The following is a 263,344-nucleotide window of genomic DNA, read 5'->3' on the forward strand; positions in this document are numbered from 1 at the left end:
TCTGTCGATCCGGTGCCAGCCGCTGCGGTCAGAGGACCTGCCGCACCAGGGCGGAGGCCGATGTATGGTGATACATCCCCTCTGTGCTTCTCCTCATCAAGCACGGCGCCCGGCCAGCTATCATCAGGATCACATCCGGTAGTTACTCAGTTCTAGCATCGAAAGGCTCTTCAGACCCTGACCGGGAAAGGCGACGCACAAGGACAGGTAAGTGGTTTCTGTAACATCCAATGTCGGTGCATCGAAATGAGGACGAAGCCAAGTTTCGGCATCGTCCATGCATGTAAGCCTGAGGACGTGCATCCTTTTACAGGTATGTTAGTGACAAGAAATGGCTCTGAACACGCGCGCTCCCAATCCTCGACAGCCAACACATTCATCCCCGGCGCTGCAGTCTCTGTGGAGCCAAGCAGTTCGTAAGCAGATATAGAAATGCATTAGATGTGAATGCAAAATTGTTATGTTATGCTACATTACACGGTATATTTAGATGAAAACAGTCTTCCCCAATCTTTGTACATGTCGGAATGAATGCTGCCATCGCAACGATCAGACGTCACTTCCTGTCAACGATAGTTCTTAAATACTACACCTGTTTTTCCGTTTGCGATTACATGCGAGGCCGTGTGTCAATCAGGTTTTACTTGAACAGCGCTCATAAGAATTTTCACTGCGGACGGCTCGGGTAAATTGCCTTTGCGCTGAAAATTTCACAACCCCTTTATGCAGCCCCATACACTTTTTGGCAAAAAGAAGCACAAATCTTTAAACGTTGTGTCGTATAGTTCTTAAGGCAAGTGTATAACAACTGCTTCATGAGGTGTAAAAATATAGCCCTTCCATGTTGATCAATATATGACATATATAATGTGCTAGTAGCGAATAAGCTGCACGCCCAAGATCGAACCTAGACTCCGATCCCGACGATCTACCGGCGCAGCAATAGCAAACTAACACAGTTTGGCGGATCGACAGAATCGTCATATAAATCGTCATAGAACCACTGCGAGCCAGGGTGTGGTCGCTCACCCACGCTCGAGTGCATACCATGCGTCCACCTGAATGTAGGCGTTCGTCAAGAATTTGTGTCAGATTTTGGCATCTAGAGATAAAGACATGCTAAGTACCCGGTTTAAGTGAATATACGGTATGTAAATCCCCAGTCGATCTCTGCACTGTCCGACCATGTATTGTAGCATCAGTAATCAACTAGCGGTGCACAATGTGGTCTTTTGAGAAACAGGGCCAAGTTTTTTTCTATGCCGTTACCCAAGAACAGGTAACCAGGGGTGCCCCTCCCTCAATCCCAGCGACGCAGTAAACCGTACGTTAACACCAGAAAACATAAAATCAAGTCGCGGCACTCCCAGCTAGGAAGATAAAGCAAACGTAAAGAAGCAGGCGAAGAGGTGGTGCAGACCCGAAGGAATTGTGTGATGTAATAGGTAGGGAAAAATCACAAAAAAAATCCTAAAAATCAAAAATTAAAAATCAAAAATCATTTATGAGCCAAAACTACGGACGTACACAGTTCTTAATTGCGTCGTGTTAACAAATGAATCAGAAACAAGCCAATGTCGCTTGATCTCCCCATTCTTGAGTCATCGATGCGTCGGACTCATCGGCTGGACCAAGCTGTTTTTGGTCTACGAGCCCATGTGAAGCAAGTCAAAAGTGAGTAGATTCGTCCTTCCATTTCGTAAAACGAGGCCCTGGTTTCGAATAATGTTTGACGAGGCCTTAACAGGGAGACATTGAGCAATACAAGCTGCTCGGGCTTGCAGCCCAGTTCGCTGTTAACAAAAGATCACTACGTTACTCAAGTCACTTCCTACGTCACTGGAGACTGCTGTGGTCTTTCGCGACAAGTTGGTTGCACTCACCAACAATATTTCTCGGAGAATTTGCTTCGTGAACCGAAATGTGCAGACCTGGCTAAGCGCATAATAAAGGATTCTACGGTTTGTTTAAGCCCATTTGTACCCAGGTGGTATGGGTATTCGGTTGGGATGTGCGCACATTTCGGGGAAATCACAGGTATAAGTGTGGTATATCACCGATACCGAATCAAAACGTGCACAAAACGTTGGATCAAAGCCTTAAGGAAGATTACACAATGTTGCTGCTTGTTGGTCAGAAGAAATGGTCATAGCCACGGACATATACAGGCACGGCCACATGGGTAGCAGGCATATTAGGTAACTAAATTTTTGCCTGTGAAGGTCTCTAGCTCATAGCCGGCCAGTTGTCAATCAAATACATGATGAATTCATGAGCGGAATCCACACCATCAGTCAACCTTTTGCCACGGTGGAGACTCATGGTAACAGGACATTCCAATGAATTGACGAGACCCATTTGCACGGGCCTTCAAGGCTCTGGCTTTCAGAACTTTCGCTTTCGTTTGATTTCATCACATATGATGACACCTGCCCATGCACCCATGCCTGCATTCACCTCTTCCGTCTAGCGTCACGCAGAACGTCTGATTGGGGATGCCAATGCAGCCGAGCTTGTGGGTTCGGCTGCATTCCTCACGCTTGCGTCCCTTATGGGGTCCCGTTTTTAGGTATTATTGGGTCTCGAGGTGGTCTTCGGGTCCCCGGGAATCTTGGGGGGGGGGGGGGGTATGCCCTGTCCCCTGCCGGAGCCCATGCACGTACTGATGCATATAATACTTTGATAAGGGAGTTGGCGAATTCCCCCCTCCCCCTTGCCCATTACCGTGGTTACGCCCTTGGGGATAATTTCCGCTTGTATACGCATTATATGGCTCACAACGCTGCAAAACGTTGCATTTCGTGCCAGACGCGCCGCAACAGGAAGTGGGGGTGGGGGGGGGGGGAGGTGCAGAAAGCAGCTTGCCCACCCCCTTCCGGCAGGCGGGGTGGTCAAAAGTATTTTTCCCCTCCTCCCCTCCAAAGCGGTGCCTCATCTTCCCAAACTAAAGGACTATATCTTCCCTTAGAATACCAAGCTCCAAATCGAGGATTCCATAAATGAGCTAGAGAGAAATGAATCGGGTTCAGGAAAATCTTTGCTACATCAAGAGATCCGTCTTCTGAACCGTGAGGTCACGATTTATGAATAAGGTAGCCAATGCATTAGATCAGGAGGGCCAACGTTGTGTTGAGGAGATGTCTGCTGGCTCAAGAGGCCCCGTTACAAGCTTGGAGTCTCTGCTCTGGGCTAGGAGACACCCTGTATATTCACGAGGCCCCATTTCCGGAACGAAAACCTGCTTTCAGGGATAAGATCGCCATGGCTCCGGCTCAGAACATCCTGTTTTGAGATAACGAGGTCGCTTGGCTGGATTTTGAGGCCCCTCCGTGAATCGTAAGCATCTTGCTCTATATTTGGGGCCCCTCTTTGCATCACTAGCCCTTTTTCTGGAACAGGACGCCCTACTGGGTTAGCGAGACCTTTTCCTGGGCTATTATAAGGCCCACATTTTGATAGTGGCTAAATGTCGACACTTATTCATTCGGATATGATATACGTAGCAACTATACAAGGGGGCATATACCCTCAGTGCCCCTTCACCGTAAATACAAAACTGTGCTGAAGTTCCCCTATAAACAGGCCCCATTTTTTTTTCAGGAGACCCCTCGAAAATGCTGCCTCCCAACTCAAATTCGTAGCATTTCGTATTTAGCGCTAAAACGCCAATAGCGGATAAGTTGTAAAACGCCTTAAGACTGCCATCGCCGCCCTCAGCACCCTCATCAATTTGTCTTCCAAATCGTTCAAAGGTGTGCCTGCTATCCCTTGAAGCACAGAAGCACACAGGATCTTGCACTAACAGGTAAGCACGTGAAGACGTGATCTTTGTTTGGTGGTGATATATGGTAGCTTAGGTACAAGATATGGTGTAACCGTTTTTGCGCTAAAACAGCGCACATGCTCCATTTGTGATGTAATGGAAACACGTTATGCTGTCATTGGCTGAAACGTTCTGAGCATGATATAGGGAGTGCGACGAGGGGGGATTCAAGTATACCGAGTACGTTGTCAGGGCACAGCATATTTTTCAGGGCTGTTGTTCCTCGCCAACTAGCCCTAACCGGCCAGCTGGCGTGACTCCGTGCTGAGAAGGTGAGCTGTATAATTGAATGTTCCTCCGATGCCTACCTAGAGCCCCAGTCCACAAAAATATACGTCCACCTCTGCATGGCTTTACATCCACCGTGCTGGACGACTACGTGAAATCAGTATACGGAACCCTCGCTTGTGTTCATTGAACGCAGGAAGGACCACACTGTGTTGGATTCTCTGGTTTTGTGTGGTAAACCTTGTTGGCACATCAGTGCCTGAAATTACCTTCACAACATAACATTTTCTTGGAATGTTGACTCTCTGCACACTAATTTGGTGGCCTCTGTGTATCAAAATCTAAGCTCTGAGATTTACAGGGTACCTACCTTAATATTTTTGCTGTGTGTTGCTGTTACACAGGATGTGTGTGGCGTAACATTTTTTTTCTGTGGTAAGAGCCCTTTCCAGAAGCTGATGTATCGCTTGGCCTTGTCTATCTCATTTTATTGCAGTGTTTGTGCTAATTGTTTTTTTCTTTTCTCTGTCATGAACTAATGCAGGAGTTGACAACAATCAAGTCTGATAATCTGTTTTTGTAACTGACTTAGTGAATGTGACAGGAGGATGTCCAATTTGCAGGTACTTTTGGCCATTTTGACTTATGCTACTTGAATGGTACCATCCCTTACATTAGCTTACATTATCCCGTACATAGCAGCATCCATTCATTCATTCATTTATTAAGCCCCTAATTGAGCTAGCAGGATGCAAGAAATAAGCCATCAACATCCCACTTTTAGGCTTTAATTTGTTTTTGATATATTTTTATATGATTTGCAGCCATACCTGAGCATAATGTTGGACTATCTCAGACCTCTCTAGTCTCTCTCCCCTGTTATGCTTCTGTTACACTTTCATAGCCCCTTCCCTGCTCCATGTGCAAGGTAAGGTTATGATTGGCCCCCAGTGGAAAAAGCAACATTAATGAGCAAGCAACAACCCAGTACCTGGAATATGCTTGGGGATCTCAGGTGGGGACAAAGTCCGGGGAAAAGGTGGTGTGGAGGAACTTGGATTGAGTAGGTGCTCATGTTTTAGTGATAAATTGCCCTTGTGATGACTATTTTCTTGACCATGCAAGTTGATGGAGTTGCTGTTGACTGGTCATATCTCATGCTCAGTGCATTATCCCATCATGACAGGCCTTTGGAACCAGGTGCTTAAGCTTGACTGATTTTTTGTCAATTTGGTTAACTCAGCTCTTAGGTGTAGGAATGCCCAGTGATATGCCCTATGCTATGCTGCCTCTTTTGCAGTCGGTGATTACATCTCAAAATGTGTCCTTCAATCATGGTTAGAACAACTGAGTAGGGGGTTACAGTGAATGTAACTGAGTAACTGTGTTGCAATTTAGAGGCAAAAGGCTACATATCTTAAACAAACTTTTGAGCCTATGTGTTGGCATACTCAGACTAAGCTTGAACCCTAGTCTGTGTTCACTTGTTTTCATTATTGGGTTTAAGTCTTTCTCCAGTCTGTGTATAGTATGAGTCTAGTCTAAAAAATTAGAAATGCATCTGTGTGCTTCACCAAGATATATGAGTTGAAAATGACTGCCTTGAGTCAGCATTCAAATAAACTCAAACCAATGTTTGCCCCCTCTGGTGTATTTGACCTGCACCCACCCTGAGTGCCTATGATGTGTCACATCTAATTTTTATGTATGTGGCAGCACCTGGTGTGGCCATTTGAAAATGAAGGCAGTGATAATGACTGAATTGTCATTTGTTGGCTGTAATTTGAGGTAATGATAAGTCATCATCATTATTTTCTTTCTGTGTGCTTTTGTGTGGGAATGATGATCAAGCTTCAGTGGTGTGTGTAATTACAACTTTTCTGTTAATGCTGTAAGTCTGTCATTCTCATGTATTTTCTTTTTGCAGTTTCATCACATCGCCCCAGAAGCATTGAGATTTGAAGGGCTGATAACTAACTGTCATAGCCAAAATGTCAACAAATAAGAATCTGATGACAGAACTGATGAAAGCTGATTTGTATGGCATGCTTGGTGTTGAACACACAGCTGGAGAGAAGGCCATCAAGCAGGCTTACAGGAAAACAGCACTGAAATGTCATCCAGATAAGAACCCCGATGACCCAAAAGCTGCAGAATTGTTCTTGAAACTATCCAAAGCTTTGGAGATTTTGTGCGATGCCGATGCGCGGAAAACGTACGATCACTTGCTGAAGGCAAGACAAGCAGCTGCATTGAGAAATAGAGAGCTTGATAGTAAACGCAAAAGGCTGAAAGAGGACCTTGAAGCTCGTGAGAGGGCGGCAGAGACAAACAAGGTCGACATTCAGAAAGACATGGCCAAATTGCAAGCAGAAATAGAGCGGCTGAGAAAGCAAGGCTCCAGAATGCTTGAAGAGGAACAAGAACTCATGAGAGAAGAGTTGAAGAAAGAGAAAGAAGGACGGCATGTGGAAGATTCAGACGGATGTGATGGCTGCAGACTAAAGGTTAGGTGGAAAGGCTCTCATGGTGTGGAGGGCACCGAGGGCTACGACCATGATAAACTGATCTCGATATTCTCGAAATATGGTGAGGTGGCCGCTATTGTAGTCTCAAAAAAGAAAAAAGGCAGTGCGCTTGTGGAATTTTCCGACCCGCGAGCGGCACTGAGGGCGTCACAGTTCGAGAGGGGCTTGGCCGGCTGCCCGCTGACTGTGGACCTCATTGGCGCGCGCCAAAGTGAGGTGAAACCTACCACTGGAATGGCGTCGTCGTCAAGCGAGCCTCCGCTGTCTCAATCTTCCTTCGATACGTTCGAGAGCCTTGTGCTTCGAAATCTTCGACAGGCTCAAGAACGCAAGAAGCTCCTTGAAGAGATCAAGAGTGAAGATAGTTAGGTGCAAAACTGGGCGTAATGCTGCCGGCGTAGAAAGTAAATAATTTCAAATGTGTTTCAAAACCATTATGTGCCGTTTGTAAGACAACAAACATATCGATCAGATTGTTTGTATCGAACGGGAGCTTTCGAGATCATTGGGACCCCTTCGTCAGCCGTAGTCAGATAATGATAGGAAAACAGATTCAGGCACGTATTGAGAAAAATCTACTGCGACTATCCCAAAAGCTCCCGATCAGTACAAACAAGCTCTTTGAGATGCTAACCTTCGTACATCTGCTATGTGCCAGCTCAATAATATTTGGAAACTCATTATGTTGCATTGTTGTGTTTTGAGTGCGAAACACCTCTTCATTAAGAGTCTTAAAGCGGGGTTTCGCGTGAAGTCGTTCTCGCTTTTTTTGTGCTCGAAGTGCAACGATCACTCGATGACATTGTGTGTTTGCATATGTAAAGTAATCGTCCTATCACCCATTTGCAGCGTCGCTATGTTACCCGCATACCCGTGTCACTCCCAGCTTCACATGTAAAAATATATCGACATTCGGACAACGGTATCCACGTGAACAGCCGATACGAGGCACTCCGCTCATCTGCGTTCTTTCTCACCTGTACCGTACCGAGAGGGGTGCGTCGCTACCACCCCCCCCCCTCACCCGGTGTTGGGGGGGGGGGGGTGGTCGAGCGGTGACCTGTTGGCCCAGGTGCGCGACGGCGGCGGGACGCGGCGGCGGCGGCGGCCGGCGCGGGCTGGTGCCAACGGCGGCGCCATGTGGCCGCCTCCGCCATCTGTATGCGCCCCGGCCGGGCGCGGGATCGGTTTAATGACACTTTGGGCGTCCTGGGCGGGCCAAACGGCGGCCCGCTGATTACAAATTGTCACCATCACGCAAACCTCGGAATTCTTTGTCTTAACGCCACGGTTGTTCTTCGATGAATTCCTGACGCTTGATGTGCGTCGTTTTTCAGGCAGTGGCGCGCTAATGTAGTGTGGTTAAGTGTGGGGTGAATCTCATCTTCTTTGGCAGGGTGCGTTTTGTGGCATTTGGCAGTCCTTTACGAGGGGATGGAATGGTGGTGACGATGGTTATGGTTACTTATCTGTGTAAACCTCTGGTCCGATGGTTTCTCGGTAGTTTCATGGGTTTCATTTCTGCAAAAACTGCATACATGTGTGTGTAGGGCAGATGGTGACAAACAACCGAATTGGTGTTTGTTTGGCGGGGGGGGGGGGGGCAGCTGCCCTCCCTCCTTTTGCAGAATATATCATGAACTCGCGCGCGGATGTGGCGTGTGAAAGCAACGTGGTGAATAATGTCTAATTTTTATTATGCGTGGGCGCAAAATGATCATGGCAGTCGACGCGCCCGCAAACACCAATGAACAACAGAACAAAACAATAATTTTTTTGCGACACTCGACACCACTGTATTACCATGGCATGGATGACGCAGCAGGGAGAAAGTTTACCAATGGTGTGTAACATTTTTCGTCCTATATGTTCTCTCAGCACCCGTGGCTAAGTTAAACTAACATATCAATTCAGGTTCTAGGCGACGTGGATATCACCGGTTTAGTTTCATGTGTTGGAAACTCCTGCATAACGACGCTTTTCGCTGTATTTTTTGGCATACAAGTTCATCGCGACCGACTAAAGGTAATGGGAACGGGTAAGGCAGGACATCCGCTATGTTCTGAACGTTCATTTGTAAACGTCGATGCATCCGACACCATCTCAGAGCGCACCATATTTGATGGCATTCAGGTATAATATATTGAATTCAATATTTGTATATATATATATATATATATATATATATATATAATATAAATATTGTAATATATTGAATTCAACAATATATTGAAATAATTGAATAAAGTATAAAAGGCGTTCAGGTATATACGATATAACAGCACAGGCGTGCAACAATAGACATGAAGATGTGTGGTGCCTACAAAACATGTGAAGCATTCTTAAACATAGGACGTGGGTACGTGTTGCTCTACAGGCATGCAAGTTTAAAAGGCCAATATAGCTTTGGCTCCAGTGCGAGACACGACGCGCGTTTTACGAGCCAATTTATGTAGGGGCTTCATAAAATGCCTCCGTTGTGTGATGTCTGCAGTACAATCGACGGACGGCCCATTCAGCCGGCATGGTCGATGATGGCACGTGGTTTGAATTGAGGTGTCACAAACCCATGACACACGATGCGGCTTGGTGAATTGCAGTTCCAAATAATTTGGCTTAGACATGAAAATTGTCAGTTTCTGGTTGTGTGTTGTCAGTTTGATGCGACCTAGGATGACATAGTGCTTGACTGCTTGCTCCGAACTCGGGGCACAAAGCGTGTCACATTAGCAAGCTTATCTCAATTTGAAATAGGTCCGGGGCCAATTTTGCTGCAATATGCCAATTTTTGGAGTCTTTGTAACGTGACGTAGGATGGCCTGACCAGTTACAAATCATCGTGACCTCCAGACAAAGACGGGAACCCATAACTCAGGCACAGCCCGGAGGAAGCGTGTGTGTAAATATTGGACAAGTTCGGAAGAGTATGCATTGGCGGTGAATTGTATGGCGCCGCTTCGAGTTGACCGGAGTTATCGAACTGCTACTTTTTACACGAGATGTTTTGAGCATTCCTTGATAGGAAGTGGAAGTCTCTCCCCCCCCCCCCTTATGCCATTCGTTCCGGCCGGAGTTGCAGCAGAACACCCCAGACGAGAGGCGGGGACGGCTTGGGAGTACGTCACTCGGATTTGTTTTTTTTTCTTAAGTGAAACCTGAAATCTGAAATCTGAAAAAAAATAGAATGAATCAAATAAAAACATTGCATAGTCTTCTGTCGGTTGTAAAACCATGATATTTGCCAGCTGCACGACGTTGCAGCGAAAATTTGCATCGAGCCCTTCTTCGGGAGTGCCTTAACAAGATGCACGTTGTAGTCTTTTTGTTATTTTTCGGCATGGGCTGGGACCTTATCATTTTACGAACACTTATAAGTAACTCTTAGTCATACAGCCGTTTTATAGGAATATCGGTAGGCAAGTGGGCGCCGCCACTCTGATGTGTACACTCAGAATTGAGACTGGCTTGACCTTATTAACCGTTTGAAAATATTACTATTTGACTGAGACGTGTTGACTTATCGTTCTACCGGTTTCTTTCAATGTGTTTGTCGCTTCGCCATGCGCGTCAGGCATTGCGTAATGCCATCACAATAACTCATTTCTCTGACGCGCCATTAATACTACGGCGGCCCTCTTCTCTCTCGTGTCCTGTTCGCTTTTCCTTAAATATGAACATGTCAGCCTTTGATTTTACGCGAGATGAGACCTGTCAGCCATGAGTCACGACCGACAAACTTGTGAAGGAATATCCTCGTAGCAAACTGAGTTGGCTACCAAAGCTTCGAGTGGTAAGGTTTTATTTTCGCATATTATCACTGTTGGACTTCAGGCGTGGCGCTCATAAAGTGATGGAAGGCTTTCCACCTTACCCTATATGCTATAGATGACCTGTGCCTGCAACAATATCGTGCAGTACAGAAGTCCACATACAAAAACTAGTTTTCACTGGGACAAAATGTGATGTAATAACAACAAATGTCATCAACTGTATGCCATGGCATATATTTCATCAATCTGAAACCAGCCAACATGAACAGCGAGCTTTCGGCCTCTGTGAGGACATTTAAGGTGACGGCGCCATGAGTGGCTCCGACCAGCTTGGGGTGTAATTCGGAGCGCCGCCGCCAGGTGGCGACAACAACCGCGGCCGGTGCGGCCGCCAGGCAGCGTTTGTGGCCGTGTACGTGTTGCGGCCGCCAGGTGGCGTCAAGGGTTGTACCCGGCTGTCGCGGCACTCCGCACCGTGGCTTCTCAGGGTTGGGTCCTAGGGTGTTGGGCTGAAGGGGGTCACGGCCGCTTAGGAGAGGGGGTCACCCTTTATTTGTGCTCTGCTCGCGTACATTTCTTACAGTTTGAAGCGGCCAGAGGGCATGTAGCGTTCTAAGTCTTCTGATGATTTGCTTTGGCAATAAAGAGGGCGCGAGAGTCTAACATATCCTTCCTTTTTTGGCGGTGGGCTTCCGAGGCTGCTCTACGATGACGAATAATCAACCAACCGGGCTGCACGCAACAACCTGTGGCGGGCCGTGCATAGTCTGTTTGCCGTGGAGATCCCATCGCACGGCTCGGCTGGCCAGCGTGTGCCTGGGGTCGGGAGGCCGAAGCTCTTACACCTCAAACCATCCACGTGTTTTGCATTATCTACATCCGTCCGGCCGTCAGCCGCTGTCCGGCCGTCCGCAGGCTGACCCAGGAGGACCAGCCGCTGCCCGGCCGTCCGCAGGCTGACCCAGGAGGACCAGCCGCTGTCAGGCCGTCCGCAGGCTGATCCAGGAGGACCAGCCGCTGCCCAGCCGTCCGCAGGCTGACCCAGGAGGACCAGCCGCTGCTCGGCCGTCCGCAGGCTGACCCAGGAGGATCAGCCGCTGCCCAGCCGTCCGCAGGCTGACCCAGGAGGATCAGCCGCCGCCCGGCCGTCCGCAGGCTGACCCAGGAGGACCAGCCGCTGGGCCTGGGTCGGGCCGTGGCGAGCACGGCCGGCTGCACCAGCAGCGTGCTGGTGCACCGAGGCGGCGTCATCGACTGCGGACTCCACACCTGCCAGCCCACTGACGCCCAAGCCAACCAGGTGACAGTGCACGCGACGCGACACGGACAACCTGCGCACTGTTTAGTGCTGCCGCGTGGGCGTACCAGCAGGGTATATGCCAGTTTAACCGCGTCAGTCGGTTTATGTCCGTCATAAAAAGACGAGTCGATGAATCCAGGTGTGTGGTGGTGATAATGTTTATACGGCGCGAGTTAAAATGGTATAGGCTCGGATTTTCGTTGTATGGAGCCAAGCCCAGGTCACCTGTCATGCGTCGACAGGTCAGTCAGGTCAAGGTCATCACGCGTGCATAGAAGATCGCTCCGATTCATCGCGAACGTGCGGCCTGATCGGGTCGGGTCACAGCGCGGGGGCTGGCAGGTCGGCGCCTGTCTGATCCTTGTTGCAGCAGACGACTGGAGCTTGCTGACGGAAGAACAGTGGTGAGTGATGAGGCGCGGGAACAAGGTCATGCCCTTGGGATGGGTTCTTGGAACTCGATCGTAAGATATGCAGTGGTATGTAATAGACCCCAGCGGAGCGAGCGCCAGCCTTTGTCTTTGTCACAGGGTTTGACTCGTTGTCACAGCTGAGTTATTCAGCTTTTAAAGCCGTTGTGTTGCTTCCCGCGGTCCGAATCGTGGCATGGTATTATCACTGCACAGTGGCGTATGTGTTGCATTAAGCGCTGTCCATTTTCACAGAACATGAAATACAAACTGTCGGGACGTAAGATTGGCGCTGTTTTATTTGAATTTGACTTGACCGAGCCTTAAGCGCGTCACACCACATCCATAGAGGATGGTGAGACAGCGACTGCGAACACGTTTACTCGGTCATGCAGCTGCGTCTATATCTACGGATCGCTCTAGGTACCAGGCTGTTAGTGCACCATTTTGAGGCGCCATCAATGTTCTAACCAGCATCAGCAATGACATGTTAGAAATGACAAAGCGCCAATATTTGATGGTACTAAGCGATGCGTCGAGGAGCTCAACCATGACCATTTTGTTCTGCAATCGTATTCCCGCGCTGCACATGATTGCATTCGATTTCGGTTCACCATGTTCTCCACTCTAATCGAGCCATTCCTTTGCGTAGTGTGTCCATCGTAGATATGTGGGTTTCATTTGCCTTCAGGCGGTCAAGTTTAGCAGAGCTTTTCCCCATTTGTCACTTTTATCGTTGAGACAGTCGTTAAGGAAATGTATGGACAGCGCCCATTGACATGTCTGCGTATGGTATGACGCTGAATGGCGTCCCCGCCGAGCGGCGCAATCATTCGCTTGTCTGGACCGTCGCCAGAGCAATTTCCGAGCCATCTGTCCTCAGTCGGACAGTTGTAGACGAGTTATCTATTGTTCCTCGCGGCCTGCTGGCCGGCATACGCTCGCCGAAGGGTCGCGTGCTCGTCTGCGGCACGTGCTCGCTTCCTCCCTGGGGAATCCGGACGCCTTTTTCCATTGGTGCCTGCTACCCAGCAATGCCTCGCGGCCAGCGCATGCTACAGACGCCTAATCTCAAACCATTTCTCATAGACTGCAGATGCACGAACACAGGGCTGGTTGCCGACCGCCGACCGTTCTGGTGTAAGAAGGCAGCTGACGCCCACGCTGATGCGCTGCGTTTGCTCGGCCGGGAACCTCACGTTCGAGCTAGAGAAAAGCCAGGAATGGTAGACATCATTCTCAAAGTGCATGAAGAACACCAGCGCAGATAAGTTCCGGCTATCTGTGCAATCAATGTATGTGCCTATCCCTGCTTTCTAGCGAACAGTGCGACTTGAGGGTGAGGAATCTGCCGTGAAAAACAATGATATTTTCGTACATGGATTGACTGCGTAGATGGCTTCAACTGATCGACATTAGTTTTGTTGATATGCATCTGAAATGACTTCGACATGGCAATAACTTAAACATTTAAGCACCCGCCTTTTGTCCATGAAGGTGCGCAAGGTCGGGTAGCCCATTTAGTGCCAGCTATTTAGGTATTTACAGCGTTCTGACTTGGATTTCGGCTTCGCTCGAGTTTTGTTTATGATCGCCTTCCCGCTGGTCGCCTTGGAGGCGGCGTCGAGTGCTTCAGCTAAGGCGACAACGCTGTCACCCGCTCGTAAAGTGGGCCGTCGAAGCGGGCGGCAGTATATCGCATCAACGCTTGGCCGCAGAGGCAGCGATACCGCGGCCCACTCCGCCGTCGCCACGGCGCGAGCGACCGGCCCGAGCAGCAGGAGGGCGGTGCGCCAGCTGGCAACGTGCTGCGACTCCCATTCTTCCGCGCCGCACCTCTCAGTCCGAACGGGCCGTCGTCCCCGGCAGCCCCGCGGCGACGTCGCCGAATCGCGTCTCCAAACAGGCGCCGTCGGCGTCGGCGGCGATCGGCGCCGATTTCCGGGCGCCGGCCGACGCGATCGGGCCGGCCGCGGACCGAGGCCGGCCGACCGGCGGCCGTCCATCGCTGGCCGGCCCGTTACGGACAATAGCGGACCGGCTGGTGCCGGACGGTGCGCGAGAGACGGCGGTCTTGACGACCGGCGGGCGGCGCGCCGGCGCGCCGGCGCACCCGCTGACACGGCCAGGTCGAGACGGTGCGACGGCGGCTCGCAGGAGGTCTGCCGCCGCCGCCGGTGAATCCCGTCGTGATGCCGACAGAGGCCCGAGAATTGCTCAAAAAGTCGGCGAGCCTATCCCTCAATGAATGCGGTTTTTTTTCTGTACATCACCGTATATTTCTATACTAATCGTATATTTCGAAACACGTGGGATACTGATCGCCGCATGTCTAGTTGAATCTCGGTGGGTTTTATCCGCGCGACGGAAAATGTGCATGCGTTTTCCCGCAGTCAACTCCGTGAGATCCAGCGGTGTGGAATCGGTTTGAGAGACGACTTTGAACAGCACTGAAGACAGGCTTTGTTGGAGCCGAGTCGTTCATGCATCGATGACGTTTATCCATCAATCTACGGGTTGGCAGTGTCTGCTGATATGTCCGGTGTCTACGTCCCCGGACCAGTAACCGTGCTGTGCGTTGAGCAGCGTTAATCGGCCAAAAGCGCGAGTGAGTCTCCTCGTCCACACAGTGGATAAAGGCAGAGATGAGATAGGAACGAAAAACAGCAGGTCTTGCGCAGTAGTATAGTCTTCCACATGTTATCTGAGCTGTGTAATCACAGGCAATGAGGGCGTCGTAGGTACGCGGTGAGCCCTTGTCGTCGCTGCATTGCGGCCTCTCGTGCTGTGGTATCTGTGTGCATTTTTATGCCACGCAGACAAAAAGCTAAAATGCAGGTCATGTTCCATCTTTAATCTTCGAGAATTCTTACGCTCCACACGGCTGCTTCGCGCCGATGGCCCATTTCGTCGCTCATTGTCTCCTCAGGCCGCCTAAAGTGCACCAGCCGGGGACCAGCTTTAATGCGGCCCTCAAGTCGGTCATTTCAGTGCGGCTCCGAGTCTGCCCGTGCTCTCGACCTGCGTATATGAAATGGCGGCATCTGACGGCTTCGGCCGTGATCAAACGGGCGGTCGGATTGCGGCCGCCTCGGCGCCGGTGGCCGCCGTCCGGACCGATCCCAAGAGCGTGTCCATCCGTGCCGCTGCCGGGGCGGATCCGGCGCCGTCAACGACACGGATGGCCCCGTCCAGAGGCCCGTCCAGCGGAGGCCCGGCTGTCGGCGGGGCGGACATAGGGCTCTCCGCGGCTGGCCCCGCCGGGCCCGGACACACGCCCAGCCCCAGGTCACCCGGCAGGCTCCTCTGACTCGGCCGGCGTGCAGACTCGGGCTCCTGCAGCCTGCTCCGCCTCCGGTGCAGCAGCAGACAGCAGCGTTCCCAGAAACTAACGATGTGGAGCGTCTCGGCTGGATCGACAAGCTGACAAATGTGCCCTAAAGGCTCGTCCAGCAGCTCGGCAGACTTATGCAAGTTGTTGATGTTCCTGGCGTTGTTCGAATATCAAACGGACAGAGATGGGTGTTCTTGTTATGCATAATGGTTGGCATGCATGATTCGTGTAACGGAAAGGCGCGTGCAGCATTCAGAAGCAAGATGCTGAAAGATATCGCCGTTGCCCATGACGCGCGGCACGTTATGTTCATAAATAAGGGAATTCACGCCTATTTGTATAACGAGGGTAGTTAATTGGAGGCACCACGATTTCCGAACTGCCAAAAAAGGGAAGCCGGAAGTGAAGGGCTGCTGTTCATCAAACTGTTAAATCCAGGTCAACAGCTGGTGACAAGTGTCATTTTTGACGATTAAATCAATTATGGCTTGTGATTTGATAGATAAGTAACACGCAACATGTTTTGTTTCAAAAACATGCACGGTGTGTTTTCAAAAAGCGAGTGGATTTTTGACCCTACACTCATGTGCTATAAAATCGCTTTGATTTTCCCGTCGCTGTAGTCTGACAGTGTGACACAAGGCACGCGGTTCTGCTTTTGAAAATCGCGGCATAAAAACAAGACGGCACGGAAACGTGTTAAGACACATCTTTAAGCTGTCTTCTTAGCCATCCGATCTTGCGTCCTCAGTCCGGATATTCCGTTCCCCCAGTTCAGAGCCCATATCCCCCGGTCCCAATTCCGCGTCTCCCGCTCCAGATCGTGCGTCTCCCGATCCAAAGTCCGCATCTACCGCTCAAGACCGTATGTACCCCGATCCAAAGTCCGCATCTACCGCTCAAGACCGTGTGTCCCCCGATCCAAAGCCTGCGTCTCCCCATCCAATCGTGCGTCTCCAGGTCCGGATTTTACACTCTCCGATTCCCAACGTTTATGTCCAGCTCTAATGCATTTATTTCCCGGTCCAAAGTCTGCGTCTCCCAATCGGAATCCCGCTCCCCCTGGCCTCTCTCCGGACCCCGGTTCTTCTCTCCCGTCCCCGGACCTCGGCTCTACTCTCCCGTCCCCGGACCTCGGTTCTCCTCTCCTGACCCCGGACCCCGGTTCTCCTCTCCCGTCCCCGGACCTCGGTTCTCCTCGTCAGTCCCCGGACCTCGGTTCTCCTCGCCCATCTCTGGACCCCGGCTCTCCTCGCCCGTCCCTGGACCCCGGCTCTCCTCGCCCGTCCCTGGACGGCGCATCTCAGCGTCAGTCCATCTGCGTCTGTCAGCAGCCGGCGGAGTGCCGTTTTTACGGCGTGTCGCCTGGGTCCAACGACTTGTTTGGCAGCACGATAAGAGGGCCGGCCGACCGGCCGCCGCGCTGAAATGCAGGCCAGCCGCCCGGCCTGCCCGCCGGCGGAGTTGGCGCCAGCCGAGGCTACGTAGTGCGCCGGTCTGGAGACGGCACCCACGGCAGACGTCGGGGCAGCTGGCGCCCAGCCGTGCCCGCCTACCCGACCGGCGAGCTCATCGCGGTATTTGAACGCAAAGCGCGCATTCATCTAACGTGTATTTCTGGGTTTAACCCAGATAGGATCACGCAATCAGGCACCCAAGTAGTGCGAAGGGATAACATCCGGATTTCAGGCATTACACCAACAGAGGCGACGGATTGAAAGACGAAACCAATACAGCACACGAACGACTCCTGTCGTATCCGACATCACAGAGGTTTCCATCCTTTCCGCACGCATCACAAAATAATTTAACATGCGGAAGGAAGAGCCACATACGAAGATAATAGCGAAGTAAATCTGCTTTGATCACAGAATATTCATCAATCATTGAATAGCTACGCTAAGCAGGCGGAAGTATATCACGCACGAGCCGTACACCTCACCGGTAACAAATCCGCTACAAACCAAAGGAGGCTTCCCTAAAACGAGAAAAAATGGCGGATTTACAACGCAAGGCGACAGACTTCTACCCTACCACCGCAGCGGTGTCCGACGCCGCCCTCGCAGAGGCTACGCCGCCGTTGGAACCGCCCCCGACACTTCCTCCGAGGTCACGCTGTCCGCAACTAATACCGCGCGGCCTTCCCGACGTCCCGGCAGGCCCGGCCGGCGCCGCTCCGCCCGCGGCGAGCCGACCCGGGCGGCCGACGCCGAGTCTCACGTCCACGCCCGGACGACCAATCCGCTGCTCGGAAATAGACACGGCCGCCAATTAAAGCTGGCAATCGGCCGGTCCGTCCACGTGGCTGCGGCGGCCACGCGGCGGCCGCGCGCCGCGCACACGTCCGGCAACGCCGCTGCGGCCCGCTGCCGCCGGCGCCGGCATCTCGCGCCGCTCCGCGCCGCGCACGGCGCCTCAGATGCGCGTCTCGTCCAGCCGCGTCACGTCGTCGGCGGAGACGGCCGTCAGCAGGACGTCGACGCGCTGGTCGTCGGCGACGACGGCGACGCTGGGCTTGGGCTGCCGCCGCAGCGGCGAGGCGCCCGGGCTCAGTGATGACAGCCGCCGGCCAAGGATCTTCACCGCCGATACCTGGGCGCGCTGCGAGGCCGTCAGGCAGTTCAGGCCCAGGAACCTGGCGGCGGACGGAGCGGCGCGGTCAGCACGTGGGGGCGGGACAGCGGGAGGTGACGGCCCGCGCACGCGCCGGCGTCAGCAGCGGCGCACAAACAGCACCCGACCCGAAAGACGTGGCCCACACAAGAGCAGCGCCACACAACGGTCGGCCGCCGCCGTTCGCGGCGCAGACCCACCGTCGGCAGTCGACACACACGGCACATGCCGCCCAACACACTGGGCATGCTGAAGACTTCCAAGCCTGCGGAATGCACAGGCGTGGTCGACGCACGAACATCGCAGTTGCACGCAGCTGGCGACGAGCTGAGCGCTCCGCGCTGCGGGCGCCGGCAGCGCGGCGGGCGGCGCATGCCAGCACGCCCGCTGGCTAACGCCCGATCAAAGGAGGCCGGGCTGACCGGTGCGGTCGTCGGGGCGACAGTGCCGAGCGTGGCGAGCGGCTCCCACGGCGCGGGTGCTGGCTCGCGTGAGGGAGGAGCGGCCGGTCGTCGGGGTGTCAGTGCAGAGCGTGGCGGGCGCCTCCCACGGCGCGGGTGCCGGCTCGCGTGAGGGAGGAGCGACCGGTCGTCAGGGGCGTCAGTGCCGAGCGTGGCGAGCGGCTCCCACGGCGCGGGTGCTGGCTCGCGTGAGGGAGGAGCGGCCGGTCGTCGGGGTGCCAGTGCCGAGCGTCGCGGGCGCCTCCCACGGCGCGGGTGCTGGCTCGCGTGAGGGAGGAGTGACCGGTCGTCGGGGCGTCAGTGCCGAGCGTGGCGGGCGGCTCCCACGGCGCGGACGCTGGCTCGCGTGAGGGAAGAGTGACCGGCCGTATCGCTGTGCGGCGCCGCGGGGCCGTCCACGCTATTTGGGACCGAGCGGGTCACCTCGCGGCGCCTAGCCAGCGTCCGCCTATACCGGCGTGGCAGCCGACCAGGACAGTGAGCTTCAGCTATTTGTCATCGCTGTTAAGAAAGTCCACGGAAGAGTGGGACACAGCACCACGCATACAGCGCCCGGCGCCTCTGCGCCAGATACGGAGAAGCATCAGCTGGGAGGGCTCCGGTTCATTGACTGACGGAGATTCCAGACCTGGTGCGTCGCGCTCCATGGAGGGGCGTCGTAAGGACGTTGATGTACCAGCGAAACTGTCCGAATGCTTTCACACCGGCGCTTTGGCAGAGCGCTGCGCTGGTGAGCCGGCCGCCGCTGGCTGTCGAATTCGGTGAAATGATTTAAACACGATGGATGACTTCTAAATACGATACGCGACGTCAGCCCAGCAGCCCGTCTGATTTTACTTGCATGAAGACAACGTAGGCCAACTGTTACAGATTGCCTTTCACAAGTCGATGCATCGCTTTGACCCACCAGCTATGACAACAGATTTCAACAGCCATTACGGTGCTTCACAGACCAAAATAAAGCAGATTCGTTTACGTGATGGAGTGGCTCCAGAACTGATTATCCTCTGAAAATCTACAAAATACTGAATAAGGCCAAACATAAAAGTGATACCAAGCAACCACAACAGCTCCTTTTACGTTTTAGTAACGACCACTCCATTGCTGAGACGACTGGACTTCTTCAATCTCCAACGTTGTCGCATGAGGCAAATGACGCGGGCAGTCCCCAGCCCGGTTCACAGTCAGCCCGCGAGCGCTTGTTGCGCGAGCCTGGAGCTCGCCCTGGCGTCCCGTCAACCTCCCCGACGTGATCCCCGCGGTCGGGCGGCGACCGCGACGCGCGGACGGAGCGCGGCAGACCGTCGACCGCGCCGACGTCTCAGCCGGCCGGCACCGACCGCGACCTGGGCGGTGGCGGTCGAGACGCCGCCGCGACCGGGGACCGCGTCCGGGGACCGCGTCCAGACGCACCGGCCAACCGCGACCGGGGCGAGCGCGGCGGAGGCGCCGCCGCGACCGGGGACCGCGTCCGGGACCGCGTCCAGACGCGCCGGCCGACCGCGATCGACCCGGCCGCGGCGGCGCCTCGCTTCACGCGGTGCCGCCGCCGCTCCGCGGCCCCATCAATCAGCGCCGCCGGCAATGCCCGGGGTCAATACGGACCGGCTTGCTAAGACGCCAGCCCGGACGGATGCGGCCGCCGTCGCTCATGAGCCGGGCCGGCCCGGCCGCAGCGGCGGGGCGGAGGACTGGGCGGGGGCGGCCGCGGCAGCCCATATATTGTCGACTTTACGACTTGAGTTGTGCGACAACAGCTCCGGAGGCCCCGGGGTCCCTCCCGTCGCCGGGCAGGAGTCCAGCTGCAGCCCACTGGTGCCGTCCCCAGCCGCCGCCGCTGTCCGCCCTACCCTGTCGGCAGTGTCTCTGACGGACGCCCGGCGGCGCCGCTCACCTCAGGCAGACGTAGTACACGATGATGACGCAGCCGACGGCGGCCGTGCGGATCCAGGCGTCCAGGTAGAAGCGCATGACGGCCCAGCAGCCGGCGGCGGCGCCGCACATGACCGTCACCAGCACGGCCGTCTGCAGCCAGTGGCGCACGGTGAAGCCGCGTCCCAGCCAGGCGCGGCCGCCCTGCTCCAGACGGTACGCCGAACCGCACACCTTGCAGCGCAGCTGGCCCAGCGTCGTCTCGCTGCACTGTGGACGGGCGCAGGCGGCGCAGCGTCACAACCACGGCCGCGCGGCGCCGGCGGGCCGTGCCCAGACGGGGCCGTGGGCGGGCGGGGGTACGGCATCGGTCGCTGCTTGGTGACACGCGCCGGGCGGCACCCGAAAGCGGACGAGGTCGGCAAGCGTGGCTCGCTTGAGGAGCAGCAGTGGCCCAACGCTGCCTGACGCGGCGAGCTTTTCATTGTTGGCTTTTATCTTCGACAGGAAACCAAGATCAACACCAGGTTGCATGCTTGTGGCTTCTTTAATTTCTTAACGACGCATTGCAAGGCACGCTTCACATGCCACGAATCAGCTGTGAGACGTAATTGAACGCCGATGAAAACTGCCGGCCAGGGCCAGCGTACCAACGCGTTTGCTGGGCTTCACAATTTGGCCAAATCGCTACCAGCAAGGAAACAAAACCACACAGCAATACACACGCGCATTCTCATCAATACCCATACGCTCCACAGAGCCACTGTAGCTTTCAAATGGCCAGAATCAATAAACGTTACGGGAAGAACAGGCGACATTTTCTGTCTCGCATCCGGCACACCTCACGTCTCGGCCACAAAGTCCTCAAATAAAAACAAAGAAAAACCTTCAAGTGGCGTGAACTACTGAACTTGAACCTCGGCACGGGGGAGACAGCAGCTTGTGCTGCAGAGGGCCACAGACCCGGCAATGGCCGCCGCCCGGCCACGAGCGCGGCCGCGGCGGCCGGCGCATATTAAGCCCCGACGGCGGCACGATACGACTAAATATGCGTCTGTTCAGCGGTCGGGGGCGATGATTATGGCGCGCCGCGACCTTTGGCGCCGACGGCTGGCCGCAATTTCGGCGGTTGTAACAAAGCCGCCCTGTAACGCGCTAATGTATATTAGTTCTTGTGCGGAGCCCCGACCGTGCCTCGTACCTCCCCGTGCGGCATTTATCACCGGCGACGTGCAATACGGTGGACCGCCACGCTCCATGGACTGCACCACGCTCTCGTTGTCTCATCTGCCCCCCTCTATCTCCCCCTCCCACGCACTCGCCCCTCCGCGCCGCCGCCCGCCGCCAATTTCAGGCCCGGCAGCGCTGGCCCGCGCCATTTCCGACAAGTGCGGCGCACGTCAGGCGCGGCCAATGGCGCGGCGGCGGCGGCCGGGCCCGTTCACGGCTCGTTGGCGGGCCCTGCCGCTGTCTGCCGCTCGGGCCCGTCGCCGCCGCCGCCGCCCGGCCAACGACAGGTCGGCATTGAGGCCCGCCGGAGCGGACGATCTCGCGACCCGCTGACGTGACTGACGGTCGGGGCGGGGGCTGCCTCTCGCCAGCGCGGCGGCGGGTCCGGGCCGCGCCGTCGCCATGCCGGGCGTGCGCGGGGGCGGCCGGTGGGCGGACGACCGGCGCTGAACGGCCCGGCTCGGCCGCCGGCCGGCCGCGCTCGCAGCCGGGACCGCCGCCGCCGGCCGCGCTCGCAGCCGGGACCACCGCCGGCCGGCCGCGCCGTTCAGCCGGTGCGCAGCGTCGGCGCCGGCGGGCGACGCGTTCGAAGGTGCTGGCGGCGGCTGAAGCGACCGGAGCAACCCGCCGGGCAATGTCATGACGATTCCGTCAGCGAGAACAGATGACCTGGCGTGATGCCTCCCGCGCGCGCGCAACTCACGTGTCCCTTAACGGGAGCCGACGAATCCAGTTACAGTCTTCGTAAGGCTGCATTGAAGCCAACAAACGAAGCTGCCGAGTAGTAACAAACTCAACCGTAATAACAATAACCGTTAGAGCTGTTCATCACTGCGTGAACCTGGTACATCGCAAACGTTACGACCCCAGTCGATTCAGTGGACCCCGGGCGTCCGTGAACGGATACAGAGCTCTCCACGAGCAGCCTTTGGCGAGCGTCGGCTCCCAGCGTGTCCAGCGGTGACGACTCTTACCCACTCCAGACCCTAAACAGCGGTCTGGACACGCCCTCTCAGACCCGCGAGGGAGCGCCGGTGCCGCGGCGACCGGCCACCCACCTCCATGAGCCACTTCTTGAGACATTCGTGGTGGACGACGCTGGTGCTGCCGCGACACTCGCACGGCTGGATCAGCGGCCCGCTCGCCTCCGTGTCGTTGTCGTAGCAGATCCAGCACTCCAGCAGCGACTCGGTGCTGCAGCCGCCCTCTGCCGGCACACGGATCACGGGTCACACACCCGGCGCGCCGGCGCAGGTCACCCATCGCTCGCCGACCGACACGGGCGCAAGTCACCCACCGCTCACCGACCGACACGGGCGCAGGTCACCCACCGCTCACCGGCCGACACGGGCGCAGGTCACCCACCGCTCGCCGACCGACACGGGCGCGTGGGAGTGACGGCGCTGCGTGAAACACGATCAATCGGTCACCCCACACATCCTCGCCGGGGTTCGACAAATATTGTCTGGTTTCGGGACAATAAAGTGGAAAATACTACATTGATATGTAGCCGCAGGCGTGCTCAATGGCCCTGCATATTCAGGGCGGACGACGACCGACAAACACACGTTTGACCTCTGACATCACGACAGGGCAAGCCTAAAGCCTGCAGGCGGCAAAGTTGGTGGGCCAGGACGAGACCAGAGTTGCAACAAAACAAGTCTCCAATCTCCGAGACTGCTCCGAAACGGCAGCTCAAACGCCATCGAGATCCGTAACAAATCCGCCGTCCGACAAGTCCACTCTGACCCGACCCCGTCCGTAAGCCTACCGTCTGACCTTTCCTGCCGTAATACATCGCAGGCGACACCAGTCTCCCATGACCCGGCAGCGCCTCCTCGCCCGCCCGACGCCACGCCGGCGGCCAGCCCGGCCCCTCGCACCGATCCCAGCGAGCCGCCCCCGCCCGCCCGCCGCCGCCCCCGCCTCCTAATCGCACAAGTTGGCGGCGGCCGTCCCCCGCCCCCCATTCAAATGGGCCAGCCCGACATGGCGCGCTCCCGTCGCGAAGTTGCGCCGCCAGCCCGGCACCCGCCGGCAGCGGGCAGCGGGGAGCGGGCGGCGCGACCGGACCCGGCACTCACGTGCGTCGTTGAGCTTGCGCTCCTCGTCCCGGTCGATCGGCGAGCCGGCCGGCTCGATCTCCAGCTTGCGCAGGATCTGCTTGGGGTTCAGGATCCACAGCTGCTCCGGCCTGCCGAAGGGTCAGGAGCAGGGATTTAGCACACGTGAGCGTGTCAGGACACTGCACGCGACGCGGCCCGCCGTTGCGTGCGCAATCCGTGAGCAAAACTTCGCAAAGCCCGAGGCTACGGTGGATTCGATCACTTTTAACAACCACTAGAAATGAAAATGTCGACGTAGTCAGATAATCAACGTCGTAGCCGCAAGCAAACCCCAGCGGCGACGCGAAAATTTTTAACCCGGCGTGTCCCACACACGGATAAGTCCTTTCCTTATCACAATCACCGCGTGTGATCCCACGTGTGAAATGCGTGATCACAAACCCCACATCGCATCAGCGCCCGGCGGCACCATTCCACGCGCTGCTCTCTCCATCCCCAGCGAGCCGTACCGTATCGAGTTCCACAGAACGCAGGGGAACCACAGCGCCACGCCCAGCTCCACGATGCGGAACACCAGGTCGTGCACGTTGCGGCTGGCCAGCGTCACCCTGACGGAAGGGGCTCCGGTTAGTCGGCGACGGCGGGGCGCCGGGCGCCCGACAGACGGGCGCCCGGTGACATGGCGCCGGGCGACCCATCCAACTTGGCTCATCCGTCCCGGGCACCGGCCCGTCCAGTTTCGAGTTAACCGACAGGCACGGACGCCACTCGGCCGGCCGGAGGCGCGCAGAGGCGGGGCGCCGTCGCGCGTCACCCAGCGGCGGCGATACTCACTTGTATCTCCAGAACTCGCCGAGGATGTCGCTGAAGAGGAAGCAGACCGTTATCATGAGCATGATCGCCTGCGAGATCAGGCCGAACCGCGACTGGTGCAGCTGTGACGTGTTCACGTTCTGGCCGTTGGTAGTCACGAACTTGCCGCGTACCTGGCGACGATGACGTGTGTGAGGAGAGACGACTGCGGAAACAGCGGCAACAACACGCGGGCACTGCGCGAATGTTTTGCGTCACCACGCAGCCAGCGAGCCAATTAACTTCACACCAAACACTTTTTGGTCTTCACATTAGTCATGATCACCCTTCACTCGTAACCAGGCTTAAAAGGCAGCTTTTCTCTCTCTCTCTCTCTCTCTCTCTCTCTCTCTCTCTCTCTCTCCTCTCCCTCTCTCCTCTCTGCCTTCATCTCCTCTCTCCTCTCTCTCTCTCGCTCTCTCTCTCTCTCTCTTCTCTCTCTCTCTCTCTCTCGCAAAAGCAGCATTTACTATCGAAACAACGTTCCCCAAAGCAGAGAGCATGATGCTCTTTCACCGCAGGTCGCGGGACACACACATGGTCCATGATCGTCTCGCGCAGCCGCACGCGTCACAGACAGTGGAAAATATGTACCACACAAACGAAGCTGCAAGCATAGAAAGCTGGGCAGAAACCCATCAAAGATACACGAACGGGGATGCTGCTGCTCGTTAGTCGGTTTTCGGCTGGGAGAGAGCAGAAAAAACAGCATTCTACCAAGTTGTACAGGAGAGCAGCTAGAAGGGCCAGCAGCCGCGCAAGACCCCAGCCGCGTAATCCAAGCCAACCACCGCTGCAAGCAGCCGCTCCTCTGTCCGCCAACATCCGCCATGTAGATGTCGCTTCAGTCCGGTCGTCAGACGGCGCCACGATCGCGCGGCCGGACGCCGGGACACGGACCTCCTGGCTCCAGGTGGCGGAGGTAGAGATGGCTAAGGCGGGCGCCGAGTCGGCGCCAGCCAGCCGACCGCAGCCCAGGCGCACCTTCTCACCCATGAAACCGCCATGCACCTGCGTCCGCAGGGCGGCCAGGTCAAACGGGACAGGCAGGCACAGCCCAGGGCGTCAGCCAGCGGAAGCGTGCGGTGGAAGGCCATGCCCTAGTGCAAAGCGTGGCACGTAGCCCGAGCGTTAGTTAATTGCAAGGTGCAGAGATTCGTTCTCAGTTCCCCACCGGGGACTTCGTGTATTCACAATGTGGCGGGCTGATGATGGGAACAGTTAATCGGTTCGGTTGAAATGTATCAGAAAGGTTGAGCGAGCCCCACCGAAGCCTTTCATTCATCTGGAGCGGTGACATGGACAGTGTATACGATAGGAGAAACCCCATTCTATGATTATCGGGTCAATCGTGGCGATCCAGATTAAGTCCAAGTGGGTCAGCTTGGAGTGGCCATCGACGCTGACAGGTGACAGCATGGGCACAGCCCAATCGCCTGGGTGGGAGCTGCTTATTCCCTCCCGCGGCTCCAGACTTTTCAGAGCTCCAGAGTTGCTGTCAGCGCGAGCGCAGAGAAAAAACCCGCCCCGCGCATCCGGGGTCGCGTACAGCCGGGACGGAGTGGACCGGCGGCCGGTGAGAGGCTGCGTGTGAGAGCGTGAGCATGCCGGGGACGGCGCACGGCCGCGACGGACTGGACCGGCGGCCGGTGAGAGGCCGGGTGTGAGAGCGTGAACATGCCGGATGAGCGTGCCAGGAGCAAACGCGGCTGCTGCCGGGACCAGGCCGGCTAAAGCACGTGCGTCGCGACCGGGTCCTGTCAGCCTCACACCGCCGGCCTTCCCGCATGCCAGCCGGCACCCGGCGCCTCATGCGGACCGGCCAGCGGCCGCTCGGCCCGCTCACCTTGAAGTACACCTCGACGCCGTAGATGAGGAAGAAGACGACCACGATGAAGAGCAGCACCGCGTAGCAGCCGTTGAAGACGTGGATGAAGAAGTCCTGTCGACAGCGCAGTGCGCGGCGGTCAGCGGGTGGAGCATCGACAAGCCGCGGGTGGCGGCGGGCCGTGCTAGCCGCGAGCTCTCATTGGTTGGTTCGAAGCGGGCGTCGTCGACGGCTCGCTTGGGTCAGGAAGCCCGGAGGCTGAGCGACCGGCGACTGGCGACTACGAGCTCCCGTTGTTATCGGATCCGTGCTGACACAATCCAGGAATCAATGTAAAAAGCAACGCACCGTGAAGAGGGTCACCTTCACCGGAGAGAAAAACAGAGCAGACCGACGCGCGACCTAAAACAACAGGCCATAGAGAGTGGGATGCGTGCCAGGTGAGCACCTGACAACGGGAGCTGGCGACCGGCGCGTACGCGCGCACACCCGACAGCGCAGGCCGCCGTGTTGAGCACCAGCACCCTGATACGATCTCCGCGACGACAGCCCGGCCCGCGGCGCCTGCCGCGTCACGCTCGCCGCCCGGCGGCCATTGTAGCGCCGTCGGGCCGGCCATTGTGTGCATGATCGGCGTCCGATCGGGCGCCGGCCGGAGCTGGTGGAGCCAGCGGCGTCATGCAAGGCAGCGCTGGCCGGCGCGCCGCAAACGGCTACCGTGGGCCGGGCTGGTCCGCCCAGGGCCGGAGCCCGTCGGAGCCAGCGGAGCCAGGGTCCAGGGCCTGGTGCAGAGCGCCGCAGGCCAGCGGGAGTGCCTCCGTGGCCAGAGCCGCGACACCTCCGCCCCAGGGGCAGGGTCCGGGCCCTCAACACGCGTAATGCGCTGGGGCACACGGCTGACGACTGGGAACGCTGCCATTGTGGGCTGAAACGGACGCCAGCAGAGACACCGCCCTCCGCACCACGAGCGCGATGATTATAACTTGTATCTGGCGCTTGGCCTCACGCACCTCGGTCAGACAGACCCTTCGCTTGGGGACAGTCACAAGAGGAGCAGTGATACGACATGACACTACGGTGCGACCCCTGCGTGTCAGCCATGGACCAATGAGGCGTGGACGACCATGGCTTGCCCGCAGCCCAAACGTCATTACCAGACGCGTCAAGAGCGCGGTTTGGAAGGTTGGCACCGGCCCGTGAAGGCCCGTCGCCGCGACACACGACATCCTTGCGACCCAGAGCGTGAGGATGATGATGGTGATGATGACTGGGGCCTATGGGGCGCCGACTACTGAGGCCATGTCGCGCCCCCGAACGTCAGGATTCGCCAACAAATGGGGTTGACTGCAGCCGCCCACCGCATATTTACCTCCACCAGAGAATTGTGGAAGCGTCACACAGCGCGCGTTCGGAATGATGCTCACAAAACCATAATCGAAACAGCGTGTCGAAGCTCCGCCCAACAACCATGCTTGGCAACAACCCAGCCAGCACCAACATAGGCTGTGTCAGCAGTCTGCACCCTATAACTGCCTTCATCTGGTTTAAACATTTGTGCAGTGACCTTCAGAACGAAAGGCGTGAGAAACAACAGAAATGTTCGTGGATGAATGGCATGAGTGCAAGATCCCATCAATCTTTTGGGTCATTTGATTCCCTTAGGAGCCATACAGAGGCGGTCCGCCTGCGGCCATGTGCCGGCAATGGTTCGGCAACAGGATAGCTAACGTCGTGCTCGCGCATCTTCACATCTCTGAGGAGGACTTTCGAGCTTCAAGTACATTTGCAGTAGCTTTGTAGGGCACACCGCCGTGAGAGCCTTGCAACAGTAATGTGAGCAACATCTCGAGATAACGAAAACCATTTTAACGTATCAAATGGCAAACATGAATGCAAGCCACTTAGTGCCACTTCTCGGCAACAGGCTTAAGCTGCCACTTCACGCTAGAAGCCTCAGGCTAATAAAGGAACAGCGACGCCTTTCAGTCAACACAAAACCCTCTCCAACTAGTTGCAGGAAACTAGTTATCGCCGTGCGTGCGGTACACCACAAGGTCCCCCGGATCGCCGAAGCATAATCATTGTGGATTAAATTTGAAGAGCAAGAGAGCGTGTCGAAGCCATAGATAGCGCTTCTTCGCTTCTCGCACGGCCGACATCATCGGTACGTCCGCCAATAGCCAATCAGAGACCAGACCTTTGAAAAGTCCGACCAATCGGCCGCAGCGTGTGGCGGCTCTGCTTTGATCTGGCCGACCACGCCGACAGCATTCTTGAGCAGAAGCTTTGTCCTAAGGGCACCTCGAACAATTATAATGAAGCGCATAGCCTAATTCTATATTGAAAGCAAGTGTCAAAATCTGTCACCCAAGAGTGTAATTTGGTCACAAATATTAATGAACAAATATTTTCGTTGCCGGCCGCTAAAACCAAAGTTAATCTGCTTGAACATAAAACGCCTTTCAACGATGACAAGCAAGGAGTCCGACGGAACAAGTAAGCGAACACCACTCTTTAAAATGGAGCATCTGATTCAAGAAAAGTAATTTTGATATCCGAATTAAATGAACGAACCCCAGACACTTGCGTGCACAATTAAAGTTGTACCTACAGTGCGGCACTGTCCCTCGACCAGGGACCAGACAGAAGCCACTGTAACCGGGTACTTCTACGCGGTGGCCATGAAAGTATTGCGACCAAAGAAAACAAAACGGTATTTAAATTAAGTAACTATACACTTGCGACCCGTTCTGATTGCTACAATATTATCTTGCTGCATTGCGAACCTTTTGCTCTTAACGAACCTTTTGCTTTTAGTCTGCACCAATGAAAGGCTCGTACCACTAATATGGATCTGCATCACAGCAGCATCACGAGCTACGCTCAGCACAGTAGATTGAGGAAAGAACTACACATGTGTGAATGCCTCTTTTATTCCGGATTCGCGAGTGGAGGCGGGGGGGGGGGGGGGGGGAGGAGAGAACGAAACTGCTGCGAGAAATCAATGGCCGCTCTACAAAAAGTACTTTGGAAGCATTTGGAGCGATTCCACTAATTTTCAATAAGCAATTATATAGTCACGATGCTTCCAGAGCCAAAGCACTAGGGTTTGCCGACATGTGCAACTAACTAGGACAGACAATCCCCTCCAGTCAGAAAACAGCTTCCATGAGAAACTTTGTGAACGGGGCACATGGCAACCGGCCTAGCACACGCGCGCTGACAGCGGTCCCCGCGCGGCCACCCGGGACAGCCGTACCGCCCGGCCCATTTTCCCAGCCTACTGCGCCAGTTTTCCCCGGGCCGCTCTCGTGAGGCCGTCCGAGAAAGGTCGCGGGGGAATCCCCAGCCGGGCCCGCGGGCGGCCGCACACGCACGTCCTCGTCGACGCCTCTCGGGTGCCGCTAACGAGGCCCGGCGGCGCCGGCCGCCCCGGCCCGGCCGCGTGCCGCGGGACGGGGCCTGACGTCGACGCCGCGGCTCAGACCGCACCCGGCCGCCGCTGAGCACGTCCGCACCCGGGCTGGCAACGCCGCAGGCCGCTGAGGCGCCCGGCACGGGTGTGCGCGCGACCATCGGTACCGTTAACGGCACCCGTCACTCGCGCACGGCACGAAAGGGCATCGCCGCCTTATTCATAGGCGCCGGACAAACACGGGCTGCATGATGCCGATAACGCTTCCAGAAAGGCGGCGACCGCTCAAACCCGTCGTGTGACACTCGCCGTACACTGGGAGCGCGCCTCCAGCACGTGAACACTATCTAGACATATGCCTGGCGAGCACGGTAGAGCCTGCGCCTTCGCATCCAGACTGGACGCATCCACGTCGCCAGCAATCACCGCCGGCCCCGCAGCGCTCCTCCTTCCGACCACCACCACCAGCGCTGTTCAGTGGACCGTCGATGACTCCGCGCTCCTCTCCGCAGCAGACTCGCTGGTGCACGCCGCCGGCGTCGACCCCTTCCCGTCGCCTCGCTCATGCAGAGGCATCTGGCGCCAAGACGGCGGCGTGGCTGACCCCGCGGCGCGCGGCGACGGTCCGCACCAGCACCGGTCGCCGTGTTTGGCGGGTAACGGTCGCCGCCAGCCGGACCAGGCGTCCCCCCCCCCCCTGCCATGACCCCGCCGCCCAGCCCGCCACGGCCCGTCGTGACACACCACCACGCCGTGCACGCGCTGGGGAGACGGCACATGCGCCTCATCCAAGGCGGTATGTGAAGGGTGCACTGACCACGCCCCCGCCCCCCGGCAGCTTGGGAGGTTCTGAGTGGGCCGAACTCAAGGCTGCATGAGCGGCCACGTACACTGGGGACTGCAGCGTTGCACGCCTGTACACAGTGCATACACGCAGTCCGCTTAAGAGCTGCCATCATAATGGGCTTCTCCACTTACGATGGCTGTTTTTGACAAACACACGGCAAGGTTAGTGATCGCGATGTTCGTTGAATTTCGCTGAGTGCTCAGTGAATGCTCCAGGGGGAACACATATTGATCGACAAAAATTCCGAACGTTCCTCACACGCTCCAAAAAAAAAAACACCTCACGTACTTCCCCCGCCGACGTTCACAGAGAATTAGCGATATTAATCCCCTGATAACTGTACAGCAAACCAGCACGGGACCGCACCGTCTGCTCCCTGCCATCCAGCGTCTGACACAGTCTCAGTCTGCTCCCGGGGAACCCCCCAGGCCGTCAGCGCCGGGGCCAGTCCGCGGGGCCGGCGGGGCCGGCGGCGCGGGCGCGCGCCTACCGTCGGCCGGCGGCGGCCAGCTCACCTTCTGACTCTCCGTCTCGTTGACGGTCAGGATGATCTCGGCCACCAGCAGGCTGTACGTGATGACGTTGAAGGCGAGGAAGCCGAGCAGCGACTTGCTGAGGAAGCGCGGCCGGTCCCACCGGATGTCCGTCAGGTGGAAGATCTGCCGGACACAGCCGACCGCGCTGTCAAGTGCCTGTTCACGGTCCGACACAGCCGGCCACAGGCATCGCGGAACAGTCATCATGGCATCAGTCATCACCAGAAGCTTCGGTCAAACGCTCGTTGCCGAAAGCTACATTCATTCTTTGGGATGACAACCTCCTGGTAGAGTGCGCTTGTAGCCGGGTACTCCTGATGTTACTCGCGTTCCTTGTCCGAGACACAAGCTATGTTTCCATCTTATTCTCCAATCTTACCCTAGCACAGCAAACCGTCACCAGTAATGAATCACTTACGAAAGCGGGCGCAAGTGGATTAGTTTCATGCGACTGCATCGTTTCGTAATTGACCACATACGTATGACTTACTGGCCACCAAATACCTGTAGTGTGCTCATACATTATGATATTGACATAAAGGTATTAGCATTAGCTAGCGCGTCATGCGTAAACAGCGCGCATTCACACCTTGCACGTCAAAGTTGTTGTCTCTTCATCACTTCCAAACAATACAGGAACGTATTAAGGCATGCCATTATATCCACCCACGCTTGTCTTTTGATCCATCAATTTATCACACCGCAACCAATCACCAGCACTTGAGCGACACGTAGGTGTTAGTCACCGGCACAGAGCAGGTCACATTCAGACCGGGCCTGGGCAGGGCATTGCTTAGCATCCCCACCTGGTTCTGTCCCTATCCAACCAGGGCTGATGCTGCTACGGTAGAACTCATCATGTTCCGCTCTAAAGGTACCCTACAACTTTTCTGGAGATAAGCTTCAGATTTTAGAATTTCCTATGTCTACGAGCATATATGTGAATAACGTCAGGCTAGCCATACATGCCACTTTCCCAGACAGTTGTGAAAACCAAGTATGAGGAGTGCATGTGATACGGCTACAATGTATAACTCCACATGATGTGCAGCTACGTACGTGGATTGCCCAAACCCAACTAAAACGAAAATGCGTCATAGCTACTCTCCAGCGCATCTTTTTTTTGTTTTGTGTTGTTGAGGCCCGGCAGTCGGGCCAGGAACACCTTTATTATTAATGGTCGGTGTCGAAATGGGGCAAAGCACACTCCTGCGACGCGACACAGTTCAGCTGCGCTGACTTTCTCTTCCTCTGTCACTTCCGTCGCCCTTTCCTGTCTCCCAGCGACAGCATGACGCCACTCACGGTGCATGGCGGGCAGCATACAATCAGCCAATCACAGGGACAGGCAATGACCAGTCACAGGGCCACGTAATGACGTCAAGCCGCCAAATAAAAACGCACGCTGCACCTTGTCCCGGTGCCCCACCGGCCACCTGGGCAATCAATCGCGGCATGACTCAGAGTCCCGGCAATGTCACACACCGCGCGCGCCGACGGGCCCAGGTCCCGCCCGGCCCCGGGTCCCGCCGGTCCTGCTGGCGCGGCATGAGTCAGAGTCCCAGCGAGGTCACACCGCGCGCACCGACGGGCCCGGGTCCTGCCCGACCCCGGGTCCTGTCGGTCCTGCTGGCGCCGCCTGACTCAGAGTCCCGGCGAGGTCACACCGCGCGCACCGACGGGCCCAGGTCCTGCCCGACCCCGGGTCCTGCCGGCCCTGCTAGCGCGACCCGGTCGGTGGCGCCGGACTCGGTCGTACCCGCGCGGCTCGGCGTGAGGCGATGGGCTGCCGAGGCCGGCCAGGGCTCGCCGAGAGGCGGCCGCCGCCAGGCCAGCGGCATCAGAGCTCCCCGTACACCGGCACACGCCGACGCCAAACACCCCAACGGTGCCGCAGCCCAACAGGGTCGCGGCTCGACACACCACGGTCGTGTTTTCACAGATAGACGTGACTGTACACGCGCGCTGGCAGTTCACCGCCTGCTGCGTTTGCGACGTTCGTTCGGCGCAAAGATCCAGCACACCATCAACGAACGTCCTCCAGCCTGGCCATTTTCCTCTACCCCGTTCGCCCCGGCCATATTTGGATTCCGTCAGTGACGCAGCGAGCAGGGCAGTGTCGGGCAGCGCTCCAGGTCCGTGCACGCCATACTGCGCATCGCTCCATATCGACCGGCGTCCTGCGACGCACAGCACGCCTGACCGTGACCAACACCACGGCCAGGAGGGCGGGAGGTGGAGTGGAGCCACTTCCCAACCACGGGGCAAAGTCCAATGTCGCGGCGTCACTGGCCACGAATCATACCGCGTGCACCGCGAGGAACGGGGGTGCAGCACGAGCGGGAGTTGGAGACCGTTACCCTTCCGCGTTCATTACTTTGGCTGCAGTGAGATCGTGCGGTTGCTACGCCATGATGTAGCACGAACAGATGTCCAGTATTGCCCCGCTCGCCGGCCAGCGCGGTCGCGGCACCTCACCAGGGCCGGCTCTCGCTCCCCACCTGACATCGCCCGGCTCGCTCCGGCCCGACCAGCCGACACACCTGACCCAGCGCAGCTCCGACAGCGGCGTTCCTCGCGCGGCGACAGCGCGTTACGGCGGCGCACTCTCACCAGTATCTCACCCGGTCCGCGGCCGCTCGGCCGCTCAGTCCATCGGCCCATCACGCGGCGGCTCCCAAATGCACGGCCGTCCGCCATGCGACGCCGGGCGCCCGCCACGCGGTTTGTGGGCCACATCCCGCGCATGTCGGCGTTGCCAAGGTCCCAGCCACGGGTCTGCAAATGAGGCGGGTAGGCCACGGCGCGTCAGGCGAGCGGGAGCACGCCCTGGAAGCGTGCCACCGATCCAGCCCGCTCCGACGGAGGGCGCGCACGCCCTGGAAGCGTGCCACCGATCCAACACGCCCCGGCGTAGGGCGCGCACGGCCTGGAGGCGTGCCACCGATCCAGCACGCCCTGGCGGCAGGGCGCGCACGCCCTGGAGGCGTGCCACCGATCCAGCCTGCCCCGACGGAGGCACGGACGCCGCCGAGTGACCGCGTCATGGGCGGGCTCGATGAGCAACCAGCCGTAACGTTTCGATTTCGAGCCGCCGCTGCACACTAATGGAGAGAACAGGCGACCGCCGCCCACCTCCTCCTCCTGATACCGGCGAGCGGCCCCACAGGAAAAGCATGCCGTGACGTCCGGCGGGTGTGCCAACGACCCGCCGTAGCGCAGTGGGCGAGCGAGCTTACTGCGAAGGCGCCGCCGCTCGGCTGACATTTACACGGGTCACTGCGACAGAGCACACGAAGGCCGCTGACTGCGCGCCTCTCGGCATCGCAAGTATTGCAGGGGCAAGCGGACCACGGGGGCAGCGAGTGAAAGTGGGCGGGCGACAGCAGCAGCAGCTCGACGGGCGCGCGCCAGAACAGAGCAGAGACGTGCCGCGGTCTGGGCGTCCTCAGCGGCGGCGTCTGCGGTGCTCGCCACCTGGAGCGGTACACTCTGCCCCTCAGGCGGACCGTCGGCAGCAGCGGTGTCTGCGGTGCTCGCCACCGGAGCGGTACGCCCTGCCGCTCCCGCGGACCGTCGGCAGCGGCGGTGTCTGCGGTGCTCGCCACCGGAGCGGTACACTCTGCCCCCCCCCCCCCTCCGGCAGACCGTCGGCAGCAGCGGTGTCTGCGGTGCTCGCCACCGGAGCGGTACACTCTGCCCCTCCCGCGGGCCGTCGGCAGCAGTGGTGTCTGCGGTGCTCGCCACCGGAGCGGTACACTCTGCCCCTCTCGCGGGCCGTCGGCAGCGGCGGTGTCTGCGGTGCTCGCCACCGGAGCGGTACACTCTGCCCCTCCCGCGGGCCGTCGGCAGCAACCGCCGCCGATCCACCGGCCTCCGGGCGGCGCGCTGAGGCAGACGCGCCGCTCGGCCTCCGTACGCAGCGCTCTCAGGCGGTCACCGCCCCCGCCTTAGTCATAACAAGGCAGAAAACCGCTGACGGAGGACACAATATTGTTTTCGGCGCGACGCGTGAACCCGATCCGCTGTCTGGACGACACCGGGTGGCAACCGCACTGCCGGCGGCCTGGCGCATCCCCGGCGGTGACAGGCGTCATGCGCCGTGTCAGGCGGCCGCTCCGACACCTCGACAGATGCCATAGCAACGCCAGGCCATCCGTAGAGGCTTCTGTCTAAACATTTCTTCTTTATGTTCGCAGCACCATCAGCCACCTGCCCGGGTGGCGTTGCGGTCACAGCCCTGGTTGAGCATAGCTCGTTGTGTTTGAACCGACCACGGCACGCAAGCATTCCAAACAGCGGAAGGATTTTCCCCAGTCAGTTCTCCGACCTGTGCTACAACTGGGGATAGCTGCTACGGGACCATGCAGAGCGACGGTGCGGTCGTCCGTTGTGCCCGTCTTCCCTCTGTGTGGTTCCCCACATGACACTACGTCCCGCGCCTGACGTGCTTGCCCCTGGTGTGATGATGATCACTTGGGCTTTGGGGCGCACCGACTACGTTGGCCATGTGGCGCCCAACCCCCTGGTGTGAGGCGACGGCGGCGTGCTGACGGCTGCACCTGCGAGGCGGCACGGTCCGCTCTGCCCGGGAGGACGTCCCGGTGCAGTGTATGCAGCTGGCGTCAGTCTGCATATGTGCGGGATGGTAACGCCTGCACATGTGCAGGCGTTATCTCCGTGACCCACTGCTCGCTCGTGCAATCTGCTGTTGACTTCGCCGCCGCTCCCCTTCCCCCCGTAAATAAACACCCGGCCCCGCCCCCTGTGACGTTACAGGATGCCGCGGTACCGTGGCCGGCCGTGAGTGGCCGGATCCGTGACCTGTGGCCGACTAGTCACGCCGCTCCGGCACCCGCGTGAGGCTACACGGGCTGCTGCCGCCAATCCCACGCCACACGCGGTACTCTATCAGCTGTTTGCGGTCCGCGCAAAACCACTCCACCCTTACGTCAGACATCCATTGGTTATGCCTTCGAGATACCCACTAAACCCTGGTTCAACTCGTCAGTCATTGATAAGACGGTAGAAATGGCCTTATTCGTCAGAGAAAAACCAGGAGAATGGAAAGATAGCGGTACTGCATCAGAGAGAATGGATACTATATTTCCATTCCCCTGGTTTTTGTCAGAGGGATAAGACTATTTCCACTACCTTATCGCTGTGAATAATGTTCCCCATAAATGCACTTAAGAAGCTTTTGTCAGTCATGGAATGAACCACTCACAAGTCCGCTTCAAACAGGGCAGTCTTGTTTTGCCAGCGCGTGATTAAGAAAGCAGACAACATTCCTAAGCGACAAAGTGTTCCACCAAACGATGCCAAACGCTTAGTATTACGCTCGTCTTGCCTTCGACCGCAGACAGCCCCCGATCTCTAGAGCACCCTCAACCCACGTGCCCCACACAGCTCTACCTGGGCCCAGGCCTGACCTGTGGCGACCCCAGCCACGAGGCGTGCGTCCCGCGCGGCCAGCTGGACCGACCCGCCGGCCCAGTGACGGGACGGCGCGGCCCTCCGCGCCCTGCCGGACGGCGGGAGCGGCCGGCGTCGAGCGAGAGGCCCGCGGCCCGCCCAGCTCGGGCGGCACACCGCGCTGCTCGTACCTCGCTCGGTCACACGGGACCGGCGCCAGCGGGACCAGAGGCCAAGACCACCTACTGGGCCGGCTCGCAGCGCCCAGAAGCAGCGTGGAGGCCCGGAAGACATGACCGAGTAGCGTCGGTCCAGGTCCCAAGAGGTGAGAAGAGGACAGTGGTTCCGGCTCCGGCAGCAGCCACATACATCTCCCCCAGCACAGCTTGGACACGAAAAGCGGTCAGGCAGCACGCCGTCCCGTGACCCATACGACTTGTGCAGGGTGCCCCTCCCCCCCCCCCCCCCCCCCTGCTCAGGATATCATCGGCATCCCCCTTCACGGTCTCTTTCTTCGCAGGCGGCCAAGGGGGACGCAGCACGCCAAAACCCATCTCACACAATCGCACGATTTGGCCGGCGCCGTGGCATACTGCCAGCCGGATCGTCGACCAACAAAGGCGAGCCTGCCATGAAAAAGTCGGTCACAGTACGTCTACACCCGTGAGGGAGCATATCCGCCCAGTCAGCATCTGGCCTGGCACGTCTGGACACGCCGATTCCCATACAGCACAGTCTGACGGCCGGGCGCCGTGCCCTATTGGCTGCCGGCCGTCACCGCGCGTCAGCAGGGGACGGTTACACGTGCGACTGAGGCGGCTGGGACGGCCGCCAGCGCGGCCAGCGGGCGGCCCGATCTGGGACGTGTGTCGGCCGGCTGGCCGCAGACAGGGTCAGCACCGCTGTGGTCAGCAAGGGGGCCAGCACGGGTCAGCACGGCTAAGCACGGCTCAGCACCGCCAGTGTCTGTGACCTGTGTCCGGCAGCCGGGCTCTCCTGCCATTGAAACAGGCCCTATGACCCCATGTCAGGATGGCAATATTTCCGACGAACGAGATCTTGTTACACTTGGGTGCCTGGCAAGAAATATGACCCGACTTAGTGACTACACCCTGCTGGACGCAGTCCGTATACAGACGTAGGAGCCAGCTGCAAGCACACCTCAAGCGCGACTTGGCGCACGCCAAATAGAGGACCAAGACGGACTCCAGCACTGTGGCCTCTTTCTCGCAAGGCTTTTAGCAAGCTCAACTTCATATGCCGCCAGCATTGCGGGTAATAACAAATTGCCCGTCCCGATGGTTCAGTCGGTTAGAGCGCCTGCCTTCCGATGCAACCGACGGTGGCAGAGTGGGTTCGAGTCGCTCTAGGTGCTCGCTATTTGGCATTGACAGGTATGGCCTGCGGCCGGCGGCAGCGCTCGCGCCACAGGTCAGGTGACGTAAGAGGGCAGGACGGACCAAGCCGAGCATTGCGGCACGTTAGACTTCCGCACCACATGCTGCCCTTGACCGCAGAATTGCGCAATCGGGTGGTCTGGGTCAGAGCTCACACAATAAACAAGCACTGCTTAGCGTGAGCTCTGATCCAGAAATCCTTCCATTCAAAGGTTCGGATAAAATCTTTTTTAAACATGCGGACCATTGTGCTAACCGCACGCGGTGTGAATCCCCGCTGATCCGTCAGTGATTCACGGAATCTCTGATTGTTTGTAGCCCAACATCAGGCCGCATCTGAAATTCTGCGACCATTTGCGCCTCACATCCGCCCATGAGACCATTGCCGCATCATCCGAGACTGGACCGGACCGGACCGGACCGGACCGGACCGGCCCGGACCGGACTGGACTGGACTGGACTGGACTGGACTGAACTGGACTGGACTGGACTGGACTGGACTGGACTGGACTGGACTGGACCGGACCGGACCGGACCGGACCGGACCGGACCGGACCGGACCGGACCGGACCGGACCGGACCGGACCGGACCGGACCGGACCAGACCAGATCAGATCAGATCAGACCAGACCAGACCAGACCAGACCATACCACACCAGATCGGGCCGGACCAGTCTGCCGTCGCCGTCGGGAGCCGGCGTTCGGCGGTCTCCGGTGGCTCACTCACCTCGGCCCAGAAGCAGACGATCAGAGACGAGCCGGTCAGCAGCACAGCATAGTAGGCGCTCAGCAGGCCGGCCGTCCACTCCTCGCCCATGTACTCCTGCGCGGCAGCGTCGGCGGCGGTCAGGGTCGGCACGCGGCGCGTGAGCGGAGGGGTACCCCACCATATACGGGAGGCAGGGTACCCCACAATACACAGGAGGCGGGGTACCCCGCGATACACCAGTTGGCAGGGGCAGCATGCACCCAGTGACAATGCAGACGGCACGCCCCAGCACCAACGGTGGTCGCGACGATTGGATACGACGGTGTGTTAACTTTCACCCGCGGCGCAACATGGCTTGAAAACGCTCCGTCTCAGTGGTGCCCATATAGCACGGACAACACATAGCATTACATCAGCCCAACGATGGAACAGCACAGGGTGAACAAACTATTGTTCTGCGTTCAGCAACACACATAAACACACACACACACACGAACGCACGCACGCACGCACGCACGCACGCACGCACGCACACACACACACACACACACACACACACACACACACACACACACACACACACGCACGCACGCACGCACGCACGCACGCACGCACGCACGCACGCACGCACGCACGCACGCACGCACGCACGCACGCACGCACACAAATAAATGCTGAAGAGGGATGCAGACGGCAATTCGACAATAATTCCGCCTGTACAGTTACAACCATGAGTCATACCAGCTATCCGCTTCTGGCCTCGGAGGAGAGCGTTTATATAAACTAAGCACATCCCACCTTCTACAACCAGGCATCCAATCAAGCCACATCCTATCCCCCAGCCGAAGTGTCAGTTGTTAAGCCTAGACCCTCTATGACTGAAAGCCTTCCTACGGACGCAAAACTGCAGCAAACCCTATCAAGAACCACACTGCGACTGTCCGGGCCCAACTCCTCCCCGCATTATTAAGACTTCCCAGACTTAAATAGTTATTGAGCCTGTTCTTGTCGCTCCTCAGACCTCCTCTAAGCTATTCTGATCCTTCCCGTGGCTCCTACCTCCTCCAAGCTTCTCAAAATTCGCCGTTCACCTCTTCCAACGTCCTCCGGAGTGAAGGGTGCTTTTTCGAAGGAGTTAGGGGGAGGCTGGTGGTGAACATTAATGGCGCAGTTCATTCATTCAGGTTTTTGGCTTCATTTGTCACATAACAGAAACAGAGAACTGACGTGTAAATTGGAGCAGATATATTCTAAGTGATCTCCTATATTTTCCTACCGGTATAATCATTTTTATTGCCTACATGTACGATTTCGAATAGTTTCGTTTTCAGTTTAGCCGTTAATGTCACAAAACTGTCTACTAGCTGCGCGCAGACAGCTGATACCTACTTCGAAATCGTTTCCGTGGTAGCAGATTCAAGCGACTCAAAATTTATCTCATCTTTTTTTGGAGAAGCGATGGGAGCAGACCGACTGTCTTTTATCAGCGCCATGCGCAGACGGAGGTCCGCAGAAAGTCAACAGGTCAGCGTACAGTGTTTCGTTCCGCCCGGCTTATCTTATCTGGCAGCGCCGCGGGGCCAGTGTCGTCCCGAACGACCGGCCGGCCGTGACCCCCGCCCCCCGCCCTGCCCCAGCCCCGGGCGGCCCGATAGGCCCCGCACTGCGAATACACCCCGGCTGAGCCGGCGCCACGGTCCAGAGGACAGGCGCACCTGACGCGGCAACAGCGGAGGCCCTGCACCGACCACGCCCGCAGCACAGGCGCACCTGACGCGGCAACAGCGGAGGCCCCGCACTGACCACGCCCGCAGCGCGAGCGGGTCCCGAGAGGCTGGAGCGAGGGGGCGAACGCCGCGCCGGGACTCGGCAGCACACTGCGTTCACCACCGTCCGACCCGATTCAGAGCACGCAGCGCGGAGCGCGGAAGTTCCAGAGGCCCTGCGCGCGGACACCTTTCGCGTCGAGACGAACGCGCCACAATGGTCACGACTCCGGAGAAGAACGAGCCGCACGAGAAGACGAGTTTTAAGCAGTGACGTTGGCAACGTGGTCGATGTCGCAGGCTCGCATTAGAGGATGCTGCAGCAAGCACCGTTGCATGCAAAAAGTACGCCACGGAAACGGTGTCTCTGTAACTGGCGGCCCCACTTCCGGCGATAGGCGGACAAAAGGAGCACGCGGCTGCCGGACTTGGCGACAGACTTCTGGCGCGCGCTTTCTTGCGAGCGGCAGACACTGACGGCCAAGTGCAGGGCGAATTCGCTCTCGCTCAAAAGCGCACGCAGCGCGCCCTCGTCCCGGATCCCAGTGCCAACGCGGTGGCGGGACTGCGAGTCGTTGCAGTGCTGCAGCCGAGCCGACAGCCCCATAATTGGACGATTTCGCGCATGGCCGTGGCGAAGTCGCCTCAAACGTCTCACCGTCCGCTTGCTGCCGTCGAGCCCGCGGCGGCCTGTAACGGTGTCCGCTGCCGACGCAGATGAAGCTTCATGCCGCGGATGATAACGGCGCGATGATGACGGTGCGATAGGATGACGGACGGACGTGGATGACGTGCGATAGGATGACGGACGTCGGACGTGTGGACGCCACCGCGTCCGGAGTGTCCGCATCCACCGATCGTCGAGTGGAGCGACGAGCGCGGCAGTTTGGCCCGCCGGCGCGAGGCCGTGCAGCGCGGGCAGGGTGGCGTACCCCTCGAGCTTGTCCCGCTAGGGTGTGAACCCGCGCAGGCTGGCACCCTTCTTCGGCCTGGGGGCGGCCGTCGGTGTCACACCTAGCCCTCTCGAGCCGCTGGCCGCTGCTGGGCCACGGGCAGCGCCGGGACGCCCAGGGCGGTCAGCATTGGAGTCGACGGCCGAGGAGCGAGGCTGTCTGATTCGGCCGGAGCCAGGAGCCGCTCCTTCCGTTGTGCTGAGGTCTTGGCTTGGTCCTGCGGCAGGTCCGTCAGGCGCAGAGGTCTGGCCGAGGACGTCCGGACCCGTGGTGGGGGCTTCTGCCATCTACGCCATGTTGCAGTGTATGTACACGGTTTGTTTTATAAGCCACGTTACGGAGACGGTGTCTGTATTCGTGACGTCAGCTCTCTCGCCGACGCTTCAGACATGACTGAATCCCAACCGCCCGGGAACGGCCATCGGCGGCCCGAGCCCCCCCCCCCCCCCCCGTCCCCCGACATTTCAAACAGGCTTGCGGCGGTGAATGGGAAGGAACGACTGGAAGTGCCTCTGCCCCCACCTCTTCCCCCTTAAGGACAAACTCCCGCGCCCCTGACGAGCGCAGGGCGGACAGCACGCCGGGCTCCACGGTCAGCGATAGGTCTTCACGTCGCCAGCGCGCCAGGCGAACCGCCCGCGTATACCGCTGATACGCCGCGCCACGTCAGGTGATCGAGCCGACGCAGTGAGCTCGTGTCCCCGCGACATCCCCCGCCACGTGCAGCCCGTGCCGAAACAGCGCCATGACAACAGGGCATCGCGGGGATTCACTCTCCAAGGTCAGCATCAAGTCCAAACACTTGGCTAGCCTGCTGTCGGGAAAGCTCAATCAAACAGCGGGTGCAGATGCACCGTAAAACGAGTGCGTACAAAGTTGCAGCCCAACTTCCTGTCCGTTGTGATGTTGATAGTGCCTTCAAATACCCCCAACAGCCTGACAGCGTCTGGCATGTACCGTACAAACACACTGGACGAGTAACCGACAGTCACGGCAAATCGGCAAGAACCGTGGCCACGCCAAAGCATCCACACACGAGCCAGAACGTTTCGTGAGTTTCTAACAACAGAGCGCACTCCACCTGGTCGCGGTCCGACGCAAGCGCCGACCGCCCGCCGTATCCCGTCACGCTTCACATGCCCCTCTCCCCCCACCCCCCTCGGCCCCACCGGCGACCTACCGGGGCGGCGAAGTACATGCCGCGCAGCACGGCGGCGGCGAAGATGAGCAGGTAGAGCGCCTTCTGCGTGGTGACGCGGCAGGCGCGAAGCAGCGAGGGCGTCTTCATGCGCGCGAACTCGGCGCGCACACACAGCACTAGCTGCGCCAGACACACGGCGCCCAGCAGGAAGAAGAAGGCGGCGAACGAGATGTAGTACGGCAGGTTGGGTGTGTCGCAGAGAGTGCCCTCAAACTGGATCTGAAACAGGGGACGCCAGGTGAGCATGTGACGTTCCGAGGGGCCCGGTGCGAGAGGGTCAGACTGGAGCCCCGTCAGTGGGGACAAGGGGAAAGGGGAGGGGGCATGCGAGCCTCTGACTGGGCTGCGCCAGTGTGTGTGTGTGGGGGGGGGGGGGGGGCAGAGGCAGCTTACGACGACGCCCCAGACTGGCAAAGCTCTTACAGAAACAGTCCAGCCGACCAGCACATGTCAGCAGAGTGGCAGTCGGGTATCGATCGGATGATTTAAGTGGTTAGTGACACGGCAGCCGCCGCCAGCTGTGCACAAGCTGCACACCCGGGCAGGAACAGCGGCTAACCGGGGGACCAGGGGAACGGCCGACCGGGCGGCCGATCAGGGGACAGGTCACGGCCGGGGGAACAGCCGACCGGGCGGCCGATCAAGGGACAGGTCACGGCCGGGGGAACGGCCGACCGGGCGGCCGATCAAGGGACAGGTCACGGCCGGGGGAACGGCCGACCGGACGGCCGATCAAGGGACAGGTCACGGCCGGGGGAACCGCCGACCGGGCGGGCGGATCAGGGGACAGGTCACGGCCGGGGGAACGGCCGACCGGGCGGCCGATCAGGGGACAGGTCACGACCGGGGGAACGGCTGACCGGGCGGCCGATCAAGGGACAGGTCACGGCCGGGGGAACGGCCGACCGGGCGGCCGATCAATGGACAGGTCACGGCCGGGGGAACGGCCGGCCGGGCGACCGATCAAGGGACGGGTCACGGCCGGGGGAACGGCCGACCGGGCGGCCGATCAAGGGACAGGTCACGGCCGGGGGAACGGCCGGCCGGGCGGCCGATCAAGGGACGGGTCACGGCCGGGGGGGACGGCCGACCGGGCGGCCGATCAAGGGACAGGTCACGGCCAGGGGAACGGCCGACCGAGCGGCCGATCAAGGGACAGGTCACGGCCGGGGGAACGGCCGACCGGGCGGCCGATCAGGGGACAGGTCACGGCCGGGGGAACGGCCGGGGGAACGGCCGACCGGGCAGCCGATCAGGGGACAGGTCACGGCCGGAGGAACGACCGACCGGGCGGCCGATCAAGGGACGGGTCACGGCCGGGGGACTGGTGTGTGATGGAATTCAGCGCAGCCGGTCCCTGAAATCACCCGTCCCAGGGCGGACCTGAGCCGTCGGACGTGCGGGGCTCGCCGCCGGCGGCAGACAGGCGGCGCTGCGCGGCGGCACCGGAGCTCGACACCCGAGACAGCAAAACAGTCCACGGTCTCGAAAACAGACCCGACTTGGGGCCGGGCCGCCGCCGCTCGGCAGACACTGCGGCGTGATAGTGGCGTCACCACGAGCCGCGGATCCACACGCGCTCTTCCAGGCAGTCGTCTGGACAGAGCAGCCCGAAGCGATGCGTGATTGGGACACCGCGACACGTGACGGCGTGACGGCGATAGGCGCGCCACGGCGCTAGCCAAACGTCACATTCCGACGTGATGCGAACGGTCCATCAATGTCACTGATCAAACCAAATACACAGGCCTGATCGACGCGACAGCTGCCTGGCCTTCCAAGCGCTGAAAGCCGACTCGAACCGCGAGGCGTGAAAACCGTGAGGTAAAAACCCCGCCGGCGGGGCGGAGGGGGGGGGGGGGGGGGGGTTGAGGCACACGCTGCTTTGACAGCGTGTTTCCCCCGCTGGCGCGCAGCCGGGCAACGTCGATGCAGGTGCGGTCGTGTTTGTTTGCCGGTCGTGTGGCGTGGCCTACTTAGTTCCTGCAGCCGAGCGGGGCGACGTGACACGCCACCGCCAATCAATGGCGCCCGGCGAGCGTCCTTCTCCGCGCTGCACCGGGCCCACCGCGGCGCAAACACCGCAAGCTGCCTCCGATCGGCCGCCGCCGCCTGCAAGCGGCGAACGTCCTGAGCTCGGCCGGCTGCCCGGGCCGGCCACCAGCAGGGCGGGCCGCCCGCCGGCCAACACGCCGGGCGAGTATACCCGCCATTAGAACACCGACCACAATAAATTCCCAGCAACGATTTTGTTCAACAGCTGAGATCAGTGCATATAGCCGGTACATTAAAAAATAACCCAGCCCCTGGCGAATCCATCATGACTTCTGACGTCTATGGGACATGCCCTGCGCATGACGGCAGCGCATTTGGCACGGGATGGGCGCGACTAATCCGACCGCTGACGTTCTCCTGCGCTACGAGGCCGTCCACGCCCTCTGGCGCTGCGGGGCGGCCGGCGACATCTGACAACGTCCTACGGCGCTACGAGGCGGCCGGCGACATCTCATCACGTCCTCCAGCGCTGCGAGGCCGCCGGTGACGTCCGACCACGTCCTCCAGCGGTGCGAGGCCGCCGGCGACATCTGACCACGTCCTCCGGTGCTGCTAGGCCGCCGGCGATATCTGACCACGTCTTACGGCGCTACGAGGCAGCCGGCGACATCTCATCACGTCCCCCGGCGCTGCGAGGCCGCCGGCGATGCACCGGCCCGGTCAGACTGCGCCCACAGCGCAGCACACGGCGCAGCTCAACGCCCGCCCCATGCCGCCGACGCAGAGCCCAGGCGCACCGCGCGACGCGCACAAAGCCGCTCGTATTGAGGTCACTGCGCCCCGGGGCGGCTGCACGGGGCGCGCGCTCCACGTGCGTCACGACAGCTGGCGCCCACAGCCGCCGGGAGCCGAGACCCACCCGGAGACGCGCCCCCAACTCTGTCCCAGCGGCGGTCTCCGGCGGCGCCCCGTCGCGGCCCATTTTTCTCGGCGGCTGGCGAGGTCAGGCCCGGTGCAGCTGCACCGAGAACGCCCCGAGAATGCACCGGGCGCGATCGATGCCGGCTGCCAGGGGCGCTGTGGGTCCGCGCGGCTCCTCCCGGGCGGCGGCGGCGGTGGCGGCGGCGGCAGCAGGCCCGAAGCCTGGGGCGGGGTCCGGCCGCAACACGCCGCCGCCGACGACAACAAGGCGATTAGCCCCGCTGCAGCGGCGCAGGCAGCCGGCGGCGGTCGAGTGCAGGCGCACCGAGCCAGCCGGAAGCGACGAGCGAGGGGGAGGGGAGGGGTGGGTGGAGCCGGCCGAGCTGCTCGGCGGCACGAAGGTCAGGTGAGCCGGCCGCAGGCGGACGGGGGGAAGGGGGTGTTGTGGCGCTCCCGCGGCCGAAGCGCAGCTCCCGTCCCAGACGAGGCCAGCGCGGAGCTGGTCCCGGGGTGCCAGTCAGGCTATACCGGATCGCGCGTCTAAAGAGCGTGGCGTGCTCTCCTTCTGCTGGGTGACTTGGGAGCCGGCTCCTAGAAACGTCGGGTGTCCTCCAACACGTCACCATGGGGATAATTGTGATTTGTCTTGGCGATGCGATGAGGGCAGTGGGGAACTACCACGACCAAATATGTTAACCCAGCTGGGCAAAACTGAGCTAAGAACACACGCCACCCAGACATAATCGTATTGTAGGTCCATTGTGCTACCAACAAGGGTTGTGCACCCAACGGCAGATGAAGTCGATCGTGATCGAAACATCATAAACGTACACTTTGGGACAGCCAATACAACGGCCCGATGCCTTTCGTGGCATGTGGCGAGCGAGGCAATAAGACATGCGAGTTGCCAACTGTTATCGTGTATCGTGTAGATGGTACCAAAAAACACGCCCATAGAGCCAAATACCTTGGACAACAATACGTTTGTGTTTGATCAATGCGATGAAAAGCGCTGAGCCTTCATATCCGCATTCATATCGGTTCCATGGTTCCTACAATGGATACTGCGCAGGGCCATGTAGTTAAAATGGGTAAAATGCGTGGCCCAAGCATGATTTAATTTTTGGTCTCGCCAGTTCATGGAATCAATCACAGAGTAGTTTGATGGGAAACAGTTTGGTCGCTCCACGCAGAAAGTGAAACCAGCGTCTTCCCACCAAGCCGTTAGACCTTGAAAAAGCACAACACACGTAATCCTAAGCGGACCGATGGAAAATCAGGAAAAAAAACTCTCGCCACCGCTCCAGATCTGCACACCTCAGAAGAATATCCGCGCCTTACAAAACGTCCCGCAGGCCTATTGTGATGCCAGCCACCGCAGATGCTTCGATAATCTCCTGCGACTCCTTGCTGTTGATCATCATCCTCGGCACGCATCTGATCCGGGAATACACGGCACATTCCTGGAACCCTCGTCAGTAGATCGCAACGTACCGTTCCAGCACGGGTGCAAGGCACGTGCAGAGTAAACCTCGAGCGCAGCGTTCGGCGAGAAGTGACCGGGGAACAACACTACCAGGAAAGACCGGCACGAGCGCAAGGCACGCGCAGCGTAAACCCCGAGCGCAACATTCGGCGAGAAGTCGCCGGGGAGCAACACTAACAGGAAAAAGCCGCCGCCGGCAGGGCTGCGAATGTTTCGAAGAAGCGTGAGCTCATGTTGCTGCTGCGCCCGGCCGACTCCTTGTCTTAAGCATTGCGATAAATTCTGCTCCTTGGGCGGGACATTTGGCGGCCTGGCACATGCGCGCAGTAAAACCCAACAAGTCTGCTGAGTTCTCCATCTTCATGAAATGCGCGCGGTCTGCACCAATCACATCGCACAGCAGTATTAGAGAATCGGCCCCAAACTTGTACACGTGGCCAAGACAGACTTAATACAAAATTTGCAGGGTGATGTGCCGCTGCTACCGGCATGGGATGACCCGAGGCCCTGTTCGTCTGGTACGCCATCCGGTCGACGCGAGCGACAACAGTAAGCTCGCGATCTAGCACGACACCCGGAGCAGCCACGGCCACTCTGATGCATGAGATCTCGGGCATGCTGCCCTCTCTACGGGTGGGCCTCCCGTGGTGTAAACACTTACGACAGGGGAGAGACCTGGGGTTGGTTGCAGCGCAGTAGTTCGACAGGTTCGGTTTCAGCCGCCATAACCGAAGCCATCGACAGAGTTGACTGGGCACGTGCTGGTCGAAAGCCATGCTTGCTTAACAGTCAACTCTATGTCATGCACATTTTTGCATCACCGACGAGTATCACCTGGTCAGTCTCCGCCTAGGTCATTAATACAACATGCACACCGCAAAGGTAACAGCACCTGACGCAACAAGCAGGCCGTAGCTTCCGGAGTACCAGATGTCCATGATGGACGCCGAGATCCATGATGGACGCCGAGATCCATGATGGACGCCGAGATCCGTGATGGACGCCGAGATCCGTGATGGACGCCGAGATCCATGATGGACGCCGAGATCCATGATGGACGCCGAGATCCATGATGGACGCCGAGATCCATGATGGACGCCGAAATCCATGATGGACGCCGAGATCCATGATGGACGCCGAGATCCATGATGGACGCAGCCCGGTCACAAGCACTCGCCGATCACGTCCAGCCAAGCGTGGTTTGTGCCACACAAGCTCTATATCTGTGATATGAGTACTCATTGACACCCATAAAGATCGCACTGTAATCTGTGTGAGCCGCATGCTTGCTTTTGTTGTTGTTTATTGGTGTTTTCGGGCGCGTCGACTGCAATGGTCATTTGGCACCCAAGCCGCATGCTTGCGAACATCTTGCTGCAGGCCCTGTGCAACATTCACGAACTGGGTTCGCACAAGCGCCCAACGACAACGACAGGCCGTGCTGTCCGTGAGGTACAGAGAGCGGGAAGTCGTTTATGTTGACGAGTCAACCGCTCTCTCACATCCTCTTAAAAAGAGGCAAGGGAGACCAAGAGGTGGCTATTGTTCAGCATCGCCGTTCGTAAATATCAGAAATAGATGGCCCATTTCAGGATCTGCGGAGGCTTGCCCTGTCGCAGAGCCCTGAAAGCGGTGTGCCCGGCACAGGCGGTCTCCTGCACAATCCGCAACAGCGTGTGCACCGGCCCCGCCCGGTCCGCGTGTGTGCATTGGCAGCGGCGTTGAGGACGCCTACCGAACGTTTCACAGACAGCCTCCGCCGACACATCAAATATGCTCCGAGCGATCACGTTCAACGTGGGTTCAAAGCATTTGCGGCAGGTCGGCAGCCGAGGGTCCAAAAACCTCGCTGCAAATATGCCGTTTCGCAAGCCCATTCCATCAGCGTCCCTGACAAATTTTTGGCCACCGACCAAGAGCAACGGGAGGGCAAAGCTGACCTCCCAACATCTAGGAAGTCTGAAAGACGAAGGTATGTGGTGCAGCAGTGCTGCACGCCGCTGGCATAAGCCGTTTGGTCGGCCTTGGTGTCATTCCCCTGCCGGGGACCAGGCGACCTTCCCTCGCATGCCGCAGCAAATCCGCTTTGTTCCGCGGCGTTCCGTAACAAAGCCCTGCCACAAGGGCTGAATGCCGGCAGACCGCAATACCATATTCTTCGACACTGACCAGCCATCAGAAGGCGTCGTGGAGCACGCAGCCCACGCCTGGGTAAAGGAACCTAATTAGCGTGTCATACGGGTGCTAATTGCACACATTAGTAAGCGATTAGCATGCTGGCATATCTTATATACACAAACGTATATATATATATATATATATATATATATATATATATACATATACAGGCATGGCGGGTTGGAGACGGTCGGCCGCTGATGCAAGCGGCGGCGCCGCAAGGGTGGGTCGCCGGGAGCGCCGCAACAGCGTTCGGACGGCCGCGCCGGAGAGGGAGCGTCGGCTGCTCCCAGCCGCGCCGCAGCAGCCGGGCTCGCACGCCCCGACGCAGGTGGTCACCGCGAGCCTGGAGCCGGCGCCGCCGGATGACTAGGTCCCAGAGCTCTGCCGACTCGGCGTCACACGCGAGGCACGACGCGTTCGCCCACAGCGGAGGACGTAAGGAAACCGGCGACGGAAACGTCGCGCCCTCTATGACGGGGCGGGAAAACCCACGCGCTGGCCGTTCCGGTGCTTGCGACGTATGACGCTTTCACCAGTCAACTCATCAAGAACACGATACAGCGTCGCCAACCGATGCTTGGAAACGCTCCCATTACGTTTCAAAAGGACACCAGCACTGGGCCAGCGACCGCGCCTGGTTGATGAGCCTGACTTCGGCCGGCCCGCATCACGCATCTGCACGGCGGCCGGATCTGCACAGCGGCAGACCCGGCCGCGTCACGACGCGCGAGCCCCGCGGCGCCGTGACCGACCGGCACGGTCACCGGCCAGGCCCCGGCGCGCCGAGCGCAGACCAGCTGGGTCAGCGCGGAGTAGGGGACACGGAGCCATGCGTCACGCTGTGAGACCTGTTTACGGCGCGGTCACCATGAGTCAGCCACGGGCCCGGTGGCAGCGCTGCCAGCGCTGATCGGATCGGATCAGTGCACGGCGCTGATCCGATCCGCACGCAGCCAACACCAGGATAGCGCACGCCCAGTGCCGATCCGATCCGAACACAGCCAGCACCAGGACAGCGCACGCCTGGCGCCGATCCGATCCGCACGGAGCCAGCACCAGGACAGCGCACAACCGACGCTGATACGACCAGAACACAGCCGGCACCAGGACAGCGCACGCCCGGCGCCGATCCGACCAGAACGCAGTCGGCACCAGGACAGCGCACGCCCGGCGCTGATACGACCAGAACGCAGCCGGCACCAGGACAGCGCACGCCCGGTGGGCGCGACAAGCACGCCTGGCTGCGGTCGAGACAGTTTCATCGTCATCATCCTGCTTGACTGGCAGGCCTACATGTAGTGCGCCTCTCGAGCACGCCTGAGCACCTAATGACGAGCACGCCGGCCCACCTGCGAGGGCAGGTCGTCCGAACCGCTGCCAGGCCGCGGCCGTGGCTGCGCTTGTGCACCGCCGGCCACGTGGCGCCGTCGCTAGCCCGCAGCTGGCGCTCGCCAGCCGCCGGGCGGCCGCCGGTGTACCCAAGGGAGCGGGCGTCTCCCGGCGGCGGCGGCGCCGCGTCAGACAGGGCGGGATCTCTCCGCGCGGCGACCGCTGCCGGGGCTCGCTCCGCCCAGCCCGCGCGTCTGAGCCGCCACTACCACTGTCAGGGCATGTTCCAAGAACGACGCGTCGCCCGGAGCGGACGTGCGCGCTGACGACGGTGGGGACGCCCGGGGGGGGGGGGGGGATAAGGCTCGCTTTCACGGCCAGCAGCACGGCGACGCTGTCCGCGGGGACGACCACGCGGTTGTGTTGCTTCATCTTGGCCCGTGCCACTGCCTTCCGTTTCGTTTCGTGTCGGCAAACACAATGGGATCTAAACACTTTCACTCATATCCTGCCCACATCCATATCCATTCGATAACAACCACAATACCAAATACTTTTGGTGACAATGCCCACTCCATTCGTTTATGGTCTTAGCGCAGCTTTACAGGTGATCATTTGTCTGACTCCGCAGCTTTACAGGTGATCATTTGCCTGACTCTGTACGACGCATGACACGTCAGCCAGCGGCAGTAGCTATTTCGGTCCTCGCTAACGGCCCCCTCCCCCCCCCCCCCCCCGCCCCAATAACCTTCAGCAGGCCGCGCAGGAACCGCCCACCACGTCCAGACTGAACACGCAAGCTTGCGGCCAGGTGCGCCACCGCTCCTGCGGTGCCAAATGACCGGGCATCTGTCTGAGCCTGGCCTGGCTCTGACTCTGACTCTGGCTCGGACACTGACTCAAGCTCGGGTTTCATTTGGACGCTTGGAAGCAAGTTCTTCACTGATTTCTTTATGCTGACACACATGGCCAATAGGCTCGGAGCTCCTCTCCTGTTTGCTTACGCTACTCGTACACTTCCTTCTCGACCACTGAATGAGCCAGGCCTAGGTCACACTGAAACAACACCAGCCACGTCACGTCGGCGCGCTGAGACGAACACGATGAGCAAGAGCGCATAAGCAGTGCTGCGTGGTAAGCGGAGGATGTCCAGAGGATGAGGCGGCCCGGAAACGCTGGCGGCGCAGCTGTCCGCGCGCGCGTCACCAAACCACCACAGTGGTGACCGAGCGAGACATGCAAACGCCGCAGTCGCGCGGTGCAGCCGGCCGAAAACGTCACCAGCCATCTCGTCCACGCTACCTGCGCCAGCGCGCGGCGCAGCGCCCCGGCGCCTGGGGAACCGACATCGGAGAAACGTTCGCGGTCTGATGACGTCGAAACGGGGAAACGGGACGCGCGTCCGTGAGCACGGCCGTGATTTCCCGCATGCACGCGCCGCCGTGTTCACGCCGCCCGCACGCGCGGAGGTCCGCCGCCGGGCGGGTGCAGCGCTGGCGGCGGCGCGACACACGCCGCCGGGTTGGCACGCCCGTCGCGTCGGCAGCGGCCAGGCGACTTTGGCAGCGTCCCATCACGACGCCCGTCGCCAGCCGGCGGACAAAAAGGGCGGCGTCCACAGCACCGCTCTGCACAGCCGTAAATCCGCGGCAGGCGTCGCGGCCGGCGGCGCGGCGCGTACCGCGCCGCTCAGCGCCACCGAGACTCGCGGGACGACCGAGGGGGCACCGCGCGCGGCAAAGGTCAGCGCACGGCGCGCGCCAGTTAGGAGGTCGGCGCACGTCGCGCAGAGAATGCGCCAGGTGAGCAGACGAGGTGCAGGTCATCGCGCTGGGCTGCAAACACACCAGGGGACGCCGCACAATTCCAGGGTCGTCCCCGGTGGCGCGAGATGGCCGGCTGCAGTCCGCGAGACGTCGCAGTTTCGCCTCACCCGCCGGTTGCGATTCGAGCCCGTTTCACCCAGCCGGGCCAGGTGACGCCGGATTAACGCGGTCTGGAGAAACCCACAACACAAGCAGGCTGGCAGGCGCTCGCCGGTGGCGCAACGCACAGCCGCTGCTAGCCACAGCAGGGCGTCTCTCCGATAGCCTCGGCGCATGAACGCACCAAGGCCACAGCGCCGGCCATCAACGGGAAACCGTCCAGCGTGGTGAAAGAGCGCCGGGTGACGCAACCGAGCGGCGGCTCCTGGCGCGCGCCGCTGGCGGGTGGCGCCCAGCGCCCGCGGGCGGAGGGGGCGTCTCCACATAGCGGGCCGGCAGCTCGGATGCGGCGGCAACCACGGCGATCGGGCGGCGGGCGACGCTCTCCGTTTGATGACGAGACGAAGTGGCACAGGCCCGGTTTGGCGGTCCGTCCCACAAGCCGAGCGCACACCACCGTAAGGTACACCTTCCACTCGCAGGTTCGAAAAGCTCGGCGCAGCAGCCTCGGATTCTGACGTCATCTTTCATATGACGAGTGGTCTCATTTCGAAATCGGCATGCCTGTTGCCATCACTGCCTGGCAGCACACGCCGCAAGCGTTCCGCAGGCTGCCATTTTTTAACGACGACAGTTGGCCTCTTTATATCAAGCATATGCTTCCTTAATAATGAAGATGTGTGTCTTTGCAAATCACTTTTGAAGCAATGCTGTTCCGTAACTCGCGTTGATGTTTACTCGAAACGGAATAGCTGACACCCCTGGAGTCCATAACAAGTTAAGTCAACTTTTCTGCGGTATATCCAGACCGCGCACCGCGCCGAAGTTCCGTCATAAACCATGTGTATGTTACGACCGAACCGGTTTCATCCATCTCTGGTGTGTCTCTTTTTAACAAGAGCGACGTACGTCGTCTTTTTCCTTTCGTGGAGCGCCAGCAATTGCACTGGCCATATCAGCACTCAGGGGCATGGCGCAGCCAGGATCCAAACTCATCTCACATGGCCAGCATCCAATACCGAGGCAAAGGTTTCGGTTGACTTTGACTATACTTAGATTGGCTGACTACTAGTTTTCGGGCGGGTCGATTGCTGGTGTCATTGTGCGCCATCTTTTGTCGGCGTGAATTAGTGCGAGTCTGGCTGCGTGGGAGCGGCCGCGCCGCCGCCGCGCCGCCGTGCGAGAACGGCGGGGCATCGGAGCCACGACGGCCCGCTCCTGCGCCGCCGGACCGTCGCCACCACCGGGTGCGGGCGGCGAGGGCTCGCCGCGACCCAACAGCCTGCTGGGCGCCGCTGCCGCTGGGCGCCGCTGCCGCCGGGCGCCGGCCGCGCCCCACCGCACACATCAGCGGCGCGGCGCAGGAGCAGCCGGTCGCCGCCGGACCCACCTCGCAGAGGCACGAGCCGTTGTGGCACTCGCCGTGCGAACAGGCGGCCGGGCAGCTGGCATTGCGCGTCATGACGCGGCGCAGCAGCGTGACGTCACCGAGCGTCAGGTCGCGCAGGTGCCGCACCAGCGCCAGGCCGCCCTCAAGCGGCGTCATCTCCACCGCCTGCCGGACAGAGGGGCGCCCAGCGGGCGGTCAGCAGGCGGACGGCGGCCGCGGTCGGCGAGACGGTGCAGACGGCGGCGGCATAACGGGCGCGCGGCACGGCAGCCAAACGGTTTACCACACAAACACCGCAAACAGCCACACGGCACAGAACAGCACAATGCGCCCGCACCGTGCAGCACAGTTACACACCACAGACCCATCACGCAGACCTGAGAACGACCACAGCACAGGGTGTATTCACGGTACAGGACGAACGACACGTCTATTTCGTGGCTCACATGAAAACACGATTGGTTACCGCCACCAACATAAAATGAACACCGCACTCATCATGTTGTTACCCACAGCCAAACAACATGTCACGCAGATATCCTCCACACGAGGGACGATAAATGTTTGGTAAACAGCTTAATTCCAACACAAAATCTTGCATTCCACCAACCATGTATTCCTCCCATGCACTGCATCCCCCCAAAGAGCAACATCCACACTCGAGCCCGTATACAAAAGACCCGAAACGTGCCCTACATCGCCCCGGGACGGAGCTGACCTTTGCTGTAGCCCGCCATGCGGGGCAGCAGCTGACCATGGCCTCGCGGCAGCGGGACACGCTGGCGGGCGGCGCGACGGTCCGACACTACGGCCGCCGACGACGAAGGCCGAGGACGCGGCCCGATCTCCGGGACAGCCCCGGGAGATCGATCTCGCGCCGGCGGCCGGAGGGGAGGGGGCTCGGGTCGGAGACAGATCGATGCGTCGGGGAGGAGCGAGAGAGGCGGCGGTCGGTGACGGTCGGCGGCGCCCCGTGTGGGTGACGGCCGAACCCGACCCGGACCGTGCTCTGGTAGCTGTCGGGCTAAACGGCAGCGAACGACCATTGAGCTCCAAGCTCGACTGGACTCGACGAGACCACCGGAAAGATGAGCTCACCCTCACCCGAGCAACGGACAACACAAGACCCGACCTGCACAACATACAGTCGCAACAAGCCCGACCTGAGCAGGCAACGAGCAACACACGAATCCATGCCAGCGGCGCAGTACCCGGCCAGCGCGGCCAAGCAAGCAGCCGAGCTAGCGAGCTCCTCTCCAGCTCGCTAGTCGTCCGGTGCCGCCCCACAGCGTCGGCGGCCATGGAGCGGCACGGCTCGGCGCCAGCCCCGGCTGGTTGCCGGGCGCCGGCGGCCCGACACACGCAGGGGACCGGACCGGGCCGGGCGGCCGCGGCGCGTGATCACGTGCACGTCACGGGAACCGCCGCCGCCGGCCGCCGACGCGGTACGCGGCTCTAGCCGCGCAGGTGGCGGCGGTCGGGGCTGGCTCGAGGAGCGCCGCACAAAGAGCGCGTGATCGGGATGATAGACACCACCGCACCTGGGACACAGGAAGATACCGCGACGCTGCGAACGAACGGCGCTCTGTCGCTCCGGTAACGTTTATTCGGCGAAATTCGCCAGCGCAAATACTAGACGGGACCAGTTGCTGCATGTGCCAAGGTCACGCACCAAGGCAGGTGGATCGCATTTCTGCTCCAGAGCCCCGGCGCCGTCCAGCCTGCTGACGCCATAGCTCGCCTTACCCGGGCACGACCGGTCCGCGCTGGCCCTGAAGGAAAGGGTGCCAGCACGAATCCCAGCTCTACTAGAACAATAACACTATGCTGAGTAGCACCAGACGGCAGCTGAGGAGCTCGGCAACATACCCATGTGCCTGACCAGTTGCCCAACCTCAGATGCAGCTGATGTAACATAATTTGGGCCCAATCAAACGGGCCTGACACGGGCACTGCGCCCCTTGTCAGCAGAAGCCACCTTTGCACCGCATTCCCCAGTGGCAGGTCCTGGCTCCTGACACCGACCGAGCCCGTGAAGGTCCAGCCGCGATGGCTACCGGCCATCTCCGGCCAAGGTCAGTCGGAGCCAATCCTCTGACGTCCCCTGCGCTCTGGCCGCCTGAGAGGGCGGCCAAAGGTGCTCTGACCGATCCCGTGACGGCCGCCGCGGCTCACGCGCGCCTCGCACCAGGAGAGCTAGCTGCGCGCACGCTGAGGCACAAACCGCTGTCCACTGTTGGGGTTCAATGTTACCACCGGAGGTGAGACCCTCCTGCTGTGTGTACGCCGCCCCCCCCCCCCCCCTCCCCGACCCTGCCGTGACGCACCGTGCCGTGTCCGTGACCCGCTGTGTACACAACGTCACCGGCCGGGCTGCCACGCTGTGCGCAATGTCCGTGACCCGCTGTGTACACAACGTCACCGGCCGGGCCGCCACGCTGTGCGCAGTGTCCGTGACCCAGCTGTGCGTCGACCCAGCATCGCAGTGCCGGAACAAAAAGGCGCTGTCCCACAACAGCCTCCCACCTGCGCGCGGGCGGGTAGGGGCGACTGCCGCGAGGTCGCCCGGCCCGACCCGCCCCACTTCCCGTCCCGGCTGCCCGTACAGGTGCCGGGCCGAGCGGGCCGATCGCACAGATCACGAACACGCCGGCGGATGGCCAGCTGCAAAGGCCCAGCCGATCCCCGGTGAACAGGAGCGAACAATGAATCATCCGGCATGCCTGTTTCTTTGTGCCGGGAAAGCGACCCGGAACGCTGCAGCATACCTATCCTCGGGGACGTGCACGCCAACGCCCGCCAGGGAAGCATCATCCACGGCGTGGCGCCGGGTACGTAGTGGCCAGGGGTCCGTAGAGCCGGCAGTGGCTGCGACGGCGGCGGCGGAGCATTGCCAGTGCTGCCGCTCCTCATGAGCGCCGGCGAGAGAGGGGACCGCACGCTGCTGTCTCTGTCCCGACGGGCGACACCAGGTGACCGACAAAGGGGGTGCCGTGCCGCGAGAGAGGGCCGCGCGCTGCTGTCTCCGTCCCGACAGGCGACACCCGGCGGTCGACACAGAAGAGTCCCGGGCCGCGAGAGATGGGACCACGCGCTGCTGTCTCCGTCCCGACGGGCGACACCAGGCGGCCGACACAGGAGAGTGCCGTGCCGCGAGAGAGGGGATCGCGCGCTGCTGTCGCCGTCCCGACAGGCGACACCAGGCGGTCGACACAGGAGGGTGCCGTGCCGCGAGAGAGGGGACCGCGCGCTGCTGTCGCCGTCCCGACGGGCGACACCAGGCGGTCGACACAGGGGATGCCGTGCCGCGAGAGAGGGGACCGCGTGCTGCTGTCTCCGTCCCGACGGGCCAGAGCCTAGTTTTGATAAGACCGCGCGCTACGGTCCATCCTAGCGGGACAAGGGCTGTAGCACTGGCAGTCCTGTCCCGTCCCAGCATGCAGGGGTCACCACGACAGCCACGGGCCACTGTCCTCGCAACGCCGAACAGAGACAGCGAGGTTATCCGGGCACATAGCCGGGTGTGAATCCGACTCACCTGGGAACGTGCGGTAACAAAGGCTGCTCAATACACACCACATATGATTGACGCGAAGCCGGCCCGTCCATTGACAGCGGCGTGATCGGGACGTCGACCTGCACAACATGCCATTTGAAATGGGAAAATGAAGCCGCACACCACCATTTACAGCAGCCAACGACAATAGTTTCTCATATTCGGCGATCAAGAGTCACGCACAGCTTGGAAGGCTGAGGAAAAAAACCAGGATCGACATTCGTTCCACCACTACTAATCAAGACGGAGCCGACCGCGGTGGCAACAATTAGTTGTACACAAACAGCAGTTTCCACGCTCAAACACCGGGCGATCAGAGTGTGAGTGACTGTGCAGCTTACCACGACGTTAAACATCCCTGCAACGAGCCTTTCGACGCATGTTGTTACATGCCCTTCAACGTGCCTTCCCCGAACCCCTTTTGCTTATTGTATTCTAGCACCCTTACATTGTGAAACTTGTCTGTCGCGCCTTGGCGTTTATTTATGACCCAGTTTCCATCCACCTTGACGGGCGCGGGAAGTGAGTTGTGTTGCGGATGTGTCTGTAAGTCAAATAAGCACACGCACACATGCTTAAACAACTCCGTATCTCCTGCGATTTTGTCGCAGCAGTCAGATCTGGCCTTGACAGAAGCAGACGCATCAGAGATGTGCCTACACCTTGCACATGTCACATATCCTTGAGCTTATTAAGCTTGCAAACATATTAATGTTTCAAGCTAAAATCGCTATGGAAAAGCAAAAAAAGTTTAATCCCTCACCTCCCCCACCCTCCATGCAAGTGAGCCAAGACCCTTCCCGGCCTAAATGTTTTGTCTCACTGCGTTACCTTTGAGCTATTTGACAGAAAGCGATTGGACGTGCCGCACACCCCTCCCAGCCAATTATGAAGCAAGAGGGCCAGGTAACTCGACACAGCCGATCGCTGCTCATTCCCGTCCGTGTCCACACCTCGGCGCGGGTCTCTCACCATGTTTCGCCGGCATACCGGCCGGGTGCACGGCACCACTCCGGGCGTCCACTGTGCCGGAGTCGGTAGGTTCCACCCTCGGCACGCGCCGCACCACCTCTGACCGGCTCGTCCCGGGCGCCGGACACCCACGCTATCTTATCGGTCCGGCCGGCACACACCGGCGCACACCTCCACACACACACACACCCGACAGCGGCCGGCGCTCGCGCACGCACCTCGCGCTGCGGACAACCCGCAGCTACTCCGGCGGCGCGCGCGCCAGCTGGCGGCCTGCAGTGGTGACGTCACCGCGCGGCTCCGGCGGGCAGTGACGTCACAGACGGCAGACGCCGCTGCTGCTGGTCCATGGCGCCACCCCGTTAGCAATGGACCCGCACTGGACGGCAGCACGCGACCCTCCCCGCAGGCGCGGCGGCTGGGCAAGCGGCGGCGTCTCTCTCACCCTGTGTACACGGGCAGCTAGAATTCGGATCCACCGTGGAGTCGGATCCGAGTCCGCATCAGAGTCTGAGCCGACCGCACGGCAGATCCGAAGCTCAGCTGCCCGTGTCAACAGGGCGTCTGTCCTGTTTCAGCCCGGGACCCCATCCTCGGGGAGGTCCGCACGACCGGATCACAGGCAGCGGAAGTCTACCAACCCAAAACCGTGCTCCTGGCAGTACATGTCGACGTGGCTGCGGGCACTCATTGAAGTAGGAGGAGTTCAAACAACCGGATGGAATAGACGACCAGCCGTCACAGCTGACGAACGGAGATGTTGACAAAACGGTGTCAAGTGCCGAACCGAAGAGCAAAGGCCGATATTTCGTGCGTGGCTGCCACTCCAATGCCACATATTTGGACGCAACAAGAAAGGCATCCAATAACGTCAGCCATGAAATGTGGACGGTGCTAATGACAGCACCTATGGACAATAAATTCATATCTAACTTAGTGTCCTGAAATTGCCACCTACTGAGGTGACATAATACATCACTCAACGTCCCGAAAATGAGCCACCCACTCCAAATGTTGACCTGATCTGCCTCGGATAGCGTTGGCGATATGCTAACCGATCGGTAATATTGCGAAAGGGTCGGCGCCGAAGCGCAAGGGCAGCATTCGTCCGACATCAAACCGCACGACCGTATGAACTCTCATTCAATTGCATGGGGTTATGTGTATGCTAAGACGCGTCGAAAAATACTTTTCGACGGTCTTATCAAGCCAGCAGGAGAATTTCGGGGCGTTTCATACATCTGTGATGCTCCGACACAGAGGTTCTGTGGTTGGATGCGTGGCCTAACATACATACGACAATGTAAAGAGCAGAGGCTGCAGAGCGGCCCTGATGAGCAGCGCGCCCCTACACGCCAAACAGCAGAGGCGCCCACCCGCCGGGACCTTTGGCAGGGAGTCGAACACTCGCTCGCTGTCAGAGCGTCTGTCATATGTGACAGGCACCCCGTATATAGGCCCGCCATATCCACACATATGGCGGGCCTATTCTGACATCTCAGGATCACTTGTTCTCTGGGGTCACCAAACCAAAGACCAATTACTGGTGCAACATGTTCACCAGATCATTGCCTTGATGCTTTTTCATGCAAAATTGCTCCTGTGACAAGGCAACCACTTCCCAGCTGCTGCCTGGGCCCGAGCTAATCAAAGGCCTACCAGTCAGGCTTGAGGCAGTGACATCAGACTTACTGGCAGAACAAACAATACAATCAGATACATACAGTATGAACAAACAATACAATCAGATACATACAGTATGAACAAACAATACAATCAGATACATACAGTATGAACAAACAATACAAAAGGGTTTAAGGTGACACATCAGATGCATACAGCAAGGGCATATCACAACACACTAACAATGTGTACTGACAAAATGATAAAGGTGGAAGGCAATCCTTATTCAATTATTGGCACACAACATGCAGCAATACAATATCTAAAATAGGCAACATATATGAGGTTGTAATGCTTAATAGCTTTCAGGATGGATGCTGTCCTGCCAAAATGTTTGTATTTTAGCAACCACCATGAACAGCTATATTTGTCTGCTATCATAACCAGTGAGGGTGTTGCAATTGCCAGATTTCTAGTGCAAATAAACATCAGCTCAGTTTTAGGTGGAAATTTGACTGATTTCTGAATGTGTACTGCATATATTACTCAACATTACATTACAAATGTCATGCATTAAATTTTGGCCTAGTAGCTAATATGCCTTAAAATACTGATTGTAATGCCATGAATTATTTGGAATTTGCCTTGCTCCTACAAACAACTACACACCTTAGTGATTGCCAAAAAAGCATAGAATTAGAAATAAACTACAATGTGATAAAAACACCATGTTACATTGAATGGTACTGTGTTGAAATATCTCACAGGTATTGCATAACCAAAAATTTTGAGAGCAGTTATAGTGACAGATGGAACAGCCAACAATTACCAATTTATGTCATGCCTGCAGAATAGAAGGGCTGAGCAGAACAATTTCCAAGGGTGAGTTATGCATTAACCTTGCAGATTGAACAAACGATGAATCACAAAATACGAATAAAGTACATCTCAGAGAGATGCCTTTGTGTTATTACATGAATAAGACAGTGACATTGTCGCAATAAGACCACCTCCCTGCCAGGTGTCCACATGGAGGTGCAAGGGGTGTATGCAACACCATTTATAAAAGTAAGATAAACCAAAAAAATACAAGTGCATGTTTGCAAAATAATGTTTGCATGTCTGCAAAATAATGCAAGTGCATGCAACTGCATGTTTCATACTGTATGCAAGTTTGAACCTTAACATGAACCCTAATTCCAGCTGATCTGATGTGATTGCCCTTTAGTTTGATGCAGGGCACACAAACTAGATCACTCTCCACAGTAAAATCATAACAGAACATGTGACATATGCCCTCTTTTCAGCATATCCAATTGTGCACCACTTTTATACCCATACTTAGTTCACACTCCACAATTTTCATTGTAAGCCAATGGCACACTAGATGGCCCAGCAACGCTTACCTCCCTGATGCTATCGTGCGAGCTGCTTCGAATGCAGCTGGGCTGCCTCACAGCAGCAGCTTGTTATCTTTCAAGAAAGCGTCATCGAATTGTACCTGAACAACATGCAAAGAAACTAAAACTGTTGACGGGCGAACGCGAGGCGCAAGCGCACCTGCCCTCACGAACTCCCCAGTTGCAAGCGAACACGGCGCAGGAACAACGCAATCCAGGGGGCGCAAGCCAACAGGCAAACCTGGCGCCTTGCTGCTCAGCTAGAGACCTCTATGCTAGAACTGCTAATACGGTGGCGCCATCTAATCCGAATGAAAATTGGGCGCCACATAGCGGTTTTAGAACAAAGATACTTATGGAGGACGTCCGTATCCGAGAAGTGATTTTAAAACCAAAAAAGTGCATGTGGATAAATAACGTACGCAAATGCCTGTAAGCTAATGTAGGTAAGGTATGTCTAAAAACATTGTTGATCTGGGATATCGTACGTGTAAAAACGACAATATTTGTACCGGCTTGTTTCCATTCAACGGGAGATTCCAGAATGACGATCCCTTCCCCAGCATTGGTCATGGAAATATTCATGCAAACAGATTCAGACATGCGTTGACACGCGGTCAGGTGGGGTGGGGTCAAATCAACACACACACACTTACACGCACTTACACACACTTACACACAGTTACACACACAACACACACACGCACACACACACACCGAAGGTTTTAGCTGTAGACAATTGAACAACGGATCGTCCGACATAAAACAATTAGATGTACCTTGCAAGGTTGTTGACCTATGGTAAGTCCAAGCCAGGCCATGGTTTCAGGGAAAGCAACTTCCAGGCAATCATTCAATGTAATCCAACAATGGAGTGTTAAACGAAGCCATACATGTCTGATATGCGTTCTTAGGCAACACAGCAGTTGAGCAAACAAATTGCATTCACCCATAGGCGTAGGAACGTTTCAAAAAGTGGGGGACCAAGCTCAGGGTGTACTTCAGGAACTTTTCCTGGAAAGCAAGCCCGATGACCTGGAGAGGGGGGATGAAGATTGTTATCGCTCTTTTTTCAGATGTCATGGCTGCCATGCTAGCTTTGCATCTGGAGCTATTGATCAGTGGAGCTTCCCTAGATTATTCGTCCATTTTAACATTGTCTTTCCTGGGGAGACGAAATTCCACGAGTTGGTAGGTATTCCGGGTCATGAAGGAAGCATTTGCCCCCCCCCCCCCAGTGTAGATGCCAAAATACGGGATGGATATAGGCTGGTAAGAATTTTGAAAGTGGATCGATGGCCCACGGTGCGCCAGGTTTTTCACGCGCCTCCATTTCACTGGCCGCTTTTCAAGAAATAAGACTTGTCACATAATTTCAGGCGGAAACAAATTCGGGAGCTTGAAACTGCTAGAAACAATGTGACAAAATCCATAAAACTGGAGATTCTCTTTTAAGAATCAAGCCACATGATGAGGCCCATCTGTCATATGTTCCTTACCTGGGCCCTGATTCTGTCCGCCGTCGGTGGTCACTGTCCTGGCCTGGATGTCTCCCGCATGACTGACTGCGAGCTGATAGTGTGGCTACTCTGTTGCATACTTTTGGATCAGCATTACTTCTACATGGTGTATGAAACATGTGCTGGACGCCTGCAACAGCATTTTTCCCGAACTATCTTCCCTTATACCACGCATTCGCAGAAAAATAGCATCCGGGAAGCTGTTTGCCTTAGGTATGGATTGGCCCAACGGACACTTCATTGCCCATCATGCAACGTACGCGACTTGATCTGCTTTTGTGTGTAGACAGGGGCGTAGCCAGGGCCTTGCCAAGAGGAAACACAGGGTTGAAAAAGCATCTTATGGTGATCCCCCCAAATCCCCGGATATAGCTTGGTTGTTAACAAGTGACACGGTTTTCTTCGTTTATTGTTATTTTTACCTTGTAACCAGAACAGAAACAAGGAGCTACCGTGAGCTCAATCTGTTTGCATTTTGAGGTCAATAACCTGAAGAAATCAGGGCGTTGAACGACTGCATGGAAGAGATCACTGGCGCTCTTAATTTACAATGGTTAGCTGACTCTTTCTAAACCGAGAGAATTCAGAAACTTTGTCAATTCTATATCTGGGTTCTACAGACATTGAGGGCGTCGCGAAAGTAGATCGTAGATCGATATGTTTGATCCAAATTTGGAGAAGAAAATTTGATTGCAAATCGAGTGGTCAACAATGTGTATTAACATGGCCAAGCCATGTTTGTCTGAAAATGTTCACCATTCGGTCAGAATTGATAAGTGATAGAATTCATGCAATGTGTTTTTATCATGTTCGCTCGCAAATCTTAGCAACAGAAAACCTCGATACCAGGCGTTGCAGTTTCCATGGTCCGCGGAGCGTTAGCCCAGTAGATAATAACATTTAGCCGTGGCCCACGGATGGACGAAAATGATGACGCTTCTGAAATGATAACCTTTGACCACTTAAATCAGCTACTTATACAAGTTATGTGGCGTAATTTTGAGCATGCGCACTCGAAAATTTTAGAAACACAAGCCCCGACCCCAGGCGTTGCAATCTCCGTAGGCCGCGCACCGTTGGCCTAGCAGTTCATATTAAGTTGTGGCCAACGGGTGGACGAAAATGACGGTGCTTCTAAGAAAGTATCGTTGGACGGTTCATGACATCACATTTTGTACTTTAAAGGCAGTCTGAGGGCCTATTTTACGCGTGCAATAACAACAGCCTCGACGCCCGGCGTTGCAGTCTCCAGTCCGTGCGGTGTCACCCTTGCGGCTGTAACACTAAGTGATGGCCAATGAGCAGGCGGAAAAGATGACGCATCTTAAGGAAGATGGCTGGTGAACTAGATGAATCGGCATGCATGTTTAATGCAGTACAAAAGTAAGCCAAATGCAACCTTAATCTGAAAAGTGGTGGGGGGGGGGGGGGGCAGTTAACATTGCTGTCCCCCCACATTAAAAAGTGGAGGCCATGGCCCCCTGCCCCCCCCCCCCCCCCTGTTCCTACGCCCATGCATTCACCTATGCAGGTCGGGTGTGAAGGTCAGACCATGGTCAAAACCAACCTGTTTTATTACTCTAGTGCTTGCTGCATGGGTTAGTTCTCTCAAGAATCTCAAAGTTTGACCAAAGTGAGTTCACGTACAGGTCAATATACCCCGCGAATTTGATGCTTTTAGCTCTCTTAGTTCCCGAGATCTCAGGAGGGTCAAACTGACCCCCCACACGAGCGAAGGATATCCAACCGGCCACCCGGGTGCGTGTTAAGAAAAACAGTTGTGGTGTAGAGTCCCTTTTCACATCGATTCCTGTTGAAATGGTTTGCGAAATGGCAGAAGAACGACCAATCAACGAGATGGATGGTAATTTCTAATGTGCTAAAAACGGCTCACTGTTGTTAATTGCTCATGTTGTGCTACATTACGAACAGCGATGCTAGCTTCTAGTAATTTTGTGCTATCAGAAAGTTTTACCATTTTTACTTCCAAGTCTGGCTACTTTTGCCTGCTTTTGTGCTGGAATTAGCTCACTCTGTGTTTATATAATGTAAAGTTTGCACTTGTTCTGGTGCATTTCTATAAGGCCTAGTGTGAGCATGCACATTTTTAGACGTTCGTGATAAAAATGGCGTATTTATTCCGACTATGAGGCGGTGAAAGTTGAATGCTGGTGTTGTATGTGGTATTAGGGGAGCCATCGTCATCCCCGACGTCTATACACGTGTTTACCTGATTCGGCCGATTGACGTCACCAGGGCACACCATCATGGTCATTGAAAAGCTCCCGTTCGATGGAAGTGAAGCTTTCCGTGGTTTTATGTGCATCTTTCTGTATTCATCAACACCGGTTTTTATTATCATAGCAAGCAGTCTGGACGGTACCACCTGGTATATATAGCCCTGTGTCTGCCAAGCTATGCCGCGCACAGCAAGCAAAAACCATCTGTTTCAATTTGTTAACCCAGCTTGTGATGTCGACAAAAGTGTAAGATACGCCTTCAGAGTCTGGTTAATCCGGCCTTATTTCGTCCAGCAGCAAATGCAAAACAAAGCATGAGATGCGCACATGTTTCATTCCGACAGACTGTATATTTTGACGGTAATACATCATCGCAGCAAAATGTGTCCCCACAGCGAATACCTGGCTTCGCACAGCGTGTTCGATTTTCCATTGACGAGAGCCTTCACGCAGCACAAGCGGAAGCAAACCAGGGCGACCCAGCAGCGTTCTGTGATGCAGTCCCGGACACGACTAGAAATATTCGTCTCCCACGCCTGCGCGGAAAACAAGCACGTCTTGGTCATATCGTGTCGACACAAGTCTTGACAATGAGGAAAGCTTGCACGCTGGCAAATGTGCAGGAGAAGGCTCGTGGTATGCAACAATCTGCGTCCTTTTTCTATACGCGCATTGTGGTGAAGTTGGAAGAGAAGACCCAGAACCTGCGGACGTGATTGCTTGAAATTCCGGATGTGAAATTTCGCTGCAGTTGCGGCAGGCCACCGCCGCCTGCTGCACACTGGCTACAATACATGACATCTGCCGTGTTATCCTCGATCCAGTCCAGGCATCGGGATCAGTTTCTCCAAATGCTTGGAGGGGGGGGGGGGGCAGAGTCCTGGTAGTCGCCAAAAGGGGACACAGGCACGAAAAAAACTTTTCGAGTATCGTCCACCTTTGTTCTAGTTTTATGGCTACTCATTACACACGCACACGCACACGCACACGCACACGCACACGCACACGCACACGCACACGCACACGCACACGCACACGCACACGCACACACACACACACACACACACACACACACACACACACACACACACACACACACACACACACACACACACACATATATACATATACATATATATATATATATATATATATATATATATACAACACTTGTTTTGTGAAGCTGAAGGGGTGCAGTTGCACCCATCTTTTGCGTGCTGAAAATGAAATCTGCTCCCAATCTAGCATTCAGTGCGCTGGTAATTTTTTCTGTATTTGTCATGTATTCACAAGAATAGAGTCTCCACATATGTTTCCCATCGCATCTCGTTTACACGAAGGCCTTTGAGGGATCAAAATTTCACCGATACAACATGCATTCCAATCAATGTATAACACATCTGCATTCCTCCACGCATCATTTCAGAAAGTGGTGCTCAACCTTTCCCAAAACGCTTGAGCACATGCCCTCACCTTGACCGTATCATTCCCCGATCACTTCTAATCCACGCATTGGGAGCCAGCGGCACTTCTGGGGGACGCTGTCCATGCTGGCAAATGAAACAACCACGATGTTAATGTCATGCGCAACGCAGGTTGATTGTCGAAGCGTTGCTGGTTGAGCTGGATCCTCAGCGATCATGCACGTCTGGAAAGGCTTAGCCTCCGTTCGGCATCCAGTAGAGGAAGGATTGCACATCATGGCTTTGACCACGCGAGCTCTCAAGCTGTAGAACAAAAACTCCGATACCCAGCGTTGCAGTCTCCGTAAGCTGCGAAGCATTGGCCCCTTGCTTGACGTCCGTGAAGTTAGCGGTTTATTCGGCGATTTATTCAGCGATGAGTTCCCATTTCTCTGAAATGTTTCTCAACGTCAATTTTGGCACGAGAACATTAAAAGTGACCATTATTTTGCAATATTATCTGACGTTCGAGGTCAAAAGCTAGGTCAAAGGACAAGGAACTCGATATCACCCAAGAATTGCCGGCCAATTGGAAAACTATCAGCATCAAAACATTCACAAGCGCAAGAGCTAGCGTCCGTCAAAACGTCCTTACCTCTCAAAGTCACCTTTCGGGGTCAAACAAGGCTCAAAGGACGGGGAACTCGATATGATCCAAAAATTACCGGCCGAATTCAACTTGAAAATTTCAGAATATTCACCACAGAAAGAACTAGCGTCTGACCTCTCAAGGTCACCATTTAAGGCCAAACGCGGACTCAAGGTACGGATAACTCCACATCCCCCAAAAATTACTGGCCGATCTTCAACTTGTAAATTTCAGAATATTTACCAGAGATAGAACTAGCGTCCGTCAAAAAGTTTTGACCTCTCAAGGTCATCCTTCAAGGTCAGACGCTTGCTCAAAGGACGGGGAACTCAATATCACCCCAAAATAGGTGGCCGATTTGGAGCCTGCCGCTGTCAGAATATTCACCAAAGAAAGCACTAGCATTCGTGTAAGGTGTGAACTTGAGAGGTCACGAATTTCTGACGGACGCTAGTTCTTCCTGTGGTGAATATCCTGACATCTGTGAGTTAAAGCCGGCCGGTAATTTTTGGGTTATACGGAATTCCCTGTCTTTTGAGCCGGCGTTTGACCTTGAAGGGTGACCTTGAGGTGGCAGGACTTTTTGACGAACGCTAGCTCTTGCGCTTGTCAATATTTTGATGCTTCTGGTTTTCGAATCGGCCGGTACTTTTTGGCTGATAGCGAGTTCCCCATCTTGTGAGTCCGCGTTTGACCTTGAAAGATGACCTCGGGAGGTCAAGACTTTCCAACAAGGTGCTAGTTATTTATTTGGAGAATATTCTGAGATTTGCAAGCTGAAAATGGGCCGGTAATTTTTGGGTGATGTCGAGTTCCCCGTCCTTTGAGCGCGTGTTTGACTTTGAAGAGTGACCTTGATAAACCAGGGCTTCTTGACGCACACTAGCTCTTGCGCTTGTAAACAATTTGATGCTTACAGTTTTCAAATCGGCCGGTAATTTTGGTGATATCGAGTTCCTCGTCCTCTGAGCCCGTGTTTGACCTCGAACTATCATCTTGAGCTCTCAGTACTTTTTGACGGACGCTAGCTCTTTGGTTTGTTAATATTTTGATGCCTATAGTTTTCAAATCGGCCGGTAATTTGGGGTAATATCGAGTTTCCCGTCCTTTGAGTCATCGTCTGACCTTCATGGATCACCGTGAGAGGTCAGGACTTTTTGACGGATGCTTGTTTTTTCTGTGGCGAAGCATTCTGACGTTTGTAAGCTGAAAACTTGCAGGGTCATTTTCGGGTGATATGGAGTTCCCCGTCCTTTGAGCCAGCTTTTGACCTTGAAGGTCACATGATATTGGAAAATAAGGGTCATTCTTGGTGTTCTTACGCCACAATTGACCTTGAAACCTTCTTCAAAGGAATCGGAACACGTCGCTGAATAAATATCTACCCTCACGGACATTTATTCAGGCGGGGTCAGCGGGCCGTCGAAAACGGCAACGTTTCTAAAAACAGTTCCTTTGAAAGCTCAAGGGTGTTAATTCGTACGTTTAGAACGTAGTCTGAGAGCGTGTTTCACCTGTGCAATCTGTATATCTATAATAGGAGCGGATTAGCATCAACGACACTGCGAGCCGCTGCCCAGTTTGATCGTGGAACTAGACAAGTAAAGAAAAAGTTTCTTTAAAGAGGATGTTCCACGTTTGAAGACACTTAAGCAAGCAGTTAGATCATATGAAATAAGCTCACTTACAACTATTGATGTACTTTTAAACGGAAAAGATTTGTCTAGATAACACAATTTATATATCGTGTTACACATTTGTATGAGGTTTTGAGCTAAAATAGCTACCTTGAAGATCATTCAGGTGTAGTTCACAGCCCTGCTCTTCTTAAAATCTAAATCGTTCTAGTCTTTGAGCCATACGTCCGCGAAAATGTGCAGGCTATTTCACGGAAAATAGTTTAAGGCACCCAGCATCAATGACGCCAAAATAACGAGGATCAAATCCTGCCATTCCATTAGCCACGAGACGACCAATGCCAAGAGGAATGTTATTGCCGATTCGTTCATATCTGACGTTCCTGAGCACCACCATTCCCGGATATAACGGCATTCAGTTGGCTCTCAATCAATGTTGTGCAAGGTACCGATGGTGCATTCAAACCATAACGTGTTGAAGGGTATATTTACTAAACAGGGCAATGGTGTTATCTAGAGCAGTTTATCCTCCTTGGAGGTATACCAATAGTTATGAGCAAGCTTATTTCATCATATATGATGCATGCTTCAGCATCTTCAAACGCAAATCATTCCACTTAAAGGCTATCACGGAAACCCTTGGCTGGTAGCCGTAAGGCGGGCTGCTGCAAACTGCAACGCAGCACTCGCGTTAGGCATATTGCACGCGGGTAGTGCCGTTTTGGTGGTCATTGTCGGACTACTGCCGCTATCAGTTTGGTTGGTTGGTGTCGATCGTCAAATTTCGTAACTGTTCTGTCGAACATTCGTCGAATCGGAGGACGGCATATTTCAGGGATTTTTTTGAACCTTGACGCCTAATGATGATTTGCCCAGCTTGTTTGGTGCCGACATTTGATCGGTCTGTTTTCATTTTAAGATAATGAATCGTATCGTATCATGGCAAAATGACGTAACTTGAAACAAATTAGTCGTGTAATTTAAGCATGCACCATGCAAGAAAAAAATCAAGATGCTCAAGTAGACGCGGTACGACCTATGAACGTAGAACGTCTGTAGGGTGACCAACTCAGTCAACTGTACTCAACTGAACGTGACACCGCAGTTTTTCTTTTCTTCGTTCATTTCACCTGTAAAACAATTGGCAGAAGCCTTCTTCGAAATTGATAATGATTCTGATCCCGATTTGTAACGCTTTGCTTGTAATTTGACTCCTGAACAATGGGGAGGAGGCAAACTCACCGGAAGGGGTCATATTGGATATGGGGGGGGGGGGGGAGCGGGGGCCCACCCAAAAGAATACATATCGACACCTGTGTGCTTTACGTCACCCGTTATCTGACATTGATGTCCTGACTGCACCTGTAAGCTGACTAGGGTGCAGCTCGTGGCCAGTGGCGTGGGGACCACTCAAGTCTTTTGCGAGGGTCAAAGTCAGAGTTTAGGACATTTACTTGACGGCAACGCCACAGAACTTAGCTTCAGTTTGGCAAAAGTTGGGCGGACTGCTGCCTCCTCTACTCCTCCTGCCTCACCTTCCTCCCCACACCACTTCAATCCACTTATACTGCTGCTGATGTTTATGTCAACATGCAAATGTAAGCAGGCACAAACATACTGTTTAAGTCCAGTATAAAGCTGTCTCCTGCTGCTACTGTTTCGGAAGTCTCAGGTCTTCAGATTTCATCTGACATTTTTGAACATTTTGATGTGACCCCTGACCGTATGGGATCCTTCTATACTAGAGGCTCCCTGGCTGACGCGAAAAGTCGAGCTGTCTCAACACCCCCCGATTCCTGTCTACGGCTGGCGCTTCTCGCCGCCTCTCGACAGCTCTGCGAGACATGCTCTCCCAAATCCTCGGACCGTTGTGCGAGACCCCACAGTCATCTTGGAATCCTTCAAACATTTTCACGACACATGCTCTGGTTACTAGGTACAGAACGCCCATTGTGGATCACCGAGAGCTGTTTTCAAGCACCCATGTAGCAGCAATGTGAACGTCGACAGAGACTGTACTCTCCGCTTCGGGGCTGAGCCACTCCAGTCGACCGTCCGTTGCGCTGTCAGAGCCTGTACCCGCGCCCGACCTCGTCGCGCGTCAGCCCCAGTTTCCATTGGTTCGGTGCAAGGCCCGTCGGTAGGCGAGAGAGCCGCGCCGGCCCGCCCAGACTTACCGGCACGTGCTGTGACGAGCGGCACCTGGTGATCAGGACCCGCCTAGTGTGTCGAACTGCAGCACGGAGACGTCCAGCCCCCGTGGCCCAACACCAAATAGCCCACCTCTCGGCTTCCCCAAGCCGTCGACCGCGAAAACCGCTCCGTCCATCTCTGCAGGGCAGATCTCGCTGGACCGTCTGAGACCTTTCAGACCAGCTGTGACCTGCCAGGCCTGCTGTGATCGTCCAGGCCGGGCGCGACCTGCCGCCTGCGGGGCTGTCAGTCTGACCTCGGGGTACCCCGAGGGCCGACCGTCCCAGCCCCAGCCCTCACACGGCACGCGTTGCCTGCGACGGCGAGACCCGCACCTGTCCTAGCGTCACCGAGGGATGGTTCGCTAGCCCTGCCGGACAGGTAAGTGCTCTTCAGGCTGGCGCCGTGCGGGGGCCATACCCGCCCATACACGACGTCGTCCGTGATGCGCAGAGTTGTGGGAACTAGAATGCGACATGTCATGTATCCACGAAATGCGCGGGCATTTGTGACTGCCGTTCAGGGGAGAGTTACCAAGGAGGCTTTTAACAGCTCTCAGCCCTGAACGCTCCATGTCAGTGGAGAACTGTCACATGTGGTGTATGACAGTGAAAACACTCACATGTAGTAGATGGAGTGCATGTGATAACATCGTCCTGTGAAGTGATTCATCGTCCAAAAGTGATTTGTCTTGAAGGTTCTGGCTTTACTATTCCTGTCGCTTTACAAAACGTATTCGATGTTTGTGCATAATGCACTCGGAATTGCCGAAACCATTCTTGATAACCGCGTTGATGGTGCTCTCATCACGCCTTCCAACACAAGTCTCTCGGAACAGCGATCCTGTCACGTCCCGGAGACCCGTGACCATCCTGACCATTAGGGGCGCTGCTAAGGGAGGACACGGGGAACTGGGCCCCTCTTTAGGCCGGGAGGAACAGCGATCCTGTCACGTCCCGGAGACCCGTGACCATCCTGACCATTAGGGGCGCTGCTAAGGGAGGACACGGGGGGACTGGGCCCCTCTTTAGGCCGGGAGGAACAGCGATCCTGTCACATCCCGGAGACCCGTGACTATCCTGACCATTAGGGGCGCTGCTAAGGGAGGACACGGGGGGACTGGGCCCCTCTTTAGGCCGGGAGGAACAGCGATCCTGTCACGTCCCGGAGACCCGTGACCATCCTGACTATTAGGGACGCTGCTAAGGGAGGACACGGGGGACTGGGCCCCTCTTTAGGCCGGGAGGAACAGCGATCCTGTCACGTCCCGGAGACCCGTGACCATCCTGACCATTAGGGGCGCTGCTAAGGGAGGACACGGGGGGACTGGGCCCCTCTTTAGGCCCGGAGTTTTCATTTTTCGCCACAGAGGACTTCCGACAGAAAGTTAAAAATTGGTGTGATGTGCACTCTCCGATCTCCGTGCCCCCTCCTTAAGAGACCCCTGGCTGCACCCCTGCTCATCCTCCAGTGCTGTAACTTGACAGATAGGCTATCGCGCACCCATCGCACTCATGTGAAGCTGTCTGAGATCCGAACAAGGTTAACCATAATTTATTGTGTTAAAAGCAATAGCCCTGTATGAATAGCAGCAGCCCGATGTGAATAGCACCAGCCTTGTGTGAATAGCGCCAGCCACGTGTGAATAGCACCATCCCTGTGTGAATAACACCAGCGACCTTTGTGCGACCTACCGCCAGGGGCACAGGAACCAGTAGGAAGCTAGGAAGGCTGGATGCCCGAAGCTTCAGGAAATTTCAGTTAACCTTTTTAGCGTTAGTCTAAAATAGATCACCAAAACTTGTTTTTTCCCCACCTCCCAACGCGGGAGACGTGGATTGTCCCTGCCTGCAAGCCTTTATGTTATCCGTATTGACTGCCCCTTCCGCTGTTTCTGTAACACTACATTTTCCTTTTGCTGTGATTTTTGGAAGCAAGCTTGTTTGCCGAATGCTGGGCCGCGAATAAGCTGTATCAAAGAAGCTTCCTCACTAGTATTCGTTGTTTTTCCACATTTCCCGCCTTAACTGATCGCAGCAAAATGTCACAGGCAGCCAGCTTCCAAAAAACATGTTATCCACCGGTCTCCTTTACTGTCTCCACCCAGCAGCAGTATGGATTGTATGTTGTTTCACCCAGCATGACAGGACGTTACATCCTCTTATCCCCGTCGAAGATAAGATAAATGCCCACGTCACAGTGAGATGAATTATGCATGTGCTTATTAGGCGCTTGGGTTACCGGCTAAAATGTGTCGAAATAGGAGACGGTGCGGACACAGACCCGAACCCTCCGGCCCAGCCGTCGAACAGGAGGCGCAACTGGGTAGCCAGCGCGCACCTAGGGCGGGTGACCTTTCACTGCCCCCTTCCCCTCCCTCCCTCCCGCCACGGATACGGCACCGAGGCGCTTATCGCAGTCACTCGACGTGAACCACCGCCGGACACAAAGGCCGACGCCGAGAGATGCGGCGCTCGCACCGCCCGAACCCGAGCCAGGCCGCGGGCCTCACGGCCGGCGACAGGCACAGCGGCGCGTCGCCGAACTCACGTGAAATCGCGTCATCCAGCGAGACGTCGTCGGCCGCTGCTGAAATCGGTGAAACGCCACCCGGCGCGTTTCGCAGCCGGTTGATTTCGGTCGCACGGCGGCTTCGGTCGCACGGTGGTCGCGCCGATCGGCAACGTCCGCGTGCGCGGGCGCCGGCGTCCCGGCCGCCACCGACCGGCGCCGACCGGCGGCAGTCTCACGGCGTCAGCTGGCAAACTGTCACCGCGCCGGACTGCCACATCGCTGCCGGACTGTCACTCACCGCAGCCGGACTGTCACGCACCGCAGCCGGACTGTCACTCAGCAGCCGATCTGTCACACTGCGCTGCTGTCGGCGACTGTGTCAGCGCTGACGGGCGTCATTGATGACGGCTGACGTCATTAAAGGTGGCGAATTATCACCGGCGGTGGCGGGTTACATCAGCGACCATGCACGTTGTCAGTGACGTTGCCAACAAATTCGGACGTTGTCACTGACAATACAAAATTATGGGGGATGTCGAGCGCTATTACTGTAGGTCGACGATAGCATCGCCCTGTAGACGGTGTGAGAGATCTTAATGCTGATGACAGAAACCAGCTGACCATTTTACACCAGCAGTGACCAAAATCCATTTGTAAGGCTGGAGATCAATGCTAGTAGTTGACGCCATATTCCTCTCTCGTGACAACGCACCGTCGACAGTCAGTTCGGAAAATCAGTGTGAGATCAAGCGCTTCTGGTCTATCTTCTGCGTGGGGACTTGAGAAAGCCAGGCTTTATTACATGTCGTGTGAGTAACCAACCGTGCAGTAAAGAAGCCGTTATCTTCTGTTGTTCTCTCGAACCAGCGTGGAATCCCTGATTAATTGTCTACCCTTCACTTGAAGTCCCTCTCCCTACCTCCGGTGCTTATCATTTCTTCTCCCTCCAGTGGCCATTAATCATGCACGTAGCACAGCCCGCGGCCGAATAAATGCACACGGAGCGACAGCCAGGTTTCGTCACACCGATCTGCTCCGAGCCGCAGGGGAGACGGCGCGTGACGGTGTCATAGCGCGCGGCCCGGAGAACAGAGCGGAGGTCAACACTGGTGTCAGCTCAAACAACGGTGGGGTGGTGCGCGCGCCCACATGTGCAGATCGAAAAGCGTATTATGAAGTGGTAATTTCACCATAATTGATCGAAGGGATGTCGGTGTGCTTAAGCACCTGCTGGGAGCGACCTGTCTGTCCGCTGGTATGCCCCTGTGCACAAATAACCGAGCACGCGGCTGCATCGGTCAGTGGACGATGTTGACGTCACCGCCACCAGAGGGAGGGGCGGCGCCTGACCTTGCTAGGTCGCCGCTGGAGGCAGCGATGCCCAACGAGCCGGCGAGCTCTGCGGTGGACACGCCCTCTTGGCCAATAAGGCCGAAATTCGCCGCTCTCAGCGTCCCGACTGCTGCGACACTGGCCGAGCATGACGCGGCATTTATTGCACAGGGTGTGTCGCGGCATAGTCCCGGACTCGCCGACAGTCATGCAGTGCATGCTGTGCACAGAATCAACCGACGACTTGCCAACGAATTCGTGGAAGCATGCGCAAGTCTGAGACGTTTTGAGGTGGACTCCATTGTCTGCAGCCTTGAACCGGTACTTTTGTCATTGTTTAGTTGACAACAAGCAACGGCAATTCCCTCGCCAGGCCGCAACACAATCGAACGGCGGACGTCCGCCACGCCCAGCACTGGAAAGTGCTTCAAAGCGCTCAGCGGCGGCGTGCGCCAGCCCAGCCTCTGAGCGTAGGTGCACTGGTTCCCCTGCCTCATGGCCCGCCGACCTCCCGCGAAAGCTTCGCAGGAACCCTGCGGCGGCGCGCGCGGCAGCAACGCCGAGAAGCGGAAGACGCCCCGGCGCGCCGGGCCCGGCCCGCCGAGGCATGCCAGTGCAGCTCGGGAGCGTGGCGTGGCTGGCGGCTGTGACGTGACGGGGGCGGCTCGGAGACGCCTAGCGGTGCCGTGGGAGCGTGCCGTGGCGTGACTGTGTCACCCTCGCGGCCGCCAGCCTCTCAGCGCACGACGTGTGGTAATCAGCTTGCCGCCGTCGCCACCGGCGTGAACTCGCCGGTATTAGAACCACGCTGAATTCCCGTGTACCGTGCGCTTGGTGCGGTGTGTGCTTCGGGGTTTATAGTTAGTTTAGTTCTGTGGAAGCTTCACCCTGGTGGGGAGCCGCCTTTTGGTGTTTTGTATCGGACCTCCTGGTAACAGCACGGGAAATGTATTTCTGCGCTCAATATTTAAGTCTACGTGAGGGCGCATCGGATGCCCAGGAGCAGGACGTGTATTTTTCGCGCTCCGGTTAATCACCACACATGGATATGCATTTAATAGCCTCTGCAGAAATACGAGGTGTTTTAATTTGTGAATTCAACTCGGCCGCCACTAAGCCCTTACTCGCGCGCCAACAGCGGTCGGAGTCATCGAACCCGACGTTACGAAAAGTTAAGCTAGTTTTTATTTGGCTGCGCTGTTCGGCTATGTGTACTTTTGTTGCACCCATTGTGACTCGCCGGTCGCTCGAAACTGCACCACCGCGTGAGCATGTGGTTCTTCTAGTTACTTTTTGTGAATACCGTATGGTCGATCTGGACTCCCAGGCCGCGCCCGCAGTGGCGGTGTTTTTGTCAGAGGCTGGGCCGTTTAGTGGTAACCAGCCTTGAACACGTTCCGATCACTTCGTATGGTTTGGAAAGCTCGCTGTGGAGACGACGGTCGCTTCTGGTGCCAATGGCTTTAGCGGTGAGGAATTATTCGATGATTTCGATAGTTTCTTTGAGTGTCGGGTAAAAGAGAAAACTAATTTCGACGCCGAATACGCCTCGTTTAAACATAAGTGACTCCGTGAATTAATCGCATGAGATGCGCCTTTTTCGAGCAAAACAGCCGCATCCCCCGCTCCTGCCGCATTCTCCTCGTCAACACCCGGATTGTCGCTTGTCGCGCTCAAATCGTCCTAGTACTTGCCAAAAATAAGCATTCGGCTGAAAGCATCAAAAATCGCGAGCTCACTTGTGAGCCTCCTTACCAACAACCGATTTGCACGCAGAATTCAGTTTTTTTTTGCTGGAGAATTGGTTCCCTTTCAACACCGGCCCCCCGAGTTAGCTTGTCGTTTCCGCGAAGCGAGCTGGCATGTGTCATCACATTATCGGCTGCTCAAGCCTGACATCCGGTACGTTTCCATGGAGAGTTTCCTGTTCAGGTCTGCCGGCGTGATTTACAGCTGTGTGGCCTTGCACCTAGCCCGAGCGTCGCGAACTGCACCTGCCAAGGATATGAATTTTGCCGGCGCGTTACCGTCACCTGCTAAATTACTGGCCTCCGTTTAGTGTCAGTCGTCTGAAGGTCGCAGTCTGCCCTGAGGGTGGTCCATTCGTCATGATAGCATCTCTTGAATTGATTGCCGATATTCTATTTAAGACGAAACGTCATCTGTGGAGTCTGACAGCTTGATAAAAAAGCCAAAAGATCGAACGTCGCCAAGCACTTCCGGGACTGGGTCGTAGCGCTGTTCTTGTTAGCTTGCGAGGTTTAATTAGCATAGAAATCGCAACGCCGTCCGGAAATTGGTTAAAAAGTGCGCTAAGGTCCGATTCTCATTCAGCCGCCCATGAAAAGTCTGAGATAAGTTGCCCGAGAGCAATACAACGTCTCTCTGTGGGATCATTGGGGTTGATCTTGGGCCTCGCTAGTCAAATCCCATTTGCCCGGACAGGCCCCACTGGTTGCTTCCCAGCTCCTGAGACTAGGGCCCACTGGGCGGGTGGTACCTCGGCAGGCGCCTGGACGCAGCCGACCGTCGCCGGCGAGGCCACAGCGCAGGAAGGTACCCACCACGCATCACCGGCCGCGACAGCCCCGCCGCTCCCCGGCCCCCGGGCGAGCGGCGCCCCAGGCGCCGGGATTTCCTCCCGGCGCGGGCGCGGCCGGCGCCGCCCGGCGCCCGCGGGCCTGGAAGGCGTCCGGCCGGAACGCGCCGACGGGGGCGCCTCAGAGCGCCGCGCCCGGGCAGCGCCCTGCTCTGCCCTCTGGGTGCCGCGCCGGGCGGCTCAGATGCCCTCTGGGTGCCGCGCCGGGCGGCTCAGATGCCCTCTGGGTGCCGCGCCGGGCGGATTATCTGCAGTCAAAGGTCTCCGGAAGCCTCTGAACCCCTTGTCCCAGCAGAAGTGTGGCCAAAGCTCCCCGGCAGCCTCTGAGCTCCGTGGCCAAGCATATGCGTATTCAGAGCTCGCTGGCAGCCCCTGAGCCCGTGTTTTTGCATTACCTGCAGCCGGAGCCTTGGCAGGCATTGTCGGGCCTCGGCACGACACCGCCATCTCGAGCGAGAAGCCACCGTCACCACGGATGAGCCGGTCGACGAAGCCGCACGCGCGGGCAACGACCGGGGCGTGTCCGCGCCGCTCGCCGCCGCCGCCGGCCGCTCCTGTGAACGGTGGCCAACGTTTGCGTACACCGGCGGTGCTAACGAGCCGTGCCGCTGGCGCGCCGGGCGGTTTGGCGCGGCATTGGCCGCCGCCGGCCGGCTAAACGGCGCCTGTCGGCGGCCGCCGCTCCGCGGTCGACGCGCCGTCTGCCGGGCCGGCGCCCCGCGGCGCCGGGTGACGCGTCCGCTCGTCGATGCCTCGGACCGGCGGCGGCCATCTGCGCCGGTCAGCTGACGCGCCGGCCCGGCTCTGCGGGAGGCGCCGGCCCCAGGAGCGATTGGAGCCTGCGCTGCAGTGTGGCGGCTCGCCGGGCCGCCACGTGTGGCATCGCTCTTTGGCTAGGGTCGACAGGTTTTCTTGGTGGTGACATGCTGTACTTAATTGTGATGCAACACACTGGTGGATTGCACCTAAGGAATTATTGAGAAATACAGTATGATGGCCGACGTTCTACGAAAACACCGAAAAGGCCCTTTCATAGTCCACATTGCTCGCGTCGGAAGTTGCCATAGTCCCTGTATGTAATGCTGTATCTTTCTTTTCAATTGCCGCTTAAACCTTACGCTGGAATATGTCCGCAAAGTTTACTTTTCACCATGGACGCTGTGATGGGCTGGCACCACGGCGACTCCTGGAGTGTCAGATAGTGTGCCAATCGTCTTCCCCATGGTGCCAGACACATCTGAGTCTGTTCACTGAGCTCAACCGGACCAGCTCAGACCATTACCCAATGCATACGGCAATGCGTCCTTGTTACACGTTTGGCTCTATTTTAAATGTGCTAAATTGTCGGCACATTCGCAGCCTTCGGGATTCTGACTGGTGTTTTGCTGTCCCCTGACATAATTGTTCCACAGATGAGGATGCCAATACTATATCTACCTTACAAAGATAGCAAGATTGAAATTATAAACAAAACTTGAGCACTGCAATGTCGACCCACGGCCGCCCAAGGCCTTTCTGTTGTTGGGCTAGCCTGCGCGATACACGGCACCGATAAGGTGCCTGACACAATCAGTGAAAGTTCAGCCCGGTGGAATGATTGACTGAAATGGAGGCAGCCGCTGCACTGCTCTTATCAAGCCGAGGACGCAACCGCACGCACAAGCCCGCGGAGTCAGCGGCGCGCGCCTGCCGACGCGGCGCTGTCACCTCGGTCCTGCCGCCTGCGCCTGCGCACAGCAACAGCCGCCGTGCACGCGGCGTGGTCACCGCCCCCAGCGACGCGCGCCCGAGACGCGGCACGCCGTGCTGCACCAGAAGCGGCCCCATCGGCTGCCGGCGCTAGCCGCGAGAGCCGCGCGTCCTACCGAGGCCCGGCGGAGGAGAGGGCGCGGACCGCCAGCGCGCGGCTCCACGACGCAGACCAGTAGCGGAATGGGGCCTCGAGGCCTCGCGCGGCCTTGCAGCCATCAACAGCTGATCGGGGCCGCCTCGGTGAGCAGCCGCAGAGCCGCGCCCGCGTGGCGAGGAATGTGGGGTGCCTGTGCTGGCAGCAGAAGATCGACTCGGGCTGGGAGATAGCGCCCGGGGAACAGGCTCTCTGGCAGCTGTTTGACCCGGGCGGAGATGGCTCTCTGGCTGCCGTTTGACCGGGCGGAGCAGGCTCTCTGGCTGCTGTTTGACCGGGCGGAGCAGGCTCTGGCTGCCGTTTGACCGGGCGGAGCTGGCTCTCTGGCTGCTGTTTGACCGGGCGGAGCAGGCTCTGGCTGCCGTTTGACCGGGCGGAGCTGGCTCTCTGGCTGCTGTTTGACCGGGCGGAGCAGGTTCTGGCTGATGTTTGGCCGGGCGGGCAATTGACCGCTGCTTTGTCGTGCAAGGCATGCAACGTATGCCCATTAATTTGGTTTATGGACGAGAACTACAGCTGGACATGCGCTCCGGCAGCGGTATCGCCATGGGAGCACGAGGAGATCACTAATCACTGGTGAGCACGGGCGACTCTTCTGAGCAAACGTACCGCGGCTGAAGGTGGTTAAGCAGTTTCGTAACTAATGTTTCTGCTCAGGATTGATTATTTGCTCGAGCTAGGTGAAGCGTGGGCGTGCCCCGTGCCCTGGTGTGATTTATGTGACGGCATCTTACTAAGGTGTGTTGTTTAGTGATGTCTCGCTGCGGTGGCTCTGGCCCATTTTACTTGGCGCACATTGCGCTGCCGCCGACTCCCTCGCCTGGGCACGTGACCCGGGCTAGGGCGGCAGCCGGTCCGGTCCCGTGACTCGGGCTGGGGCAGCAGCTGGTCCGGTCCCGTGTCCCGGGCTGGGGCGGCAGCCGGTCCGGTCCCGTGACCCGGCCTGGGGCGGCAGTCGGTCCGGTCCCGTGTCCCGGGCTGGGACGGCAGCCGGTCCGGTCCCGTGACCCGGGCTAGGGCGGCAGCCGGTCCGGTCCCGTGACCAGGGCTGGGGCGGCAGCCGGTCCGGTCCCGTGACTCGGGCTGGGGCGGCAGCCGGTCCGGTCCCGTGAACCGGGCTGGGGCGGCAGCCGGTCCGGTCCCGTGTCCCGGGCTGGGGCGGCAGCCGGTCCGGTCCCGTGTCCCGGGCTGGGGCGGCAGCCAGTCCGGTCCCGTGACCCGGGCTGGGGCGGCAGCCGGCCGGTCCCGTGACCCGGACTGGGGCGGCAGCCGGTCCGGTCCCGTGACCGACGACCTTCGTCGGCCGAGCGGGCCGCGCGCCGACGAGCCGTCGGTCATGCCTTGGGCCGCGTGCTCACTCCTCGTTCGGGGGCGGCCGCTATCATTGCGACTGAGCATGGCTTCCTCCCCATTCTACGCCGCTTGACTGACGCAGCGTATCGGTCGACGAGGGCGCCTCTGGCGGCCGACCCCAGAACAAAGGGCCCGCTGAACCGATGCCGATAATTAGATCACAAGGGCAAACAGGCAATCAGCGGCGCGCTCGGCGTAGTGCATCCAGCTGCCGGCTCGGCCGGAATGATCGTTGCCTGGTGTGGATTGCGACACGGTTTGCTCCTTTGCCACAGTTTAGTGCTGGGCAAATGGTAAACATCTTCTCGGTGGGCCGCTGCTTGCAATCAAATCATACGAATCACGACGTGATGCTGGACATAGCACATTTTCCAGCCTTTCTGTCATTTTCATCTAGAAAAGGCTCCTGATAGCGGGCGCTTTCACAATGCGATAGCAAAAGTACAGCGCAGAGCGAACCAAGCCCGGAACCGCCCCCGTGACTATCGGGCATAGCACGTCAGCGTATCAGCCCGGCCGGACAATCTCTCCGCCTCCAAGCCGGACCAAGCTTTCATCGACTCCCACCCATATTTCTCCGGAGGCCACTCCTGTCGGACGGCCCGGCATTCTCATCCTTGCCCCGAACAAGTGTCGGGCGTGCGCGGCGCCCTCTCCAGAGCTGGCCCGATCGTGGGCTATTGACAGAAGGACGCGCGATAACGCGCCGGCGGCCGGCGCCGCGTCGACGGCAGATAACTCGCGTCTCCCGACGGCCAGTGGCGGCGGCGACGGCGGCACGGCGCGTTGCGGACGGACGGACGGCTCCGTTTGTGTGTCAGCCGCGGCGATGGAGGCGGTGCCGTCCCAGGTGCCGGCGGCCAAACCGGCGCAGGTGAGTGCCGCGCGCCGGCGGCTGGACGGATGGGCCGAGGTGGGTGTCGGCGGGCGGCGGGCGGCTCGCTGGCGCCGGTCCCTGCAGCACGTCGGACGAGGGGCTCTTTCGCGCTTCGGAGGGGAGGTGCTGGTCGAGGGACGACGAGTGTTGATTATGCACCTATCTTCAGTCCAGGAAGACGGACACTCGTCGACGGACAGGCTGCGATAATTGGCGTAACATGACAGGACAAATGATGTCGATCAGCACCCCCCGGACGCCGGCGAGAGTTGTGTAACCGGGCTGAGGTGGCGGGGCAACTGTGCGGGGGCCAATTGGGCACTTTCGTAACGCCCAGCGTGGCGCGCGCTTTATTGGAGATCGACGCCACGTCTTCCATCTCGCTGAGACCGAACGTTATTGATGTTTTGCCGGCGACCTCTCTTCGGGAAGTAATCTCTGTACAGACATCTCGTTAAATCGCTATCACCATATCGTCATCGCCTGCTGGCATAGGGCGCCGAGCTTTGGGCGATGATTAGCGGTGAACGATGGCGCGGGAGTCTGTCATAATACCTGACCGCATTTCTACACGCTCAGAGCATTTGACCTTCGTATGAACAAATAACCGAATCTCCAACCACGTATTATGATTCACTTTTGATGCTTTAAATTCTCATGAACGCCCCGCTGAACTGTCCAGGCCACAGGCGACCGGCGCGGTAATTGGTTCCCCCGGTCGGTTTCCCGCGTTGAGCCGCGAGCGGCACATTCACGCTACTTGGGGCATGGGCGCCTTCATGTCTCCGAGGCTCATCGCAGCCTCGATCTCCCGGATCCGGCCGTTGTTTCGTCCCAGCGTCTTCCCATGACAAGGAGCGCATCGATCAAACCCCGCCTGCGAGTGTAGCGCCACGACGTTTTCTGGCCGCTCAGATGCCGCCGTTTTGACGGCGTGACCCAGCAAGGGGGTGATTAATAGCGTTTCGCCAGACCTTTTGTGCGGTGCAAGCAGGCCTAGTGCTGGAGATTTCGGTTCCCATGTAGCTACCGAGCCGATGAACTTCGGGTGCTGTCCCAGACTTGTGAATCATACAAATTCAGCCTGTGTGTGTCGTGTCATGTGATCACCACATTTTCCGCCACGTTCTTTCTGCGTTTTTTGCTTTCATTTTACGTTTAACATTACTTGTATGCAGCACTTGCAACTGTAAATATTCGTTGGCCGCCTCCCATGCCGATCGGAGTTGCGATATGTCCTCGCTACAGTCGGCGGGCCATACTTGAGTTTAGATGGCGGCGCCCCGCGGCTATCTGCTCTGGCACTGTTAAGCCGATCTTCTTCGACCAATTCGGCGGCAGCGGCCGGAGTCGCTTCGAAGCCTGCCGCCCGCCCTTCATGGACGACGAGAGCTGGTTATTCTCTCTCGGACAACAGGCGGACTCGGGGCGTCGCCTCGGGCTGACCGCAGATGGCTCGGCGGTGGCGGTCGCCTCCGAACGCTGTCGGTGCGACGATGTGGCAGTTTGCTGACCACTGCTCACTGCATGGGACTGTGAGAATTTGAACGCCGAATTTCGTTGGGTGCAGGTTCGAGCGCGGAGCTGCTGCGACTGATGGTGATGTCGGTGCAGGTTTGCTATCCGTGCTGTCGTTGACAGCTGCCAGGCGTCCGCAGACATCTGAGTGTTACTCGCGGCTGCAGCCTATGCTCAGTGAATGAGTTCCGTAGGACGGCTGCGGCGTGTTTGTGTTTCATTTGGAGACGGCAGTAATGCTGCCCCTCAGCGTCTTCTCCTCGTCTTCAGTGAGCCCTCTCTGAGCCTCGAAACGAATGTAAACGCCCAACTAAACTGAACAGCCCAGAACTGATGGTTAGCGAAAAATGAAAATACGAAGGGTCATTCACACACAGAGCATTGACTGACCGGTATGGACAACGTATTGCCGGCATCGTCAGGGTATCGACCATCACTGTTTAAACCGCAGCGGCTTGCATTCCGGAACGGGTCTCAAAGCAACTGCCCATGACTAATCATCACCGTGGTACGTGCCTACCTGCTGTGAAAACTACAGTTTCCGTGAAATATCTGACCTGAAAAAAAAAACACTTTGGATTTAGACAGCCGCTGGCTCCCGGCTGTGCACAGGCTCAGACCGTTGACAACTGGTGCCAGGCGCGGCAGTTCGTTGAGGATAACCTGCCAGCGCCTTACACTAGCCGAATGTGCTGCAGGACCCGCTGGACAACATGGAGACCTACAACAGCCAGGAGTTCGTCGAGTATCTGAACGAGATCCGGCACATTCGCCGCGACTCGGACGATGCTCTCGACGACGACCACCCGCTGGAAGGTGAGACACCGGCTCCAACCTGCGTTCGGGGCAACGGGGCGGCACGTTAGCGGCCATGCACGTCCGTAACCACGAAAGCACGCGGCTGCACGCGCTCACCTACGACTATTGGTGATATGGAGAGATATGAGGTGATTATCGACGGCTGCTGGAGCGTGTTTTGTGAACGCATGGGTAGGCAATAGATGGCACGACAAACCCAAATGGCCATTACGTCAACGGCCAATGTCACGCGGCAGCAATGTGAAGAATCATTGTTTTTCGGGAATGTCGAAAACGCGCTAAACGAGGAGGAACGAATGCGGCTTAGGTAAGGAGCCCTTGACAGGCCACGGCCGCACCGCCATCTTGTCAAGGTCGCCGCCGCGGCTGGCGTCAGGCTCGGCTGCTGCGGCGCAGAACGTGTGACGTCTCGCAGGGCAATCGGCCACTATCAGGCCTACACACCCTCCGTGGACTTACCCGCACTGACAACAGCCGATGACGATGTGGTGATGTCACTTTCCACGAGACTTCTGTGTTTATTGAGCTCCTGTCACACACTTGTGGTTGATTTGGTGCGTTCATGCGGCTGACCACCCAGTCGAAATAATGTAGTCTTTATCTATATTTATTCTTTTTTGCTGTCCGTTTTTCAATATTCATTTTGAGCCAAGCTTCCTGGATTCACGCCCAGATCGAGATGTCAGCGTTAGAATGGATGTCAATACGACGCGGACATTTATCACGGGCCGGGTAAGAGACAGGATCAAATAAATCAGTATCAGGACGCCAAGCTATGCGACACCATCAGCGTTCCAGCGCGTTTCCGGGCCCACCGCCACCGCAGCGGCGGTCACCAACCCTGCTGAAAGAGCTGGCGGCGGCGAGGCTCGGGGTCACGACCTCGCCGCCACCCGCTCACCCGCTCCGACTGCCAGCGACCACCCGTCACCGACCTGCGTCGGTAGGCCGATCGGGCCGAAGCGGCGCGCTAACATGACGCGGTGCGGGCGCAAGGCTGTGCCGCGACGCCGCCGACGACACGTGCGGAAAGGCCGGCAGCACTCGATACCTCTGCGCCAGTCGTTACTATCGACGAACGTCGCCAGAGCTCAGGCGCGACAGACCGGACGTGAGCCACTTCCGCCTCGCTCGAGCGCACCCGGCCTGTCGCCGAAAGTGACGAGCTGCACGAGAATAAGAGTGTCGCGGCAGACCGAAGTGACAGAGGCGGTGCCGCCCGCAGGGACGCCTGTATGTGGAGAGGGCCAGTCAGGAGTTCAGAATGGCTGGAGAGTGATAGAGGCAACGCTCCGAACAACGGTTGGGATAGGAATGCGCGGGCATATTGAAATGTAAGCATTTGTATGTAAAGACAATGATGCTTAGAAGTAAATAAATTTGCAATACAAGACCGGTTTACCTTTTGTTATAGCTTAGTGATGGATTGTAATGCACGTCGAATGGTCGTAAGCTTTCTCATTCGTCATGGTGCAGAGCCTGCAAAAGATTTAACAGAAAATCCAACGTTTTTTGAACAATGCCAATTCACCCATCGGGTCTTTTGCAGAAATAGCGTGTTGAGTGTTTGCGGTGTTTGCGCGGTGTTTAGTAGTTTAGTAGTGTTAGCGCGGTGTTTGCCTTCCCTGCCAGGGTGGGAGGCCAGCGACGCCACATAGCCTCAGTAGCCGAGTGCGTTAAAAGCCCCAATGACTCACACATACCGAGTCAGTTTTGTGACCAGCCGATAGCGAATGACTGATGCGGGATAAAAAAGTTAACGCTGCCATTGAGCGTTGAATGTATTTCGCTCTCAGACAAACAATCGGCTGCTTGATTCCCCCTTTTATATTTTCCCCAAACTTAAAGGCGTTTTTCGTCACTCCTGGTTGAGATTTTGCCTATTGAATTTAGGTTTCAGAATAATCACACAAAATAGTTCACAACGGATCTCAAAAACTGAAAACCTACGCTATCAATTTAGCCCCTGCAGAAACATATCAGCCTGACCAGATAGTCAATGGAATAAACGTATGCATCCCCAATCCCCGATTTGAGTCTACGGTAATGCGTTTTTAACAGCTGTCCAATCTCCCGGCGGCTTCCCGCCTAGTCGGCTGGCCGGAAGCCCTTCTGGTGGATCGATGGCGTAAACAATGGCGCCGAAGCTCCAACACAACCTCGGGCGAATGGCTTGAGCAATACCATTCACGTGTCCGCTGGGGCGAGACAAAAACCTGACACCAAACAAGTTCAAGTTTCATTTGGTATCACGCCACGGGCCGTCAAATTAAATCGACGCTCTCCCACGTGCCACGGTCAAATGCAAATGGCCGAATCCGTATGCGTTCCTAGCCGCGCCGTGCCAATTAGTGACAATGGTGGAGCAGACAATGCAACACCTGTTTGCCTCGCAGGCTGACCGCCGCAGACAATGGGCCAGCGGCGGCCGGCACTGAGTGGTGCGGCACTGCAGCTGCAGAGACTGGCTGCGAGACTGACCCCGCGCTGGGTCAAACCCCACACCCACCAAGTCCGGACATCAGCGCCACGCAGTTGCTAAGCGTCCTTTATCTCGCTCGACGCCTGCAAGCATACAGCGCCGTGTCAACGGGGCACAAAGAGCCGTGACCTCACCGATTTTCCGTCGCGCTGCTCGCCTGCGTGTAAAACGGGTCGTATCTCGGCCACACCCCAAGCTGCCGATAGCGGTTAATTCAGCCGACGCAGGCGTATATTTAGCCGGCTCCTGGCTGGCTCAGTGAAGTGTGCACGCGTGCTGCCAGCTGCGGCGACCAGCTGCCGCCCGTGAACGAGCCTGCAGGCACCGGGACATGTTTTGTCGGATCTATCCGTGCCGTTCTTCCCGCCGGCATCCGACCATACGTCGTGTTAGCATGTCTGTGTCGTCACAAGCCATGCGGATATATGCGCACGCATCGTTTCTAGTTGTCAACGCCATGAAATGTTTCCGCTGGGGTTCATAAGCGTGTCGTTTTTTTGCGCGATCAAAGCAGTCCGGGGGATAAAACAGGGGTAGTTGTGTTCATTAAGCATATCAGTGACTCGCCTAAGAACATGGCAGTATCCCGTGAGACCAATGGCAGATCCATTATTTGAACCGAGCGATGATAGGGTGTATTGGTGACTCAAAGCCCCTCATCCATGGACGTAGTAAACTGCCTTCCGGTCGCACTGCCTTGCATGCCTCCACCATAACAGCTAGCTCGATAGTTCAAGATCGTGGCATCAGGAAAATGAAGTATGGAAGTTCAAGCCTCATCTCGCCACGAATGGGCGTGTTCGGATGCCAAAATGTGATTGCAGCTTTAATACGGATGGCAAGAGAAAAACCAGCCCGGCTCGACAGCGGTCCCCACCCGACCCGAGCTCCTGGCCGCCACCCGCTGAGCAGGTGGCTGCCCCGAGCCGCCTCCCAGGACGCCCAGGTCATGAGGGATGTGAGGCCGCTTCGTCAGGTGGGAGCAAGGACAGGAACACCGATACTGACGCAGATACTGACACAAATACTGACACAGATACTGGGTACAGACGCTGAGAGGTGACACAAACTCGAATCACGTGATAGACGCACAATACACAGATTTGCATTTGGCTGGCAAATACCTGCGCGCTTTGTACTAGTTACAGTGCATGTTGTGTGCGCATGCTGGATTAAAAATCCCTACACGGCCCTTCTCGACTAGTATCCACAGGCGCTGCGGCTGTCACGCTCTCGTTTAGACCTTGCATTGCCAAATTTGGCGTGTCATCACACAGCCTGGTATCCATGACAAACGGGAGATTAGAATCGGAATGAGGCGGGGGTGGGATGCGTTTCCAACTCGAGGAGAAACATTGCAATGGGCAGGAGTGCAATCTAGGCTGCCACGTGTGGAAAGTTGAAATGCGTCTGAAAACAACACGTGCAAGTTATACTCCAAAGAGAAAACGGGCTGGTAACATCGCTTGGTACCCCCAACAAACAGTAGTTGGGGGGGGGGGGGGGGGGACGCCTCCATATCTCTCTCGTGATGAACGTCACGCATCGTAGACGGGACCACGTGACTTATTCCCAGTTTTGTTCTTGCCGCCACACCGTACTGATCGCTGAGGTCCCAAGCGTCACCAGGCACGTTGGGTCAAGCGGCACGCTGGGCCCCGGGCACTGTCGGACCGCCTAGGTCGCATGTGAACATCGGCGGTCCCAGCGAAAGGTCGCAGGGTCACGCCGCCGAGCTGCGAGCGGCCGGGGGCGGGGGTCGACGCCCCTGAAAGGTCAGCTGCCTTCTGGCCGGCCTGGCTAGACCGAACCAATGGGATTCTCGCTGGATGGTGGTCCGGCGGCGATGCGGAGGTTCGCGAACCGCTGGTGAGGACTGTGGGCCACAAACTGGACCAGTGAACCACAGGCTGGACCCGTGGACCACAGGCTGGACCAGTGGACCGCAGGCTGAGCGGTGAATCACAGGCTGGTTCGTGAATCACAAACTGGGCCGTGAACCACAGGCTGGGCCGTGAACCACAAGCTAGACCCGTGGATCACAGGCCGACCACAGGCTGAACCCGTGAACCACGGTTTAGACCCGTGGACCACAGGCTGGGCTGTGAACCACAAGCTAGACCCGTGGATCACAGGCCGACCACAGGCTGAACCCGTGAACCACGGTGTAGACCCGTGGACCACAGGCTGGGCTGTGAACCACAAGCTAGACCCGTGGATCACAGGCCGACCACAGGCTGAACCCGTTAACCACGGTCCAGACCCGTGGACCACAGGCTGGGCCGTGAATCACAAGCTAGACCCGTGGATCACAGGCCGACCACAGGCTGAACCCGCTAAGCACGGTCCAGACCCGTAGACCACAGGCTGGACTGCGAACTTGGCTGAGGCCGCCAGCGAAACGCTCGGTGAAGGGTTTGGATATCGCCCCAGAGATCGCTATGGGAACGTCCCTGTGCCGGAGCACGTATGGTATTCGGGCCAGCGTGAGCGACCTAGCTGACGATCACAATGGGTCTTACGAGCTCCTGCCACGGGCGTCGCCCCTCAAGCCGCTGAATGACGGGGTATGTGACCGGGCGGGCGGGCTACCGGACGCGAGGAACGCACCCGGGCCACGAGCGGTGCTCTGGGGACGGAGGAGGCATGAGATAACTGAGTACTTGCAGCGAATCTGAACAACAAGGGATCAAAGAAACATTTCTCCCGTGACCGCGAGATCCAGGAGATCCAAGTGTAGGGGCCTGTAGGGCCTGTAGAACGGTCTGGGTCGGCTTCAGGCAAGTCGCCGACCAGCCCCAGCTCAGCCGACACTGGGACTCGACTCCCGAGGCTGGCTGCACGGCCTCCGCGTCACCGGATCTCTCCAGCGCGTGAGCCCGCAGGAGCGGGGCGCGCGGACCCGAGACGCCAGAGCTGGGGTTTCTGTCGGACCGACAGTGCGGGTCGGGTTGTGGTGGGGTGACGCTGCAGGTCTGCGCACCGCCGTCCGGCCGGCGTCCCACGGCCCCAGATTTGTGGCTGACGGTTGGCTGGGCAGCGTTGCCTTTCACTGGCGACAGTCAGTAGTGTACTATTCTGTTTTAGGCTTTAAGCTGTGAGAGCTACTTATCGCGCTTCACTGTCTTACCTGGTCTCTTTATTTCATGTTTTGCTGACATATTCTTGCTCGAATGAGGCAGCCATAATTTAAGTAGGAAACAAATGCTCCCTACTTCTGGCATTGTTTTCATTGCTTGCTACCCGTCTACGTATTCAAAACAAAATGAGTTGGTTGATTGTCAAAAGTTTGTAAGCAAATAGTGTAACGAGTTCTGGCACTACATCGTGCTGTAAAACCGGGGATATATGACATTAAAGTGGCAGCGCCGAACACGGACGCTAGCGCCAATGGCATGTCCGCATGTCGCCAGGTAAGCGCACCAGCACATCCTCTCGACAGAGCGGCTAGATGAGCTACCAGAAATAGCTCGTACCAAGTAGTAAACACGTGTGAGCGGCTGAATATGTATGACGCATATTGCGCTCGCAGCGGGGCTGCCGCCAGCGGAGGCAGAACCTCTCACGGCGGGCGAGTAGCTCTGTCACTCAGCGCTAATGCGGCGTGCTCCCATTCATTTCTGTTTACAAGCGTGGCGCGCTTTCCTCCACGGAGCGGCTATCATTCCGCAGCGTTTCACGGTTCGTTTTCGGAACCTGCACGTGGCGTGAGGCGTCTCGCGCGGAGCGCCTCCGCCTGTGACAGTGACGCATCTCCGCGCCGCGCCGCAACGCCCCCCTATCTCCGAGATCGCCGACAAGGCGTACGAAATGGTGGGCGGCGACCGGCGCATTCGTCTACGACTGACTCAGGCAATTGGTTGGGCGCGGCACGGCGGGGCAATCACCGCCGCCTCGAGCTGCCGCCGCACCGACAGAAGCCAGGAGCGCGAGGTTCGCGCACCCTGGGGGCTTCTGGTGCCGATCCCTGGCCGCTGCACCGCCGTTCAACCACCACGTGCGAGACAGCAGATGGATCAGTGGGGACGTCGGCTGCCCCAGGCCGGCCGTCACCTGTCGCCGCGGCGCGTCAGCCGTCTGCGCCACGTCGGCGGGCGGCGCGCCGTTCTGGCGCGAGCTGTCGCCGCCGTGCCCGGCAGGTGGCGCCAGAGGCGGCTGGCCAAGCGGGCCGGGAGCTCGGAGATTGCCCTGCGCTCTGTGCGCTTACCAGCCCTTGCTGGGTCATCCTTCAGAGCCTGTGGTGCTGTCTCACTGATCGGTTACCTGCGACGGTTGCTGAAACTGATCGATTTGCGAGTTGAGCGGAGCGACTCTCGACGTTATGCTGCAAACGGTGGTTGTACTGGCCGCGGTCGTCATTTCTTCTGCATCTGCATTCTGCGTCATTTCTTCTGCTCCGACTGCAACGCATCACCTCGCGTGTCGTCATGACGGTGCTGAAACCCAAGATCGGCCGGCCGGCTGCACCAGTGAGAAGGCAGGCGACTGGGATCACGTTGATCGACATTGTGGTGTAGGTGTTATCTGCGACTCACGAGGTTTGCGTTCAAAGTCCCGTGATAGTTTAAGTGGTGGAGCCATCTCGGTGAGATGTAGAGGTTGGACCCATATTTTCCGTGATAGTCTATGCAGTGGAGTCATCTCGGTGAAATGTGTGCGCAATGTATTAAATCAACGTGGAAAATGGAAACTTGAAATGGGCTAACAAATGCAGCAAACTTGCTTATCCAATGAACATAGCTTTAGCGGCAGCTGCCAATGAAATAGAAATGTAACAGGGACATCGACAAATTAGACTGACATCAGCAGTTGCGTAAAGCCAGGCGAGCAATGCGCCAATGTTCTGGCAATGTGCGGCGTCAGGAACTCTTCGCTGATGTGCTGTGACATCCGGCTATTCACTGTTCCTGCACGAGCCATAACTCATTTCGCCGAGCCCTGCGAGGAGAGAGACCTCAATAGGCATTCGATTGCCTGTAGCTGCGGGGTGTGACTGACTCGCGAGGCTCCGTTCAACAATATGCGCCTGCCTGCTTTCTTATCGGCGCCCATCATCCGGCTGTAAACAAAGAGGCCACTGTTCCAGAACGGGCGCGGGTAATTTAGCTGCAGCGACCACCTGTCCGGCCGCCACTGTGGTCCGTATGACCACCGCGGCGCTTTCACCGCTGGCCGAGTCGGGTCGGCCGGAGCACCTGCTCCTCCGAAGGAAAGTTGAACGCCGCCGCACTGAGCCACGCTGCTCCGCTGGCAATCATAGGTGGTGATTCCGAGAGCGTGCACCCCCCAGAGCGTTGAAACGTTGTCATCTTGAAGCACGTCGAAGGGGTGCCTCCAGCGATTTTGTGCGCACGGAGCGGCGGTTGGTGTGATGGCATGTGAATAGCTTCACGGAAGCTTTCAGCCAGGTCATTGGGCTTTTCAAGATTTCGTTTCAAGATATCTGGAGGAGGGTGCTCATTATTCGAATTGCCGGTTTGTATGTACGACGAGGCAAACACCGGGGACAAGCGGCTATAAGTCCATCATTGTCTCATTTGTCACACGACGTATCTTGACGGCTGCGAGCAACAGGCCCCACTGATTTACCTTTTCCAATCAGCTTCATCTCAGGGATACACGCAGCTGTCCAAATAAATCAGCTGGGGAACATCCTGGTCGCATTCCTGTCACGACGGCTTCATGTCCGCACTGGTGAAGGTGGATGACAGGCCCGGGCATTTCCTCACCCATTGTTTGTATTCAGTGATTCTTCCTACAGCCGACAGCCTGAAGTGGACAGACGCCTGGCAGCGCTGTTGCCTCATACGCTTCCGTTCACGCCCTCGACGGACAGGCGTGGCCCGTCAGCAGTGCGCTTCAACGGCGCCCGCCGTCGTAGCCCGCCGCCCGCGATGCGGGCCGTTTCTCCTGTTAGTGGGCGCGACCTTTGCCACCGTCGGGCCGGGACAGTCCCGGGTCGCGAGGCCGCACGGGACCCGGAGCAAGCGCCGACCGGCTCCAACACCGCGGGTGTGGGCTGTCGGGCCCGACCGCCAGCGGGGCCCGACGAAGACTCCGGTTGGGGCGGCGCCTCCCTTCCCGTCTCCTGAGGGGCCCGGCCGGGCCTCTCTTCCCGTCCCCTGAGAGGCCCGGCTAGGGGCGGCGCCTCCCTTCTCGTCTCCTGAGGCGCCCGGCCGGGGCGGTACCGCAGAGTCCGGCGTGTTTTGCGGGCCCAGCAGCGCGTGATGCCGTGCTGACCACCTGCCGACGGCGGCCGGCGACCTTGGCTGGGCGCACTCGGGCGCCGCCTCTCCGTCCTGCCGGCGCCGGTGGACGTGCGCCTCTCGTCGGCCAAACGGCGGCCGCTCTCGGCGATCTGCCGGCGCTCAGGCGGACGCCGTACGTTCCCCCGGCCTTCGCACCATCTGCTGCCGAGGGAGACCTCCCGCACGGGGGCACGAAAGGTGCGCCGCCGGCCGTCCCCGCCGGTGCGGTCGACGGACCGGCTCGCGCGAATGGGGAAACGGAACCAAGACTGGTCGATTGATGGGTGCGGAGCTGCACAGGCCGTCTGGAGGGTGGCGCTGCTGGTGATGCGTGAAGCGGCCGGGAGAGTGGAGTCAGCGATTTACGGTTTCGGCCAGTGGTTTAATTGGTTAGTTCGAAAGCGAGGCCTGTGCTGAGTTGATAACCACCAAAACAAACAACATCTACAGCCAGCATATCCCGACAAACAGTGTCGTCAGAAGGCGAGTCGGGAACGCCGTTGGAAATGCCGCCATTAAATTCCAAACGTTGCGGTCTCTGGCGTTTGGTGAGAGCGAGGTAATCCGTGACCTCTGGTATCAAGACAATAGTTCAAACCTGTCACCGGCTAAAGGCACAGCGTCTCCCTTTCACCTCGGTCTGTGATTGAAAGCTCTCTGTTTCCGACGTTGGCGTCACGCCACCGTCCAATCCCGACTTTTTCGCCGCTCGCGGCACAAACAAATCTGACCGTCAGAGGCAATTCCAGAGTATCATCACGATAATCGCAGGCTACTACATTGCGATTAGAAACTCCAACGACAGCTGCAGCAGTTTCTATTTGAAAACTGGATACCATGACGCTTACTGCTGGAAGACCGCACCTACCCTGGTCCAAACGCCAAATATCTGAGCCAATATAACAGAGGAAAAGACCTACCACCAGCAATAGCATGACGTGTCAAACCGGATGTGCTGCTGTGTGTGCGCGCATGGTCTATTAAAGTCGGAAACTGACCTTGGACCGTGACGCTCAGGCGTTGCACCCGAGCAGAACCTGCCCAGTTACCGGTAAAGCTTGCACAATGGTGCTACGTCAGTAGATGATAACGACCTGTACCGACACGCTCCTCCCCTTCCCCGTGCCATTCAGCTCATAAACCATCTTATGTAATCCCCATACGATGATCCGGTCGAGGAAGTCAGAAAAACATGCGTACAGTACCGGCTATGGGGCAGTAGCATTGGCTTCGACGCCAAAATAAACGTTTTGTTAAAAGCGCGCACACGCTATACAAGAAAATGGCTAGATTTTGAGTCACACTATAAATCAAATCTCGATTTACCAGTCGGACTCAGTTACGAAAAATACTAGACTTGTTTCCCTCCCGCCTTCTGATCGGCGCATATTTAAGTGCGTGACGTCACAACCCCAGATGCCGGTGAGTCACCGCTGCCGCGGGACACTGCGACTGAACGGAGCGCGACTGGGCCCCCTGACGACGCCCGCTGGCCGGCCCTTCGCGTCTGCGTGCCCCGCTGACCACGCCCCTGGCCGGGGGCGTACGCGCGATCGGTGCAGTCCCGACCGGCGCGCTCTCATGATGAGTGCTGGCTGATCCGCGCTCCGCCCCGCCGGCCGTCTGGGATGGAGCGCGCGCGTGCGTGGCGCACGATGACCTCAAAGCGCCACCCATCTGAATATGTATCTGGGTTAGCTGGCGTGACGTGCGGTGGCGCGGCCAGCGCTCGGGTGCGCCATTGTGGCGCGCGCCACCGCCGCCACGCGCCGGGTGTCGTACGCTTCAGCGCGAGAGGCCATGCGTCCTACTCCGAGACGCGCGCTGCTGTGGCGGTGGAGGAGGAGGACGGGGCGGATTTGTCCGCGCCGGAGGAGGTAGATGGAGCTGGTCTGCCTGCGGCGGAGGAGGTAGACGGAGCCGGTTTGTCTGCGGTGGGGAAGGGGACCGAGCTGGTTTGTCTGCGAAGGAGGAGGCGGACGAAGCTGGTTCGCCTGCGGCGGAGGAGGCGGACGGAGACAGTTTGTCTGCGGCGGAGGAGGTGGACAGAGCTGGTTTACCTGCGGCGGAGGAGGTGGACGGAGACAGCTTGCCTGCGGTGGAGGAGGTGGACGATCGCATGCGGACGGAGCGGGTTTGTCTGCGGCAGCGGTAGGAAGCCAGCCGAGGCAGGTGCCGGGCTGGGACGGCCAGCCGCCCACAGCCGGAGACATGGTTGGAGGGGACGTTACTAGCGACGGGCTAGGGCTGGCGGACACGGTGGGCGGGGGGGGGGGGGGGGCAGGGACAGGAAGCGGACTGCGGAGTGAGAACGTGCGGCGGCGGGGTGCCGCTTGACTGAGCACCGGGACAGGGCGCGACACCGAGCCGTCAGTCCATGCGTGAACTCTGGCGCGGGTTGACGGCGGTGTCACGCGGAATGTGGGTTGCCAACAGCTGGACGCTCACTGATGACAGCAGGTGAGAGACCGGGGAGCGGGGAATGTGGATTGCCCGACTTTTCAGGTGGGTTAACAGACGCCTGACGCGGACTGAATAAGGCAGGACGCTGATGGACCTAGGAAAGCTGCAGGCTTTTATCCTCGTCACTGGCGCTATTCTCACCACATTGCCATCATCAAGAATACCAAGGACGGGGCGAAAGTCGTAATGATCGTTTCATAACGCGTCGTCTCAAGCGTCCGCCAAACTTAACACTGCCCGTCTGACCGTGGGCTTGCGCACCAGGAGTATTACTGTAACGGCGGTATGATTCAGTGTTGATTTCGATAAGCGTATACGAAATACTGCGTCACACGCATGACGCACACCTATATTTCTGAGGCCCCACTCCATTACTCAGGCTCTCATGAGGCCGAACTAAGCGGAACATCTCTTGCCAGTATCCAAACAGACACCGCACTACGATGAAAACGTGGAGGCCATGATTGTCCTGCACGATAACAGTGCATTTCCGCCTGCGTAGTTGTTTAATGCGTGGGCTTGCAGCTAGATCTGATTATGATGCCGTGAACGGGAGTTGCTGACGCGCGAAACAAGTCGGCGTATTAGGTTGGCACGTATCTTATCGCTGGCACTGTTTGCTGTTGGCCTTGGCTCACACATTGCCGTGCTGAGATACTGTTTACTAAGAAATCCGGTGTAGTGGGGCACAGGTGTGGTACAGCAGTACAGAGGCCCATCTTGACGCCAACAGACATCCGTTTACATGACCGATTAGTCGTCGATACTGGGGAGCAATGATGCATAACATCTCCAGGAACCGAGATCAATGAATCCACATTTGTCGGACGACCGAGCTGAATGCACGATTTTTTCTCGGGGCAACAGAGGCCCTTGGCTGTGTTGACTATGTGTGACTGCGTATGGCTGTGTATGGACTACGGCTATGTTCCCCGTTTGCTACGAACGGGAATAAGCTACGACTCGGTTCACGGGCAGTCTTGAGTCGCCGGCCTCATTGAACCCTATTTCTCGCGCGGGTAAATGTGGCAAGCTTTTATGCAAAGGAATCGACCTATCAACGACATTGAATTAAAGTACGCTTCTGTCTGTCTCTATGTGCGAGCATTTTTAGCCTGACACACAGTGCAGACGGCTGAAGGATTTTGGTGAAGCTTGCAGGCACGACGTGATCAACCTTCCTCACGATCCACAGCGAAAATGTATGCCTGTCGGATACCGGGGTCGGTCACAGCACTCGAGCAACGGCAAGGGGAGAAGGATGCTTTGCCATTTAGCAGGAAAGCACTTTTGGAACATGTGCGAGAAATAAGCTGTACGAAGGCCTAGCCGTCGAAAACATACCGGAAAGATCGGACAGCCATGAATATAATGTTCCCACGCGGAGCAGGCTGCCAGCCGACGCATGCATTGAAAGTTAAGAAAAAAAGAAATACTGTCTATCATTGAGATGCTAATCTGATGTGGCTGGGGGCGGTGCTATACCGACCCCAACGGCTCGTGTCTTTACGCAGTGAAGTGAGCGGTAACGAGAAAAATGTCTATTCCATGTCTTAAGTGCGTGGAACAACGTTACACGACCAGTGGGTGCGTTATCTGAGCTGATCTTAACTGAGCTAATGTTAACCGAGAGCCACTCCATGTTGTTGAGACGCGAGTTTACATTGTGTTACCGGCGGCGCTACCAGTGTCAACGACGTCGCCTCTTCGCGCAGCGGAACCAACGGGAGCCGCCCGTCCAACCGAAACAGCAACACAGTGTCGACAAACCTGCTGCCAACGACCATTCTCAGCAGCCAAACTGCGTGCCATCGATGATCTCAGTAAAACTTCGCGCGCGTCTGTGCATTCCATCCGTCAGTTCGCGCGTCTCAATGGACCCGGTCCGCCACCCCGCGACGTCTTGGGCCAGTTCCCACGTGCTCTGAGCGCTGAGCTTTCGCCGCCGAAGTGGACCTGCCTTCCCTCCGCTGAGTCGGCCTCCACCGGTTCCCATCCGGGCGCGGGACACGGTCACTGGCTCGCTCGTCGCCACTTCAGCCGGCCCGCCTCACGCGCGCTCAAACGCGTGACAGATCGGCTGACGGCGACACGTTATGCTGATTGGGATACAATGACTCGGCGGCGTCCGGCGGCCGGGCCGACCTCGGCCGTGTGCCGCCCGGCAGACACCGCTCCTGGGCGCCGGCGCCTTGGCCGGGCGGCACCGGCACCTCCTCAGCGGAGAGGCGGGGCGTTGCGTGTCGCCCCGGCGTGCCCAGACGCATTTCGATGTTCCGCTCTCGTTTCTGGCCGGTGATTGTCCCGCATCATTACCAGAGATCTGATCGCTGCGTGTTGCGTACACTTCGGCCGAACGGGGCCGTCTGTTTTCAACTCTGGGGAGAGTGTATGAGCCGGGCTGGAAACTGGCAATGCTGGATTCGGGTTGCAATATGTACTGCAGGTGCTGCCTCTCGATCCGTTTAGTATCACTACAGATTCCAAGTGAGTTGCACGGACGAAACCTCGTATGGAGTCTCAGATTTGGTACAGATTCTAGCACGCATTACGTGGAGTGCCGAATTTGCATCAACGGTGTCTTGCGGGTGTTAAGGCACGTCTTTGATAGTTCTGAAACCTGAAAAGTGTCAGTCTTTCCCATCATCCCTGTTCCTCACACCGCCATGCCTCGCGTTGCAGAAGGTGAGGAGGAGTGGGAGTGGCTGAAGGAGGTCGGCTTCGACTCGCTCGTGTCTGTGTCCGAACCCGCCTCCGAGGTGACAGAGCAGTGGAATATTCTCGGCACACTCCCCCAGCACCATGTAAGCCTGACCTCCCAGACTGCGCGCTTATGCGATTGTGGGGAGCCACCTGTCGGATCGTAGTCTGTGATTTGTTTAACCATACTGTCCCAGGCACGGCCCAGAGTTATACTCGAGGCAGCGGCCACAAATCGGAATGGCTTGTCAAATACATACATATGTTTTTGTCACACCATCAGCAATAGATACGACACGCACCCAGTGCTTTAAGCGCCCACATCCACCAACACACGGACGGATGATAGCATTGGAGCCGCACGATCGGATGCTGTTTTTAGATAGCTTTGGCTATTTTATGTCAAAAGGTACAGGGCTTGCTGGGACGGGCTTAATTTTGATAGCTTTGGTTATTGTCAGTCAAGAGGTATAACCTTGCTGCAACGTGTCTAATTTCATTACACCAAAATCAGGGAGTATCTTTACACCGTAGCTTTCTTTCCTTCTAGAAATATCGAACCCCGTACTTCTACAACCCTTTAGCTCTTAACCCTAATATCAACGGTGACTCTTTTTGGCGGGCGGTAATGACGTTCATCGTCTGCACTGTTCCTCCGTGGCACAACGGTGCCCGTCGGCGGGCGGGCCTGGCAGGCCTACGGTATCCTACCGTGCTGCGCGGCTCTGACAGTCCCCCCCCCCCCCCCGCCCTCCTCCCGCCAGGTGGCGGCGGTGAATCGTCGCGTGACGACTCTGCGCGACACGCTGAACAGGCGGCGCAGCAAGGACAAGGGCCGCCGGCCGGACATGCGCCACCTGTTCCCTTCCGAGGCGACCAGCACGGACTCGCGCAGTCGCTCGGCCACGCCCGACAGCCTGGACTCGCTGTCGCCGCCGCTGACGCCGCCCGAAGCGTACTGGCGCCTTCAGGCTGGCTCGCCACACAGCCAGGGCTACCACAGCAGCTCGCGTGGCTCGCTGGATCGGCTGGAGCCGGCCGCCGATGGGGAGAAGGAGAGGTGAGCTGCCCAGGGGTGGAGTGAGACAAGAGATGAGAGGGAGAGGCGGGCTGCTCAGGGAGGGAGGGATGATGTTAGACATATGTGAGACGGGAAGGAGGAGACGTGGGATGCAACGGGACAAAGGAGTGGGTAGCAGGAGCAGACGGAATCGGCTAGCTTTCTGGCGCTGCATGGGAAGACTGACTCACCCCGCCGCCCTTGCCTCCCTCCTGCGCCTGTCTCACGTCGCTCATCTAGTTTTTGGAGATGCGTGGCCTCTGGGGAAGAGCGACATATAGGCTAGACGACGGGGATTAGGAACAAGATGCTGGGGAGAGGAGACACAGCAGGAGAGAGAAGCCTGTGAAGTAGCACGATAAGGTATGAACGCAAGCCATGTAGGAAACAAAGCAAAGAACACAAGCAGATGAGTGGACATTGAAAGATAATCATTAGCTGGTGAAGAGTGCGTGAGGGGGCAATGGATATCGAACGAGCGCGACCAGTCGTGACAAATGATCGACAGGAGCCTTGGCGGGTTTCGGCAGATGGCAGCGGTTAAAGAGTGTCAAGGTGACATTTCGGAAGAATTTGGAGAAGATCACTGCCCTCTCATGCCCGTTTTCCCGGACACCTGCCCTGTAAATTGACAGCTGCCAGCCGTAATGATTAAGTCGTGTCACAATGACCGCACGCGGACAATTATCTGTGAAATCGACTTCATTGGCCGCCGTCTCTCCGACCACATGACCGCCGCGGTCGGCGGGATTGTGTCACGCTGCGGTCACCATATGTCACAAGACATCGCGGTCATTTCTGTCCATGTTTAATGGACTTCATGCTCACTAGGCTGGGATCATAGCTGTTCCCCATTGGGAGCAGCTTGAGAGACCCTCTTGGTATATTGTGCATTTGCGTGACCTTTACTTCCTTGAAAGCTGAAGCTCGTAATCGTTAACCCATGGACAGGCTTGTTAAGGGTGCCGTGCTTTGGTTTCGGTAACCAGACATTTAAGGTGCTTCACAAGTTGCGGTTGATCCACGTTATTTCTAGTCTAGTTTTTCTAAATGGACTGGTTTTTGCAGGCCATGCAGTCGCAACCTCTTGCTCGACGCATCGATGCCAAGTGTCTAATAAATCCATTTAAGTAAGGTGTGAAGATTTTGCAGTGGCTGTTATTCAACAACAATATGCAGTGGCTATTTTTCAAATCGTGTTTGAATCTATATTGTAGGTATGACGTCACCATTCGCGGCAAGTGCACGCGTCACCGGTGCCTGAGAAGGGGGCGTGTTGTGGAATAACTCTCCACGGCACGGAGCTCAGTCTTCGCTGTAGAGCTGACTAACGCATTTCAGCGAATCGGCGATGTTCATTCCGACTGAGCGCAATCATTGACTTGAGCAATCCAGGTGCGTTTTGCTTCGAATGGTTGACGTTAACAGTGCAGGTGCGTCTGTGTCGGTGCCAAAAATATTCGATGATGTGGTGACCACTGGCATCTGATGTGACATTATGACCTGATGACCCCCGGATTCCTCCCTCCTCCTACGACAGCGTCCGCGTCCCTTGAAACCGTCCGCGTCCCTTGAAACCGTCCGCGTCCCTTGAAACCGTCCGCGTCCCTTGAAACCGTCCGCGTCCCTTGAAACCGTCCGGTCCCTTGAAACCGTCCGCGTCCCTTGAAACCGTCCGCGTCCCTTGAAACCGTCCGCGTCCCTTAAAACCGTCCACGTCCCTTAAAACCGTCCGCGTCCCTCGAAACCGTCCGCGTCCCTTGAAACCGTCCGCGTCCCTTGAAACCGCACCGCTCAACAGCTCGTCACCAGAGCGGTGAGTGTCAGCCAAACACCTGTTCCCGTCCGTGCCTCCGCGGCCGACTCGCCCCCCCCCCAAGCTGACACAGGCCCATCGGCCGCCATGCTAGCCAAGATGAATCGCGCCGCTGCTGGGAGACGGCGGCCTTGGGACGTGTGGTGGGCCGATGGGACGATAACATGTCCATTGCTGATAAACCGTATCAGGCAGTCTTCATACACCTGGAGGTCAATTGTGTTCCTGGTCTGACAATGGCTAAGTGGCTCCGTTCTACACCGTCCTAAGCAGTGAAGACATTTGTATTGACTTCATCGCCGCTGTAAATCGGGCTTATTTAAAAACCTTTGTGTTACGTAATTACCATGTCGTCATTATTTTAGGTGGTTCAACAATGACAAGCTATTATGCTCATGACTGGAGCATATGGCCAGAACAATGCACCATTTGTAAACAGCTCTCCTCGCATACACATTTTCACGTTTCTGGGACCGGTTTGTCGTACTTGACAAAACATTGGCGCATTGACCCGTCTTCAGCCCATCTGCTCTAACAACCTGATCAATACCTCAGCTAATCCCCAGCGTGGAACCAGGCTGCCCTGCCGTCAGCAGTCACACACGGCCGCCAACAGCGCCTCGGTCCCCACTCATGTCGGCGCCTTCCCTCTGAACCGCGCTCTGACGTCGTTTCTCCCCTCTGAGCCGCCCTCTGACGCTGGAATCTCCCCTCTGAGCAGTGCTCTGACGCTGGCGTCTCCCTTCTGAGCCGCGCTCTGACGCTGGCGTCTCTCCTCTGAGCAGCGTTCTGACGCTGGTGTCTCCCCTCTGAGCAGCGCTGTGATGCTGGCGTCTCCCCACTGAACAGCGCTATGACGCTGGCATCTCCCCACTGAGCTGCGCTCTGACGTCGGCCCTCTCCTCTGAGCCGCACTCTGACGCCTACGTCTCCTCTCTGAGCCGCGCTCTGACGCCTACGTCTCCTCTCTGAGCCGCGCTCTGACGCCTACGTCTCCTCTCTGAGCCGCGCTCTGACGCCGTCTCTCTCCTCTGACGCCGGACGTCGCCCCTCTGAGCCGCGCTCTGACGCCGTCTCTCTCCTCTGACGCCGGACGTCGCCCCTCTGAGCCGCGCTCTGACGCCGTCTCTCTCCTCTGACGCCGGACGTCGCCCCCTGCCGGCAGCCGGGCGGCCGACTACCGGCACGTGCTGAGAATCCCGCTGGACCAGGAGAGCCGCGAGCCTGCGGCCGCCGACGAGCCGCCGGTGCAGCTGCGCAGGAAGGGCCACGAAACCGTCGACCGCGCACCCAAGGCCAGCAGTCTCTTCGAGACGACCTCCGGCAATTATAAGCTGAACCGGTTCTCAGAGCCGGCCGATGCTTCCTCCGGTAGGTGGCGCTATCTGGTGGGTCCTGCTTCATGAGATTGGCGTATAAGGGGGCCGGATTATGGCGACTTCACCCACTGGAGCCTTTTGGGCTTCCAGCATATGACAGGATGTGGCACAGGGCCTGATCGCAGTTATTTCGTACAGTTGCCTACTTGGAATGGTGTAGAGTTGTGGTAGTATATTCGGGGTCAGCTGTCTTGGGCATGTGGAACAACGCATGTGATGCCTATGATCATTGACGCCACAATCTGTCAGGCACTGGACCGTTCGCCTGGGTTAAACTCACGACCCGCGTCTTCGCCTACGCCTACGCCAAACCCCACTAGATGCTTCCCTCTACCTCCTCCTGACAAGGTGTCATCTCGTATGGTCCTGGTATTCTCTCCACTTCACGTCCTTTGTGGATGAATTTCATAGACTTAGATACCTACTCAACCTTTTTTGCATTTTGAAAGGAAGTACCGATGACGTGCGTTTGATGGTGCAAAAGTCCGTTGTGTGTGGAGAATGCATTGGCCTAACAAGAACTTTAACTATGGACGCGACTGTTGCGCCCGTACTCACTGTTTTGACCCTATCTTCACTGGTGGTTTTCAATCTGCGAAGCCCCGCTCGCATGTGCCACACCAAGGAAGCGTCGTTCCCCTCCGAGCCGATGCCCGGTCGGAGTCGGTCCGCTGACCGCAGACCGGGCCAACGGAGGCCGCCTCCGATGCCGCCAACGCCGACCGACGGCCGGAACCGACGCTGACCGCGTGCCGTGCCGCAGGGATCCAGGCGGTGTCGTTCCACCCGATCGGCTCCGTGCGACGCCGCCTGGAGCGCGCCGGCGAGCTGGGCGAGCTGCACATCCCGCGGCCGCAGACGGGCGCCCGCGCCGACGCCAGGAAGGGCAGCGCCGGCGACAAGGTGCGTCGACGGGCTCGGGGCTCGGAGGACGCTCGGCAGGCCGAGAGCGACGTCGAGCCGAGCTCGGCAGGCTGGGAGCGACGCCGGGCCGAGCGACGGACAGGCGGCCGCCAGCGCCGCCGCCAGCGGAGGCGGCATGTCCGTCAAAACGATTCTACGGCTCATTGGACGTTAGCGGGGCATCATTGTCGCGTCTGGCCACGTTTGTCTTGCATCGGAAGCGGCGGTTCACTCAATTGGCTGGCTGGCTTCGCGTAGCACACTGACCTAACTAACTGACTGATTGACTGAAGACGTGCTGACAGCGCCGCCGACTGACCGGCTGCGCCACCCGAGAGGAGAGGCAGACGCTGTGTCAGCCGTCTCCCTGCAGCGCGCCGCCACCTCGCTGATCCCTCCACGTCCCCAGGCGCGGCCAACGGCGGGGGGCCGGCTCGGCCGCACCTTCGTCGACTTCCTGAGCGAGCCGGACGTCAAGCGGTTGCAGAAGCTGGCGATGCTCGAGCTGACAGCTCTGTTCGACGAGCACGGCCTGAGCTACAGCCGACGCAAAGCGCGGCGGCGCCGGCTGCGGGCGCGGCCTAGCGTCGCCGATAGCGCAGTCTTCGGCTGCTCGCTGGCCACGCTGCTCGAGCGCGACCGACAGCGGCAGCCGGACGGCGCCGGCGGCGTGTCGCTGCTGCTGGAGCGCGTGCTCACCCACCTGGAGCGGCGCGGCCTTGGCGAGGAGGGCCTACTGCGCGTGCCCGGCCACCAGCAGAAGGTGGAGCAGCTGCGGCGCGACGTCGACGAGTGCTTCTACAACCAGCCGGGCGCCGTGGACGCCGCGCTGCAGCGCAGCGGCGCCAACGACGTGGCCGCGCTGGTCAAGCTGTTCCTGCGCGAGCTGCCGGCGCCGCTGCTCACCCGCGAGCTGATGGACGCCTTCCACCGGTCGGACGCGCTGCCGGCCGACCGGCAGCTGCAGGCGCTGGCGCTGCTGTGCCTGCAGCTGCCAGCGCCCAACAGGGCCGTGCTGCGACGCCTGCTGCAGTTCCTGGCGGCCGTGGCCGCGCACGAGGCCAGCAACAAGATGTCGCTGGAGAACGTGGCCATGATCATGGCGCCGAACCTGCTGTGGCCGGCCCACCGGCGCCAGAAAGACATCAGTGTTGAGGTGGGTTGGTCTGAGAGCGCACCGCGACATTCCTAGTGTGAGGTGTCTTGTATTGGAGGTTGATAGCTCATATGCGCAATAGTGCCCATGCATCGATTCGTAACAGTTTAAGCTGCCTTCGATAAGTCGGCTGCGGGAAGGAAGATAAGTCGGCAGACAGAATAACGCACATAGCTCTACAGAATGGTTGGAACGGGGCATCAGCACCTTGACTTGTGACGTACTCCCGCGCCACGCCTGCAACCTGCCGCATCCCGTCTCGCCAGATCGAGTATGCGTCCGTGACCTCCCGCGTGGTGCGGAACCTGATCCGGCACCGCGACCGCCTCTGGGAGGTGCCAGACGACTTCGTCCGGCAGCTGCGGGGCCAGTACGAGGCGGAGGGGAACCGCAAGGAGCCGAGCCGCCCGGTGAGGGTGCCGTCTCGGCCGGCTTGTTGAACAGGCTTTAAACCCCAGGCGATGCGAATGTGCAGACAAGAATGCAGCAGGCAGTGCTTGTTTTGCTTAATGCCGCAATATGTAGGCTTTCCTTCAAGTTGTTTTCTTGCATTAGATAAGCTCAGAATTGTCCATCGATGAGATTAATGAAACGACATTTCCAAGAACCAGAATCCCAACACATATGTCAAGTTCATTCTGGAAAAAAGTAGCCGCGTGTGGAACCAACCATCAGCACCATTATCTGTTTACCTGCTCACACCCCTAGACCAGCATCAACGCACAACTTCTTCCGCCAGATGAAAAAGCTGCTGCGCAAGAAGGACGCCCCAGTCGCGCGGAAGATCGACAGCGAGGTGGAGCCGCACGACGGCACCATCCGCGTGACGGCGCCGCAGTTCTCCAAGTCCGGCTGGCCCGTAGTCCTGACACCGGAGACGACGGCCGGCGACGTAGTGACCAGGTGAGCAGGAGGACCCCGGAGCCAGGGTGGGGTGCGTGACCAGGGCGGGCCGCGAGTCGAGACGCCAGTTTAAAAAGTCGCGCCAAATGGAGCTTGTCTGTGCCAGTCGTCTGACGCGATGGTCAGGTGGACATGACGGCGACCACATGCTCCCTGAAGCAGATCGCTGAGCTCGTTGCCGGAGGACCGAAGCCGGCGGGGCTGCGAGATCCTTGTCTCCGGACCACAGTCGCTGACGGCCGCTTGCGAGAGCCCTGCCTCCGAACCACAGTTACTGAGGCCGCCGCCTGCACGTCGACAGGATCCTGCAGCAGGTGCTGATGCTGCCGGACCTGGCCAATCGGGTGCAGGGCCGACGGGAGGCGCGCGGCCGGCCGAATGAGGAGTCAACAGGTGGCGCCACCTGTCTACGGGCTGGCAATCTCGCCGACGCCCTGCAGCGGCATTTCCTGCACGAGCAGGGTGGTAACATAGGTATGTAACGTCCCATGTCCCTGCTGGGTTTGGTGAGGGGGAGTGGCAAGGAAGCAATGGCGCCTCGGCTGTGGCGGATGAGGCCGCAGAATAGCGCGGACAGTTCTTCCTCTGTGCTGTGCAGCGTCGCTTTTCAACAGGGAACATGAGCTCTTCACGCGTGTCTGAATGACTACGTATCTCCCATCTGACGGGGGGAGACGGGCATGGGATTCAGAGGCATTTTGGCACTTGCCGAAGTCTCCCCCAGCGCGGTGGCTCCCATACCCACGACTTGTCCCACTGTCCCCAGGCCAGCGGCGCATCGAGCACGATGCCGTGATGCTCGAGTGCTACCAGGAGAACCCCGGCGCCCGCTGGGTCATCCACTGCTGCCACGCCAGCGACAAGGCGTCTAGCGTCGAGATCGTGGCCGAGTAACGCGGCCTGGGTCCAGCCTCCGCATGGGAGCCGTGCATCTGAGGGTGGCCTCAGCCTCGGAACCATGCCTCTGAGGCTGGCCTCAGTCCCGGAACCATGCCTCTGAGGCTTGTTTCGGTTCCGGAGCCATGCCTCTGAGGCTGACCTCAGCCTCGGAACCATGCTGTCTTGGAGCCATGTCTCTGAGGCTGGCCTCAGTCCCAGAGCCATGTCTCTGAGGTTGGTCTCGGTCTCAGAGCCTAGCGGGAGCTTATCTCGGTCTCAAAGCCTCGCTCCCGTCTCGGAAGCTTGTCTGGGCTTCGGAGCCTCGCCCTGTCTCGGAGGGTTGTCTCGGTCACGGAGCCTTACCCCCGTCTCGGAGGGTTGCCTCGGTCTCGGAGCCTTGTCCCTGTCTCGGAGGGTTGTCTCGGCCCCGGAGCCTTGCCCCTGTCTCGGAGGGTTGTCTCGGTCTCGGAGCCTTACCCCCGTCTCGGAAGGTTGTCTCGGTCTCGGAGCCTTGCCCCTGTCTCGGAGGGTTGTCTCGGCCCCGGAGCCTCGCCCCTGTCTCGGAGGGTTGTCTGGGCCTTAGAGCCCCACCCCCGTCTCGGTGCCTCGCCGCACGCTCAGAGCGTCGTCTCGTGCTAAGAGCCGTTTTCCGATGTTGCCCGTAGTCGACGACGGCCAAACGTAGCGGGCAGCACCATCTAGTGGCGGATCTATGTGATAAGAGCGGACGCGCCCAGGGCCGTATTCGCCGCTCGGGAGGGCCGTAGATGAACAGCGTCCGCGCGGCTGACTCGCGGTCCCGACACCGCCTCCCAGGAGCTGTCGGTGCGCACCGCGGTGGTTTACCGAGACTAGTGATCGAAGACCTACTTGCAATGTAGCCGTGTTTTGTGATCAGACATCGAATAGTTGATGCGTTTAGCTGCCTCGTGATTCAGGCGCAGCACCGCGTGGCGTTTAGCGCTTATGTGCTTAACGTAATGGGGCTGTATGCAACGTGCGACAGTTTGGTTAGCCTGCATGACGACTTGTCTTGCCCCAGGATGTGTCGCTTGCAATATGTGCTTTGCAAAACAAAGGAGGCAGATTCCGTGCATAGCATGCCAATTCAGACAACGCGTGCGTGAGAACGAGGCTCGAGTTTTTAATCAGAAGATCGATTTCCGACTGAGCGCTGCAGGAGACTCAGACACAAATGTTGTAATTGTATGAATCCGGCCCAAAGCAGCGATCCGTGTAATAGAATGATGGCATTCGTGAGGTTCTGCGCAGACAGCATACGCCTCGACCCTGGTCTGGAGCACGTCGGCGCAATACTGTTGGCGTGACTGCGTTTCGGGGTCACCTTGCTGTGAACGCGGTCTGCGCCTAAACGCTGACGTCAAGCCGGGGATCGGTGGCTGCTAGATACGTTTCATCTACTCACACACAGCACGTCACGCGTTAGAATCTGTTACAGGCACGGCGTGGTAAACGCAGCGGGAAACCACGCGTCAGCGTACAAAAATCGGATGAGATTTATTATTATGAAGTCATTTCATGTACAGAACGTCATTCCATACATGGAGCTATGTACAATAGACTCTGCAACACGCATACCGGCCGGCGTTGTCACGTGATATGCCGAAAGGAACGGCGAACTCTAGATAGGAGCGTAGCGAATGAATAGCTGGGCGCGGGCGATTGTACGACGCTGGCGGGTCCACAACAAACTACTCGAAAAACCGTCTTCAGCAAGTCGCAAAATACAATGATGCAAAAACTAATTTCGAAGCATGGAAGACAATACTGATAGCATGTACGCAACAAAATCAGCTATGCAGGGCAAATGATCCCGGTTCGGCACGTGATCGAGTTAAAAACGCGACCATACAAAACCTCTGCACACGAATCAACGCGATAGCGCGTAATACCAGGGGTGCTCGGTGGTCAGTTCCATCGCTTGCACGAGCCACTGGATCTCCCTGCTCCCACAGTGCAACAACGTCGCCCATTTAACACTCACACCTTCGTCGACACGGCGCTGTGCCAAGCCCGCGTCCATGTCCACCATCTAGCGGTCGGCAATCGCACTCGAAGTTGCATTGATCACAGCAAGGGGCGTCGAGCGGGAGTATTCGGTCGGGAGCTTTCCGATTCACGGACATTGAATTTATTGCTCACAGAGGAGTCCAGTCCGCGGTCTGAGACGACCTGCGCATCGGTCGCATTTTGATTCGTTCACGAACGCTTCGCAGTATCGTGTGACAGAGGCACTCATATCAAGGGAGACCTCTGGTAGATCTCGTTGGGGTGAGCGTTGGGACTCGCGCTCCGGTTCTGGTTGCGACATTGCTGAAAACAACAAATCATTTTGACAACCGGCGTATTGCTATCGTCACATTCCTCCATGGCCTGGTTAAAAACACACATGCAAGGAATCACAAGCGAGCTGTAACCAACACTGTATGATCTACACAGTCTCCACCGTACGCCGTTCTATATCTAAGCTGCCGGTCGCTCCTACATCTTACATAAGCAATGTCCCATCCGCACCAACCAAACGTCATAATACAAGAAATCAGCTCTCGCTCCTGCCGCAGACGGAGGACATCAATAATTACAGGCAATCTTTCGAGCGGCTGGCCCTGGTCACTCACCTAAAATTAAATGGCAAGAAGTGGCATCAGAACCCTTGTCATGATCTAGTGTCAGTATAAAGGCTAGTTGATGGGTGCTATAAAAGGAAGGATTGGCCCATTTCGGAGGTTAAAGAGCAATAAAACATGACAGAGAAAGGTCCGTTCGAGTTCTGACGCGAAATAGAGTCCATGTTCACAAGAGCAGCCTTGTCGATGAAGATAGCTAAGCCCACGTCTGGTGGGTATGGCTTAAAGAGACAGATCGCTGCTCACGACGTACCGCTTGTTTCTTTTCCCAGTTCTTCATGGCGTTTTTGTACTTCTCGAACTCGCTGCACCAGTCCGAGTAAATCTTCTGATAGTCCTGCGAAGAACACAACGCGATGCAGGTGGTCAATGTCGTGTTCAATTCCAAACTGCACATGAGTGGATGCCGACAACTAGGGCCCATGTGCCGAGTTCATAGGCTTGAAGGCATCAGCTACATGAGGCAAAACGGGCCCGCAGTATTTCACGAGCTAAAAGAAAAGTCACGGCCGATGCGAAGCAGTGATATTCAGCCGGCACGAATCACGCCAGATGCCTGATCAGGCAGCCACGGATGGCAATTTCATGTCATGTGCAAGGAAATCCCAGAGCATTCTGGTACTACAATAACTGTAACTGCCATATTAAGAAGCCTAACGCCGCGCTTTTAAAGCTCCTGGGGAGCGTGAAAGCCCATCCTATCTCAGCGTCTCCTCGTCTCCAGACACGCATGCACCGGTGATACGTATACAGCAACAGCCAGCTGTAAGACCTCTGAGGCACTCGGGGGGGGGGGGGGGCAGTCCAAGGTCGGTCCAAGGTCCAAGGTCCAAGGTCCAAGGGGGGGGGGCAGTCCAAGGGCGATGTTAAGATGCTGTACAACGTGGAGACCTGGCCATGCCAACAAATAATACATGCACATCGAATGCGATTGGGACAGAGTTAACGTTATCGTTAATAGCTGGTGTCATTCAGCCAACGTGCAGTACTTCCAAAAGTAAGATTTTTTTCGTACGGCTCATTACAGCTCCAGAAATAGAACGTTTTCAGGGTGGTTGGCGGAATTTTGGGAATCATGTCAATGTTTTGCACAACGCCCATCGGCGCAAACATGTTCAGAAACGGTGGACGGAGGAGAGTAACTACAAACATTGGAGCCCTTCACCCACGGGTAGCACAACCAGTCAACATACGACCGCACCGTAGCGAAAACAGGGGGTGAAATCTGAGCTATCACTGCCCACAGAGCTAGGCCATGCAGTGTGCAGCTGCCGACAGCGCTCGTCGATGTACGACTCCGCCTCCCGTCGGCTAAAGCCGCGACCTCGTCGGCACTCTTGCTGGGACCGCGCCTCCGGGGTCGGCGGCCTACGCGGGCGCCGAGCCGCATCTAGAGGACGCTATCGCACCAGGGAAAGACCGGCCACGAGCACAGCCACACCTGGACCAGCTCACGCCTGGGGACGCGAGCTTACCTGGGACCTGCGCTGTTTAGAACCGGAACGCTACCAAGGCTCGAGGTCGCCGCACATCAGGCTGATCGTGCCTGAATCCGAGGCGCTCCCGGAGCCGCCAGCCCCTGAGACTTGGGACAGCGACGCGCTGCTCGAGCCGTACCTGCGACTTGTCGGGCGCGGAGCAGCGGTGCACGTCCACCGTGATGATGTACTTGCAGAGAAGGTCGGTGCCCAGCTGCGCCTCGTAGGTGCCGGCGTCCTCCTCCTTAACGGTCAGCACGACCAGGCCGTTCTCCTGGGTGCGCACGTACTTCTCCGGGGTCCACTCGATCCTGCCGGGCGACACCGGTCGGCGCGGTCAGGGCGAGCGTGCTCGCGGCGGAACGATACGACATGGGAAGGCGGAGAGAGTGAAAACGGCACGCTCTCGCTCTGCATGTGTTTGTCACACCACCGACCGTGGTCAACCGTTGTACCTCGAGAGAAATCCCACGGGGTACTATGCACCTGGTAGGTTTCAGCTGCATTCATTACCGGCTTATCACGTTCTCTTACAAAACATGCAGGCGTCATTACCAATAATTATTGTCACAACTTCACATGACAATGATGGCAACTTCTACAAGCCATTTTCGTGGACTGCGGACCGAAAGTTTAAAAGTTTCGTCTCTTTCAGTTCACACAAGTATGGACGCTGGATACTAGCATCAGCAGCGGGTAAATATAACAGGGGACCAAAAAACCCATTAGTCTAGGCTGCAGCTTATGGCAAACCCCTAGTGTTTACGTAACATCCTTGCAAAGCCTTGCAGCTGTTCATTCCCAACGGACACGGCATCGGTTTACACAATTAGCAGAGCGGAAGCGACGGAATCGCCAGCTTGGTAAGTGTTCCAAGCCACGATCACTGGACGCTACGCAACCTAGCGCGTGCAATGACTAGCACAAACCAACTGCTATTGTAGCTAGAAAACATCATTCTTGATGGCAACCAAGCTTTAAGATTTCAGTAAACGCTAACAGGCATAAATATTGCTTTCAAAGTGCAATATTAAGATAACACGAATGACAGGTTTCTTGGATGACCTGAGCAGACCCCGCAGACATCCCTAACTCCTGCCGAGAGGACGCCAGGCCATGTCAAGGACCTCCCTCCCGCCCGTCATCCAGGCCTGGCCCCGCCTGGACGGCTAGACACTTCCTGCCGAGAGGACACCGAGCCATGCCAAGGACCTCCCTCCCGCCCGTTGTCCAGGGCTGGCCCCGCCTGGAGTGTTCGACACTTCCTGCAGAGAGGACACCAAGCAGGACACCGAACCATGCCAAGGACCTCCCTCCCGCCCGTCACCCAGGGCTAGCCCCGCCTGGAGTGTTCGACACTTCCTGCAGAGAGGACACCGAGCCATGCCAAGGACCTCCCTCCCGCCCGTCACCCAGGGCTGGCTCTGCCTGGAGTGTTCGACACTTCCTGCAGAGAGGACGCCGAGCCATGCCAAGGACCTCCCTCTCGCCCGTTGTCCAGGGCTGGCCCCGCCTGGAGTGCTCGACGCTTCCTGCAAGAGGACACCAAGCAGAGACCGAGCCATGCCAACCTCCCTCCCGCACGTCACCCAGGGCTGGCCCCGCCTGGAGTGTTCGACACTTCCTGCAGAGAGGACACCAAGCCATGCCAAGGACCTCCCTCCCGCCCGTTGTCCAGGGCTGGCCCCGCCTGGAGTGCTCGACGCTTCCTGCAGAGAGGACACCAAGCAGGAGACCGAGCCATGCCAAGGACCTCCCTCCCGCACGTCACCCAGGGCTGGCCCCGCCTGGAGTGTTCGACACTTCCTGCAGAGAGGACACCAAGCCATGCCAAGGACCTCCCTCCCGCCCGTCGTCCAGGCCTGGCCCCGTCTGGACTGCTGAACACTTCAGCGGGTAAAGCGGTACGTCCAGAGGCACGTACGGCAGTGGACAAGCAACAGGGCGCGGTATGCGCTACTGTGTCATGCAGCCTAAACACCAATTTGGGCGCAAAATAAGACTCGAAATCGTGGTAGACAGGAGAAAGCTAGCCAGAAGTGCCATTGCATATCGCAAACTTAGAAAAGCATGACAATGTTTCAACCTAATGTTTAATCAGTGGCAGAGGGTAATAAAAAAGCCCTTCGGTGAAATGTCCACGCTATCTCCAGCATTTCTGTCATTCCTTCCGTGATACCATGACATTTTTGGTCATTCTTTCATCACAACTGAACAATCGCCTGCTTGAACATTGCGCCGTATCCTGAGCAAGAACAAGAATCTTTCTCATACAAATGAAAGTAGGCCGCGCCCAAGGAGCGATTCATCGTTGTTTAGCGCCAGCGTCTCGCCCTCTCAGCCTTGATCTGTCGCCCAGCGGCGCTCGCTGCCCAGCCTCCGAGCGGCGCGTCTGTCGTCAGCTGTCTGAAGGGCCGCTCACCGGTGCCTGCCCCTCTCCTTGGTCCAAAGGTACCACGTGACCTGGCGCTGGTCGAGCGCGCGCGGCAGCTTGACGTCGCAGCCCAGGTGGAGCGACTGGCCCCAGGTGGCCGTCAGCTTCTTCTGCATGACCGAGCTGTCGCAGAGACCCGGCTCCGAGCTGGTCACGTCCTGCAGCAGCCTGGAGGCGAAGAGCGAACAGCAGCGATCAGCGCAGGCACCAGGGGGTTGGAGGGAGAAGTTGGTAGTCCAGATGGATAGTAGGGAATCGGTTCAGGGATCAGTGCGTGGACCAGTAGAAGAGTGATGACAGAGGCCCAGCGCAGCGGGTCGCAACAGGAGGCCAGCGCCAGAGTCGCTAAAAGCATCCAAACAATAGCTCCTACAGGGGGCCGCTCTGGGGGCCGGTGCAGGGATGTAGGCTAAAGGTCATTGCATGACGTCAGTGCAGGGGGCAGAAATAGGGTCGGCACAGAGTGTCGGCACAGGAGCCATCAGTGCACAGGTCAGCACTTATGTCAGTACAAGGACCGGTGCGGGGAATCAGTTCGAGGGATCAGTGCAGGAGCCAGTGCAGGGGTCCATACCGCAAATAAGCTGGGGTCAAGACAGGTCGTCGGACACTGTTGACAACAACCTTCACCGCAGGTGGCAGAACAAGGGCCAGACCATAGGGGTAACGCAGGAGGATAGCATAAAAAGACAGCCAAGGGATCCATACCGTACGCGAGGACGAGCACGGATCAACACAGGTGACGGGCACAGGGCTCAGCTCAGGTACCGGCACAAGCGGGACGACAGCACAGGTACCGACACAAGCGGGACGACAGCACAGGTAACGGCGCAAGCGGGCCGACAGCACAGGTACCGGCACAAGCGGGACGACAGCGCAGGTACCGGCACAAGCGGGACGACGCTGACCACACGGGTGTACGGGGCTCAACGCCAAGCGAGGCGCCCTCTGCATACACCACCTCCTCCACCCCCGATGCAGGCCCCTCCCGTGGTCCCCGCCCGCCACTCCCCACGCGGGGACGCCGCCGCCAGCTCCCCGTCTCCAGACGCAGCGGGCCTGACGTCGCTCCGGCAGCGTCGCACCCACCCAGGCGTGTAGGGCCGGCACACGTGCGCCGTCTTGTCCCAGCCGCAGTACGGGTCGTGTACGCAGCGCAGGCAGTTGTCGAAGCGGCCGTTGCACATCTCGAGCCGCACCTGGCGCAGCTGTGCGTCCGACGACGCGTACAGTGACTTGTGCTGCCGGCGGAGGCGGATGGGGGGGGGGGGGGGGGGGGGGGAAGGCGACGTCAGGCGACGGTCGCAGACGCGCGCGTATTGGCACCAAAGGGGCAGACACATCAGAGGGGTAGACAATGTGTAGCGCAGAGAGGCGCGCATGAAAAGGTGAAGCAGCGTGTGAATTAACAACGCTAAGCTCTGCGACACTCTACGAGCATGCCGATACCACCGGCTTCCAGCCTTTGATCATACATTGGCTGAAGACCTAGAACCAAGCAACTGAATGCAACAGCGGCCTTTGGTGTTTTTCGGGGGGGGGGGGGGAGGGCACCGAGCGATTTTGGTTTGCTCCACTCTCACCTGGAAAGAACAACGGTTTTACATTTGGTCGGTGTCACGGACTGTTTTCGTTCTCAGTTAATTGATACAAAGAATGTGGCAGCCCATGCTAATTCTATCAAGGTAGAATAAGTGCCCAAAGTTATTATGAAAATGCCTTGAGTGAGTCACAACCGAATGAGAGGCCAGCCCGAACTTCACACAGCGCATCCAGTCGTCTGATCACACGACGCCCAGTCATCAACAGCGCGTCGGCAGCGCATCGGGCCGGCCGCCACGCCCCGTGACGACGGGCATGCTCACCCGGCGAGAGAGCGCCATCTGGCGGATTGCCTCGGGCGCTGTGACCTGGAAGATGTCGAGCAGAGCCGCGTGCGAGGCGCCGCGAGCGTCGTACCACTCGGCGATCTTGTACACGTGGCCGTCGTCTGCAGCGGAGGCGCGTCAGCCGTTAGGTCCGCCGCCACGGCGATGGCGGAGGGGAAGGGAGGGAGGGAGGGAGGGAGGGAGGGAGGGAGGGGAGGGGAGGGAGGGAAACAAAGAAAGAGAGAGAGAGAGAGAGAGAGAGAGAGAGAGAGAGAGAGAGAGAGAGAGAGAGAGAGAGAGAGAGAGAGAGAGAGAGAGAGAGAGAGAGAGAGAGAGAGAGAGAGAGAGAGAGAGAGAGAGAGAGAGAGAGAGAGAGAGAGAGAGAGAGAGGAGAGAGAGAGAGAGAGAGAGAGAGAGAGAGAGAGAGAGAGAGAGAGAGAGAGAGAGAGAGAGAGAGAGAGAGAGAGAGAGAGAGAGAGAGAGAGAGAGAGAGAGAGAGAGAGAGAGAGAGAGAGAGAGAGAGAGAGAGAGAGAGAGAGAGAGAGAGAGGAGAGAGAGAGAGAGAGAGAGACGAGACGAGACGAGACGAGACGAGACGAGACGAGACGAGACGAGACGAGACGAGACGAGACGAGACGAGACGAGACGAGACGAGACGAGGAAGAAAGAGACGGGACAGCGAAACGGGACAGCGAGGCGGGACAGAGGCGAGCCAGAGAGGCGGGTGAGCTGCGATGACACACGCGAAGCCGCGTTCCGCTGGGGTACACAAATCCCTGAAGCGCGTCGTTATTGACTCGCCCGATGCACCCCACAACTGGTGACGCTCAGAATGACATGACAGGGATTTAGTACCAGATATATGATGCCCACGATGAGCGTCCTGTCGAAAGCCCGTCGCCCTTTAGAACGCTGCTCTCACCCCGCAACGAGTGGCAAAAGCCGTCACGTTAAAAACTCAGAACTACTTGGCTAAAAGGCTGGGACAAAAATATGTAATAGTTTGGACCACTCCGGTGATGCGGTCAGCGCCACCATAACAAACTGTGCGGGCACTAAGTTTCAACGGAACGCTGTTTGAGAAAATGATTCCTGCGATGCAGTATTTATTTTAAAGGTGCGTTTTTACGCTGGTGTCATTTCACCGCATGTGTGAAGTACCTTTGCTGAGCCAAATACGAAACAGGAGTACGATAAAGCACCATATGTGTTCCGAGAGAACGGCAACATGACACGCTACAACAAACTACACATTAATATGAAGGTGCCACCGTGCCCGGCCATGTTAAAGCCTGAGCCCGTGGCACGCAACGGCACACTGACAACGGAAATAGCGGCATCAAAGAATCCGCCCCGGAGCACTTTATGGCCTGGGGATGGGGGCATGCCCAAAAGTTTCGTAATTAAACCTGGCGCACGTTTCGAAAGAATGCAGACGATGGGGAGAAAGGCTGAAGATTGCCACCCAGGTTGCCTTCCAGCCTATCATGTACGATGTTCGCATGATACGAGTTTTATGATATGATTGCGTTCAAAGTGGGGACGGTAATTCGGATCCCGCTCTCCTATTCTGTATGAGGCGCGGCTGCGTGCAAACACCCGGCAGGCTCTTACAAAGTACATACATTAAGAAGTTAACAGTAAAAGTGCACCCTAGAACTGCAGGGCATCCAGGCAGGATAAAAGGCATATCGTGGTATTTGTACACGAAGACATGATGGCATGATAATACATAGCCAAACTTTTCTACTAAAAAAACAACACAGGCTGCGTTTCAAAGGCGCACCGGCTTAGACAGAAGAGCCAACCCGCGGGCCGACCTCTGACCCTGACGGGACGAGGTCAGGTCCAGGTGAGGTCAGGTGAGGTCAGGTGAAGTCAGGTGAGGTCAGGTTCACTCACTGGAGCCGGCGTAGTAGACGGTGTACTCGCGCTGGCTGCCGAAGCTGCCCGAGGTCACCTTGTCCACCACCACGTGTGTGAAGATGAGGTCGCGCTTGTAGAAGACGGGCTTGTTGTTGTTGTGCGCCACGGCGCCGTCCAGCAGCGGGTGGGACTGGATGAACGTCAGCACCGTATCTGGCGGCAGCGCGCGGCGTCACGCTCAGCATCAACATGACCGTAAACTACGATAACAAATACACTATTGCTCAAAGGAAAATAACATGTTCCACATCTGAGATGAGATCTCTGATCTGAGATGATTATCGCATCTGAGATGAGATAATCATCTGAGAGAGATCACAAGATGATGAAAGCCTGTAGTCATAATTCATAGCAGGCGCTATTTGAAGTGTTCGCGGGTTTCAAGCCGGCCAACGCGACACACATTATGTCTACATATAGGTAATCGAAGCTGTGCTGAAGACAGCGTTGGTGCGAGACGTATATCCCAACGCGGTTACATATTAAACGTGGTTATCACCGCAGCAACACGGTTACGCAGTTACGAATAATCTAAAATGATGTCCTCTCCAGCATGCCTAAAATACCACGCATATTGAGAACAATCACGAGCAAGCCATCGGCTCTAGCAGCTAAAGCCTGCCTTACATTCATTCCTCTGGGGAATATCACATATTCTGGGCCGTTCAAACAACATAACTGAAAAACATTGGAACTGAAGTGGAATATTTTTCAGGCCCACAAAAACAAGCCGCGACCAGCATTCTGCCATATGCTAGCCGAGCCCAAACAAAGCCTCACTCCGCTCCCGCCGAGTGGGCGCCAGCACGCAGCTTCTGGCATTCAAAAGAGGTTCAAGCTAATATTTCGGACCAATATCAGACCACTTAGAGCCGAAAAATTGCCGCAGGCCAGGCCCAAAACAACACTGCCGAGCTGTGCGGAACAATAACTGTAGCCGCTCAGCGCCGCGGCCCGACCAGCGCATTCATTTTCCAGATGCTGGCTCACCGCGTACGCTTTGTTTGCTCAGCCCCCAGGCGTTCCAAAACTCCAACTAATCTTACGTTTTTGATGTAAGTTGGACGGCCGAGGCGGCCGGTAATGCAGGAAATTGGTAGACTAAGCCAGTCAGGGGCTAAATCGTACAGAACGGTTTGTGTTGCATGATTGACCAATGATTGTTAGAACGCCATCGGGAAATTATTGGTACGATAAACGCGCACACAAATAAGCTTGATGCAAGAAGAGAACATTACCACGATGTCTGCCGAAAATCGTGACCAGTTGGGGACAATTCTCAGGCACGATGAAATACAGACTTTTGATGATGGATTTCAGTGCAAGCCAGGTATGAGACTGAGATAGAAACAGAGACAACGACAGAGGGAAAGAGAGTAATGTTGAAGGAATGGAACATATTGGAATATGGGATGCATGAGCATGGAACACTCGCCGGCCGAGTTTGGGCGTCGCTATGAGCATCCTTCCTGGTATCGTGAGAGAGCAGTGTACTGCGAGGGCAAGGCCATGAACCTCCGTCCCGGTGTCCGGTATCTCAGTGCATCTTCCTGCCCGAGTCTGGATGTCGCTGCGAACCTCCGTCCCGCCGATGTATTTGTGCATTCCCCGGACAGAGCCCCGGTGCGAGCGAGTCGCTTTCCTCGTGCCAGACGTGTGGGGAGTTCACCCGGCGAAGTGCCTACCGTGTCTGGTGTGGGGACATTCACCCGGCTGCTTCTGAGTATCGCCGTGGTATCGTGGGCGGGGTGTTTACCTGGCAGCGTCTGTGTGTCATTGACACACTGTCCAGGCCGCGGCTCCGGCACCGAAGACCGGCTGACCGGCAGCCAGGCCGAGCTGGACGTCTTCTGTTCCTTGAACTTGCCGTCGAACGCCGCCTGCGGGCACGGCGCCCGGTCAGCGGATCGGCCCCGGTCGACAGGTCACGTCCGGACGCCGATCAAACATTCACGGCCGGCGGCCGGCCGGCCCCGAGGCCCTCGGCTGCCGCCGCCGCGTGAAACTTGGATGGGCCACGTCGGCCGGCGAAACGCGCTCTTCCCCGAGGAGAGCCGCCGTCGAGTCGCAGTCAATTGTGCGGAGCGGGGAGAGGGCACCGCCGATGCACCGGCGACGCGATGGGTCAAGGGGCAGCGGGGTCACGGCTGTGGCGCAACGCGCGGACATCTCACGTGCGTCACGAACGGGGGTAGTGCGGGTCAACGTACAAGATCACACCCGCTGCAGACATTTCGCGTGCCGTTTACGCGGTCAGCCCGGCTGTGACGGCGGGCGCCGTCTGTGCTGACGCCCGGCACAGTGGTCCCGCAGAGCGCATCCACGCACGCGCGCCGCGCGGCCATCGCGGCGCGGCACTGCGTTCGGCGGTAGGCCCGGCGCGGCGACATTACTCGCCTGGATGTCGCGCAGCGTGAAGGAGCAGACGGCCGAGCCCATCAGGCCGTTCATGGACGTGGTGAACACGGCGTAGAACTGCGTGTCGTCACCGGGCACTTTGTAGATGGACTCTGCGAACATCGGGCATGGACGTCGGGACACGGAAAGCGTATATTCGCTGGCTGTCGCACCAACAGCTGAGCCGATGACACCAGAAGGCGACCATGTCGGAGCGCTGCAGGCGGCGAGATCTTACACGAGAATGCTTCTCACAGGCCAATATATTCAGATTTCAGGGCAACTGTGTGCATTACGTATGCCAAGATTGTGCACCCCTACGGTGCAATGAGTAAAGCCACATATGCACCGGCTACGAGCGATGTATAACCTCTAATCAAGCCAAACCCCACGGCCACCTCCAGCCCACCCGGCCCTGCTCCACTCCACCTGTCCGCCGCCCCGCCCTGACCCGGCGGCGCCGGCCGGTCGGGTGCCGTGTCGCCGCGCGCGCTGTCACCGATGGGACGGCGGCGACGTCCGGCGGCCGCGATTTGGGACGGCGCCGGCCAGATCAATGCGGCTGGAGCCTGCGGCCCGCGCGCCATAGCCTGACCGCGCCGCATAACGGCGCAGCAATCGGGCAGGGCCGCCATAACCGGCCGGCGCCGCCGGCTGCGCCCCCGGCTAATGGGGCCCGCGCAGGGAACAGGCCGCCAAAGCGGTGCCGTACCGGTGCCGCCCGACTCAGGGGCGCCGGCACGGTACCTCGTCGCAGGGCACCGACACAGCACAGCCCACCACAGAGGGGCACCCGCCACAGGAGCATCGGGGCAGTGCCGGCCGCCCGAGACATCGGGGCAGCACCAGTAAACACAGAGGAGGGGCGTGGCGCCAACTCGGCGTTATAAGTGTACAGCACAACATTGTCAACGTGCTTCTGCCGCTAGGTCACGCACGCGGCTGATCTCCAGTGAGACTCTGAATTAGGGGACTCCCAACACCCGACGTACCCATCCCCAGCCAAACGTTACTCCCAATTTGGCACATGAGTGCATCACATGGCCCCCTACCTTTCAGTGCCTCTCCGTCGCCATCGCGTGCGATCCTGCAGAGCCGCCAAAGCCACGGCTCGCCCCTGCCCCTCCGGCGCCGGAGACGATAGGGAGACGAGGACGGGTAGACGACAGGGAGACGCGGACAGGTAGACGACAGGGAGACGACAGGGAGACACGACAGGGAGACGACAGGGCGACGACAAGGAGACGCGGACAGGTAGACGACAGGGAGACGACAGGAGCGACAGGAGACGACAGGAGACGCGGACAGGTAGACGACAGGGAGACGACAGGGAGACGACAGGGAGACGACAAGGAGACGGACAGGTAGACGACAGGGAGACGACAGGAAGACGACAGGGAGACGACAAGGAGACGACAAGGAGACGCGGACAGGTAGACGACAGGAGACGACAGGGAGACGCGGACGGGGAAACGACAAGGAGACGACAGAGAGACGCAGACAGGAAGACGACAGGGAGACGACAAGGAGACGCGGCAACAGGAGCGTCAGCGCGAGCCGCAGCCCTCGCGGCGGCACGGGGGACGCGGCCGTCTCCCTGCGCTTCAGCGCGCGCGCCGCTCGGGACAAACGTGCCACTCGGTCGCGCCTCGCGCTCGACCACACACGGACCCTAGCCAAAGCGAGTCCGACTGCAGTGTCCCGAACCGAGGCCCGAGGCGGACGCCGCCCCTTGGCGACGATCAAAGCGGCGACAAATTTCAATGGCCAGGCGACCACCGAGATGGCCAGGCGATACTCACGGATTTCGTTGAAGTAGAACGGGAACTCGCCCGGGATAGAGCAGTTGAGCCGCGCCTTGATGTACGTGGCCCAGTTCTGGTTCAGGATGTTCTTGCCGCCAGTGTCCTTCTTGCAGACGCGTGCCACCCTGCAAACAGGACGTGACGGGTGTACTCGCTTCTATGGCGTCCCAGCCTGCGGTCCCGGGTGAGTGAAGGTGGGTTCGGAGCCGGCGGCCGAGGCGAAGGCGACGCCTGGCTGGGAGGCAAACAGGACGCGACGGATGTGATCGCTTCTATGGCGTCCCAGCCTACGGTCCCGGGTGAGTGAAGGTAGGTTCGGAGCCGGCGGCCGAGGCGAAGGCGACGCCTGACTGGGAGGCAAATGCAGCTCTTGGAGCGTACTCTGTCTTGATGTCATGTCAGCCACGTGACAGTGTGTGTGTGTGGGGGGGGGGGGGGGGGGGCAGCCTGGTGAGCCGGAATCGTTTTAAACAGCCCGTTGTTCGGTCGTGCGCAAGCAGGTTGACTTTCTGTCTTTTCCCGGCGAGTTGGCGGTGACCGTCCATCTTGCCGAAACGAGCAGCCGAGAATGTTTATGCGCCATGCCTGCTCCAAACAACTGCGAATGGTCTGCCCATTCAGACAATAGATTTTCGCATAGTACGCATGCGTAAGAATGCGTGTGGGCCATACATACATTTCGCATGCTATCCAACGCATATCAATCGAGATTCGGACACAGCTGGTCGGCTCGACTCTGATCAGCCGTCACCGCCTATTCGCGGGTGGCGGGTGTTCTCCTCCCTCCGTACCGCCGTCGGGCAGCCATCTACGTCACCCGATCACCCGTGTCACCGCAGCTGAATCCCTCCCACAGGCGGCCACGTGGCGGCGTGGCGTGCTGCGCTTAATGGCGCCGGCAAATTAACCTATTGGAGCAGCGGTGCCGCGGCAAACCCGGACATCTGGACAGAGCAGGACGGCAACAGCGCCTAATAGACGTCCGACGCCCGCAGGGCCGCCGGTGGCGCCGCCCTGTCGGCACTGAACACAGCTAGCGGAAAGGGGTGCAGGTCGGCCCGGGCAAAAGCCCTCAACGGTGACAGTGGTCTGAGGCGCGATGGTGCGTATGCTACGAAAGAACAGAGTAAATGTATGGAGAAGGATGACTACGGTAATTGACTAGCGTAGTTAAAAACCGGCGTACGTCTCCTTAATCCGACAACAAGGAAAAAGAACGGAGATTCTTAAATCAACGCCCGTACAAGTATTAGATTGTTTGACGCGTCATAATTGTTTCGTGTCAAATTTGACGTAGCAATCTTGTTTTTACGCACAAGACGATAACTTCTACAAAATCAATGCAGGAAAGAGGAGATTTCATAACATCAGCGTCGGCAGTGGCTTACATTTTGAGAAGTACAAGACGATGTCTTAATTAACGTCGTTTTCTGACAGCGAGCACAAAGAAATCAACACGGAACTTCCTTCACGATTATATTATGTAGGCGCCCTTAAAATATATGCTAGCGTCCCTAAAACGTCAAAAGCAACACAGTTACACGCACAGACTCCATGGCATTGGCTGGTGGACAAGATTGCTGTTAACAGAGAAGCCACCATCTCCCACCTCGAGTAGATGGCCTTTCCGCAGTTGATGTACTCCAGTGCCGTCTCGCGGAAGAAGAAGTACACGTACTCGCCGATGTCGTATGAGGCGACAAAGTTAGGCTCTGCGAGAGGAGGCGATCTCTGAGCGTCTGCACGAAGGGTGAACTCCTACCTGACCTGACTGCATCTCCGTGCGACCGACCACGGGCAGCCAGCTCCCGCCGCAGACCGCCTGTCGCGGGTTATACGGGAGCTGAGCTGGAGGTGAGCTGAGATACGGGAGCTGAGCAGCGGCGTGGCAGCGAGCCGGCCCACGACCAGTGCCTTAGCCAGGTCGTAATATGCTAGGTCGGTGATAGTGCCACCAGGGTCCCAGCCGTTTACGCTGATAGTAGGCAGCACGAGTAGAACGAATTTCAACATGGGGAGTCACCAAGAAGTCTTTAGTTTTTGGCAGAAGGGTTTAAAACGAAGACTTTCTGGGGGCTATATACGCAATACTTGAAGTATGCCTGGTAAATAACTGCAAACAGGACTATCCATCATTGACATACGGAAAGACAATAAAAAAATGCAGGCAGACAAATAAGGGAATACAAATGAGTCGGCACGTAATAACAATGGCCTATCTTGAATAAAATAGACGGGCCGTACGTTTACCATTCCAAACCATATCACTAGGCAATTTGCCCTCGACATATTTTCCTCCAAGACCTCAATGCAGCTTTCACACCAAGGCCGGCAGAAACAATGTTGTAACGCAGGCGGATTGTAATCCACAAAAAGCACGTACTTGTCTTTCGCTCAGCCGGGGCAAAAGTGGCGAAAGTTTCAAGATCTAAGCGAACGTGTATTGATCCAAAATGCAAATAGCCAAGAAACTTCATGGGTTGTTGGATCCGAATTCGATTCCCGATGCAACGTATACTCCGAAGCACCTGTGACATAATTTGTCTACAAAGGCAGCTGAAGAGCGGTTATAGGTGGGAAAAGTTAGCTTCTGCCAGCAATGCTATTTTCCAGAACACGTTAAAAAAAGATGATATGAGCAGTTAGATTGCGTTGCTGATAAGTACACTGTGATTGCACGATCACAGCAATCTTTGTGATGGCTGATTGCACTCCATATTTCCAAAGCAATCAGAACAGCTTCTCCAAAAAGCCACCGTCGACCACATCCCGCCCCGCCAGCAGCCGCTACTCACTGTCGAGCCACTTGCTGTCGTACTTGATGGTGCGCTTGAACATGAACTCGCGCCGCTTGGTGGTGAGGTTGTAGAGGTCGGTGCGGAAGATGACGTTGTCGGCCTTGGTGAACTCGGCCACGGTGCCCGAGTAGAGGCCGGCCAGGCCGCCCGGGTTGCCGTGCTCCACCCAGACTGCCGTCGAGTTGTCGTCCGGGTCGAACGGACACTTGGCGATGCCGTTGCCGATGCCCGGCACAAACTCGGTGCGAGGCAGGTTGGTCAGGTTGGCCTGCGGGCGGAGCGGCGCGGTGTGAGGTGCGCGAGGGACGAGCCATGCACGCGGAGCTGCGGTCCCGTTCCCTCACGTTTGAGCGTGCGGAGAGGTCATACAAAACGTCATCCAGCGCGCAACATGCCGAGCGCCTAGTGGCCGCTTTGTTTCGACGCTGTATGAGGATGGTGCATTTGTTCGGGCCGTTAGCTGGGAGGGATAAGCAGAGAGGAATGAGGAACAACGGGGACTCACAAGATCCTCTTGTCTGGACACTCGGTGGGTCTGCTCCGATCGCATGTGTGTGTGTGCGTGTGGAGGGGAGGGGGATATGCGGTTTAGATCAAACATCCCAGCCTCAACAAGGCTGCACAGTATCGTGGCTCGGAAAACGTCAAAATTCAATCGGTTGCAATAGTCAAGTTCCGCGTGCACGGCAAGGGGCATGACGGGTGAATGCAGGCAAACACTTAATGGTGGAAGACTTGAGTTTGCAGACAGGGGATGCTGTATACACAGAGGTCCCTTCCTCCAGCATAGCTTATCAGGCTGATACTAGATGACAACCTTCGTCCTGATCATAAAACAGTGCTGGGCCGAGTCCCTACACAGATCGAATGGCGCCACTTTAATTACATGCGGCAGCAATCCTCACACCAAGTGGTGCCGCCCAGCAAGTTAACGGCCACATGGGTTGAGTACCCCATTCCAATCTCGACTCGGCGGACGTCATTGGCGAACAAGACTCGCACATCGAGCCTTCCGCCGAAAGCGCGAGAGCACCAGCCACACTGACGCCCGCCCTGCCGCTGCCGGCGAGTCTCCGGCGGCCGGCCAAACTGGACCGGCTGGGCGGCCGGCTCGTTAACCGTAAACGGCCGACAGCGGATGTCGCCCGTCGTTCATGGCGCCGCAGCGTCCGCTGTTTGTTACGAGCGGCCGTCGCGTCCGACGGGCGTCACCGCCGCCTGCCGACGGGGCCCGGGGTGCCGCGCGCCGGCCGGAGGGTCGGCCGCCGCTCGGGCGCGATGAAGGCCCGACCAGCGGCGCCGCGTCGGTAGGCGCCCCCGACCAACCCCGACCGGTCAGCACCGCGCCGGGAAGCGCCGCCGCCCGTGGTGCGGCACGTTTCATCGCAACCCAGGCCGCAATACGGATTTAGGACGTTTTTGTTCTAGTTCTGGTGATAGGCGCTACACGACCTACCGGCGAATGTAACTCGGATCACTTGCGGCAGCGGGCTCGCGTCATGCGCTACCGCACTCCGCCGCTGTGGACGCGGGACAGTACCAGCTCGTGGTGTGGAGATGGACTGGCAAACATCCCCATTACCGGCCTGGTCACCCCAGACCACTCAGGCTCTTCTCCCCTCGTAGATGTCGCGACCAAACGCACGTGATCGCCTTTCGCCACTTCTCCTCCGCTTGAGCTGACAGTTCGGCGACTCCTCGCCGCATTGTTCGCCGGCGCTCGCCTCGCCCCCACCCCCTCCCTCCCCCCTTCGGAAGTCGCGTCGGTGTCGGGCCCACGGCGGCCACAATCATGGTGAGAGTCGCCCCGGGGCCCCTCGCGGCCAGACGAGCCACATCCCGCACCCTAGACGAGATTCATCCCGCGTCGTTTGCGGCGCGCCCGCGACAGGCGCGGCGCGCAGCCGCCTGTAAAAACGGCCGGCGGCGCCGGCGGCGGCACACTCGCCGCGATTTCCCCCAGGACGCCGCCGACCGCTTTATAGATTTTCGCCGTGGAATATCTAATCGCGCAGAAATCCCAACTATCGTCGTTTACGTCTGCCTTGTGATTTACGCCGGCTTTGGCCGGCTTTAATATCTAAATTGAAAGCGCGGTCAGCCGCCTGTGGACCACAGGAGACGGACGACGGCTCTCGGACCGGCGGTCCTGCCACTGTCCCTGCCGAGCACCACTCCCGACGCGAGACAGACGGCCGCCGGCACGGGCCCGAGCTGGCACAAGCACAGTGGGCGCCTCCGAGCGCCCGTACCGTCAGCGCGTTTGTGAAGCGCGTGCGTGGAGGTGCGTTGGTGGTGCGGTGGTCGTAGTATGTACGCTTGGGGTGTGGAGCGGTGGTTCGCTCTAGTGCATTCAGCTGGTTAATCCTGCTCTGTAGAATACTGCGTTGACTGTGAAACAATGCACGTCACGTGGATGATTTGATGCAAGCACGTTTGAGAAAACCTAGGAAGATATGAGCGTCATCTGCACCCAACGATACCGCCAGAAAAATTATCAGAGTCTCGCAACACGAACCGTAACAGAAAAAAATCGATGCCATAAAAAGAATCTCGCCATCCGCATGCAGCAGCCACTCGCGGAATCCTCTCCCCGTCTCCCGGGAAGCGAACATGCTCGAGACATCAATCCGTAGGCGTTCTGAGAGCCGGCCCGGCAGCCCCTGGAGGCCGGCCTCCCCGGGGCTCCATCGGGCCTCCGGCGGCAGGCCCATTCGTCTGCCAGACTGACAGACCCAAATCGGCTGGCCGGCCCACTAACTATTCAGGGCACACAGCCGGGTGTCTGGAGCAGGGCCTAATGAGTTACGCCTTGCCGGTTTCACAAAGCGGCGGCGCGCCGGCCGGACGCGGCTGCTCCGGCCGGGCGGTTGACCCGAGAGGGGACGCAATCATGCGGACGTGGCGGCACGTGCCGCGCTGAGGCAAGCGGGGCGTGCCGGCGGCGGCCGCTCGCGTCGGGTGATGGCGAATTTGGTGGCCGTGCATCACCTCCATGAATGATGTGGACCGCCATGCATACTCTGTTGTTTTCCTGACGTCTGACGATAACGGCGCAGCTCGCGAGGGTGGGATGCCAAGCCGCCGCGGACGGTGGGCGCGTTCGTCGGCCGAGGGCTTCCAATCTGGCGCCGGCGCCGTGTCATCAAACGTGTCATCAGACGTGTCATCAGACGTGTCATCAGACGGACGGCGTCGAAGGGTCCTCATCAGCCGCTCGCCGCCGGCCGCGGCCGTCACAGGCCGACGCGCTGGTCGTGGGCCGGCCGCCGAGGAGATGGATGGGGCGCCGTTGTCGCGTCAGCGCCGGGAGTGAGTGACTCCGTCGGCAGGACATCCCGAGCGGGTGTCGTCGCTCGACGGCGGGGCAGCTCCGCGACCGGCACCGACGTCACTCAGCTCGCCGCTGACAGCTCGCATCGACGACGTCCCCCCTGCTGACGTCGCCTGCCAGCGCGACGTCACGAAGCCGGCGCGTCGCACCGGTGCCAACGCCAATCTCACAGATGCGGCACGGGAGAAGCTATGTCACACTGCCGTCAGGGCGAACAGGCGTCGCCGCCCCCAGTTCTCCACGCGATTCCAACGTCTGTCATACCAATCAGTTTAGTGAGTTTCCCTCGATTTCAACGCCTGTCATACGAGTCAGTTCAGTGAGTTCCACTCGCTTCCGACGTCTACCATATCAGATCAGCCACGTCTATCATACCAGTTCAGTGGCTTCCACCCGATTTCAATGCCCGTCATACCAATCAGTCCAGTGAGTCCTACATGATTCCAGCGTCCCTCACACCAGTCAGTTCAATGAGTTACACGCGATTCCAACGTTTTTCACACCAGTCACTTCAGCGAGCGTCACAGTCCCTGTCGACACCAGCCGCTACCGTTGCGCTCGCCATCGCCCCTCTCCCGCGCCGCCGCAGACGGGCACGATTGAGGCGCGGCGCCCGCTCGGCGCCCGCTCGGCGGCGGCGATCGTGGCGCGTCTGGTACGGACATTCAGTACCTCGGACAATATGAACGCCTCCCGGTGCGACGAGCCGGCCGAGCGGCGGCGGCGGCGCGCCAGGGGCGGCCAGCTCGCCGCGCGGCGCCGCTGACTCCGCAGCGCCACCTGATCTGATCAGCCGCCGAGTGTGACTGGCCGGGGCGTCAGCACATTGGGCCGGCGCCGGCCAGGTTAGCAGGGCCGCCGGCCAGAGCGTCGGCACCGCCGGCGGCTCCCGACACACCAGGGCGGAGAACGCACGGCAGACGTCCGGCCTCGACTGGACGCGGCACCGGCAGACGGCGCCACAAGGTGGCAGGCTATGCCACTTTGTTTTGGAATGATTTACCATTAGAAACGGATCGCTTGGTATTCTAAGTGAAACGCCTGTCTCAGTTAGCCATTGCCTAGTGACGAGATGCCGAATCCCAGCAGCAGTCATCGCCGACAAACGGTGCAAAGGCTATTAGCCATGTGGAGCACAACTAACACAACGCAGTGACTGTTTTTGAAGCCGACCGCGAAACGAAATGAATACAAGACGGAAGGCAGAGGGGACAGCCGGAGGGAAGGGGTGGCCCGCTCTGTTCTGTTTCGGCAGACTCTTGACGTCGATTAATGGGGCATCATCGCCGGAACCCGTGCAGCATTTTTCTCCACCGAGCTCGAAAGTGAAGAACGGCCACGACCGGGGCGGGAAACCTCTCCCATCGCCAATGATAGCGAAAACAAATATTTCACCCAACAATGCTTCGCGCACGAGCGATGTCTGGTCTGCCCAAGAGAACTCATTTTACGATATATTTCCCAGCCACGCCACGGCCGACTTCTCCCAGTTGCCTGCTCCTCTGACAATGCCGGTGAAGTTCGTCCACTCGTCCCTGGGGATCGTGACAGCGGCGCACGGGGACGGCGGATGTCTCGCCGGCCACCGGCGGCCGGGTCACGTGACCCGCCGGCCGCGGGGTTCAGTGAACGGTCCGTAATGGCACCGCGCCGCCCCTGCTCTCTTTTGTCGAGCCGGCGATGATTGACACATGGAAATTACGGCGGGCCGCTGGGCCTGGCGCGGCCGGGCCGGTGGCGGCGCCGGCGGACAGGTCCCATCAGCCGTGCCGCCGGAGCAGCGCGCCCGAGCCACATACTCACGAGACGGCGGAGCCCGGCCGGCTGCCGTCGGTGTCAGCTGGGACAGCTGTGTCATCAGCGACACCGCTCGAAGCAGGCGCGTCGGCGTCAGGGCAGACACCTGTTCCGTGGGTGGCTCTCACTCACTCGAAGACGGCGCTAAGCGGGGGAGTGACAGGAGACGGGCGCCGGTGATAAAGGTCGCTGCGCTTCTGGCGGAGAGGTCCGCGCGAGGGTAACAACGCGCTGCACTCGGACGAATGAGCGCGCACGAGGAAGTTGCACTGAATCCGGCGATGAAGCAAGACTGCCCAAAACAACTGATCACCTTCGCTGGTACTTACCCGCTGGGCCCTAAAGGTCCTGTCCATGCTCCCTACATGTTTTGATCCACACCCAACGACAGTTGGATCCGTTCAGCCAGCAGGACACCGACCCAGACCAGAGGACGGAGCACCACGGCATAAAACAGGCGCCTGAAGCTTTTTTAACTTGTGGTTCCACCAGGGAGCACACGCTGAAAGGCGCGCAGGCGGCCGAGAAAGAGGTGGTGGTCCCAGACTGCCAATAAAGCACGAGCGCGAGGGACCCGAGACGCGTTTTCCGCCCGGCCTGCCCATAAAGGCGACACCCTCTGTTTGCCTCCGGGACGGTGGGGAGCGGCCGCGACCGAGCGGGTCCAGCGCACGACCGTCACCCTCCGCAGGCGGCTACACAGCGGTCCCCGCGGGTCCCGCAGGCGCTCGGCGGGGAACAGTGGGCAGCCGGCCGGACGGAGCGGAAAACACGGCCCAGGCGGTGTCCAGCCGATGCCAACTCGCTCCGCGGGGCCGGTAGAACGGTCGGCTGGGACAGCGGGGAGAGAGGGACGCGCGGGAAATGTCCGATCGACGCGAGCTCTGGAGTCGCCGGGCGATAGACGGAAGTGCAGGGTGGGGGCAGGGGGCGGACGGGACATGCAGGGCCAGCCGTCCGGTCACCGTCCGTCACGGCTGATCGCCGTCCCGCAGCATGCGCCGAGATCAGCGCCGTGTTTCCGAGCGCAGTGCAATCAAACACAAAGTCTCAAGCTCGAGCCCCTTCGCAATGAGGTCATGCTGGATAAGCGTGCACTGTCAGGGATGAAAGCAGTAGAAGGTGTTAGCGTTTCATGTGTTTGAAGGGCTTGAAACTATGTCACGTCGTGCGCTAATGTGCGGCTTCTCAAGGCGAAAACCGCTCAGCAGTACAAACAGAAACAGCAGGGCGAAATGATCCCCCACCGGCTGGTGCTCCACGCAGTCCAATCCAAGCGGACTCGCGCGCACTACCGTCCCCGCCTTCCGGTGCCAGCCCGATCCTGAGCCAGAGCGGACTGCAGTCTGCGCACACGCAGTGGAGTGTGATCCGCGCTACAGCGCCGCACTGGAGTGTGATCCACGCCACGGCCGCAGTGGAGTGTAATCCACGCCACGGCCGCAGTGGAATGTGATCCACGCCACGGCCGCAGTGGAATGTGATCCACGCCATGGCCGCAGTGGAGTGTAATCCACGCCATGGCTGCAGTGGAGTGTGATCCACGCCACAGCGCCACATTGGAGTGTGATCCGCGCTACAGCGCCGCAGTGGAGTGTGATCCACGCCACGGCCGTAGTGGAGTGTAATCCACGCCGTGGCTGCAGTGGAGTGTGGTCCACGCCACAGCGCCACATTGGAGTGTGATCCGCGCCACAGCGCCGCAGTGGAGTGTGATCCGCACCACAGCGCCGCAGTGGTGGTGTGATCCGCGCCACAGCGCCGCAGTGGAGTGTGATCCGCGCCACAGCGCCACAATGGAGTGTGATCCGCGCCACAGCCGCGGCGAAGCTGTCTGTGGCCGCACGACGGACGGCCAGCGGCGTCGGAGGCCTGCGATCGGGCTGATGGTCCGAATGTGTGCCCGAATGTTTGAGTGTTAGGCCGGACTGAAAGTACCGGGACGAAATCGAGGCCACGCGGTAGGTATCGGTTTCCAGCGGTGTCCAGCCCCGTTTATGGGCTCGGAATGCAGACGCCACCTCGCATGCGGCAGCTAAAGCTGTGAAAGAATGAATGGTGACGACCCGCGATCACGAAGATGACCGTTTAGGTCCGCTATGTGAGATGGTAGCGATCGCACGGTCCGGATTCTTGTGTGTTTTTGATACTTTTTCCAAAAGTGTTCCAACGCTGCGGCACTTCTGCGACGTTTTGACCCTTGGTGGGCGAATTGGGGGGTGAGTACCACATGGCAATTTCATTATGGCGGAGTGTCAGTGCGTGGCATTACGTCCGAAAACAACGCGCAAATATTAGGATATTGTAGTTGCTTGAGATTTGCTGCGATCTGACTCTTCTACAATTTGCTGCTCATCCTTAGTAAACGAGATCAGAAAACTATTTGGGAGGCCCAATCTCTTCAAGCCCGGCACAGACACGCTGCACGCAACACCAACGGCAGAGCGTGGTAGGGCAGAGGCTGGAGCACGGCCGCGCTCCAGCCTCCGCGCTAACACGCCGTCTCGCTTTCGACGACACCCAGTGCTCATGCTTGATGACATACAGCTTGGAGAAGTACTCACGTATATAACCAGGTCCTTGGGGTTGTGGGCGTTGGTGCCGCACACGTACAGCCGACCGCCGTCTCCCATCGGCTGGATGACGCGGATGTGGTTCCGGCAGTCATAGTGCTGCAACGAAGAACGATGCGTTGAACACTCCGTCGGTGCCTTGAGAATGCCCCACACCAGAAGAGAGATGGTGGAGCCATGCCATCATACAGGATCACGATAAATTTTCAACGTGACTCCGCACTCGCGGCTTCAACGACCCACGTATTGATTGGGGACAGGGATGGCGCCGGGCAAAGTCATGGAAATGCGGACAGCTTACGTAGGGCCGGGCGCCGCGTAATCGCTGCTAAATCATCCCAGTTCTGCCGCCAATGCTCGGCGACTTAGCACGGAACGGTTGCATTAATCGCCCGCTTTGCCATTACACGTAAGGTCGCGCCGCCCTTATGGCAGGCAAACGACACGGTGATCGACAAACTAACTGCGGCCGCGTGCATCGGGCCATCCATCACGGCGGCTCCCCGGCCGTCATCAGAGCGTGTGACCCGCCATAACATGGCCGCCTGCCAATCACAAGCTGGCGCGGCGGCGGGCCGCAGCGCGGGCGGTCCCCCGGCGCGGGCCGGCCGGCCGGGCGGGCCGCGGCCACGCGCGACGCGGCCGCCCGCCACGCCCCGGGTCACAGCGCCGTGGCGCCCGCGGCCACGTGAAAGGTCACCTCTCACCGCCGGCCGGGGCGGGGCGCCGGCCGAAGAGTTATTCTGACGTGCCGCCAGCCATTCTCGCGTGGTCGGTTATTTAGGGGCCGCGCTTTGTCATGCGGCTCGGCCAGCGCTGCCGCCGGAGGCATGCAAACCGAATGTGAAGTCGGATGTGCAACACGGCCCACGGCCGGCTCGACGGGCGCGGCGCCCGTCGAGCTCGCCCGGCGGATACGTTCTGCGGCCCGGATTCTGTGGCACTCGACGGAGTGACAGATGGAGTGGAGCTTCCGTTGCGCCGGTGGCACAGGCGGGGCAGCACTCCACGATCGTAGAGTGCAGCGCCGGCACAAGCTCCAGCGTCAGCAGCGGACTTCCATCCGTCTCCGAAAGGTCGAGGTCACCTGACCAGCATCCTCAGCGGCCCGACAAGCGCGCCGACAGCCAACATTTCAGCGGCGGCGGCGGCGGGAGGTCACGACCTGGTGCCGTCCCCAGGGTGCTGGCCCGGCTGCCTCCAGGCGACGGCCGGGGCCGGGCCGCCGGCAGTTAGCTGGAGGAATGGGCTGGCCGGCCGGGAGCGGCCCATCGGTCACCTGTCCGGCGGCGCGCGCGCCGAGCCACTCAGCACCCGGTGGGGACACTTAGCACCCGGCCGAGCCGCCAGCGACCGGCCGGGACACTCAGCACGGGAGAGGGATTCAGCTCTCAGGTTGGCACTCAGTGCCCGACGAAGGCACTCCGTGTGCGGCCGGCCCGCTCCGTAGACACTCCGATCGCTCCGGCCAAGACACTCAGACCTCAAGCGGGGTCACTCAGCAGCCGGCGCAAGCGGGGGAACTAAGTTCTCAGGCGCGATGTCCCGGTGCCTCTCGGCATCCGGGAGGGGACAATGGATGCCACGCGAGACGGCGGGGCACCAGTGGCCATCACCACGCAGGGGCGGTGGTCTGAGGTGATGTGATGACGGGCGCGGTGTTCCTTCTGAGCGGCGGTGGTCAGTTCAGCACCCGGTGCCGATCAGAGCACGCAGGGGGCGGTGGTCTGAGGTGATGTGATGACGGGCGCGGTGTTCCTTCTGAGCGGTGGTGGTCAGTTCAGCACCCGGCGCCGATCAGAGCACGTCGCTCGTCCCATACGAGGAAAGGCGTCTTTAACATGGTCGAGAGAACCTATGCCGACAGTAACACCACCCCTGCTGAGCGCAGCCTCACTCCCGAGAGCGGTCCATAATAGAGAGCTCACACCACAGACAAGCGAAACGAGTCCCCCAGCGCTTCACTGAGGACCGTGCAGAACGTCTAGGAAACTGGGGTAGAGCCGGTCGTCAGCCCTTCGCACTGCTTCGACCGACCTCTGCAGATCCCCGTCGTCGGAGGGAAAACTCCCGGGCAGCAGTTGAGAAATGCTTATGACGGAACAAGCGTAGGCAGCTGCCTGAACTCTGATCCGAGCGCAGTCGGGACCGCCAGCACGCGCTTCAGAGAGGGACGCGCCAGGCGCAGAGGCAGCCGGCCGTCCCTCCAGCGCGGCCAAACGTGCTCCGTGACAAATGGCTCCTCCAGGGCAACGGGGCGTGCCCCCGAACGGCAGACGTGCGTCGCACAATAAATCACCCGGCCGAGGGCGTGCTTGGGAGCGGGTGCGCCGCGCGGCGTGCTCGCAGCGGCGCGTTCACGGCGGCGCACTCCCGACGTCGTGTTCCCGGGTCGGATGTGCGGAGCCTCCAAACGAGCTGGGCCGCCAAAGTCGGGTGCAGCGTCACACGAGCTGTCCAGTTTTGATTTCGGTTCGCGGGGCACGCGAGCTAACCTGAGTTCGGACGCGGCGGCCCGCGACCCCTGCCCGCCGCTGGAACGCCGGCACTCCGCGACACAGGTGCCCCGACAGATTTCAGCGCACGCCACCGCGCGGCATTGTTTTAATTCCGGCCTAATTGCACTCTTGTAGCGGCTAAATGCAACATGCTTAATTAAGAAGTAGGGCGGCGCAACCATTAATAAATACGGCCCCTCGTCATTAATCGTGGCGCCCGGTGTGACTTAAACACCAGCCAGCCGGCGTCGTCGGTCGCCTCCGCTCCCTCGCGACGGTAAAACCCACCGCCATTTCTCAACCTGCATGCGACCGGATCGTTAGGCCACCAGCCGTCCAGTTGTGTCGACAGATCGTCCAAAGAAGTTGACGATAATTGCGCGAAAAAGCCGCGCTGCTGCCGCTGAGGAATGGACCGAGCGGCTCACTGCCGGCCGAATGAATGACGCTGCAAATCGGCGGCTGCCAGCAGGAGTCACCGCCGAGGACCGGCGCCGCTCACGCCGCGTCGGCGGCCCATCCGACAGCGGGGCGGCACGGCCACGGACGCAGGTCGCCCCGCTCGGCGGCGACGGCTCGCTGTCAGGTCCGGTCGTAGCTTGCTGCCGGCTCCGGTTGGCATGAAGATGCATGACAATCCGGCGTACTTCGGTGAACCTCGTGAATACCGTGAGAGGTCCCGCGGGAGAGACGCTGAAGCTCGACGCTATCCTTAGCACGGCTGTGCTCCAAAAAAGAGCTACGCAGCCAGGCGTAACGCTACAAACCTGGAGAGGGTTTGCAAACACCCGTGCATTCACATCTCCTCCTGCCCGAAGAAAACGGGGCTTGGCGCCATTCGCACTGGAGTGCGAGCCGGGACCTTCCTGTTCAGCCGCCATCCAGAAGCCAGTCGAAGAGCCGCCACAAAGACTGCAGAGCGCCGGGTCAATCGGAACACGAAAAACGTCGGCCACGTCCGGCCCTGAGCCCAACGAATGGAACGCGAGCAGGCACTTCAAAGCCCACCCAGGCGCGGTGGAACACAAAGAACAGAGTCGAACGGGCCGAGGGCGTTTGTCGTTCAGCCAGATTGCGTTGACAGGCAACAATCGGCGCTTTCAGGCGGAGAGTACCGTAAGTTGTCGTTCGCCTATACAGACATCAAACGCCGACTGCTGATATATGACGGCAATGAACCAGCCTGGCAAAAAGGCGCATCACCAGTCACAGTGAGTGTGAGGCGCCCATCAGCAAGGGATACATGCGTACAAAAAGCGTCCACGCCTACTCACAAATTACTTCACACGTACACAAATGCAAACACAAGCACGCACGTACGCATCCGTGATGGGCATACCATCACGCGCACAAACATCCCATAAGCGGAGGCGAAGGCAAACACCCGGCGCGTCCGCGCTCATCCGTAATAAATCGGGTCTCGCGGCTCCCCAGCTCTGTGGCTCGGCTTATTCATGTATGCCGCCGAGAGCGACACGCGCACGTTCGACCGGCCGACTTCATTTACGCGTCCATTGATCACTGATCAATGATCAATGCTCGGCCAACAGGCGGCCGGCGGCGGTCGCTGTTGTCCGTGCGGGCTCCGGCCCCGCCGAGCACCGCGCGTCCGCGCGCGGCCGGCCCGAGCGGGGGCGGCCGTGTCGATTTCCTATGCCGCCCAGACGGCGCGGAAGGCGGCGTCACGGACCATCACCGTCGACGGCCGGCAGATGTCGCCGGAGGCAGGGGCCGCGGGATAGCCGAGGGGCCATCGGACGCGGCAGGGGAGACAGCCGAACCGCAACCGATGCGGAGTGCAGTGCTGTCGGCGGACTGCAAAGCTTATGATGTGGAAAGCTTGCACGTGTCACACTGTGCTTACGCGCATCAAATCAACAAGGAAGCACGGACGACGCCAGACTATGTTGGGCTTTTAGTATTAAGATGGTGAAGTATCTTTCGGGACATTTCGGATGGACCATGCACCGACTTACTGGAACGATGACATGTTTTGCACGATATCCATATACCACTGCGTGGCGCCTATGTAAGGCCGCCTGAATGACCGTCCAACCTATCAATGGCAAATTTTATGTTTGATTTGAAGATGTTGAGGTATTTGATGCCATGATATTATTCCGCCCAAAGCTATCTAAGCCAACGATCCATGTCTATTGCTAGGATAGCACAGGATATAGACAACCGCGATGGGCAAGGGAATGCTGCTGCAACATTATGGCTATTTAGTACGTGACATTGGGACCGCAACAATGCGACAATTATTTCGACGAACGTGTTTCGACCAGGAAGTGCTATTTCACCCGAACAATCATCAGCGGTATTTATAGCTAATCATGCGTTGATTATTAACCATTCGTGCGCATGCCGGGAAACGAATGCATGCATAAATCAGCCTACGGCTAATTGGTGTTCAGTCTGAAGGGCACCTCAATTATAAATCCCAATGATATCACTTTTGTCACGTTACTTTTCCCGCGGCTAATAAGACAGCGTCCACTGGAGCCAGCCTGGTGGCAGCCGGCAGGCGCCGGAGCAGCAGCCCGCCTGAGCCCAGCCGTCCGCTGACCTCGCTCCTGAGCACCTCAGACGCACCCGAGCATGCCCACCCATCCACCTGGAGCGCCAGAGCCTATGCTCGGTGTGCGTGACGAGGGCCCCCTCGTGCCTCGGCTCTGTGACCTCTGGCGCACCGCCGGTGCCCCTCTAAGCCGACGGCTGGGCAGGCAATCCCTGCCGTGATGCATGTCGCCATTGTGTCGTGTCCAGCCGTCCGCGATCTATCACCATCAGCGGGGTGGGGCAGCTCCGGTCACCCCCTCCCCTCCGCCGCCGCCCACGCCATCCTACACTGGTGCCGGGGGGCCGCCGCCGGAGGACAGACCGTGACCTGACCCCGTGCCGACCCAGCTGGTGAAGGTTCAGGCCATCCGGGGCCTGACAAAAGGCGCCCCTCCGACCGGAGCACTGGCCACGGGCGAGCGACTCTGGGACGGTGTGGCCGGCCGGCCCTAAAGCGATGTGGCGGACTGGCCCGTAGCGGTGTGGCCGACCAGCCCGGGGCGGTGCGGCCGACCAGCCCGGCCGGCGCGTGTCGCGGCGCTCCGCCAACAGTAACAGAAATCCACATAGTGGACGGATTTCTACGATAGGCGCGGCGCGGCCTTCTAATTCGGGCCTGGCAGGGGGCGGCGCGCGGTGCGCGGGTCGACCGCGCGTGCCCCTCCCTGCCCGCTCGGCCGCCCGCCGCTGCCGGCCGGCCGGGGCGCCAGACTTGGGCAGATGCCACCCCCGCCGCTGACGAAGAAAAGACGCCGCGCCGGCGCGCGCCCCACGGAAATGGTGACGCGCGGCGCGCGGAGGAAACGACTCGGAAGACACACCGACAGGAAATGCTGCACTTCCGGCGCCGGCGTCCAGAGGGGCGCCAGTGCTGATACGCCATCGCCTCGGGGAGAAAATCCAATTTGCAAAAATGTGCAACTGCCAGATTTTGCATGATCTGTGGGGCCGGCGAGTACCAGCAAAAATTAAACTCGTCATATTACAGGCCTAAGCCCCGGAGAGAAAGCGCGCCAGCCCAGGCGCGAGGCGAAGACAATTTGATTTAAACGCACAACCCGTTCCGGCGAAAAGCGGATTACATGATTGAATTAAACACGCAGTGTTACAGGGCCGGTGGGACGGTCGCTCCGCACCAAACAATCAGGCTTTGCGCAGCGACGCCGCCTGCCGTGCCGTCCATGCTCCGCGAAGCCGGCGGCCGTCCGTCCCTCCGCGGGCATTGGCCAACGGCCGGCCATCGGAAGTGTCGTAAAACACCGGTCGGCGACGGCCGTAGCGCGCCGGATTTGTGGCCGCCGCGCCGCCGACGTCGAGATTTTTCAATTACGGCCGGATTATGCCTGCTGGATTTACGTCGCGGTCGAGGCTGGCAACTGAGCGCATCCGGCCGCCGGGGATTTCGTTTCTGGACGGCGTCCACCCGCCGGCCGGACCGAGCGGCGCGGCGACGGCGGAGACATCTGGTGAGCGTCGACCGAGGCACGCGGCCAACAGGCAGCGCCGACGCGTGGGAGGGAAGGGCTGCATCGGCTCTCATGCTCATGCTTTTGTCTGAGAATGACATGGCAACCAAGCCGGATAGAGATGCCCATATTTCTACCCCGTGGAGCATAAGGACGGCTCTCCGGAATTCTCACTGCCTTGCGTTCGCCAGCTTCACCGCACACAACGGGCGGTGAACTGCGGTGATAAGGCCCGATAACGGTGGTCAAGAGCTTGCCTTAAAGAACTGCAAGTGAAGGCCAACAACTCTGTCATTACTGATATTATCCATACATCAACTTTCAGAGGTCCTCGCGACCGACTCACCTGATTTTTGCCCTTGGAAGTGCATTCAGTGCTCTTCGTCGGCTCCAACAGAAGCGAATCTCTCTGAAATAGGAAACACCAGTTGAATGCCTCTCCAAACAAAACGACAAGGCAAACAATGCACGGAAGAAAAAGAACAAAGCAAGTTTAACTACAGCTCAAACAATCGGAAGCTACAGCCGAGGAGTACCCGACACAAACAGCCCCCAACTGTGAATGTTGACCACTCAAAGTCGTAAAGAGCTGATAGCGCGGTACATGAGAACAGTTTCGGCCCGTCTCCCCACTTCCCCATCAGTCGTGATGGTGCGGCATGTGACAGAATCGACCCAGCCAGATTTTATAACGTTTTACGACGCCGGCATTTGTCGTACGCCGCGATCGTAAAGTGGACCCCGTTAATTCAACACGAAAACGCCCCATAAACTGGATCTGAATTCGGGTGGCAGCCAAGTCACGGGCTCCCGCCAGAGGGTAGCAAACCAGCCGCGGCGTCGTAACTCCGCGGCACGATATTCAGCGGGGCTGTCGAGGAGTTGCATTCCCAACACAAACGCATCGAGACCGCTTTATGGCGCAGTATTTAACGATTGCTAGCAGGGCTCCATTACTTTGACGGTTGGCAGTCACGTGTGTGAATTCGGGCGACAGCCCGAATTCGTACACGTGACTGCCATTTGTACATTGTACATTTTCATTGTACATTGCACATCATATTTGTACATTCCATGCACTATATCACTGTTCATATGCACGTGGACGTATATACACACCTTTGCGTATTTACGAAAGGTATATTTGGTACCCGCGAAGCTACGTTTAATATCAATCAACGATTTTGCTTCTAAATCTAGGCTTTAATTCCAAAGGTTTTAACTGCCCTGCGACGGCATTTGCCGTGCAGTGACCCCAACAGAAACAAGATTGTAAGTTAACAATGGAGTTGGAGTGCAGACACTATCGCTCATATTCAGGTGCATGACTGGATAAAAATAGCACGCGGCATGACCCAACATCGGGGTCTGCAGACCATCACGCTGATCAGCTGCAAGCTGCAGAGGGGTAGTCGAGTGGGTCACAAATGATATTCACTTTACTAAAATAATGGGTGTGCAAAACGTGGCTCCACGCTGCTCTTCGATGGCCACTATTTCCGCATAGTGAATCATTTCACCAGTGGGTGATGGATATGGGTGAAGTGCAGCAATGGATGATTAACTGACATTCGATAACTGGTTGGCACATTTTTACACGTCCAAGGCAAATAGGGGCCACGCAACTGTCCCTGACTGTATTCTTTGACTGAATACGCAAAATGAGCGCTACCAAAATATTGACCCTTGCCTGTGCTGGAGCTCTGAGATGTAATGTCGCCTTTCCGGATTGAATTTTGTTATTGGGTCAACCAACGCACTTCCCTAAATGATGCGCCGCCACAAAAATGCATTTTTCGAAACGCAACACTTTCGGAATGAATGAATGCCGTGTAGCGGGCTTAGAATAATCAGCGCGTAGCTTTTCCATAATCGCAAAAAGGCGGCTTTTCCATTACCGCTCGATCCCAGCCAAAATCCTCCAATCAACTATGCCACGTAAATCAGCTCCTCTCCACAGAACCCAGCACAGACTGTATTTGAGGCACGTTTCTGGGCAGTTGGCGCGTGCGGCGTCTGTGCCCGGCCGTCACAGCTGCCCCGCTCCTATCGACTCCCCGCCCCCGCCTCCTCGGTGCGACCAAGCGGAAAACGAAAACAATTTATATCGGGGACAGGTCCCACCAGCGCGGCTGTGGTAACGAGCGGATTCAATTCCGTCTCATTGTGTTGCCTGGTAATGACATTCTGACGTGCCCGACGCCGGAGTGCCGGGTCTTTTTTTCACGTGCCGCCGCGGCACGCCAGGGCCGCCGCCGTGGGGCCGAGGTGCGGACGACCGTCGTGACTGGACGCCAGCGGTCGGCCGAACCGGCCCCCAGAACGCGGTCGGCCGAACCGGACCCCCAGAACGCGGACATCCACTTTGGACATGACTGACCGCGTGCGGGCGGTCCTCCGCCGGTCGGGCATCTTACCTGACAGTCCGTCTGACTGATGTCGCTGAGGTTTATCCGCATGACGCGGTCCCTGAAACACATCAAACCAGTCGCATGAGACACAGAAAGCATGCCGGGCTTGCACCGCGCAGCAGAATTCCCGCACTGGCGCATACTGTCGAAGAACCTGTTACCCTACGTGCTTGCGGCACCCAAATCATATCCCGTCGCACGAGTCAGCCACACCAATCAACTCCTGGCCTATCCAATATGTCAGGCTTCAACCTGAATGGAAGGGCTTAAACGCACGAGTCGCCAGCCAAGGCAGCCAATTAGGGTGCTTTGGGAGGATACACAATCCCTTTTAACGTGGCTTAATTAAACGCCATTAAATCTGATTAGTGCACTACACAAACAAGCTTATTCCATTTGTGTTTTAATTCAAATGGATTTCGCCTTTATTAGCCCTTACCAGCAACTTCTCCGTTAAGCTACTCTCGGCCTAACGCCACGCACGCGCATCTTCACGTGTTCTTGAGAAATGTCGAAAAAACGAAGAGCTGCACTCACTGCGCCTTTCAAAAGCACCTGTCCGTCACGGTAGGAGCCAGCACGGATCCACTCCATCCTCCCCCCCCCCCCCCGGCGCGACCGACCGTCCTCATCCCAGCAGACGGCACCGCAGCGGGGGCGGTGGTCTGCTTTACAGACCCCCAAAACAGCAGACGCCGCCGCAGTGGAAGCGGTGATCTGCTCTACAGACCCCTACAGCAGACGACGCAGCAGTGGAGGCGGTGGTCTGCTCTACAGACTCCTACAGCAGACGCCGCCGCAGTGGAGGCGGTGGTCTGCTCTACAGACTCCCTCCAGCCTACAACGCCCGCAGAGGAGGCGGTGGTTTGCTCTACAGACCCCCTACAGCAGACGGCGTCGCAGCGGAGGCGGTGGCCTGCTCTACAGACCCCCTACAGCAGACGGCGACGCAGCGCAGGCGGTGGTCTGCTCTACAGACCCCCTACGGCGGACGGCGCCACAGCGGAGGCCGTGATCTGCCCTTCCCCATCCGTAACTCCTACAGCCCAGATCAACGTCATCTCAGCCGAAGCCGGAGCGCAAACGTACGGCCGCCGCCAGTCCCGGTTTAATCAACTTAAAATTTGTTGTGTTCGATCCCTGGCGGGCGTGGGCGGCCGGCCGGCCGGGCGGCGCGGGAGACGGGCCTTTGAGTTACGGCCGGCCGGCCATGTCACCGCGGGCAACGGCCCACATCGCGCGCCAAGCACCGCCGCCCGGACGTCGCGCCGACCGCGATTCATTCCGCTAATGGAGCGACCGGCGGTCATCGTTCGACATTGGTGGGGCTGAGACTGCAGTGGGGCGCCGCATCGCTGCCGACGGTGGCCGCGCCCGCCGCGCCGAGTCTGCGATTGGGTCGGGGAGCGCGCGAGCGGAGTCAGGGGGACGGGAGGGGGACGGGGGGGGGAGGGGTGGCGACCCAGCGCTGCGTCATCTGTAGCAGGCAGGGGATGCTGGCAAGTTTAGACAGTCCGTCTGCACGTGGAATGTTTGACAGTGCGGTTTTGGTACGATAATTGCAGGCGAAGATCCGGCGCTCAGGAGGCAACCTGGCGATGGACGGCGACGATAAAAACAGGAACGTCGATTGTTCGGCGTTTTTTATGGCAGATTCTAGCCATCAATAATTGGGGGCGCATACCACGGATGGGGACGTGGGAAGCGGATTAGCATCACCGCTGTTTTGGTAACGAGCGTGTGACACGGGATCTCACCACTGGGTCTTCAATCCAAATGGTGTGACGGACTGATATGCCACTGGGTTTTTCATAGTTTACATGCATAATTTAATTAATGTGTCCGGGGCTGAATATTCCCTCGAATCATATCCAATCAATCATATTTCGTCTCACCTTACTTGCATGGAGTTCAGCGCCGTAAGGTGCAATTTATCCGCACAGGTGACTTATCTCCATCTTGCCTTAAAGCGATTATAAATTTCTAATTTTAAGTTTACTCAGAAATGCGGTGCAAAAAAATGTCATACACAGGGCTGCTGATCTGCTCAAAATATGACACTGGTTCAAGTTACATCTAGGTTTAAATGATTTCCACCTAACCGCCTAAAACAAGCCAGCATGCTTTGAAATTATCGTCTTCGTCACCGCTAGTCGTGCTATGGCACGAACTATGCCAATACTACAACCGAGTGTCAAACACCCGAACATTCCTAGCTCATTGCGAGACGCTCTTCCAATCAAAGGACCCAAAATGATGAGGCACATGCTGACATAACAGAGTCGACAAATGCATTCCACGACAACTTCACGAACTCAGGACTCAATAACGCGCACTATAACGCGTTTGTCTTATCGGAGCGCAAATCGTATACATCAACTAAATGTTGACCATAGATACCGTTCCTGAAGACATCCGTTAGATCCATGACATCTGCGACATGTTCACGACCATGACTCTTGGGCGAGCGGCGCAACTTTCCGAAACGATCAAAGAATAGCCGATGTGACATGTGTCTGGCAAGTCGCGCAATTAATGGTCAAAGTTAGAATTGGGCGATGGCGTGCTGCCCGTCGATGCTCGACGAAATCCGACACACCCATCTGGGTCGGAAGGACCACTACATCCTGCTGGCCACGCTGGGAGCCGTGGCCTCGCTGGCGCTGCTGCTGTTCGACCTGGTGCAGCAGATGCTGGCGCGGCCGCAGAGCACCAGCAGCCGCATCACCGTGTTCGTGTTGACGGTGCAGTGCCTCTGCTGCTTGGCCAGCTTCCTGGGGTACGTGTACCGCTCGCTGGCCGGGCGGCCCGGCCTGCTGACCCGGCTCAGTGTGGTCTCCGTCTTCACCAACCTCTGCCTGCTGCTGGTCCGGGTGGTCATTGAGGTGCTCTTCAGCGGCTACCAGCCCGAGGAATACAGCGAGGTCGTCATCTTTGATGACATCTTCTTCCAGGTCAAGTGACGGCAGCGGACAGCGTGCGGTGTGGCGTCGCCGGCTGGACGAAGGCGAACCTTCGTGGCAGTAGACATAACAGAGATGGCCCGTTTCCCCGCTCCACCAATTGGCCAGAAGACCACGATCGACCGAAACCGCGATGTACTCATCCTTGATCTCTGAACTTGGCCTCACACAGTGCCAGAAGAATGTACCCAAGCCGCTTGGACCAGCTTGCCCCTTGCCTCCCATCGGCCAAGCCTCCGACGCCCACCGAATGCCAAGCAGCCTGAGCGGGCGCATCGGTCCCCGTCGGCCGGTGAGCTCTTCGTGGGACCGCAGGTGGGATGTGCCGGCGGTCAGAGGCCGTCCCGAGCCGGGGTGGTGCACGGGCGGAGGTCAACAGAGGTCACCACTCTTACGATGCCGTGCCGACGCGGCGGAGCGGTGAGGCGGCCGTGCCGTCTCGCTACTGTTGACAGCGTCGTGCAGCGCCGCATATTGTGTTGAAGGGGTGCCACAAGATGAGTCGTGGGGTAAGCGAAATTGGGAACGGACGCGTGGACAAGGAAGGAATCGGGACGCTGACTGCAAGTGATTATTGCGTCAATGCAACCGCATCAATGAGGGGGGTTGACAGACAGCGCGCAGGGGCATCGCACTCAACCAAGGAGAACAAAATATGCATACTGCGCCCCTCTACCCTTTGTTCCCAGCATCCAGCACCGAGCCTGTCTTTCCCTGGCGAAAATCGTGCGACAGCCGTTCAGGACATATTTAGCAAACGGAAGCGCACTTAAGCACTCAGCAAACACGGCGCACTGTATATGCAGCGAGGCCCCTTCGTCCGCCGGGCAAGACCGGACGCCGTGAGCCGCCTCTGGGCCGCCGGCTGCGAGCCGGAGCACGTGCGAGGGGCGAGGGGCGCGGACCACGTCAGGGGATCGTCCCGAGACCGCCCCAGGCCACGGTGTGTTTGCCCTGAGGCGCTCCGCGCCGGCCGTCGCCGCCGGCAATAATCCATACGGCGCGCGGCGGCCGCCGGAGTGGCGCGCTCCATTTTTAATCTCGCGGTTAGCATGACCGGCGCCGCTTGAGGGCGGCATGTCGCATCGATTGGTCGCGCCGACGCCGGACAGCCGCTGACTGCGACCGAGACTGGCCCCTTCCGGCCGGGCCGCCGCACTCAGTGGGGTCCGCTCACCGAGCGCTGAGATCGGAGGGCAGGACAACACGAGCGATGCGGGCAGCAGCACTGGCCGGCCCCTGGAGCCAGGTGATCTGCTGACGGCGTGGAGCGTTGTGTATGTAAACGGGATTCAACCACTCAGCTGAGACAGACTTGTTCATGATAACAGTGTAACATAGCAACAGTTCATAATAACAGTGACGGAACCTGTGCAAGCATGATAAAGGAGCCATGATATGGCCAGCGCTTCTAATAGTTATATAGATGTTCTCTTTCCACATGTCAGTGCTTACGGTGGGATCACGTGGAGAGGTGACGAGTTCGGTGACCCTTCGCAAGTCACAAAAAGCTTTCTGTCCCCAGCCAATAAGAGAACACAATGATCTCGTCTTTCGTTCCCCTGAGCCCTGGCGCTGCGTTTGGTCCCATCGGGCTCTCAATACGTTAAGAGTGTCCGGGGAGTTTTCTCCCGTGGCTTCGCAAAAGAAGATAGGACAGTAAATCACCAAATGGTGGCTTCCACCCCAGCCATTTTCATCTTCCCTCTTCGGAGTCGACGAGTCAACAGCTTTCACATCGGCTGGAAATACCGTCAGGGTGTTTACACATCACGCCGTCAGCGTCTGTTAATGGACTCTGCCGTATATTTATCATCGCACGTAAAACACGAATCGGACGGCTTCAGGATTTATTTGCCGCGTTACATGCAAGAGGTTGCATTGCCCAAAACAGCGTTCACGTCACAATGCATCATACTGTGCGCCACGTAACGCATGCAAGCGAAAAACATGAAATTCAGAGAAGAGGATATCGGGAGAAACCCAAGACGACTACAAGCCTTCGTCAGTGGTACACGGTTACACCAGTGCCACGGCAGTGGTCACTGGCGCACGGGACCCGCGCTAATGCGGTGGCTGCTGCGTACCTCGCCATCGCAGCTGTCCTGCACCACGGCCGGCGGGACACACAGCTCGTGCCAGGCGAAGCCCAACAACAGACGGCAGCTCCAACCACCGCGCCACCAACCCGGCAGTGCCACCAGCCCGCTCCATGGTCGGCTGTCGCCTGAGGAGCTCCCACCGTCGCTGTCTCGCAAGGGCGCGACCATCTCCAGCGTCTCCGGCCGCTCTCCTCGCTCAGCAGAGCGCCTCGGACCTGCCCGGACCTCACTTCGGAGGACGAGGGAGGGAGGGCGTCGCGGTGTGACATTTCCTGCCACCGCTGCTCGGGCCATGGCCGGCCGGGGACATCGCGCTTTTCTCTGAATGTCGCCACGGCCCGAACTTGCCCAATAAATAGTGACGCGCCGGCCCTAAATTGCGCCGCCACGCCCCGGCGAGTTCGGCGGCGCGTTCGGCGCCGGTAAATCTTCCTGCGAGAGGCTTTGTATCCACGTTAGCCGACCGATCTCTGGGGACGGCGTCCATCTCTCAAACTTGGACTAGCTTCGCCCGGAACGCCACTGGCCTGACGAAATTAATTAGGGTAGAGGGCACAAAATTAATGAGTTTGCAGTAGTCGCTTAATCGCCCCAATACAGCATTCATCACCACTGGCGGACGGCGCGCGCCGGAACCATTTATGACGGCATTTATCTGAGACGCGCACGAGCGGGGGCTCGCGCCGGCCACAATGAGCGGCGTCACCGCCGACGACGGCTCCGACGACCGGCCGCGGCGGCGCCGTCGGCAAAACAGCACGTGCCGCGGGCGACGGCGTGCAGCTCCGAGTCTATCGGACCATCTAAATTGGCCCGGTCAGGCGGGTGCGGACAACAACAAGCCGCAGCCATTCACGCAATGGCTGTTATGCCGCTCGAAAACAGCGCCTGATTAGGCGGCGAAAACGCGAACGGTGCTGATTGTGATAAACGCGTCGGCGCGGCGGCGGTTGCGGGGCTGCAGGGCGGGGAAAGCGGCGGCCGGGAGCCCCCCTCCCCGTGACGTTTGGACGTGCTGAGACGTGGGAGACTGGAGCCAGTGGTGGGCTTCGACTGCCCGCGGCGGACTGCTCAGCTGGGAACACCAATTTTAACCGCTAAAGAGGTCATGAAAAAGTGCAAAGCACGGGTAGGGGTGCCGCTTCGCGAAATGAGGAGGGATTGAGGGGTGGCTGAGCAGTAAAAAAATACAAACCAGCCCTAAAATAAGCCAGCAGACGGCTTCCTCCACACCTTAGGCCCACTTTGTTCTTCACGCTGGGGACTGGAGCGTAAGTTGGGAGGGGGGGGGGGGAGTCTAGAGCTTCCCCCAACTGAGTAGGAAACTGCACTGGGTTGGTTGACGCGTGGCGTCACATCAGAAACATCATGAGCAGCGGGCGTACGATGATATATGCGCTTATTGAGCAAACCAAGTATTTATAACATACATAAATGTTTTAGCATATGTTACCTCACACCACGTGCGTATATCATGCGTGGGATGCCTGGACTACGTTGATACTACAACACAAACGGTGTACACCATTACCACCGACGCGCCCGTCGCCTGCATTCGGGGAAATACAACTGAATGGCAATTGCAAAACGTGCCATCACATATCTTGCTAGGCACCCGTAACGTGCTCATGTAGAGAACAATTTCATTGGATTTTAGTTTCAATTCATGCATGCGCAGCATTTAGTTTTATGGCATGCTACCTGCCTAATTTCAGCCTGCGCACCGCCCGCAATGCCCATTTCAGAAGCTGCTGCAGCATTGTTCAAGGCTACAGGAACACGATAGGACCCGCTGAACCGGTCTGGTTCAATGATAGCCGCAAAAGTGGTGACTGGAGCGCGGACCGGAGTGCAAGCGAGCGGGGGATTTCAGGCTAGCAGAGGCACGACCCATTTGTCACAGCTGGAGGGCTAGCTCTGCGTTCAGGTGAAGGGTATGACCTGATTCGGCCAGCGTTAAGGGACCTCACAAGTCACGCCGGACGGGTGGGCATGCGTTTGCGAGGAGAAACATGCTGTATCCCATAGGCGCGAACAGGGCACATCTCTCGTAGATGCGAGATCGGCTCTCCTTGAACGTCGTTAATCATGCACCCGATGCACGGTTCGTATGAGCCGCACCGCGCGGTTAAATCACAAAATCCCCGCAGAACCCCGCGAGCGCTGATACGCGCCCGGGTGGCCGGCTAGATGCCCTTCGCTCAGGTGGGGGTTAATTTGACCCCCCTAAGGTCTCGGGAAATAAGAAAGCTTGAAACCCAAAATTTACAGAATGTGTTGGCCTGTACGTGAACTCACTTAGGTCAAAGTTTCAGGTTCCTAAGTCGTGACCTTCGGGTCAAAAAAGGCCAAACAAAGTCAGGTTCCAGGTTGGTCTCCAAAATGCCCCTAGAACCTAGATAATCGTTTGTAAGCAAAATGCCACATACCCATTCAAGGTCAGTGACCTTGTTTGACCTTTTGAAGGTCAAGATGACCAAAATCATGCAACATTGCTTTGAGTTTTGCATTTGACTAAGCGACAAAGATTACGCTAGACAGTATGTTCCTAAAACAAAATGTTAAGCTGGATCATTTCAGGTCAATGACCTATTCTGACCTCTAACAAGTCCATGGAATATAAAGAATGCGGTTGCTGCTATCCCTAAATTCGAAATGAGCGCCAAAAATCATCCCCTACAGCAAGCCCTTGGGTAATAAAACAGGTTGGTTTTAACCTTAGTCTGACCTTCATTCCTGACCTTGAGTCAACTGAATTTGCTCATTCAATTGTTGTGTTGCCTAAGAAAGTACCTCAGACAGATAGGGCCTCGTCTAACACTCCGTTGTTGCATCAGACTGAACGATTCCCTAGAAACTGATTTCGATGAAACCATGGCCTGATTTTGACCTGCAATAGGTCAGTAACCTTATCAGATACATTTACATTTTTGACGCCAAACGATCCTCCATTCAATTGTCTCTAGCTATGAAAAATTCGGCGCGGCTGTGCGGCGCCGTTCGGAAACTATTGTGGAAAAACCTTCGGGGGGTAAATTTTACTCTCACACCCGAGCGCGTGTTAAGCACAAGCCACGGTCGGCAGATGGCGGTGGCGCAGGGAGCGCACGGCGAAGCGCGGCCCAGTGACTGTCGACAATCACCGGTCATCAGTCATCAGTCGGCCCTCCTGCCCGCTGACCCGCACCGGTCAGCCACGAAGCGCGACTCCCGGGAACAAATACGCGGGAACAGGCCGCGGCAGACATTGCCAACTGAGCAGCGGTAGTCCACGACCGACCTACACGGCTGCAAGCGGGCCACCCGCCCCCGTCGTTATCCAATTGTTCCCGGCCGCACGCGTACATTCGTCGGGTCGCTCCGGCGGCACACACTGCAGGCGCCAGCCCTGCAGACCTCAACTAGAGCCGTTCATCACACCTAGACGTGCCAGCACAGACGGGCGACGATAACGCTCAGCATCGGCAAGTAAACGTGTCTGAGTGGGCAAGGCTACCGCTATCCTGGTCTGGCAGCATCAGATGATGTGCTATTGAGTTTTATAGCGCGTCAGCTGCATAGGGTCATGCAGCAGATGATGGGCAGATGATGCGCCGTGCTTCAGAGTCATGGACCACCGGCAGCGTTCCGCAGCCGGATCAGCTGGCGTGCACCAGCGCGGGATCAACTGGCGTGCTCCAAAAGTCCCGTCAACAGATGTGTTCTGCAGCCATGTTCCACGGCCGTGCTGCTCCGGCCGGCTCGGCAGACGAGCCGCTGGTAGCGGCCAGACACCGCGGGGCGATTAATTCGGCCTCCTCGCCAGACAACAGGCACGCCGTGACATCAGAGGGGAGGTATGGGGGAGGGGGAGGGGGCAGGCTGGGGCAGACCTCGGCGGCGGCTGCTTGAGTGGGTACAGTAGTGTTGACTATCTGGCAACTCACATCAGCGGACGTGCAGAGGGTTTGGCACGGGCCACAGCCGGCAGCCGCCGCCAACGGCCGCGGCCATACTGCCGCTTACGGACGCCCGATATTTCGATACTGACGAATCGGTGGCAAGAGCTCCACCCAAGCCGGAACATGCGGGAAAGTACGGGGCCGATGCGGTGTTTCGGAACATTACCCAGTCGCTGATTGCCACCCACGTGCACGTGAGCGCAGCTGAAGACGCACGTGCCTTGCACGTGAGGTACAGGACGGAAGTCACATACGCGCCGTATGCGGCGGGTCGATGAGGGGCGCACAGCCCAGGGCTCCGCACTCTTGACGAGCAGCAGCGGCAGCCACGGGCCTCGTCGGGTTCGAATCTGGCCGTTTGTCTTCCGCCAACCCGCACGGCGTGTGCGCGCCCTTAAAAATGCACGACCCTTGCCAGAGCGCGACGCCAGGCCTGCAGCGCTGGGCCAGTCGGACCTTCGCGGAACTCTCAGCCCGAGTGATGCCCGCGCCGAGACTAATTTGGAAAATAAATCGGCGGTGATTTCTCGGCCGGCTTCGGGGCCAGATAACGGCCGGCCAGCATCGGCAGAGTAAAACCGCTCGCGGCCGCGTCGCTGACCTCCCCTGAAGGGTCAGCTGCTGACCTCTCCTGAACGGTCAGCGGCTGACCTCTCCTGGAAGGTCAGCGGCTGACCTCTCCTGGAGGGCCAGCCGCTGACCTCTCCTGGAGGGCCAGTCGCTGACCTTTCCTGGAGGGCCAGTCGCTGACCTCTCCTGGAGGGTCAGGGGCTGACCTCTCCTGGAGGGTCAGCGGCTGACCTCTCCTGGAGGGTCAGCCGCTGACCTCTCCTAGAGGGTCAGCTGCTGACCTCTCCTGGAGGGCCAGCCGCTGACCTCTCCTGAAGGGTCAGCCGCTGACCTCTCCTGGAGGGTCAGCCGCTGACCTCTTCTGGAGGGTCAGCCGCTGACCTCTCCTGGAGGGTCAGCGGCTGACCTCTCCTGGAGGGCCAGCCGCTGACCTCTCCTAAAGGGTCAGCCGCTACCTCTCCTGAAGGGTCAGCCGTAGACCTCTCCTGGAGGGCCAGTCGCTGACCTCTCCTGGAGGGTCAACCGTTGACCTCTCCCGGAGGGCCAGCGGGCGAGAAGGGCGGCTCGGGGATCGGCAACCCCGCTGACAGCATCCCGACCAATCTTGGCACGATGTGCCGCAGGCGACTACGCCCACCGGCGGCGAACTCAGGCGCGAAATAGAATCTGACCATTCGTCGATGGCGTCGAGAAATGGGATAATAGAGCCGGTCTCATCGGGGAGTACCGCCGTAAAACAGATGGGAAAGGTGGCGGCAAGGGGCTCGACTGTGTGGCAGCCGGCTGTGTGGCGGCTGGCAGAAGCGATAGCGACGCGCCAGGATTGAACGTGCGGCGGGCGGCTGGCGGTGCGGTGTGAGCGGTGATGAGGCCCGCCCTGAAGGTCCGACCCGGGCCCCTCCCTCAGGATCCCGGCCTAAGGTCCTGGCCCTTGACTTCGGTCTCATATTCGAGTCTCGGGCTCCAGGCTTGGGGTCCAGTCTCAAGGTGCAGCTTCTGGATCCAAGAGTCTCCAGTCTCATGGCCCTTCTCCATATTCTGGCCTTAGGGTCTGGTCTAGCCCGATCTTAGGGTCCGGCCTCATGCTCGAGTCTGGCACGGCCTCGGGTCCGCTCTCGGTGTCTCATTTGATCTGACCTTATTGCCCCATATCAGTGACCCGTCCCGCTCAGCCCAACAGCTCCAGTACTGCCTATGCCTCTGCTCCGGCTCGTGGCTCACCTCAGAGGAGCCCGACCCGGCCTCCTCACCAACACTTCGGCCCGCCCGGACAGCGTCTGGCTGCGCTGACAGTGGGTGGGCAGCTGTGAGCTGTACCGCAAACGGATGACGGCCAATGGCCCTCCGTCCGGCGGCAGGAAAAACCCAGCCCACGGCAGACACGACCCGCGTCCGCCGCATCACGACATATCGACGGCCGTCTGGTCACGACGGCGACCACGGCGCGTCATGATCCCGCCGGTCGACCGCCACCCGCGGCGCGTTCGCGGCGCGCCGGCGGCGGCCGCCTCATTTCGCCGCGCTCGTCAGGCGCCGCCCTCGCAGCGGGGCGGGGATTGGTGCGTCGCGGCGCCGGCGACACCACTCCCGGCGCCGGACGTGCACGTCCGCCGCCGCCGCCTCACGCCCTCCGGCTGGCGATGTGCTGCCAAATGATGTCCAGCCGGACCAGGGGCGGCTCCAGATCGACACCTCGGCGGCGGCGCCCCTCCTGCAGCCGCTTCTCCGGCTAAGGCAGCCGCAGAGCTGTGTCATTCTCAGGGAAGTGCACAAGTTCACTTGCCGTCCAAGCGCCGCTACGTCACAGCCTACCCGATCCGTCCATTAGAGCCGGAGAGAGGCAGCGGAAGAGGCATCGCCAGCGACGTCTCGCGCGCGCGCCCGCAAGCACTGTAGTACGTGCCTGACGCGAATCCATAATGTGCGCGTAGATTTGACTTTGCGGGCGCCGCACCTCGGCCTGTCCGCCCACCGGTCCCGGCCGCGCCGCCGCCGCCGAGACGCCTCGGCTCAGCCAGGCGGCCCCTGACGCGCCGCCGCTCAAGCTCGCTCGCTCGAGGCGACCGCGGTGCCGCCGAAGCGGGCGCCTGCAAGACAGCGCGACGTCGAATGGATGCCATTACCTTCGATCTACGGGCATTCAAACTTGAGGATCAGATAATGCGAGGCGCACGTGCCCAGATCGGAGTCGTTCCTCCGACAGTGCGGCTGAATGTATTTAACCGCCGGCAGATAAGCAAGTCATTGTCTGCCGCCCGACGGACAGTTTCACTCACTGCCGGTGCTGCACCGGCGGCGCGGAACGGCGGCGACCCCCGCAGCACGAGGAAGATGCGTTTCACTGGCCGTTCGGCAGGTCAGTTCGGCTGTTCGACCGACCGCACCCACTCAGCTCGGTATTTCCGCCCGGCCAGATCCGGCCATTATATACATTTTCCGCCTCCGGTGCCTTCCAATAATCTTCTGATCCATTCTGATTTACGGCCGTATGAAACTCATTCCGGAATCAGTTGGCCGGTATAAATCACGGGCGCTGCGGGAGGCCCTCCGCCGCCTCGGCTCCCACGAGGGAGGAAGACATTCGGAGGTATCGCGCGGCGGGCGTGCCCCTCCCATCTGCATAGCGGCGGCCCTGGGCGCCGCCTTCGCCGCGCGCGGCGCCGATCCGTTTGTTTTACGATGGCTGTCGCAGCTAAGTCAGCGCCGCGTCCCTGCGCCCGAGCCGCCTGAGACGAGAGAGCGCTCCGAGCGCACGAGGAGCCGCTCCGACGTGGTTCCGACAGCGCGAGACGTGGCCGTCGTGGCTCCCGGCTTCATGGGAGCCTCCCGCGGCTCCCGACGGCAGGGGAGCCTCCCGCGGCTCCCGGCTTTAGGGGAGCCTCCCGCGGTCTCCGGCCGAAGGAAGCCTCCTTGCGACTCTCCGCCACTGAGAAACCTCCCGCGGTTCCCGGCTGACGGGAGCCTCCCGCGGCTCCCGGCGATAGGGGAGCCTCCAGCGGTCTCCGGCCGAAGAAAGCCTCCTTGCGACTCCCCGCCACTGAGAAGCCTCCCGCGGTTCCCGGCTGACGGGAGCCTCCCGCGGTCCTCGGCCGACTCCGGACGAAGCATCGTCAGCGGCGGGCTCGATCCGTCTCCCTTCCGGCCGCCACTCGGCACTCGGCCGGCGCCGACATCCGATGCCCGCGGGGCGTGTTTGCGGTCATTCAGCCGGCGACGGTCAGACCGCCGGGACGCCGCCGGCCGTCCTGCCCATTAGATGACTCTCGGACCTCGGCCGGCCGCTAAAAGCATCCGTATCATGTGTTGGACGCCGCGTTTTATCCATTAACCCGGCCCGTTGTCGCCAATATTGACTACTGGCCGCATAATGGGGACGGGATGGCCGGCTGCCGGCGGAGAGGCACTCTCGACACAGCGGCCGAGTGGCAGATCATGCCGGCTGACACGGCCGCGACGCGTGTGATGTCACACGTGGCACCGGACTGATACACCGGGCCATCAAATGGCGGACAGGCCGGCACTCAGTCCAGAGTCTTGTCTGAACAGGAAAGTTGTATCGTTCCGTACGAATGGAGGCTGCAGCCCCATGAATTTGGAACTACAGTTACTAACGACTTCTGCTCGCGGATTTTCCATTACTAGGAATGTTTGTACCAACATGCAAGCTTGCAGGCATCCCAGAGCTGTGTCAGATAAACGATTCGCATCGTTCTCCATCGCCACCCAGAAAACGCATCAGCACATTCCGATCGTCTAGCGCTTGTCAGTTCGCCAAGGATAATAACGCATTTCTAGACCACGGCGGTGTGCTGACGGGCGGAGTTTCAGGCAGATCACGTCCACCGATGAGGAATTTCACGCCGCCTCTGCGCATGCGCGTCAGGACGATCCACCCGGTCGCACAATTGCGAAGCCAGCGCCCGGCGCGCCACCGGCTTCAGATTGGAATGGCGACTGTGGTTCGTTCGCAGCCGCTGACAAGCCCGAGGATTCCACGTGCGATTGGCTATACGGTCAGCCCTAAGATCGGCGAACCGGGGCGAACAAGGGAACTGATACAGTTGATCGGCCGTCTCGCATCTGTCAGCCCACCAGAGCGCACCCACTCGGTTCAATACTCCGGTGGGGTCGGTGCGAGCGCGACTCATGCCAGTCTACCGAGCCGCTGCCGCCTTGTGTCCTGGCCTGTGACCCATGACACGTGACTCAACCCCATCCGCCCCCTCTCGCGGAGGTCACCGGACGGCAGGAGCCGACAATAGTGGCGCAGCCGCCATTGGCGGTGAAGGCGTCACCTGCGAGCTCGGTCGCCTCCGATCAATGCAACCGCCGCCACGAGCTTACCAACCGCTGATGGTGTACTGGGATCTCTCTACATTCATTCCAAGCGGTACCACGGCAGCGCACCGCCCCAACCCCCCGCTGTCCAGCCAGCTGCAGCCCCGGCCGGCCGCGCAAGACCAGCTGTCCAGCCAGCTGCAGCACCGGCTGGCCCAGCGAAACCCACCGTCCAGCAGCTGCAGCCCTGACAGGCCCAACGAGACCCGCCGTCCAGCAGCTGCAGCCCTGACCGGCCCAGCGGCCCGGCCCGCTGTTCAGCCAGCTGCAACTCGGCTGATGTACTCACATTGAGCCGACGTAGAGCGTGTCGCGCCGCTCATCCAGGTGGAAGGTGCGGTAGTACAGCTTCCCGCAGGTCAGCTCCTTCACGTGCTCTGGAAGCAGAGAGGATTCGGTCAGACCACGGGACGCCACAACAGGTGCGCAGACCGCTGTCAATCGGAACAGAACGAGTAAGACACACGGGCCGTCGCCGACCGCAGCGGAATGGTCGCTGTTATCCTCCAGTCAGTCAAAGAACGCACAACTTGGGTTAACATTTTCGACTTGAAGAGAACCCGAATCGAGAGCAAAACAACATTGACAAAGCGGCAGAAAGTGAAAAGGCTAATTAACAACCAGAAGACCTGAAAGTGACCCTCATAGAAAGTGAGCAGTGATGAATGGGGAGAACAAGGAGAACAAGATGAGGGAACAAGGAACAAACATGAAGAGGGTTGTGCGTATAGGAGAGCCAGCGCGGAAAGAAGCTGGGAGGGAGAGAAAGTGAGGCGCGCAATGGAGATAACGGGAAGGGGAGGGGAGAGTGAGATGAAGACAATGCAGAAGGAAAGACAGAAAGGAATAAATGCATTGCGAACCTCCCCCCCCCGCATTACATGCTTTGGATCGTCCCAGACTGAGGATCTCAAAGCGTTCAGAGCTGATGGCGGTGTAATTTTTTGCTCACGTTTGTCCGTCACAACCGTTAACGGTCCACTGTTAGTAGGCGGAGGCGCTCAGGATTTACGACTTTCTAAGGACGTGTAATACCACACCATGTCAGTTTACATGGCTACATGATAGGCAAACAAAGGCGGAATCGGTTTATTACAATCCCAGTGCATTTTCTTAATAAACCTCAAGAGGATGATGCTTTGGAGACCACCCAATCGAGGCGCTCATCGCCAACATCATCAAAAGGCAGGCTATTCATCAGGGAGTTGCGTTTTGGGCCATGGGTAATGGCCATCACTATCCATCAATGTCCCATCGTCTCGTATCAATATGACAGATCGCGTCGAATTTGGGACCTTTCCGAAGTAGGCGTCACTTACAGACACACCATGGCGGTAATATTAGCATACAAAAAAAAAACACAAAAAAACTAGAAGTCTGCATGCCTCTCACCACGCCAGCGACCGCCCCAGCCATCACCGCACGCTCCGAGGCGTCCAGCCCCACAAATAAACACACAAACAACGGAAATTAGCCCGAACCGGAAGAAATGGTCGGCTGTTTGTTTCCTGACGCGATTAAGAGGCAGCCGCGGCCGAGACGATGCCTCGGGAGGGCGCATAACTCAGCCGGGCGGCGCGGCGCCACAACAGGCTAGCCGCTATCGATTCCCATCCGTCCCGTTAAGTGTCCGGCCGGCCGGCGCCGCGCCGCCAGGTGTGCGTCGAGCGCCAGCGCACCGCGGCCCTGCATGGCAGGCGATCTCGCGGCGCACTGCGGCCGTCCTCGCGCACCGCGGCCGTCCCGGCGCACTGCGGCCGTCCCAGTGTACTGTGGCCGTCCCGGCGCACTGCGGCCGTCTCAGCGCACCGCGGCCGTCCTCGCGCACCGCGGCCGTCCCGGCGCACTGCGGCCGTCCTCGCGCACCGCGGCCGTCCCGGCGCACTGTCGCCGTCCTAGCGCACCGCCGCCGTCCCGGCGCACCGCGGCCATCCCGGTGCACTGCCGCCGTCCCGGCGCACTGCGGCCGTCTCAGCGCACCGCCGCCGTCTCAGCGCACCGCCGCCGTCTCAGCGCACCGCTGCCGCCCCGGCGCACCGCGGCCGTCCCTGCGCACCGCGAGATCGCCTGCCATGCAGGGTCGGTGGGGACAGCGTGCAGATGGCGCGTGCCTCCCACCGCCTCTGATGGCCGGCGGCGACTCGGTCCGAACGGGCACGGCCGCCGGCACGCACCCGCCCCCGATGGGTCGACCCCGCACTGGCCGCTCACACAGAACGCAGACCGGCGCGAGCAGCAGAGCACTCGAGCGACCCTAAACGCGGCCGCTTATGTGACCCTGCAGAGCGTACGCTTCCAGAGGGCAGAGGGTAATCACGACTCGACGGCGCTATTGTGTCCTAGCTGCGAGCTTTGATACCCGGGCCGTAGGCGCCCTCAAGTGTCTCAAGTGCCCAGCTCCCACCGGCACCAAGAATGGACTCCGCGGAATCGCCTAGGGACTGCACATCGACGGCCGCTCGGAAATTGCACTTGGAGGGGTCTGGCCTAGCAGCGACCACTATGATGGTGCTCAGCGCCCTCTGAAAAGTGTTCAGACGCCGCAGGTATACCTTCACGGGCTCTGCTAAAGGAACTGTGCCATGGCAACACCACCAGCCGCAGCAACCCGTTGTCATTCTTTGTATCGATTTTCAGCGCACAGTCACTCCACGTACCCAAAATTAGCTCCCGGGAGCAATGAGCAGGCCATTTTTGCCTAACGACTCCCCCTGCTGGCATGCTGGACATGCGCCGGTCTATAAATGACTCCATTTGTGGCGGCGCCGTCGCCCCAGTGGCGTCACCTGGCGCCACCGCGCTGACGCCGCTGTCACTAGCTCAGCCCACTGATGACACCCCACGAGCTCACTCAGTGCCCACCGCCAGACCGTCAGTCAACGGGTGCCTCCACCGGCAGCGTTAAGCGACTCCATCGACCGCGTCAGGCGACTCCATCAGCGGTGTCAAGCGACTCCGTCGACCGCGTCAGGCGACTCCATCGGCGGTGTCAAGCGACTCCGTTGGCAGCGTCGGGAGACTCCATCGACGGCATGGCAGCGTTAGGACACTCCATCGGCAGCGTCAAGCGACCCCATCGGCTGTTCCAGGCTACTCCGTCGACGTCAGGCGATCCATCGGCGGCGTCAGGCGACTCCATCGGCAGCGTATGGAGACTCCATCGGCGGCGGCGGGCGACTCCATCGCTGTCGACGAGTCCACCAGCGGCGGACGGAGCCGCCGTGAACGATCGCTCACACCGCGTGCCGCCGCCCGCAGTGGCGACGGCAGTCGGCGGCAGCATCGGTCGCTGCGGAAATCACGGCGCGCCGGCCGGGCCGCCGGATTTGTCGGCCCATCGAACGTTATAAATCCGCGGCGGCCTGCAGTGACGGGCCATCGGTCTGGCCGGGGCGCCGTCCAATCACGGGCGGTCGCCACACGCGCCGGCCCCGGCTCCGGGCGCCGCCGAAGTGTCCGGGTCCGGATCCGGTCACGCGGCACGGACACCGCCGGGCGGCACCGGACCCGGCGTCACGGCCGCGCCGGACGGCGCTTCAGGCGATCGTCGTGAGAAGGAAGGCGACGCACGCGGGGAGGCCCGAGCTGCGACCAGAACATCGCGGGCCGGGTCATCAGCGCGCGGGGACAGCTTCACGGGAGACAAGCGGCCGTGGCACGGGACGGCTCTGGGATGTCGGCACCCCGACAGTGATGTCTCATCATTTGACGGACCGCTGTCGACAGGACACTCGGAACTTCATGGGGCCGTTCAAAGTTAACGATCTGAGCAGCCCGGGGCGAGTTTGTTGCGCGATGAGGTTTCAACGCATCAACTCAGCAGCGTCGCGAGAGGTCTGCTTCCGTCAGTTCTCGGAACATGACCTGATACTCTTTTAAAACCCATAGCTCTGGAAACCGGCTACAGCCAGCTTACACGCTGATCAAGCGGCCAACTTTGTATTTGAAACTGGAGCCCAACTCCATGGGTCGCCGTAATTGAAGTTCATTTGACCGGTTGTAAAGTTGATATCGGTCGCCAACGTCGGATATTGAAGTTAAGCAATTGGAACAAAAGGCCAGTCGCGGTGGTTACAGTGGCCATGGCGTATTATAATGTACCAGTTGGATAAAATATAAATGCGATATGTCAAACATCATATCCGACGATCCCTTTCCACGTCCAATTCACGGGCTTTGTGCAAATGCTTCTTCCATGGAACAAGCCAGCATTTTCATCAGGGATATCACTCCAGAGTTAACCGCCACAAACCGGCCACGGCACTGCATTCCAATGAGAACGGACATCGGCAAGCACAAGTTCCTCCACCTGGTCTATATTCCTCAGTCCTAAACCCACGACACATACCGCGCACGAGTCATCCATCCAAGCCTCCCCAGCGAGCTTACTTGAGCTACCCCTTGAGCAGTCCGATCGCCAGATTACCACGGTCAGGACTCGGAGAGGACAACGATCAGCTCGAATCCCCATCACAGCCCCAAGTAAACGGAGCAGACAAGCGATATGCGGCCAGCTCGGATCAGTTTGTACAGTCAGGGCGGCCGTTAAAGTATAGCGGAACTAATCACTCGGCTATCAAAATGTCAGGCGATGGGACAATTTGGACCGACGCCCAGGCGCGCAGCAGGAGACTGCCAGCGTTCGGCGGGCCGGAGCGCTGCGATGGGCTTACGCGTAAACACCCTGACATCCAAAAGTTATTGAGGCATCGGAGCAGCACAGCAGCATCATTCCTATTCGCGCGACTTAACACCGACGTGGTAGACTTTATGCGTGCGGATGGCGGCAGCTGCACACCTCCCCGAGCTGGGCCGTCACTTTAAGATCTGGTCCGACGGTCAAGTCAGCCCGCCCTCAGCCGCCACAGGCCAAACAGAAACGCCTCCAAATCACAACACAGCGGAAGCGTACGGCGCAGTCTGGCACGTCGCCGCCGCCGAACGGGCTTCAATCATCGGCCGTTTTACGGAGCGCGGCGATGCGGCTGGCGCCCGCTGCCGCTCGGCCGCCCTTTAGCGCCGCCGTTTTCATTGTCCGTCGCGCCCGTCTCGGACGGTGTTGGACGGCCGCTTGGCACGGGGCCGACGGCCGCGTGCCAGCCGCGCCCGGGCCGGTTCCCGGCCTAGCGGACGCCGCGTCAACCGGCGGCATCTGCCCGATGGACGTGGAAGACGGCCGCCGGCGCCCCGCAGACGTGGCCACGCTGGCGCAGATGGAGCGCCGCTCGTCGGGCGCCCGGCGTGACCCGATATATGCGTCCAGACGGTGACTTATAACAGGCTGCTGGCAAGCGAATCGCAGCTTGGCACTCCAGTCAAACGGAGACGACTGAATTGAATCGATTTATTTTCGGAGCTGTCTGGCGGCATTTTTCTGAGGCGAGGCTCCGGCTTGCTCGGCTCATGGCAACGTCTCTGGCGGGTGCAGTAAAATCCGGGTGACGCTTCCCGGACAAAGGCGACCCGAAGTTCCGCCCGGCCGTCCAACCTGGCCATAAAGCGACGCAGCCCGGCGGACCGCGCCAAGCCGCATCCGGCCGCCCCCACCCCGTAAGCAGCGCGACCCCACCTCCGCAGCGGCACCCGCCCCACCCCCGCCGACAGGCCGGGCCGCCATCACCGGCTCGTGGGCGCGCCAGCGCGAGTGGCCAAGAGTGACCGACGGGATGGCGCGCGACGCGGCGCCGCCCACGCGCCCGAACAAGCCGCTTAAATGCATTGCGTTACGAGCGCCGGACAATTGTAACGAGCGTCCGCGCGTCCCGGGGTCGTTCGGACGGCGCGGCTAAATCAGAGTGCGCGCCGCCGGCGGGGCTCGTTAGAGCGGCGGCCGCCGACGTGCCCGGTCCGGCCCGCCGGGCACAGGTGGTCGTCGGGAACGGCTCTCATTACAGCGCGACGCGGCGAGCCGGCGTCATTAGGCGAGTGGGTCCTCCACTGCGCGCGCTCAAGTGCCGGCCCTAAATAACGAACGGTGCTTTGGAAAAGAAAAATACGTCGCCAGGGGTTGCGGATGCCGGCTGTGTTCGGTACGCGGTGAGTGCGCTTCCGTGCGCGGTGAATAGCAGGAGGGTAAGATTCTTACCAAGTCACCTCAAGACGGGTGTTTTGGTGCGACGCGCGAGCCTTCCTCGCGGAGGGTTTAAGGTTTTGTTAAAAGGCATGCCGAGAGAGACAATGCACTGCAGTAAGCAGCCGTGAAAGGCCTAAATTCATTCCTGGTCCTGGATTCGAGTGTCCTGGATTTGTCGCTGTGAGCGTGGGTGACACGGTGCCTGCGTAACGGGATCATAACGAACGCACAAGAACGCATGATTATAACACAGAAGCGGGAAAACCATTCATTTTCATACGTTGTGTAACAATGACCGTTCTACAATGCCCGTGGACTTATTCTGTAATCGATGAAGTCCTCCTAATGAGCTTTTATACCAACTTCAAAAACATTCCGTTCAAACGACGACCGTCAATCACACTTATTTTGAAACCACCTCGCTTGTACCTCCCTCATGCCGGTTATTAGCTGTCATGCAGCGCGCATTTTTAGCACTATGATGACATAAGCACATAACCACAACGGACACTGAAATCCCAGCATCTATACCCGCAGCACGTGTGAAGACACAGCTGAGAAAACGCCTTGACGAGGGCCGGCTACGGGAATGTCCCATCGCTGCCAGTTGGCAGCCACGGCTGCAGAGTGACGGCGGAGGTCGCCGCTGATCGTAAGACGAAACGACACATCGCCCTTTACGCAAGCACTTAGCGCGGCGGCGGACAAGAGGCGCCTTGCCAAACCTCTCGCCACCAATACCGCCGGCGCCGTCTTTCGAGCGGCCAGTGCCGAGGCGGACCACAATGGGACGTGACGCGACGCGAGTCGGGGGACGGCGGCACAGGCGTCGCTGACAGCCGGCGAACAAGCCCGCTTATGAAAGCTGACGAGACGGCGGCCCGGCCGCGCCGAGCGCCACATTAACATGCCGCCCGACCGAAGGCTGTCAAGCCGTTCCGAGCCCGGCCGCCGCCCCGGGTGTTGCGGGGTCAAGGCTGGGGTCAAGCGCCGAGGCGTCGCGACTCGACCCGCCGACGCGGTCGCCCTGCCGCGGGAGCAAAGACGGCGCCCGCCGCGGCATGACAGTTTGCTTCGCAGGCCGCCCCCCGCGGACAGACGCCTATGCCGTTGACGGCTGTCCCGCAGCGGCGATGAGCCTCTCTCCCTCCTCTCGTGCTCTGTCCTCCTTCAGCGCCAGGCCACGTCGTCACGCGGGACACGGGCGTGCCGCTGGCGGCTGACACGGCGGCGGTGACACGGCCGAGAGAACCGCCGACGCCCGTCCTCTCCGCCCCGCGGCGCCGCCGACGGCCGAGAGGAGAGGCCCGGCAGCGGCGGCTGTCCGCCCTCGGCCCGCCACCGCCCGGCAGCCGGGCGGAGTCAGCGTCGGCCGGCCGTCGACGCGATCAACACGGGAGCGATGGAGACGAGTTCGTTCGGCACGGCCGCTGGCGCCAGCCGTTTACAAACAGTGCTCGCCGGCACGTCGGGTCGGCCCGGATGCCAGACGCGGTCAGCACCGAGCTGGCACGTGCCGCTGTCCAGGTGAGCCAATCACGGACGGTGTCACAGCACAACCGGTCACGAACAACACGGCCGATTGGCCAGTTCGCGGACAAGCGCTGCGCGCTGTTGCCAGGTCTCATCGGATGCGGCTTGTCGGGTTGCAGCATTCTCTGCAGTTGTATCGCATCCATCAGTGAAGCCGTCCCCGTGGAGCTTTCATATCCGCCGTCTGCCGACCAGGCTAGGCAACAGGCCAGGTCAGGCCCGGGTTTAGTGGGCACCAGCCGTCGGTCCGGCGGGCTCGAACGCGGCACGCACCCGACAGCCCTTCGCAGGACTGGTCGCGTCGCAGTATTATTTCTAAGCTCGTCGTTGTCCAACAGCGAGGTTCTCGCCTCGCACGCCTGACAGAACGGTCGGATCAGTACGGGCCTGCCACCAGTGGCATTCTCTTTAGCACCATGTGACGACGTAGCTGGGAAGCGACACCCGCGAGATCGAGGCCCGCACGCCAGCAGGCCTGGCAGCCGTCCACCAAGGCAAGCAGCTGCCCAGCTGCTGTGACACCGCCTCACGGTGCGCGCACAGCTGCAGCTGCCAGCTGCCAGCTGCGGCCGCGGCGCGCCCGACCCGCCTCAGCAGCCGCCGCCGTTTATCTATGTTTACCCCATGAGTGCTCCGTTGCAGGAAGTGCTCACGTAAACGGCGCGGCGGCGCGAGGCATAAAAGCAGGGCGGGCGTCCGCGCCGGCCGTCGCGGGCTCGCTGATTAAACCGAGCGGCGGCCGCCGGGCCGGCCGTAATAACCGACACACAGTGATTAAGACGGTCATTCAATACTGAAACGGGAAATTAGTGCGCCATTGACTATTCTGACGGGCATGAGCTGACGGCGAGGAGCCGTTTAGACGGTCGTCGAAGCGTATTTCAGCCGGCCGGGAAGGGATTCGCGAAACGCCGCCCGCTGGGAGGCATTTAAACGGAGTCAGTCAGCGGCCCCTTTCGTACGATATTGACGGCCCAGGTCACTTCCATGTTTATTAACCGGACGGGAAATGAACATGGAATGTTCTATCAGCTGATTCAATGTGAGAAGTGGCGTGCGCTCCAGCCGGACTGAACTGCCATGAAAAGTAATGATTGCCACTTGATAATTTCGTAACCCTTGGGGTGCGCGTAATCATAGTTACACGACGTTAAGCGCGCTCGCTTCAGTCTGTCTATCAGAAAAGGCTCGTGAAATGCAGACAATGGTCTTTTTGATACACTTCGGAGAATTGCCGACCACTGGAACACATAAAATTCATCCTTCAGCCCAAAACAACAAAGAGCGGCATGCCTTTCACTCGTGCAGAAAAGACCAACGTTTTACGATGGAAAACGTTGACCATGCATAGTCGCGCGGTTCTCAAATTCTACCGAGTGTTAAGATACTGCGAGGCACTAGCTCTTCCTTTAGCTGTTCCGATCACAGCAGCCAAATCTATTTTCATGGCGCGCGGCCTCAGTCAACATGACACATGAACACGCCGACACCCAAAGCCTGACAAAGATCGATCTTCTCGCCCATGTACCGTCGCCTAACCACATCCGAAACACCGGCCGTCGACACGTCCGACATGACCTCCGCCGGGGATCAGCCGCCTGTCCCCGTCACGGCCCTCCCCGTCGGCCCTCCAGCTGCAGTGGCACACTGGGCGGCGGTCGCGCCGCGTGACCACGAGTCAGTCAGCAGGCGGCGGCCGAAACAAAGCGGCCCCCTCCGCACCGAGCCCGCCACCATGGCGCATTAGCCGGCCGACCTGACGGCGTATTTGGACCTCCCGACACGGCAAGCTTCCAAAAATGGTGCCAGACCGGTCCAGGCGACGTGCCGGCGGCGCCGCGGCCCGGGAGCCGATGAGCGAGTGCTGTCGCCGTACGGGGCGGCATGCAAGGTCGGCCGGTACCAGGGATGGGTGTGATGTCCGGCGCCAATGTTTTCCGACGAGCTGTCTCACTTTATTATCACTTGCGTAGATGGGTACTGTGTCCAAACTCGTGACTTACGTAAACTGGAAAAATGCACAAGTCTGCTGCTTGCATATGTAGTTGCTGAGCCCAGGTTTGCTACTTGCATACTACGCCCAGCCCTGCTTCTTGCAGAGGCACTGACGAAACTTGCTACTTTCACGACGCCCCTCCCGTTTTGCAGAAACGCTGCCATCCGAGAAGACAGTGGCACTTGTTTGTGCAGTAAGTTTGGCGTTTGGTACAACTTCCGTGGACAGATCAGTTTCCTTTCGAAATTTTTTGACGCGTTCTGCGCCGCCTGCTGGACACTTGCAAGAGTCGCGTAGTCTGTGAGCCGCCCGCGAACCGACCCTGCCGTTCCACCGCGGAGGGCCGACGGGAGGGAGCGACCCGTCGACAGGTGGCTGCAGGCGCGCTGCCGCCGCCGCCGCCGCCCGACCGGAGAGAGCGGCTCCCGGCGGCGGGTCAAGCCCCACACACCGCCCACCCGCCGCGGCTCTGTCACGCCGCCGTCCGGACTGTCGCGTCACGCCCGCCGGTCGCGCCGAGCCGTCTGGCCCGTCGCCCCCCCCCCCCCCCTCCCTCCCCGCCGGTCACGAGCGCACGAGTGCGGCCCGACCGGTCGGCCCACTCCGGCCGGCCACGGGGCCGGCGGACCGGACGCCGCGCTCCAGTGCGCCGCCGGTGGACAGGCGACAGGCCACCGTAGGCCGCACAGGCCGGAGAGCAGCAGCGCCGGCGGCGAGTGGTGACGCTCGGCGGTCACGTCGCGTGGGCGCGGTGCTCGGAACGGGCTGGGTGCGGGGACGACGGACAGGCGCCGGAAATGCCTGCAGACTTGACGCCGCCACACACGCCGGCGATAAGTGGGCAGCGAGGATGTTCTCATGACGTTGGAACTCTTGTTAATCGGGCCATGTCGAACATGAGACTGGGCCGAAGAGCGCTGCGCAGATCCTGGCTCTTGATGCCTTGTGTTGAGCGTGTCCGTGTGTAAATGCATGCGTCCATGGACGTCAAGGGAGTCAATTCTTGTCAGTGGACGAATATGCGCGCGCCCTGTCCGGCACCCGTGACATGGCCGCAGTGACTACCATACGTGAGGCTCCATGAACCCCATGTGGGGGGGGGAGGGGCAGGGCAAGATTTGCCCCCATAAAATCGAAGTTTTTATAGTTTTACATTTTGCTCTGATCATTGGATGACTTCAGTCACATTCAGATAGGACGATGCAATCATTGGAAGGAAGAAAAAGGTCCCTCCAAGAAGACACAAGCCTTCACTCGTATTGGCTACCTTCACTGGTCCAGCAGAGACCAGACCAGACCAGACCAGACCATATCAGGCCAACCAGAGCTCCCTGGAGAGCCTCCCGCGCATCTTTCGGTTGGCGGAAGCCGGCGGTGTAAGCAAAAACATCCGGCAACAGTCGACCCTCCAAAGGCAGGCGGGAAGAAGGAGGGAACAGTCGACCCCCCCTCCCCGAGCTCTGCTGTGACGTCACGGACGCGGCCGGCCGTGTAAGCGCACGTCGAGGCTGTCGCAGCGCTGAAAAGACGCTGGAGAGAGGTCGAGAAACCATCAGCCAGCTGAGTGAGATTATGAGCAAAGCCGGCTGGCACGCCGAGCCCTTTGGATGGGCCTAAAAGCCGCAAGACATGGTGTCTGGGTCCGATGAGAAGCATGGTCGCATGGCTAGACGCGGTGAACCGGTCAGTCCTTTGTTTGGATCTGGCGTGCGACGTGTCTCATTAATTGGAACCAGCGAGCCAGTTAGCGTTATGATTGATTGACTGTCAAACTATCCGTGCCCTGGTTAAACCTCATCACTCCATGCATGGCCCAGAATGCCGGCCGGGACCCACTCCATGCACGGTCCAGAAGGCCGGTCAGGTCCCACTCCATGCATGGTCCAGAAGGCCGGTCGGGTCCCACTCCATGCACGGCCCAGAAGGCCGGTGAGGTCCCACTCCATGCATGGCCCAGAAGGCCGGTAGGGTCCCACTCCATGCACGGTCCAGAAGGCTGGTGAGGTCCCACTCCATGCACGGTCCAGAAAGCCGGTCGGGTACGTCTATCAGTCTGTTCTATGATTGTTGCCGGAGGGGCCGCAGGTCGGCCGGACCGGCCCGGTCGTGACGGCTCTGGTGCCCCTCAGTCACGCCTCCACACCCATGGCAGGCCCGCCGGCCACATAATCGGCCACAGCGGCGTGCCTTATTGGACAACTTGTGCAGATGAAGACGCGGAAGGGGCCGGGCGTGCAAGAGATGCCGCCCCGACCGTGCGGCAATGGGCAAGAAGACAATACGCCAGACAGCCCTCAGCGCCCCTCCCCTTCCATCCCAGACAGCGGCAGCGAGACGGCAGCGTCGGCGGCCTGACATCTCAGACGGCGAGGGTCGGACATCGCGCCCGTCGGCGGCGCCGAGCAGCGACGCCCGGTCACCGCTCGTGACAGCCGGCCGTCCTACGGCGAGCCGCCGCTGTCACGAGTCGGACGCGCGGCCGCCGCCAGACCGACAAACCGCTGCCGATCAAGCCAGCCAGCGCTGATCCTAATTGACGGCTGTCCGCGAGCTAATTCAGAAACAAGTGATCATCCGTCGGGCGGCGGGATAACGCCCGCATCCATTACCATAGGAAATTAGGCTGAAGCGCGCGCTAAGCGGCCGGGCCAGCGCCGGGCCGCGGGGCGTGCCGCCGGGCGGGGAGGGGGAGGGGGTCCGGCGCTCATTACTCAGCCGACAAGGGGGCGCTGAAGGCCGGCAATTACCGCGCGGCGCGGCGCGGCGCGGCGAGGGCGGCGCGTCCGGGTGCGCCGCCAACGTCTCCATCGCGTCGCAGCCGGAGGCCACCCCCCACCAGCGCCGTCCGCGTCCGCTCCGTGACGCAGCAGCGTTCGGCCGGCGCCGAATCCGCACATCACGCCGCGGCTCTCGTCCGGCAGCCTCAGGGCGCGAGCTTGCCTCGAGTCGAGTCGAGTCGCCTCGCCTCGTCCGCAGCCACTCCGAGCGGTCCGCGCCTCCCCTGCCATCCGGCCTCACTAACCGCAATCAAAACAGGCGGCGCCGGCGGACCTCCTCCGAGTGCGACCCCACCCACCCCCGCCGACGATGATTTGCGCTCCGCCGGCGGCCAGCGTGCAACACAGACGTAAACTTCACACGTGTTCTGCATGGCACCCTATACAATTCGGCACAATTATCTGGCCAAACGGTCTGGCCTTCGCCGCCAAATAAGACGTCTTAAATTACAGCCGCCTGGTGCGGCCGCAGAGCAAGGTGGGCCGCGGAATGACGTCATTATTTCACACCATTTAATGGGGTGGCAAACGAGCGGTTACTCCGGCAGATAATTACCCCCTTTTCAGCGGCGGGCGGCGCCGCCGGCCAGCGAGCCAGCGCCCGCCGTTCGACGCCAATGGCCGGCGGGATGAAGCGGTCGGCACCGATGGCTCATCGTTCACCTATGGCGGCGCGCGGCCGGCCCGCGGGCCAGAAATCAGCAGGAATCGAGGAAATCGTTATTATCGAGTCCATTTGAGCCCGCCCGACTGTGGCTTAATTATGAGCGTTGGTTTCCAGGTACCGGAAAAGGATATTTGATCGCCCGATGTTGAAATGCTGCGGAGATAGGCATGGCGATTTGAATGGAGGCAGGGAGAAACCTTCAGTGCCATATGTAATTGATACTGTTTTGCTAGTTAGCCTGCAAATCACGGCAGCATTTCTTGTTGATCCAGGTAATATAACTCGAGCTGGAGATCGAGGCTAAGTAAATAAAAACTTTACCCAGCAGCCGCACTGCAGAAACGCAAAAATCAGACATGTTTACCAAACTCGGCAGCGGCACTTGTTTACACAGGCTCGCATATGAGATGATCTTCCAGCGTGGATGCGGATATCGGTGGCACGCGGCACCGCTGCCGAGAAGAGAAAGCTCGCCGCCGCAGCGCCCGCGGAGGCCGACCCTTTCTCTCCAGCCGGCCGCGGCGTCGCCCGCTCCACCTGAGCGCCGCCCGCCCTCGCGGCCGCCCCGGTAACGATATCGACGCGGTGGAGCGAGAGGCTTTAACGAGCCGCGGCGAGAAAAACCCGTCCCGGCCGGGCCAAGCCGGCGCCGGACCGCCGCGCTGCTACCGGGCCTCTGATTACGCGGCTAACGAGCCGCCGCTGCCGCCGCCGCCGCCGCCGCGGTCCTCTCGGCCCATCCGTCGCCCGCTCAGCGCGCCGACAGTCGGCGCGACGCCTCTGGCGCGCGGGCGGCGTGGCGCGGCGCGGCCTTGTTCGGCGCCGGCGCGCCGTCTGGCCGGCCCGGGCCGGGAGCGCAAGTGACAACTCAATTAGCGGGCTGGGCGAGAGCGGCGCGGCGCGCGGCGCGTCGGACCTGGCGCGGCGGCCGAAAAACGGGCCCCGCTGATGGACGGTGACGGGCACAGCCCGCGCACGCCGCCTTCAAACGCTCCCCGACGGCCGACAGCGGCGGCGGAGCGCGCTGAGCGGCCGCATACCGGGCCGCCTCGTGCATCAGCCGACCACCGCGCGGAGGCGAGATAAAATCGCCGGCAATTCGGTCCGCCGCGGGGGGCGGGGCGGGGGTTGCGCGCCGCCGCGTCCCGCCGGATTATACAAACAGACGCGACAGGCGTGATGGCCGTTGGCTTCGAGCGCGGATCATGCGCTGGGCTCCGGTGAAGGAGGCGGCGCGCAGTCGGCGCGGCAGTGTCGGCCGTTTGGCCGCCCTGGCCCCAGCCTGTATGCACTCGTGGGACTTTTCTTCAGGTTACTTTCGCGCCGAGACGGAGCTTTTTTACGGGTTTCCTGAGAGTTATCACCACCGGCGTTTGGTGGGAATATATAAAATCCAGCGGTAATCTACGCCGTCAGCTGAGGAAATGAGCCTGACTGAAATCTCTTCTAATTTCCGCTCCATGTTGCCGATCTGGACAACAATCTCCAAAAGCCTTCAATCAGAACCACACCACCGCAAAGCATCTTCCGTCCCACAGCGTTCCCTCGGTGTAAGTCTCAACCACAAAGGTTGCCAGATCAGCCCGAGCTCTTTAAATGAGTCATCATTGAACGCCACTGCAAGATTTAGGTATACTGACGAGCGGCTACGAGCCGAATAATAACATAAGTCTAAAATGTGTTTTGCAGCCAGACCCAATCTTTAAACTGAAATTGGACTGCCATAACACGGTGTGTCAGCGTTCAAGTAACGCCGCACAAAGTCTGATGACATTCGTGCTGCGCGGTCTACTTCAGAGCGGTCACATCGCTTCCGTCTGACAACACTCCCATCAATAATGGTTGCCCTATATACTAATTATCATAATCAATAACCACGTGACTCAGACTACGCCGGCGTGCGCAGATGACACAATAAATCGGTCCGATCGAACCGCACTGCTCCGGGTCCGGCCGACACGCGACCCGCCTGCTGTACAGTCCGCACGCCACGCCGCTCATGTCACTGCCCATGCCCGCTCAGGGTCCCCACGTCTCGGGGCTTTCATCGCTGAGGGGCTCACGGCAAAGCAAAAAGCCAATAAGAGCCATCGCTCTGAGCCCAGCTAGCACCTGGGCGGCAGGCGCGTCTCCCGGGAGACTCCGGTGGAGCCCAGACGGCTGCTGGGCTCGCGCCGGACCCCCGGGCACAGCCGCTCGGTCCTCGGACACAGTCCTCTGCCCCCCCCCCCCCCCCAGCCCCGGCCCCAGCCGCTCGGTCCCCAGACAAAGCTGCTCTCCCCCCCCCCCCCCCGGGGCCCCGCCGCGCGGTCCCAGCGCCCAGCTGCTCAGGGCAGGGGAGCCCCGCGCGCGCACCAAGGCGCGCGGCACGACCGGTCGACCGGTCCCAACAAATGGACAGCGATCGGCACTCGGTCGACCGCCGAAAACACACCCATCACGCCAGGGAAAAACGGCAACCGTCGACGAGCGATCGTCGGAGCCGACAGGCCAGCGTCGAGACAGAAGGGACGGGGCGGCCGTCGCGCGGGCCGGCACAGGTGGCGCACGAGATGCACGTGCCGCAGGTGGTAGTAAGCCGCAGGTGGTGCCGACGGTAAGGGTGACAAACGGGGCACAGGTGAGATCGCATGCGACACAAGAGAGCCTCTCTGCGATAAGACAGTTCATGCGATGAGAAGGCAACGCGGTGCCGATTCGATGGAATGGAGAACGTATAGATGGGAGCCTGTGAGAACATTACACTCCGGCCCGATGCTGGTCCGGATACCAATTTGTTCGCGCTTGTCTCTATGTCTTGTTTCCATGGTGTCTCGGTGCAGCCATCCATGAAGCCAAGTTCGCCGGCCCCGGCGGCATCAGCGTTGCGGGTAGCCGCACCGTTGATGACCTCAGCAGTTGCATGCGTCAATACATTATCACACGATTATTAGCCCCGCATCTCACGATTATTACCCGTGCCGGCCAATGCACCGGCCACGGACATTCAGCGTGTGCATTCTGCTCACGTCACAGGCCGGCCGCTTCAAATTCAGTCGGTCTCTGGCAGGTCCTGTGTCTGTATGCGATGTCCCGAGAAATTGCTGCTCAGACTTGCCGTGATCACTCATCAACTGAACAGCTCCTGCTCACCGGTGCCAAATCCTCGTTTCTTGGCATCCATCGTCCTCTCTTCCCCTGAAGCGGGCCGACGCCCGAGTACTCGCCTACCATTCAACCCACCCTGGGTGCCCAACTTATTCCTGACCTGCCCAGGCTAGCCTACGGCACCGACCACCCCCTCTCAGCGCCCGTCATCGTCCCTGAGCACCCCTCCCGGCCGTCCGCCTCCGCCGTAAAACGTTTCATCTGGGCGGCCGAGCATCGTCGCCAACGACGGCGCGTCGCCGGCGGCGGCGTCAGCTCGCGGCGCCCTGGCCCGGCCGGCGACGTAACCAGGCCGTCCGCAGGCAGCGCCGGCCTCCGTCGACGCTTCCACTTCATCCCGACCGCATAACGCCTTTGATGAAACGACCGCTACGGCCGACATCTACATCCAAATCTGCTGCTCCATGGGCCGCCGGTCGCCGCTCCGGCGATATGTGAGCAGTGCCGCCGGCGCCCGGCCCCCAGCGGGCTCTTCACGAGGCATAGAGCGCTCCAGAGCGCCCGCCGTAGACACGGCAACGGCTCATGCAGAAATCCCATCAGGGGTGTTAATGGCTGAACGTATCAAACGGCGGTGTGATTGAATGCCGGGATTGCCGAAGGCTTCAAGGGTCAACGGGCGTCGTCGCTCAGGTAGAGACGGTGCACGTGGAGCTGACGCACGGGTTCGGACGCGCGCTTTGGACTGGGACGGGCCGAACGGGCTATTGCTCGGCGCAAAACGATTTATACGCGTATCGCGCTGCGTCCCGAGAACGAAAGTTGCGTCCCTTGGTTGAACGAGCATTTCGAGAAGTTTCTCGTCTAACCCCGGATATACAGCAATCAGACTATAACTTTCAAATCACAACAAAACTCCGTCTGAAAGTTCTATGAAAACGACTCCTTGACATTTCATGTTTTCCGCTAGCCGACCGGAGAGAGGTGTTTCAGCGTGTGGACGACACCCTGCTGCCGAGCGGCAGATGTCCGTCGATGAGCGGTGAAGTTCTGGTTACCCAGCAGACATAGACTACCTGCGGGCGCGTGGCGAACCGATGAACTCCACATAGCGAACCATCGGCGTACCAACAAGGGCCCAGACGAATCAACTGTCGCTCCCCAGCTTCGCTAACACTGAACACTTTACACTGAACACAGCTTCCCTAACACTGAACACAGCTTCGCTAACACTGAACACTTGTCGGTCCACGCCCGCACCTGCATATAAGGACTATCCACGCCTATTGCACCCAAGCCAGTACAATTTAATTGTGCTCAATGCGTCATGCCTCGCACGACGCCTAACCATGTCGACCGCGTCGCATGCTGAGAAATTGTTATCCCCAAACGAAGATGCTGCACAATCAACGCGACGTTCGGACACAAGCGAGCCAATAACACTGCTCCCCAGCCCCCGCACTCAGCCGCGTTCAGCGACGTCCTGCGCCGCTGCGCCGCGCTTTACCTCTATGCCTTTCCTATGCCCTTTTTACCTTTGTGATGCCGGATCCTGTGCGTGAAGAACGGCTGCTGGAAGAAGCTTCCGAAGCCGTCGTACATGTCGGCGGAGGCGGCCCCGAGCAGGGCGGCCAGCGTCAGGCACAGTCCCACCGGGCGTCCCGACGCCATCACGCGTCACGCGGCGTCACGCGGCGTTACACGGCGTCACGCGCGCGCACTGCGTCCCACCGTCCGCCGCCGGTGACCTCTCACACCGCGCGGCCTCCGCCGCTCATGCTTCTCCAGGCTCGGTCCGCGAGCGAGGCGGACACGGAGGATGCTGGAGCGGGCAGCGGACAGCGGGGAGCTGACCCCGCCGGGAGGCCGGGCAGCGGACAGTTAACCCCGCCGGGAGGCCGGGCAGCGGACAGTTGACCCCGCCGGTGGGAGGCCGGGCAGCGGGGTCAGGCGGGGTGGTGACGCAGCAGGCCGTGCGCGCCGGGGACAGGACCGAGCGAAGCACCTGTCCGGCAGGGCGGACCCGGCGCAGGTATGTGGAGGGAAGAGTCGGACCTTCACAGACAGGAGCCTGGCGGGAGAGTGGCGACTGTTAGCGGGAGAGTGGCCGACCCGAGGCGCTGACGCGGCGGCGGAGGGCGCTGGGGCGACAACCGGTAATTACCCCGAGCTTATGAAGATGTTCAACGCAGACGCGCGTGAGCGACCGCGAACGTGCAGCAGACCCGGTTCTGCAACGCGCTTAGTCCCAGCCCGTCCCGCAGGCCGGCTTGACACCCGGACCGCCGTCGAAACAGGCGACTATTACAGAGTATGCTGCAGATTGGGCGGAGATCGCCGCCCCTGCAGGTGTGAGCGCGGATCGAGAGTTAGATAGCGGCTAACGAGCCGCCGGACAAACCGGCCGCCGCGATAAACCGATCCCACCCCGGCACGTACCCCTCTCCCTTCTCGCGGCCCTCTGTCAGAGCAGCCAACAAAGGCATCCGTGGGGGCGTTACTTCGAGCCGTAGGCCAGAGCTGGCGGCTGGTGGCCACCACTGCAGATCTCCACCCGGAGCGAGGCCCCCCGGTGGCGGATGCGAGAGCTGCAGCCAGCCGTCGCTGGTATAGTTCGCCGCTTATCGGTCGGAGATTCGATCGGATGTGTTCGATGCACGCGAGCGGTTGAAGACCGCCGCGCGAACGGCCTCCAGAAGCAGCAGCAGATGCCACGCTGCCACGAACAGACCATTCCGCCTGTTCACCAACTGAAAATTATCCGGGCACAGGTGCCTGGATCCCGGGAACAGGTTCGACGACGCGCGGAACGGGACCGATGACTGGACGCACCGTCGCCGTCACCACCGCCGCCACTACCGCCGCCACCGCCGGCCATAACCACGGCCGGTGACACAGGATGTCCCCTGCAGCAGTGACGTGCCTGCAAACGCCAGAGGCACGGCGGACGTCGCTGTGCAAGGCCGCGCTGCTGCATAACTGACGCGCACCAGCGTCACCTTTGTAGTCGATGGTGCCGCACACGCTGCCGACGGCCGCGACGACGGAGGCAGCCAACGTCCCGGCGACGGCCCCAGAGTCGTCGCGAGCGCTCCGGGCCGCACTGAAGCCAGCGATGTGCGAGACAAAGTCGCTACCCTTGACTCCGATGCGTCGAATGCTACGCCACCACCGACCCCGCAGTGCCATCGACTCCCGCGAAATCGTGCTCGCTGCGACGCTAGCGGCGCGCCAGAGGACCCAGCGTCGAGACCGGTCTGTTAGTGATGTCAGTGACGGGGCCAGGGGCCCATCCAGCGTCGAGACCGGTCTGTTAGTGATGTCAGTGACGCGACCAGGGGGCCACCCAGCGTCGAGACCGGCTTGTCAGCGACGTCAGTGACGCGGTGGAGAGGCCACCCAGCGTCGAGACCGGTCTGTTAGTGATGTCAGTGACGCGGCCAGGAGGCCACCCAGCGTGGAGACCGGCTTGTCAGCGACGTCAGTGACGCGGCGGAGGGGGCCACCCAGCGTCGAGACGGCCCTGTCAGCGACGTTAGTGACGCGGCCAGGGAGCCACCCAGCGTCGAGACGGCCCTGTCAGTGACGTCAGTGACGCGGCGGAGAGGGCCACCCAGCGTCAAGACCGGCCCATCGAGGCCGTCCGATCATGACGAATGGCCGACCATTAGCGTCGATCTCAAGCCTGACCAACGCAGAGCAAACCGGTTGGTTTTCCCAGCACGTCGCCAGGTACTGATTGGTCAAGCGATAATTTATGACAAAGCGCGGTGGCCGCTTTCAAGATTAGAGCGGCAATTTGTTATCGGCGCCGCTGGAATGAGGACTGGCTCCGAGAGAGCGAGCGTGGCCTCGCTGCCGTGCCGGTCAGCTGGCGGCGCTATGACGTCATCCGCAGCACAACTACCACGCCATGCTTGCAACGGCCGACAGGGATTAGGTCCGTGGACCAGTGCGATCACGCAAATATGTGATGGCAACACATCTGCCCCGGGAAGGCAAAACCACGTCAGTACTTAAACGCGCGCGTGTGTGTGGAAAATGTTTTGCCTTGGCGCGGCCGAAATATAGCCAGCGGAGAAAGAGGTCGCAGCAATCGGAACGGGGCCGTCACGGAACACATGCAAGGACTGGCGGCTGTCACACCGCCCAACGCTCGTCGGCGGAAGGTTTAGTTCTCGAAGCCCAACGCCGCTGGCGATTCGCCATTCCGGACGCCCGCCACGGGATTGCCGTTACCACGCCCCAGCCCCACCAGTGCCACGGGTCGGCCACTCCCTCAGGTCCCGTCCGCATCGCAGAGCCAGCCGAAACGCACGACGCGGAACACCACACACTCCACGCGTACCTCCCACCCACGCCGCGCGAGCACAACTGACTGCCAGCTCCGCATCGTCTCTGCGGCCGAGGCCGCTGCCGGCCAGTTTAGTCGCCGCGCCGCCAGGGGCGCTACGGTCGCCTTGCTCAGGTGTCGGCCGGTACGCCCCTGGTGCGCCGGCCCTGCTGCGAGCTATGGGAAGCCGGCACCGTAAAAAGCGGGGCGTGTTTTTCCGCGCCAACACAGGGTAATTGCGGCTGATCGACTCGTGCACTGTGCGGAGGCGAGCGAATAAGTGCGCGGGTAGCACTGTTTTTAATGCGGCCCGCGGAGATGGCAGATAGGGAACGGCTCAAATTAACAGTCGGGCAGTGAATCAGACGGCCGGATATCTCAGTTGTGTTTTTGGATGGCTGCAAAAACACCATCGCGGCGGCCATCATCACAGCAGGCGCCATGCGAGAGGACACGATGCTAAAAACGCCTCGAGACTTATCCTTTCACAAAAACGCTGCCAATGCCCTCCGGCCGCGCCAAAAAACCCGCATTTCAAATCATTCGGGCATACAAATTTCGATCCGTTTCGCTTCACCGCTTCGCAGGGCCGGATGCTGGCCGGTGCCGCTGACAAAGCCAATCACGGCACCATTTACCGCGACCGGTGAAGGGGACGAGGTCGGGCAGGTGGGCCCAACACCGGCGGAACAATCTGGGGGCTGTAACCCCGCGGTGCGACAACAGCCCCAATCTAGCGCTGGAGACCGACCAGCTCGCTACCTGGCTGCTTCCGTCCAGCCTACTGGACGGACGATCCAGAGAACAGGCAGCCGCTCCCCGCAGCCTGTGACGTCACAGGTGCGAGGGCCGGCACCTCCTCCGCTCGGCGGGGGTTCGATCTGCGCGGCGCGCCGACTTGTTTTCCCGGCCGTTGGCCGACGATACGATCGGCTAGCAGGGGAGACAAATGAAGCCGTCCCGCGCGGACGCAGCGGCGGCAGCCGGCGGTGGCCGCTCGAAGCCCGCTAACAGGCCACCCAGCGGCGGCTTGGGGCACGCTCAGATGTCACTAGGGGCCGCTCGGGGCATCCTCACGGGTCACTCCGCGATGGCTGAGGACTTTCTCGCCGGTCACCGGTGGAGGCTTGAGCGGTCGGACATGTATACCACGCTCCTGCTAACACCACGGTCGGACTGCCGCACCGACGCCCGCAGGCCGACAACACGGTTGGGCCGCCGCACCGACGCCCGCAGGCTGACACCATGGTTGGGCCGCTGTACCGACGCCCGCAGGCTGACACCTGTACCGACGCCCGCAGGCTGACACCACGGTCGGGCCGCTGTACCGCCGCCCGCCGGCTGACACCACGCTTGGGCCGCCGCACCGACGCCCGCCGGCTGACACCACGTTCGGGCCGCCGCACCGACGCCCGCAGGCGGACACCATGGTTGGGCCGCTGTACCGACGCCCGCCGGCTGACACCACGGTTGGGCCACCGCACCGACGCCCGCCAGCTAACACCACAGTTGGGCCGCCGCACCGACGCCCGCCGGCTGACACCACGGTTGGACCGCCGCACCGACGCCCGCCGGCTGACACCACGGTCGGGCCGCCGCACCGACGCCCGCAGGCTGAACCACGGTCGGACCGCCGCACCGACGCCCGCCGGCTGACACCACGGTCGGGCCGCCGCACCGACGCCCGCAGGCTGACACCACGGTCGGACCGCCGCACCGACGCCCGCAGGTCGACACCTGTACCGACGCCCGCAGGCTGACACCACGGTCGGACCGCCGCACCGACGCCCGCAGGCTGACACCTGTACCAACGTCCGCCGGCTCAGCGTTTTGCAGCTCGTATTATTTACGGCGATCGGACGGCCGCCGCGCCGCCCGCCTCAGCAGCACCAGCCGGGCGCGGGCTGCAGCTAATGTATGCCGTTCGTTCCCCACCATGAGATACGGCCCGGCTGAAACGTTAATGAGAGGGGGCGGTAATCGAATGGGGAGGGGGGCGCCGTCGCGGTCAATCGCGGTCGAGTTCAGCGAGGTTGGCACGAGATGAGGCCTCCACAACACGGTCGGATCGGCGTGAATGCTTTCTGCTGCGATGTGTGCTTGGAAGCATTGTACGCGATTTGAAAAGAACGTTATTTCAGGAACCACGCTCGACAATGATCGCAGTGTCCAAGTCATGGCGTATGATGCATCTTTACATTTAGCTCGGACGGACCGCAATGGCGCCGCCGATTTTCGCAAACAGTGCAAATGGCTGCAAAACCTTGCACCCCCCGAACTGCATGACAATCCCACCGTCATAAAACATGTCTGTATCGCACAAGCCTCGGAGCGTCATACTTTTGCCCCTATCATCATACATAAACTAGCACCCGACCGGATCCACACACTCATGAGCGAGCGAAAGCTCATCAGGCCCGAATGCAGACAGCATTACGACATGAAAACGATCAAGCTCCCGAACATTTGTGAAGAACGTTTGCATGCGAAACGATCCACCCAACGACCAAACGCTTTATGCGCGAGGTCGCCGGCGTGGGTCATTCGCAGGCGGCTGAGCCGTGCGGCCTGCCGTTGGAGCATCACGCCGGCCGGGCCCGATTTCGGCCAGCCGCGACTACAAATCCCGGCGGCGCATTCAGACCCGGCGCGTCCATCATCGGGAAGGCGCGTTAAATCAGGCCAAATGAGACGGCGGCCGCTCGGAGGTGCATAACGCGCGCCCGTGCAGATCCGTCAGCGCCGCCCGGCCGCGTTCGTCATCGGCGGCCCGGCCAGGCGTGGTCTGGTCTGGTCTGGGCTGGCCTGGCCTGGTCTGCAGCCCACTTGTTGGCCGCCCGATGACAGCACGTGACAGCAGCCCCGCAAATGGGGCAGTAGGGCGATGATGGAGGCGTAGTGGCAGGGCGCCAAAGAGATGAAGGCGGTACGTTGACGGCAGAATGACAGCCGGCTTTGACCCTATCCCTGTACGGCTGCGCCCTCTGGACGCATGCTGAGACGTTACTGTACCACGGCTGTGTCTGAGACCCTACTGCACCACGGCTGTGTCTGAGGCGTTACTGCGCCATGGCTGTGTCTGAGACGTTGCTGCGCCATGGCTGTGTCTGAGACCTTACTGCACCACGGTTGTCTCTCAGACCCTACTGCAACACGGCTGTGTCTGAGGCGTTACCGCACCACGGCTGTATCTGAGATACTGCACCGCGGCTGGGCCTGAGGCGTTACTTACCACGGTTTTGTCTGAAACGTTACCGCACCATGGCTGTGTCTGAGACGTTACTACCCTGCGGCTGTGTCTGAGCCACCACCATTGTAAGCCGCCCGTCCAGCTAGACAGAGCCTGTAACCCACTCTCAGGCAGAGCCGCCAGACCCGGTCCCCATGCGGAGCTGGCTGGGAGACTGAGACGCCCGAGTGGGGTGGGCGCAGCTGGAGGCTCTGCTGACGCTCCCGGGAGGAGGCCCGGCTCTGCCGAGTTTACACAGCTGATGGGCACAATGGTGCCCATATAGCCGCCATCACTAATGCCAACAACTCTTTCCGAACAATCGGCAATCTATAGCCGGAACGGTACCCAATGTGAGCACGAAGAAAAACAACGCGGAAAGAGGAGAGAGAAAAATGCGAACAAAAAGTAGATTGCCGGGCTGCAGACGCCACGACTTAGTCAAAAGGTAAGCAGTGATAGCCGAAAAGAAGAGGTCCTGGAGAACACGCAGTCTTACGTGAAAATCAAATATGGCTGGCGAGCGGATGCGGAGTAGTGTAATCATGCTCATCGTTGCAAGGTAAACGTGATTCATGCCTAAGGAGGACGAGGGTAGTTAGCTGCCCGTTCCCGCGTGCATCATGCGCCATTCAGAGGACCACCCACGTCAGGAATTTAATGGCCTAGCGAGCATGCAATTATCTTGAATGCGGAATAACAACGGACTTACGGCCCAAATGCGTGTTTGATCCGACGATGCGACATGTTTGTACGAAAAGGAAATATACCGCGCGCGTAAGGCACGTGTAAATATTCCTCATCAGTCTATCTATCTATCTATCAGGTCTACCAGTAACCACTGACTGACATTCGTCAGCTGGAGACTTCAACTCTTCCGGTTATGACCAGAAGACCGCCAGCTGCGGATCGAAACACCACCAGCCCACCGCCGGCTGCAGATCGAAACACCGCCGACCGACCGCCGGCTGCGGATCGCAACACCGCCGGCTGACCACCGGCTGCAGATCGAAACACCGCCGACCGACCGCCGGCTGCGGATCGCAACACCGCCGGCCGACCAGCGGCTGAGGATCGAAACACCGCCGGCCGACCAGCGGCTGCGGATCGAAACACCGCCGGCCCACCGCCGGCTGCGGATCGAAACACCACCGGCCGACCGCCGACCATCGCAGCCCCATGTAGCGGACACGACAGGCGAGCGGGCCACGCGCGCTCGTGCAAATGGCCCGCTGTCGAGCGCGACAAGCCACTCCATCGCGGCTAATCCGGCCCATCTCGGGTCCGACACATTACACAAACAGATGCGCGGGGGACACAAACAAAACGCACGGATATGCGGCCCGTTACTCAGGCGCCGGACGGGTGCACCGACGCGGCTTCCAGGTGCCACTTCCGGGCATTCTTGTGCAGAGTGGGGCGAGCCTCTGCTGACACCTGCTAATGGCTACTGTTGTTATTGTTGCTAGTTATGTCATGGAAAATGGGCCGTTTCAATCGATACCTGTCTTTTAACATAATGCGACACGTTGCCTCCTGCAGGCACGGCTTTCTGCAATAGCGGGGAGTAGGGAGAGTTGTATCAGTTTCAATCCTGAGCTTCCTCCTGCTGTAACTACTTAGGACAGGACTACGATTTTTATGTCTGCAGATAACTATAACCCTCAGCTTTATATCTAGCAGTTAAATTTTGAAGGGGACCTTGTCGTTGTTTGTCAAATGACTTCTGAATGACATCCTTTCAAATGAAATAACTTACCCTACCCTGGAGTAAATTGCGTCACATGATAAGGGAAGTTGCACTTATGTTATCGTTGTCATACAGAAAGTTGCATCGCAAGGAGACTGGGCACGTTACGACAAACGGAACAAATGCGCAGTGCGTTTGTGTTTTTTCATAATTTGTCGTGATTGCGACATGACACAGTTTTACTCTTTTGACATCAGTAATGTAACTGTCGACTTGTTTTTGGATGACAATAAGTCATGGCAGTCAGTCATTAGCATTAAGTCAGACAATGAAATACACAGTATCACTGATGCAACATGCCCCATGCACAGCTGATACAGCATGTACTGCCCGATATCGCGTCGCCTGGAAATCCTTGGGAAGTCCACGTCAAATATTTTGCAGCATAGACGACAGATCCACTTCCAATACCACTCAGTATAACATTCAGGTTGATCTAATTATACCGTAAGCCACACATATACACACCTTTACACCGATCGCTTTAGCTTTCACCGATATGCAACGCACACCTTTGTCGCGCTTGCCCCAGGACAGCCGCACGTATGCGGTCGGAAGTGAGGAACACTGACAGGTAAAGGGAGCTGCTATGCGTCAGCTCAGTTGAGTGACTCGAAACAGTCGTCTATTGCATAGATTTGGAATAAATTATGTTGATACTACTTTTACGACCCACCCTATTCCCCCTACTATCGAGCCAGAGGTAAGGGGCACATAAGACCAGTAAGAAGATATAGCTCATCGGACAGCTCACGCTCACGATTTAAGGGAATCAGCTGATAGGGGGATATCCGTAAAATTGAATGTGATACTAAGGTAACGTACAGTTTGACCCCTTCCCTCCCCCACGCTCAAAACTTGAGGCCACTATCATCAAAAGACTGTCAATGACCACATCTTTTCACACATTCACCGCGTTTCGTTATTACAATAATCGGCTCGTTTTTTGTCAATTATAATACACTTTCTAGCGTCATTGCATGACGGGAAATATCCTCTTCAAGGGAGTGTTTCACGTTTGTGTGGGGTTTTGGGCTGAAATGGACATTTTCAAGATCATTTGGTGCAGTGGACAGCCCTGCCCTTCTTGAGGCCTTTAGTTCCTGTGCAGTGGACAGCCCTGCCCTTCTTGAGGCCTTTAGTTCCTGAGCTACACGCCCGAGACGGTGTGCAGATTCTTTTGGGTGCAGACTGAAGGTCATTCAGACATGCATGTCGCCTAAGCAACATCATTCAAATTATGCCACCCCACGGCGGCGGCGTTCAAGGTTAGGAAGAATGCTACCCTTCAGCTGTTCAGATCTGGCGTCCGTCAGCGCGATTTACAAGTAAAGTGTACGCTAACTGGCTCGCAAACAATGTTGAGCAGGCTGAGCAAGCTTCAATCACGAAACGCATTTTGTGCTACGTAATATAAGAAGCTGGACATAGTTCCTTCACTTGCTAGTTATAACGGAAATGATGCTTGTAAGTGAATAACTTAAGAGTAACGTCATAACTGAGTATGTGAATACCAGGAAGCATCTTGCGTTTGTGAAGTTCGCTAAAATGGTAAATTTTGTTGTCTAGAGCAGTCTTTTTTCACTTAAAAGTATACCGATGGCTATAAGTGGCTTCAAATATGAAGCATTCTCATCAAGCATTTGTTTGTCTTGTTTACCTCAGCTAGCCGATTCCATTGTAACATAAACTACCCTGACAGTATTGTGTGGTACAATACTGCCCTGAGCTCACAGGTGGTCCCGCGGCAGTTCCACGCGTGGCGGGGAGATCAGACCAGCGTCGGCCGAGATTGGTCGGCGTCGGTCCGAGACGCGTCACCTCGGGGAAGGCGGGGGGGGGGGGGGGGCAGTCTGCCGGAGGGGGGCCGACGAGCGCCGCCTCCCGGCGGACACACCGTCGCGTGGCAAGTTCTGATCACCGCCCACCGAGCTACGTCGCAAATTAAAGATTGGGCACCGAAGTTTGCCAATCGCGCGGCTCGGGCCCGGGGACGACTCCGATGAGGCGGCGCCGGCGCGCCGCGTTAGCGCGCCCAACGGCATGCATTACTTACAGCGCGCAGCAGCGGCGGAGTTGGCTAAAGTTCAGCCCGGTGCAAAGGACGAAATCTCCTCAAAAAGACGGCGTTTGTTGCGTTTCGTTGTCATTTTACGATTTGGGGTTTAACACGCGCCCGGACGACCGGCTGAACAGCCTACGCTCGCTGGGGGCCAATCTGACTCCTAAGATCTCAATAACTAAAGGGCCTGAAGACACCAAATTTACAGGGTGGGTTGGTCTGTATATAAGCTCACTTGTGTTAAAATTACAGGTTCATCAACTAAAAAATTAGGTTTCAAATAAGGTCACACAAGGTCAAGCTCAAGACAAGCGTCGAAAGTGCCCCGAACTCGTCGCGCAACCGCCTTGCCTCGAATCTGTTCTTAGCAAAATGTCACTGGTGTTTATTTTGGATCAGTGATCTTGTTTGGCCTTTTTAGGGCCACACTATGACCAAAAATCTACGAGATCGTCTTAAGCTTTGAATCTGAATAAACGCCAAGGTTTATGCAAGGCGGCACGTTCCGAAAGAACAAAAGGTTAATCCAGGTCATTTCAGGCCAATTAACTACTCTGACTTTAAACAAATTTATGAAAGATGTCTGTTACAGTACCTCTTATTGAAAGTTTCAAATGAGCCTCAGAAACTACCGCACAAGGCAAACTCTCCAGTAAAACATCACGTTAGTTTTAACTTCGGCTTGACATTTGTACTTGACACTAGATCAATGGAATTTGCTGCAATGCCAAATTTAATTGTTTTATCACTTCCGAACTATCTCAGAGATGTATGGCCTCGTCTAACACTACGTTGTTGCATCACTTTTAACAATTCCCTACAAATTGCCTTTGCTGACGACAACGACTTAACTACGAGCTGCCATAGGTCAGAGAACTTACAAGGGAAACACAATTTGTTTCATTCCAAACGACCCGCTAATCAATTGCCTACAACTACGCCACATTTGGCGCGACTACGTGACGCCATTCGAAAATTGTTACGTAAAAATCTTCGCATGTCAAACTGACCCCCAACCGATCGCGTGTTAAACTCCACTTTGAAGTGGCCAGGATGCATCGAGAGAGAGCCGAGATACGCCTCCCTCTCTCGCCAATAGAGCAAAACTTCCGCTCATAATTCCGGAATACCTAACGATCTGCTTTCGGTGCCATGGGTCAACATGGTACATCTAAAAAATGAACACCGTGTCCTCAACACCTACCCGCCGGTTGCATGAACTGACGAATAACAGTGCTTTTTTCATACTTTTTTATCCTTTTCCCTTCCTCGGCCGCTGTCATTTGTGACTGCCCCATTCGAGCATTCGATTCGATACTGTTGGCAACAGCCGCACAAAAGAATGACCCTCGCTAGAATGACCGTGTGCACGATTGTGTCCACGCCGTGACGGACAACCCGACCCCACAAAGCCTCCGAACAATGCCGGCCGCCAGGCCCCGGTCGAGCGCCATCCGTCTGCGGGCGCGGCGCACGCCCTCGTCCCGGCGGTCCACAGCACTCAAACCCGGCCGGCTGCGCGTGCACGAGCGCCGTGACGCGCGCGCACGCACCGGCCTCGCCGCGACCTGCGAGCGGGCCGTCGTGACGGCGGCGCCGCTCAAGTACCCTGCCGCGGCGGCCGCGGCCGGCTGAGGGCCATCAAGGCGCTGGCCGGCCGGCGCGCCCCGCCCGTCCCAAGCACCGGACGCGGACGCGTCGGATTTGTAAACAGCCGGGCGTAACGGTACGGCGCGGCGTGCGCCGCGAACGCCGCCGGTCGTGCCTGTCACTCAGGTGCCGCCCGACGTCGCCGGCGATCCCAAACGCAGCGACCTCTGGACGGGGAGGACCGCCGAAGGAAAACATTTCTCCTGCGCGCGGCGACGCGAGGGTAGGAAGCGCAAAGCGAGGTTTAGCCGCCGGCTTAAGCCGTGCGCTTTGCACCGCCTGGGACCTGACTTCTCATTAAAACTTCAAAACGGTCCCGATCTCCGATGATTGGTGGTGAGATAGCACAATCGGCTGGGAAATTAGATGCAATGGTCTGAATAAGATCTGCCGCGGGCGGCGTCGCGGCGGAGGGAGACGCCGGCGTCGGCCCGGCACCCCTCCATTTCAATTTCACCGGGGATGAGGATTTGCCGGGGGCGATCGAAGCCTCTATGAGGCTATCAAGGTTATATGGAGGAGAGCGCGGCGAAAACAGTGAGCGCCCGGCACGGCCAGGCCCAACTAGTAAACAGATGAGACCCGCCATCCGCGGGATTGGGGCATTTGCATGCTGAGAGGATCGGTGTTTTTTAACCCGGCCGAATCAGGCGCCACGCCGCTGGGAAGCGGTGGCGATCTCGGCCGCCGGGAGAGAGGCAGCCAAGCACGCTTCCCGTGTCAGCCGCGCTGGGCCGGCGCGAGCGAGGTCAGCCGTGGTGGGCGCTGCTGTCTACTGCCGCGGTCAGCACCGACAGCAGCGCGCGAAAAAACAGGGTCGTAACCCCACGACGGCACGGCGGTGGCTGGCACTCTCTGCTGTGATGCTGAACCGCTGCCGCCTGATGCCAATGTTTTTCTTCGGGCTCCGCAGTCTGCAGTCCGGCATCGCCTTGGCTTATATACTACCCACGGCATCTCTGGAGCACGGACGCGGAATTGAAGCCAGATTTCATTTCTGTTCGCAGCGATTTTTCAGTCTTGTCTCCAAGACCACACCTACACAGTTGCGTTATTGTGGAGTGTCTCTGAAGTTGGCAGGGGACTGTCGGATACCAAAAAACCAAGAACCATTTGAAAAGCAAAGTGCATGCCTGCTTTACTTTTCCCTCAGCGTAATCGGCTTTGCAACAGGCACCTGGACGCGGCAGCGGGCCACGACCACGAGGAACAAAGCCCGTCCCCAATGTCCATTTCCGCAGGCCCGCAGAACTACGGTCCATCTCCAAACCTTCGGCTCGGCGTCCGCGCTGCTTTTTCTGAGCTGCCGCGACCAGTTCGCGGGCTGTCGCACCCCGCGTCGGCAGGCAGGCGGCGGCGGCGGCGGCAGCGGAGGCGCGGCGCGGCTCCAATCAGTCGTCGCCGTCGCCGCCGCCGCCAGCTGATTTTCGATGTCGCGCCGATCGTCGGCGCCGGCGATTTATGCGGCGGCGCTGGCGGGGCTTATTTCAGGTGGACGCCCGGCGAATAACAAGCCGCCGCGTCGCGTACGTGCCGGTGGGAGCGGGGCGGCCGGCGGAGGCGCCGAGGCCTCCGCCACGGCATCGCACGCCACGGGGACGTGAGCGAGTTAAGTGAAGCGACTCATCGTCGCACGTCCGTTGGGACCGGCGACGGCGCCCGCAGGGCACGGTCGGCACGTGGCAAGGAGGTGCAGAGAGGGGTTGCGTACGAGCTCGGGCTCGTGGCTGGGACTGGAGTTTGTGACTGGAGCTCGTGGCTGAGATTCACGGCTAGACCTGGGGATGATGGCTGGAGTTCGTGGCTCAAGTTCGTGACTGGGCTGGGGTTCATGGCTGGGGCTGGGGTTTGTGGCTGTGGCTCGTGGATGGGCCTGGGGATGATGGCTGGGGTTCATAGCTTGAGTTCGTGGCTGGGCTGGGGATGATGGCTGTGGTTCGTGGCTTGAGTTCGTGGCTGGGCTGGGGTGATGGCTGGGGCTCGTGGCTGGAGTTCGTAGCTGGGCTGGGGTCATCAGCGGCTCGGACGGTTGATGCGTTTATTGTTTGGCGCCGGTTCTTTTCGAGGTTAGTCAGCGTCAGCGTGCTCTGATTAAATGATAGCCGAAGCTCTGACGGCAGTGTTTAAAGCGTTTTAAACGCACCACTCCCTGGGATATACAGATGGAAACGATGCCAGCCGGGCGCTTCAGTAACGCACTTGGAAGAATGACACCACCTGTGCGGCTCAGCTCGGCCAGGGATAGGCCAATGCAATCTCACCGAGCGCAGGCTACCCGAGGTGCGCCCGGCTGCGTCCCTCGCCGGGTGTAAAACCGGTCACCTGTACAGGTCAGCCAGTTCATGCGCGACTGAAGAATCGAACTCACTTGACTGCGACCTACCGTCGGATGCGCTCCAACGACACGCGTCACGTGGCCGCATTCATCCTGCGCGTGGGGCCTCTGGCTCACTGACCCCGCTCACCGCTAACGACATCAAGTCTGGAGCCGACCAGCGGCAGCAGCCGGCCATTAGCAGCCTGCGGGCCGGAGGCCACCCTTGCGCTCCCCACGGCGGGGTGACATGACCTCGACGCCCGCTCCTCCGACCTGCCAACCGCTCCATGAGCACGCACCGGGCGCCGACGGCTGGGCACCGTTCGCGTTCCGTTCAAGCCGGCTGCCCGGGCCGTTTGCATAATTCGAATCGATGGTCGCCACCGTTAGGCAGCAGTCGCCTCCGAACAATGCCCCGCGCCCCAGCACGCGACGGCAACTGCCCCCGATCCGCGTCCCGGGCGGCTTCGGATAACGGCCCTTGGTAATCACGCGCAGACGGGCGGGACCCGCTCGGCGCCGAGGCCTCCGGCGGGCCTCAGCCATCCGCCTGTTTTTCCGATCGGCCACTCAGAAAAAAGATGAAGATATTTGATGGAGATTCCGCCGCCGCATCCGGACGATGCGTCTCAGCCGCGGCATCGCGCAGAACGCCGGAAGTGACTGATCCCATCGCTGCTTCCGGCTCCCAACTTCAAAAACCTAGCGGAGACGGGGGGGTTTGTGGCGAACTTTGTCGCAAAAATCTACAGACTTCGGAGAATCAAAGAGCCGTAGGAAGCCTTTGTGTCGGCGTCGTCTGGCAGTTTAAGCCGCCTCCCGCGGATAAAGTCGCCGCCCGCGCCTTTTCTGTGAGGGAGACAGGCTGTGCGGTCAATTTGTCCAAACCGTCGCGGCGGTACGTGATGCCAATTTTTATCTATTTAGAACGAAAAGTTTGTCTCAGTTCACACCGTTCACGCCAAGTAGATAAATGACCCGAACTCGAGGGAGGGTTGGCGGCACACCACGTGCATTGAAATGGCCTGTCACGACACCGATGCATAATGCAAGAATGGCGGAGAATAGGGCAGCCCCCTCGGTGGGACAAGCGGCAGACGCCTGACCGATACTCTGCTGTCACGTATTTTGGTATTGCATGTGCAAGTGATCTTGTCAATCGGTACCCGAGAGCAGCCCTCTTGTGTTATGTTACACGTCTTGTATGCACATACACCTAATAAGCCCCATATCAAAGATCGCTCCAACGCCTTGCCCCAAGTGAAATAACGACTATAACAAAAGGAAGCGGGCAGTCATCCATTCTTTCCTGGGTATCGTGAGCTGCCCCTTGCAACGATAGCTTGCATATTGCACGGCCATCCTGTATGCAACACAAAGCCCTCAATCTGTTGTACTCCCCGACGCGTAAAACATGGCCAAGCAGCGGAGCGGGGCCGGTGCGGTGTGGGGCGCGCCAGAGACGCCGCAGATACAGCAGCGTACATGTCCGGCTCCCCAGCAGCAGAGGGGCCGTGACGAATGCTCGCTCGCAAGCCATGGCTGTGCATGCAGCGCCGCTCGCGCCGCCGGCGCCGCACCCGCCGGCGCCAGACCGATGACTGTCACCCTGGGGCGCAATTAGCACGTGCTGCACGGGCCTCCCAAGCCGGCGCGCTCACAAAGACGTACAAATCGCCGGTATTGCGGAGGCCGACGCTGCCGGCGCTCGGCGCGCTCGGCTGCCGGCCGGCGGACGTGCGCTCGGCTGCCGTCCCGTGAGCGGGGATGAACGAGGTTTTTCAGCACGGACTGAGCGGACGGACGTCGCTTCTCCGCCTCGCTGCGATCGCGTGTCGCATCGCTGCCGCGACTGATTGCGACGCGCGTCGCTTATCTTAACAAGTGGAAATTATCGTCAAATGGAATATTTTCTGTCGCAGATTTCAATCAGACGAGCTTCTTCATCAGCTGTCTGGATGTCTCGTTAGCGCGAGCAAACAGCGGCGCTTAGACGCCTGCGCCAAGTTCGTCTTCGGTCGCGCCGGCGGCGTTTGCAGTGCAGCAGAGCAGCCAGACGAGGGCGAAACTCGCGGGCGGCGCAGGGCGACGGGCAGCGGGCAGCCCCTTGTGGGTCTCACAGGGCGCCGGGCAGCGGGCAGCCCCTCGTGGGCCTCACGGGGCGCCGGGCAGCGGGCAGTGGCAACCTCGTGGGCCGCTGCAGATCGTCCCGCCGCGTGCATGTGCCATTCGAAGGCGGACACCAGCGGTCGGCAACGACCATTGTCAGTCGATGCTGGCGTCACACGCCACCGCAGCCGCTCCGGGAGACGGTGTCTGGACAGGGGCGCGCCCAGGCGCCGTATCAGGAGTGCGGACTCACTTCAGCCAGAGGTGATCATTTCCTGACGGATGGCTGAGGTCGCTTGTGTGTGATCAGTGACAAGGTGCAATGCTTGGGCAGCCGTTTTTCACCCCCATCCACCTCAGTACGCCTCTGCTCACAGGGAGCGGAGGCAATCTGGCGATAGCTCGCCAGGCATATCGACCCAAAATAATGGACAAAGCGGCGCGGTTGCGGCCAGGCCCCATAATCCGCCTCCACATCGGGATGACAATAAGCGCGCGTAATTACAGTAAGCGCGTGTAATTGCCGATCGGCGTCGCTTTATCTCGAAACAAGGCCCCGCCGCGAGTACAGAGCCCTGGAGAGCCCAAACAGACCGCAACGAAGACAAAAGACCGACCTGCAGTAACTACCACGGCGACGCAACTGATTCATCATCTGGACTAAGCCGACCGGCTGACCTTTCAGGACGCGCTGAACGTCAAGCAATGACAGGCTTCCTACACGGCATTCTGGCAACACTAAAACGCATTTTGTAACGTCAGTCTCCTGATCCAGATAAGTTCATCGTTGACCTCTGCACCGGTAATCACCGACCCGGCATCTGTCCCCGAATACCCCGGCGCATTCGGGCTGCCAGCTCTGCGCCCTGTTATCGGGCGCCGTGTCATCCGGCGCCCTGCCATCCGGCGCCCTGCCATCCGGCGCCCTGTCATCCGGCGGCCTGTTATCCGGCGCCCTGTCATCCGGCGCCCTGTCATCCGGCGGCCTGTTATCCGGGGCCCTGCCATCCGGCGCCATGTCATCCGGCGGCCTGTTATCCGGCGCCCTGCCACCCGGCGCCCTGTCATCCGGCGTCCTGTCATCCGGCGCCCCGTCATCCGGCATCCTGCCATCTGGCGCCCTGCCATCCGGCGCCCTGTCATCCGGCGCCCTGCCATCTGCCGCCCTGCCATCCGGCGGCCTGTTCTCCGGCGGCCTGTTATCCGGCGGCCTGTTATCCGGCGTTCTGTCATCCGGCGTTCTGTCATCCGTCGTCCTGTCATCCCGCGCCCTGTCATCCGGCGCCCGGTCATCTGGCGCCCACGCTGCGACGCTGCCGCTGCTGCGCGTGACACCTCCTCCACGGTCACGCGCCCCAGACGTCACGAGCACGGCCAGCGCCGTGGCGGGCGGCCGCCCGGTTCCGCACGTCCGCGCCGCACCGCTGGCGTGTCCCGCACAGCCGGCCCCGCGGCAGCCCCCCGTCAGCCGCAGACGGCGGGGCCGGTCAGACAGCGGGCGAGGCCCGAGTGGAGGCTGACTTCCGGATGGCAGTGACGGCCACCGAGCGTCGCTCTCGGTGGAGATGGACGGCGCGGTGGCCAGCCGCCAGGAGACTCAGACTGCGCTCTGACGGCGGCAGACATCGAGTCTGTCGCAGTTTGAGCTGCCGGTGGACTCAGGCTGCCGTCTAAGGTGACGGTCATGAAGTCTGTCGTAGTCTCAGGCGCCAGACGATTCAGACTACGACCTGACGGTGACAGACGCAGAGTCCGGGCTAGTCGCGTCGAGAGCTCCAGTGGATTTAAGGTTCGTACGACTCGATGGCATACGAATGTAGGTGCCTGGTTTTCAAGGCAGGTTCCAGTCCATATTTCTCTAGTGACACCGAAGTGTTCAGCCACCATGCTGCACCTGAAGTTAAGAGCTTAAGTGCCCCCGCGTGATGCTGCCAGCTGTAAATAATTCATAATACATCTTACATGGTACTCCATTGCCATGCAGGGAAAGACCGTTCCATTGGATTGGGAGCAAAACGTCTTGGAGCCACAGAAGACGATGGAGCAAATGAGATACCCGCTTGCGTAAGCGCTGTCGAAGTTGTGGCAAGTTGCACCGTAATGGAACCAACATGTACATAAATGCAAATAGGAAAAATGCGAATAATCCGCCTTGTACCTTTTCAGTATGTCACCACGTAAAACATGCATCAGAATAACCTGCATGAACAAAGCCTGTTTCCACAGGTCTCAGAGTGTTGGCAGTCACTGGTCAGCTGTATGCTTTCTGGGACTGGGATACTGGCACCTGTGCATGCAGTAAGCATTGGCCGAGCGTCCAAACAGCTGTGCTTGGACACACTCATGACACAACACGTAAACACAAAGGCACTGGATCATAGCAAACTAAGCTCTTTGGCTTCATATCCACCGATTAATCACCATCCCGGGCATCTTTTCAACCGCGTACTTCATCACCAGGCGATGAGAGCCCCAAGACTTCTTCAAACGCATCACCATCCCTGCTCACAGCAAGTCAAACATCAAACGCTGCCAGAAACCCGGGGTCAACAGCCCAGCCATCAACATCGACACGAAGGGCTCTCAAAGGTCTGTTGACGGTCGCTGTCAACAGCCGATTATTTTGGCAGGTGACTCTTGGCCCAGACCAAGGCGCGTGGCTAAACGAACGTTCCTCTTTGTTGTTGACATTTCGGAGGAAAAGACAATCATCAGGTGTTTGCCCCGGCGGCTGCGGTGGCCGGCTGGAGCGGACCGGCTGTCGCCGTGTGGAGATGCGCTCTGCGCCGGTGATAAGTGCTTGGCACCGAACGCTTCCCGTTAAAGCCCGCGGTCCGACTTTCCGACTGCACTATCGCCCGCTAGATGGCAGCTGCGCCTCGGGGCCTCGGAGGTAGGCTGACCCGCTGCGCAGGCCCGGCGAGGACGGCCCCAGGCCGGCGGCGCCCAGCGGCCGAGGCGAATTAAACATGTAATGCCGACGAAACGATCGCTTCATCGGAAAATGTATGACCTGGCGAGACAGGCTATCAAAACAACGCTTAATTTATTGGAAATCAAAGCACCGAGGGTCGCAAAATGTACTGGATTTATGTACACAGAACAGCATGGTGCCGGTTAGGTACGCCGACCTGCCGTCCCAACCGCTCTCGCCACACCGCTTCCAAGCTGGCCGAAATTTGTTGGTTTCTCAGACAGCCGTAACGTCAGGGAGACCAGAGAGAGTTGGATAACAGATACAACGAATGCATGAAAAGTCGGCCGTATTTGATACATAGCCAGGGCGACGATTGGGCTATTCAGCCTCAGATGCCCACAGCCTCCCGAGTTCGGCCCATGCAGCCCAAGCACGTGATGACTGTACAAATCCCCCAGCGCCGGCAGCACATGTTCCGCCGGCATCGTCAGTCATCCGCGGAGGGGCCGAAACAAGGCATGATAAATGAACGGGCCGGGGAGGCCGGCAGCCACAAATTAGCGTCCCCCGCTGCCACCGCGCTCCTGCATCCATGCCCTCTCCTTACCCCTCCCTGTTCAGCCGAGCCGAACCGAGCCGAACCGGGCCGAGCCGAGTCGAGCCGAGCCGAGCCGAACCGAGCCGAGCCGAGCCGAGCCGAGCCGAGCCGAGCCGAGCCGAGCCGAGCCGAGCCGAGCCGAGCCGAGCCGAGCCGAGCCGAGCCGAGCCGAGCCGAGCCGAGCCGAGCCGAGCCGAGCCGAGCCGAGCCGAGCCGAGCCGAGTCGAGTCCGGCTCGAATTCGCCGTACTGATTCGAGCATTATATTTCAAAATTGTTGCAGTTCATCAAAACTCTTTTTCCGGCTAAAAATATTAAAGTGATAACTTTCGAGCTCCGATGCTAAAATATAATTTTTTATTAAACCTTAATCGGAATTATACAGCACGACATGACACGATACAGCACCACACGTCACAACATGGCACGACCCGACCCGGCACGACCAGACGCGTCAAGCCCAGGTCCTCCGTAGTCTACCATCCTCCGGCGTATGGCCTTCCGCAGCGGTCACAGTCCGTTGCAGAACAACAGCGGGTACCCACTGCATCCAGAAACTACCGACCTTCACCAAGCCCACAGCCAACCCGCCGTCGTACAGGCCTTCCGTCCGCCCCAAACAAAAACAGCATCCCGCCTGGGCGCTGAGCGCGGCGACCCAGTCCAGTCACGTGCGGCGCACTCCCTGACACCGCCGCGTCGGAAGTTTCCCTTCCGGCCCAGTCGTCCCACGACTTTGACCCGATCCCGGCGACTGCCGGAGCGATGAGCACGCGCAGAGAAAAACTCGCGGCCGCAGCCCGATCGCGCGTGCCGGCAGCGTTCGGAAGAGCGGCGGCTCGAGCTGACTCGGATCTATGAGCCGCTCCCCGCGGCCATAAATTCATTCAACAAGGACCGTCGCGGGAAAAAACAATCTGGTCTGCATTATTCATCGGCACGCGCACCTAGATACGGAAGCTGCTCTGATAGGCTACCGCTCGCCACGATCCGTCTTGAAACGGCGTTGTTTACTGGCCGGCCGTGCTCGGGCAGCGCAGCACCGACGCAGCCGACGCCCCGAGTTCGGCAGCGCCGCCGCGAGGCCCCGACGCCCGTCCCCGTCGGCGTCCCCGGCGGCACGAGACGGATGGTGGCGATATTGTCTGGGGGACGGCAGCGCGCCGCTCGGCGGAGACAAACGACGCGCGCGGCCCAGGTGCGTGCCCGGCCGCCGGCGAGGCGCCTCACAAAGCGGCGCCGCCGGTGAGGTGTCGCCGCTGCCGCCGAGCAGATACCGTCTACGACTGAGGCGTGGGCGGGTACAGGACGGGCATCGCCTCCTGGTCGCTGGATATCTCCGAGGCGGCCGGAAACCGTTCGACACCGTTCTGGTCACCTCACACAAAACCAGACATGACGCCGACTAGTTCAGATAAGATACATCCTACCCACACTACACGAGACCAGACGAGAAGACTATAATCAGATGTACCCAGATCAGGCACAAACCTGATCCACCCACGCCAGACCACAAGTCACTGTGACCAGATCGCATGGAACCAGACAGGACGTCGGACCTCGGACCACCGGGGCACGTGGAGCGGCGCAGACCGGCATCGCCGCTGCCGCTCCCGGCGTCTCCCGATTACTCTCTCGGGACGGGCCGCAGGCCGCGTCACTACACCACGTGACCGCGGCGACACGGCCCTCCGCGGCGGGGCGCCGCCGTGTAATCTGCGCCCGCGTGTCACGTGACCTACTGAATAAATGCGTCGCGGACACCGCGCGGCGGCCCGCTGCGACGTAATTGAATAATCGCGTCCACCGCCCGACAGTACAATGCCACGTGACAAACAGCCAGTCTTAATTACGGTGCCACCGGCGCGCCCGAGCCCAACCCGCCACCTTTTTTACTGACGGCGTTTGCCGGGGGGCTCTTGGCCGGCTATATGCGGCTCATTTATCCTGGTTATAACGTCCTCTCCGGATGCCACGTTTGTCTTAGAGGCGATGAATGTCAGCAAAATTGGTTTGCGTTTCCAGTTGCGCTCGCTCATTTCGGTTGCTTTGCGTTTCGCTCATATTTGTACATGAGGATGTATACTGTTATGCTGCACGCGCGTTATTTTGTTCTTTGCATTCTGCGTCATTTCATCCGTTAGCCTATCCTCCAACCCTCTGGTAGTCGCCGTGTGCTTCTCAATATAGCTAGACATAAATAGCCCTCCCGCCTCATCATTTGATCTCGAGCCTTCCTATTTTCTCCCGTTTTCAATTCGGGAGCATCTCCCACATCCTCTGCGTTTTCCAATTCCCGATGACTTCTCCTTCTCCCTTGAGGGATTGATGGACTATTGAAACGACTAGTGTCGGCTCAACAGCCCGATATGGGGCGTGCGAGCAAGGGTGAGCGAGATGATCATTTTAAGCAATAACGATGAAATTACTGCGACATTCGACTCGATACAATTATTTCTAAGCGCCATCCGGCACAAATATCAACGAATCGAAGTTACCATAACGACCCGGGAAGTAATGGAAGGAAATTTTTCTCCGACATAAGGGAACGACAGTCTAGGGATCGCTCACAGGATCATGCAATCTTGCGTCGTCCGGGATAGCATGCAATCTATCCTTTTCGAGGCGGACCGGTTCAGATCATATTTCCGGCAGCACAGGTCTATCGATTGGTGACAAGATATACAAAGTTGTTCTTTGGTGAGCTACTGCACCATTCAAAAGTACGGCATGTAGAAAGAGCGCATATAAATAATCAAAAACACAAATCACGGAATTATCGACGGTAGGTAATCTTGCATGCAGTGTTCAAGCTGTCAGTGACAAGGTGTGATTGATGACTGAAGATTAATTGATGATGATGCGGAGCTTAAGAGCCCGAATTTACAGCACTAGAAGGCTGACTTTCTCGGAGGCGTGCCGATCTTTACAGAGCACGATTTTGTTTGATCTTTTCTGCCCGTAGACAATCAATTGCTCGGACCGTTTGGCTGAAGACCGACGTTCAGTAAACTAATCAAAACGTGACCTAGGTACTCATGTATCCCATAAACCGACGACGATCAAAGCAGTCATTTTCGCCGAACTTGTTCTTCATTGGTCCCTGGATGGGAGCTGGCGAGTTCCTTTGCTACAGCAACTAACCGAACCCGTATCTGTTCCTTCAGGACCCGCTCGCTTCTCTGAACGAGTATTGGCCTCATTGATGAGTCAGATACAGGCCATCCTCTATTACGCGACTGGGGTTCCTTTGTGCATGACTCACCATCCATATTGACATTTCCCCTAAATATCCCCGACCTCCGATGGTTGCTTAGTAACGCTATCTAACAGCTCAGGCGTGCACTCAGCCCTCTGACTCGATCCTCTGCCCCTGGGCGCACGTCATCGAGACCAGCTATCTATGGTCTCCGTCCATGGGTCTATAACTATGCGTGGCACCGCAACTTAGCCGTATCGTTCCCGCTGTACTTATTCAGAGCAGATCGTCTTCCAAACAACATGTGATTTTCCCCAAATACGCAGTCCGCAGATCTTTAACCGCAATTGTTCTCTGCGTTTTGGTATTCCGATCTCTCCATTCACTCAGTCGTCAGCTGCGCAACTCCAACAACTCCTCCTCAAACTATCCATTTAGTGCATGCTTTTCGCTATCGTTACTGCTGTGCTGTCGATCGAAATATTACTTAAACGTTCGCCAGGTGGTCAGCCAATCCTCTTGGCTCCTCCTCTCTCAATGTTCCCAGCGATCAGCTCGTTCTCCTCTCTCCCTGTCCCCTGAAGTCAGCCTGTCCTTCTCTCCCTGCCATCAGCGGCCAGCCTGCCCTCCTCTGACTGTCCTCAGCAGTCAGCCTGTCCTCCTCTCCCCCTGTCTCCGGCGGTCAGCCTGTCCTCCTTTCTCCCTGTCTTCGGTAGTCAGCCTGTCCTCCTTTCTCCCTATCTCTGGTAGTCAGCCTGTCCTCCTTTCTCCCTGTCTCCAGTGGTCAGCCTGTCCTCCTCTCTCCCTGCCTCCGGCGGTCAGCCTGTCCTCCGCTCTCTCTCCCTATCCCTGGCGATCAGCCTGTCCTCCTCTCTTCCTGTCCCTGGCGTACCGCGGACTGCGTCCCGGGGGCCGAGGCGGGGCTCAGCGCTCCAGCCCCGCCAGTCCTTCTAATTACGGACGGCATCGCCGCCTGGCACCCCGGAATTACATCGACCAACTTAGAAACAATTTCCAGCTCAAAGGCTCGCACTCGCATCCCCCGTAATGAAATTTCGCAGTCGGCGACGTTTCCCGCTACGTGACGAGGCCGGGCGGGCCGCCGGCGGCCGACCCGCCGACGTTTTTCGGTACGTGTTCGGACGCAGAGGCGGCCCCCCGTGGGAACAGCTGGGATGGAGGCGGGGGGGGGGGGGGGGAGATGACGCGGGGCAGAGGCCGACCCAGCTCGGCAAAATACGCGCTCAGACCGGCTGTGAGGCTCGCAACACAGTCCGGCACTCACGAAGCCCCAGTCGATCGGCACCCGGAAGGGGAGGCCCAAGAGCGAGCCTAATCCAATAGCAATGTAATGTAATGTTAAAGTAATGCTAATATCTCTCGCTGCCGCTCGACAGAGCCGGTGCCTGGCGCAGAAATGTAAGCCCGCAAAGGATGCAGATTTTCAGAGCATTGTGTCTGTCAGATGTGAGATCTTTGTAGCCAGCAGCAAATCCTCAAGGCAGCAGCTAATGGTGCAGGCGTGAGCTTGCCTGGAGACAACAACAGGTCATACAGACAGCGGCTGATGTCGTATTGTGATGCAGCTGTGTTGATATTGGCTTACCCGGTGCCGGCAGCAACTCCTCCAGACAGCAGACAACATGTGGATATGTGGGCTTACCTGGAGCCGGCAGCAGGTCCTCCAGACAGCAGACAACATGTGGATATGTGGGCTTGCCTGGAGCCAGCAGCAGGTCCTCCAGACAGTAGACAACATGTGGAGATGTGGGCTTACCTGGAGCCAGCAGCAGGTCCTCCAGACAGCAGGCCAGCTGAGCCAGTAGGCCGGCCAGCACCAGCACGCTGACGACGCCGGCCGACGGCATCTCACCGCTCCTGTCGGGAAAGGAGAAAGCCGTCACTAAATCGCAGGCGGTAGGTTGCAAAGGGATTTGGGTTTACAGCGGTGCTGTCGAAGGACCTTCAATACGCGAAGATTCCTCTCAGCCACATCGCATGCAGAAAGTCTGAAGGTTTCTTGTCGGACGCGCTGGCACTGCTTCTGGGGAACGGAGACGCCGTAACCGACTTCACTTCGGGCGGAGGCGACCTTCTACCATAGTTTTGCCAGATAATGCGAGTGTTTTACCTGGTGCGGAGTAGAATACGTCGCATTGTCATGATCTTTCCCTTTAACAAAGCGGCACGTTTAAAATAAGCTTTGGCGCATTGGTAGAAGTACCGGAGGAACTGCGCGTACGCCGCCGTCAGCGCGACAGACGCCGGAAGCAAAACAGATTGCTAAAGAGAGGAAAGAATAACCCATTCCATCGGCGACAGCTGCTGGAAAGGAACTCGTGGACAAAGGGGCATCGACTTCGTCAGCAGGCCGTCGCGGTACTCGAATAACCCCGAAGAGAGCCCAATGGCCCCCGCTGCGTCGGGGCAGCCCGAGTTAACGAGCGCTCACTCGACATCACCCACGCTGCGCCACATCCGGAGTCAAGTCCTGAACACAACGACCGCCGCAATTCCATGTCGGGCGGCTGAGCGTTGACAAACGGGCCCGGTTATCCCCCGGCGGAGCTTATCTGCCGGCGACTGGCGGGCGCGGCCGTCGCCCAGCCAGTAATGGCCGGCCGCATCTGCCCATCGGCGGCAAACCCCGCCGTCCCGGCCCCAGATAGACGCGCCTCCGGCCATGACGAAGCCCGACTGCCGGCACCGGCTGACTAAGCGCGTCGCATTCGCCGCCGCCGCGACAAACGGCGCATAAAGCAGCGGCGATAGGATCAGTATCGCCTGCCGCGCGGGGCTTCGCCGTCCCGCTATCCGTGTCGGCTCCGACGCGGCCGCCGTCGACGGCGACGCGTGCGTCACGCTCACGCGCTGGTAACACGGGCGACGGCGGCGGCGTACGGCTTCTGCTGCGGCTGGCTAATGGCGGCGGGCGGCGGGCGGCGGGCGGCGGCGCATCCATCAGCGAGCGCCGGCGCCGGCACGCCAGGTCAATATCGGCCCCGGGGGCACGGGCCAGCCACGCCCTCATGCCCCCGCGTTACGTGCCGGCCGGCAGCGCGGAAGAGTGCGTTAATTATTCCGTGAGAATTCCTTGCGGACGACTCGGTCTGAAGGCGCGCCAGCTGCGCTCATGCCTCGACGCCGTCTGCAAAGCGCCACGTCTGTGGGCGGGGCGTGCACCGACGACCTACCCGTCCGGCGCGGCGCGACCCGGGCCGGTCGGCCGCCTCGCCCCGGGCGGTGGTGCGTGACGGCGGCACGCACGGCCGGGACGCCCACGCACAATGCGCGGTGGCGGCCGACACGCCGGCGCCCTGTCGCAGCGGCGGCTCGATGCTTCCGTCTCGAGTCCGTCAATTAGCGGACACCGCGCCGGCCGTGTGATAACGGGCGCCGCCCTTCGACCGCCGGCGTCGGCTGAGTCAGAGCCGCCCCTCCCCCACCCTCGTCCCCCCGGGACGGGCCGCGGGCGGCCGAGCAGACCACCCGCCCCTAAATCCACACGATATTTGGCAGGATAACAGCGGAATGGCCGGCCGCCTAATAGAACGCTCACGGCTAGGAGTGGGGAAGATAAAGTGCTCGGCACCACGATTGATGTCCTGTAGCAAAATTAGCACACCTTTCCATCACGGGCGAATGGAAGCTAAATATACGGTGCCGTAGGCCGGTACCGTCTGTTTCTGGCCAGACGACGCGTTAATGACGTCAAGTGGTCTGGCCGTGGCTTGTTTTACTGTGCCAGCCGCCGCCGTCCTGCCGTCTTTTCAGCGAGCTACGGCAGCAACAACACCGTCGCAGCGAGCGGGAGCTGCGGCGGTGATTCGGCGCCAACTCGCTCCGGGCCAATGGCCATCCCTCTCGCCCAGCGCAGGCAGACCCGCCGAGCTGACGGCGCGCGCGAGTTCGCCTCAGCGGTCCGGGGTCGCCGCACGACTCCTGACGGGGCGCCGCGCCGGCGTCTCTCTCCGGATTACCTCCCACCGGCCCGGCCCCTTGCTGCGTCGAGACGATAACTCCACAATCTATAGAAATGGCGTGAAATAGTGTCCCAGATTGAACTGATTTAGCCACAAAAGGTTGTTTTTGTCGCGGGAAGATTTTCGCTCGCAACGGTTGCCGACTTTGCAGTCCAGCGCACGCGCTGTTTTTCCGCGGTGAAATAACAACAGCGAAAGCCTCTTAAAAGGCTGGTCAACACAGAATATCTCACTACGGCGCAAAGCGTCGGCCAATATCGGCCAGCGGCTCGTACGAGCGAAATGAGTCCGGCCGGTCGACCCGCAATCAACTGAGCTGCTGAGCCCGCCACTTGAGACGTCCGCTGACGCGTGCCGCGTTATTCGGCGCGCTCCGAAAGTCAAACACGACGCGACCATGAATTATGCAGCCGGCCCGAGCAGCTGAACGCCTTCCCAATCCACGCCGACACCGACGCGCCGCCTCCGCAGACGGACGGACAGACAGACAGCTCAAATAAACACGGCCCGGCGGTGCCGTCACGGGGAGAAGCGCTGAATTCATGGCATGCCGCCGCCGTGGCCGCCTGCCCGCCGCCAGCGGCCGGCGATGCCGGCCAGATGGCCCGACAGCAGACGTCAGAGGCGCGGCGGCGGCTGCTGATGCTCGGGCGACACCGCGGGCGACTTCCGAGACCGTGCACGCGGTCCGGAGACAGCCGAGGCCCAGTGGCCGCCGGACGGCACGGCCCGGTGCACGCCGAGGCCTGGATTTTCCGAGGTTTGCTTTGTCTCAAACACCCGTTCTAGACTGGCATTGAGTGCGTGGCTGGCGCAGCTGTCATGCACAGGCGACGTGGGACATCTTCAATGTGATGTCCCAGAATGCGACGTTCTGGAAATATATAATTTGATTTGTTCGCGGCTCTGCTGTTGGCATTAAGTTATAATGAACAATGCAGTGCTTTCAGAACGTCAGATTTCACGTCTCCCGCTCGCGGTCACAACAAAAATATGTCTGACTGACTCCCACGCGTGGCAGGCGACGTGAATTCACCGTCGCGTGGTACGATAAGCCACATAGTGTGGTCACGGCACATTATGGACGATCAACAGTGCTTTACCGATGCGGCCGTTACATGGACACGACCGGCCAATGTCCTTTTTGACGGTGGGTGAAGGAAGTGGTGACAGAGTTATCAAGTTAGATTGTACGGAAACCCAAGTAAATGTAGGCCAACAACTTTGAAATCCGTGCCGTAAAGGCATTTTCATTCGCTATGCCCATCTTTCACGTGAGTTTAGCGGGTCAGGCCAAATTTACTAATGAACTACTCAGTTCGCGCACCGGATGATTAATGGCATTGCTTGAAAGCTTACTTAGCGCATACAGGACCTCTCAAATGTGTCTTGAACTATTACAATGTCTCCTTGTAGACAAAGCCCGTGAGCTTGAATCAAACACAGCCATGCGCAAAGAGAGCGTGAGTGTCCAAACTGGCCACATGGTTAACGTGAGTCGTCCACAAAATAGGTCATGTGTATTCTATACAAGAGATTATCTTAATCGGTTCACGTTCGCGTGATAAAAATAGTTTTAACACAGCATTGTATGACATGATTTTTTAGATGGCGTGTGCATGTCGACATTGGACGGTCAGCCGGGTTGCGTCGGGCCATGCTCGGCCGCTCAAATTACAACTTCATGCTGCTCATATATTCACTGGGTCTGCAATTTCGTGAGGACCAGCCCCTTACGAAAACGTCAGTAAGGACGCCTACTTCGATTGGGACGAAACGGAAGCCATCGCCCAAATCCAGAACACGCATGTGCTGTGGCTTGATTCATGACGTCACCTATCTGTTGTCAAATTCACATTATTCCTTATTCATCCTGTCCATCTCTTCCTTCGTCAACTTATTCCGCTGCACAAGAGGCTCGGCTACGGGGACGGAATCTCACAAGCTGCACTTTATTGCGCGGCTGACCCATCCTGGTGTCCAATGTTAGGACATACTGGATGCTGTTTTATGCAAATCAAAGCAGCAGGAACAGCTCTGGAAACTCCGTGTACTGCCGCAATGACACCTTGGCGATTCGGTTCATGACTACTGGCATTGTTACAACCCTCCAGGAAGGGGCTCCTGATCTTGCCGTCAGCGCAGGTCCATCCACCAGCGCCCTCCGCTCCTGGCGCCGCGCGCCGCGATCGCCGCCGACCTCCCAGCCGTCGGCTGCGATCAGCGGCTCGCCGGCTCGGCGGCCGGGCGTCAATCGGCCGTTTGATGGAGCCGCTTCCGGGACGCGAAAAACGGCTCGCTCGTCGGCGATATCCGGCGCGGCCACCTCCGGAACCGGCACCAGTCGGCGGCTGATCGCGGAGCGCCCGGCTTCCGTCCAGCACGGCGGCCGGGGACCGAGCGGAGGCAGACGCCGGCCCGGCGCGCTGAGAAGGCGGCGGGGCTGGCCGGCTCGCGGTCCAGCTCGGCGGCCGGGGACCGAGCGGAGGCGGACGCCGGCCCGGCGCGCTGAGAAGGCGGCGGGGCTGGCCGGCTCGCCGTCCAGCACGGCGGCCGGGGACCGAGCGGAGGCAGACGCCGGCCCGGCGCGCTGAGAAGGCGGCGGGGCTGGCCGGCTCGCCGTCCAGCACGGCGGCCGGGGAACGAGCGGAGGCAGACGCCGGCCCGGCGCGCTGATAAGGCGGCGGAGCTGGCCGGCTCGGCGTCACCGCGAGACGCGTCCAAGAACTGTGCGTGGTCTGGAGAGCTAGCGGGCAAGGAGCAAGAGCACAGCACCATGTGGATGTGTGTGTGTGGGGGGGGGGGGGTGTAATGGGAACAGTAATTGAAGGATATTGCATTATTTACAGAGGTGTTATATTATCATTATAGTTATAGCGATCCATTGCGAGACAACAGAAGACCATGTCACGGCATTAACCCTTGCCTACATCAAGTAGCCTCTTAAGAATCATATCGGTCTCAGCTATATTCCATCTGACGACAATGGTCTGTTCTTTTCTATTTCTATCACATGTGAATTATCAGTACTCATGCCATGCCCACCGCTACCTGATGGTGGCTACCCTCATACTGCGGAAACTGGACCTTCCTATTGAATAGACTTTCACACGATCGCATGACGCAGTGCCTTTCGGTCACGTGTTCAAACAATATGCTCGGCGCTGACAGCCCACTGAGCAGGCCCAAACAAATCCATAACTATAGCGATTTATGCATATTGACGAGACTTGTGTCGTGCTAATGAGGCCATGTCCCCGGGCTGATACAATATTTAGGCGCGGTCGCCGGCCGGCGAGGCTAAGTAATATTGATCCGGTGTCACAGCGTGGGGGATCGGGGACCGACGGCGACACCGTCCTACAGTTCATCTGCCCCCCCCCCCCGCCCCCCGCCGCCGGCGGCTCGGCTCAGACCACCAGCTGTAGCCAGCGCCGCTCCGAGGAATTACCGCCGCCGCCTTCGGACCAACTTTTAACTAGACGGCGGCGGCGGCGACCGCCATGGGCCGGTCCCGGCCGGGCTATCTCGGGCAGCAGGCGCCGGCGGCGGTGACACCCTGAGCCCGCCGTCGGGCCGGCCTGGTGCGGTTCATCCCGCCGCCGTCGCCGCCGTTCGGATTACCGTATCTCCGGGCGCAGGGCCGTCTCCGGGCGCAGGGCCGTCGCATGAGTCTGGCAGCGCTAGCCTAGCCCTGTCCCCTAGCCTGGCACCACCGCGCGGCCGCTGGCGGCCCGCGGCGGGGGGAGGTGACGGCCGCTGGCGACCCACGGCGGGGGGAGCTAACGGTTGCTGGCGGCCCGCGGCGGGGGAGCTGACGGCCGTTGGCGGCCCGCGGCGAGGGGAGCTGGCGGCCGCTGACGGTCCGCGGCGGGGGAGCTGACGGCCGCTGGCGGTCTGCGGCGAGGGGAGCTGACGGCTGCTGGCGGTCCGCGGCGGGAGGAGCTGGCGGCCGCTGACGGTCCGCGGCGGGGGAGCTGACGGCCGCTGGCGGTCTGCGGCGAGGGGAGCTGACGGCTGCTGGCGGTCCGCGGCGGGAGGAGCTGACGGCCGCTGGCGGTCTGCGGCGGGAGGAGCTGACGGTCGCTGGCGGTCTGCGGCGGGGGGAGCTGACGGCCGCTGGCGGCCCGCGGCGGGAGGAGCTGACGGCCGCTGGCGGCCCGCGGCTAGGGGAGCTGACGGCCGCTGGCGGTCGCTGGGCACGGAGCCGTGGCGGCCCCGAGAGGTGGTGTCGACACGGCGCCGACTCGCGCCCCGAGGTGCGCTAATCCGGCCGACCGGTGGCCGTGGGGCTTCCGAGGCCCGTGTCGTGGGACGGAGGCCACGCCCGGACCGGCTCGGGCTGCCCGGCCGGCGACGTAAGCTGGGTTCGCCGGCACTCAGACCGCTATCGTCCAGTCCGTTTCAAGGGGTTGGTTTCCAGCGATTCAGACTGCTAACATATAAGCTTCGCATCTTTTCGAAGTTATCAATGTTTCTTATGCTATGTTCGATTTTTCTTCTCTCACGATAGACTCGTTTTCGAAACAGTTCGTTGGTGTTTGATTAGCTACGCCTTTGATTAAATTTTTTCGTTCGATGCATTTGGTTAGTTTTTTCTCGGAGCCCTTCAATCGACCTTCAGAATCAGCCATCTAGGTCTGCAGGCCTGATTAACAAGTGGAGCTCCTGAAGCCGCACCACGTCCACTCCTGCTGGGCGTCAGGTGATGTCAACACACGACCGTCTGGATCCGCAGCGTGCCCCCTCCCCTCCCCTCTCCGGTCGACCCATCACCCTGCCCCGGGCGCGCTGCGGGTCAGAAGGGAGAGGAGAGACGCAGGCCGCGCCTTCCCAGCCCCGCCTGGCTATGACCAACTCATCAGCGGATTAGGGTCGGAATTGGCAAGGGAAAACTGCCCTCCGGGGGCCCATTGTCGGCCGGGGCGGCCGTGCTGACTGCGCAAAGCCTTCCCTTCGCGCTGACGACAGAAGGCACTGGAATATTCGACAGCCCGGACCACACAACGGCCAGCAACGTGATCGATGGCCGGGCCTTCTCGGTATGGCCACAATGAACGACACGAGGGCTCTTTTCCACTATGGATTGGATGGCTTGGGCAGCGTTTTATTGCCAGGTAGTTTGGCACTGCCACACCTCCTGGGCTGAGCTCTCCGATAAGTTTACCTTACAAATGACTAGCGCCAGGCTGACTTAGTCTTGTAAATCGCTTAACGTCTGCTTAAGAGCTGAGAAATACAGCCCGCCTTGACCACAAATATTGCAGTTCGACCGGAATGAAGAGAAACGGCGGGGCAGCATGGCGTGCGTGGGAATGCAGTCGCTTCTTTCAAGCTGAGGCACGAGAGACTTGCAGATTTACAAACAGCCACAACCTACACGGGGTGCAGTGACCACTATCACTAGGTCTCAGGTGCGCTTACGTACTACTCCTAGCATTAAAATGAAAGCTGCATTTCTCTTGTTTAAACTCTTTGTTTTGATGGCACCGAAGTGTCCTTGATCGGGCAGACAAAACAGACACGTCGAAATCAGGGCCAGGGGTGTGAGCTCTGACGTTTGCTCTTCGCCTCCATCCTGTTGTCCTCATACTTGGCCTCGGAAAAGAACTCTCCATCCCGACCCACGAACTTAACCCATGACCCGTGCACCCCAGAATCAGTTTGCAGCGCCATGTCAATTTCGGCAGACGATTTGTTCTATATACTTATATACTATTACCATTCCTATATACTTATATACTATTCCATATACTATTCTTCAGATGCATTAGGTGTCCCTCAGCAACACATGCTGCCACAGTAGCGATAATATACTGACATATGAATATCTTTCTTAGTATTTGGCGCCAGTAATGGTGGCCACAGGGCGAGGTAGTGCACGTATTAACTTGGCAACGGATGCCACGAATCGCGATTATCCCTAGCTGAGTGAAATCCGCCCACCAAAACGACTCGTACGAGGCTGAAACATTCAAACGTTGACGTTCATACGCCGTCTGCAGAAATTGCCACATACCAATCCTCGGGCAATATATCAATCCCCGAGGCAGTTCCGGTTCAGACAACCCTTCAAGCATGACCGCAAACCCTCATAAGCCTGGTCTACCGGGCGAACCATCAAAGATCCTGGTTCTGATGGTGTGCGGGATAATTCGGCCATCCATTATTGCTGCTGCATCATCAGGGCATTGGGTACGGCCCGGTTAACCACGGGCAGTGCCGTGGTGTTTTGAACATGTATTGTCGGCCTTCCGTTTGCCACGCTGCAGCTACGGGGAGACGGCCGCCCGATGCACGCCGTAGTTGTAACCCTGCATTCAGGTCCGCTCCCAGCGGTACAGTCTCCCCCATCTAGCACGCGCGCGGCCAGTGCCCGGTGCAGCTGCCTCCGCGCGGCGGCTGGCGGCACCCCAGGCAAAGAGCAATAAACGCAGATTGGCGGATGGTTACTTTCGCGTAAGCGTCCTTCCGCGTTTCCAGGCGCAGAGGCGATACAGGTAGAGAGGAACGTCTCTGAAACAAGGCGCCCTTAAGGTCTTGACATGTGAATAAGTGCTGCTGGAGGCAGCAGGTTGAGAACGCCGGTCTGCTCCCAGGACGCAGTTATATCGTGAGCAGCCAGACGGTGTGCACTCCCGCTCATCCTGAGGCTGCGAACCCGGAAAACAGCTTACCTGAAGCTCCGGCCGCTACGGTTGCACGATATACCGCGAAAAGAGGCTTACCGATCACTCAGATAACACCATGAACACTGGCACCCGCCTAAAACTCGACGTAAATGCGAAATACTGCCGACAGCGCACACGACATGGCCGTCCGGCGCTTTGTAGCACGTTCACTCACCGCTCGCTAGGTGGCAGCCCTGTACGGCCTCGGTAAGGCAGGCTGCGCGAAGCCAGCGCCATCGTCCGTGGGGACTTGAGGCGCCGGACAAGGGCGTATCCTTGACCACGGCGGTGCAGCATCCCATGAACAGGTGGGGGCCGCGAGCCCGCGAACGAATTCTTATCTCCGGCAGCGTCAGTCGATGTTTTGTTCAGCATGTTGCTTGAAATGTTACTTAAAAATATCCACCAGGAGCTGATGATTTGACCACTGATGATGATATGCAGTTCATAATTATGATTTGTGGTTACGTTTATAGTGATCCACTGTGGTGGTCTGCGGGATTTCCATGCAGTGAATATTTAACGCACTTTTTCAAATGCAATCCTAAATCTTGTAACCATTCGACCTTGACGACTGCTCTTGCAGGACACCAAGGTGCTTTGGGTTGGTGGATGATGTTCTATGCAGTTTGTCTTAAGACTGTGCTTTTGAAGAGTGTTGATGGCAATTTGATCATACTGTGTGACATTTTTAAGTCAATGTAGTAAGGAGGTGGCAGATTATTGGTATGCTGCTGGCAGCTTAACCCACGCCATGAAAGGGAAGGGGGGGGAGGAGTTGACGCGCCTACCCCCTACAATTTCCTGAATATATGTGTACGGTATGATATGCAATTGCACCGAATTTTTCGGAGGTCTCTAGGACCGTCATTGCACATGTTTTAATGCAAAACAACATTTAAAAACAACAACAAAACCTTTGTGGCTTCTGAGAAGTGACCATTTTTTAGGAACACTGCACGGCGATCTACAGCCGACGCCGGAGGCGGCCAGTGACGTACGTCTCCGTCGATCACGCGGCTCGGGCCGATGCTGTAATATAACTGGAGTGACACATAATAAATATGCTTAAAATACAGAACACCATATGTCATTGTGCTCAAAACTTAATAATGAACCCGTCTCATTGGTCTGAATGTCCCTGCATGCAATGACTTCGTACATATTGATATGCAACTATGGAGTTGTTCGATTTCAAGAACAGATGGCCTTTGACCTTACATGGTTGGGTGATTTTTGACCTAGCAACATCTGACTTATCGGCAACCGCGATGCATTATCGAGACCAATCCATTCTTGTTGCTATGAGACTGTTTCGTTTTTTGTTTGGAATAGTATGGGTGTTGCGTCCCCCACCCCTTATCAATCCACGTTATGAAAACCCCGAACCAGGGCGAGGGTTATGAAGACAAATGCTGCTAATGCGCCCGCAAACGTAAACTATGACCTACAGCCGCAATGATGACGAAACAAGCTGTGCGCTGTTGTCGGGTCCCAAAATCAAATGATGCAGTTTGCAAGTCAAATAAATGGTTTAAAGCGCCCCACCTTCCTTTCAAAAAGCTAGCTCCTTCATTCAAGCAAGAACGGTGGGAAGTGCTACGAGAACCATGAGAGACCGCTTGGTTTCCCTTTGCGAACCCCTGGAGGTGCATGTTTCTATAGCAAATGGATCATAGTTGACGAGATTACTTGATTTATGCGAACAGCAGCCACTGTATCAATGTCCCGCAATTCAACAGGGATGCACTGCGAGATTGTTTTTTGCATGTTTGTGGCCACAGCAATTATTCACCATCGCACATAGGATGCAGTTGCGCGAATGTTCCAAACTGGGCGCTTCTTGGCGCTCCTTGACATAAGCACAAGCACCATAAACCACGGCCAGTTGATCTAACCGCCCGGGTTTTCACAGGAAGCTTGTGGCGCTCCGGAGGGAACTGGCCTGATCAGGTCCCCACGACACAATGGATCAGGTCCCCACGGCACAATGACCTGATCAGGTCCCCACGACACAATGACCTGATCAGGTCCCCACGACACAATGGATCAGGTCCCCACGACACAATGACCTGATCAGGTCCCCACGACACAATGACCTGATCAGGTCCCCACGACACAATGACCTGATCAGGTCCCCACGGCACAAGTCGTTCTCCGCGGGTGAGAGCACCGGATGATGCGCGCCGCGTGCTGCTGACCGGCCGCTGCAGACGAGCCTGCATTCGTCGTCAAGCTCTGGCGATTGCTGTCAGAGGGTCCGGGCCTTCAGAGCGTGAGATTCAACTGTCATGGACCAGTTAAGCGCGCCGTTCCGAATGGTGTTGAACGAAGTATCTGACGACGAGTGTGAGGACTGAAAGGAAGCTTTAGGTGAGTGGGGTTGCCAGAAAACTGAATGCATGCAGCTTCACGTTTGAAACAGGTGAGCAAACGTTCGGATGAGAGCATCTCTACTCATCTCTCCTGACGCGATGCAGCCTGGATCTAAATGATGTGTCGTGATGCTTCTCCACAGGCTGATATTTCCCCCGGAAATTAAATCTGAAAGCAGAAGAAGAGAGTTCTCATGTATGATCAGCTCAAGCCTCTGATGTATTGAAAGGACCCGGAGGCATCTTTGTTGATATCGACAACACTGTTGAATAATAATGACAATGCACGACGCTCAATATACCAGAAGGCGCAGAATAAGCGAAATATTGATACAGAATGTGACATTGAAAGAAACCAACTTTTGATCAGTGCTTTTTATGACATTTTCCTGATAACTCACTTGGTTAGAGCGCTACCTTCCACCCAACCACCCGTGGCTGGGTAGGTTCGAGCCACTTTAGCCGCTCGCTGTCAGCTCTTGACATTTATTACCTGCGGCCGGTGGCAGAGGACGCGTTTGAGTTCAGATGACGTCAGAGGTCAGGACGAACCATGCCGAGCAATGCGAGCGGCACCTCAAATTCCCCCCCCCCCAAATTCTGCCGTTCACCCGACATTTCAAGATAGTACGCGGGGGCCAGGTCTCACCCACCAAGCACTGCTTAGCGTCAATTCTTAAGTCGTAAACACTATGCGATTTATCGCAAACAATAAAGCAAACATTCTGCGACTGACGATTGTGATATGTATGGGGTTTTGGATTCTGGAAATTCAGATAAAATCACTGAACAATTTGGACAATAAGGCCATGATTTACCTGTAATATTCGTAACAATGCAGCATTTCCTGACGCATCCTATGACTGGTGACATCCAGTACAACAAATACGAGAACACTAGTTTTGACTTGGTGACTGATGCGTATGGTTTGCCATAGACCAGTTGTCTGTAGCTCTAATCACTGAGCACTTCACGCTTCCCCGTCTTTCAGAATCGGCTGAGGATGTCAACGGTTTCTCAGACCACTCAAAATGCAACATTAACGGTCGAATTTTTAAAGGCATAGAGTATTAAAGGCAATGCTGTAAACAAGATGGGAAACGGATGTGTATAATGTTGTGTATTGAATGCTCGATTTACCAATAAGTGTTTGAAATATGATCGTTACTTTAGCAAGTGCAGTTTACAGATGCCGATCGAAGGCGGGGTAATGAGTGAAGAACAGAGACGACGACTGAGATCTCATCAGGTGATGAAAATGTCGCTTACCAATTAAATTAATAAATTATGCAACTTCGCCCATTTTAGGCTTCTGGTTAAAGCTTTTGTCATTTGTGGTCATTGAAGTGGTATTTGGCGCACTGTTATTACAGTGCATGCAAACAATCAACAGGTTTTCATAGCCTTTCTCCTCTCCGAGTTCTGGCTGGTGCCATTACTCTTGATGTTTTCATTTTATATACTTGCAGCATGCATCATAATGAGCATTTCTTCAGTTGGATGTTCTGATTATCCAGGTCAGGTTTGACCATCTCAGAGCAACGAATCATCTTCAAAGCCAAACCGATCTTTTCTATTTGAGCAAACGATAAGAAGCGCTGCCATACGTTGCAACATACCATTTTTGAGGGTGATTCGGTACAAAATCATTTTTTGGTGAGGCTGAGGGCTTCGTAAAAACCTGACGTACAATAATTAGTTATTATTGAGCTTACTTAGATGTGAAACGTTGACCGATTAACCCGTTTTTACTCCCGTTCCATACTCGGGGGCTGGCAGACTTTCCTGTCAATTATTGAACCAATGCAGATCGAACATTGAAATGAGAACCGGCGTGTTGCTCGTGGTCTAAGACATCTAAACATACCTTTTTTGTTCCACCTCATTTGATGGGCTTCCAGGTCAGGATAATAACCTTAAGGTGGTTATATACATAAAATAAAATGAAGCGTTCTCGCCATAGTAGTTTTCAACGTCAAGACAAAAGTAATTGCGTAAGCAGCAGTGTATTCTTTTCTCTTTTTCGGTTCTGGAAAGGTGCGGGTTCTTGGGTCTGGGTCAATTGATGGACATCACAGGTCATGGAAACATCACCAGAGTCGCCATGGTCATTGGAGTTAGTGCACGATATATTTCCCCACCATATTTCCCACTACTAGTAGCCGGCGTAATTCATAAGGTTGAGTTACGGGGAAGAAAACAACGCAATGATCATCTTTTGAGTTGTTCAATTGCACTTGTTTTGGGGGGTCAGTTCGTTAATTTTTAGATCGACTTAATATTTGAAATCTACATGCATTGTATTGCTGTGCAATGTAGGTAGCTGTCCCACGTCCATTGCATAAGCGTAATTTTAATTTGTTAACGACGGCGCAGCTGTGAATAATTTGAATTCGTTGCATTTGACGCGTGAAGGTCGACGTCAAATTTGCATGCGAGGCGGCAATGTCTTTCTCTGTCTGTGATATTCTATTACCTAGGTGCCACAACGCCACGAACGGCATTCGGCGCAAGATGACGGACCGCTAGAAATGACTAATAAGTCGAAAACAGGTGAAAGGCCGGTACCATGTCAAAAAGGCACGGAATCTTACAATGAGTTGCAATAAGAATCATACTCTAGAGGTCGTGTTGAAGAGCAAGGCCGAACAAGTCTCCCAAGCTGTACTAGACACGTAATGCAGCTGCAATCACAGGTGAATACAGAGCAGCACAGATGCTGCGTGCGGGCACTAGCACTTCAAATCATTAACTTGCATGCAAGTACCCGTAAGCAAGGCGAGTTGGGAAACGAGCAGTCACCAATACCACACGCCAGCACTAAGCCTGCAAATAAGGCTATCGATGCTTAGCTACCTGTTTACATTGCTCTGGCTCGGTGTGACCTTAAACCAGAAGATGCAACTCATCAGTGTGTCCATTCAAATCATGTCGATGTGGTGAATTGTAATCCAATATTATTGCAGGCGTAGGTACCGTAAACCTCATATAAAATGCAACTTGTACATGCTTGACCTAGCTTGATATCTGCCGATCTAATTTATCATAGTTAGGCACAATTAGATTTCCCATCACCGACGTCAAAATCGATTATATTCTTACCCAACTGCGAACAAGTGAACTGTATTTTCAATCTGGCCGGAAATCTGACTGATATAACGTTCGCAAATGGGGCGTAGGTAACGACCTATTTAAAACTGATATGGCGAGAAAAAAAATCATCATTGAGCTACTAAAAACATAGCATCTCATTTTACGCGGTTACCAAGCTAGCTAAGAAAATCTCAGAGGGGAGGGAGTGGGACTGTCAGACCACGCTCCTGCGGGGAGGGACAAAAGTCGTAAACCAATCTAAAGAAGCTTCTTCGTTGGAGGGCCATCATTTGTCACCAAAGTTTCATAAGCCGATGTGTACTGCTGGGACAGGGGTCCGGAATTTTCATTGTTGGTATGGTCGGTCCGAGAGTTGAAAGACTTACTAAGTGGCAGGGGCGCCAAGGTCTACAAGGGGGCCAAAATAGACACAGCCTTGTGCTATTTTTTGGACCGTCTTTCCGCCTCACGCTGCGTCTGTTTACGATTTCAGTAATTACGCTCCAATTACGCTACGCTAATCAGTTACGCTCTGCATGTATACTCACTGTCGTAGACTAACCGTATATCGTACTTGCATACTGTAGCATGCCTGCATGTTGTTGCATATCGGTTTGTAGCAGTGGCTCAATTATGGCATGGGCGTATTTAACGGGTGTTTTCTTTAGAAACGCTGACATAAGCAAGGTGCATTTTGTTACATCTTGCTGTTAAATGAATTCCTGAAAGAATTCTACGTCATTCTTTTTCCTTCTCTGTAACGTCATGGGTAATGCCATGCCCCCTCCCCCTCCCGTAGAAGACAGCTTAAGGCAAAAGCCAACACATTGTTTTGGAGCTTCACCGGAGACCATCTGCAGGTTAAATACATCTCCTCTCGAAGTTCCTGGGATAAGTTTCAAGCTGCTCTAGATAGGTCAATAAAATTTTGAAAACTAAGAATAAAGCTGCATTTTGTTGGGCGATCACTTCGTTAAAATCTGGGAAATTATATGAATGTTAAATCAGCTCACCATGTTACGCAACAGTCAATGCATCGGCGCGGATATTTGTTTTGGTAGAGGAAGTAATTTCCAGTTTTGCGTCTTTTAAGATTGTTTTTATGCAGTTTATGGATAAGTTAAAATGTTCATCAGCCAAGTAAATAATAAAAGATAAAGATCATCCAAGGTAATGGACAGTGTTAAAGCTGGAGTACATTCTCAATTGAACTAATGCTGCCTTGGTAAAACTAACATACTTTTCGGAGCTAAATACTATCAAACACTGGTAGTGATGTACCAAATAAGAATCAGTTTGTTTTGCAACTACAAGCAGAACACCCATTTCCCACAAAACCGCCCGGCCTTGACCTAATTTGACCAAAACACGCTTCACCTTGGTCTGGCCTAACCCAGCCGCACACCCTTTCCACAGTATAGTACCTTATGGCGTGGAAGAAGCCGTTTTTCCTTCGATGTCAGTGAGAGTGTCAGGTCAGAATTAAAGTCAAAGGTCGATGTCAATGGCAAGTTAAGCCGGATCAGAGGCCATTATCACATCCAACTGATACAGTTGTCTTCACCACCTCCGCAACTTTTGATAAAATCTTTTGTGATACACTACTTGCAAATAAATCCAATTCATATCGTGTGCTCATTTTTGCATGGCTTATGTCATTTGCCAGCTACAATTTTTTATAAAAACTGACCTGCCCTCGACCTGGTCTAATCTTGGTCTGAACTGCATTGAGACGTTGACAATTTGAGCACATTTTTGCAAGTGATGACGAGAATATGCCATTTTCTTCTTTCGTGTCATTTAAAAATCATAAGATCATTATTGTGCGTACTTAGGATTTCCAAGCTTATCAGAATATCTTTGTAAGTGTCAATGGTTTTTGACAACGCACTAACCCGTTGAGACTTTATGGTGCCGCCTGCCTCTCCCTCTGGCAGGTAGGGTGGGCACCGCGAGGAATCAAACCTCGTACCTCTGGTTTCCCAGACGCGCAGCATAACCACTGCTCGTTCGGTACCCATGGCTGATAGCGCTTATAATAATGCTGCAAAGCTGCCTTTTCGGATTTTTTTTACTTGAAGTGCTCTCGGAGATGTCAACCAAAAGCAGGTCTTGGTTATGCGAGATCTGTCCGAAACTGGACGAAGACCCTGCTGCTCACAACTCAACACTCATGAATCGGGGCGATTCAATAGCAGTTTTCGTATTCCAGGTGTCCGTCCGTTTTGCTTCCAATGGTTTGCCACTACTGGCACTCGATGCGACGCCAACCGTGTAAACGCATTCATGCCACTAGATGTCTCTGGCGTCCATCGGATGCGACCGCACACCTTGCACTGTTCAGCCGCTGTTACCTGTCCTGGGCTCTCGCACGTCCCCGGCCAATCAGAGATCGCCGGCCATGACCGCCAGGCCGGCCAATCAGAGATCGCCGGCCATGACCGCCAGGGCAAACGCGATGCGACATGCGCACAGAAAATCCGCGGAGTAGCATGTACCGCCTGGCCATTGGAGTAGCATTCTACGCGACCTGCAACGTCATATGTCGAGTGACACAGGGCGAGTTAACGGTTCGTGGATGATATTAGCCATGGCTATCTACTGTCAGCTGTTTTTTTCTGGTACAACTGTCACATCTTGGGGTATTTGTGCGGGATGAAGATTAACCTTCAAGGCGGTCACAATCGGCGCAGCGGCCCAGGTAGCGCCGGGCTCGCCAATTGCAGTGCATCATTGCGGGTATTGAAGGTCATACCGTAAACCAACATTCTTATAACCTTGCTGGAAACGCTATACAGAACAAACTGCTTTCATTGACATCTACAGCACACGCTTCATGCCGTTTCCCGAAAGCTGACCGGATCCGCGGGCTTAGCGGTGTCTAACCCACACTGGGACAGGACCGATTCTCAGCCTTTGGACATGTCTTACGAATCGTCAATCGGATGAGTATGAAAGTTGCTCCAAAGAAAATCGTCTTCACCAGAATTTAAGCTCCGTCTTGCAGTTCCTGTTTTGAACAGGATTCCCGAAGTCTCAAGGTGATATTAGCCGTAAGATTCGGTTAAATTCATGTGTACCGTCCGTTATACTCTGGAAATACTTAACGAGCTATCGCATCAAGTAGAGGTGAAAGATGTCTGCAGTAGGTGATTTTAGGCGAGACTTCCGAGATCGGTTCTTCAGAAGACAGTATAAGTCATAGTCATATTTCGCCCTCGGAGGGAAGCCAAATCTGGGGTACCTAGTTCCAATTCTAGGTACAACATGCTACCTTTGATAGCAGTATAGAAGAAAACAATACGTAGAAATAATCATCAAAGAGGTAACCGAAGTAACAACCAAGTAAAAACCGAGTAAATAAAGGCAAGGCAATAATCAACACAATCGTATTCTTTGTTACACTTGGACCCGCATGACGCGTTAAACAAGAATACTTTAAATTAAGTTATGACTTAGCTACAAAGATCACGATATACTGTGAGGCTCAGAAAGGTCAGCGGCAGCAGAGCAAAACCTGAAGAGCGGGTGATGTAAATTATATCGATTAGCTTGCAACAATGACGAAAATATAGATATTCTGACTAAACATACTGGGGCTTATGCCCTGGCTCCCGTTTAAAGACAGAGATGGCTAAACGAATCAAAACTAGCAAAATCATCCTAGCATGGTTAGCCCATGTTCCATGCAAAAAATGAACCCATCTAAAAGAGGATATTACACAAAACCAAATGAGGGGTGAGAGTTGAAGGCAGAGATCAGAGTCATGGAAGAGTTGAGCCTCAAAGGTTTTATATTAAATAGTTTTTCTCAGCTTTTGGAACAACATTTTTGTAATAATCATTATGCATGTCATGGGAGAAAGACCCAGTGAGATGACTTTATATGATCTGAGTGACCCTTTTCGCCTCGTGTGATCTTGAACAGTCTTATATAATTGCAGGCACTTTGATGTTCTTGCCTTACCGAGATGGACACCCAGATGACGTACAGTAGTTGCGACCATGCGTAGTTAGGTATGCTAACTGAATGGTGGCCTTGGTGATCTTAGTCACCTTTTCAGGCATTGGATAGGGCTGTGTTCTTCTTGAGTGACGATGCCTCTGAAAGGTGTTTTCTTTTGTGCGACCAAACCGTATTATGCCTATCCTCTTTGTTTTGATCAATCTCCGTCCAAGCTATCCGGCCTGAGATCACATACTGACAGTTGGCCTTGGTTGACTTCGAAAAACTTAAATGGGTTTGTGTGGTTATGGACTCTGAGTTGGGCCCATGCACTACTGTCCTCATATTAACCATTTTCTGTCAAGGTTCCCGGCCTGAGGCTAATTTCTTACATTTGACCTTGGATGACGTTTAGTTTATCCCCTGTGACTTTCTGTGATAGTCGACGGTAACCTGAGCTAGTTTAAAACACTTGATTTTGCAGATTCCTCATAAGCCAAAATAGCCGCACGTTAAATTGATGCGCTGCTGCCTGTGTTTTGCTCTCCTGACCAGACTTCACCTGGTATTAGTTTATACGTTTCGTGAATGGCAGAGCGCAATGTGTACAATCGTATGCATCCAGGTTTGCGATGTTAAAAGATCAGTGACCAAAATTTATTTGGGATTAGATGGATAGATTTCATTGTGATCTGAAATGTTAAGCTAGCCGCAGGTAAATATACCTTTACTTTTATGCAGTACTGAACTTCAGTGACAATTATCGATCTTTACGCTGGAAATTAAACTTTCTTTCTTTCTGTCTATTCCAGAATTGACGACCTTGCTTTGACCTGACTTTGATCAGTGACCTTAGATGATGCACACAATCAACAATCAGTCAACGCGTTATTTAACTAAAAGAAGGTAGGGGAAATGCCACTATTCCCGCTTGATTCATTGCAAAGTTATTGCGGAATAACAACCAGTGTGGATTACTTCACTCTCAGCATCTCACGAGCAAAACAAAGGTTATTATCAGGACTGTGGTAGAAGATGTGGATTGTTCCGTCTATCACAATTAATTAAGTAGCGTTTTATCACCGGCCGGGACGCAGGGTCATTCCACGCCAACCCAACCACTAAAAGCTTAATTTTACATGCCACCATCTCAGATTCGGACAAAATTTGGACTTTGGAATTATCTTGTTGATAACGCATTCAGATCCTTCGAAACCTCAATATTTTATAATGACCGTTCAGTTCCACATCTGGAGCCACCAGAAGAGAAGTGGGGACTCGCTGCACACTGGCCCAGTGCGGATGAGATCATAAACGGCGCGGCGCGGCGCCCCCACCAGCGGGTACCGTGCGTGAGCCAGTCCTCCGGCTGGCCCGGCGTACGTCGGTGCTACCGGCGGCTTCGGCCCCTGTCTGTCCAGGTCCAGACAGATGACTGGACGGCTAGAGTCATTACTTGAACGTGATAGCGTCTGGTTATCAGTCTTCTCCCCACACTCGATGGCATCGATCGTCTCACTGAAGTTCACTCAGAGCCGTGAGCTTTGTCTGGATAGACGGTCCTTCGTGCACAGTTATTATTGGGCGTTCATGTCTTTCAAGAGGAAGGTTTGATTTCACCCGTTTCGCCTGAAGCGCAAAGCGACCAATAAAAGGCTGCAACCCGTCACCAAGGACTCATTACTTCCCGCCGTCCGCTTCTGGGGACATTTATAAGTCAATGGCAAGCTGTGCGCAGAATGCAGAAAGCAGGTCCCGATGGTCTGAGATTGTGAGGTCACGGATCTACCTCATTCGAACTCGTCGACGAAACCGGATCCGTTCGGTCAAGCCCATCGAGAGTCCTCCCACAGCCGGACACGTCAAATACACAGGATCCGTCGCAGCCGGGACCCAGGCTTAGCTACATCCGGTGCCCTTCAAAACAACCAGGAGCCTCCTCAACAGTCATTTGGGAGGCTGGACCCTCATCACCGTCCACACAACGGCTGGATTCACCCGACGACAGTGGGTGTGAGAACCTTCTAGTAGAGACGTAGTCAGAATTTGCGACGGGACCTTCCATGATTTGCGACGGGAACAAGTCTTATGAGCGAGTCTCAGCCCCATTGTCAGTACTTACGCACCGTGCCGAAGGGCCTAACGGGCCCCACAAACACTAATAAGTAGGCAACCTTGCGTATCAGTGAACTATCGATGTTGGTTTGACCTTTTGTCTAAAAGGATGATTTCAGCTGCGAGCCATGCAGATTCGCGCGATTATCCGCTAGTCTTGTGACATAACGAAGGCTGTCGGGCTCTAAATGTCTCTGCTGTGGTAGGGTCTATGAGATCCAAAATCAAAATAGTTTGTTCACCGGTTTCCAGAATCTTATTCAACGGAGTAGTGGTGAAAACTGCGCTAGTATCTGACGGAGGGAGGTTAAAGTCCATGAATCATCTTAACTGCGCCACTGTTTCCTAGGACATGTCAGATAACCCATGCTCCTTCTCTCCTCGTGCTTGGGTCTAGCCCTACTCGCAGTTTCTTTGTGAATGAGATGAGAACACTACCTGCCCGGCCGGAAACTACTCAAATTCTGCAGCTCTAGCTGGCGGCGGAGCGTATCGGGCCAACGATGACGTCAGACGTTAGTCAGCTGACCACCCACCGACGATACGGCCGGTGAGTATCGAAGGCAACAGAGGCAGGCAAGCCAGCGCCGCTACTCGCTGCGCGCCGCCTGCCCCTGCGGGCCGTGCCGGGATCCGATCTCGCGTGGGTGGCGGATTGTCCAGCTGGTGTGAAGTGTGTGCGGAGGGTCTCGTGATTGCGCTGGCGCCGGGGTCACTGCCGAGTGACGTGTGGGACAGTTCGAGTGGAGGAGACGCTTGAATTCTGACCAGTTTTCGTCTGGTCCGGTTCTCAGCGGCGGTTGCAGCCTGTTTTTAAAGGTACGTGGCGTGTTGGTCACGCTCAATTCTTTGCCTGGTATTTGATCAGAAATGGTAGTCTGTGTTGGCCGACTAAAAAAATGACTGGGGAGTTGAATTTGTTGTTGTAAGGCTTTGCTATGGTGATACGTGATGGTGTGATGACAAAGCCAAGATGACGGTGATAGCGTATTGAAGTGATGATCGTAACGAAAACGAAGAAAACAGCTGTTCTCCCGCTGAAAATGTTCTCCCTCTTCACCAAATCGTCTTTTACTGCGGATATTTTAGATGCACAGCACAACGCGCTCCAACTTGTATGTTAACGCCAGCACATCCGGCTGATCTTCTCCCATAACCAGCCCTGCTTACCTGATTTATGTCATTCGCATCACTAGCTGCTGGTTTGGTCGATCTAGTCATGCATATCATACGCGTATGTGACGTCACATATATTTGACGGCGCTCCTGGCGATGGGAGGTTTGTGTACATCCGTAGATGTTCTTGTGTTTTTGCATGGCCTCCGCGCCATTCTAACTACTGCATCACCGATTGCCTGCATGTGCTTCGAATTACAACTGATTTCTACTGCAAATGAGTACGGCAGTGACTTTTTAAACCTGGTGCTTAGCCATGTGGTTGTCGTTGAACCATTTCTCTGAAGATAGAACCTGACCGATTTAGGATGTATCTATTTTACATTTTTCATGTTTCCTTTTGTGATTTTATTGTCACGACTCTTGCCTCGCGTAGTTTCGAGGCCGTAGGATATCCCTGCTTGTCCCAAAACCGGTTGCCGTATTCAAGCCAAAATTGTATCAAATATTGTCGAATAGTATACATGATTCAAAATAAAGGTGACTCTCGCAACGTTAGGTTTTACCTTTACTTGACTTTAACGCTCGCTCAGCGCATGGCTTACGAGCGTTTATGTTATAGCTTTCTACGTTTGTTTAGCGTGAAAGTCTTGTGTACATTCCATGTTGTTTTTAGGTTTATTTCACCAACACGATTGGCTTTAACAACGTTCATTTGCATGCGTAGATGTAACTGACGTATCAGCAATCTGTGTTGTAGGTAGACCGTAACCATCATCTGTTTACGCCAACCGAGTCGGACTGTTTACGACACTTGTTGCGTTCGCTGAGCCAGCCACCGCGGCTGCCCTGCCTCCCCGATGCCGCGCCTGATCCGGCGAGCTCACGGCGAGCGGCAGACGGCACCTCGCCGCGACAAGCGCGGCAGACGAGCGGGCGTCGCGCGGCCCAGGGTCACGCACGTCACGGCGCAGGTGCCGCGTGACACGCGTGTCACGCCGCAGAGAGTGGGCCGGTGACGGCCCACCGGCGGCTGCCGCGCCGCCGGTCCCGCGATCGATGTTCGACCGCCCCGGCCATGGCAACGCCTGAGGGCCTGACCTCACCCGCCCCCCCCCCCCTCCCGCGGTCCGCGGTCGGGGGGCGGGGGACGGCCGCGTGGTCTGTGGTGCCCGGGCCAGTCGGCTGCCGCAGCTGCACCGACCCAGCGGCCGCGTGCGGCGGTAAATGCTGGCGGTCCAGCCGGCCGCGTTCTAACGACCCTGGGTGTGGTGCCCTTCCCCTCCCCCTCCCCCCATCAGGCCTGGCAGTAGATGAGGTGGCTATTTTTATGCTGATGCGGAGTTCTGTACGGTCATTGGCACTGCCGCCAGCTGCCCACGAATGCTTCGCGGATGTGAATGAAACTTTGCCCGTTGCTAATAGCAACGAGGATATTTGCCGTGAGCATATGGATTTCTCGCGCAACAAAATGTTCGTGTGCCAAAACAACATTGTTGTATAGCATTGTGTGGTAGCTCGTTCCCAGGAACTTCACGCGGGAAAAACTCACGTTGCTATTAGATTTCCGTGTCAAACAATTAAAAGAAACGGAGAGTGGATCGATCCGGTAAATACACAAGCACTCGCATTCGCCAGGCCACGATACTCGAGCACCAAACCTGCTGTCAGTGGCAAACAGTCCGTAGGTAGGAGCCGAACGTTCGCCAGACCCAGCGCTCTCTTCTACACACCTCGGAGCGATTTTGAAGCGCTCACACGAAAGCCCTATGGTAATACTGGTCGGTGGTTGAGGCAGGCTGCTGCCCAGTGGGCGAATCGCCTCTTTACCGCCGTGATCTTACAGGAGGCGCGGGACAATGGCCGTCTTGCCCAAGTCTGCATGACAACTTGTCACTTACTGGGACCAGACTGGGACCGGACTGGGACCGGACGCAGCCTGACGCCGTGCGGGGACCGCGGATCTCGCTGTTGCGAGCAAACGGGTTGGCAGTCGTATTCACACAAGTCTCAACGGCTCACAACCAACGGTATCATTTGGCTACGACGAAATCAAGGCTACACAATGCGTCAAGCTCCCGGATGTCTCCATCATCACCACACTCAGTCGGGAAAATCACATATAAGCCATCATCTTTCGCTGCTACGGCATTCAGGGTGTGCTTGCCCGAATGCAACGCCGCGTTCTGGCAGAAACTGCGAGAATCATATAGAGACGCTGATACTGCCCCTCATTCGGTATTCTTTGATCGTCTGGAATGACTGGTCAGCTGCACAAAACAGAGGAATAAAGAAACATTGAACTTCGGCGCCTGCATGGTTTTCAACCTCAATAACCACGAGCATGTATCGCCCAGTCTTTCTGTCGTTGGGTTGGCATAACATGCGTGATATGATTACCCAACGGGATGTGATGACAGTGCGAAACATCCTGATGGACACCTGTGGTTCCTAGGCTCTGCATGGCGGGTGGCGTGTCGTGCCTCCCGCTGACCTCTCATGTCACCCGGGTCAAAGCTGGTGGCATGTTGCAGCTCTATCTTTGTCCCTATCCCTGTCTCGATTTAGCTCTATCGGTGGCTCTATCTCCATATAAATGTCTATATCTGTCTATATGTCCAAACGCGGAATCGGCTCAGGTGTTTTATCCAGAATATATCTCGGATGTTTTTTGATGATCGCGCAACCTGTCGTGGCTTCCGCAAACCATTAACTGAGTCGTATGGGCTCTGACCTTCAAAGTGTGCGGGGAAAAGCAGGCTGCTAGCGACAAAGTGTTTACCTCATCTTTTGTAGTGGGTCGTCAGAGCAGCTTTTCTACCAGAGGTAAGCACCTATCCACCGTTAGGATGTGGAGTAGACTTCTCCAGTGAGGCGAGTGTCGTTTAAGAAAGCAATGGAGTGGAGGGGTCCCAAAGCGGTCCAAACACATTGCCGTGCTGTTAGCAGCTTCCCGAGAAGCATCAGCTTAATACTCTGGATGTGGACGCTGAGACGTGGAGGAAGCTAGGATGCTCCTGCTCCGTAAAGCTCATGTTTAGAGCCCAATCTATAAGATCGATCGCGTCGAAACACTTGATATGGTCCAAGAGGTAGGACAGGGGTTTCGAGGTTGTCGATGGCCGATAGGCTGCAGTCGGAGGCGCACCGGCGTCGCGGTAATAGTTCATGCTTGGATGACTACTCAGCTGTCTTGTGCCTTGTGTCAGTCTTGGAAGTTCGTAGTAGGGATAACCAACTGCATGCGCTTCTCTCCCGGCAGTGGCGTGTTTTTGTAACCTTTCCGTCATTTTGATATAGTCATGCATATTGGTCGCATCGCGTGATACCTGTAATTGTGCTTTTCTATTGCAGCACACATCAATTCTTCTTAAAATTCCATGCATGTGTAATGCTCCATGCCGGAACCCAATCAGCATCATCTTACAAATTCTGAGCGTTTAGAACTGGGTCAGCCTCTCCCATGGCCCGTATACAGATAACTTGTCAAGAGGCACTCCCGTGCTGCCTTGTCTCCGCGAGAGAGCATCCACTTGAATACGAACCACAGCTGCAAACGACGCTATCGGGACTTAGTGGATATCAAGGCGAAATATTCGCTGCCAGAAGAACGTGCGTAGCTGTTGGTGTCACCTTTAACTTGGCCCAACGTGTGACCTGACCTAACCTACAGGTATAGATACAGATAGATAAGACGATACATGCCATATATATATATATATATATATATATATATATATATATATATATGTGTGTGTGTATGTGTATGTGTATGTGTATGTGTATGTGTGTGTATGTGTATGTGTATGTGTGTGTATGTGTGTGTATGCGTATGTATATGTGTATGTGTATGTGTATATATATGTGTGTGTGTGTGTGTGTGTGTGTGTGTGTGTGTGTGTGTGTGTGTGTGTGTGTGTGTGTGTGTGTGTGTGTGTGTGTGTGTGTGTGTGTGTGTGTGTGTGTGTGTGTGTGTGTGTGTGTGTGTGTGTGTGTGTGTGTGTGTGTGTGTGTGTGTGTGTGTATGTTTACATGCATATCTGTTCATACTTGGCTTTTTATTCGCCTATAATATGAAATAGCCTTAGGTCGAGGAAAAATGCCGTCAGTCCATGCCGGCATCATATTTTCATTAATACATTCAAACCATGCCATTTGAATTGTACTTGTTTTAGAAATGAGTGATGCAAGTAGTCCAACTCTTGCCCAGCACATGCCAAAAATGATCCGTGATGACCTGGCCAATATTCTCTGCATGAGAAACTGTATTTTATGCACTGATTAGGTTGTAACAAGTATGGCTGGCGCTGGCCATTTGGGTTCGGCAAGTATGATATGTAAAGGTGACACAACATAGCATTTGGTAATGGAATGACTCAAGCGTGCATAGTAAAATACGAGCTCATATGCTACGATTATTTAGCCAACAGTCATTAGTACGAGGTTAAGCCAGTCCCTGCATTAGGTTACTAAAATAATGAGGCATAGGGCTTCGGATTGCTGTCCCCAAACTCGCATACAAGCGCGCAAGCCTGTACTGATGAGTACTGCTGCCATTTATCTGAAATTACCTTGGAGTCCCACCTTTTGTGTTCAGACTGTCAAAATCAGGGAGTCGCAGCTCCCCAATAGTATTGTGGACAAGGGTTAGCAGCTCAAAAGCTATCTTCTACGAGATCAAGAGATGCTTGTTTTCAGTCCTTATTTGACAGTCGCTGGCCAAATTACTATATTGTCTGAACAAGATTGCGTACATTTTCCCGAAGTGCGCTTGCTTCTCATGACCTTTGTTCTCACTAATGAGCGTTGAGCCGATACATTCACGAGCACCCAGCGTTCAGTCGCAGTTCTTGCGGTTAGGAGAGAAATGTATGGTGTTTTTATTTCAGGCTCATCGGTTGCAAGCACGCCGCTTAATTTGCATCATCTTATAGCGCCAGATTGTGATCTTGACGATTTTTTCCAAATAATTTTCAGTCGATCTCACAACTCAGCCAATGTCACCCATTCTCCCCAATTCCACGTGCTGCTTGCGGTGAATGACGTTCGCTCTCTTCACAGCGCACTGCACCAATGGCAGGCAAGGACGAGCAGACGCCGCCGACCGCGAGGGCCTGCCGACCACGGAGCGGTATGTCGGACATAGGTGCAACCAATACCGCCGAGTTTCAAAAGTCGCTACGACGAAGCGGGTCATTGCGGCTTCGAGGGGAGGCTGTGCCTACTGGAACACCATCACCCAGAAGGGAGAAAACAGCTGACTCGGTGAGGCGCTGGTGAAGTGCGTTCAGGGTGGAAGCTGAGTTTGGCCAGTGGTTTGTGCTGTTTTGTGTTTCGAATATGACTGCTCTTGAAAGAGGTCCAGTGCTGCGCTTGAGTATGTTGGCATGTGGGTACTCTGTGTATTTTGGCTTGTGTTGTTGAACTTTTTGATGTCATCGGTAATGCAAGACATATGTGCTGTGTTCAGATGTTCACACTTTGCGGGGCGTTCGGAATCCATTATCGGCTCTATGGCGTGCCTCTGAGCCCTTGATTCACCGACACGGGAGCTTTCGACGTCGCCTGGTCGGCGGTCCACTGAAGCCTTTGCATTTGCAGTACGGGTACACACCCTTTTGCATCTGTGGCTTTATTTACCATCGTGGAGATGTTCACTTCCTGGTAGTTTTAGGGCCCGGCTTCAAAGCAGTCGCGAGGAATGATCAGAATGCTTCAAACATTTCACAAAAATGTACTTGTCAGACACATTTACATAGTCTACATTTTTTGTAGTCATACTTTTTACAACATTAGCCGACAGCACCAGGAACACGCATATACGCAGTCCGAATGTTGAGTCAGCGATGGACAGTTTAAAGGGAGCGTCCAACCTTTGGGGCATATGTGAAAAGCATGTGCTGGTGAAACCTCGGGATAATTTAGTCTAACAATAGTAATGGACAGTAGCAGTGCAGCACCATCAAGCTGTAATGAGGATATGGATGTGATTATTTTCGAGTCCAAACTACGCTGTAATGGAAGTGTATGGCAAACATCACAGAAAACACACGTTGGTAAAGGCCAGGCAAATCACGGAATTACTTTATCATATTAATAGTGGTGAGCGGGGAATCGAATCAGATTTCTACCGCAGGAGCGGTTACTTTGAACTCAAATTCTTAGCTTTTCAGAGGGATTTCGAAAAAACTGATATTACCTATCAATTCGGACGCATCTGGTCTTACCATTAGTGAAAGGTACAAACAAATATAGGGATTTCTTTTAAAGCAAGCGCAAAAGAGGTCTGGCCCACTATGAGCTCACAACGTTCTCTCAAGCATGTGAACTACTTTTACTTATTTGAATGATAATTGGCGAGGATACTGACTCGTCCGCATTCTCCGCATTCTAGCAATGCTCCACTGTCTGCGCACTTTGCTCCCCTTCGTCCGTTCCCGCTCGGCTGCGTGTAAACAGATGAACAATGCGATAATTTCAGAGATCTTTGTCAGCACCCGGGCATTGTAAGCCTCGCCGACAAAGCGGCCCCGGATGCTTGCATTAGCCCCTCACATCGATCATCGTAGGTCTATCTCGTTGAATGTTCCCGAAGCCATCGGTCGCTATGTGGCCACCATCAGGAGGTCACAGCGTCCCCGCAGCCCAGGCGCCGTCATCACCATGCCAACCCGGAAGCGCTGACCCCGTGTTCCCCTCGCTCCGTCCGCCACGCGCCGGCAGTCGGTGCCAGCTATGTGGTGCCGACGGTGTCATGTGTCCCCTCGCGGCTCGTCAGTGACCGATCCGGCGCTGCCAGACGTCACAGCGGCGTGACGGCGGTGCCGTGGCCCGCGGTTCGGTAGCATGCCGCGCCGCCCGCGCTCGTGCCGGCCACAGTTTCACCGGCACGACATCGCCGGCGTCAGCTGCCCCTGCCGCGCGCTCCAGCCGGGACACGGGAACGACGTGTCTGTAATGAAATCGCGCGTCGTAACGCGGCCACGGCGCGCGCTCGTCCACGCGCCGACGCTGCTGTCTGTCGTGCCGCCGCCCGCGTTGACCAGATGGTGTCTGATGCTCACCTGGTGCCGCCGCCCTGTGACCCACAGCTGCGGCCACGGTGCGCGCGCGTCCACGCGCCACCACCGCTGTCTGTCGTTCCGCCGCCCGCGTGGACCAGATGGTGTCTGATGCTCACCCGGCGCCGCCGCCCTGTGACCCACAGCTGCGGCCACGGCGTGCACGGTCGTTCCGGAGCGCGGCCAGCACGCCGGAGCCGGCGGGGCGCGGGGCCTGCTCGCTGCCGCCGAGCCCGGCCCTGAGTCGCAGAAGCTCCACGGCTGACAGCTCGTGGGAGACGCGGTCGCTGCTGGGCGCGGTGAGTCCGGCGCTCGGGCAGGGCACAGGCTGGCAGGTTGCTATGTGAGACGCAAGACGTGGTGCATAGCGTTGTTTGGTTTTCAGACATTTTAGCCGTCCCATGAAAAGATGTGACCTGACTGACGAAGTGCGACGACGCTTGGTGTGTGGGCCCCAGCGCGGAGTACAAGGCATCCAGTCAATGCCCAGTGAGGAAGCCAAAGGAAGCATCTCCAGCGTATTAACGGCTCTTAGGGAGTGTTCCACCTTTGGGGCACATTTCGGAAAGTATCTTCTATTGAAATCTTAGAACCAGTTACGTCTAGTTATAACACTGACACTGGCGCTGCGGCGCCGTCAAGACATCAAAAACATCAATTTTAATTATTTTTGAGTTAAAAAATACGGTGAGCACTTTGTTTCAGCACAACGCTTCTTAACCACAGTCACGACCGTCGTCATCACGGTAACCGCTGGGGCACCTTTGTTGTTGCAAATAAAAAAGTTTGTGATTGGACCAGCGAGTGGCAAGGGCCTCTTGCCGAGAAGTTGGTTGGTTGAAGTTTGAACCAGTGCATCGCACGGATCATATGATACTCCCATCACCAAAGCCAAACTAGCTTATCTTTTATCTAAACAGAGGTTTCAAGCTTTCGTAGCATGTATTGCACGACCATTTTGACCAACAGGTGCGCGGTAAGTAGTGCAGAATACTCCTTTGAAAAAGTCAGGCGAATCAAATGTATTACTTTCATAGTGGTGAGCAGGGAGTCGAATGAGATTTCTCCCGCAGGCTCGGCTGCTTCAAATCGCAATTCTGAGTTGTGCAGAAGAATTTCCAGAAAACTGACAATGTTGGTCAAGTCGTGCGCGTCTGATCTAACAATAATTGGGAAGTACAAAAGGTGGCATTCCCTCATTAAGTCTTACGTAGGACTTGCCGACAGCGCCAGACGTCGGCGAGTCCCTTCAGCGTCTGTTATAGGCGCTGCCCCTCCTCGTCACAATCGCAAGCTAACGTCACCGCCCCGCCAGCTGTGACGGACATGTCACACCTCGCACCGCCAGGTGTTTTGACTTTCGTTTGACACTGATCCACGCTGCCACTGATGTTGTTCTACAAATATCGCTTTGGTGGGACTTTTTCAGTTTTCTTCATTGACACTTATCCACGCCATCACTGATGCTGCTCTAAAAATATCAATTCTTGGTCTTTTTCATGCACGTGGTCGGTGCAGCCCCAGCCAAGGATTATGGGTCCATCCGTTGTCTTGTCGGAGCCAATCCGAGCGATGAGTTTGCGCTGTTTTGCGGCTGCCCGGGCACGTGTTCCGGGACGGCTCCATTAGCTCAGCGTGAGCATCAGCTGGCGCGGCCGCCAAGTGCTGGCGGCCCGGGCGATCGCTGCCAGGCGGATCATACACGCCAGCTGTACATGCCCAAACCGGTCGGCGCGAGCCGCGTCGCGCAGTCGAGTGAACGGGTGTGAATTAGTAGTGTGGTTGTGCGCGTGTAGAGCGGCCCCGTCCCTTGGTGAGCTGGTTCCAAATGTGACTAGGCGAGGAAAGAACGGCGTCATGACGAAAGCGAGCACAGCCCGAAGTGGCATACCCGGTACTTTAAGTGCTAATTTAAGCAACATTCATGTGAGCGTGCGTGTGCAGCCTTTCTCTTTCAGCACAAAAAGCATTCCGCTCAGTGACATCAGCACATTCCCCTCTGCCCGCACCGTCTACGCGGCGTCCCGTGACTCACACGCACGTTATCAGTGGGCCGCCGACCGCAAAGCCAGAGCAAACGGCGCGTATATCAGGCACTGCACCGGCTGCCGCCCGCCCGACAGTCCGGTAATGAGGTCTGGCCGCCGTCCGGGCGCCCTATGTACAGCAGAGGTGCGCACATGCGCTCGGATGTCGCCGCTGTCGGCCGGCCCTGGCGCCCCGCCCGCGTCGCGCTCCGTTTCGTGTCGCGGCCGTCACACGTGACGGCCGATACACGTGGCGGCCGTCACGCGGCATGCATTACACGCGCGCCTCGCCGCGGGCGCTATTTGCGTGCGGCGGTGGGCTGCCCGGACGGCCGGCCGCCCCCGCCGCGGTCGGCCGCTCGGGGGTCTGCGCGCCCCGAGACGGGCAGCCGACCCGCGGCTGCTCTGGCTCGGTCATGGCCAGGCGACGCCACAGCTGCCCAGAGCCGTCTCTCACGGAGTCGGCCACAGGAGAGCGCCGGCTGCACCCCTCGCCGCGCTGGCACCAGGCGAGTGATGCGGTCGGGCTGCTGGGATCTTTTCGTCGTTTTCCCGCGGGGAATCCCAGGTACCGGGTTTCTCCACAGGAAGCCATAAGCCTCCCAGTCCGGGGCGTGCCCTCCCCGGGCGGTAGTCGTGTGGTATATTTCTTCGTTTCCCACATTGAAAGGAACAGTTTATTCAGAATATCTCAGCGCTTCTCAGAGAGACAGCAATCTCTGTCAACCACCGCTATCGATAGCAAACGGCAGTCAGCCTGTGCGACATGGCTGTTACTCAGGGATGAAGCTTGGCATCTATGTTGTTTTGAGGAGAAGGGGCGCTGACCAGTGAAAAATGACGGAACCTGCTTCCAAAATGGTCAAAGCAAGTTTCTCCACGGAGTTGGGTCATTTTCCATAAAGTTGGACAGGGGGAGGGGGGGGGGGGTACAACACAAGTTGTGGGCTGTAATCCCCCTCCCCCAATTGAATAGGAAACTAAACTGCTGTTGTCCGTGAAGTAGCGGCCAACTGGCAACACTCCACCTCAGTCGGCCCAAACAGCGAACTGAAACAAAAACAAACCCGGGGGCCGCCAGTCGTGCGTTATTATTGCCGCTGTGGCGAGCTCGTGACCACCGCACCGGCCGGACGTAGAGCCTGCCGTGGCCGTGGCGAAGAAAGGGAATGCAGACTAGAGATGCAGAATTCGGGTGCCACAGTACCCCGCATGCAGCACTAAATCCGCACCGGCGGCACTGCGACAGTGCCTGAATTGGACCTTCCCGAAATCAGTGGATGTGCACATGCCTGGCATACAATGAGAGCTGATGTCAGTCCCCGCTACCAGCAAACTTTGCCATCTCCAGGCCGGCACCCGCACACCTCGATTAAGGTCTGTGCGCTGCTGCTGCCAGGTTCTAAGACAATCCCGTACCTCTGGTCCACGCCCTGCCCGTGGGTGGCACGATCCGAGCCCAGGCCGCTGGACCGCAACGGGGACGACTGGCGCGGTGACCGTGACGTGGCGAGTGTGGCGCGCCGCCGCGACCGGAGCTCACTGCCGCACACCAGCGCGACGAGGCGTCACAAGGGCGAGGGCATGGCTCAGAAGGGTGTGGCGGATGCCGCCGACGCCGTCCGTGGCGCTCCGGTCTTTACCCTGCGCTGACCTCGAAGAAGCCAACTTGGTTCGAAGCCCTACGACGGCTCTGTGCAGCACGCAAGGCGGGCTGCAGGGGCAGACCCGTGTGGTGCCCCAAAGGCTGCCATATTCACCGTCACCTGCCAGTTTTATCGATTACGCCAAAGCTGTCAAGCGCCGGTCAGGACAGGAGAGAACGGGTCGCAATGGGGCTTTTCGGTCAATGGGTGCTGCATAACGCCCACAAAATACGCGCTGTTTAAAGGAGTATCCCGCCTTTTTGTACTTTTCACTTATTGCCACATCATACGCATGCGGCTTATTCAGTAATACTAGTTTTCTCAAAATTCTTCCGAATGCGTCATAATTTCGACATGAAGTAGACTACCTTGCGGGAGAAATCTCATTTGACCCCCTGCCGGAGAAATCTCATTTGAATCCCTGCTCACCCCTATGGCAGTAAAACATTCCATTCGCCTTGCCTTTTTCAACGTGTATGTTTTGTAGTGTTTGCAACACACTAATGTATCAAAACGTTCATCTATGAGATGCTACGAAAGGTTGAGACACCCTGTTCAGACAAAAAAGATATGCAAACATGAAGCTTCCATCCCGTGAATTCCATGACGCGTTATAATATGGCTTTTATTTCTCCCCTATGACGTTTACCATAGTGGTTCTTTTCAAGACGCACTCTGACGTTGGGAATCAGAGCATTACATGACCCACGTGACACACTGGTCTGAATTTCAACCAACCAATTTCTCGGCAACAGGCCCTTTCCCGCTGGGACAATCACAAACGTGGTTGTATTCGTATGAGTAGAGGTACGCACGGTGGTTATCATTAAGACGGCGGTCGTAACTGCAGGAACAGGCGTAGTGCTGTTGCAAGGTGTTGACAGCGTAATTTGGGCTCAAAATAACCAAAGTTCATATCCTTATTACGTCTTGATGGTGACGTGCCTCTGAACCCTGCAGGAGTCCCCGTTCAGCACGGAAGGCATCGCCCGGAACGGCACCACCTTCTCATCCCGCTGCAACAAGTACGTGGTGCACTGCGCCAAGAGGGTGGACGACGAGCACTACCTGACGCCGACGCAGCGCACCACGCGCGACCTCAAGCGGCTCCGGGTACGTACTCGCCTCGAGGGAGGGCCAGCCAGGGCCCCGTGACGGCGCAGTGCACGTGCGCTGATGCGTGCTAGTATGGCGAGACAAAACACAAGACCATCGTGCAACGTCAAATAGGGTACTGAAATTGCATTGCCGCGGGGCCCGCACTGCCGGGCCCTGCGTGGTGGTCTCAGAATATCCTTCGGTCTGGCAGGTCCGAGGGGATTGGATGCGGCTGCTAAGCATCTATCGAAATCAAAGTATCAGATGTTTGCGGATTAGACTGTTTACGTTGATACTAGCCACCCGACACGACGCGATAGTCCGTGTTGAGTAAAGATTAGGGCCTCAAGGTATTGGTCACTTGGTTTGTTCCACGCCCACCGTTGCTCAATACCAGTACTGCCACGTGTATTTGCGCTTGGCCTTTTTTGGTGGACTGTACATATCGGGTTTTCAGCGGCACTACGGCCAGGCCACGTAGATGCACGATAATTCCGGCGCACTCCGACAGTGTCCTATCAGAACCGACTGGTAACTCTACCAGTCCCCAGCGACAAGCTTCAGATTCCGTCCTGTCTAAGAGCAGGACGACAGAAGGATACCCGCTGGCATAACGCCCTGGTGACGCCCGAGGAACGCCTGAGCAAAGTCGGCATGTGCGCACATCCGCACACCCCCTGGCCCGCCGCTGTAAACAATGCGCGCCACGTCCGGTGCGTGGGCCAGAGCCGGGCCACTCGGCAACCCTGGCACGCCCGCCGCGCCCGAGAGGGTGCCGGCCCGGGCCGAGAAGGCACGTTCGGCGACCCGGCGCGGAACAGAACAAGCTGGCGTGGTCACCTCTCTTGGAACTGCGGCCGGTGATGTCAGCGTTATCGAGGCGAAGTCAGGCTGTTTATAAAATGCCGGTGCCAGGCAAGACGTGCAGCAGGGGCTCGGCTGCAAAGCACAGTCAGGAGATGCAAAGCTCTCCCTAGTCGCGCGTGGCTTACTGAAAACCACGCAGTCGGTTCTGCGGTGTGTCTCCCTACTGTTTTCGGCTGTATGGTAACTGGGCACGGAAAAGCCATGCGAAAATGTTGCTCACGACCCTGCCGGCTCAGAAACTGCTGGTCTACAGCGCTGCTCAGCTGGTGCACAGTCAGCTGATCGCTGCGGCTCCGCCAGTCAGCTGAGCCGGCCGACCGGCCGGTGTGCCGGTGAAAGCTAGCAGCCGGCAAAAACCGCGAGCGTGGTCGGCGAGCTCTGTTGCAGGCATACACACGACGGCAGCTGGCGTCCAGGTGGCTGGCTAGAGTAGAGCCATGCAGCTACTGCGGCTTGGGGATGTGCGGGGCTGCTGACCAGAATGCAGTTTTTTAACTGGTCAGGAACAAGCACAGAGAGATGATGCTGATGCTGAGATAATGTGCCGACGCAGTGACAGAGTTCGCAGTAAAGAATGGAAGTTTGAACCTTGTTAATTATTTCGAGCCTTTGCAAACTATCAAAAATCAGGTAATTCCCCTCCTCCGACGCCTTACGGGCTCTCATGACCCCAGATTGTTTGTCGACAGCGAAAAAGCATAGATGCTAGATGAGACAAATGCATGCACTGCCACAAAACGGTGTCAAACAGACCCGTAACGTCTGCGCATAGCTGAAAAAAATGTGTCATATGCAACGAAAGCGACCTGAATGAAGCTTACTGTCGTTTTTTCACAAAACCTTGAATGTTACGAAGTTTCCGTATCGTTCAATATTTCCACGTTTTCCAAAGTTGGACAGGCTTTTACCGCTTCTCTTGGTCACAATGAGGTCCTCACCGCACAAGCACATGTGCCATTTATCGATAGCAGCACAAAAGTGCATAGCAACGCAGTTACGCTCAAATATAGTGAACTTTGCGGCTTGTTTATTATATTTCCTGGAGGTTGCCACTGCAGTCAACGATGTACGGTATGATACACGTACTAGTTAAGTGTCAAACGTGCATTTCATACCTCCTACTAGTGGCATCTGCGCTGTGTTCGGCCATAGCATGTCATTTACATAGTCAGTACCACTATCTAATCGTGAATGAGAGAAACCCCTGTGTCGTCGATAACGGACCACGGGTTACTGCACTGGGTCTCGTAGGTTTGAACCGTAAACGCCCTGCCATGAGCCACGGTCTTACCACGCAGGAGCAAAGAGACTGATTAAACATCAACAAGCAAGCGTTTGCTAAGTTGAGATGCTCGATGTTTTAATCTGTGCTCATTGTCACGATAACCTTAAGCCGAGCCTCATAGATGACTTTACGTTGGACTCATGACACCCGCACCCAGAGCACAGCCAATGTGTGCTTTCTAACGTCGCGTAACTAGTACCTCCTAGTATGCTGCCGATCGATTATTATCAGAATAAGCACGCCTAACTCATGATGTGTGTTCGCATAGTCAACTCCCAACGCGGTCGCAACGCGTGCGCTGCCCACGGCATGGCACAACATACTCATCTTTAGCGAAAAGCAAACTGTGTAAATGCAGATTGTGGCGGTTACCTTATTAGATCAGTTCAGGGCGGATGAGTTGGCGCTCCATGACCACACCTGTTCCGCAGGCCGGGCTGGGAGAAATAGGGTGCAACCATTCCCTCCTATCCCTCTGCTTCCAACGGTATGAAACTACGGATCAGTATGACAGTATTTATCATACATTCAACGTCATCTGTGGACGAAAATTAACGGAAGAATTTGTTCAAGCCGTTTGTAATGGGAGCACAGTTTTGTCTTATAACATGAATACTGCAACCATAACCGCGTTGGACGCTTTCCATTTGCTCTTTGTTTTCCTCAGGCGTTGCTGGACAAGGCTCATGACACCATCCGGGAGAGAGATGCCGAAGTGAACCGGCTGAAGCAGGAGATTGTCTTTCTAAGGCTACGCGGAACGTCGTCTCATGACGCCACTGACGCTCCTGCTGACCTCGGGGCTATCGACCGGGTCAGTGACCTGAATGGTCACCGAGATGAGGCCGATTGCGTGGAGCATGGGAGCTCATTCGATGCTACTGAGGTGCCTTCGCCTACGTCAAAGAGCGCCTGCCCCGCACCTACGGCAGATGAACCAGAGATGAGCACAACGGACAAGCCGACGCTGCTGCCATCTGTGTGCGACTCAGGTAACTTTGACTGCCTGACGTCGCCGAGCGTGAGCTCCAAGGAGTCGGGCGATAAGATGGCGGGCATGGAGCTGGAGCAGCGCCTTGGCGATGACTGGGAGGAGACGGAGCACTGGATCGAGTGGGAGGAGAAGCGTCTGCGCGAGGAGAGCGAGCGGCGCATTACTGAGCTCAATCGACAGCACGCCTCCGAGTACCAGGAGATGAAGGAGAAGTACAACGACAAGGTGGAGGGACTGCTACAGAAACTCACAGAGGCAAACAGCAGGTGAACTGAATAAGGGTGGTCAAATCACCTAAGCAGGTGGTTGTCGCTAAGTCCTTCCATGAATTTGGTCTTCGACTTATCGTTGCAGTCAAGACTGGTCTACTCTGTCGTTGTTTTTTGCTAAGCAAGCCTGAGTGCGAGTGTTGTGCCCATATATATTTCGAGATTTCGGAAGGCCTGTGAAATTAAGTGTTAAGAAACTCATTTATATTTTTTCAACTCGGGGTAATGGCATTATCTCCGTGACATGACTCACTTGCCGCGTGCTACTTTAGGCTTTTGATTGCTAGAGAAACGAAGGCACTTAGTCCCCTTACATTTAAACTTCCTGTAAACCATCATGTCCATCGAGTATTGCTCGAAGGCTGGCTAAAGCTCGTCACTCTTGTCTCATTTGCTGCATAGCGATTCAGTTCAGCAATGCGCTACTATTTTGTAAACCAGCCAGTCGACGCTTTTGCGCCCGCGGCAATCCCAGGCCTCCTTCGTTGACTGTGGACACTGCACCAGGTACTTCGAGCTGCGGCCTCTGTACGACGCCAGCCGACTGCGAGTGGGCCAGCTGGAGTTACAGCTGGAGACGACGCGTGTTCGCGCCGAGCGACGCGACGCGCGCGATGGCGCCACGCAAACCTCTGCTGCGCCGATTCTGGTGGCGGCACAGTCGCAGACACCGCAGCAGCCCGCCCAAATGTCAGCACAGTCGCAGACACCGCAGCAGTCCGTCCAGGTGCCAGCACAGTCGCAGACGCCGCAACAGTCCGTCCAGGTGGCAGCACAGTCGCAGACGACGGCAGAGCTAGCTGTCGGGGATCCTGTTCCGGCGGCTGCAGAGTTAGCTATCCGACAACAGCCGACTCAGGTGGCAGCACAGTCACCGACCCTGCAACAGCTGGCCACCAATGATCCTGTTCAAGTGGCAGCGCGCGCAGAGACTCTGCAGGAGCTGTCCCAGGCAGGCAGTAGCGCAATCACCGATTGTGCAGCAGCTAACGCCGGTGACGTCACTGACGGAGGCGTCTCAACTAGCCGGCGGGGACCCTGCACAGATGGCAGCACTGACGCAGAGGCTGGAGCTGACGGAGCGCGAGTTGGACCGCGTTAGGGTGAGCCGCCGGGCCGGGGTGTTTGTGTGAGGGAGAGCCCTCCATTTCCATCACGACCTCTGTGTATTTGTATGTCTATTCGAAACTAATCGATGTATGCGATAGATGCCAGTTATCTTCCATCTTCCAAATGTGATCCTTTGAGCTTGATGCAATTTTCAAATCGCGGTTTCTGTGCCACGTGCCAGCCTGGTGTCAAGCGGTTCAGGCAGCTCGGATGTGCATTCGGTTCAGGCAGCTCATTTCAAATGTGCTTCAGAACTTGAGGACTCAAGGTTATTTATATGCTTTGTTGAGGGGTTTTCTAAAATCCAGGGAATCTTTGCCGGAGAATCTCTGGGCATTCAAGATCCATTAGACTCTTCCATGTCCAATGAGTCTTCCGTATCTCCTGAGTCATTCTGTTTCTGATATCATATACTGCGCCGCTTGCTACCCAGCTTTTCGCAGCTCGTACTGCAAGCAGCTAGGTCTTTCTCCTTGGGTTACAGATGTTGCAGCGCTTGCTGCCTGCCTTGCGAAGGCTGTACTGCCAGCGGCCGGGTGCCTGAGTTGACAGCGCTGTACCGCCCGCTCTCTCTCTCTCTCTCTTCTGCAGACCCTGTACGGACAGCAGCTAGGTCCTTAATTTAGAAAGGCTTTACTGTGCGTACCTTGTCCTGCGCGGCGTACGCTGACGGCAGAGTACCTCTTGAGTTGCAGATGCTGCACCATCTGCTACCCGCCACACAGAGCCTGTACTTTAAGCAATGGGAGACTCCCGAGCTGGCGTTGTCGCACTGTCTGTTCCTGGCCTCGCACAGCCTGTACCGCCAGTAGTAGCAGTAGCGGTAACGGCAACAGCAGCTGGGACCTCGAGCACAGACGCCGTTGCGCACCCTTTCTGACTGCAGAGCCTGTGCTGCCTGCCGTTAGGTTCTGAAGCTGCCGATGCCGAACGGCTGCTCTCCGCCATGCAGAGTCTGTGCTACCAGCAGCCGGGTCTTTCTCGTCAAGTTTCAGGGTCTGCGCCATCGGTTTCCTGCACTGCGAGGCGCACTCCCTTTAGCTAGGTGCTGGAGCTGCCGACCAGCTCCCAGTTCTGCGGAGCTCGTGCCGCCAGCACGTGGGACATCTCTGCTTGAGTTGCCGACGCCGGTGGTCTGCTCCCTGCCCCGCAGAGCCTGTACTGTCAGCAGCTGGCAGTGCTGGAGGACTCCCGGCTGAGCTCCGACCCAGCGTCGCGCGAGATGGACCCGCCGATGCGGCTGCAGTTCCTCAAGTCGGCCGTGTTCCACTACCTGACCGACCGGGAGGAGTACGCCGGCCACATGCGCGCCATCTCGGCCGTGCTGCAGTTCTCCGACTGGGAGCGGCAGGAGGTGGAGCGCGTGCGAGCGCGCAAGCTGAGTCACGCCTAGTCACACGGCCGCAGCGGCGCCGCGGGAGGTGGTGTGATGTCACTGCAAGGGCACGCTTTGCACGATGTACCCGTCACAGGCCGCACGTTGTACCGGTGGGGAGCGACGGTTGGCGCGCGCTGTTTGATTAGATGTTTTAGTGCAATATATGCGTTGGGTTCTTTGTGGATAGTTGACTTCTATCCAAAATCGGACGCAGACTGGGAGAGTTCTTGCGTTAGCAGCCTACAACATGATCAACAACGGGATAGCAACATGGTCGCTGAATATTCCGCAATCGCGAAGACAAAAAATGACCCAAAGCCATTGCTGCAATATAAGATTTCACTTCCCCGGCGCTTTTATAAATAAAAAGTACCTTGCTATCGTAAGCAATAAACAGGGCAATTTGCAAATGAAAATCATGGTAAAACTATTGAGAAGATTTTCGTATCAGGTTTTCACACCAAATTACAAAAAATCCAGTGATAGCTTAAGCCAGCAGCACCAATCATGATGGCGTAGGTCATGTCATGAGCGAGGTTGCATGGAGTTTTGTAATGGTTATCGTCTTGTAATGAAGGAATCTACTGTAAAACGCTCATGGATAAACGCATGATCATGTGCAAAAATAAATCGGACGTCCGTTTCAATTCTTCGCAGCGATAAGGTTTGCTCGCCTTACGCGCCTTACGCCCCTTACTCGCCTTACGTCTTAAGTCAGTGTGATTCATTGAGGTGCTGCTTTGCTCATGCGGGGAACAGATGCACAAATTCGTGGATAACTGCGCCAGCTAAATGTTACGATAGTCACATACGACTAGCACTGCTAAACTTGCCGTCTATGTGGAAGCAGAGAGAGATATGAAAATAAATTTCAATGAAGCCTTCTATGCTATTCTGCGCGTTGTAAGCGTAGAGAGCTGCAGCTTACTTTCTGCCTTATTTGGTTCACTATTTTTTGTTGTTGTCAGAAGGTTCCTCTTTACGCCGCAATAATTCCACATGGGTTCTGTTTTAACACCACCAGCTAACAGGCGGAGAGTTCATGCTCGATGTTTCAGCGTTTCAGACCATTGCGTCACGATGAAGGACAATTTACACGAGACATCGTATTTTCGGTACTCGTGATATGTTGGGGTTTAAAAACACTTAAAATTGAAATCTTCTGCTGGTTTTACGGAAGCAAAACACATGCATTTTTACGTCGTGTGGATAACTCCAGGGTTGAGGCTCCCCGAATGGCAATGCACGAGCAAAAATTTTTTTTCGCAACCAACATACTAATATGACTGAGCTGCTTTTCAGATTTTGTTAGTTGTTACTCTGTTCATTCTGTTTAATTTTGTTATCGCCACGTTTCTGATTTTGATTATCATTTAGCTTATCAATCGTTTCGAACTCAAAAGAAAATAAATGATGGCGATCAATACTTGCGCCATGAATATTGTAGCCATCACGTTTATTTTTGCTTGTGCATGCGCATCACATGATATTCAATCACAAACCTCATCAGTCCCCAGTGCAGGTATTCGCAGAAGCACATCTAACCCAAAGGCTGTATTTTCTGGAAACAGAGCAACTCACTTCACTTCTGCCGGCGGATTATCTGAATCGTTTGGTCTTCAAGAGCTAGTCAACAAGAATGCAGGCAACACAGACGTGTTCGGTAGGCCAAGGTTGAGAGTCGCCCAAGTCAGTCACAGAAATAATTCATTCCCTGACAACTCGGCCAAGCCGTTAAGGTACGTATCGGTTCCTGTTCCAAGAACGAATAAGCCTTTGAATGAGACTCCTGTGTTGAAGCCAAACAACGTCGTTCAACTGCAAAAAGTCGGATCGCCAACTCATGAGAACTACAACGCACGAACCAATGGCAAGTTAGTGAAAGTCCCCGGGGAGACCGGGACAATGATTGTGAACATCACATCCGGTGCCTCGGGCCGCAATGGACCCATGCCAGCAGTGGGTACCGCCATACGTAATCCGGGAAACAAAACAGCCAACTGCAACGGCACAGCTCACAACGATTCCAGCACGTTGACTTCCGGGGACGGCGGGACTCAAATAGAGGTGGTCATCATTCAGGAGCGCAAACGCGTCGTCAAGGATGTGTCCACCACTAATGCGCCGGCGGGGGAATTCGAGCACAGCAGACGCTTTCCCTCATCCTTCTTGACGCCCTCGAATGTCACCTTCATCCGCGCCGGCCTGTTCCAGCACGTGCAATCGATACATCGGTACTGGCCGGTCTACCTGACGCTGGCGCTGATGTGCCTGTGTGTGGTGGGCATTTGCGTCGTCGGCTGCACCACCCAGGGCCGCCGCAACATGTCCGGCCTGCCGCCCAAGCAGTACGATCAGGAGCTGCCCCCCTACAACTACGCCTTCAGCTACGACATGCGCACCGCCGAGAACCAGCCGATGCAGCCAGCCTGAGACGGGACGCCGTCGCGTGGCGAAGCCACAGCTGGTGTTGACTCTAGGCCTTATGTTTTAGGTCTGAACTGGGGGTTAGTGTGCCCATTAAACTTTTTTCGGATTTACTCTAATGGTGACGGAAAACGGCAGCGTGTCATACGAGCGACAGCATTGGCACCTTGTGCGATAGCCTGTTAAGCGCTGAAGAGACAAGGTGCCGCCTGGATGTCCAAATAATTTACCGCAGTTTACACCAATGCAGTTATTTTTTTGCGGAGAACCGAAAATCATGCTCCCGGCGATGATATTTCAACGTGATTTTGCGCAGCTGGGATATAAACAGAAGCAAAATGATGGACACTTTTGTTTTCATGGCAAACAGAGATGTGAATGTTTCCTTGTTTTTGCATAATTGACGACAGCTCGCTATGTCACATACCCAGCGAGCTAGTTTGTTTACATCAAGCGAATAATTTAAGGCTAATACAACATAAATATGTGGGCAGCAGGGTATTTTGAAAATGGAGTGTACACTCCTAACCCCATTTTCCCTACCCATTTTCAGGCACAAGTGAGGAAAATTAGCTACTGTCTTTAACACGGGCGGCATGCCAGTAATACGCTAGACCACCTACACTCAAACTGAAGTTAGCTTTCAGGTAACTGTTGCGATGGGAAATACCCAAACCGGCAGCTCTCACCTTCTCACCAGATGGCAAGAGCCCATATGATGGTGAAAATTGCGCATTATTTACTTATGTGTGCTGTGTTGTATGCCATTGCTTTGGCAACGTAAAAATGGACAAAGTCCCCCTTTTCACTGCCCATGTAGTTCAAAGTAAACAATGCCTCAGCGCCCTCGACGTGGTTCACTCCTGCAATGTCAGCAGTTGCCTGAAATTAACTTTGAAGAAAATATGCCAAAGCTTATTGGTTGGCTGTAGACTTCCCGACAGCAAACATTTTTCTTAGGAGCGTCGCGTGTCACACATACTGTTGAGTGCGGTGAGTGTTGACACACCGCTGAGTTGATTGTCATATATATATATATATATATATATATATATATATATATATATATATATATATATATATATGGGTGTGTGTGGGTGTAGGTGTGGGTGTGGGTGTGGGTGTGTCTGTGTGAGTGTGTATGTCTCCTTTTCCCTCTCTCTCTCTTCTTTCTTTCGCTCTCTTCCACTCTCTCTTCCTCTCTTGTTTTTTTTCTCTCTCTCTCGCTGTTTGTTTGTCCCCAGTGGAGGAGGAGGACGAGAGGCCGTGAAACGACTCACAGTTGTACTAAACGCATCAAGTTAAGTCACCCGACTCAGATGCGGCTAGCAGGAGTTCGGTAGTGAAGATATCCAGAGAGACACAATTAGATGATCTCGTCAAAAAACCGTCAATAAACTCATTTTGTGTGGTAACTGCATGCATTAAAAAGGCCTCTTCTGTTTTTTTATGCATCCAACATGGGCTGCATTTCATGACCGTTTAGGATACCCAAAGAGATACTCCGACTGTAGCCGACCGAATGGCCTTCGCAGTTTTCCCACCCAATTGTCAGGTTTTGATGTCCGGCAAATGCTGGGCTCTATTTACAGCGTGGATGCCTTGCTGCTGATAGTTATCTGACAGCGTGCTAACATGCCGCCTGGTCTCCCTCCCGCCCTACCCGTTGGAGCGGCGCACACGTGCAAAGCCAGCCGCTTCCGAGGCTCATTATCCACCCTCTCGCCGGCTATCGGCTACCGGCTGTCGGCTTTGACTTGAAATCCGACGCTTGGTTAGGTTACCTAACCCGAAGCTACCTGTGGTTAGTCTGACAGCTTAACCAGCGGGCAGCCCAGGACAGGTAGGACAGATAATACCCGCCGACGCCAACGAGCCGTGGAGAAGGTTTGACCGTCGGTTCGGGTCGGGTCGGATTGGGTCGGGTCGGCTTGGGTGTTTCAATGTTTCAGTAAAGTTTTCATGAATGGGCACATAATTGCGGGAACCACACTGACTGTCGCAATATTTAAAAAAATATACTTCCGTAAACGCTGACGAAGATATAAATGAAACAGGAAGGCATTTTCGTGACAATTCAAATTCACACTGAATATTCACTAGTGTGTGAATATTTAAATATTCCTCCATCTACCTGGCACAGAAAATTAGCCTCTGACCCTAAGGCACGGCGGTAAAGAAGTCCCGACATCTATGCCGGCCTGCGGGCTGAATGCGACTTATGCGAAAATACAAAATATTCTGGCGCAAATTTTAAAAATTACAAAAAAAATTACAAAACACACTTTTAGAGCTTCGGGGACACCTCCATTATTTACATATTAAACAATGAAAGTCGACTGGCAGCAAAGCCTGCAAACAGCAGCGCAAGTTATCCAGATTAACGACAATAGTACTTAAAACCATAGTCGCTTCATGAGTACCCAATAGCAGAGGGACCGGAGGTTAGTAGCTCCAGCAGGTTATCCACGGCATATAAGAACGCACACCGCTGATAGTCTTTGCAATTTGAAGACGAGAATATATTAACACAATATGAAATATACAGAACCGGTACGTGCGAAAAATAATCACAGAACTGGTGTGTGTGTGTGTGTGTGTGTGTGTGTGTGTGTGTGTGTGTGTGTGTGTGTGTGTGTGTGTGTGTGTGTGTGTGTGTGTGTGTGTGTGTGGTGTGTGTGTGTGTGTGTGTGTGTGTGTGTGTGTGTGTGTGTGTGTGTGTGTGTGTGTGTGTGTGTGTGTGTGTGGTGTGTGTGTGTGTGTGTGTGTGTGTGTGTGTGTGTGCGTGTGTGTGTGTGTGTGTGTGTGTGTGTGTGTGTGTGTGTGTGTGTGTGTGTGTGTGTGTGTGTGTGTGTGTGTGTGTGTGTGTGTGTGTGTGTGTGTGTGTGTGTGTGTGTGTGTGTGTGTGTGTGTGTGTGTGTGTGTGTGTGTGTGTGTGTGTGTGTGTGTGTGTGTGTGTGTTGTCAAGGAGAGTGACCAGACCTGACCAGGCCCATCTCACCCACCGAAACCGACTCAACCCGATCTTACTCAACCTGGCATGACGACCTGATCTGACCTGACCTGACCTAACCCGACCTGAGCTGACCTTGTCCGATTCTAACCACGATGCCGTAATTTAGATATCGCTTGAAGTCCCACAGAATACTGCACCTAAGACAATATCATTTACCACAGCTTCTTTTCATCCGTTAATGATGGATGCAGACGTGCGACAAGAGCATTGCAAATTGTGATAAGAGCAATTAAGTAGATGGGAAAGGCATACGCCTTTCAATCGTTTTCTGAAATGACATTAAGCCGAAGCACCGTTCATTGAATTCTAAATGATGTGGAATCTCAATGCAGTGCGGAACAGTTGTTGGTAGGGCCGAATTGGCGTGGAAAGGCCTCCTGGTAAGCACGGTAGCTCGCGCGCATTGGTGTGCAAGGTGTGAGCCATTTCAGACAGGACGGCCAGAAAGTATCAAGATAGGCAGAATTATGCCGTTGCTTACCTTGCATTATCTGCTGCCTACGTTTTAAGATAAATGCATCATCATTGCCATTGCCCAAGCGTTCATTAGTCACTTAAAGCTATGCACATGCGTGTCGAGCTATTTGAAGTTGGTTCATTAGGTAAGGTGGTGCACTTGGCACGGGTGTTGCACTCACGTTCCACCTATGGCCCTATGCGCCTCCTCGGATCTGGCTATAGATGCTGCATTGTTCTTGGTCAACTTATACCAGATGATAGAGGTCTGCCAGCCTAGATAAAAAAGCATGCGTCCATGTGGTATTGGTTCATTTTCGATGCGGTTACATAGCATGGCGCGTCCTAATACGAACGGTCTGCCTTGCAGACGACCAGATCTCTTCCGTTTCCTGAAATGGCCGACTCCGGCTGGTGGCCGTCCCAGCATCGAACGTCGTCGGAGAACCTTCCAGAAATCGCCGGCCGGAGGGTAACGGTAGGTTTCTGGAAGCGCGCGGGTGTGCTGTGAGCCCGGGACGCGCTGGTCTCTCTCCCGGGGGAGAGAGCTGGCGGAAATATCGTGGTCAAAGCTGTTCCATGCTAGCAGTATTCTCTCAATTTCGCTGCATCGTATGATGACGTCGAGGCTCGCAGTATATTGTCCTATGCATTGTTTTGCAATGCCTGCTTCACCCAGCAGTGCGGGCTGCCATTAGGCAGAGAAACGTTGACCACACACGAACACCTGTCACGTGTTGTGACGAAAAAGCATGCGACGTTCTACAATTTCCCGAAGTAGAAATGAGCCGAAGCACCGTTCATTGAATACTAAATGATATGAAACATCGAGACAGAGCAGAACAAAAGCCTGTCGCGGCAGAATTCACCTGATGATGGCCATTGGTATGCGTCGGGCGCTAGCGTGCTTAAGGGAGCAAGGTGTGAGTCCGCACTCACAAGGTGATCAGAAAATATGAAATGAGACAGAAATATGCAAGTGAAATACTTCAAGAGTTTGGAAAACTTTTCGAATAGGCCAATGCATCCAAAGCATTCCTCTTGGTAAGAGATGTGAACAAATCTCACGTGGATGACCTAAACCGGACATTTTACGAACTGCAGGAAGATGTCAAGGTTGCAATATATGACGAACTTTACATTTCTTTCGACTATTTTGCAGCACTTCGCAATGTCGGGTGCATTATTTCAGAACACATGAAGATGCCAAAGAATGCTGAGTTTTGTCCAGAATTCGTCTCTCCTCGGAAAACAATGAAATGGTTTTCGTTCATTGCAAAACATCATCAGGATTTCAAATTTATGTTTTGGGCCGGTTTTGGCATCTGCCCATCACGCCCGGAGCACCCTGAAGTCGCTGGACGAACTTCATGTGCATTGCGTGCCGCGAGATAAAAACCCATCCAATTCACCTCAGACCTCGCCCATTGCAGATGTATGGAAAATGACAAAGCAAGAGGTCCACCAATGGTTGGGAAGCCAAGTTGGAGCGAATGCTCGAGTGAGGCATAACAATGGGCGTAAGAAAAATCATGGATAGGAAAAGAGAAGCCGTCCTCGCTTTGCTACGTGAGTTTCAAGAAAGACCTCCATCCAGCGGCGAGTATGCTATAGTCTTACAGGGAGGCTGCGTGATAAAGGCGCCTGTTTTCCGTTTTGAGCTCCGCTTCTTACCATGGGAGCACCCCTCTACCAAGGGATACCCATCATCAGCCTCCATTTTCCTTCACAATCACCGGGCTCCACAATGCACATGCATGTTGGTTTTTGTGTTTACGTGTGCAGGTGTGTTTGGCTCTGTGCCGAAGTGTGCTTGCATCTGGGCCTCAAGCCACGCTCTCGGCGTTCTTAGCGTGCTGAGGTAATAAACAGATATGCTCGAGTCTGTTGAAGTGAAGTCACCTCAACATCGCGATAGACTTTTCTTCTTTATCTTACCAAACGTACAATACCAGCAGATGGTAGTCAGCTTACCGAAAACAAGTTGAGGGTTCCAAGCATACACTTTAATTTAAAATCTGTTGAGTGCATGCTAAATATGCTCCATTCTGGTGGCATCCCATACCGTGTTCATGTCGCTTATCCTTTGATAAAGGATATGAAGAGCAACACTTTTTGCCGCTTCACAGAGCGTGTCCATGCCTTCAAGAGCAATTGAGTTTCGACTACTCCGTCGCTGACGTCCCTGCGTCAGCGTCAGGCGAATTTGTCCTAAGTGTCGTCGAATGAATCCCGTACTCCACTTGAGAGTTATGCAACCATCTCGGTGAAGCTCATTCATGAGGACACGAAACTGTGGCATTCTAGCTCTCTCTCCCGTGAGTTCACCTTATTTTTTATATATGAATCATTAAGGTGGACCTGAAATTTGGGAACCATGTTTTGATGTACAACGATAATTCACGTCCTTATATATTTTTCTTTCCTTCATTTCCAACTGAAAACATGACATTTTGGATATCGTCTGCAATTACCGTTCGGATACACGTTGTTTTTCTCTTTAGACCAAGCTTTGGAATCGTGATGCACAACTGTAGGAAGGACACCGCTCATGTGTAAAGCGATTGCTGCCTTCAGGCTAGCATACATGTAGAGGCTTGTTGCTTGTTTATCGCCGTGCATAAGGGTCAGAAAATCAGTTGTTGCGCTGGGAAGGTGGGACGATGAAATCATTGGCATTATGGTTGATTTGGTTCGGCAACTTCTTAACTTTTTTATAGAGCTGCTCTTCATTATAAACGATGTTCGAAAGCATATGATTTATAAGATGTCCCCGGCCCAGGCTAAATTGCTCCGGCGATTTTAAGAAAGGCGAGCCGGGCTACCCAGGAGTGTCAACCTGGTCAGTCGGGTGCCCCTCCCCCCCCCCCCCCCTCCCCCGGTTGGACTTTGTCTGTGGGAGAGGGAGATAATGAGCCCCGGAAACGACTGACCTCACGCTGTGGAACAACTACCCAGGGGAGAGGTGACTTGTGGCAGTATCTTCGCACCTTGTCAGACGGAGACTAGATTTAGCGTGATGTTACTGCCGTCAGTGGAATCGCCGAGCGCTGACAGGATGACATCTAGAGCATTCTCAACTGCATTCTGACTGTAAGGTTTTTAAAATTGTTTGAAGAACAATTGAGCATTTTAAGATGATAATACCATGGTCATTTCAACATATAGTGAGATTGAGATCCCACAGCTCCCAGATACATGAAAGTGCCCACGAGCGGTGTAAGAGAGCTTCAAATTTAGGGAATTTCCATCTCTCCGAGGGCCGGATCTCGGGAAAATATAAGGGTTTATAATTGCTGCTTGGTACATAGTAGGCGGGCTTGTTCACCAATCCCTGTACCTGCCGGGCGAGGGTTCGCCAGTCGGGGGTGAGATGGGTGCAGGGAGAAAAGGACGGAGGGGGTCACCAGACGGCATGGAGGCACGGCAAGACTTGGACACGACGCTTGCAAACTGACCTGCCTTGAGACTTTATGAGTGTTTGCGATTGACGCAAGGAGGCTTTCATCAAAAATATTATATATATTGATATATACACATCTAAATATGTGTGTATATGTATGTATGTATGCATGCCGATGCCAGGGACGAACAGCACCCCAAACATGGCTCAAAATGATGAAGTGCATTTCATATCAACAATCGGCAACGTGCCATTACTTCACGCATTCGTGAACACAGACTACAGTATTGCCAACTAAGAGCGCAGGACTTTTACCGGTGTCGTGATTCATAAAATACAGGTATGGTACCTTTACGTCACAACAATTTAACTGGTGAGAGGGCAGACAAATGTAAATAGTGCAACTGAGGAGATTTTTTCCTTATGCCGACGGGTTTGAGGAGATATTGCGTCCAAAAACTGTTGGACTAACTGAGGCTTGGGCTGAGTTCATTAACACATCTGTTTTTGGCCTGCCCCGGACTCCTCAAATGAGGATAGATCAGACTTGACGTAGGCATGAGTGTGACTGCTCAAGGGTAGCTGGTAGCTAAAAAAAAAACACGAGCGCATAAATAGGGGTTGATCATCTTTCGAATGTTGCTTTTTATATCGAATGCACTTTTTCAGAGGTTCGTCACATTCTGCTGAAAGCATTGCTCGGCTTGCCTCATGTCGGAAGCAATTTTCAGATCATCAAACCAACTCAACTTTAAATTAAAGTTTTATTTTGCCACCATGGCCACCTCAAAGCATCAGTGAGCTCTAAGCGACTGCCGTGCTAAACACGTCAGTGCTTGCGCAAATGACGGGAAAAATAGGGAAGCCACGTCATGAAAATTTGGCAATTTAGAAAGTGAGGGGTAACTGAGAACTAGAATTAAACCCACGCATATTCCAGAGTGACATCTTTGAAATCTGCGCAAATTTACAGACCGCATAGCGAATATGCGTTTTGCGATAGAATATTGCTGCCAGTAAGACATGAGACCATACAACATGAGTGCGACAAAAAGGTGCAGTGTCCCCTCCACTGCACCAAGAGCGCCCAGTATGAGATAAATACCTGTTGAACACCTACATCTAGCGATGCAAATTTTGGTCACCTAACGGTCATGTTTGGAAAAAATCAATCTTTAAGTTGTATCCCTTTAAAGCTTTAAAGCGTCCTGCTTTTTGTAAAGCACTATGTGTCTTATTTTTGAAAACATTGAGTGACATACTCTGTTACGTAAAAATGTCCCCGATACTAAGAATCGTGAAAAACTCCAAAAATTAATCTTCTCTGTTTCCCCGGTACTGCGCTATTTGGCACAAGTGGAGCAGATGTCACCATGGACGACGAAGACGAATCTGCATGGATGTTGTAAGTGATACTGGTGCAATCAAGTATGCCATGATTGCGTATTCAATAGATGCATTCAATAAGCACTTTCATCCAATACTATCCGAATCCAGCCAGTGTAAGGTCTTTAAGGTCTCGCAGGTGAATGGTTCTAAACGTGTTTGCATTATAGTAAAAGTAAAGCAGATTGATAACAAAGCCTGCATGCGAAGAAGAAATGTTCGAAAAAACGACTGGTTTTTACTTACATCAACACAGGATTCACTAAGGTGATTATGTGTCGCATATTTACTTACTTTTTCACAAATATTTCTTATTTTGTTCCCAGGAAATGTACGCAAGGCATCTGTATCGAGCCTTCTTCGGCGCTGGTAGTTGTTTTAGGCCAGGATCGGTTCGTGTGCAAGCTAACTTGGAAGTAAAATTTGTGATGCTCTAATGAATGAAAGCATATGGTGATATTAGTGATGACATTGGTGCCAAACAAAGCTGCGATTCCTTCATTTAAATTCCTTGTTTTCGGATGAAACAGCTGCTGTTCAGCGTTCAGAACGGTGGGACGCAGTCCGCGATCTAATACGTCTCCGGCAACATGCGTGGCCGCCATATTATGTCGGAGTGCTTGGATCGAGCTTTATCCCGCTTAGTAAACAAATCCTTATCATAACTTTTCATATATCAGGAGCCATAAGCCGTAGCATGATACATTGGATTTGCTCCTCCTCTATGGCGTTTATAAGAGCGGTTCATTTCGAAACGCACTTTGCCTTTGAGAATGGGAGCGTCACATGGTCCAAAGAAACGCACTGGTTCAAACTTCAACTGATGCACTTCTCTGTTGTAATTTGCTCATGCAATTGTTGTGTTGCCTAAGAGAGCACCTCAGAGATGTATGGCTTCTTCTAACACTCCATTGTTGGATCAGATTGAAGAATTCCCTAGAAATTGCCTTCGCTGAAATCATGGTCTGATTTTGACCTGCCATAGGTCGAAGGCCTTACAATGTACATCTAAATGTTGATGCTAAACGATCTGCTATTCAATTTTCTACAGCTGTGCAAAATTTGCCGCAGTTACACCGCGCAGTTCGGAAACCATTCTGGAAAAACCTTCGGGGCAGCTCAATTTGGCTCCCCCACCCGAGCGCGTGTTAACTTGAGCGTCGGTACATGCATCGGTAAATTACGTGACTCCTTCGAAACATAGTCGGTTTGATGACCAACACCCATCAGCACGAATGTCATGCTCGTGGTCAGAAATTGCCCGGCCCGAGCAAGGCCCACCCGGCCCAGCCTGAACCGACTGAACTGAACCCGACCTGACCTGACCCGACCCGACCCTACCCCTGGCTTGACCTGACAGCCGAGACGAGCCAAGCCCAGTTGAGCCGAGTCGGCCTGACCGGGCCAATCCGTTCTGTGATAACGAGACAGACAAAGCGAGCCTTCCTGTCTTGACGCTCTGGTATGCCGGCCGTCCGGCCTCGTTAGACTTTGTCCAGCGCACTCAATAATACCGCTCGGGAGGTTAATGAGACCCGCGAAATGAATGCCTTCGCGCCCGGCAACGGGTACTGAGAGATACGCGCTTCTTGTTTGCACCTTGTCAGCTAGGCGCACCGGCAAACGGGCGCCTATGGAAGGGGGGGGGAGGGAAGGGGGAGGAGGAGGGGGAGAGACATAGCTTGATATTCGCACTTAGTCAGCTAGGCATCACCCGCAATGCAGTGTTTCCGACTGTTGAAGTCACTAAGTCGAGTGAGGGTAGAATGTCCTGGATTCTTAGCAGTAAAAGCTCAGTTATACCAAACAAGTCTTCTTTAACTGTTCAGAAGAGCATCAGGACGTCATTGAGAGTGGTTTAACTCGCGCATATTAGGTAAATTTCTACCTATAAACGGTGTAGAGTAATTTTCCTGTTCGGAAATTCTCATCCGGCAGATTGAACTGCAAAATACTGGGCAAGCCGTGGCAAATCTGGAGACAAATACCTGAGCAATAACAAAATTTACCGGGCGAATAAAGCATTTGGGAACCGACCAGCAACTTGGTTTCGCAACCTCGATACTGAACATCACCGACTGATGTCCCATTCATACCATCATTATTCGAGTCACTTCTGGCACAAGATGAATTGGAGCCGAATTGAGATGAAATAACCTTAGCTTTTTAAGGGATGGCTATTAATATGCTTTGGTTAAACCCAATTGGCGTTTCTGACTTGGACTCTGATTTTGAAACACGCAAAGTAGCGTCTACGTTATTATTTATACCAGTTTGAATGTTTGCAATAAAATGACGTTTTACAATACAGTCAGGATTGCATTACTCTTCTTGCGTACCTGATACAGTGCACGTGATACGTAATTCTTCAAACGACCTGCAAATGGTAGTTTATCATAGGCGATATACGAACCGTCTTTACCCAACTGTTGACTTTCAAAGCTAGGAACTAACCTGTCAATGCATGCTTCTGAAAATACCGTGATTTGTGATTGCCGGCCTCCCACAAATCATCCCTGCAGCCGGCCTTGGGCAATGTTGGTGGACGATTGATTATGTGCATGTCAGATCAATGGTAAACATCATCTGGCACTCTGGAAGGAGCGGTTTGATGATGAAAGAGGCAAAACCGAAAAGCGGTTAACATCCGAAACGGGCGTGTAACAAAATAGCTTTTACATCCAGCTTTCCAGTATTCTTCTTTTCTTAGCTGCTGGGTATCACGTTTGTACGAGGTGCACGTTCTGCTACTGGATGATGTAGCCATTTGGTAAACAGCAGCGTTACTTGCATTCTATTAGCACTTTTTACATCAATTCATGTGCAATTCTGTATGATTTATTTCCGCAACCTGACTTATATCGATCAGCGCACGTCACAGGAAGTTGAGCTGTATTATGTCTCTTCTCCACTGTTGTGCGAGGCGTTGTGACTAAGCAGAGACGGGCTCGTCACCAGGCAATCTTGCACCATTTCACATTGGGAAGTAATAATGAACGTCTGGAAGACTCAAGAACGTCACGCTTTTGCGTGCATAGATGCCTAGAAGCATACGTAAGAAGCATCGATATCTATGCTGAAGTTTTGGAGTAAATTGTGCAGCAAACCGTGAAGCAGGCATTGATCATGCAGACACTATCGTCTGACCTGATACCCTCACTTAGGTCACGTGATCCCCTGTGCTTGTAACATTGGTGCATGCTCTGCCCTGCGGTCTCGGTCATTCGCCCAAAACCATTGCGATATGGTTCGGACAAGAAACGCATTATTTGCTTCCAGGTCTTCTGGCTGACTTGAGGGTCGTGTCGGGTCAGCATGCCTGAGGTCGACCAAACGACATTTGACAAGGCTATTTGGTAGGGCAGGCCGCTCATGTGCGATTTCGGGACGTGGGTTGAATCACGTAACGAAAACTCTAGCTGGCGCCCCTCCCGTCCCCCGCTCCCTCCCGGCGCAGCCCGACGCAGCCGGGATGAAAGGGGGGGGGGTCTCAGTGGACACAGGGGTGGGGGGGGGGACGAAAGCCTCAAAATATCCGCCGGTGGACTTCGGCCCGGCTTATAATAGAGGACCTGGGTGCGGCCACGTCAGACGCGAAGTGGACCCCGAGTGAGACGGTGCTACTGCTGCGTACGGTGTACTCACTGACCGTGTCCGGGACAACGTAGTGATCGTGCAGCCCTGTGTCATAGGCGGACTCTGTGGTGTGGAAGGTGTGCGCTCTTCGGTCTTGAAGCTGTATCTGCGAGTCTGCAAGCTCTTCGAAATGTAAGTATGTCGAATCAATAGAAATGATTTATTGTGAATGCGGATCTACTATACTGAGGTATCGACCTTTAGTGTTCAAGGGGGCTCTATTTAAACGACGGCATAGTGCAAACATTGGCTACAATGGCGGTGCTCGACGCTTCAAGCTGGGCTTATGCTCCACTCTTCACAAAATGTTTCCACTTGGCCGGACGCCACCGCGACATCTGTGAGCCGAGCCTCACCCACGTTCGCGTCACAGGTAGCACATACTCGGATCAGCGAGGTGCATGCTCCAAAAACTGCTTCTGCGATATTGCTGCTGCGCCGGTCATATTCGGCGTAACGTTTTTCTCTGATCTCGTTCAGAGTTTGTGATCATAATCTAGACGTTAGCATATGATCACATGTAATCGAAGTTCTTCTTGAAACGTCAAGTACTGCCAATTTCACCAATGTTCGCGCTGTAACGTCGCCCAACCAGTTCATCGTGGGGTATTAAATATCGATCACTCAACATTGTACCCACGAGTTCTTAATGCCTAAAACCTGAAGAATAAAGTCACTTATACTGATGTCATGTAAAACTGTGTTAGCAGCCTCATCAATGATGTGATGGAAACATTCTAAAGTAAGGCCTGGTTTTGTCGGCTTGTCAGAATATTACAATCTTCATTTGGTTTTTGGGGTACCTGTTCGCTGTGCATAACCACCGCAGGTGCCATCAGTGTACAACGCTGCTTAGGTATTTTCCCAAAATTGATCTCAGCTAATTGTGACAGAGGACTGTAGAGCCTCTTTACAGTATTTTTTGAGCTGCGCAGATTTTAGTTGTATTTTCTATGGTTTCTTTTATCGCGTCTCATTTATGGTGAACGTGATTGTCTTGCGTTTGCATTCTGATCTACACATCTGTGAGCTAGGCCTGTTGCTACTCTTGCCAAGGGAGCTAACTTACTGCTGGCATGAGTTGACTTTGATGAATATCAAAGGTCTTTATTTGCCTCCCCAAAATATTTGAATCTGAGCCCAAGACATGGACTTGTATTTTTTACTAGAGCCATTTCGGCCAGAGCTGATCATTTGAGGGCTATGGGATAAATAACAATGGTTGCCGGTGGGGCAGACTTGCATGCGTCTTAGGGGCCAACCGCCGAGCTCTATCCCGCGCGTGCGCGCTGGGTGCCCGTTCGAGGCCCCCTCCCCCCACCCACGGGGCTCTCGGCCCATTCGTGGCTGACGAACGCAGTCATGGGCATGGCATGAAATACGCATGGTCCATGTGCTTTATTGGCAGATCCGTCACCTTCTTGCAATCTAGCGATCGTCTGCTTCGTTTTCCGCGACTTGGTGTCGAGTGAAGTGATTTGGGTGCGCTCGGCCGTCGCGTCACTCAGCGGATGGACAATGGCGTCACCAAGCGGTAATTCGGCGAAGCTTGATCTCCGTCTTACTCCGCAGGTCGTCGGAGGCGAGTTCCGGTTTGCAGAACCCCGGCACGGGAGCCGAGACGGCGAATGACGACGTGATCTTCCTGACACAACCCGTGCCACGCTGCTCTACGAGTGACGACGAGGTCGTTATCATCTCGCCGACGGAGTACCGCGTACCAAATGAAGACCGCGGCGCTGCCCGTGCGGCCGAGGCGGCCATCGGCGAAGAGGACGTCTCTTACGCTCAGCGGCCGCCCACGGGGACATGGTGAGAACACACGAGGCAATGAACCACCTAAGACTTTTTATATGGCCTGGTCAACAACACGGCATACGACTTTGCTAGCAAAAAAAAAATAATCGTATTGATGTTTCACTACAAGACCAGGTGACAAGACCGGAATACCACCAGATGTGGCATCTGCTCTTGGTCGCATTAAACACTTCTGGATGCTGGAAGCTTGGATCTTAAAGCTGAGTGCAGTTCAGCTCGGGGGCCCAAAAAGCATAATCAAAGGTACACATATCGCTGTGAAAAATCTAGCAAATGGATCTCTGGTGTGACTGATAGCCGACCAGTTCTTGGGTAATCGTGCGAAGTGTTTTATTTGAAACTTTTATCTATGTGCTGCTTTCATTAAGAATGTTCTGCATACCGCACCTATGAATCAAAAACGTCATGCTGTATTGTTTGACCTTATCTCTGTCTGTGCTCAAAGAACGTCTCTGACCCTTTCTATCGCGTGCCCAGAGGCGTATGTACGGGCCGTAATGTTGAATGAAGCTTGAGCTCCGTCTTTCTCTGCAGGTCGTCTGTGCGGATGTCCGGTTTGCCGAACCCAGGCGCGGGACCCGAGACGGTGGACGACGACGTCATTTTCCTGTCACAACCCGTGCGACGCCGCTCTGCGAGTGACAACGAGGTCGTCATCATCTCGCCGACGGAGTACCGTGTGCCAAATGAAGAGCTCGGCGCTGCCCGTGCGGCCGAGACGGCCATCGGCGAAGAGGACGTCTCTTACGCTCAACAGCAGCTCCCGGGGAAGTGGTGAGTACACACGGTTGAGTGAGACACTTTTAGATTTATTATCTGGCGACGTCAACTACACGATATATAACTCTGTCAAAGTACGATTAATTGTGTTGATGCTTCACTACCACACACCTGGGGATATCCTATTATCAACCAACTATTGACCAAACCAAAAGAAGGTCAGACAAAACAACCACGTGATGTTTGACTTCCATGAATACTTGAAAACAACATACCATGTTTAGTCAGCACCACCCAATATAATGAGCTAATAATTGTGTCCCTTGTGTTGTCCAAAGTTTCACGTTACAATAGCGTAGCAATTGTATCGTTCTCAAACATTGCATATCCGATAAACATCCGCAGTGACAAATATGACGATCGGGACCGCAAAAACAGGCCTGTCCACACCCATGGTATGTTGCCAGGATACTTTTCACCGGCAGGCTCTGGTCATTTGCTTTTGGTGTTGTCTCTGCCTTCATGTTAAGCATTCTAAGCGTGACATTTAGTGAGACAAGCTTTTCAGACTTGACTTAAGAAATGTAAAACGCCTCTTGATACTTTGAATAGTTCTTCGTTTCATTTCATGGAACCTGGAGCAATTGCTGGAATTTGGTATATGTTAAGCGCGTAAGTTGGCTCCATGCTGTTATGCGAGTTCCTAGTTCTCATCTCCTCAGCGTAAAGTCTGTGCGCGATGTTTCAATGCTTGGCTCACGGCTATTGGCCTGCTATCTAGTGAGAGGATGAGAGCAAAATTTCGTAGACTGACCAGCAGACGTCGTGCCTGCCGATGGCAGCTTTGAATACTTCTGGATCATGCTAACTCTGGTCTTCAAGCTAAGTCCAGATATGCTCAATAGGTCAAGTATTTTAGGCAAAGATAAAGGTTGGGCCGTGAAAATGCTACCAAGTAGATCTCTGGCGTGAGTGACAGCCGTCCAGACATTGGCGAACTGTACGACCTATTTTCTTTGAAAGTTTCAACTGGATGCCGCCTTCATTAAGTTTCTTCTACATACCGTTCTATGAATTAAAAACGCTACACTGTGTCATTTGACCTTGCCTCTGCTCGCGTTCAAAGACAACCTCACGTCCATTCTGCCGCGTGTGCACAACGTCTGTTTGGTCTGTGACGTTCCGCCCGTGCGGGCCTCTGTGCTGCTGGTGGCTCTCCCTATGACGCTCCGTCTGTGCGGACTTCTGTGCTGCACGTAGCCCTCCCAATGACACTCCGTCTGTGCGGACCTCTGTGCTGCACGTAGCTCCCCTAATGACGCTCCGTTTGTGCGGACCTCTGTGCTGCAGGTGGCTCCCCCGCCGGCGTCAGTCACCGTACTGACCGGGGGTTCTCCCCCGACAGGTCGTGCGCAAGCCTCAAAACGCCCAAGCACCCGCGCATCGCCTGGCGCATGAAGCGAGCCTCCCGCCGTTTAGCGCCGGTGTTCCGCGCCGTGGCCGCGTTCGAGGCCGTCGCTGTGCAGGTGAGCGCCCTCGCCTCCCGCGGCACGCTGGTGACAGTGGACGCCGGGTGCAGGGCGGGTGTCATAGCATCCGGGTGATCTCAGTTGTGTGGGACTATTGTCACTGATGTGCTCCCGTCTGGAGATGCCGTTCGCTGTTGGCTGATCACGTGCCCACAAGAGTCATTGGATAGGATCGCCCGGAGTCAAAAATGCATGCGGTCAGCTGTTGATGCCTTCTTGGCTGCCGCTTGGCTGCATTCGATTGGGTGCGCGGCAGAGATCAGCTGTGTTATATAGGCTTAACGTTGCAGCGCACGTAACCCCACAAAGTATGCTAGTAATGTGTTATGATCACATTAAAATTAATGTAATCATTTGTTAGAAAACTCCCGCGGTCCTGGTGACACCCCGTCTTTCTCCCTTCCGCGATAGCGACAAGGCCCTTTGATGGGTTACCGATGCTGTTTGTATGACCTCATCTGACCTCGGACGGCGCCGCTCCACAGCCTGTGGTCGCAGAGACGGATGGTCTGACCGTGTGTCAGCGACTGGAGGAGGCCGCCAACCGGCACCAGCTCGTCCGGTCCCGCAGCCGCAACTATGAAGGTGAGTCGGCTTTCCTCCGTGCGTGCGGAGCTATCACTGTGCATGTCACACCGCGGGCCTGATCGTTGCCATCACGGCAGGTGTTCGTATTCGTCGGTGGTGTTCGGCCGTCGTCGCGCCAGCTGGTGACTGTCTGGGTTCAGCCTTCGATCGGCTACACAATTGGCACCCCCCCCCCCCCCCAAGCACAAAAGGAAGCTAGTACATTGGCCTGGCTTCTACGCCTCGTTGGAGCAGTGTGACTGATATTTGTTGTGACCTGTTGGTTACTAAATAGTGCAGCCAATGCGTTTGCAGATCATCAGATGTCACCAACAATCTTATCTGCAGTTTCGTGCACCGTTGCAACCTTCTCAACCGCTCCCCTACCCTTTACCTCATGCCTCTCCCCACACTCGACAATGGCCGTACCTGCGTGGCGCTGTGGCGGCCAGTCTAACCCTCTGACTCCCTCCGTTGCAGTGTCCTGTCCGCGTCCCGCGTGCGCGTCTCGTGTAAGAGAGGAGGACCAACGGCGTGCGCGGGCCTGGTACGAGCTTCCGCGACTCGCGGTGCCCACCCGCTTCATAGTGGCCGATTCGGACGGAAGCAGTGGCCTGGAGCGCGGCCTGCCCGGCCTCTTCTGCCCGCTGTGCGACGCCTGTGCCGCCGTCCAGGTGGGCCAGCGCTGGACCAAGCTGGAGCCGCTGCTCCGCGCGCCCGACAACCGCGACGGTTGGCGTCCGGTGCGTACGCCCGCTGACCGCACCGCACTCTACCTGCTCAGCCAGTACATGTACCGCGAGCGCGAGCGGTCGGATGCTGCTGGCGAGCCGCCCATCTTGCCCACGCCGCTCGAGGACTCGGCGTTGCTGCTCTGGATCCGCTCCGAGGCCGTTGGCTTCGTCGCGCTCAAGCGGCACGGTCAGCTAATCGAAGGTGGACCCGAAGCGTTCGCCATGGACGTGGTTGACATGGTGGCGGTGCAGCGTGCGTGGCGGCGGCGCGGCCACGTTACGCGCCTGCTTGACATGCTGCTGGTCGACCGGCCGGACACGCCACTCGGCCTCACGCAGCCGTCGCCGGCGCTGTGGCAGCTGCTGCTGCGCTACCTGACGACGCGGCCGGCGCTGCGGCCTTGCGTCTGGATCGTCCAATGGGCCGGCATTGAGGGCTTCCGTACCAACGTCTGGGAGGAGTTGTTGCGTCGTAATCGGCATGAATCAGAGTCGTCGTCGTCGTCGTCGTCGTCGATGGTGTCGTCGTCGGACGACGAGTAGTGAGCGCCGGCGGCGAACCTTAGATCTGAGGTAGGCCACGAGTGCCGACGTGCCGTCCAGCCGCGCGAATGTCATCGATGCTGAGTCCGTCGGAATAAATCACCCGTTGTCACTCGCTATGTGTGTGATGTGTTTGTGACCGACACCGATCGGGCCGCGCGGAGCCGCTCCGACTGTATTTCCGCTGTCAGTTATGTTGGCGTAACTGTGACTGTGTCGCTGTAAACCATCCTGTGCAGGCCCCCGCCTCCCTGTGTCGGCTGACCCGGCGAGTATCGGCCCTCGCCGCCAGCCGCGGGGATGTTGATACCGACAGGGAAGGTCGCGCTCGTTTCGGACTGGGCCGCGTCGCCCGGCGGATGGATCGTGTTGAACAGTGTTTGGGCTGCTTGGTTTGCGGAAGGAACTTACTACAGTGCCTTAACCTCGGTGTATGTATGCTCATTGTGTAACTGTTTTATCTCTACAGACGTGATGGTACGTGCGTGGTGTGTACCGAGCCATGTTGTGTTTTGTAGTGTAATATGTGTCTGTGTTTTCTCGTGTCAATGTATCGTCTAAGAATCAGTACAATACACAATCGCATATTAACCAGTTGATTTTTCTGGTAGAACCAGGCGCTTGGCCTGACTGTAACAGCCTGCCATCTGACAGACGAGTTAGCCGTGTCCGCTGCGGAAAGGTATCTGATATCTGGCCTGGGCCACGCGTCCAGCCTGCACGTGTCACCTAGGCCCCCCATCTTGAGCTTTACATCACCAGCATCTCCGACCGGTGTTGTTGGCGACGCGCACTTTCGTAGCGAGGATAACGATTAATTTGATACAAACGGTCAGTGTCATGGTGCCGGGGTTACACACTTACCACGGAGGATTTTGTGAGCAGCTGCGCCATTTGCGCTCCGCAGGCTGTGTTGAAAAACGTTAGAGAAATTAAGAAACTACGTGCACACGGTGGGTATCCGCGGTTGACGCTTAAAACGCGATTCAAAATCAGTTCTTAAAGTTCTTGTTCCTGAGAAAGATCTTGCTTAGCCAGCAACTTATCAGGGCCCGGACTGAGCAGATTATATATAGCAGCGCAGCCCGGCCCAGGCCCTGCCAGCACCGAGCTCTTGATATATAACTGGTGAACCTGAGGTACCACCTAGGCAGAACCAAGTTCATGCCCAACGGAACATACAGTGCGCTTTTTCCGCGTATGCCGTCGCAGATAATGAATTGAGCCTGTCTGGGCTCGTTCCGTTTGTCCAGTCCTAATTAGCCCTGGCGCAGCATTTGCCGGTGGCTGTACCTCAGTTGTATTTGTACAGGAGGTGGTGTCAGTATTGCAGTTGTCTACGGATTTTCGTTTGTGGGGGCTGGGAAACCAACTCTGGAGTGAGAGTGTCCAGTGAAAACGCGCTGTTCGGTGCTTTATCAGTCATGTGTCACCGGTCCGGGACTTTTTTACGAGTGCGGAAGCTCAAACTCCAGGTTGTCAAAAGTCATTTTCCCAGGCCGTAGCACACGGAAGATCACTTAACATCAGTCAAAATGTCATATAAATAACGGCCTCAGGAACTCAGCTCGTGCTTTGACTTTGATTTGTCTTTGAATTTGATTCGATAGGATATCTCACCCGTTAATGTTTCCCACAAGGTTATGCATCTCGAAACACACCTTGTTACAGGGCCTTTCAATTGATCTCAAACTACGACATGTTAGTCTTCTCTCCCATTAAGTTGCAAGTTTCATAGCTAGATTTTCCGCATAAAGTTGACCAATGAAACTGCTCATCTCAGTCAGAAGAATGGGCTTGTCAAGTTGATATTTTTGGAGGCATTTGTGATGGAATACGCTGATTTGCCGGGGTCTTTCATTCACTCGCATGCGTCAATCGGATGTAACATTTCACTGGCATACAACCAGCGTTAAACTTGATGTGAATCTTGAATTTGATCGTGGGTGCGATATTTTTCGGAACTGGCCCAGACGACCTGCTATGAATCCCAATATCATATCCGAGATTTAAGTCGTTCGGTTTTTCGGACCTTGCAACGTGCAAGTGTTGCTCTTTTCTAGTGAAGTTCCACAGAGCGTGTGCGGTTGGCCCCCATCGGATCGCATATTCAGCCGTTAAAACGTTCTGTGGAAGTGCAATACATCCGAATTTCCTCACTCTAAGGATCTCTATTGTAGGATGACCTTGCCCTTTCCCCGTCCATTCAATCGTGCTAACCCGACAGCCTCCAATAACCTCGCATACCGTGCGACATTGTCAACGCCCGAGCCATGAGCGCGCGCGGTCAGGCGTATCAGAGCGCCTGCAGACACGTGCGAGGGTCAATAACGAATGGAGTGGTTTGGCCAGAACCGGGCTATGGTCGCGCTCTCGGCGCCAAGCACGATCCCACACAGACCGCCTCGCGGATCAGTGACCTCTGCACTGCTGGCAAACTGCTCGGCAAACTGGCGTACACGCGTCGCAGTTATCAGCGACCGCAGGCAGCAGAAATCGCCGTTTAAACAAGCGAACTCCTGGTTTAGCTAGCAGAACTGTTATGCTTGTAGTCATCATGATATCCAACTCCTCGGAATACCAGCATCGAAATCTGTCGGGTCGGTTGAATTGTTCAAGTTAGGGCGCATAAACAGCCATGTTAGTGGACTCACACCAAAAACACTTTTGGTTCATTACACAATCACCCAGCCCGTGTGCCTCAGAAAAACGGCTACTCATTCTGCACCAATTTATGTTTACCTGCCCTCTGATCGGTCAAAGTGCAATGATATAAATACATACTTGCATCTCTAGCTTGAAATTCACATTTGTCGGAAATGACACTGCTCTCGCAGTTTGTATTTAGCTGTATTCTATGATCTGGAAAGGAAGAAAAGAGGCACGTGGTAATTGTTGGTATCCTAACCAGCCTCTTTTTTAAAGTTTTTTTCGACGTTATTTGCGCATGCCATAGGTATAATTGTGCATATATATATAATATTTATATAAAATATATGCATATTTATATTCATATACGGATATAACTGTAGATATGTATATTTTTGCATATTTCCCATGTTCCTTTGTCTCCAATGGAGGAGGAGGACGAGAGGCCGTGGAACGACTCACAGTTTTATTCGAGTCAAATTAAGTCATTGGGTTCAGATACGGCAAGCAAGAGTTCGGTAGTGAAGATATGCAGAGAGACGTAATTGGATATTCTCTTCAAAAGGCCGTCGACAAACTCGTATCATTAGATAATTGCATGGTTCTAAAACGCTACTTGTATATTTTATGTATCCAACATGGGCCACATTTTATGACCGTTTTGGACATAAAAAACTCTGACTACCTCACTAAATAGCCTTTGCTGTTTTCCCACTAAGTGGTCAGGTTTTGGATTTCTGGTAACTGCCGGATCCTATTAACCAGTGTGGAAGCATTGCTGCTGATAGTTATCTGACAGCGTGCTAACACGCCGCCTGGTCTCCCTCACGCCCTACCCGTTGGAGCGGTGTACACGTGCGAAGCCAGCCGCTCCTGAGGCTCATTATCCACCCCCTGCCGGACTATCGGCCACCGGCTGTCTGCTTTGATTTGCAACCCGACGTTAGGTTAGGTTCCGTAATCCAAAGCTACCTATGGTTGGTCTGACAGCGTAATATGCGGCCAGCTCAGGACAGGTAGGACAGATAATACCTGCCGACACCAACGAGCCGTCGGAGAAGGTTTGACCGTCGGTTCGGGTCGGGTCGGATCGGGTCGGGTCGGCTCGGGTGTTCCAATGTTTCAGTAAAGTTTTCATGACTAGGCACACGATTGCGGCAGCCACCCTGACTTTCGCAGCTATTTGACAAAATGTACTTCCGTAAACGCCTACGATGAAGCTGAAAATAAAAGAACGGCAATTTTTATGGCAATTCAATTTTACAATGAAAATTCACTCTCCATTTTCCTGGCACAAAAAATTAGCCTCTGGCACAGAAACACGGCGGGAAGCAAGTTTCGGCATTTATGCCGGCCTGCACGCTGAACGCGTTCAATGCGAACAAAGTACGAGATGGACTTGCGCAAATAATCGGTGACAGGCTACATTGATTAAACTTCATGAAATTATAGTGCTTAAAGAGTTAAGGCGTGAATGAAACGCTGACTGAAACTGAATAGTCAAAAACGAACTGAAACAAAATCTGAACGTTTGGCCTTTTGAGCCGTAAGAACAAGTTACCAGAGGTAACAAAGCTTCGCTGTTTAGTGAAACATACTTTTAAAACTCCGGGTACACCTCTATCACTTACGCATTAAGCACTGAAATTCGAAAGATAGCAAAGCCTTAAAACAACGGCGCAGTTTGTTCAGATTGACGACAATCATAGTTAGAATCATGGTCTCTTCATAAGCACCCGATAGCAGAGGGAGCGTAGATCCAGCAGGGTGTACACGGCATAAAGGAACGCACACTGCTGATGGTGTTGGCAGGTTAAAGACCAGAATATATCAACACAACATGAAATGAAATATACAGAACAGGTATGCTACGAAAAAATTACATGCTTGGCCATGTGTCTTGTTAAGGAGGATAATCAGACCTGAACCGGCCCACCCCACCCCACCCAAACCGACTCAACCCAACCTAACCAAACCTGGCCTGACATGACCTAATCTGACCTGACCCGACCTGACCCGACCTGAGCTTACCTGGCCAGATTCGAACTACGGTGCCGTGATTTAGGTATCGTTTGAAGTCCCATAGAAAACTGCGTCTTTGGCAATGTCATTTATCACAGTTTCTTTCATCCGTTTATGATGGGTGCAGCCGTGCGAGAAGAACATTGCAATGTGTGATGCGAGCAATTTAAGTGGATGGGAAAGGCTTGCGCCTTTCTCTCGTTTTCTGAAATGACATGAAGCTAAAGCACCGTTCATTGAATGCTAAGTGCTGAGGAATCTCAAGGCAGCTGCAGAACAGCTGCTGGTAAGGCCAAATTGTGGAAAAGACCACCAGGTAAGCGACGACAGCTCGCGCGTGTTGGTGTGCAAGGTGTGATCATTACAAACAGGGTGGGCAGAAAATATAAGAATGGGCAGAATTAAGCCGCCGCTTACCTTGCGTTACCTGCTGATTGCATTTTAAGATAGATACAGCAGCAATGCTAGTGCCCAACCGTTGATTAATCACTCAAGGTTACGAGCATGTTTGGCGAAATTTCTGAGGTAGCCTCATAAAGTAAGGTGCTGCACTTGGCACGGGTGTTGTGCTCACGTTTCACGCATAGCTCCATGCGCCTCCTCGGATCTGGCTATAGCTGCTGCATGGTTTTTGGTCAAGTTACACCAGATGATGGGGGGTCCGCCAGCATAGATAAAAACAGCGTGCGACCATGTGGCATTGGTCCATTTTCGATGCGGTAACGAAGCATGGCGCGTCCTGGTGTGAATGGTCTGCCTTGCAGATGATCAGACCTCTTCCGTTTCCTAAATGGCGGGCTCCGGCTGGTGGCCGTCCCAGCATCGAACGTCGTCGGAGAACCTTCCAGAAATGACCGGCCGGAGGGTAACGGTAGGTTTCCGGAAGCGCGTGGGTGTGCTATGAGACCGAGACGCGCTGTCTCTCTCTCCCGGGGGAGGGTGCTGGCGGAAATATCGTGGTCTATTCGAGACTCGCAGTATGTTGTCCTGTGCATTGCCTTGCAATACCTGCTACACCCAGCCTGTGGGGCCGCCATCCGGCAGGGATAGGTTGACCACACACAAACACCTGTCATGTATGTTTTGACGAAAAAGCTCGCGCCGTTCTACAAGTTTGTGGGAATGGGAAGTGAAGTGGGAGTGAGCCGAAGCACCGTTCCTTGAATACTAAATTGATGACACATCGAGGCAGCGCAGAGCACAAAGCGTTGCGGTGGGATTCACCTGATGATGCCCTTGGGTGGGCACCGGGCGTTAGTGTGCTTAAGTGAGCAATATCTGAGCCAGTGACTCAACAAGGTGATCAGAAAATATGAAATGAGACAAAAATAGTACAAGTGAAATACTTAATGATTTGGAAAACTTTTTCGAATTTGTCAATGCATCCAAAGCATTCCTCTTCGTAAGAGGTGTGAACAAATATGACGTGGAATAACCTAAACCGGACGTTTTAAGAGATGCAAGAGGAGTCAAGTTTACAATATAATGAGGAAATTCACTTTCTCTCGAATATTTGCAGCACTTTGAAATGTTCGGGTGGCATTATTTTAAGAACACATGCAGATGTTCAAAGAATGCTGAGTTCTGTCCAGAATCTGCGCTTCGCTCGGAAACAATGAAATGGTCTTCTGTTCATTGCAAACACCATCAGATTTTCAAAGTTATATTTTGGGCGGTTTGGCATCTGCCCATTACGCCCGGAGCACCCGAAGTCGCTGGACGAGCTTCATGTTCATTGCGTGCCGCGAGATAAAAAAGCCATCCAATTCACTTCAAACCTGGCCCATGGCAGACATATGAAATGTGACAATACAAGAGGTCCACCAATGGTTGGGGAGCCAGGTTGGGGTGTGAATGCTCAAGTGAGGCATAAAAAAGGCGTGAGAAAAATCATGGATATAAACAGAAAAGCCGTCCTCGGTTTGCTACGTGAGCTTCAAGAAAGGCATCTTGGCTTGGCTCACTTGGTGTTTTCATATATAAAGGATCAACGTGGACCTTACATTTTTGAAGCATGTTTTGATGTACAGCGAAAATGAACTTTCTTGGATAGTTTTTTCCTTCAGCACACAACTGAACAAGATATCTTTATGAAAGGGCATTGGCTTTTCGAAGCGAGTTACCTTTCATATCTCGATGGTTTCACCTCGAGCTGTAAGACGCACCAGTTTTCTTGGTTCCCAATGATTATCTCAATCACAATTTGTTTTACATTCTGGACATATGTGCATGCGACATTGTTTCATTCCCTGAGTGTGCATGCGTGTTTGTTTCTATGCCGCGGCGTATATGCATGTTTATTTCTGTGTCTGTTCGTGTAGGTGTGTTTGTTTGTGTGCTTGAGTGCACATGCATGTTGGTTTCTGTGTTTACGTGTGTAGCTGTGTTTGGCTCTGTGCCGAAGTGTGATTGCATCTGGGTCTAAAGCCACGTTCTCGGCGTTCTTAGCGTTATGACGTAATAAACAGATATACTCAAGTCTGTTAAAGTGAAATCGCCCAGAGGCCCGATAGATTTTTCCTCTTTATCTTTGCAAAACCTACAGCACCAGCAGATATTAGTCAGCCCACCAAAACAAGTCGACGGTTCTAAACATATACTTTAATTTAAAATCTGCTGAGTGCTTGCTAAGTTTGCTCCATCTTGGTGCCCATCCCATGACTTAAATCATGTTCATGCAGCATATCCTTTGATAAAGGATATGCTTCATATCCTTTATCAAAGCATATCCTTTGATAAAGGATATGAAGAGCAACACTTTCTGGCTATTCACAGAGCTTGTCCATGCCGTCAAGAGCAACCGAGGTTCGACCACTCCGTCGCTGGCGTCCTTGCGTCAGCGTAAGGCGAAGTCCTTAGTGTCGTTGAGTGAATCCCGTACTTCTCTTGAGAGTTTTGCAAACATCTCAGTGAAGTTGATTCATGAGAACACGTAATTGTGGCATTCTAGCTCTCTTCCCCCTGAGCGCGCTTGATCACTTCATATATAAAGCATCGAGGTGGATCTGAAATTTTTGAAGCATGCTTTGATGTACAGCGATAATTAACTTTCTTGGATAGTTTTTTTCATTCAGCTCACAACTGAACACGTGATATTTTGAATGTCGTCTTCGATCACCGCTTGGCTGCATATGATTTTTTTTATAAATCAAACTTTGGAATCGTGTTGCACAACTGTAGGTAGGACACCGCACATTCGTAAAGCGGTTGCTGCCTTCAGGCTAGTATGAATGAAGAGACTTGTTTATTGCCGTGCATGAGGGTCAGAGGCTAACTTGTTGTGCTGGGAAGGTGGGACGATAAAAGTTATTGTGATTG

At 56.7% G+C, this 263,344-nt stretch overlaps 5 protein-coding genes across 11 annotated transcripts; 3 read left to right on the plus strand and 2 right to left on the minus strand.

Annotated features, from left to right (window-relative positions):
- The first annotated feature begins 3,959 nt into the window (after window positions 1-3,959).
- On the plus strand, window positions 3,960-7,491 carry LOC119103357 (dnaJ homolog subfamily C member 17). Its single transcript, XM_037226872.1, has 2 exons — window positions 3,960-4,095; window positions 5,979-7,491. The coding sequence occupies exon 2, from the start codon at window positions 6,043-6,045 to the stop codon at window positions 6,946-6,948; it is 906 nt and encodes a 301-aa protein (XP_037082767.1). The 5' UTR covers window positions 3,960-4,095; window positions 5,979-6,042; the 3' UTR covers window positions 6,949-7,491.
- Window positions 7,492-16,988: 9,497 nt separating this feature from the next.
- LOC119104014 (uncharacterized) lies at window positions 16,989-61,507 on the minus strand. Of its 5 annotated transcripts, XM_037227737.1 has the most exons (14): window positions 58,310-58,522; window positions 57,679-57,881; window positions 53,782-53,946; window positions 42,534-42,773; window positions 38,653-38,748; window positions 31,093-31,236; window positions 26,334-26,429; window positions 25,388-25,498; window positions 24,470-24,621; window positions 24,145-24,243; window positions 23,654-23,763; window positions 22,628-22,776; window positions 20,362-20,609; window positions 16,989-18,028 (listed from the first exon to the last, which is right to left on the minus strand). In XM_037227737.1, the coding sequence occupies exons 2-14, from the start codon at window positions 57,691-57,693 to the stop codon at window positions 17,809-17,811; spliced, it is 1,845 nt and encodes a 614-aa protein (XP_037083632.1). In that variant the 5' UTR covers window positions 57,694-57,881; window positions 58,310-58,522; the 3' UTR covers window positions 16,989-17,808. The 5 variants fall into 5 exon arrangements, with proteins under 5 accessions (XP_037083632.1, XP_037083635.1, XP_037083634.1 ...); XM_037227740.1 differs by lacking the exons at window positions 57,679-57,881; window positions 58,310-58,522 and adding an exon at window positions 61,339-61,507; XM_037227739.1 differs by lacking the exon at window positions 57,679-57,881.
- A 9,407-nt stretch (window positions 61,508-70,914) lies between these two features.
- Window positions 70,915-107,015, plus strand: LOC119102329 (rho GTPase-activating protein conundrum). Of its 2 annotated transcripts, XM_037225695.1 has the most exons (12): window positions 70,915-71,355; window positions 81,438-81,552; window positions 83,772-83,889; window positions 97,768-97,889; window positions 98,550-98,845; window positions 101,827-102,032; window positions 102,804-102,943; window positions 103,353-104,099; window positions 104,366-104,509; window positions 104,839-105,002; window positions 105,304-105,476; window positions 105,769-107,015. In XM_037225695.1, exons 2-12 carry the CDS (start codon window positions 81,508-81,510, stop codon window positions 105,894-105,896), a joined length of 2,283 nt encoding a protein of 760 aa, XP_037081590.1. In that variant the 5' UTR covers window positions 70,915-71,355; window positions 81,438-81,507; the 3' UTR covers window positions 105,897-107,015. The 2 variants fall into 2 exon arrangements, with proteins under 2 accessions (XP_037081590.1, XP_037081591.1); XM_037225696.1 differs by lacking the exon at window positions 81,438-81,552.
- Window positions 107,016-107,377: 362 nt separating this feature from the next.
- LOC119102330 (semaphorin-2A) lies at window positions 107,378-204,899 on the minus strand. Of its 2 annotated transcripts, none has more exons than XM_037225699.1 (18): window positions 204,747-204,899; window positions 195,864-195,964; window positions 154,080-154,167; window positions 139,883-139,934; window positions 137,812-137,874; window positions 130,931-131,038; window positions 123,233-123,503; window positions 122,047-122,149; window positions 120,435-120,562; window positions 118,633-118,745; window positions 117,992-118,115; window positions 116,212-116,388; window positions 114,307-114,431; window positions 113,531-113,682; window positions 112,430-112,609; window positions 110,147-110,318; window positions 108,783-108,866; window positions 107,378-108,215 (listed from the first exon to the last, which is right to left on the minus strand). In XM_037225699.1, exons 2-18 carry the CDS (start codon window positions 195,952-195,954, stop codon window positions 108,138-108,140), a joined length of 2,109 nt encoding a protein of 702 aa, XP_037081594.1. In that variant the 5' UTR covers window positions 195,955-195,964; window positions 204,747-204,899; the 3' UTR covers window positions 107,378-108,137. The 2 variants fall into 2 exon arrangements, with proteins under 2 accessions (XP_037081594.1, XP_037081592.1); XM_037225697.1 differs by lacking the exons at window positions 195,864-195,964; window positions 204,747-204,899 and adding exons at window positions 171,459-171,994; window positions 174,272-174,293.
- Window positions 204,900-216,851: 11,952 nt separating this feature from the next.
- Window positions 216,852-235,299, plus strand: qtc (GRIP domain-containing protein quick-to-court). Its single transcript, XM_037226409.1, has 8 exons — window positions 216,852-217,088; window positions 222,447-222,650; window positions 224,593-224,745; window positions 229,080-229,232; window positions 232,037-232,629; window positions 233,140-233,729; window positions 234,651-234,730; window positions 234,896-235,299. The coding sequence occupies exons 2-8, from the start codon at window positions 222,459-222,461 to the stop codon at window positions 235,133-235,135; spliced, it is 2,001 nt and encodes a 666-aa protein (XP_037082304.1). The 5' UTR covers window positions 216,852-217,088; window positions 222,447-222,458; the 3' UTR covers window positions 235,136-235,299.
- The last annotated feature ends 28,045 nt before the right edge of the window (window positions 235,300-263,344 follow it).

The sequence above is a fragment of the Pollicipes pollicipes genome, unplaced genomic scaffold (assembly GCF_011947565.3).
Source record: "Pollicipes pollicipes isolate AB1234 unplaced genomic scaffold, Ppol_2.1 Scaffold_5724;HRSCAF=6776_pilon_pilon_pilon, whole genome shotgun sequence".
NCBI classification, from domain to species: domain Eukaryota; kingdom Metazoa; phylum Arthropoda; class Thecostraca; order Pollicipedomorpha; family Pollicipedidae; genus Pollicipes; species Pollicipes pollicipes.

Bases quoted from the DNA above. Each gene is read 5' to 3' on its own strand.
- LOC119102329 (XM_037225695.1), top strand. From the start codon at position 81,508: ATGGAGGCGGTGCCGTCCCAGGTGCCGGCGGCCAAACCGGCGCAG. The intron at 97,890-98,549 runs GTAAGCCTGACC...TCCTCCCGCCAG, and splicing joins GCACACTCCCCCAGCACCAT to GTGGCGGCGGTGAATCGTCG. The intron at 105,003-105,303 runs GTGAGCAGGAGG...GCACGTCGACAG, and splicing joins GCCGGCGACGTAGTGACCAG to GATCCTGCAGCAGGTGCTGA.
- LOC119102330 (XM_037225697.1), bottom strand. From the start codon at position 171,594: ATGGCGTCGGGACGCCCGGTGGGACTGTGCCTGACGCTGGCCGCCCTG. The intron at 118,746-120,434 runs GTGAGTATCGCC...CGATGTTCGCAG, and splicing joins GTTCTACTTCAACGAAATCC to AGTCCATCTACAAAGTGCCC. The intron at 112,610-113,530 runs GTGGGTGCGACG...CTTCGCCTCCAG, and splicing joins TGCCGGCCCTACACGCCTGG to GCTGCTGCAGGACGTGACCA.
- LOC119104014 (XM_037227736.1), bottom strand. From the start codon at position 54,538: ATGGTCAGCTGCTGCCCCGCATGGCGGGCTACAGCAAAG. The intron at 38,749-42,533 runs GTAGGTCGCCGG...GCTGCCGCGCAG, and splicing joins GCATGTACTTCGCCGCCCCG to GAGTACATGGGCGAGGAGTG. The intron at 20,610-22,627 runs GTGGGTGGCCGG...GCCCGTCCACAG, and splicing joins TCAAGAAGTGGCTCATGGAG to TGCAGCGAGACGACGCTGGG.
- LOC119103357 (XM_037226872.1), top strand. From the start codon at position 6,043: ATGTCAACAAATAAGAATCTGATGACAGAACTGATGAAAGCTGATTTG.
- qtc (XM_037226409.1), top strand. From the start codon at position 222,459: ATGGCAGGCAAGGACGAGCAGACGCCGCCGACCGCGAGGGCCTGCCGA. The intron at 233,730-234,650 runs GTTAGGGTGAGC...GCCTGCCGTTAG, and splicing joins CGGAGCGCGAGTTGGACCGC to GTTCTGAAGCTGCCGATGCC. The intron at 234,731-234,895 runs GTTTCAGGGTCT...CCTGCCCCGCAG, and splicing joins AGCCGGGTCTTTCTCGTCAA to AGCCTGTACTGTCAGCAGCT.